The sequence below is a fragment of the Schistocerca piceifrons genome, chromosome X (genome assembly GCF_021461385.2).
Source record: "Schistocerca piceifrons isolate TAMUIC-IGC-003096 chromosome X, iqSchPice1.1, whole genome shotgun sequence".
Lineage (NCBI taxonomy): Eukaryota > Metazoa > Arthropoda > Insecta > Orthoptera > Acrididae > Schistocerca > Schistocerca piceifrons.
Window position 1 is genome coordinate 71,801,659 of NC_060149.1, and position 288,358 is coordinate 72,090,016.

The 288,358-nt window shown below is 40.3% G+C and overlaps 2 protein-coding genes across 2 annotated transcripts in view; one reads left to right on the top strand and one right to left on the bottom strand.

Moving 5' to 3' along the window:
• The first annotated feature begins 1,746 nt into the window (after positions 1-1,746).
• Positions 1,747-183,085, top strand: LOC124721892 (protein Daple). The gene is made up of 24 exons (XM_047247044.1): positions 1,747-2,275; positions 10,577-10,665; positions 20,174-20,279; positions 26,235-26,444; positions 34,731-34,847; positions 45,545-45,696; positions 52,854-52,935; positions 67,028-67,206; positions 68,157-68,416; positions 74,007-74,188; positions 81,359-81,511; positions 108,486-108,767; positions 110,091-110,197; positions 113,422-113,607; positions 113,704-113,959; positions 118,237-118,524; positions 129,529-129,708; positions 131,316-131,461; positions 136,121-136,213; positions 138,739-138,811; positions 145,752-145,884; positions 155,092-155,210; positions 176,790-176,875; positions 182,803-183,085. The coding sequence occupies exons 1-24, from the start codon at positions 2,222-2,224 to the stop codon at positions 182,999-183,001; spliced, it is 3,732 nt and encodes a 1,243-aa protein (XP_047103000.1). The 5' UTR covers positions 1,747-2,221; the 3' UTR covers positions 183,002-183,085.
• Positions 183,086-245,379: 62,294 nt separating this feature from the next.
• LOC124722180 (dynein axonemal heavy chain 5) overlaps positions 245,380-288,358 on the bottom strand; it is an 843,802-nt gene continuing 800,823 nt past the window's right edge. The window contains exons 72-74 of the mRNA XM_047247380.1: positions 269,668-269,880; positions 252,537-252,689; positions 245,380-245,766 (exon numbers count right to left, since the gene is read on the bottom strand). Coding sequence (XP_047103336.1) covers positions 245,380-245,766; positions 252,537-252,689; positions 269,668-269,880 — 753 coding nt within the window. The remainder of the gene's footprint in view (positions 245,767-252,536; positions 252,690-269,667; positions 269,881-288,358) is intronic.

Here is a 288,358-nt window from a genome sequence, read left to right on the forward strand (position 1 = left end):
ACCTTGCGGGCAGGTGTTCAAGCAGTTTCTACAGGGGTTTCATGCGCCAGTGTCTTGATGTAACCACAGAGGAAAAAGTCCAGAGGTGTGAGATCTGGTGATAGCGCTGGTCACAGGACAGCACCTCCACTTCTAATCCAGTGATGAGGCTACATATTGTTCTGCTGCTTGTGGACATTAACATCGATGTTGGATGGTGCACTGTTGTGTTGAAACCACATTCTTTCGTGGACAACAAGGGGTACAGTCTGCATACACGAGTGCAATACATTCGTTGAGACTGGTGCTTGTGGCTTTGGACAATTACTATGAGCGACATTGTTTTTATGTGGTGTACACTGAGTACACCAGTAAGACAATAATTGTGCATTTCCGACCATTGGTTCCCTATCTCAGTTCAATATGTTGAAGCCCACTATCACCTGTTTCAGTTTGACTCAAAAGGTTTGCGATACCATGTATAATGTAATTGAATGGGGTCAAAGAAAAATGAATTAATTAATCAAAAGTTTGCAGTGGCTTGACTATTGTTATTATGTTGTTATAACCTAGGATTTTAGATATTAAAGCAGCAAAATCAAATTGTTGCATTGTGTAACCGGTTTTGATTGTCATAGTAATCGTTTCCTGATAGTGGCTTGTAGAACTTACAGTGACAAGAGAAACTGGCTATACATTGCAAAAAAAAAAAAAAAAAAAAAAAAAAAAAAAAAAAAAAAAAATCCAGGACTACATGTCCAAAGCGACTACAAAGAATAGAAAGAGCTATTGAACTGTTGTAGAGAAGGCAGATACTGGACTGAGATGTATTCATATAATACTAATGTGGAAACTACAGAACCATCACGAGACCGGGAGCAATGAAGGAAAATTTAACGACCCATCGACAGTGAAATCACTCAGAGACAGAGGAAGAAGTTCGGAGTAGGGAATAATGAAGAAGGAAATTGCCTGCACCCTTCACAAATGATCCATTCCAGCTTATCCCCTGGAGCAATTTAGAGAAATAGTGGAGAACTTAAACCTCGGTGGCTGACCGGGGATTTGAACAGTCGGCTTCCTAAATATGAGTCTAAAGTACTAACAATTGTGTTACCTCCCTCGCTTGTTCCTAGCCCTGAATATTTCTTGTCAAACTCGATCTGACTTGATTATATGACACCCTGCTACAGTGCACATGGAATCTCATAGGAGTGTTTGAGTGATGTCATTTAGTTATTAAATTTTACCCTCTGGATTTTTTGTTTATGATTTCTTTGTCAGTTTGACTTTAGAAACTGTGAAATCAGTAATACACAGATGAGTGATTTTGATGGATCGAGGTTTCTATGAAGTGTCTATAGCCTCTTTCACGAAACCTTTGCACCCTGTTTTCTCTTTCATGTCAAACAATGATTGTTGAAGGTCTTAAGAACACTATTATTTTATACCATGCTGTCATAATATTTATGTATTAGCCACACAATCCATTCATTTCCCAGTCTTTCTTTTTATAATTATGCTCGTTGTCCTTGCTTTGTTGTGGGAGTTACGTATTTCATCTACAGGCAACCAAAATACGACATATTAATTTTTTAAGTCTTTCATGTAACCTGTATTTGCTAAATTGTAATGCATACGTCCAACTCTACAAAACGTGTCGTTTATTCTTATGTGGATATAGAATCTGTACTTTATTATTATTATTAAACGTCCGATATAATCATCGATTGCTACACATCGATAATACCGGAAAAGTGACTGGTTTGTTGTCAACTGCGGAAACTGTTGTTGTTGATGTTTGCAGTTGTCAGTTGTTCATATGGATAGGAAATACATTAGTATTATGGCAGTAGCAGGTGTAGTGTATGTGTGTTTTGAAGCAGTAGGAACTACTGTCTAGACGGCTTTTCGAAAGAACTAACAATGAGGGTGCTACAGTAATAAAGCTGTCAAGTTGGACCATTGTAATACAATGTAGGAATTGAGAACAGTGTAATTTTCTTCCCGATGAACATGTGATACGAGTAACTCAGTAGTGTGTTATTGAATTGAGACTGGAAATGCTTACGGGCGTTAAGCCCGAGAAGATCTAATGCAATTTCTTTTGTTTTGTGAGAATACGTAAATTTGCAGTGTGCTGAGTCTTGTAACATAATGATATCAAGACTACTGCTATCAAGACTGATTCTTCACAGTTCTCACGTGTAGGAGAAACAGCACATGAATAAAATTCCCCGCCATGGCTACATCAGTAGAGCTGGAGGAATTCATGTCGGCACCGCTAGTGAAGTGGGTTAGTTTATGCTTCTTATAGTATGGTTAATATGTCTTATCATTGTTACTCATTTACTGGCCCATTTAATCTTTCCTGTACATGTGTTAGTGACAGTAAATAAGGTAAACTCACAAAGCTTATGCTAGGAACTTTTCTGACAGGAATTTGGCTGTGTATCTGAAACTCTGCGTCTTGTCATTTGCAACTTTAATCATCACAGAGTACTTGGATGATTATATTTACATGTGCTTTATATTAAATGTGGAAGCACGTTGTGATGTGTGGGGGCATGTGCTGTAGCAATTGCAGTAGTGACTGTGCCTCTTATTTATGCAGATTAAAAACATTTGTTATTATACTGATGTTTTGTTGGTATTCATAAGAAGGGCGTGCATATACACATTCAGCACACCACTGCAGAATTGAGTAATTATTTGTGGCATGTTTTCCAGGTAGAGGCTATGGAACAGCTGTGTCGAAATCTTCATATGGTATAAGAAAATGAGTGTTGTTTGGATAAGCTTCCTCAGAACCTTACAAATTAACTTTGAATTCGGCCTATGACTGGAACATATTTTGAGACCAAGAAAGCTGCAGTAAATGAAATGGAAGAAAAGATGGTGGATTTAAGTGATATGATGCATATGTCTTCTGTTTGCCCAACTTTTACTGATTATTTACAGATGGCATGGGGAAGGGGAGAGATGGTCCAAGGAATACGGAAAAAGGTCACAATCAACACATCGACTGCTGTAGGGGGAACGAGCAGTGCGCACCTTATTCTATAGTGGTACTACACATACACTGTGCGTCCCGTATCTATACAAATGCTGAATGATACACAGAAGGAACAAATGCTTAAATGTTTTGGGAGATGTTAATTTTCAATAATGATACTTACTGGTACATATTTTGTATCAGTTCTGAAAAAGCAGTGTTAGATGATACTGTTGATTATTTTCTGTGACTGTTTTCTAATGAAGTTTCTCCAAGGAATTGTAGGTATCTCATGTGGTGGGCCTCGATTTGCTTCATGACATATTTTGAAACAAACAAACCTGACAGCTCAGCTTCACATTCACCACATACCATAATGGTTACAAAAAGCTGCACTCAAAATTGATATTATTAAATCTGTGATCTTGGTAGTGGCCGGGCACAGATCCCCTGCTGCCCAAAGTCTTCAGACTTCTACCAACGAGGGAGCCTAGGGACCAGGAAAATTTTGCAATTTAGTAACTGCTGTTTGTCCAACTTTTCTTGATTCTTTGCAGAGGACCTGCATTGTCCATTGAGAAAAAGATTTCTGCAGAGAGCGGTGCTTGGGGCAATGACAAAAAATTTGTGAGCTGTTTTTCTCAAAAAGTTTGCAGTTTGGGTATCAGCTTCAGCATGTAGATACAGCTAGCACAAGATGACAGATGTCATTTTGTGTTGAAGAGTTGGAGCAGACTCGGAGGTGGTGTATCAAAGTGCAAGTCAAATTCATAGAACTGAGTATGTGAGACTAAGAATAACACTCAAGTCTGCACTGCTGCAGATGTGGCAAACTGCAATACCACTGTACCTTGCAAAAGGGTCATTCTATGTCAGTTCAGCCAGGTGCTCCAGCTCATAGTCTCAGATTTGACTAAAATTCAGTACACTAATTCTACAGTGTGTGGAACACTCGTGTACAAAGTATTAGTTTCCCCTGCGAATTAGTTCCAGAATTATGACTTGTGAAAGAAGGTGGTGTGACCCAGAAATTGCAACCCGCATCTGGCAATCTATCTTCAGACCCAACTTCAGGTCTTAATAACTTTGGAACTATTCCACACTGTCCAGTGAAATTTTTACAACCCAGTAACATCCATTTAGAGAACACACTCCATGAATCAAAATACTAACAACATATTTCTGAGGGAAAATAAAAAATTCCAAAATGTGATTTAAAAAATGTAATATGTTAAAAGCTTAATGTGGCCTAAACACACACAGAACTCATCATGTCCATATCAGTCACAGAAACTGAGTTACATGCACACGAGAATACAAAAATTTGAAAAATTACCTGAAAAACATGGATTTTCTAAGTGTGGTAGCACAAAAGGGACAAGTGATATCAAAGCCAAATTTCGCACGGGCATAAGTAGACTGTAATGATATATATCTCAAAATTTCAGCATGTTATTACAAGACATCTGTGTACAATGGAAGTTGACAGATGTATTTGGTGATGTGGCCATTGTTCCACAACACAATTTTGTAAAAACATATCGTAAACTGTTCTGCCTCTTCTTATCCTCTCCCACAATTGTTTAGTCACTAAGCAACAACATATACAGGGTGTTACAAAAAGGTACGGCCAAACTTTCAGGAAACATTCCTCACGCACAAATAAAGAAAAGATGTTATGTGGACATGTGTCCGGAAACGCTTAATTTCCATGGTAGAGCTCATTTTAGTTTCGTCAGTACGTTCTTCCACCTACGCTCAATGGAGCATGTTATCATGATTTCATACGGGACACTCTACCTATGCTGCTAGAACAAGTACGACACAACATGTGGTTCATGCACGATGGAGCTCCTGCACATTTCAGTCGAAGTGTTTGTACGCTTCTCAACAACAGGTTCGGTGACCGATGGGTTGGTAGAGGTGGACCAATTCCATGGCCTCCACGCTCTCCTGACGTCAACCCTCTTGACTTTCAATTATGGGGGCATTTGAAAGCTCTTGTCTACGCAACCCCGGTACCAAATGTAGAGGCTCTTCGCACTCGTATTGTGGATGGCTGTGATACAATATGCCATTCTCCAGGGCTGCATCAGGGATTCCGTGCGATGGAGGGTGGATGCATGTATCCTCGCTAACAGAGGACATTTTGAACATTTCCTGTAACAAAGTGTTTGAAGTCACGCTGGTACGTTCTGTTGCTGTGTGTTTCCATTCCATGATTAATGTGACTTGAAGAGAAGTAATAAAATGAGCTCTAACATGGAAAGTAAGCGTTTCCGGACACATGTCCACATAACATATTTTCTTTCTTTGTGTGTGAGGAATGTTTCCTGAAAGTTTGGCCGTACCTTCTTGTAACACCCTGTAGACAGATTAACACAACCTATCATTAATGTTTACTGCACCTTAACTGTTAAAAACCAGTAGATTGTGCTTCGAACAGAAGTTCTCCCACGCTTTAGCTACTGTACTCTGTACATTGAGTGGCAAATTGTACTGTCTTCCTGACACTGTGGTAGTAACTGGAACTGTCATAAGAATACGTTCAAAAGGAATCCAACACCTGTCTGCCAAACGTGGCCAATGAAAAGATCTTTCTGATCCTGCTGGTGCCATGAATTTCACAAATACATCAGCTTCTGCTTCACAGCACTCTGCAACATATCCTAAGTACCATTTGTCATCATAAACAGCAATAACATTGCAACCTGGTTATATATTGGTGCTTTTGCTTCTGAATCCTGAGTCAGACACACTGTGAAGACACATGTTGTGCATGAACCTATAGTTATAACTGGACAGTCTGCTCATCTGCACATTGTCAGAGTCCGCTGGAGAGAAGTGATCATGGCTCCTTGTGCCTGCAGCAGTTTTAACGTGTTCTAGTCTGCTTTTTAGCAACTCTTCGACTGATTTCACCTCAGCTTTCGAAACATAGAATGATTGTATGCCAGAGATATTTTTCTGTACCCAGATAAATAATTGAAGAGGTGTTAGAATGTGACCTTCTGTAGGGTGCTGCAGATTAGTTCGTGATGCTATGCACTTGATGGTAGCACCAATACCATCATATACATTTTTGCCATGACTTGTTGCGAAAAAATTCCATTCTGCGTGAATCTGAAAATCATGGTAATACATGCATAAATTTTTGAGATTTTTACAGTTTTTGTACTGAATAGCTGCCCCATCACTGAAGTATTTTGCAAAATGTATGTGAGGCAGCTTGTTTTGCACATATGCCATGACAGTGCGAATGTGAACATGAACTGCAATGGCATCATGAATTAAACAGTCACTAAAAACGCACAGATTCATGACAGACACATCACCTGATTCACCTCTATAGTAAATTGCAAATGGCTGGAGAGTTGCCTGACTGTTGTCCCAATATATCCTTGGATGGCATCTTGAACTATAAATGCATAATATTGAGAAAAGTCTAGTATTACTATAATTTCATCTTGTTGCAAATTATCCTTACAAAACTGGAGATAAGCCGATTGTGCTGTTGCTGTGAAGCTGCGTGTGGTCAGTTTGTCCGTTTTTTGACGACACATTTCAGCAAAATCTTCCACTGTACTTTGCTTTGTTTCAAGACTTGTGCGATCCATGTGTGTCCATTGTTCATAAGAAACAAGTTCCTCATCCGTAAGGAGTGCACCGTACAGTTTGTTATTCATGTGTTCTGCAAGATTTGCCTTACCAGGACACTTTTCACACCTGTGTATCATGCACTGGTAGGAACTGATGTCACACAATAGCAGCTTCATTGCACCTTTGTAATCCAGACCAGAATCCGTTATAGCAACAAACATCAGCTTAGCATTTTGATGGTCTCACATACACAAACATTGTGTGTGCCTCTTGCACTTAACTGGCACAACCCATTTTGGCCGAAGATTGAAAAAAGATGATAAACCTACTTTGGTATTGGGATACTTTTCCTTGAATTCTACGTATAGTTCTGACACGTACATTTCCCATTTTCACCGTTACATAGTTTTTTTTCCAGGCATTATTCAGCTGTAGTCACTATTTTCATAAAACTCCGACACTAGCACCTTTATTTTTGAACTCAATTGCTTACCCTGAGCCTGCTGAAGTTGTGGAAGCACTCCTTGTGTTGCTTTTATTTTCCTAGCTTACTTTACCGTATATGTAGAAACATTGAATTCCTTTACAGTGTAGTCAATAGACCAGCTGGAAGGTGCAAGGGTAAGAATAACTACATTTTTCTGGCGTGTGGATATGGCACATTTTCCTTTCAAATCATGCACAATTTTGTCCAAATCACAGCATTTCTGGCATGACTTCTGTTCCTTTGGAGCAGATAGTTCTTCATCTTCCACCATTAGTGTGTAAGCTATTTTGTGTTTTAATTCCATTTGAGCTTCTTGTAGTTTTCCTCTACCATAGCTAGGCCTGTCTCTCTTCCCAACTTTGTGTGTCTTCATGGGAGACAAACCAAGAGCAGTCACTGAAGTATTTAATTGCTCATCCGCTGTGGCTGTAGGTGGCTGATACTCTTCATCACTGTCATGTAAATTATCAGAATATTATTCATTTTTTAGCAGTGTAACACACCTGGAACATAACTTTTGTCCTGGTTTCATGTTAAGTCCCATACACTGATTCACATTCAGTACTGATTTTATATCAATTTCTCTGAGGCTACACTTCACTGTCTTCTTGTGAATCCGAAATGGATCAAAACAACTTCTTTGTAGGAAAGAATACTTATCCAGAAACACTTTCATATGATGATAACAAACACTAAAGTTTCCTGGAACTGTACTTCTTGTGCCCACAGGGTGTATTCCAGATCTCCATAGCAACAAATCTTGGTCCGATTCATCCAGATCATACAGTACAAAGCGAATGCCACATTTTGTTCCATATGTTGTTTTATGAGATTCAGATGCTTGTGCTCTACCAATACTGCAACTTGTTTGAACAGAAGCACCGCTAGTACACTTCTGCCTCCATACTGACTTTCCACAACAGTAATGACCAGTCTGACCTAGAATCTTAAAAACATGAGTAACCTGTAATTGTTGCTTGTTTCCTTTGTTGTTCCTGCCTAACAATGACTCATTCTGTCCCTGAAAACTACCATTGTTTAACTTTCTGTTGCCTAATGGTTCCCAACAATTGCTGCAGCTTTATCTGAAATAAGCTGTCTGCATCATCACTATTACTTGCTAAATTGTGTTAAAAGAAACGTAACCAAATACATCTCTGTCAACATTTATTGTACACAAATGCCTTGCAATAACAAGTTGAAATTTTGCCACATATTATATTATGGTCTACTTATGCAGGGTGTGAAATTTGGCTTGGATATCACTTGTCACTTTTGTGCTACCACACTTAGAAAATCCATGTTTTTCAGGTAATTTTTCAAATTTTTGTATTTTTGTGTGCATGTAACTCTGTATGACTGATATGGACAAGATGAATTCTGTGTGTGTTTAGGCCACATTAAGCTTACCACAAAAAAATGTATACCCTTTTTGAGTGAATTATATTTGGCATAGAGGGCACCTACAATATGTACCTTTTAACATATTACATTTTTTAAATCACATTTTGGAATTTTTTATTTTCCCTCAGAAATATGTTGCTGGTGTTTTGATTCATAGAGTGTGTTCTCTAAGTGGATGTTACTGGGTTGTCAAAATTTCACTGGATTCTGTGGAATAGTTCCAAAGTTTTAAGACCTGAAGTTGGGTCTGAATATAGATTGCCAGATGCGGGTTGCAATTTCCGGGTCATGCCACCTTCTTTCACAAGCCATAATTCTGGAACTAATTGGCAGGAGAACTTAAAATTTTGTACATGAGTGTTCCACACTTGGTAGCATTGGTGTGCTAAATTTCAGCCAAATCTGAGACTATCAGCTGGAACATTTTCTCAAATTGGTTGAATTGACATGGAATGAGCCAAAAACAGTTTACAAAAGCTGTTTTTTTCCCTGGTAGTAACTCTTGGTGTCACTCCACAGAATTAGATGTTCTCCTTTTTGCTGTAATCAAACACAGAACGTGTGTTAAAATGTTACCAAAGCTTTTTGGTAACTGGGTGACATGCTGTAGTATACAACATGGGGTCAAGAGGAATGTTTGACAGGAGTAGTCAGCTTCGGCCAGTGCTGCAAAGTGATGCTAATGGCTACTGTTGTGTAACTTTAACGTGAATATATTCACAGTATTGTTGTTAGCTGCTGAAGCCAACACAAAGAAAGACTGATTGTGGTGACAGGTTAATCTGTTGTGTAGCTTGAGGTATAGGTTAGGTTGGAAGGTAATAGTTTGATTGGGAGTTGGTGAAGCCAAAGAGTGATCTGTAGCTTTGCGTGAGGTCTGGGGTAGGTTGTAAGGTTACTGTTTAATTGTGTGGGGACTGAAACAAATGTGATACTAAAAAACCTGGCCATGCTCACAGACTGATCTATAGTTTACTCTGTTTCAAAAGATTGCCAATAACATCACATTACAGTACCCGCATTGTTTATGGCATTTGTCACACATTTCCTATGTCATTGGTCAAAGCCAACAACTGGTGTTGAACATTCCTCTATAACCCAGCAAGTTTCTTTTTGGAACTGAGTAATTTGTGATATAATAATCTATGCCTGTTGATTAACATTCATGTCTGACTGAGACTGAAGAATTTTTGGCTAGAGTGTGCTTGAAAATTTGATTATGCTGATAAACTATCTAGGTTGCAAGGTGGTGATATGGTAGTGAATTGGGGATGCCATTGAATGTGAACGCAAAATAAAGGCCATTAATTTTCTTTGTGAGGATCCACATCCTGTAGATACTTAGATTAGATTCAGTTTTTGTTCCATAGACCCAAAAATGAGACGATTCTCATGGATGTGGAAAAAGTCAGAAAATATAACATAAAACATTTGAATATAATACTCACTACCCTGATCATGTGTCAGGAGATTGCCAGAATAGGTGAATACATTACAGTAAACTGGGTGTAAATGTTCTCTATTCAAATTGTGTGTTTTGACCATAGGCTAAGTCATTTTCAGGAATACGCAAGATGTCACATATTGCGATTATCGAATATTTTTACTCTGCACATACAAAACCGGACACATTCCATAGTTATGTTGGGAATGAATCCACATAAATAAGTTACAGTGTCACATGTGGCACGTTGGTAACTGTAATCTTAAGTACTGCAGCTTGACAGCTCACAGCAGCTGTTGCAAAATAAAGGTTTTGCTAACAGACTGATCTGTAGTGCAGCATGTTAATGTTGGTGCCATATTTTATGCACTTTTCATAATTGAAACTAAAACTGCAAGATAAATTCAGGAAACCGACCTTAGATAATTAAGAATTCTCCAATGAGTATTTTGATGCATGTCATATAAAGTATGAAAAATCCAAGAGGGTCCACTACAGAACTTGTACTGTGTTTTTCATTGAATAAGATGATTAGTATCAAAATGTACATATTTCTAGTGTTTAGAGATAAAGAGGAGACATATTTTTGGATAGATAATAAATCAACATTTCAGAATAATGCTATTTTTAGCCATTTTGTTAGGTAATCAACTTATTTTGTTTACAGTTTTACTCATGTCTTGAAAATGAAGGACGAGTTCCCAATTATGAAGAACTGGTTGATGGTGTTGTGCTATATGAAGTACTTCTACAAATGTAAGTATGTCTCATTTTGGTATATAGAGGATGAACTTTGGAGAATTTTTCATTGACCAACTCTGCAGTGTCTTGTTAGTTCTTGAAACGGCACTAATGCCACACCTGCTTTTTGTTCTTATTTTCTTCATTATCTTTCTTTATTATGATTTTTTATCTTATTGTATTCCACCTGTTTTCAGACATGTAAATTGCTAGTAGTTCAAATCATTTTATTGATATGATTTCAAAGTACGTTAGGAAACCACAAAAAATTCTTTGCAGTTCACCTTTTTGTCAGCAGCCAGAATCGCTAAAAATGTGTTAATTTCTTTGTAAAAAGGGCGTCATTGGGGGTAATTAATAATAAAACTTACTTATATGCTTTGTGGAGCATTGTTGGCCACGCTCTCTATAATGTGTGATGGGATTGCCCAGGGATATAATGATGGTTGGGTTCAGTTCATGAAAGAATAGTCTGCAGGAACATTCTTTATCAGTGACTTTAAGAATTACTCGTGTCTTAATCTAACCACAATTTGGTAATGTAAATACATTTGGAGAAAAAAAAGACACTCACCAGTGTGTTGTAGAACTGTCACTCACTTACTGTGGTGGTGAAAATTTAAACTAATCTTTCATGTCTCAATTAACCTACATCCACATGATGCTCTATATATTTTACAAAATGCTGAAGAGTAATAAACAAAGTCTTAATAACACAAACAACAAAAGTTTTCAATTTTTATGCTAACAATACATTACCTTTTTCTGCACCTCTCGTAGGCTACTATAAAAATCCTTCCATTCACTACATGAAACTTATCAGCCTACTGGTATCTTCAGTAGACACAAAGTATAAATGTCTGTTGTGGTTCTATTCATAACGTACACCCTGATTCATTGTATGGCTACAGTTAGGGGCCATTGCTGTTGGAGGTAAAGATCGTAATTTAGTTTAGTGGTTGTAAATCATTCAGTGTGCCACTGCACTGATGTCTTCTGAGTTGTTAATGAACTGTTCATTACTTGTCATTAATAAGTAGGAAAGTGAAGTAACAATAACTAATTGCACATATTTTCAGTAATTATTAATAATTCCTGATCACAACATTTGTGAATAGTGAAACTTATTGACAGATTAAAAGGAGAAAAAATACATATTGTGCAAGCCTGTCTTTGCACTCCTGTCTTGGACTTTTTTGTTATTGCTCTACCTTCTCCAGATGAAGCTGTGTCAATGTCTCTACTTTCAGGAAAGAAAGTGTAAACTGTTAATTTTTCCACACTTCTTACTTTCTGCAGTTTTTTTGTTTTGTAGAATATTGGACAAATATCACTGTACACAGTACATGAGTCTGACTGTGGCTGTATATCTGTCTCACAATTGTACATCTGTTTTATTATCAGTTACAGTGGTGGATATTGATTTTGGTGGGCCACAGTTAAACCAGATGATAAATTCCAGGCACTGAGCATTCTTTGATTCAGACAATATGATATCCACTGACAACTTTGTGAAATGAAATAGACTTCAAATAGGTGGAAGTAAATGTAAAACACACAGCATGACAATGCAAAAAGCCTTCAGTAGGTGCTGTAACAAAACCGTATTGTAAGACCTCTTCCAAAAACTTTTATCAATTTTGAACAAATGTGCAGTTTGCCACTGGCACAGATATTGTGGACCAGACAGATGTTGATACAAGAACTGAAACAGACAAATGTTAATTCTGCCACAAATATTCCCTCAAAAACGTCAGCAGAAGTTGTTAGCATACAGTTGCCATACCACTAAAATGACTGAGCGATGTGGCACAATGGTTAGCACACTGGACTCGCATTCTGGAGGATGACGGTTCAAATCCACATTCAGCCATCCAGACTTATGTTTTCCGTGATTTCCCTAAATCACTTCAGACAAATACCGGGATCATTCCTTTGAGAGGGCACGGCTGACTTCTCTCCCCATCCTTCCCTAATCCAATGGGACCGACGACCTTGCTGTTTGGTCGTCCCCCCGCCCCCCTCCCCCCAAATTAACCAACCAACCACTACAATGAATGATGTAAATGAAAAGCAGCTGAATTTGCTAAATCTGAAATTCCCAATTTCCAGTGAAATCCGTGGCTTATTACATACAACTATATGAGTTACTTCTTTTCATATCAAATTTACATAGAATCCACAGAGTTTTATCAGTGATTGGAGAAGAGCAACAAAGGTAACAACTGACTTACAAAACTACCATCCTGTAACACTCACCTCTACTTGTTGCAAACATCTCGAACAAATGTTGACTTTGAACATAATGACTTACCTGGAATAAAATAACCCTATTCACAGCAGTGAGCATGGGTTCCATTAATGCCAGTTGTGCTATGTCAACTTGCACTCTGCACATGATATTTTGGAAGCTGTGGTTAGAGGAAGGAGCAGGTGGATTCAACTTTTAGTAGACTTTTAAATAGGTTTTACTTTAGTATCACACTGATGCTTAAAAGTACACATTATCTTCACACTTCAATGGTGTCATACTTGGAACATACTTAGCACATCAGTGCACTACAGACAAATTTTTTGATTAGTGGAATATGTCGGTCTTAAATCTAGTGTCATGCATGTGGACTGCTGAGTTGCTTTTGAAGAGAGTGGAGTTCTTTGTATTGAAACAGTTATGAGAAAAATGTGTTGAGAAGCAGTGAGCAGTGGTAAGTATTCCCAGCTGGCTAAGTGGTTTGCATCAAGAGACTGTTAGACCAACTCAACTAATGATTCTAATCACACTTTACTGAGCAAGAAAAGAGTTACCACAAGAGAGAACTCCATATGGCATGATAGAATGCAAAATAAGCTTTCTTTGTGACCGTTTGGCCTCCAGAAATAGAGTGTACTCTTAATGCAAGTGCAGCTTTCTTCACAGTTTGAAGTAAGTAATGTTTCCAGTGTAGGCATGATGGACGTGGTAGAATTATGGGCAAATTTTAAACACATTGTAACTCACGCATTGGACAAGTATGTGCTGAAAATGTGGGTTACGGACGGAAAAGACCCACCGTGGTTTAACAGTACAATTCGGAGAATGCTCAGGAACCAAAGGCAGTTGCACTTGTGGTACAAGAAAGATCGGGAGAATGAGGACAGGCAAAAGTTAGTAGAGATTCGTGCTGCTGTAAAAAGAGCAATGCGTGAAGCATTCAACCACTACCACCATCATACCTTAGCAAAAGATCTTGCTGAAAACCCAAGGAAATTCTGGTCTTACGTAAAATTGGTAAGCGGGTTGAAGGCTTCCATCCAGGCACTCACTGATCAGTCTGGCCTGGCAACGGAAGACAGCAAAACGAAAGCTGAAATTTCAAATTTAGGATTTGAGAAATCTTTCACACAGGAGGATCGTACAAACATACTGCCGTTTGAGTCTTGTACAGATTCCTGTATGGAGGACATAGTGATAGACATCCCTGGGGTTGTGAAGCAGCTGAATGGGTTGAAAATAAATAAATCGCCAGGTCCTGATGGGATTCCAATTCGGTTTTACAGAGTGCTCTACTGCATTGGCTCCGTACTTAGCTTGCATTTATCGTGAATCTCTTGCCCAACGTAAAGTTCCAAGCGAATGGAAAAAAGTGCAGGTGATGCCTATATATAAGAAGGGTAGAAGGACTGATCCTCAAAATTACAGACCAATATCCTTAACATCGGTTTGTTGCAGGATTCTTGAACATATTCTCAGTTCGAATATAATGAATTTCCTTGAGACAGAGAAGTTAATGTCCATGCATCAGCACGGCTTTAGAAAGCATCGCTCCTGCGAAACGCAACTCGCCCTTTTTTCACATGATATCTTGCGAACCATGGATGAAGGGTATCAGATGGATGCCATATTCCTTGACTTCCGGAAAGTGTTTGACTCGGTGCCCCACTGCAGACTCCTAACTAAGGTACGAGCATATGGGATTGGTTCCCAAGTATGTGAGTGGCTCGAAGACTTCGTAAGTAATAGAACCCAGTACGTTGTCCTCGATGGTGAGTGTTCGTCGTAGGTGAGGGTATCATCTGGAGTGCCCCAGGGAGGTGTGGTAGGTCCGCTGTTGTTTTCTATCTACATAAATGATCTTTTGGAAGGGTGGATAGCAATGTGCGGCTGATGATGCTGTGGTGTACGGGAAGGTGTCGGCGTTGAGTGACTGTAGGAGGATACAAGATGACGTGGACACGATTTGTAATTGGTGTAAAGAATGGCAGCTAACTCTAAATATAGATAAATGTAAATTAATGCAGATGAATAGGAAAAAGAATCCTGTAATGTTTGAATACTCCATTAGTAGTGTAGCGCTTGAGACAGTCACGTCGATTAAATATTTGGGCGTAACATTGCAGAACCTATATAAGGCAACAAGTGTCTGATGCAGTTGTTAGATTGGTTGCTGCTGCTACAATGGCAGGTTATCAAGATTTAAGTGGGTTTGACCGTGGTGTTATAGTCGGCGCATAACCATTTCACAAGTGTTCCATGAATATGAGGAATTTGGTAAAATATCAAATCTTGCCTTCAATAAATGTCAGCGTGCAGACCATTCAACGAAACATCATCGAAATGGGCTTTTGGAGCTGAAGGCCCACTCGTATACCCTTGATGACTGCACAACACAAAGCTTTATGCATCACCTGGGCCCGTCAACACTGACATTGGACTGGAAACATGTTGCCTGGTCAGACAAGTCTCGTTCAAAATTGTACCTAGTGGATGGACATGTACGGGTATGGAGACAACCTCATGAATCCAAGGACCCTGCATGTCAGCGGGGAGACTGTTCAAGCTGGTGGAAGTTCTGTAATGGTGTGGGGCATGTGCAGTTGGAGTGATATGGGACCCCTGATGTGGTTAGATACGACTCTGACAGGTGACACGTGCATAAGCATCCTGTCTGATCACTTGCATCCATTCACGCCCATTATGAATTCCAGCGCACTTGGGCAATTCCATCAGGACAATGCAACATCCCTCATGCCCAGAATTGCTACAGAGTGGCTGCAGGAACACTCTTCTGAGTTTAAACACTTCCACTACCCACCAAACTCCTCAGACATGAAGCATATCTGGGATGCCTTGTAATGTGCTGTTCAGAAGAGTACTGCACCTCCTCGTACTCTTACAGGTGTTTGAACAGCCCTGCGGTATCCATGATGTCAATTCCCGTGAGCAGTACTTCAGACATTAGTCAAGGTCATGCCATGTTGTGTTGTGCCACTTCTGCGTGCTTGCGGGGGCCCTACATGATATTAGGCCGGTATATCAGTTTCTTTGGCTCTTCAGTGTATGACTGCCATAATAGGTTGATTGTAGCATAGACCAAGATATACATTCATCATTCCAGTAACCTACTTGTATGTCTTATTTCCAATTTTGGTGAAAATTCTGATTTTGTGGTTGAATCTAACCTAATAGAACAAAATACTAGTGAACTTTATGTATGAACCATAGCAAATTGTGAACAAGCATTCTGATTGGCTAATGGCTGCTGGCAACTGATGCACAGTTTATTGCAATCACTTCCCATCTTTCAACACATGAACTATACCAACATTATTTCAACACAGCAGCTGCCGACACTGTAAGTGCACTTTTACCAAATGTCTTGTGGGTTTTTGTGGCTAGTTAGTTAATTAGTAACATGTTCCATGGATTTTCAACAATATATCATAATAATGTGGAACAAGTCGTTATAGATTCACATTGCAAATTATTTTGTACATATGGTTACATTCTGAACATTTCTATTTTTTTTATTAAAAGGAGGAAAAATACACACAGATGTGAGTTAGTAATTTCTGTCCACCACCTTTTACACATTACAATAATAGTAATTCTTCTATGGAGTTGTCAAATAGAAAGTTTCACAGTTTGTTATCAAATTTTACTTTGCTGTATCTCAGACTTATTATATCACTGGGTAAATGATTAAAAATTTTTGTTGCAGCATTGTGCACCCCTTTTTGTGCTAAAGACAACCTTAATGGGGAGTAATGAATGCCATTTTTCCTTCTGGTATTGTAATTATGTGCCTCATTGTTTCTCTAGAACTGTAGTGGATTATTTACACAAACTTCACGAGGCAATAAATATAATGTGAAGCAGTAGTCAGAATGCCCAACTCCTTAAACAGATGTCTACGAGATGATCTTGGGTGAGCACCACATAATATTCTTACAGCACATTTTTGTGCAATGAAGTCTCTCTCTCTTAAAGATGAGTTACCCCAGAACATTATACCTTACGACATTATTGAATGGAAATATGCAAAATACATCAGCTTACTGATTGGTCTCTCCCCAAGACTTGCAATGATTCTGAGCACAGATGTGGGTGAACTAAATTGTTTTAGGAGTTCTAAAATGTAGTTTTTCCAGTTTAAATTTTCTTCAGTATGGATCCCTAAGAACTTTGAAGTTTCCACTGTATTTAATATTTCCTCACCATATGTTACACTTATCATTGGTGTAGTACTTCTAGACATGCAAAACTGAATATGTTAGATCTTTCTAAAATTGACGGTGAGACTATTTGCAGAGAACCAATCAATGATACCTTTAAGAACTTTGTTTACCATTTCTTTTGCTTGGATTGATAACGATACTAGTGTCATCTGCAACAAGAACTTATTGTGCTTGTTTTATACTAGACAGAAGATTGTTTACATATATGAGTAACAGTAATGGACCGAAGATTGAACCTTGGGGAACCCCATATGTGATTTCTCCCCATCAGAATTATGTCCCTGGACTATATTGCTTGAATTACTAAGTACAACTTTCTGCATTCTTTTGGTTGAATATGACATTATCCATTGGTTGCCTATACAATCAATCCCGTAAAATGTTACTTTATCTAGGCAAGTACTGTGATTCACACAGTCAAGTGCCTTAGTGAGGTCACAGAAAATACCAACTGATGCTGTTTGATTATTTAATGCTTGTAAAATCTGATGGGTGAACAAGTAAGCTGCAGTCTCAGTAGAGCAACCTTCTGAAACCCAAATTGTGATTTGCTAGGGATATTATTATTGCTAAGGTGGGATACTATTGTAGAATACATCACTATCTCAAAAATTTTTGAGAACGATGTCAGCAGTGAAACAGGTCGGTAATTATTGACATCTCTCTTATCAACTTTCTTAAAGAGGGGTTTTGTAATGGCATATTTCAGCCTCTCTGTAAAGATGCCTTGAGTTAGTGATGCAGTACATACTTCAAATAAGACTGGGCATATCATATGGGAACAAATTTTTCATGCTGTATTGGAAACACCATCGAAACCGGATGAGCTTTTATTTTTGAGAGAATGTATAATTTTCTTAATTTCAGAAGGAGAAGTTGGTGATATATTCATATGATTGAATATTATGAGACTTAACATTTTCAACATAATGCTGTGATTTCGCCCTTGGACTGTTTGTCCCTAAGCTTTTTACTATGTTTAAGAAATGATTGTTTAATGCATTTGCTATGTGTGACTCATCATTTGTAGCCCTTCCATTCAGGTCAATAGTGCTGTTGTGTTGATCTGTGGCTGGTTGTCTTGTCTTTTGCTACACTTAATTCCATATTGCTTTAAGTCTGTTGTTGGAAGTACTGATTTCTGACATCATGTGCATGTTATTTGATTTTTTTTAATAACCTTTCTTAGCAATTGTGAGATTTTTTGTAGTGTGAAACTACTGCAGGTTCTTACCAGAAGATACATTTCCTGTTTATTTTCACACGATACCTTAATATCTCTTGTAATCGATGGTTTTTTACCTGGCTGTTTAGTGTCCTTTCTGATTAGCTTATGCGGAAAGCTGTTTGCAAATAATGATATGAATTTATCATGGAGTAGATAAATTACATCCCAGATTGTCTCCTGTAAACTATTCTTAAAAACATTCGTCCTGGAACATTAATTATTCTAACTAATTTCCACTGAGAAGTATCCATACTGTAAGGCATTATGTTATTTTCATAACTAACTATGCATCATGACCAGAGAGAGCATTTGTTACTGAGTAAACAGTTATTTTCTTACTTTGAACTTCATCTTTATCCACCCATATTGTAAAGATAACTACTGAGACCAAATTGTAGGATCCAAATAAGGTTTCCAGATCATTTTCTGTACCAGAATCCTTTAGAAAATCTATGTTGAAGTGACCACATAGTATTAACTGCTTGCTGCTGTCTGACAGATAGCACCATAAGGAATCCAAATTCCTCATAAAAAGTTCAAAATTTCCCAATGGGGATTTATATACAGTTATAATTAAAAGTGAACTATTTTTCAGCATTAATTCACAAGTGCACAGTTCTATGTGCTGATCACAATGTTTTTGAACTTGTGTTCTGTCTTAATATATGTAACAACTCCTCCTTTTCCTGTGTTATTTCTGTTGTGACTCTTTCAAAGTGCCGCCGCACAGTTACGCTCATCCTCTACATGCGGCGCTGTCTGCCAGCCATGCAGCAGCAGCGCCACCTGAGCGGCCAGCCAGCCAGCCAGTGGCCGCTAGACTCGAACTCAGTTATGATTTGACTGTTAAAGTGTACACACGTCGTACTCTGTTTACTTGATCTGTAACTTTCATGAATTGCGTCTTCCTTGAAATATATTTGTTCAACTTGAAGTCGCGGGCGCAGACTATATGTACCTGGCGCGCCAACGTCTGAGGGCTTCCCCGCGGTCATTTCCGGTGCGGTTCTCCTCTTGCTACCTGCGACGGTTGTTTGCTGCAGTACGGGAAGCCAGGATCCATTTACCTTAAGGCTTTCCTCTTTCTTGTTCAAACTGTTCGCGTGTTTTTGTATTTCTACAGCTTCTCAGAAGAAGCGCGTGTGATAGTGCTTCTCTACAGCCAGAACTTCCGTGTCGGCGAATTTTATTACGTGGTCGGTCTCTTTCAGAGCGTGCTCTGCCACGGCCGATGTCTCCACCTGCCCCAACCTGCAATGTCGCTTATGCTCATTGATCCTGGTGTTAATGGATCGTCCAGTCATTCCGACATGTGCATGGTATACGATATATTCCCAACATTGCAAGTGGGTCTCTTTTCTCCTTCGCCTATCTATGACACTGTAGAAATACAAAAAGACGCGAACAGTTTGAACAAGGTAAATGGATCCTGGCTTCCCGTACTGCAGCGAATGACCTTCGCAGGTAGCAAGAGGAGAACTGCACCGGAAATGACCGCGGAGAAGCCCTCGGATGTTGGCGCGCTAGGTACATATAGTCTCCGCCCGCGAGCTCGGCTCCAGTTCATCACCGGCAATGGAGGGTGAAGCTTTGACAATTCCAGCCACTCGTGCTGGCGAAATGTCAGAAAAATCATTAGATGAACGTCGGCCGAAGAACCCGAGACAGAAGCCAATAGGCAGTTTGTCAACAAGTGACCACGAAAGCCTTAACAATTTTGTATTTTGGTTTTGATAATTTCTTCGATTTACGAAAAACTGTGAGTTTTGGTAATTAATTTTTATTTATGCATTTTTGCAGTGACCCTGAACCTGTACATCATGGTGTTGTGCCTAGTGTGGGCAGTGCCGTGCAGAGAATTAGAAACTTGGATATTATCATTAGGAACATCAAGACACTCTATGAGGTAACAAAATATTTAATTTCTATTAAATGCTGTGTAGTATCTCCATCATATTACCTCTTTTATTGAGATATAGATTAATTTAACTTTTATTTGAAATACATCATATTTCATTTAAGCATGAAAAAAGTGAATGCTATACAAAATTGAAAACAATAGTTAAATGCTATTCAGAGTTATTCATTAGCAATAGTTAATTTTATTTAAGTGAAATATTCCTGTTTTCAGTTAACAACTGAGCAGCAAGTAGTTGAAAAATAGAAAGTGGCATGAAGTTGCCAATGTAGAGAGGTCTGTAAGGAAGTAGGCAGGAGAAATGTCTGTTTTGAATGTAGGCAAGGATGAGAAAAAAAAACCTATCACAAAACAAATTGAAGCACGAGTCCAGTGACAGTGGATACAGTCCTAATAGCAAAACAGATATTGTCCAAGATATTGAACAGTTTGTTATAAAAAATGCCCTGACATCACTGTAGGATACTGGTATATGTAAACACTGAAGTGGCGTCTGGCCTTTTATCAGCTTGCTTGGCTGGCTCATGTTGTACACTGCAACAGTGTCCCCGACAGACATTGTACAATTACACAGATTGATGATATATTTTCTCTATCAGCCTCTGGATGAACTGCTAGTTCCCTTTGTCTTGGAGCTGAAAATGTTCCGGTTGATGTGAGGAAGGGTACCTCAGATTTGATGTTTCAGACATGGTGCCACTGTGTGGAGTAGTTAGTTTGTTGTCAGCTGCTGGTTGACTGTCTTATGATGTGGACCATCGCCTGAAGGGGGGCTGAAGTATACTGGCTGAGTGGGAGAGCTGGTGGCATCTGGCCCAGATGATAGGAACACATCTGATTCTGGTGTTGTCCCAGTTGGCCCTGGGATGTTGCAACCATCGCTAGGTGATAGCTGTGACTAGCCATGACAACTCTTCTGATCTATTCTAGTGTGGCCCTAAATTTGTATGTCCTCACTTGAATGTCAACTTTGGACAGTGTGGTGTTATCCCCTTAGTCTGTTGGCAGAAACAGCAGAATGAGGAGTGTACAGTGAGGGCAGCAGTGAAGCGGCTCATTCAGGCAATGGCCATGAGTGTTGCTCGAAAATTATTTCAAGCTTCTTTACAAGTGACCTCACACAACTGTTTATGCATTTAAATTTTAAAAACACATAAAGACAGCTGCTGTAAATTTTGGTTCATTCTCAGTTAGAAGGATATGGGGTGTTCCTTCAATGGGAGAGATGTTTAGTGAATTCATCATAGTGTTGACTGATGGTAAGCTGTACCTTGACACATGAGAAATGGGGGTGTGAATTTATTACAGTGAGTCATATGGCTTCCAAAAGAGATCCAGCAAAATCAAATGTTCTGTAGATTTTGTTGACTCCAGCCATGTGGATAATATTTGGGGACACAAATGCAGTGGTACAAAGCAGTTGCAATAACAAGCATACATATTTCATTTTCAAATGTGAAAATGTCTTTTTTAGCTTGCAATTGGTGGTGTTTTGCAAAATATTGACAAAGCCAAGGATGTCATGCTGTCAATAGCATTACTGGTCAACCTTGTTGTGTATAAATGTTGTGCTTTGTGGAGAAGTGGATCTTGCCTTATAGTTGTTGATACATCATGAGACATGTTGCAGGAATTCTTCTGAGGTTTGGATGACATGATAAAATATTTGGGAGCATACAGTTTCTCTCCTATCAAATACTGGGTCAGGTCCCATAGACAATCTAGGTAATGCATCTGCATTTTTCATGTGAATATTGTTGAGAAAGTATTTTGCAGGAACTAGTGTGCACAGTTTACATAAAATATGTCCATCTTATGTAAACAGATGTACTACTGTGTGCTGTGTTTTTGTAATGTAACAAGCATCTATGAATGATATATTTGTGGGCATGGCCATTTGCATGAGGTGCTTTATATTTTTAAATATTTTCGATGTGACAGACCTTTTATAATGTGCTTATTTTCATCCACGTGTCAACTTGGCATGAGCTCCAACGTAAAATGAACATGCTTCATAACAAAAAGACTTTTTTAAGACCTGAAGATGACAGCAAAGCCTATCAAAACCGGTTATGTTAAATAAAGAAATATTTATGCAATCTTGGCTGCTAAATATTTTTATTGAACAACAAAGAAACACAGTCCAAAGAATTACACAGTTTGTTATGAAAGGAACACTGACATCAGAACTGTTATAGATAAAGAGGAAGTGGCTTAAAATAGGCTATGGCCAGCCTTTTAACTGCCCTGGTAGCTGCCTCACATGGCACCTTGCCACAGATCTTAAGCAAGGCCACTGACAGTGTTTCAGTTAGACATTGTAGCAGATTGATGATATCTTTTACATATTCACATCTGATGGGTCTATTAAAGTGTAATTAGTCTATTACACAGATACATTTGTTCCATGTTCTAGGCTGATATGGCTGGTACTTGGTTATTGTCAAATAGTGTGCAATGCAAAAGTAGATCATCCAGTTACTGGATGCACTGTACACCACAACATTCATTCTGAAATCTTATATTCGAGCCATCTGGGTGCTCCCTCATTACATCCTGTGTATACTCGGTAGGTGGATGCGCTCTCTCCATTGCATAGTTACTCCATTAGCTCACCTGGATTAGGTTTTCACTAACTGAACATTCTATCTGATTCTACTACTGCTAACTGTCCCCTGCTTCACTGTACCTATTTGCACCCATGTCACTTAAATTTACATCCACTGTTTAGTCAAAAAGTGACAAACATAATTTTATAACGTTGCTTTTTTAATGCTTGATTTCATTACTTCCTTTCTCTTTATTGTTTACGCATAAATGCTTCATACACTGATAAATCAGCTTTTTAATGCTTAGTGTCATTGCTTCCTTTCTCTTTATTCTTTATGTTCAAATGTTTCATACACTGATAAACCAAAATATTATGACTAGTCCCCAGTGCAAATCTGAATGCCTCTTGCTGATGTTGCAGGAACACGCTGTGGTGAGGATAGCTTACACTGAGGTGACAAAGTCATGGGATACCTACTTTTGTCCAGCATAGTGAAGAAATTGGACATGACATAGGCTCAATAAGTCACTGGAAGCCCCCTGTAGAAATATTGAGTGGTGCTGCCTCTATAGCCATCCATAACTGCGAAAGTGTTGCCAGTACAGGATTTTATGCCTGAACTGACCTCTCGATTATGTCCCCTAAATGTTCGATGGGTTTCATGTCGTGCGATCCCGATGACCAAATGATTTGCTCGAATTGTCCAGAATGTTCTTCACACCAGACATAACAATTGTTGCCCAGTGACATGGCACATTATCATCCACAAAAATTAAGCCCATGAATGTCTGTAAATAGTCTCCAAGTAGTCGAACAGAATTATTTCCAGCAATGATCGGTTCAGTTGGACCAGAGGACACCATCCATTCCATGTAAATACAGCCCACACCATTATGGAGCCACCGCCAGCTTGCACTGTGCCTTGTTGACAATTTCGATCTATGACTGTGTGGAGCCTGCACCACACTTGAACCCTACCATCAGCTCTTTTCAACTGAAATCGGGATCCATCTGACCAGGCCACAATTTTCCAGTCATCTAGGGTTCATCCAATATGTTCATGAGCCCAGAAGAGGTGCTGCAGGAGATGTCATGCTGTTAGCAGAGGCACTCGTGTCGATCATATGCTGCCATAGCCCATTAATGCCAAATTTCGCCACACTTCCAATGGGTAACTTCATCATATGTCGCACATTGATTTCTGTGGTTATTTCACACTGTGTTGCTTGTCTGTTAGCACTGACAGTGCTATGCAAATGCCGCTGCTCCCGATCGGTAAGTGAAGGCCACCCAGCCCCTGCATTGCCCATTGTGAGAGGTAATGCCTGAAATTTGGTATTCTCTGCATGTTCTTGATACTTTGGATCTCAGAATATTGAATTCTCTAACAATTTCTGAAATGCAATGTTCCACACATCTAGCTCCGAACTATTATTCTGTGTTTAAAGTCTGTTCATTCCCTTTGTGCAGCCATAATCATGTCAGAAACCTTTTCACTTGAATTACCTGAGTACAAATGACAGATCTGCCAATGCACTGCCCTTTTGTACGTTGTGTACGCAATCCTGTCACTGTCAGTGTCTGTGCATATCACTGTCCCATGACTTTTGTCACCTCAGTGTATAAGCAGTGCAGAGATGAATGGACAATCATTCTAGCAATGACACAGGCTGTGGATGGGAAGTCCATTGACATAAGTGAATTTGACAAAGGGCGGATTTTTATGACTGGGAATGAGCACCTCGTAGATGGTAAAGCTGGTAGGCTGCTATTGTGAACATTTGTGGAAAGTGATTGAAAGCTGATGAAACTATGAGTAGGTATCACCTTCTCACAGAACATGGAGGTCGGTGACTTGCCAACTCAGTAAGCAAGATAGGCAATGATTTGTTACATATCTGATGACAGAGTACAAATATGGTGCAAGCACAAGTGTTTCAGAGTACACTGTTCAGCACACATTGTTGAACATCTGGTTCCCATGTTGAATCAATAGATTGTAAATTAAAATTGTAGTAGGCATGGTATCATCAAGACTGGACTGCAAATTATGATTGTAGAGGGCAAGGTATCATCAAGATTGGACCGTGGATCAGTAGAAATGTGTCACCTGGTTGGATGAATCGTGCTTCTTGTTACACTAGTTCAGTGGCCATGTCTGGATGCACCACCCCCAGGCAAATGGCTGTTGGAAACGTGCACTGTGTCATACACAGAGGGCAGTGTGGGTTGTATTACACTGTGGGAAACATTCATCTGGGCTTCCATGGGACCTAGGGTAGTAATCAAAGGTATCATGACATTGCTGTAGATGACCTACAACCATGCAAGTTTCACATGAACATTGCTATGGATGGCCTACAACTACTCGTGCTTCATATTTTCGCCGATGCTGATAGCATCTTCCAGCAGGATAACTGTCCTTATCCCAAGGTCAGAATCATGCTGTGTGGTGTACTCATGTTGATATTGCAAAGCTGAACCTCTGTGTATTAGCCCTGATGGGCTGTTTGGAACCAAGCTGCTGTTGGGTCGTGCTCTGCCAATTATTTCATTCAGATGCAGGATGTAGGGGCTTTGGGTCAGCACACTACTCTCCTGGCCGTTATTTGTTCCCCAGACCTTGGAGCCGCTACTTCTCACTCAGGTAGCCTCTTAGTTGACATCACGAGGCTGAGTGCACCTCGTTCCAGATCTCCTACCAAGGAAAAATTCCTGGCGGTATTGGGAATTGAACTTGGGTGCTGTGCATAGCATTCGGATATGGTGACAACTGAGCTACAGAGATGGACCTCACATTGTCATGGTCCCCAAATTCACCTGATGTGGCGTGTAATCTAATTTGACATTTGTTGTTGCATGCCACCTACAAGGAGTTGCAAGTTTGATGGCATGCTCTGGTTGTTGCAGAGCTGTGGCTCACAGCATCTAACTGCCACACAGAATTAAATTTTTTACCATTGTAACCTGTTATCGATTGTGACAGGAAACCAATTTTCACTTCACAATGTGCCACATGATATGTCAGGTGAGGTTATTTTACACGAATGACTTATGGAATACAATATCGCCTTTCACACGTCAGCTATCACCTAATGAAAGAGGAATGGAGCAGATAGAGCTTCAGGATTTCTCCGTGTTGTTGGTTAGGATATTGCTGTTGAAACTGGAGGGATAACTCTGGTCAGAAATATAGGATCTAAAAAGTAGTGGATCAGTGACTTTATTATCTATAAAGCAGTGGAAACTCAGTATCAAAGATAAAAATGTGTCCACTGTCCACAAACATGATTTTTAATAGTCCCTTTAAACATATTTTGTTGGGTAGTGTTAGGTGCATGACTTTTCATTTCACTTTTTTTTTTTAATATATATTACTGCCATTTTCACAGGAGGAGCTTGGTCAAATTGTCTTGGTGTTGCCAGACTGTATACAACTTGGCCAAAAGCCAAACAGCAAAGAGGGTCTGGACCAGATGAAGCTTCTATTACTACTTCTTTTGGGATGTGCAGTTCAGTGCCCTAACAAGGAAACATTTATAGAACGCATCAGAGCCATGGATGTGACCTTACAGCATGGAATAGTTGATTGCATTAAACAGGTATTCAGTGGTGTCAGTCTGCTAATTAATTAGCAGTCATTTATCTTTACATAAGTATGCACTCCGAATATTGTCTGAAACTCATAACTTGATTTCTTGCAGAAATCTCTTCAGGGACCTTCTTACACTCCCTCATAATATTTATGGTTAATGATAAGAGTGAATGTAGGATGAACTGTGAAAGTCAGAGCCACAATACTAGAAATAAAAATAATTTCCATACATACTTTTCATCACTGTCTAGGGTTCAGCATGGAGTTTTATATTCTGATGCAAAAGTCATTAACATCAGTAAGGAAATTGGAAATCCTCAAATATACAAAACTAAAGTAAAAATGTACCTTATTAGCTATACCTATAATTTATTAGAATATTTGGATTCAAGGTGTAAATTACAGTCAACACTAAGGTTCATTTTAAACAGTTTTTTTTTTAATATAGTAGAGTCAAGTTACATTAAATGCTTAGTGTATAGTAGTGGACGAAATCAGCATCCAATTGAGGGCCGTTTTAACAAAACTCAACAAACGCCATTTATTTTCAAAGTGTGTTCTTTAATCGATTCTGGTACTTTAATGTGCACTTCACATAATAGCTAAAAGAAAATATGACAATACTAAATATTTGCTGTTGAAAAAGTCTCTTGAATGTAGAAAATTTTCACAAAACGTGACATGTCCATTTTTCAAGATTCCACAGACCTCAACTTATCGTCCTTTTATACTGCGTGCTTCAAACTTAGAACATAAAATTTAAAAGTTAAATTTAATGGCCTTATAACTCACTTATGGTTATTGTCAGACAATTCAACATCATCCTACAATGTAAATCAACTGTTTGCTAAGCTTTTTTCAGACAACAATGCATATTGTCTCCCTTAATTCTCTTTCATATTTATTCACGGTTTTACTACCAGATTGGTAGCTGTTGTGGTATGCTCTTGTTGGAACATCATTTTTAAGATGTTAGAAAGTTCTGAATATTCTGAAACAGTACAGCAGATGAAAAGTGCAAGATAAGCGGGAGTTGTCAAATTCAAAAGCATGAGAAGTGCATGAATGCACTCTCAAAGGGAGATCTAAATATAGACTGTAACCATATTGGAACATAAGGAAGATCTAAATATAGACTGTAACCATATCGGAACATCATGCAAAGCAGGATGTTTGTGTTTCAGTGATCTTATTCGTTTCGAAAGAGCCTGCATATGAATAAAACAAAAGCCAAACAGAAAATTTCTTACTGTGAGTAATGTAGGCAAATTAGACTTTTGCTGGTGAATAAATATGCACCATATGAAGATAAATTTAATTGATGTAAGGCATTTCAAATTAAAGTTAAATGAGTTTTTGACAATTTCTGGCTTATGCTAAACTTTGGAGGGCTGAAAAACCATGAAATTTATGGACTTTTAAGGTTTTTGCTTATAACTTAAAATGATACATCCTACAGAAAATTTCCAAACACCTGAAAGAAAGAGCATAAAATTTCACATACAGTGACCTACTGAAGAGTTAAAATTGGTTCAGCCATTTAGCCACAATTGATTGTCAAATATTGGCAGTTTTCACCAGTTTGGCAGAAAGTTGAATTATGTTCATGTTCCAACACCTGTAACTCAAAAATAAATTTTAAAATTCACTCACTCCTTTGGAAAGATACAAATACTTACTTACTCACTGGTCATACTGGACTCGAGAGTCCATTACCGCAGCAACATATTTTCGCCATCTGTCCCTGTCTTGGGCTATTTCCTTCCATTTACCTTCAATACCTAGGCTCTTCAAATCAGCCTTCACATTGTCCTCCCAGCTATGCCTCGGTCTCCCCACAGGACGTTTTCTTTCTAGGTGCCCTACCAGTACTCTGCGCGCTGCCCTGCCCTCATCCATTCGAGCTACGTGACCCGCCCATTGCAGCCTACGTGATTTAATAATACTGATTATGTCAGGGCTTGAATAGAGTTCGTGAACCTTTTCGTTACGCAGTTTTCGCCACTCTCCGCTAATGTCATTTCTTTTTGCTCTGAAGATTTTCCGCCAAATTTTGTTTTCAAATACTTGAAACGGCTTTTCATTTTGCACAGTGAGAGACCAAGTCTCACACCCATGCAGCATAACTGGTAGAATAATAGTTTTGTATATTCTAATCTTTAAATTCCTAGACAATATCCGCGATGAAAGTAATCTATTCAGTGAGAAGTAGCATGCATTTCCCGCCCTTAGTCTCTTCTTCAGTTCGGATTCAATCTCATTTCTCGAAGTGATGTCCACGCCTAGATACTTAAATGTGTTCACTTTTTCAAACTGCATGTCTCCAACTCTTAACATTTCCTGATCTACTGCTGTTGGCATTCTAGTAGTAACCAGGTATTTAGTTTTGTCTTCACTTATCCTTAGACCTACATCTTCACTAGCCTTGATTAACGCATTTGCATTTGCTGTTACAGATTCTTTCCTATTGCTAATGATGATTAGATCATCTGCATACCCTAATATCTTAATATTTCCATTTAACTCCACACCCTCTGCTGCCATTCGTACAATATATTCTAGGACTAAATTAAAAAGTAGCGGAGACAGGGCATCTCCCTGCTTAAGATCGTTCTTTATTACAAATTCTTCTGACTCCAGTTTCCCCACGTGTACTCTACCTTTTGTGTTTTTCAAACTCACTTCTATAAGTCTAACATACTTCTTTGGTATTCCAAGTTCCAAAAGAATTCTGTACAATTTTGACTGCAATACTGAATCATATGCTTTTTTAAAATCTATGAAAAGATTATGAACTGGTTTATTGTATTCCCATTTCTTTTCCAAAATTTGACGCAGGGTGAATATTTGGTCTATAGTTGATCTGTTCCTCCAAAAGCCGGCTTGGTAATCCACCACAATTTCATCTGCATATTGTGTAAGCCTGCTTAGCAGAATATTCGAGAAAATTTTGGAACATACTGGTAATAGCAATATCCCTCTATAATTACTACAATCCATTTTGTCACCTTTCTTAAAAATTGGGATCAGAATCGACTCCTGCCACTCTTCAGGTATCATCTCTGAGTTCCATACTTATAACTCACTTTGTGAACTACTTCCACCAATTTCTGTCCCCCATTTTTAACTAATTCTGCAGTTATGCAATCTGATCCTGGTGCTTTATGGTTTTTCAATTTGTTGATTGCATCTCTTACTTCCTTTAACATTGGCTCAGGTATCTGGAGTTCTGCTGTATGTATTTCGTACGCCTGCTCATTTCCTGCTTCCTGGTGTACATTTAATAGGTGCTCAAAATACACCCTACATTTACTTAATATAGCACTGGGGTCTGTCAGTATTCCCCCAGCATCCCCTCGAAGTGCGTTTGTCCTAGTCTTGAAGCCCTTCCTATACTCATTTATGTCTAGGTGAAGTTCCTTAATGTTTTTTGTTTTACTGTTTGTTTCCATTTTTGTAATTTGATTGTTCAAATAATCCCTCTTCTTTGCTTGTAGCCTATGACCAACTTCCCTTCTCAAGTTCAAGAACTCCTCTCGTTTTCTGTCTCCCATTCTATCCCAATCAAATCGCGCTTTTCTTCTTTCCTCTACCAATTTCTTGCATTCCTCATCAAACCACAGTTTCCTCCTGTTCTTCTTAATTGTACCTATTGTGACCTTTGCTGCCTCTTTGATATTATTCCTCACAGTGATCCACTGTTTATTTACATCCTCGTCTTGTTCTTCGTGTGTCCTGAGAGCATCAAACCTATTTGAAATTTCTATCATGTACCTTGTTCTAAAGCTTTCATCATTTAGCTTGTCAGTGTCGAACGTAACACGTTCTGCACTGGACACCTTGATGTTGCTGTAGATAGCCGTTGATGAACTTTGGCAACTACAAGAAAATGATCAGAATCACAGTCTGCTCCCCTGAAAGTCCTAACATTTTCTATACTAGTGTGCCATCTCCGATCTACAGCAACATGATCAATTTGGTTTCGGGTGTGTCCATCCGGGGAGACCCAGGTTGCCTTATGAATGCCCTTCCTTTTGAAATATGTGCTCTGAACAATCATGTCTTTTGAAACAGCAAAATTAACCACCCTTGTGCCATTATCATTCGAAATGTTATGCAAACTTTCTTTCCCAATTGTAGGCCGGAATGCTTCCTCCTTCCCTATCTTCGCATTAAAATCACCTATGATTAATTTTGTATCATATGAGGAGAACTCATCCCATAGTTGATCTAGTTCTTCATAAAAGCCGTCTTTAACAACCTCTTCAGTGTCCTCAGTTGGTGCGTGTACATTAATTACTACTAGTCTATTCCACCTGCCGGACAACACTATAACTGATAGTTGGTCACTATTGAACCTTATATCTCTGATTGCGTGAAGCCCTTTTCCCTGTACTGTGAAACCTGTTCCGAAACTGTGAGCTTCCGAACCTCCATAGAAAAATGTATAGTTACCCCTCTTTATGCTACCCTCCCCCTGCCACCGAGTTTCTTGAATAGCTGTAATGTCTACATCACATCTATCTAATTTGTCTAATAATGTCTGGAATGTTCCTGACCTGTTCAAACTTTTAACGTTCCATGTTCCCAACCTGAAAGTTCCTTTCGACCTGAATCTCTTCGAAGTAGGTTCCGCCCGGAGATCCGAATGGGAACCTAGTTTACTTCCGGAATATTTTACTTCAAAGAGACCCATGCCCATTAATGTTGCTGGTTCTCGATGAATAGATTTGGTAGTAGAAGAAGAAGAAACAGGGATGGTTCATCACGCCATCGCCTGCTCCCCACCGGCTGTCCGCGACTGCTTATTTTTTGTATTTGCACCTACCCTTCATATCTGAAGGCCGTATCCCCTATCCACAACCTGGGGACGCGCTGTGCCGTAGTGGTAGGGGCCCACGAGACTAATAAAAATGTGAAAGTATTTGTAGTGCTAAAGAAGAAACAGGGATTAACACATGAATATTTTGCATTCATAAAAAATTGTAATTTCTACCTTTTTTTCTCGATAAACGAGAGAGATATCACTAAGGGTAAGATAGATACTGCCTATAGGAAAATTAAAGAGACCTTTGCAGAAAAGAGAAAGACCTGTATGAATATCAAGAGCTCAGGTGGAAAACCAGTCCTAAGCAAAGAAGGAAAAGCAGGAAGGTTGAAGGAGTATATAGAGGGTCTATACAAGGGCGATGTACTTGAGGGAAATATTATGGAAATAGAGGAGGACATAGATGAAGATGAAATAGGGGATATGGTACTGCGTGACGAATTTGACAGATCACTGAAAGACCTAAATCAAAAAAAGCCATTGGGAGTATACAACATTCCATTAGAACTATTGGAACTACTGATAGCCATGGTAGAGCCAGACATGACAAAACTCTTATCATCTGGTGAGGAAGATGTATGAAACAGGTGAAATACCCTCAGACTTCAAGAAGAATATAATAATTCCAATCCCAAAGAAGGAAAGTGTTGACAGGTGTGAAAATTACTGAACTATCAGTTTAATAAGTCAAGGATGCAAAATACTAACATGAATTCTTTATAGACGAATGGAAAAACTGGTAGAAGCTGACCTCGAGGAAGATCAGTTTGGATTCTGTAGAGAAGTTGGAACACGTAAGGCAATACTGACCCTACGACTTACCTTAGAAGGTAGATTAAGGAAAGGCTTACCTACGTTTCTGGCATTTGGAGACTTAGAGAAAACTTTTGACAATGTTGACTGGAATACTGTCTTTCAAATTATGAAGGTGGCAGGGGTAAAATACAGGGAGCGAAAGGCTATTTACAATTTGTACAGAAACCAGACTGCAGTTATAAGAGTTGAAGGCCATGAAAGTGAAGCAGTGGTTGAGAAGGGAGTAAGGCAGGTTTGTAGCCTATCTCTGATGTTATTCAATCTGTATATTGAACAAGCAGTAAAGGAAACAAAAGAAAAATTTGGAGTAGGAATTAAAATCCATGGAGAAGAAATAAAAACTTTTAATTCTGTCAGAGACGGCAAAGGACCTGGAAAAACAGTTGAATGGGACGGACAGTGTCTTGAAAGGAGGATATAAGATGAACATCAACAAAAGCAAAAAGAGAATAATGGAATGTAGTCGAATTAAATCAGGTAATGCTGAGGGAATTAGGTTAGGAAATGAGGCACTTAAAGTAGTAGATGAGTTTTGCTATTTGGGTAGTAAAATAACTGATGATGATCAAAATAGAGAGGATATAAAATGTAGGCTTGCAGTGGCATGGAAAGCATTTCTGAAAAAGAGAAATTTTTTAACATCAAGTATAGATTTTAGTGTTAAGATTCCTGGCATTGTGGAATAGATGCTAATACCCAGTCTAGACCTAGTTATGTATATAGTAATATGCCCTTTTCATATTTAAGTGTTAGGAAATCTTTTCTGAAAGTATTAGTGTAAAGTGTAGCCATGTATGGAAGTGAAACATGGACGATAAATAGTTTAGACAGGGAGAGAATATAAGCTTTCAAAATGTGGTGCTACAGAAGAATGCTGAAGATTACGTGGGTAGATCACGTAACTAATGAGGAGGTACCAAATAGAATTTGGGAGAAGAGGACTTTGTGGCACAACCTGACTAAAAGAAGGGATCAGTTGGTAGGACACGTTCTGAGGCATCAAGGGATCACCAATTTAGTATTGGAGGAAAGTGTGGAGGGTAAAAATCGTAGAGGGAGACCAAGAGATGAATACACCAAGCAGATTCAGAAGGATGAAGGTTGCAGTAGTTACTCTGAGATGAAGAGGCTTGCACAGGATAGGGTAGCATGGAGAGCTGCATCAAGACCACAACTTCAACAACAACAACAACAACAACAAAGGAGATTAGTGATGAACTTCAATTATTCCTTCATCAATCCATATATACATGAATGACAAATATTATATTTTGGAAAATTTTTTAATAAGTGGTATGAAGTAGAACTAAAAAATGCATCTCCTGTATTATTCTGTGAATGACATTTGTTGAGTTTTGTTGAAATGGTTCTCAATTAGTGTAAGAGGAAGAGCAGTGATTTTTTCCCTTCAAAGTAGCTACATACGTAGTAATATACATAATATCTTGATTTGAAAAAAGAACCAATCTACAAATAATTTCTGTAATTAAAAATTTGAGTAGAATAGAACTAGCTCTAATTGATTGTCAGTATGCTTTACAGAAATAGGCTGCATGGCTGGTACTGCCTATTAGTGTTCAGGGTGGTTTCACTACTTGAACCAATGTAGACAGAAATCTATTTACTTTATGGGTACCTAACTTATAGAAATGATGTTTAGACTGTGAACTGCAGGATTTGCACTGTTAGTAGTGGTAGCATCATGACTGCCATTAGACCCCGGTACTGGTACTGTGACGCGGGGTTGAAACAAAAGCGTCAGTGTGCATTATCACTGCTGTCAACATATCTTGACAAGATTAGCGGGGCTTTACTCGTAAAGCTTTTTTATCAAAACAGCAACAACAGTGTTACTGCTCTTCGTGAATATTGATGTATTAAAGGGATATGGAGAAGTCGTCTTTCCACACCAGGGTTGAAGAACATGATCCAGAAGTTCCAATTAACTGACAATTTGGGAATTGCTCCTGGGAGAGGCTGATGGCCAATTGCATCACAGCTTGTTGAAGAAGTTACTGTTGCTGTGGCTGAGAGTGCTGGGCACAATGTGCCATCTTCAGGCAATGCATGAGCAGTGTCATGACAGCTGAACATTCTGTGGTCCACTGTTTGAATAGTGCTTTGAACAATTGCGAAGTGGTATCTCTAGTGCAGCTCCAGGCTGTCATGGATGCAGATGATCATTACACTGAGCAACATTTGTAACCTTGAGCCGAAACATGGTAGGCAGTTGACACATGTTACTCTCTCATGTGGAAATTAAAATGTTTCTTTCAGGGGTTTCTTCGTTATGTCTCTTCCGAATGTCCTTACAAATGTTTCCACAAAGTTTTATTGTCCTACGCTCACTTGTTTTTTGTGAGGGCCCTCTTAAGTAGCATAAGTTTAATTATAACCACCTATATACCTTCACCCCGTTTGACATCCCTGGTGGCTCTTTTTGCTGATGGGAAGTCTCACCCTCTCACTCGTCTCCTTGTAGTTGCCCCTCTTCACTTTATCCCATCCACCCTCATATTAGAACTTCAGACATTTAAGTTTTAGGAAGTAAACAGTAGAAATAACATTATTATTCATATTGTTTTGTTGTTGATAATATTTAATAGAATTAATATTTATAACTTCTACATTAAAATTTTTTGTCTCTAGGTTACAGAAAATCCACAAATTGTTTTAATACAAGATGCTACAAGTGAAGTTTTTCCTACTGATCTAATGCTAGTCCATTTAAAAAGGCTAGCAAAGGAACGTGATGAGTACTTGCAGGTGAGCAATGGAAGTTGGGGTTTTTGTGATGTTTAGTAGTGCAGTGCTGATCAGGAAAACAAAAGTGTATTAAAACCTGGATGATAGTCAGTAATTCCATGGAATATCTTTCTGAATGCATTAAAAATGTTGTCTACTGCAAAAAAATGTGGGATGGGTTGGATGTAAATAACCACAGCAGTGGGGGACCTTGCTCCCATATAGCTTCTTATAAGAGTTGTTTCACACTGTGATCCCTGTAAACAGTCATTTAACTTCATTTCTATGGATAATATTGTTTTAATTTAATGCAAACGTTAGAAAATAGGATGTGCTCAGATTGGAGAAAATTATGCTGAAGTTAAGAGTTCTCATCATTTTTGTAGTGGTAGGTGCTTACAGAATTTATTAATTTTCAAAATGTTTAGGAGAGCCAGTTTTCAGCTAGCAACTAGCTGAAATCTGGATCTGCTCTAATAAACCTAGAATGGAAACGACTACTGTTTGCTGCACTTTATCATTTTAACAGTTATATCATTGTTGCAGAGTGCATTTCACTTTCCCAATGGAAGGTAATTTGATGTTATTTTGTTTTGTTGTGGGCCAGATTAAGTACGTGCGTTCTCTTTCTTGTCCATATTTTTGTTCTCCATATTCTTTCTTTCTTGCTTACTTACTTACTTACTTTCTGTAAAATTCATATTTCTTTCATCACAATGTATTTTTTTATGTATTGTTTCTGTTGATAACATTACTACTGCTATTATCATCAGAAGAATGACATATTTAATAAAGTATATACTAAGGTTGCTGTAGTCAACAGTTTATTTTGTTGTTGATCTGGTATTAGGTTAACTCTTACCACCAGTACCACCACCATCTTTTGGCTATTGGTGATTGAGTACTGGACTGGTACTGAACTAATGCTCACTATTGGCAGCTAGAAGTGATGGTTTTTAGCCTGTTATTGGCTTGGCAATATAAAATTGTTATACACAGCAGCCTTAGTTCAAAATTTATTAAAAATAATATCCTTCAAACATATAAGAACTACAGAGCACAGAACATGTAAGAGATTTTTATTACTTATTTTTTTCAATGTCAGACGTATGTTTGATTGAAGTAATTTGTGGTTGAAGATAGCAACCAAGAGATTTTGATTAGGAAATTTGACATCAGGTGTCTACTTTTATAGACATTTATAAGACTTTTCTCATTTTTCACTTCTGTTGAGAATTATCATTACTTATTCGCACTCAGCATTGCTACAAAATGCTAGGACAAGTCCATAAAAACAATAAGCTGAAAATGTGCTGTCAACTCAGAATACACAAGAAATATTGGCACACAAAACATGCCAGAACACTGTTGCAGAAGCAATGAAAAAAGCATGCCAAATTGAGAAGAACGCAGAATCCTCAAGACCGGCTAAGTTTCACGGAAGCTTGAAATTTAGTGTGGACGTCAATACGAGATGCTTTTAATAGTTTCCACAATGAAACATTGTCTCAAAATATGATAGAAAACCCAAAGAGATTCTGGTCATATGTAAAGTACACCAGTGGCAAAAAACAGTCAATACCGTCACTGCGCGATAGTGATGGAAATGTTACCGATGATGGTGCCACTAAAGCGGAGTTACTAAATACAGTTTTCTGTAATTCCTTCATGAAAGAAGATGAAGCAAATATTCCAGAATTCGAAACCAGAACAGCTGTTAGCATGAGTGACATAAAAGTAGATATCTTAGGTGTTGCGAAACAACTCAAATCACTTAATATAGGCAAGTCTTCCGGTCCAGATGGTATACCAAACAGGTTCCTTTCAGAGTATACAGACACAATAGCACCTTTCTTAGCAATCATATACAACTGCTCACTTGACGAAAAGTCTGTTCCTAAAGACTGGAAGGTAGCACAGGTCACACCAATATTCAAGAAAGGAAATAGGAGTAACCCATTGCGTTACAGACCCATATTACTGACCTCAATTTGCAGTAGGATTTTGGAGCATATACTGTACTCGAGCATTATGAATCACCTTGAAGAAAATGACTTATTGATACATAACGAACACGGATTCAGAAAATTCCCATGAAGTAATGAGTGCTGTCGACAAGGGGTCTCAGATCGATTCTGTATTTCTAGATTTCCAGTAGGCTTTTAATACTGTTCCCCACAAGCGACTATTAATCAAATTGCGTGTATATGGATTATCGTCTCAGTTGTGTGACTGGATTCGTGATTTCCTCTCAGAGAGGTTATAGTTTGTAGTGATAGATGGTAAACCATTGAGTAGAACAGAACTGATATCTGGTGTTCCGCAAGGTAGTGTCATAGGCCGTCTGCCGTTCCTGATTTACATAAATGATCTAGGTGATAATCTGAGCAGCCCCCATAGGTTGTTTGCAGATGACACTGTAATGTACCATCTAGTAAAATCATCAGACGATCAATTCCAATTATGAAATGATCTAGAGAGGATTTCTGTATGGTGCGAAAAGTGGCAATCGGCACTAAACAAAGAAAAGTACGATGTCATCCACATGGGTACTAAAAGAAATCCAATAAATTTTGGGTATACGATAAATAACACAAATCTTAGGGCTGTCAATTCGACTAAATACCTAGGAATTACAATTATGAGGAATTTAAATTGGAAAGACCACATAGATAATATTGTGGAGAAGGCCAAACAAAGACTGCACTTTGTTGGCAGAACACTTAGGGTATGGGACAAGCCCACTAAAGAGACAGCCTACATTACACTTGTCCGTCTTCTGCTGGAATACTGCTGCGCAGTGTGGGATCCTTACCAGATAGGATTGACAGAGGTCATCGAAAAAGTGCAAAGAAGGGCAGCTCATTTCGTGTTATTGCGCAGTTGGGCAATAGCGGTGAGAGTGTCACTGATATGATATGCGAGTTGGGGTGGCAGTCACTGAAACAGAGGTGGTTTTCTTTGCGGCAAGATCTCTTTATGAAATTTCAGTCACCAACTTTCTCTTCCGAATGCAAAAATATTTTGTTGACACCCACCTACATAGGGAGAAATGATCATCATAATAAAGTAACAGAAATCAGAGCTCGAACGGAAAGATTTAGGTGTTCCTTTTTCCCATGCGCCATTCGATAGTGGAATGGTAGAGAAGTAGAATGAAAATGCTTCAATGACTCCTCTGCCAGGCACTTAAGTTAATTGCAGAATAACCATGAAGATGTAGATTACTTTACAATTGAGTTAATGTATTAAATATTTGACATTAAGCATGTAAGTGAGCAGAAGTTTAGAAAATGTTTGTAATTATGTGTAAAGTTTGTTGGAAGTCACCAGGTGCTCTCATTATGAAACACTGAACGGATATAGTTTGGATAATTTGGGCTCCATTTTAAGCAAAAAGCAAGTTTTTCATACATTTCAATGTTTATGACAACATATCACCTGAACTATGTGTTGTACAACAGTATAATTGTGCACGTGAATTAGGTGGTATTGCGGGTACTGTCTGCAGACTGTGTTGCGAATAGAATTGTTAGTAAAGAATTCGTAAATTAAAACATCATGCCTGATGCTGATGTTTTACTGCATGAACAGTGAAAATGTAGTTAGCAGTAAGCTGTTTTCCTTTCATCATCTTGTTTGTTGTGTCAGTGAGAAAAAGTTTCATAAGTGTTTTAAATTATGCATTAAGCATGTCAGAAGTTGCAAAGTGCTCTTATTCTCAAATACCAGGTGAATAAAGTCCGGGTATTTGCGCGCCATCAGTTAATGCTGCTTGAAGACAAATGCACAGTTTCTTGCTGTTGTACTTGTCTTATTCTGTTAATCTTATAGCGTAAAATTATTCCTCTTAATGAGAAGATTATGACAACATTTTAAATTTTTGAATTTGGTCAATAAGTACACAAAATATTAAAAACCAAATTTTTGTTACCCCTGGAATTCGTTAGGCAGGCAGCCTGTAACTGGTGGTGGGTTCTGGGATAGTTACTTAATAATATAGATTTAGGGACATCTGTGGCCTTTCAGAAAGATTTCTCATAGCCCAGAAGATTAGTTTGTGGTGTCAGTTCTTTAAATTCAGCAGGGTGTTTCTCAAGCATCTAGGAATTCAAACTCTGTCATCCCTGTACAGATACTCCATTATGGACTTTGTGGTTAATAATATGGACTTGTTCAAAATGAACTGCGACATCCACTCAGTGGACACTAGGTGGAAAAACAGGTTGTTGTTAGATAATATGTATTTAAGCATTGTACAGAAAGGAGGCTCTATTTTGCTGGTTTAATTTTCGTTAGACCTCCAGTGGATCTGAAAAATTTAGTGTGATAAACTACAGATTTTCAAATCTTAAGTTGAAACTCTAACTTGTAGCACACTCATCTTACTTTTTACAGTAAATAGTTCCATGTAATAGGTTAGAGCCCTGCACTGCAACCTATTGTTTGTATATGTAGTTGTTGTGATCTTCAGTCCAAAGACTAGTTTGATGCAGCTCTCCATGCTACTCTATCCTGTGCATCTCTATCCTCTTTGTCTCCAAATAAAACTCGTCTTCTACTTAAAGTGCCTCATTTCCTAATCAAATTCCCTCAGTATTACCTGATATAATTTGACAACATTCCATTATCCATGTGTTGCTTTTGCAAGACACTGTCCATTTCGTTCAACTGCTGTTCCAAGTCCTTTGCTGCCTCTGAGAGGATTGCAGTGTCATTAGCAAACCTTAGTTTTTAATTCTTCTCCATGAACTTTGATTCCTACTCAAAATTTTTCTTTGGTTTCCTTTGCTGCTTGCTCAATGTACAGATTGAATAACATCGGGGATAGGCTGCAACCCTGTATAATTCCCTTCTCAACCATTGCGTACTCTTCATGCCCCTCGACTCTTATAACTGCCATCTGGTTTCTGTACAAGTTGTAAATAGCCTTTCACTCCCTGTATTTTACCCTTGCTATCTTCAGAACTTCCAGTCAACATTGTCAAAAGCTTTCTGTAAGTCTACAAATACTATAAACATAGGTTTGCCTTTCCTTAACCTATTTTCTGAGGTAAGTTGTAGGGTCAGTATTACCTTGCATGTTTCTACATTTCTCTGAAATACAAACTGATCTTCCCCAAGATCAGCTCCTACCATTTTGTCCATTCTTTGGGTTAATATTTTGCAACCATGTGTAATTAAACTGATAATTTTCAGACCTGTCACACCTGTTTTTATTATTATTATTTTTTTAATTGCAGTTGTTACAGTTTTCCTGAAGTCTGGGGACATTTCACGTGTCTCATACATCTTGCACATCAGATGGAATAATTTTGTCATGGTTGGCTCTTCCAAGGCTATGAGTAGTTCTGATGGAACGTCAGCTACCCCAGGGGTCTTGTATTGACTTATGTGCTTTGTCATATTCTTCTTGCAGTATCGTATCTCCCATCTCATCCTCATCAGTGTCCTCTTCCTTTCTATAATATTGCTTTCAAGTTCATCTCCCTTGTATACATCTTCCATCTTTTATCTTTCCTTTCTTTGGTTAGGACTGGTTTCCCATCTGAGCTCTTTATATTCATACAGCTGCTTCTCTTTTCTCCAAAGGCGTCTTTAATATTTGTGTAGGTGGTATGTATCTTTTCTCCAGTGAAATATGCTTCTAAATCCGTACATTTGTCCTCTAGCCATTCCTGCTTAGCCATGTTGCACTTCCTGTCAAGCTCATTTTTAGATGTTTATATTCCCTTTCACCTACTTCATTTGCTGCATTTTTAAATTTTCTCCTTTCATTAATTAAATTCAGTATCTCCTGTGTTATCCAAGGATATCTACTATGACTAGTCTCTCTATCTATTTGATCTCGGCAGCTTTCACTATTCCATCTTTGAAAGCTACCAGTTCATCTTCTACTGTCTTTCTTTCCCCTGTTCTAGTCAACTGTTGCCTAATGCTCTCTCTGAAACTTACAACAACCTCTGGTTCTATCAACTTATCCAGGTCCCATCCCTTAATTTCCTACCATTTTGCAATTTCTTCAGCTTTTATGTACAGTTCATAACCAATACATTGTGGTCAAAGTCCACATCTGCCCCTGAAAATGTCTTACAATTTAAAATCAGGTTCCAAAATCTCTGTCCTATCATTATAAAATGAAGAGCCAAAGAAACTTATACACCTGCTTAATATTGTTAGGGCCCCTGCGAGCATGAAAAGTGCTGCAACACGATGTGGCATGGATTTGACTAATGTCTGAAGTAGTACTGGAGGGAATTGACACCATGAATCGTGCAGGGCTGTCCATAAGAGTTCACGGGGGTGGAGATTCCCTCTGAACAGCATGTTGCACGGCACCTCAGACATGCTCAATAATGTCATGTCTGGGGAGTTTGGTGGCCAGCAGAAGTGTTTAAACTCAGAAGAGTGTTCCTGGAGCCACTCTAGCAGTTCTGGACATGTGGAGTGTCACATTGTCCTGCTGGGGTTTGCCAAGTCAGTTGGAATGGACATGAATGGATGCAGGTTATCAGACAGGATCCTTACTTATGTGTCACCTTCCAGAATCATATCTAGATGTATCAGGGGTCCCATATCACTCCAACTGCACGTTCTCCACACTATTACAGAACCTCCACCAGCTTGAACAGTCCCCTGCTGACATGCAGGTCCATGGGGTCATGAGGTTGTCTCCATACCTGTACATGTCCATCCACTTGATACAATTTCAAACAAGACTTGTCTGGCGAGGCAACATGTTTCCAGTCTTCAACAGTCCAATGTCAGTGTTGGTGGGCCCAGATGAGGCATAAAGCTTTGTGTTTTGCAGTTATCAAGGGTACACAATTGGGCCTTTGGTGCCGAAAGCCCATATTGATGATGTTTTGTTGAATGGTTCGCATGCTGACACTTGTTGATGGCCCAGCATTGAAATCTGCAGCAATTTGCGTAAGGATTGCACTTCTGTCAAATTCAACAATTCTTTTCAGTCATCATTGGTCCCGTTCTTGCAGGATCATTTTCTGGCAGCAGCAGTGTTGGAGATTTGATGTTTTACCAGATGCCTGATATTCACGGTACACTCGTGAAATGGTCGTACTGGAAAATCCCCACTTCATTGCTACCTCAGAGATGCTGTGTTCCATTGATCATGTGCCGACTATAACACTACGTTCAAACTCACTTAAGTCTTGATATCCTGCCATTGTAGCAGCAGTAACCGATCTAACAACTGTGCCAGACACTTGTTGTCTTATATAGGTGTTACCGACTACAGCTCCGTGTTTACATATATCTGTGTTTGAATACGCATGCCTATACCAGTTTCTTTGGCGCTTCAGTGTATAATTAGTCTGAAACAACCTGGGGTCTCCAAGCCTTTTCCATATATACAAAATTCTTTCATGATGCTTAAACCAAGTTTTAGCAAAGATTAAATTACGTTCTGTGCAACTTCCTCTTTCATTCCTTTACCCAGTTCGTATTCACGTACTATTTTTCTTTCTCTTCCGTGTCTTACTGTTGAATACCAGTCCCCCACTACAATTAAATTTTACTCTACCTAAACTATCTGATTTTTTTTTTTCTCATCATACAGTTCTTCAATCTCTTCATCTGCGTTGATAGTTGGCAAAGAAACATGTACTGCTGTCTTTGATGTTGGCTTTGTGTCTTAGCTTGGCTACAGTAATGCATTCACTATGCTGTTCAGGGTAGCTTATCCACATTTCTGTTTTTTTTTTTTTTTTTTTTTATTATTCATTATTAAACCTACTCCTACATTACCCCTATATGATTTTGTATTTATAACCCTGTATTCTCCTGTCCAGTAGTCCTGTTCCTCCTGCCACTAAATTTCACTAATTCTCACTTCAACCTACCTATTCCCCTTTATAAATTTTCTAACTTACTTGCGCGATTAAGGGATCTAACAAACCACTCTCTGATCCATAGAATGCCAGTTTTTTTTCTCCTGATGTATATCCTCTGTTTGCATATATACTATTGTAAATCTTCTGTTTTTTACTTATTTTCTTATTGGCCTTTTTCCATAATCAAGTAGTTGCACTCGATCCATTGAATGTTGATGGTAAAAACCCTGGAACTGTAAAAACAATAGGTTCTTTTATGGAATAACTTTTCTGCTACCTGTTGTGATTTTGTTTTTATTTGTATTTTGCACAACTCATTTCAGGAAAAGATTCTCATTTCCAAGGGTGTTTTTCTTTGTTCTGTGCCATTTATCCGTGATGTTTTGTGTGAAGTGCTGCATTGTTGTGTTGTTTTTACTGTAATGTAAACAAAATTAATTAATGATTGATCTTTATATAGAGTTAGTGACAAAATTTGGAAAGAACTTCTACTTACAGTTTTCTCATGGTCCACTTTTGCAGAAACTCACTCATATCAAACATTACACACAAGTTTTTGTGCACAGCACACAATTAAAACAGCAAAAGTACACAAACAGACTGCCACAGATATGTTTTTACACATTGTCAACAGAGATAACACTATAAGGCACCCACAGACAATACATACTTTCAACAGAGGGTATTTATCTTAATAATTGGATCATTATTAGCTTACATATGTATAAAGTGGTACTTCTTTCTGTGTATTACTATTCTGATGTAAGTATATTGTTGAAGCATCCTTTCAACCAAGGAAACATACAACAGGAAGTAAACACAGTGAAACTGATTGCAGGTGCAAATGACTGTAATGCTTCCATGGTTGACCCAGTACTAGGCAAAGGAAAGAAAGACCCAGACACAAATCCCACCACAGAGGGTAAAGATGAAAACAAATGTATATCTAGCATCCCTTACATTTTTAATATATCACAAAAGATTGTAAATACCTTCGAAAACCACAAAGTAAAAACTGGATTCTCTACATCTAATAAACAACAACAAAAACTGATACATAACATAAAGTGTAATTGTGACCCATATTAAGACTCTAGAACATACAAAATAAGATGCCAGGAATGCTCCATGTTCTACATTGGATGAGCAGGCTGAGATTTCAACACCATGTATACAGAGCACATTGAAGTCTACAAACACTGCTTGCTGCTGGTGGATAGGAAGAAAGCAGCTGGAGACTAAAACACTTTTATTCAGTTTTTGCTACAACATTTATGGTGCTATGATGCTCAGACATGCAGCCTCACGTGTGGTGTGGAGGCCATGCTGATAGCTGTGGAAGCTGGCTGCCAGCAGTGTGGCTGGCTGTGATGTCCATGCTCAGCGATGCTGAGATGTTCATCTGCTCAGCAGCCCCAGCTTGCACAGCATGGTGTCATGTGACAAGTGCTGGCGGCATGTACAATTGCTAGAATTCTCGAGTCTGTCAGGACCCAGAACAAGAGCTCACTCCAGCAGATGATGATGGCGGACACTGGAGCATGAAGTTGGTGTACAGGTGGCCACACTGCAGCAGGAATGAACCATTGCCCTCCAAGGCAGAAGTTCAGCTGTTGCTGAAGAGAGCCTGGAAGCAGCTTATCTGGGAAATCCCGAGGTGGTGGAATAAGTATTGGGGGCTGGTCTGATGGAAGTGGTGGCCCAGATTGGCATAAGCTACTTGTTTGACCATAACCTGGTGGTGACTGGCGTGGCCCTTGCTTTGTTGTGGGTGCTGCCAGACTGCTCATACCTCTGCTAAAATCAAAGAGTTTTTATACTGGTTAATGGCATGTTTGTTATGCTGATGCAGTGCTTTCAAACACATATGAATCAGTCCTTCCGAGACTCAACAATGTAGCCTCATCCCACAGATGCGCTGCACTTCTGCTATGCTCCCAGTGTTGCGAGGGACGGCCTAGCTCACTTTGCGCTACGTAAACAGGACTGTTGATGAAATTTGCTGATTAGTGCCTCAGCACCCGCCGGCTGCCCGTGGATTTCAGCACAGTTGTTCCAGAGCTGCTACTTCTACAGTAGTGCCCAAAAAATAGTGGCAATCCTATACATCCAAGCCAAATACCAAGCGCCTAGTCTTGTTGTTAAGGCTTCACAAGGTTAATGTGACCATCCTGTTAAGGAAGAAAGGTAGGAAGAAAGAAAGAAAGACTAAGACTTAATGTCCCGTTGATGATGAGATTGTGAATGGATTACAAGTTCGAATTGGACTAGGAAGTGGATGGAAATCTACAGTTTTTCCCCCAAAGGAACCATCCTGACATTGAACTTAATTGAACTGGTATAATCAAGGGAACCTAAATGAACATGACCAGACTGGGAATGTAAGTCAGAGTGATAATGATTGCACCACTTTGCTTAGTCTTCGTTTTAAGATTCAGTCATAAAAATCTGTAATGTTACAAATCAAATATTCTGATGATTTTTGATAGACTGGTAATCTCTCCCTTTGAGAATTCTACTGACATGCAAATCACTCAAGGGAAATTAAATGCAGAGATTACAGTGCGTTTTAATCATATTCTTACATTGACATATTTTCAGATTAGAGGCGATTTTTGGAGGTATATTGTCTAAACATTTTTGATGTGACTCGTAGATGCTAAGATTGTTACAGCAGCTTAACTCACTCTATCATAATGTTGTTTCCTTCTGAATTTTCCTGCTAGTTATTTTTCTTTCATTAATATGTGGGTAAATAGAGCCATAACTTCTGACTTAACAATATATTCTCATTGCTTGCATTTACTCTTTATGAAGTGTATCATAACAGTTTTCATTAAAGTACTTATAATTTTGCATTCACAGGGTTGTGTTGCAGCAGTGTGTAGACCTGAAGCCTCCCAGCCGGGTGAAACAACACCAAAATTGTCACAACAGCTTTGCGGTGGTGAAACACACCACTTGGCAGTTGAGCTAGCAGATTGGAAGTCTAGACTTCGGAAACAGCGTCAAGAATTGTAAGCCTATATTGCTGACAGTTAAGCTTTTATTTTCTAGTCTGAATGTTTTCATACATAAATAGTATTAGTGTTTATCTTTCATATTATATACTATATTGACTTGCATGCTTTAATGTGAAACCATTCTCTGATCGTTGACACTCCCCTACTGAGTAAATGTTTCCTTCCATGGTACTGAATGAACATTTTGGAATCTTCCATAATTTTGCTTTATTGACAGATACCGGAGATTTTGGGTTGGTGTGTGATGAAGTGTTTGTGTTATGCATCTCACTATAAATTTCATACATAACTCAAATTGTGCCTCAGTATTAGAAACATTTATTTTTCAAACAATTTTTGTGCTAGTTATTGACTTGGGCTGAATTTCAAAATTTCATGGGAATACATTGATGACTAAATTGTTCAGTTGGTGAAACAGGAAGTTGACACAGTGTTTCAGAAAAGAATTGAATATCTGTGTAGAGACATCCTGTGAGTTGACTACAGAAATTCAAAGAAATTTCTCCCATCCCAAATATTATGGTATATCTGTTCTGGGACTGTCTATGAGCTGTACTCTGTCATGCTATCACAACTGTAGATACTGATTCCAACTATGATATTGTTTGGTGTCTTAGCTGGTCAGAAGTAAACAGAAAACAGTTTTTGTATGGATTTTAGAGAGAACCACAAGAATGCATTTTTATATTCCACTAGACAAACAGTGTCATTGTTGCTTAATGTAGTCTACATGGAGACATTTGATACTCATCTTTATGATCATCCTCTGTCATCATGGATTATTCACTTAATTCCAAAGATAAAAGAACGTGGTACAAATAAAAGCCTTGTGTGAGTGTCAAGGACCTCCAGATGCAGTTTTAGACCATTTCAACAGTAGCCAGCCACATGATATTGGGCAAGGCTACCTAAATTTGTGTTGAGGTGTAACAAATGCCTCATTGTTCAAGGTGGTTAGGTGGTGATGAAGAAAGTACATACACATACACATTTTATGCATTTTTTTTTGCAGTATTGTTAAAAATTGTATGACAGAAGATTCTTTGGCTTCTGAATGTCTCTAATATTTTGCTCTTCTATGGGCCTGATCCTCATTACTGAGATATACGTCATGTATAAGTATGACTTTGATTTCCAGATATATGTTGCTTAAAAATTTTTGAGATGTAATCACACTGATACCATTTACTCTTCTGAAATCTCAATGTATAACCACTCTCTCCCCCGTTGTCTACCACAATGTTCAATTTTTAAAACAATCACAAAATCTTGTTCAGTACTACTGCTAACTGCATGTATGTAATTGACATTTCTAGAATTTTAACTGCTATAGTTCACAGTGGTAGCTCAGTGTTAAGACACTAGAATTGCATTCAGCAGGACAGAGTCAAATCCCTTTTTGACCATCCAGATGTGTTTCCTGTAGCTTCCATAAACTGCATAAGGTGAATGCCTTGGTGACCTGTTTGAATGATACTTGGCGGAGTTCATTTCCAGTACTTGCCCAGTCTGAGCTTTTTCTCTGTTGCTTTTACTGGCCTAGAATGCTAATCCCTAATCTTCCTTCCTTCATTTAATTCTGAGTAAGGGTATTTTTCAGATGATCTAATAGTTCTGTCATGACAGTGTATTTTATTCACCCTTCTGTAACACATGGGTTGTTCTGAGTGGAAAATATTAATGAACTATTTTCATTATATTTTAGGAAAAGTATGTAAGAATGTAAAAGTTTGCGTGTATGCATTTTTTTTTGGCTCGTCTAATCAGGCAGTTGCTTTTAATTGTGTTTACAGTAATTAAGTTCAGCTGTTGACAGCCCAAAGTTTGGTCTGAACACTCAGCATTTTTTACTTAATGAACATTAACATAAATGTAATAGGTGGTAAGTGACATAAAAAATCCTAGAAGTATCTGAGGATCGAACTCTGTACATTTGTATTTGTAGTCTGACACTTCGCACAGAGATACCAAGCCACACTTATAACGATTAGATACTCCAGTTTAAGGAAGTTGGTCCCTGAAAAACTAAGCAAAGTGACACAGTGTTCAGCACACTGGGTTTACATTAAGGAAAAGAGTGGGTTCAAATCCCCATGTGGTCATTTAGATTTAGAATTTCCATCATTACCCTATATTGATCAAGGCAAGGTGGTTTTGTTGAAAAGGAGACACTGGATTTCTTTCCCCATCCTTGTCCTATCTGGCCCTCTACTCTGTCTTTGACGACCTCAGCTTCAGTTGCCCTAATAACTCTTTCTTTCTTCACTTGAATGTAACACGAAGTCTCCACCTGAGGATGATGAGATAAGTCCTCAAAACACATCACATCAATAATCTGATGTATAAAAGTAATTGGTTTACTGTAATCGTATATCATATCTGTTATATACATTGAATAGCCAAAGAAACTGATACACATGCCTAATATTGCTTAGGCCCCCTGCGGGCACCCAGAAGTGCCGCAACATGATGTGGCATGTCTGAAGTAGTGCTGGAGGGAATTGACACCGTGAATCCTGCAGGGCTGTCCATAAATTCGAAGGAAAATTGAGGGGTCACAGATCTATTCTGAACAGCATGTTGTAAGGCATCCCAGATATGCTCAGTAACATACATGTCTGGAGAGTTTGGTGGCCAGCGGAAATGTTTAAACTTGGAAGAGTGTTCTGGAGCCACTATGTAGCAATTCTGGATGTGTGGGGTGACACAGTGTCCTGCTGGAATTGCCTAAGTCTGTCGGAATGCACAATGGACATGAATGGATGCACATGATCAGACAGGATGCTTACATACACGTCACCTGTTCAGAGTTGAATTTAGACGTATCAGGGGTCCCATATCACTTCAATTGGGCATGCTCTACGCCATTACAGTGCCTCCACAAGCTTGAACTGGCCCCTGCTGACATGCAGGGTTCATGGATTCATGAGGTTGTCTCCATACCCATACACATCCATCCACTCGATATACGAGGGCGGTTCAGAAAGTAACCTCCGATTGGTCACAGTGCGGGTTGTGGGGGGAGTAGCGACGCCATCTGTGCGTTCACGCACTCAACAGGTCAGTCGGCATCAAGCCGTGGTCGAGTGAACGTCGTACCTGCGCTAGTTTAGTTTTTGTGGCAGTTTGAAATGTGTGCTGCAATAGAAAACCCCGCCAAATGTGAAGTGCATGCTGTCATAAGGTTTTTTACAGCCAAAGGATATTCTGCAGCAGCTATTCATCGTGAGCTTTGTGCCGTGTACGGACCAAGAGTTATGAGTGAAGGAGTTGTCCGTGAATGGGTACGTTTATTTAAAAGTGGACGAGAAAACGTTCATGATGAAGAGAGGAGTGGTAGACCATCATTGGTGACTGACGAACTCGTTCAGATAGTTGATGCAAAAGTTCGTGAAAATCGACGTTTCTCAATGTCAGAGTTGTCTACTGGTTTTCCACAGATTTCTAAGACTCTCTCGTACGAGATAGTGACAGCAAGATTGGGTTACCGTAAGTTCTGTGCACGATGGGTGCCCAAAATTCTTACCGACCACCACAAAACTCAAAGAATGGCCTCTGCATTAGACTTTCTGTCACGTTATGAGGACGAAGGAGAACCATTGTTAAACAGAATCGTGACCGGTGACGAAACCTGGATTAAGTACGTGAACCCTGAGACAAAAGAACAATCAAAGATGTGGGCACATTCAAATTCGCCTACCAAACCAAGAAAAGCCTCGCAAGATTTTTCTGCCAGAAAACTGATGGCAACAGTGTTTTGGGATGCCAAAGGGGTGTTGTTGGTTGAATTCATGGAACGTGGTACGACCATTAATCAAGACGTGTACTGTGAAACAATAAAAAAGTTACGACGGGCTATACAGAACAAACGCCGTGGTATGCTGACTTCCGGTATCGTTTTTTTGCACGATAACGCCCGTCCTCACTCTGCTCGCAGAACAACGGCCCTTCTTGAGTCCTTCAAGTGGGACGTTATCAACCATCCACCTTACAGCCCAGACCTGGCGCCAAGTGATTATCACCTCTTCATGCATTTGAAGAAATGGCTCGGGTCACAGCGGTTTGATGACGACGAAGAGCTCAAAGATGCGGTCACAGGCTGGCTCCAGGCACAAGCGGGTGATTTTTATGCAGAAGGAATTTCAAAGCTTGTGAAGAGATACGATAAGTGCCTCAATCGCTATGGAGACTATGTAGAAAAATAGTGCAAAGATGTAGTTGTAAGATGTATATATTAAAATATTTTTATTTAACTTGGTGTATTTTTTTAAATCAACCGGAGGTTACTTTCTGAACGGCCCTCGTAGTTTGAAACAAGACTCGTCCAACCAGGCAACATGTTTTCAGTCATCAACAGTCCAGTGTTGGTGTTGGGCCCGGGTGAGGCATAAAGCTTTGTGTCATGCAGTCATCAAGAGTGCACAAGTGGGCCTTTGGCCCCAAAAGCCCATATCAATGATGTTCCATTGAATGGTTCACACGCTGACACTTGTTGATGGCCCAGCATTGAAATCAGCACAGACTTGCGGAAGGGTTGCACTTGTGTCATGTTGAATGATTCTCCTCAGCCATTGTTGATCTCGTTCTTGTAGGATATTTTTCCAGCTGCAGCGATGTTGAAGATTTGATGTTTTACCAGATTCCTGATGTTCACTGTACACTCGTGAAATCGTCATATGGGAAGTTCCCCACTTCATCAGTATCTTGGATATGCTGTGTCTCATCGCTCATGCGCCGACTATAACACCACGTTCAAACTCACTTAAATCTTGATAACCTGCCATTGTAGCAGTGGTAACCGATCTAACAACTGCGCCAGACACTTTTTGTTGTATATAGGCGTTATTGACTGACGTGTTATACTCTGCCTGTTTACATATATCTGTATTTGAATATGCATACGTATACCAGTTTCTTTGGCACTTCAGTGTATATAAAGCACAGTGAACAGCAGACCTCAAGATGATTAGCACGTGGGTTTATAACCTCATAGTTCCACAGAGATAGAGTAAAAATGTGTTTTTTCCAGCCTCTGGCATATAGTGCCCTGCACGGCAGGCATTTTGTGTGAGGAACAATATTGGCCAGCCAAATAACGTGCTTTACAGGACAGCTCACATGTCAGGGACAAAAAGCGGTTTTCCAGGGCCCAACATGTAGGCTGCCCTGCATAACAGGTGTGTTACGTTGTTGTAGTATCGGCCTGCTTTCTTGACTTGATTTTCCTGGTGGCCTGTATGTCAGGGGCAAATAAATGATTTTTTAAGCTCCTGACATGTAGTGTATCTTGCATGAACTGTATTGTAGGGGCTACATATGCCTATGAGAATGACAATAACTGGGGACGGGTTGAGATGGAAAGAGGAGTGGATGGACAGAGTGAGGGGGAGAAGGAAATGGTCAGCGAGAGGGGAGGAGGAGGAGATGTGTGAGGTAGAGGGAAGATTTAGAGTGGTAGTGGGCAGGTGGAAAAGGAAGAGGGGCATGAGGATATGGTCAGAGGGAAGGGAATGAAGATATGGTCAAAGAGAGGGCATGAAGGAAATGGTCAGAGAGAGAGGAGGTGGAAGAAATGGACAAAGAGAGGGGGAGGAGGATATAGGCAGATAGAGGTGGTAGGATGAGATGGAGAGACAGACAGATGGAGGAAGAGGTGGACACAGAGATGGGGAGGAGGAGGTGAGTTCAATATATGCGTTGACTGTGTATCTGGGCAAATATGCATGAAAAGGCTAGTACATAAATCAGAATGTATGTATGTATGTGTGTATGTATGTTCCAAATCTCCTCCTAAACCACTGAATTGATTTCTATCAAATGTTGCACGTTGCACATGTAACGCTTATTATCTGGAAATAAGCATGGTGGGGATAATAGCCAACTAGCTCTCATCGGGGTGGGGATCATGTTGAAAAGGAGTTGATAGCCCTTGACATTTAGGCTGCCCTGTATGGCAGGAATATCATGCAGGTAACATCGGAATGTGTTTCAGGGGGTATGTGCACGAACAAGCATGGTTGAGTAGGGGGGTGGGAGGGGGAGAGGATATAGATAGTGAGAGGGTAAGGAAAGAGGTGGATGGACAGAGAGGGGGGAGAAGGAGGTTGACAGGTAGAGGTTGGATATGGAGAGGGACAGTGAGGAGGGAGGATGAGGTGGACAGAGAGGGGGAGCAGAAAGTGGACTGAGATAGGTGGAGGAGGGAGTGGACAGAGAGATTGGAAGGAAGAGATGGATAGAGAAAGAGGAGAGGGATAGAGAGAGGGGGGAAGAGGAGTTACGGGAGGAGATGAACAGAGTGAGGGGCAGGAAGAGATGTGTGCAACATATGTAACATAAGTGTGTGCGGGCAAGCCACAGGTAAAAAGCTAGTACATTATAAAACCAAGGTTTAATTTTTTCAAAGTGTGGGAACTTTTTATCTGTTGCTCACTCCTCTTCTTGATCTTTCGTGTAGACTACAACATTGTTTTCTGACTGAAAGTATGTAATTTTCATTTTGTAGAGTTATTTTGCTTGACTTTCTGAAAATAAAATTCATATGTCCAAAGCTTGTATAAAGTCATGTAAAATAACACGCACCATTCAAACTGTGCACCCACATTTAGGTTATGTTATGTGTGTCCAGTGTAGAAACCTGTCAGAAGATGTTGTAAAATGAATGGTGACATTTACACTTCTCATCTATTCAATAAAGACATAGTTATCATATATTTGCAAGTCCTGCTTTTGTTTTGCATACCGGGAAACAAGTAAGGAAGTTAACTGCATGAAACTATGATATTTCAGTTGTTGCACCGAACTGTGACATTTAATTTTCTTGCAGTTTGTTTTAACGTGCTTTTGTAGTACATTTTTGATTGTCTATCACATTTACCACATTATTTGTCTGTATTTCAATGGAAACATTGAGAATAATTGTATTTCAGTTTTACATTGACACAGGATCTTATTGGCCCTGTATTAGTGCTCCTGATTAGTTTTGAGATTTACTCTAAAACTCCTCCTTAATTTTCTGTTCAACATTGAATGTGTACACATAGTAAAATGTGTGAACTTCTTGTGTAACTTTTTGTTTTCCAGGAATTTACTAAATTAGGCCATTGTACAGAATATTTTTTTTAATCAGCTTTTTTGTGTCTCTCTTTTAGGGAAGAAAAAACTGAGGCTTTGGCAGAGGCAAAAGAAGAGCTAGAATATAACAAGGTTCTTGTATCAAAGTTAAAGCTTGAGGTACGTTTTGCCTACACTACACAGATAACAAAATATTGCAGGGAAACTTCTCAGTGAGCTTGGTGTGTGTGTGTGTGTGTGTGTGTGTGTGTGTGTGTGTGTGTGTGTGTGTGGAAGTGGGGGGGGGGGGGGGGTATTTTTTAAGTAAGTGGCAAGCAGCTAGCAATAAAGAAGTAAAAACATATTCTTGTTCCTGATAAGTGTCAGAATAGAACATAGTGAGTGATTAATGTCCTGCCACTCTTCTTATCCTTGTCATCAAGCTGTTGGCTGGGACGCCACCTCTTTAGAACCTACATATTGCTGGTCCTGGTTTCACTCCTGAAACAGTCACACCAATAGGCTAATTGGAGGGGAGGGGTCACTTCAACAATTTGGAGATGACTAGGAGAGTGACAATATTATATCTTTAGAGTTGCTTTTTTGACAGTGCCAACTCCAGTGATTTCAGCACTTGCATTACATGGGATGGCCACTGTTCACTACAGGAAATAAATATCCAGCCTTGCAACTGGATCAGCAATTCTGACTGTGTTACTGAAGCCTTTGCATGCCAACTGTAAAATACAACAATTATCTCACTTTATGGACTTGGTCTTTGTTTTGGAACTCTGATTGAGCACATTGTTGTTTAAGAAAACTCGTGGCAGTTTCATTGGAAGTGGTCGTAGCTCATGGTACTTTCAGTTGTAATGTCCACTCTCTTCCGTGTTCTGAGTCATCATCTCTGTGTAAATCTTGGTTTCCACAAGTTATGTTGTTCACAGCAGTGATCTATCTAGCTTGTGTCAGGCTATGACACAAAAGTAGGGATAAGCAATTTATACTCTTACGTGTTCTAGTTCGTTATGGACACCAAGTTTATCGAATTGTAGCAGCAGCAAAACTATGATAGAAACAGGACTAAAAGTAAATTCAGATATAGTTTATGAAACTACAAAGACAGCAGGACAACTTTCTGAACCGCATGGCAGTCTGGGCAATGTTCCATGAGCAGCATTAACGTCACTGGTATTTGCACCAGTGTTGTCACCACCTACATTTCTAGTATTTAATTTGAAGGAAATGTGAGGCTTGTGCCTCCAACAGTTTCTGCTGTTGTACAAGCTTAGTAACAACTGTGTTACTTACGTTCAGTCAGCTTTATTATTGTCTTGTAGAAGTCACATTTACAAGCTAGTTTACAAATTATTACCACTCATAGAACCCGGCACTTCCTGTGTGATGACTTACGTAGTTTTTTGTTCACTCATTTCAAGATGCAACTGTATGTAGTGGCCACTAGTCTTGAGTTTCAGCCATTGTCATAAGTAAGTGAACCAGTTGTTTTTAGGTGAGATAAATAAATTGCTATAGCAAATTTATACTGAAGATTGTGTAAATATCATAAATCTAAATCACCTCAAAAAAAAAAAAAAAAAAAAAAAAAGAAGGGAGTCGAGTTTCGCTGGTCTCCCAGTTGTCAGGCAGCATTATTGAAGGTAAAACAGTTTTAGAAGTCTGCTCTCTATCTGGTCATAATCACACCAGGAAAATGCTCAGTGATGGTGACATGCATAAAAATTCAGGATAGGTGCTGTACCATAACACAAGTTTCCACTGGCACAGAAGAACTGATTGTGTATGTGTCTAAAACACTAACATTGGCACAGATGAATTATAGCTACATAGAAAACAGTTATGGCTATTATTGAAGATATGAAATTTTTTTTGTATCTAACAAAATTCCAGCTGGTTACAGACCACAAGTCACCGATTTCACTTTTTGATCCCTGAGAGAATCTACCAGATAAGACTGCCCAGCGATCACAGTTGTCAGTGCTGTTTTAGAACAATTACCATTATCGATATTGATGTGTCTGCACAGGATGGAATTCAACTTTTGCACGACGACACAAGCTCAGCACAATAGGCTGTGGGGTGGTAGGACTGGACCGAGTGACACATCAGGCAATCACCATGGACAGTTGCACTGAACATTTATTTGGCACATTTAAACAAGACAAATAACAAATAAAACCATTAACACATTTTTAAAATTACCATTTAGGTGAGAGCACGTTACTTCAAAATTATACATTCATAAACCACGGCACTTATGGCCTATTACATATTTAGTGAGTTAAAAATTATGTACTCAAAAACTATGATCAACCTGAAGAACAATCCACTAAAATTTAACGAGGAAATGTAGTCTTTCGTTACTGCAGTGATTGGTATTACCAAAGTAATTCAGAGTACAGGCAACAACAAATCAGATACCATGGTACACAACCATGTTACTTAAATGGCAGGCACCCTACAATGTAGGATATAAAATATAAAATTTCATGTGACCAAGCAACCTCGTGGGATTGAACAAACTACATCCAGAAGCAGATGCTCGCCAACTCAGCTGTTTCCAGTACAGGCTCGGCATGGACCCCGAAACGGGAGCAGCAACTGTCACAAATAGGCACGAAAAATCCCAGAATTAGTAGGTATCTACAACAGACTCACATCTGCCTTAAGTAACTAGAAATACAATACTTCATTACAGCACATCACCTGTAGAATTAATCAATCTATTAATGAACCTCAGCTAAGCAGTACAAATCTATTAACTTATGCACGTTAGGCCAGTTATACATTAAGCTGCGAGCAAACTACATACACGGCCAGCCGGGATGCGCGGGCAAAAGGGGGCGGAAAATACACAGCAGCACAAGTAGGACGCAACCCAGGACCCCACACCCACTTCCAAGACAAACAGCAGAAGTCCCAATAAAATGAAACCAAATGCAAGTAACTAGTGTGCTGGCTAACAGTATATCAAGACCCCTCCCCCCTCCCAACGCAAAACACAAGGTGACTTACAGCAAATAGCCACATTTAAATTTGTGATTAAATTGGAATTAATTACCATATCCACATACTGTCATTGAAGGAATTCTTGTACTTTCATTAATAGAATCAGTTTCAAACTATTTAAACACACAATAACAATTGGCCTCTCAGTAACTTGTAAGAATTTATGTACCTACCCATTTAGAGTTTGACACGTGTCTCTCTCAGACACACTGTCACTTCAGATAGAAATGTAACAGTAATGTTATTGCAATTCGCAGCAAATGTATCCAGAAAATTTTATCCCCGTATATCTCTAGCATTTGGTCAGAACTCCGTCGTGTGGTATAAATTCAATAACCAGGTGGCACTTAGACAAGGACCAGCCAAACTGTTTTCAGTGGCAGTTAACACTGACAGTAGCAATCTACAAACGGAATGTATCAGCATTCCAGGCCCTAGTAAATGTTAACCATTACATCACATACAGCTCTCACTGGAGCCTTGTGTACTAAGCAAGTTGAAATAAACACATTTGAGGACAGACTCAGTAGGAGCAGTAACTACCGGCCAAGAAACTGAAGTCAGCAGCACTGAACCCAGTAGTCAATTCCGGCCACAATTTACAGCACATGCAAGGCCCTTACCCTCTTGCTTGTTTGACGAAGCCAGCCGCTGCAGATCCCCGTGCAAGGAGACATGCAAGAAGCGAAATACACCAACGGCTTCCCAGTAACATGACTGCTTCCATGCCGGTGATATTTGCTACAACGCTGTCACCCGGGTAAACTGCCCCTTTTAGATGTGCTCTTCCTGCTGCCTTGCACGGTGCCTGTACTGTCCGCCAGACTTCTCAAACAACGTTACTGTTAGGCGTCCCAAAACAAAATCCTTGCTACTTGCTAGAGCTTACCCCTCACTCCCTGATCAGCCCGGTAGGTAGCGCCACCGCGCGCTCTGCGCACACCACCAGAAAGATGACCCTTACCGGCAGCGGGAATATCACTGATCGAGCGATACGGCTCCGATATCCACTACTGGCTCACCATTCAACACACCAATCCTGACACCATGCCACATCTACTGATGAGTCCTCATCAGGAGTTTGGTAAGCAAGAGGCACTTTTTTTTGGAGCTGGATGAAAACATTTGGGACACACTTGATGAATTGTTTGTGATGTCACAAGAGGTGACTAAGTTCACCGATTAGGACACAGTGCATCATTAACTAATATGTTATGCCCATTTTGATCGGACAGAGGACCTGCCCAAAGTGATGGAATTGGTGGTGGCTTAAAAAGAATGTTGGATGTGTGCTATATCACTCTTGAAACCCAATTTTGCTCCATTTTCATGATATTCTTGTCTTTGCTTTTGTCTGAAATCGACGTTACATGATACACTTTCAGTCATTTGCAAGAAGGGATCTACAGTGATAATTGTCAGATAAGCTTTCACCCAACCTATATTTTCAGACTCCCGTGTTGAGTTGCTAGTCTCCCATCAGGCACCTCCCCAGGTGGCGGGCAGGGGAATGTTCACCAGATATGGTGAATACTGAGGAACTAAAATACCCAGGGCGGACTCAAACTAACAACTGCTGCTTTGCAGCTGGGAGATGGGTCTCCAAAGGCAAAGGGAAGAAAACCCCAAATAAAAATTACCCGTCCTTTGGTAGAGGTTGGATGTAGAGTTGGTAGCTCCCTCTGTAAAAAACACCTATTACAAAATTTCACCAAAGAAAAACCAAATGGATAAAGGATGACAGAGATGGCATGGACAAGGTTATGGGGACAGGCAACCAAACCGTGGAGACAAGAAAAGTAAGAAAAGACAGAAAAACAATAGAAATCGTAAATCAGGTTTATTCATTGGTACATGTAATGTGAGATCACTATACTGCCCAGGAGCCCTGAAAGTGATGCTAGACCAAATAATGAACCTGAAAAGAGCATCATAGCAGTACAAGAAGTAAGACAGACAGGGAGTGGAATCCTAGAAAAGAAAGAAGAAAACATTTTTGTACCTGTAGTAAAAGGAACCATAAGCCTGGGACAAGATTTGTGGTGCATCACCAAGAAAAGCACTTAGTAGTAGGATTCAGCCTCATAAACCCAAGGCTATCAACACTTAGGATAATAGGGAAATTCTTCAGTTACTCCATAATTAATGCCCACACACCAACTGAAGAATCGGAGGTTGAGGAGAAAGAAGGTAGCTACAAATCTCTGGAAGAGCATATGATGAATGCCCAGGGCATGATATAAAAATACTAGCCAGAGACCTAACACCCTGGCGGGAACAGAATAGATCAGTAGACCAATAATCGGCATCTATAATAAATGTGCCACAAGTAATGACAACAAGGCAAGATTGATACTATCTACTTCTAGAAACATTTTCCCCACACAAGGAAATACATAATGGAACATGGACAGCACCAGAAGGAAATACAATAAACAGCTTTAGAATCAGAGGAAGCAAGGGAACAATACCTGGAGAGAATAATTCAGGCAGAAACACAAGGTTGCATAAAAGCTGGAGGAATGTTGTGCAGTACTTTGGAAATTAAAAATGGAGTACGGCAATGTGATGTGCTGGCATGCCTCCTATTCAATGCTGCCTTGGAAAATGTGATGAGGGAAGCAAATATCTTGAATATGGGAATGATTTTTCATAAATCTGTGCAGATACTGGCGTATGCAGGTGACATCGACATAGTTGCAAGAACGGCAATGGAAGAGACATTCACTGCACTTGAACAGGCCAACAGGAATATAGAACTAAAAATCAATGAGCAGAAAACAAAATACCTAGCTGCTGGGAAAGCACACAGTGAGAACATGATGGCTGAAGTAACGACGGTAGTTATACGTTTGAAAGAGTTCAGTTATTTCTCAATGCAAGGGATGCTTATGCATACACCCTTCATAAAGAAGTTTGTGCAATGGTGAAACAGTGGTATGTCTGTACAATCCGCCTGTGTGAATGATTTGTTAAAATGCAAAGTTTAAAACTTCAGCTTGCCATTTTCTGTCTTCGGTCACCACATCAGACTCGTCTATGAGGGACTGAACTGAAGCCTTTGGCCCACTTAGCAATTTTACATAGGCCAGAGTTTTCTATGATTCTCACCATGGTTTTGTGCATCAGTCATTTTGTAAGTGAATTTCTACTAGCTTTTGCCTGTTGACATTTCTGCATTATTTTATGAACCGAGAGTGCAACACACTCTTGTTTTCTTAGCATTTTCTTAATTTTGTTATTAAGATACATTAGGTCATTTCCGCTTAACTCAGAGTGTGATTTACACTCAGTTTAAACTTTGCCCATAATTCCTCTACATCCATCATACTGGAAATAAATGATGTCCATTCATTCTCTTAAGTAGGGACATAAAACTGCTTATCTGCTGAATAAAACGTTCTCGGTTTTCCAGCCGCATAAATTCAAATAAAATGCTCGCGCTTTCGATGGCCATCTCTGCCATCATCGTCAGGAGTTCACTGACTGCCGGGGCTGTTACGGTCTGTCGCTTATATAGGCATGATGACTCCATAGAAATCCAATGACTCCTGCAATTCTTTTCATTTGTAAATCAATTAAACTGTTGATTCTCTCCGTATTTTGGAGATGTCTTTGATTTTTAGACATATGACAATATTATGAAAAAGATAGATTGCTACTCGCCAAACAGTGGATATGTTGAGTCGCAAATGGGCACAACCAAAAGATTGTCAAACAACTAAGCTTTTGGCCAAAAAGACCATCAGAATTAGAAAACACACACACACACACACACACACACACACACACACACACACACACACACACACACACAATCACACACAGATGACCACAGCCAGAGATCGTGGTCGCGCGCGCGCGCGCGCGCGCGCGCGCGCGCGCGCGTGTGTGTGTGTGTGTGTGTGTGTGTGTGTGTGTGTGTTTTGTCTAACTCTGATGAAGGCATTTTTGGCCAGTGTGTGTGTGTGTGTGTGTGTGTGTGTGTGTGTGTGTGTTTTGTCTAACTCTGATGAAGGCATTTTTGGCCAAAAGATTACTTGTTAGTCTCTTTGTTGAGCCTATCTGTGATTCAGCATCTCCACTATGTAGGATGTCAAATCAAACACCTTCCAGATGTCTAATTTCCAAATTTATTTTATTTGGATACCAGTTTTGGCGATGTATTGTGCTGCCTTAAGGCCCTGACTGATGTGTAGGAAGATTCCAACTCGGTTCTCTTAATGTAGTAAATTGCCAAAACTGGTAGCCAAATAAAATAAGTTTGGAAATTAGATGGCTGAAGGGTGTTTCATTTGACATCCTGTAGCAAACAGCCAAGTCCTACAATCATCTCTGAAAAGAGGGACATATGGAGTCTCCACTGTTTAGTGAGTATCAATCTATCCTTTTCATAATACTGTCGTTTTTCCATCGTGGTTTTTCCATTGTTTGATTTCTAGATATTTGTTGGGTAGGGTTGTTCAGAGCTTCACAGTTTATAGCATTTCTTTTTTCGTTAGCTGTGTCTGGGGGTAGCTGCCTTACATAGTTTGCTTCATGGGGTTGCTTTTCATTCTTCATCTTCCCTTATTCTTTCTTTTTCATTTAAGAGGGTACTTCCTTTGATTTTATAATGTGAGCTCTTCTTATGGAGTAGGTCTCTCAAGTGGTTTTCTCGTACTGTCATGTAGATGTTTTGTTGTCCGTGGTTCCAAGGCTCTGTAGGGCTTTGCTCCTGCTTGCCATAGTAATTCTTGTTCCATGTCTGAGTGTATTACTATTTATTTTATTTCAGGATCAAGTTATATCTTGTTCTTGTATGCATAACCACTAAGTGATCAAATGTATCTAGATTCCCCCATGTTAAGCAGAATTGAGCACTAGATGTCATGAGAGGTAGTCCTATCAGTATAAAAGGAGACAGGGAGTATGGGTTGTCAGCAGAGAGGTAACAGCAGAATGGGTCGGTCAGAGAGCACAGTGACTTTGAATGTGGATTAGTCATTATATGTCACTGAAGTAACAGATCCATTAGGGACATTTCAAACCTTGTAAAGCTGCTCAAGTTGACTGATGATGATATGATTGTGAAGTGAAAACATGAAGGAACAATGACAGCAAAACTAGGACCAGGGAGACATCAAATACTGACGAACAGTAACCATTGAGCAGTGTGAAGGGTTGTTTGCAAACAATTGCATGAAGCCAGCAGAATGAATCACTCATGAGTTCCAGAATTCTATCAGCAGTCCAGCTAGCACAATGACTGTGCATGGGAAGCTAAAAAGAATGGGCTGCAATGATGATCAGCTCCTCTGTAGTCAGTGCTAAACGATGCTTGAGGTGGTGTAAAGAGTGGCACCACTGGGCTTTGGATGACTGGAAGCAAGTGATTTGGAGCGATGAATCATACTATATCCTGTGGCAATCCGATGGAAGGATCTGAAATTGACAAATGCCCAAAGTGTGTTACCTGTCATCATGTGTAGTGTCAGTGGTGAATTAGGAGGAGGTGGTGGTATGGTGTGGGTGTTTTTCATGGTTAGGTTGTGGTCCCCTTATTGAGCTTAAAAAAAAAAAAAACAGTAAATGTGTTAGTATATTAACACATTTTACTGTATTGTGTACTGTGTACATTAGAGGAACAGTTTGGATAGGACAGTTTCTTTTTATCAGCATAACAATGCATCCTGTCATAAAGCGGCATCTGTGACGTGGACAGTAATATTCTTTAAATGGGCTGGCGTGCCCAATGTCCTGATCCAAACCAATGGAACACCTCTGCAATGAGGTAGAATGTCAACGTCACTCTACGCCTCAGTGTTGAACATCATTACCTTATCTGGTTTTGACTCTTGAGGGAGAATGGGATGCCATTTGTCTACACACATTCGGAAACCTCGTTGAATGTGTCCCCAGCAGTGTTCAAACCATTATAAAGGTGAACGCTGGACACTTCCCATATTATTGTCCGCCAATTTGTGTGTTGTTACTTTTGATCATATAGTATAGCTGAGTCTCAGATTTTCGTTGTTTGCATTTGTCTTTTTCAGTTTTTCCAGTCCCAAGTGTTTTCTTATGTAACATTTACTGTCAAAGCAGCATTTGCTTTTCCTCTTCTGTGACGAAGGGGACACTAATTGCATCACTGATTCAGTTAGGTTCCACAGTGCATCATCAATTTTGTCTTTAGTATTTCTTCAGCACCTATATTCTGCACTAGTAGATTGGGAACAATTTTTTGTTTTGGAATGCTTCGCTGTTCACTTGGTGTGCCTCTCTCTACTGTCATAATCTGAAATTTAACCATTACCGGGAGGCATGTCCTTATAAGGATTCTAGCAGAAGATGTGGTGGTTGTTAAACTTTGGAGCTTTATCTCATTTTCACTACAGAACACAAGGTCTATGGTACTAGAGCTGTTGTGTGAGTTGTAAGTTTCATTCTGAGCTTTATTGATGAAGGTAAAGTTGTCCTCTTCCACAAGTTTTGTAAGGGCTCGTGTTTTGCTGTTTGGTTGTCTATTTGGTAGTTCAGATCTCCTAGCAAGACTAGGATTTCCAGGTCAGTCTGGTCCAGTGTTGTCATGATGGTTTCCACCATTTCGTCTGCTGAGCATTGGGGTATTTTATTGAGTCCTATGATTTTTGGTTGTTTAACTATACTATCATGTTGTTTTCTCATGTCTCTGCATGCTTTGCGTGCTGTAGGGCTGGGTTGTAATAATGCATAACTCCACCTGATAATAATTGTTCCGTCCCACATGAGGCTGGCAGTCCAAATCCCTTCCCACATGAGGCTGGCAGTCCAAATCCCGGTCTGGCCTTCGAGATTTAGATTTTCCATGATTTCCCTAAATTGTGTGAGAAAGATGCCAGGATGGTTCCTTTGATAAGGGCACGACTAATTTCTATCCACACCATTTTAAATGCGCTTGTGCTCTCTCTCTCTAATGACCTCATTGTTGAGTGGATGTTAAACTCCAATCTTCTTTCCTTCTGTCCCAAATTTAGCCAGTGCATGTATAATGTAGAAACTATTTGTATTTCATGGTTATTGGTGGTAGGTCCACAGAAGATAAGAATAACACTTCACAGCATTGTTTTGTCTAGTAAAATATTGAGTAGGGGTTTTAAGACTTCTGTGTTCCATAGCAGAAGTTGACACCATTCTATTTTTGATGATAGTCAGTTGCAGAAAGGAAAGAGACAGAAGATTACTTCTTCCAACTGTAATTTCTCTCTCTCAACTTCGTTTTTGATATATTTACTGACTGTAAGTTTGAGGCATTTTTTCTTCCTCTGGTATTTAATTGCACACATTCCTTTATGTCTGTGATGCTTTCCTCCTTTAGGTGTTCCAAGATGTCTTCCAGTGGTGTCTTTTTGCCCAGAAGGCCTAGAAATAGCCAATACAATTTTGTTGCAGACTTAGACTTGTTTGATTTACCCCTTCTTCCTGCTTTTGAGAACTGAGCGATTATTCTGCTGGTGGTTTGTAGTTTTCTTTGGTGCTGGTCTGTCTGGTTTGATACCTTTATCTGTAGCATATTCCTGTAAACTCCTAGTTCTCTGCCTCCATGTTCTTTTCGTCCATTGGGTTTTCAGTAAGATCCTCGTTGTGTTCATCTCTCTCTATGTGCTATTGAATTCTGGATGGATGACGTCTTCAAGATTTATTGTCACAGGCCCTTGATTGGGTTATGAACCTAATTGCATTGCATTTTTTATTTATTGTTTTATCATCTTCATGATGGAGTTTGATAGCAGGGTTGCCATAGGTCCTGGAAATCAGGGAATATCAGGGAATTTCAAACACATCAGGGAATTCAGCGATATTTGAAAAAAGAAAAAAAAAAAAAACCACTGGAAAAATCTCATTTTTGTCTCAATAGATGAAATGGTTTGTTGATTGAGGTGTCATGCATTGTCGCTGGCTCGGTGCAGCTGAGTACGTGCACTGCTTCCCTACTCCCTCTTTCCTACTGCTTCTCCCCTTCCTTCCACCCCATCAGCATACAGTCAGTGCTGCCACCACTTCTTGTTGCTAGCCTAGCAGCTGTCAACAAGAAGCAGGGAGGTGTCAGAAGTGATTTGTTTGGATCTGATTCTCAGAGATTGTAGATGCAGTGGCCGGAGGATGGCAGTCATGTGTGCCTGAGTTGTGTCTGAGTGATTGCGTGAATGTGTGCGTGCTCTCATTTTCTGACAAATGCTATGGCTGAAAATTTAGTTGTGAGAGTGTATTGTCTTTTCTACTTGCCTCCTGTGGCTCAGTGATTATCTTTACGGTGAGTTGCTACCTATTCTCATTATTATTGATTCTCAGAGTATTTGAACAAGTTATCTGTTGCACGGACTGAGCGACGTGGTCTCATTTCACCAACATACTGTCTGTGGCTCGTGACTAACTGGCCACACGAGTGGATTTCTGCGACAGGCCGAAACTGGTGGTCATTTCTGCTGGTACCTGTAATGGATCGGGCATGCCAATCTGAAGCCATTCGCTTTCCACTAATGGCAGGCCCTGCCCATCGGATCTAGTCTCACCAATCTGCATGCAGGCCAGTGTCTGTTTGTGTGTGATGTAATGCAGCAGATTTTCATTGTTTATTCATAGACTCAGGACTACTGTGCTCCTCAGCAGGCCAGAGGCCATGGGCGATGGATTTCAGGAATTGAGACTGTCTCACTGCAAGTACATTGTACAGTGTGGCATTTTATAGACATTTTGTTTGTTCTAGTACATTTTGGCACTTCAAAAGTAGTTTATACGTTAGAAAGTATGGATGATAAGAAGAAGAAAATTGTGTCAATCGCTGGCTCTTTGTACGCTATGTACTCATATATTTCTCAAAAGAAAAATCACACAATACCTGTAAAGTAATAGATATAAGACAGTGGATAATAACCAATGATAATGAACATAGTAGAACCGACATTTTATTGGCAGTCACCAACAGTGATGGTTTACACAATACTTCCCTGCGTTCCGCACTTCTTTCAAGAGGCCTACTTTTTTCTGAGGTTGTTTCTCAAATCAGTGAAGGTATTTTATATCGCTCTTGCAACTCCAAGGAAATGCACATTTTTGTCACCAAATGTGCTTTGTTTTATTGCAATAAAAGAACATCAGGGGTCTTAATGAAACACATATACCATTTAGCTTTCTTTCTCCATCTAAAAATATTTCATTACAAAAGATGTTGATGGTAGTACTTAAGATTTTTGCTGACATCAGGGAACCCCATCTGCTTGCAAGTTTTTTTAGATATTTCCTCATTTGCATTATTGTTTCTCGTACCGTAGCTGCAAAGACAGGTTGTTAACTTGTGTCTTAACTTTCCCTTGAGACCTCAAAATTTGTCAGGGGAAAATGCTAAAACTTGTCTGAAAATCAGGGAAATATCAGGGAATTTCACTTGGGGAAACTTTGGCAACCCTGGATAGATTATCCATCACATTTTGCATCTGGATGTTACTTTCTCCATAGTTTGTTCTTCATTTTCTGTCTGTGTGTGTGTGTGTGTGTGTGTGTGTGTGTGTGTGTGTGTGTATGTGTGTGTGTGTGTGTGTGTGTGTGTATTTTCTGCAGTCAGCCAGCGGGTGTCACTAGGTGTGGGCTGCTAGGTATTCTCTGTTTTATTTCTGCTGTCTGGTCAGCAGATGTAGGTAGTCGGTAGCTGCTGTACTCTTCACATGCTTCAGCCCGTTGGCAAGCAGGTGTTTATCATACACTGGAAGCTGCCTGTGTCGTCCTGTATTCTGTTAAAAATGGCACCACTTGTTTTGTGGGGCTGCTGACTTTTTTCTTATCCAGGAATTCTGTTTTGCCCTCCCTGACCTTGTTTAGAATTTTTTTCCCATTTCCTTAACAGCCGGCCGGTGTGGCCGTGCGGTTCTAAGTGCTTCAGTTTGGAACCGCGTGACCGCTACGGTCGCAGGTTCGAATCCTGCCTCGGGCATGGATGTGTGTGATGTCCTTAGGTTAGTTAGGTTTAAGTAGTTCTAAGTTCTAGGGGACTGATGACCTCAGTAGTTAAGTCCCATAGTGCTCAGAGCCATTTGAACCATTTCCTTAACATCTAATGTGTTTTGTAATTCTCTAAAGGAGTGTCTGATGTGATTCACAGCTTCAAGCATGTTGTCTCTCATTTCTTTTTTCACGTAACCATCTATATATGTGATGTCTGTTAGTGTTTCGAAGACATTCTCAAACCTGATTTCTTTCATGTCTGCCATTTTAACTCGTGGTCACACTTTAAAACTTCAATTACTCTCCCTGTTTATGGAATTATAAATGAACTAGTGTTTTATTTTCACTGTTTTGGTGTCTAGTTAATGATTTAGCCACAAACCTCTCCATCAATATAATCAGACAATCTAAGCCATAGGTTTTTCTGCTCTTTTTCTGTAATGTCATTAGTTTTGTTGGTCAGACATAAGAAGTCCTTTAACAGGTTTAGAAACAGCCTCTATGTTGTTCTGAGAAACTTATCTCTTGTGGCTTTGTTTGCCATTGTGGCTGCATGTTTTCATGTACTTACTTGATTATTTCAGCTCTAGGATGTATTTCATTTTGATAATTCTACAAGCAAAATTATTCATCAGTAAGTGTGCTGTTGGCAGCTTTAACTTTGCTTCATTTTGTATTGTAACAAGAAGAAAATTCATGTTATATTACAGAACCGCTTACTTAATTCTACAAACCACACAGATATTTTGAAACAGTTGCCTATGGTCCAAAATACCTGCATCTGTATGATAAAATAATGCACATTTTGTATCTAATATGGCTTTTCTTGGTTTAAGTGAAGTTTATAATCATACATTTGTAATTTAACTGCAATAACTTTATGACAAAGTGTTATGGTTAAATATTATTTATGGAACAACAGAACATCTTATTTCATATGTACCTTGTTTTCACTTGGAATAATCACAAATTAGTCATGTAGCAACCAAAAAAATCTCATTTGTGGCCATGAAAGCTAGTAAAGTAAAACTGTCTCTCACATACAACAAAATCTGGTTCAGGGAAATGTGGAAGTTCAACTTCGAAAAACTTGGAAACCTCAAGGAAATTTTGTATGAAACTGAGTCATCTCCCTGATCTGTCAGTGAAGACTGGTCAATTACACCCTGTTCAAGATCAGTATTGTTTTATAATTAATCTGTGTTAAGTGATGTAGTGTTAATGGTACAGATTTATCAGTTTTCTATTTTTACATGCTATTCAAAAAGTATAATTGTTGTTTCAGATACAAGAATTAGTGCAAGATGCTAGAGCTGCTAAAGTGTATAGAGATGAGCTTGATGCAGTGAGAGAGAGAGCAGAACGTGTTGACAAACTAGAGCAAGAAGTACAACGATATAGGGAAAAAATGACTGATATAGAATTTTATAAAACACGTGTTGATGAACTTAGAGAAGATAATAGGTATGCACAATATTTCATTCTGTTGGATGTGTCTGTTATCATTATCATGAAATATTTACAACAGACACTTCTGTTTCCATGATTTGTTTTATTTTTCCTAGTTAGGCTGTTTGTACTATCAGTTAAAGTAGAATTGCCCAGCCAAGGCCACTGATAATGTTTACCAAAATCTCAGATAAACAGCATTGATCGTTATGTTGTCGAAAAATTAACAGTGCTAAGTCTAAGTGTGGAGAAATATTAATTATTCTTGTCATTATGATTGTAATTGTGCAGAAACTTTTAATGTGGCAGCCGAATGAGAGTGTAAACAATTGACGACTTAGACTGTCATGCAGAGAGATGTGGTATGGGGGAACAGCCTCCCAAAGGGCTGGCAGTCTACAATCATGATTTGTGTTTTTGCAAAAGCAGAACTAACACTTATTGACAGCAATTCAATTCTTTTTGAGATCATGGGAGTAGAATTCGAGCACTGTGATGGACCTGTAGAAGCCTCTTCTCTCATTTCTAAATAAGAAAAGTGACATACCACACAAAGTGACGTGAAGTACCACACAAGGCACCCAGTGACAGCTACTGGAACTGCTTGTTGACAGCGCAGTAGACTAGGTAGAGAAGTCCCAATCTCTACTGGTATTTTTTGCGATTGTAGTTCAAACACCCCCTGCCCCCCCTCCACCTAAAACTGCTACATTAAAGTATCCGCACTATACCATTTTTACATGAGTGATAATGAATTGTGCATATATCATTTGGGAATTGCAGAACAAGACTAGTACCACAGTTGTTTCAGGACTTTTAATTTCAGAATAAAGTGGTAAAAGGAGGATTTATTTCCCAGTAGTTTGCCATATTCTTTTCATAATTTTAGATGCTTATCTATTTTTGAAATTGATTAAAATATAGAAAAACATTTGCACACAATTAACTTTTATGTATGTCCTTAGAGTGTTAATGGAAACACGTGAAATGCTGGAAGAGCAGCTGCAGCATGCTCGGAAACGTGGTGACCGGGTTCTTGAGTTGGAAGCTGAAATTATTAAGTATCGTCAACATGTTAATGAGCTAACTCTAGACTGTGAAGCCTCAAAAGCTAAGTTGCAAGAAGTATTTGAAGAGAATGCACAGCTGCAGCTCCTGACACAGTCCTTCTTGAATGAAAGCAATGCTGGGTCTGAAACGGACAGTTTGGCAGATACAAATCAAGGTGAAAAGTATTATCCACATTCAGTTTTTTATAATTTGCAACATTTATACCGCAGTAAAGCAGATGTAACTTGTGTGATAAATCAAAGAGTGAATGATACATTGTGTATATCACATAAAACGAAGATTGTTAATGAAAAATATTCACATCATGTTTGTAGTGTACCTAAATGAGCAGTAAAATCTTTCTCATGGTGCCTAATAATAATTATATGATGCAGTCAAATGAAAACTAGACAGCTGGAAAAAAAGGAAGTTTATTATTTCAAAAATAATTACCATAACTGTTGTATTTATCCCACTGTGAGACAAGATGATTGATGCCTTCATGGAAAACTGTTTGCGGTTGTCTACAGAACCATGTTTCTGCTAAGGCACATACCTCTCCATCCAAGCAAATCAGTGGCCATGAATATCTTTCTTCAGGGCCCCAAAAATATGGAAATTACATGCTGAGAGATCGGCAATGTATGAAGAATGTGTAAGGGCTCACCAGTGAAACTTCTGCAGTGTGCCCAAAACAGCCTTGGCAACATGTGGGCCTGTCCATGAGTAATTTCGAACTAATTAACAGTTTATGTACTTTTTTCTGTCTGTCTCATTTGCAGTTGATTGCCAGTTATTCATATACTCTGAGGCAAACACGAATTGATAATGTCCATTGATGATGGCCCTTTTCATTTCTCCCTTGCAGTCAGCTACCACGTCCATGTCACTGACAGGATACACACAGTGGACATTTTGTACATTTATTTTAATTTTTTTGCCACTTCCTTTTGTAAAGCTTATTCTTTACTGACAGAAAAATGAAACATCTAGAGTGATAATGGAAGGTCTTGGTCTAGCCCTTTTATTATTTTTAACACTATCAATGCCCACATACTTGTACCTCTGAATACGAATTATAAATTCTGAGGATGGTTCCTCTGCCTTCAATGACTGTATTTGGTCTATTTTAAAGTCGGAATTGGCTGTATCATTGCTATACAACCAGCACAACCATCATAGTTTGTTTCCACAAGCTACTTTTTGTTGCACTGCAATTAGCATCAGCTATTAAAACCAAAAATCTTCATTTCTCTTTAAGACAACTGCAGATGAACCATAAACAATTCTAAATCCTTGAATATTTTTGCAAACAGTTATTCTGACTAGAAACTGTATAATATATTTTTTTAAATGCTGGACACTTTGCTTTTTAATTCTTTGGTAAAGTTTATTAATGACAAATGCAAGTAGTTAATGATTTATAATATTTATTATTTATGAATGAAGTATCATAAATTATCTATAATATAATACAGATATACAAGCTATGCAAGGGAAATGTACTATAAAATTGATTTACAGGTAAATGAATTTTTTATAATGTGAATTGTAAAATGCAAGCTTTCAGGTTTGAAACTAGTAATCATATTAAAAATGTTTTGGCCATTATGTCATGGACCCTGGATGCCATTGAAAGGCCCTAAAATTTAGACCCTGGCACTCACAACAAGCAGATATCATGATAGGTTGCTCAGAGAGGTGGTAGAGATTGCTAAACATACCAATAATTGTGAGGGTAAAGAATTAGATGTAAAGCTTAATGATATCTGGTTTCTTTTGGAGAGAACTGCAGTATTTGATAACTGTGAGATTGGACTCAGATTTCAAAAGCAAGTGATTCTCCTTTGCCCCCCCCCCCCCCTACCACCCCCTCCTCCCCAGCCCCCCATGTGAAAGTATGGCACAATGAAAAATCAGCTTCGTTAGAAATGACTTTATATCAAGTGTAAAAACATTTAGTTCAATTGGGACAGATATAGGGAGCAGTGGAAAAGTTCCAAACATTCTAAATCACATTCTGTGTGAATATGTGAGGGTTGGAACATTAATAGTGGAAACTATTTATTTACAGCTCGTACAAAATATATACATGTTTCAAAGTTTTACTGACCTTCAAAGTAGTCACTAGCGTTGTGTATAACCCGTTGCCAGCAATGTGGAAGTTGTAGGATACTCTTAGCAGAGCCAGTTGTGTTGACAGTTCGAGCGACGTGGTCTATTGCCCGACGAATTTGTAGCAGTTCTGAAGCGAATGCCGCGAAGTGTTTCTTTCAGTTTAGAAACTGAGTTGAACTTATGAGGGCTTAAGTAAGGGGAGTGCAGTAGGTGGTATAGCACTTAGCAGCCCCATCAGTCAAACAAATCAGTATGCTTGAGCATTGTCCTGCAAAATGATGATCAGGTCCTGCAGAAAGTGTCATCACTTCAGTCTCTAAGCTGGTCGTAGGCTGTACTCCAAAAGTGAACAGCATGGATAAAAAAGTGATGACACTTTCTGCAGGACCTGACCATCATTTTGCAGGACAATGCTCAAGCACGTACAGTGCAAGCTGTTACTGATTTGTTTGACTGATGGGGCCGCTAAGCGTTGTACCACCTACTGCAGTTCCTTACGTAAGCCCTCATAAGTTCAACTCCATTTATAAACTGAAGGAAACACTTCATGGCATTCGCTTCAGAACTGCTACAAATTCGTCTGGTAATAGGCCGCGCTGCTCGAACTGTCAACACAACTGGCACTGCTAAGAGTAGCTTCTGACTTCTACATCGCTGGCAAAGGGTTATACACAATGCTAGTGACTACTTTGAAGGTCAGTAAAACCTTGAAACACGTATCTATTTTGTACGAGCTGTAAATAAATAGTTGCCACTATTAAAGTTCCAACCCTTGTATATCAAGTATAGTAAACTAAACCTTGAAGGAAGCCAAAAGTATAAAAATAAAGCTTCAAAAGATCCATCCTGGGTTCAAAAGAGATGTTGTGAAACTGATATACAAATATTAAGGGGAACTCCAACATGTGTAAAAAATGCACACAACTTATTCCTCTGTCAAACCTTGGCAAATGACCTTCAGGAAATCTCAAGAATTTCTGATTTTAAGTGAATTGGATGTAGAAAGCACAAGCAAATAATATTTTACATTGAGTATGTTGTGAAATTAGCCCCTTTGCAACCCATGTTTATTGGAAATACGTTCTGCAGTAAACAGTCCGTCATCACTGGAAAAGAGGATAGGTCGCCCCTGTCTATAAGAGGAATAAAATAGTAGATGTCCAGAATTACAAACTAATATTCCTAGCAATTGTCTGTTGCAGGATCCCAGAACATACTCTAAACTTAAAAATATGTTTGTTTAGATAGTCATCTACCACAGTAGCTGTCAGTATATTGACTTTTCCCCACTTCTGTCTTAAGCAAACTCAAACTTAAGAGAGTATTACACCTGATAAATTTCACTTTTATTTACAAAGTATCATCAGTCATGGTTGTGTAAATATAGAATACATAATATGTTTCTACATTTTTGTACTTACAGATTAAAATCAGTTTTTGCATATGCATGCGGTGTACTATTTACTTACGACCTTAATTACTCCTCATTACATGTTTTGAAGTCTACGGGGTTTTCCCCTGTTGCCAGCAGAGTTTGTAGTTGGAAGAAAAACGTGGTTGCAATTCCTCCCTTCATGATTTTTCAGCTTTTAGGAATCTAATTTTTCTTTAGCTGCATTTGTTTTCTTTGCACCTCACTCTTGTGAAACCTTACGCATGTTGTCTTCATAGAAATTTTATTGTGATTTCACCTGTTTTGCATTCAACACAGTGTTTTTGTATGTTCATTTCTTCTTCCTTTGCATTGTGAGTGATACCAACATTGTGAATGTAGTGGTTTTAAGGGGAGATGTAACGGAAAATGTAAACATTTATTTAAAAAATCATTACAGCCGTATTTATTAATGTACAAATCTAAAATTTTGCATGTGTAAGGCAAAGGTGCTGTGTTTTAATGTAAAAATATAATAAAATATGCAGGATTAATATTTTGACAGAAATTTGAATTTTTGATTTTTTATTGTCTTTTTTTTTTTTTTTATAAAAAGCCGTAACTCAAATTCTAATCATGCAATTATTCTAAAAATTTTTGTTGTAGTGTCCTAAGAAGATTATAAGACCACTGCACTACAGTTATTAATTTGTGGTACAAATTGTATAATTAACAGAGTTTTTAATTTTGCACATCCAAACTTAACTTTTTTTTCTACATACAATCATCTAAAAATCAGAATGTAATTGCAGGATCTCATATTTTTTAGTTCCAGGGAGACAGCAACACATTGTGAACAGTTCCTGAAAATTTCATAGCATTAGCACATATATAATTTTTGAGAAAAGGGTTCTAATAACGTAAAAAATGTAAAACAGAGAAAATGAAGTTCAAAGATTTTCTTCTCATACCCCTACATGTAATAAGCTTACCTCAATTTTAAAATCGTCTGTACTGATACTCCTCATCCTCCAGGTTTCTCTTCTCTTCTCTCCTCTTCGAATCTGCCTGGCCTGTATCTGCAGGTAAGACACTGATCTGTTAGCTTTCTTGGCCCTGCTCTCATCGGTGGTGTAAAATGCTTTTGTTGTAAACACACCAGGATTTATAGCAACTCTCTTCAGCACTTCAGTTCTGCCATTATTTCCATTATTGTAACATAAAACTGCGTCATTGACACCTATTTTGAGTACTTCAAGTTCACAGAATGTCCTTTTTGAGCATCTAATCTAAATTAAATTATTGAGGCTTTCATTTGCATTTTGTGTCTTTCCATGAAGATACTTCCTCAATAAATCAGGGTTTGCGAGAAACCTGAATGTGGGCTTCATTGCATTCATAACAGGTTCTGGTAATGAGTGTTTATGTGAATACATCTCATTTCTGTTGTTGAACTTACACCAATCGTCCTTCGGACACAGATTTTGCATTTGTGTTTGGTCAGTGGGTAGCTTGTGGGAGGGGGGGGGGGGGGGGGGAGAGAAGATGCCCACACAGCACGCCTCATTGCCTCTAAATTATGTGTGTTTTTCCAGATGGCTCTCCCATAAAATATCTGGAGAGAATCATTTTCTTTCAGAGTAATCCTGCCTTTTGGTTTCCCATCCTCATGTACTTCAACTTTCTTGTCTTTCGGAAGCGATGAAGCCTTTCACCAAGCCTCTTTTGGATGTGACCAACACATTCCAACTTTTATATTGTTGTCTGATAATTTTGTTTAGTGTGTCATTGACTCCCTATGTCACATTTGCTTTCATTTGCAAAAGCAAATGACAGAATAAGCCGAGTGGTGTCTCCTAACACAGTTGGGCTATATTGATAGTGAGGGAAAGCTGTCAGTGTTGGTCAAGTAGCTTCAGTTTGTATCAACTGACCTAGCCCACATCAGCAACCACCCCGAGTATCTTCAGGAAGAACCTTCCATCTCATTGCGAATGCAGCAAAGAAAAACCCTACTAGCAACAAGAGAAAAATCTACCACTATTCTGATATCAGTAAAAGTAATTTCACTTGCAAAAGGATGAAGATTTGGGTGCAGGGATGTGCAAGAACTTATTTGGATAATAGAAAAGGTCATTGTTTTCCATAACTAATGTATTACATAAATACTTTTGTATTTTTGGAGTGGATATAGCATTGTGAAATTAATTTTAATGTAACCTAAGTATTGCGAAATGTTGCTTTATGTACTCATTGCTGTGTGGTTGATTTCAAGGTTCAGCAGACAATAGTTTATCAGAACAACTGAGCAGTAGTGCTCAGGCAAGGGCTCTGAAGCTTGAGCTTGAGAACAGGAGGCTCCTATCAACTATAGACAGTTTACGTGAATCATCGTTCCATGAAACTAATACAAAAATCTTGGAGATTGAAAAGGAAAAGAAGAGGCTGTCACTGAAGGTATGCAAAATAAATTGAAAACATTTGTTTAATATGCCAGTACCTTGAGATTATTTTATTTCTGTACAGTTCATATGTAGAATTGTTTCTGTCTAGTAAGAGCTTTGAAATGTCAGTTAATAGTTTTGGTAGTATGAATCATATGGGATCATACAAATAAAATACATTTCGTATAACAATACATAGAACTTACACTTTTTGACTGTGATTGGGAGTGTATATATGACAAAAAGATGGGTGGAGGCAACAGAAATTGGAGGTATATGGCAAAAAGATGGGTGGAGTCAACAGAAATTGGAGGTTTAATTCACACATTATAAAGTATTAATGACAGTGACTTTCTGGAAGTTAAATTGATTGTACTTGTATTAGAACTTAAATTCACAATTTTCAATGCTGGTGTTTGACAATATGTTCTTCTCTGATTAAGCATTTTATCTCATTTCATTAAATTATATCTTCAAAAGTGTAAATGATGTGCACGCACACATAAGCACACACATTCATTCATTCTCTTACCTGCGCGTGTGCGCAACAATGTATATGGTGGGGGTGGGGTCAGAGAGAGAGTGGTAGAGACTAGAGGTACACATTGTATTCTTGGATAAGTTGGTTGTTATATTAGTGGAAGTAATGCTAATATTACTAGGATGTGACCAACATAATGAATCTGAGAAATTACTTGAAAGTATCAGAAAATAAACTTGGTTAAGGAAGAATCCAATTTTAGAAGGGAGTAGAATGGGTAAATAAATGGGCTTCAACTTACACTTGGCCAGAAATTGATAGCGATCAAATAGCATGAAAGTATTTCCATTGGGAGCTTCATCTAAAGGAGAACAGATTACTGAAAAGGCTGTTATGACTGGATTTAGCTGTATCACTGAAGAAGCAGCAGGATGTCAATGAGATACAGGCACTATAGACAATTTGTTTACGATGATGTTAAAGGCTTAACTTGGGCAATATGCAAGTTTAAAGGGGGTTGAAGGTATAACAAACTGAGAAGTTGTGTGAATGATTTTTGAGAAACGAATTGAAAGTTTAAAGACTGTGAGTGGGCAGTGGTGTTCCAGTAGGGAAACATATTAGACATGTGGCATTGACTGCATTGTATAAAATGTTATAAAAATATTTTTCATTTCATTAATTAGATTAAGGCCTTATTTATGTACCAAATATCATCTTTCATGATTTATGCATGTATTAACCACCTACTGTTTATTCCTCTGTTATGAAGTTAGTAACAGCATACAGTTAATTTGATAATTGTGATCGAATTCCTTCTCATCAAGTTGAACTAATATAAAGCTCTCTGGTTTTCAGCCAAATTAGTTCATTGAAATGGTGCAATGGTTCAAAGAGTCTCACTTTCATCATATCACCTTCACCAGAATATGATAGAAGTGACCACTCATTGAAGCATCAGGTCATTTCAGTGAACTCACTTGCCTTTACTAAGAGGTTTATATTAGCTTGATTAATCACGTTTTGAGGCGATGGACACTGTGTACTTAAAGAAGATTTTGCTGCTTTTACTGATCAAGATTGTTCTTAGAGGATAATGCAAGTCCATTTTGAATGTGAGAGATATTATTAGCTACTCTTGGAAACTGTTTCAGGTATTGACCATATGCAGGAACAGTTGAGGGAGAATTAGTCTTCTGCTGAACCATCAGCTGGGATGCTAGATCAGTTTCAGTAGGACTGTGATATAAACAAAACAAATTGTTCTCTGTGTATATTAGGTGTTGTTGAGCCCACTGCTTGTCAAGTATGAACCATTGTTGTAAGCGTACTAACCTGTGATCACTGGATTGCACATGGTGTCTCATAAGTGGAAATTCATTGAACTGGTGTAAACTGGTTTTATGATAAATTCTCAAATAATATACTCAGCAGAGCATTTAATTACTTTGCACATTTATTGACAATCATAACAACATGATGACCAGTTTCAGATCTTGTGTAGTGTATTAATCACAGGCAGACACATACAACAACCTCCAAATCAGCCTGACAGTGGCTAAATATTTACAGGCCACTTTTGGATATGGTTCTTGACAGATAAACCTCATAAAGTTGCTGTCGAATTACGCAGTCAGTGGACTCGGTAGGTTTTCTGATAACCGATAATACCACATAGAAATGTACGAAGTGGACACTGAGGAATTAACACTGTAATTGCAGCAGATGATAACCTTGAAGTACTGCAAGGTTGATGTTTAAGTGCGAACCACACTTTAACCTAAGAGTTTCGCAAAGATACAATGTAAGTGACTACATATTGTTGACACAATGAATGCTAGCCTGTGACTGACTACGTTTGGGTGGGATATAAAGACTGGTGTAATGATATTTTGTGATTTTGTAAATTGCAGATCTGTTTATAAAACTATAGTGTGAAAATGCAAATGCTGTATAGGTTTCAACAAGAACTTGCTTTAACTAAAATATGGCTCATTAACAAAGGAAAACAGATTACAGATCTATTTTTATGCCTCCTCTGTGAATTACCAATTTACAAGTACATTTAAAATTATGTTAATTTATACAAATTCTTAATTATGGACTTAACTGAAAAATGAAGTGTTTTATCTGGTTTAGAAAAATAAGGGTGATAAATACACTCCTGGAAATGGAAAAAAGAACACATTGACACCGGTGTGTCAGACCCACCATACTTGCTCCGGACACTGCGAGAGGGCTGTACAAGCAATGATCACACGCACGGCACAGCGGACACACCAGGAACCGCGGTGTTGGCCGTCGAATGGCGCTAGCTGCGCAGCATTTGTGCACCGCCGCCGTCAGTGTCAGCCAGTTTGCCATGGCATACGGAGCTCCATCGCAGTCTTTGACACTGGTAGCATGCCGCGACAGCGTGGACGTGAACCGTATGTGCAGTTGACGGACTTTGAGCGAGGGCGTATAGTGGGCATGCGGGAGGCCGGGTGGACGTACCGCCGAATTGCTCAACACGTGGGGCGTGAGGTCTCCACAGTACATCGATGTTGTCGCCAGTGGTCGGCGGAAGGTGCACGTGCCCGTCGACCTGGGACCGGACCGCAGCGACGCACGGATGCACGCCAAGACCGTAGGATCCTACGCAGTGCCGTAGGGGACCGCACCGCCACTTCCCAGCAAATTAGGGACACTGTTGCTCCTGGGGTATCGGCGAGGACCATTCGCAACCGTCTCCATGAAGCTGGGCTACGGTCCCGCACACCGTTAGGCCGTCTTCCGCTCACGCCCCAACATCGTGCAGCCCGCCTCCAGTGGTGTCGCGACAGGCGTGAATGGAGGGACGAATGGAGACGTGTCGTCTTCAGCGATGAGAGTCACTTCTGCCTTGGTGCCAATGATGGTCGTATGCGTGTTTGGCGCCGTGCAGGTCAGTGCCACAATCAGGACTGCATACGACCGAGGCACACAGGGCCAACACCCGGCATCATGGTGTGGGGAGAGATCTCCTACACTGGCCGTACACCACTGGTGATCGTCGAGGGGACACTGAATAGTGCACGGTACATCCAAACCGTCATCGAACCCATCGTTCTACCATTCCTAGACCGGCAAGGGAACTTGCTGTTCCAACAGGACAATGCACATCCGCATGTATCCCGTGCCACCCAACGTGCTCTAGAAGGTGTAGGTCAACTACCCTGGCCAGCAAGATCTCCGGATCTGTCCCCCATTGAGCATGTTTGGGACTGGATGAAGCGTCGTCTCACGCGGTCTGCACGTCCAGCACGAACACTGGTCCAACTGAGGCGCCAGGTGGAAATGGCATGGCAAGCCATTCCACAGGACTACATCCAGCATCTCTACGATCGTCTCCATGGGAGAATAGCAGCCTGCATTGCTGCGAAAGGTGGATATACACTGTACTAGTGCCGACATTGTGCATGCTCTGTTGCCTGTGTCTATGTGCCTGTAGTTCTGTCAGTGTGATCATGTGATGTATCTGACCCCAGGAATGTGCCAATAAAGTTTCCCCTTCCTGGGACAATGAATTCACGGTGTTCTTATTTCAATTTCCAGGAGTGTATATAGGTCCAATCCTGTCATCTGAGGTACAGTGGCTCAGCTGGCAAAATTAAATTTGGGTGTGACTGATCTTTACTTACAGATAGATTTCAAGTGAATTACTTTTGGAAAACTGAAACAGGTTAGCAGAAAGAATGAATTGACAACTTTCTGATAAGTGGTGTCAATTCTCTCACAACTATTGATTAGTTCAAACAGCATGCTGTAGTAATAATTTAAGTTATCAATTACTCTTTATTAGCATGATTTTAAACAAAACTAATTATATTAGTGTAATTGGTGGACAGAAAACTACTACCTGAATAATAAATTAACGAGAAAAATTATATACATAGTATTTTGGCAATTTCGAATGTATATAGTATACACACCGTATGTTCAGTCAGACACATTTGAAATATATGGGAAAAAATTGCCGGCCGCAGTGGCCAAGCAGTTCTAGGTGCTTCAGTGTGGAACCGCGCGACCGCTACAGTCGCAGGTTTGAATCCTGCCTCGGGCATGGATGTGTGTGATGTCCTTAGCTTAGTTAGGTTTAAGTAGTTCTAAGTTCTAGGGGACTGATAACCTCAGATGTTAAGTCCCTTAGTACTCAGAGCCATTTGAACCATTTTTTGGGAAAAAATTAGTTATTTGGTTGGAGTAAAATAATAGCAGTGGAAATAGTTTCAGCTTGCTATGTTTTAATGTATTGATGACTGTGTTGTAAATTTCTTCAGTATCCTGTTTTCATTTGATATTTCTGTGAGCCTTTGTGTACCCCTAGATTTGCCATATTTTACAAGTTTTTGTGTAATACAGTAATTTGTTATTTTCACACTGTCAGCCATCTACTGCAACACTAGCTCTTATATTTGTGACGGCTGGGTATTTAACACAACTCTTAATGTGGCCATTCTCTTTTATTCAAAAAGAGTCATTGTTTCCATCTGGCTATCAAGTTTTATTGTAGTGTTTCTGGCTGATTTTAAAAGACATGTAATTTTTCAAGCTAGCTTCTCGAAGTGCATTAATAGATTGTACATGATGATCTCATCACTGTGTCCAACAGAAATTGTGTATAGGTATACTACACAGTCCAGTCACATCAATCTGACCACCTATCAGAAAAGTGAATAACCACCTTTTGCAGTGCAGATGTACAGAAAAAAAGTCAAAGAGGTTCTGGAAGGTACTGACAGATGCAGAGACATGCCGTATCCAGGACTGGCCACTACTCTTCAAACCATGCCCATACACTGCGAGCTGTGTGACATTTTGCATTGTGCTGCCGGTAGATGCCATTGTGCCAAGTAAAAACAAACTGCATGTAAGAGTAGACACGGTCCTCAAGGATAGATGCATACTTGTGGTGATCCATTGCGTATTCCAGAGTGACGAGATAGCCCAGGGAATGCTACAGAAACATTCCCCCGGCCATAACGTTCCCTCCTCCAGCCTGGACCCTTCCGACGATTGTTGCTGGGCCATATACACCAACAACAATGTTTCTCATGGTGCGTACAGTGTTTGTGACATGAAAAGGCCACCTGTTGCCACTTGGTGGATGTCCAGTTGCGATATTGGTGTGCAAATTCCAACCTTTGTTGCCAATGAACAACAGCCACCATGGGAGTGTGAACCAGGCACCTGCTGCCAAGGCCCATACACAGCAAAGTTTGCTGAACACTCATTGAGGAGACACTGTTGGTACCCCCTAGGTATATCTGGGTGGTCAGTTGCTCAACAGTTGCATGTCTGTTCACATGTACACATCTCTGCAGTCCGCATTCACCCCTGTCATCTATGGCCCCTGGTGCACAACAGTTGCTTCGCTGCCAGTTTTGGATAGCACCATTTAGCTATACACAGTCTGCTTTAACCGGTGTGGCATGCGAACAGTTCATGAACATTGCTGTTCTGGAAATGCTTCCACCTTTGGCCCTGAAGCCAGTGAGTGAGCCATTTTGGACATCAGATAAATCACTCTGTTCCCACAACAGTGACTGCACTGTCCCCCCCTCCTCACCCACCCATTGACATGCTTTATATACTCTCCACTGCAAGTGCTGCCACCTGCTGTCTGTGAGTGATTATTGATTATTGCACTTTGACATAAAAAATAGACAGTGGTCACATTAATGTGACTGGACCACGTATATTTTGTGAGAGATGACAATACACAATGTGTTAACACATTACAAGTGCCTCATTTGGAATAGACTAATAGCACATGGCAGTAAAGACAGTACGTCCATATTTGGACAGTGACTTCTTTTAAACAATTCTTGTCGCTGTGGAACCATTTTTCTAGAAAACCTTCTGGTTTATGATTACGTGGTCTCTATGACCTACTTGAACCAAATACTGGGCTGGTTGCATACATTTCAGACCAATTTCATACTTGTGTCCTCTCCTGTCTGGCAGGGAGTGCTTCTCTTGTAAGCCTCATTGTCTGCAGAATGCTGAACAGTTGCATAGGTAAAGAAAAAGGTATTGACTGAACAAACAATGGAATTTTTATTGGTATGTAGCTATGCTACATTGAAACAGTGGAACAAATAACATCCAGACAGTAGAGCACTTGGCCGCAAAAGGCCAAGGTCTCAGGTTTGAGTCACAGTCTTGCACTAATTTTTGATCTGCTAGACAGTTTCAGACTAATGCACACTCCATTGCAGAGTGAAAATTCATTCTAGAAACATCCAAGTGGTCTGATTTGACAGTGTTTACACTCTGACCCTGCTGTTTAAATTCTTTTATTTGTACCACAGAGCCCTCAAAATTCAGTTCTGTTTTAGTACTGCTGAATGTGTACTTAAGAATTTGTTGTACTTATTCCACCTGTATTCACAACATCTATAGGACACATATTTTTTTCATGCAGAAATATTCATGATTGTGGCCAATTCCATGTGTAAATGAGATATTATTTGGTTACATATCTGGTTTACTAAGTTTCTAATAGTAATAACTATATTGTGTAAACATTTCTGAAAATACTAAGTAAACTTCCTTTATCAGTATTTGGAACAACGTTGAAATGATGTTGATCTGCGCTGATGTAAGCGTTCCTCGTGGTTTGGTCTGTTCTGTCAGAATTGCGGAATTTTTAAAAGTCAGCCATTTCACTTTCTTTAGGTGGAGCAATATCAGGAGACATGTAAAAGACTTAATCAACAAACTTCTGATCTGGAAAAACTTTTTAAAGAATCACTTGCTGAAAATAAAGAACTGCAGGATGTAATTAGTTCATTAAAACAAGCTGCAGATAAAAATGGACGGGAGATACAGGTATGCTACATTTTATTTTTGTTAAGTTGCATTATTTTATGATTTGATTTTTTTTCTTCATTTACTTTATTTTTTACACCACAGATAATAAATTCACGGGCTTCTATGTTTGCATTTCCCTTTATTGACCAAAAATATGAGTCCTGTCTTCAACCAAATGTACATGGCTTCAAGTATGTACAGTTAGTACAGGTAGTTTCAAGCAAAACACTCCTGTAAAACATGTATCTAACTTAGAGTAACAATTGAGTTGTTTGCAATGGAAAGCTCACAAAATAGTTTGAGAGAATAAAAACTACTTTTTGATGGATTTAATAATCAAGGAAATAGTTGAACAATTTTAACATTTTAAATTAGAATCTCAGAATTTTGATCAACATGCAGTGTGCTTCTCAGTGCAGTTCTCTTCACATGGGTGATCTTGGCATTCTTTTCTTGATGCTTGCAGTATTGAGCTATATATGTTCGTGGTCACAACAAATCACTTAATTTTTTTAGTTAGTTTGTTTTTAATTGCTATATGTGTGTGCAGTATGTTTATAAGCATGAAAAAAATGTAAACCGAAAGCAAATGTGACTGGTTGTGGCCAAATCTACAATGCGATGCTAGCAGCCATCTCATATTTTGCATTAATTTTTGCTCATTAGACTTTCTCAGCCATGGCGATGTAAATATGTAACTCAATAAGAGCCAGAGAATTCAGTGTCCTGCAAATACAACTGTCAAAGTTTCCCATCATTCGTTGAAACTTCATTTAATGACAAGAATATGCAGCAACACCATCATGATGAAAGGCCATGCTTGCTCCTGAAGCCAGTAAGAGTAAAACTTCACTTTACTGAAAGGTTGTGAGCTTAATCCTTGCAAGATGATTCAGTAAAGCATCAATCCCATTTGACTGACTATTAATCCTATCACACCACAGACAGGTGGTATGAACTTGCGTCTCAGTAATGGCTGTGCAATGAACCCTGATGTGACCGAAGGGTGTCACTGATGCCAGCAGGAATGAGACAAGTATTGCGTGTAAGCAGTTTGTGGAAGTTTGTTTGTGAATATATTGCACCTATTTGTGAATCAAGAGACATTCTGTCCATAACAAAGACAATATCTGATTAAAAAAATAGTAAAAAACTTGTGGAGACCATCACATTTAAATGTTTAGGGTAATACTAACTAAGAGATGCCCTGCTACAATTATAACAGGCTAGGAGAGCCTTTACAAAAATGTGCTGAAGATATTCTGTTAACTTAAGTGTGAACGTTAGGAAGAAATGTAACGCTATTGTTGTGAAACCCTGTCAATTAAATTTAAAGTACAGGTGTTTGAGGAAGACTCTGCAATAATTTTGTGCCTCCATCATATATTGCACATAGGACACAATGGGAATAAAATAAGAGAGATTAGGGTGCATACCGAGACATATAGTGTGTGTTTTCCCATGCTCCATACTCAAGTGCAGTTGGACAGAAAGACATTACTCATTAATATAAGACTGAAGTGCCTCCACCATGGGCCATACGGTAGCTCATGGAGTATAAATGTAAATGTAGAGGACTTACGTTTAATAGCGCCCATAGAATTCTCTTTGGTCTCTTCAGAGAATAATGCTCCACACACTTGAAACTGTCCTATAGTTGATGCTCATTTTGTTTCTTAGGGATTGTACGTGGTATTCTTTACGTACAGCGAAAGTTCTTTTGTTTTGACACTCATTAAGGGTTTGTTGTGAGAGCGTAAACATGTGCATCATGTGTAAACATATGTAGCATTGTGAAAAACATCAGTAACAGAATAGAATGAAACAATTAAGTCAAAAGTCAGACTCTCGATTACCATTAATCTTTTGACCTGTGCATTTATTGTAACTTTACAAATGAGCTACACACACACACACACACACACACACACACACACACACACACACAAATGTTTTTTGCTTGAAGTTTTCTGCACTACCACCTTTTTAGATATTTACCATCCTATTTAAAAGATCCTGCATACTCTGTAAATGACCATTGACTTAGTCTGTCAGCTTCAGAGGTGATACGTAATAGGTGTTGCAGTCATTGCTTTCTGCCTTCCATTCATCTACCTGCCATACCAGGTAAGCTATGTGGAAAACTTTTTTTGTACTTGCATAAGAAATCTCTGCTGTTACTGTGTGCAGTTAAATACTGAAAAATGTAGTGCCCACCTGTGGTGGATATTTATAGTCCTGTAACAACTCTTTATAAGTATAAATATATTTTAGGTTATAATTCACTGCTGATTACAGTCAGAAACACACTCCAGTAATTTTATTGGATTGAAGATGATGCTTCTATGTGCCAAATGACAAAGTAGGTAACTGATAGAAATTGTAGCTTTTATAATCTGTAATGTTGGAAGAAATCACTCTTCCAGATGAAATATGAAAATTCAACCAGCATCCTAGATCAAAGGAGACTCAGTATAACAAGATGAGAAGGCAAAAGGTGCTTAAATACTAACAGCAAATGGTAGTTTGAAGTGGTGGAGGGGACAGATGGCAACTTAGACCTAGGTTGGGCAGACTGACAGTAATGGGTTAGATGATACACATCTACATAACAACTATGAAATTCACACTTAAGTGCCTGGCAGGGGATTCATCGAACCACTTTTGCGCTGTTTCTCTACCATTTTAGCCTCCAAGAGTGTGCGGGAAAACCAGACGCTTAAATCTTTCCATGAGAGTTCTGATTCTCTTATATTATTACAAATTACATTTCTCTGTATGTAGGTGGGTGGCAACAGAATATTTTTGCATCTGTAGGAGAAAGTTGATGATTGAAATTTCATGAAAAGATCTTGCTGTTGTTTTAAAGATTGTCACCACAACTGCCATATCTTCAATTCTCTCTCTCTCTCTCTCTCTCTCTCTCTCCCCCCCCCCCTCTCTCTCTCTCCCCCCCCCCCTCTCTCTCTCTCCCCCCCCCCCTCTCTCTCCCTCCCTCTCTCCTATTTCGTGATAGTACAAAGTGAACTACCCTTTGAACTTTTTTGGTGCTCTCCAGCAGTCCTATCTGGTAAGGATCCCATACAGCCCATAATAGTCTAGCAGAGGACAGGCAGGTGTAGTGTAGGCAGTCTCTTTAGTGGATTTGTTTCATCTTTTAAGTGTTCTGACAATAAAATGCAGTCTCTGGTTCTCCTTCCCCATAACATTACATCTACATCAACATCCATACTCCGCAAGCCACCTGAAAGTGTGTGGCGGAGGGCACCTTGAGTACCTCTATCGGTACTCCCTTCAATTCCAGTCTCGTATTGTTTGTGGAAAGAAGGATTGTCGGTATGCTTCTGTGTGGGCTCTAATCTCTCTGATTTTATCCTCATGGTCTCTTTGTGAGATATACATAGGAGGGAGCAATATACTGCTTGACTCCTCGGTGAAGGTATGTTCTCAGAACTTCAACAAAAGCCCGGACCGAGCTATTGAGCGTCTCTCCTGCAGAGTCTTCCAGTGGAGTTTATCTATCAGCTCTGTAACGCTTTCGCGATTACTAAATGATCCTGTAATGAAGCGTTCTGCTCTCTGTTGGATCTTCTCTATCTCTTCTATCAACCCTATCTGGTACGGATCCCACACTGGTGAGTAGTATTCAAGCAGTGGGGGAACAAGCATACTGTAACCTACTTCCTTTGTTTTCGGATTGCATTTCCTTAGGATTCTTCCAATGAATCTCAGTCTGGCATCTGCTTTACCTACGATCAACTTTATATGATCATTCCATTTTAAATCACTCCTAATGCCTACTCCCAGATAATTTATGGAATTAACTGTTTCCAGTTGCTGACCTGGTATATTGTAGCTAAATGACAAAGGATCTTTCTTTCTATGTATTCGCAGGGCATTACACTTGTCTACATTGAGATTCAATTGCCATTCCCTGCACCAGGCGTCAATTCATTGCAGATCCTCCTGCATTTCAGTACAATTTTCCATTGTTACAACCCCTCAATATACTACAGCATCATCCGCAAAAAGCCTCAGTGAACTTCTGATGTTATCCACAAGGTCATTTATATATATCGTGAATAGCAACGGTCTCACGACACTCCCCTGTGGCACACCTGAAATCACTCTTACTTCGGAAGACTTCTCTCCATTGAGAATGACATGCTGTGTTCTGTTATCTAGGAACCCTTCAATCCAATCACACAATTGGTCTGATAGTCCATATGCTCTTACGTTGTTCATTAAATGACTGTGGGGAAGTGTATCGAACGCCTTGCGGAAGTCAAGAAACACGGCATCTAGCTGGGAACTCATGTCTATGGCCCTCTGAGTCTCGTGGACGAATAGTGCGAACTGGGTTTCACATGATCGTCTTTTTCAAAACCCATGCTGATTCCTACAGAGTAGATTTCTAGTCTCCAGAAAAGTCATTATACTCGAACATAATATGTGTTCCAAAATTCTACAACTGATCGACGTTAGATATATAGGTCTATAGTTCTGCACATCTGTTCAACATCCCTTCTTGAAAACGGGGATGACCTGTGCCCTTTTCCAATCCTTTGGAATGCTATGCTCTTCTAAGAGACCTGCGGTACACCTTCCAGTTTAAGTTATTTGTACTGTAATCCCTAGGTATTTAGTCGAATTGATAGCGTTTAGATTTGTGTCATTTATTGTGTAACCGAAATTTAACAGATTCCTTTTAGTGCTCATGTGATGGCCTCACACTTTTCATTATGTAGGGTCAATTACCACTTTTCACATCATACAAATATCTTGACTTAATCATTTTAATGTTGGTTTTAATCTTCTGATGACTTTACTAGGCAGTAAATGACAGTATCATCTTCAAACAGTCTAAGATGCCTGCTCATATTGTTTCCTAAATCTGTTATATGGATGAGCAACAGAAAATGGCGTATAATACTTTCTTCGAGAATGCCAGGTATCACTTCTGTTTTACTTGACTTTCCATCAGTTACTACAAACTGAGACCTTTCTGACAGGATATCACAAATCCAGTTGCACAACAGATAAGATAGAGAATAGTATGAAAGAAGAGGCAAATATTAATAATGTGAAAATGGTGGCTAAAAGGAGGAGGTTTAGGGAAAAAAACAAAGTAAACCTTAACAGGAGCAATTAATATAAACTGAAACCATTATACGTCCATATGGCATAGAAAGTTGAACAGTAGTTATGTGCATCAGATTATATATGACATGAATTTCCCCATAGGTGGTGTTTATATGACAAACTAGGGCTTACCATTGGTGGGGTTGGGGCATATAGTAATTGTAAAGTGTTTACCATAAACTTTTCAGCAGAAACAGTTACAGGGGTATGAATATATGCCAAGGAAACAAGTTGAAAGATGAGTACAGTGTGACTATGGTTGTATGGAGAGAAGTAGATTACTTAAAACCTATGTGTTTCTGGAGGAATTTTGGAACAGGTTGATTTCATTGCAAGACACGGTTTCAGAAAATTATAGCACTGTGTAGAAGCTGTTGATGCGTTTTGATGCAGGATAGTTGTGTGTGACAAGAGGTACATTCCGTGTTTTTTAAGACAAGTGGGAAGTACTGAGGCTCTGTGTCATGACATGAGAAATCTGCTTGTTGGCCAGAAAGCCAGGGAAATCCTGAGATGTGAAGGTGGTGTTGAGATTGATGGTGCATTTATTTAAAGGATAACTATATGAAAATGTATGTTTACTATGGATTACAGAACTTGATGGAAGGGAATACTTTACTATCAAAAGATGTTAACTGTGTTTGTGGAGGTACTGACATATCTTGATGAGTCTGATGATTGCTGAAAAAAAGGGTATAACCATTATTGAGGTGGCGGTCAAAAGAGAGGAAAATGACTCGAGATTCAGAAATGGACTAGGTGTATCTTATCTGTGAAAACTTTGAAGCTGAGAACATTTTGGGGACACCTGAGAAACAATACTGAAGCTGTGCTGGATATTGGGAAATCCTTGGAACTCCTATTATGTCTTATGAGAGTGGTGTTAGAGCAAGTTGAGATTGTGTGTAAAACTGTTTCTAAATGTGGCTCAATTAGAAGTTTCATATCAGAAAGTTTATGAAGCTGCTATTAAAATGATATTTCTGATTTAAGTTGTGGTTAGAAGATAGTAAATCCATAACTAGATAAAGTTGTTTAAACTTAGAAGTAGGACAAAACTTCTGCTACATCGACATCTTCATTTATAATCTGCAAGACACCTTATAATGAATGGCCATGGGTACTTCTGGTACTACTATCTTCGCCCAGTTTTCCTGTTCCATTCACAAATGTCACATGGAAAGCTCTGTATGAGCTGTAATTTCTCTGATTTTCTCATGGCAATCATTTTGCAAGGTTTATATGGGAGGAAGTAATTGTTGCCTGACTCTTCCCGTAAGTACTCTCTCAGAATTTTAACAGTAAACTGCTCTGTATAGCACAATACCTCTTTTCTGGAGTCTGCCACTAGAGTTTGTTGAATATGTGTAAAACACTCTCACTGTGATCCTGTGATGAAATGAGCTGTTATTTATTGGATCTTCTCTCTCACCTGTTAATCCTACTTGATAAAGGTCTCAGACTGACAAACATTACTCAAGAATTGTCTGAATGAGTATTTTGTAGGCCACTTCTTTTGTAGATGAATTACATTTCCTTAAGATTCTTCCAATGAACCCTATCCTGGCATCTGCTTTGCCTTCTATTTGTTTCAAGTTGCATTTCACTTCAGGTCACTCCAGATGGGGTCACTCCTAGGTATTTTACAGCATTTACTATTTCTGGCAAGTTGTTGCCACTGCTGTAATCAAACAGTAGTGGATCATTTCACTTGTTTACATACGATATGTTACATTTATTTACATCCAGAGTCAGTTGCCATTCCCTGCACCAGTAATCAATCTTCTGCAGGTCTTCCTGCATTTCGCATTTCCTATTTTTCTATAGATAACAGCATTATCTGCAAATAGCCTCATAGAGCCTCCAATGTTAACACTAGTTTATTAATGTAAATTGTAAATGGTAATGACCCTATAACACATCCTTGTTATACTCCCAAAAACTACCTTTACGATTGTTCCATTAAGAACGACATGTTAAGTTCTATCTACAAGAAAGTCTTCAATCTAATCACAAATCTGGTCCGATATTTGGTAAGTGTGTATTTTTCCTATTAAATGACAGTGCTGAACTGTATTGTATGCCTTCTGGAATTCAAAGAACATGGCATCGACCTGAGCACCTTGTCTATGGTGCTTTGGATCACATGGGCGAACAGAACAAGCTGAGTTTCACAACATCACTTTTTTCAGAATCCATATTTATCTTTATAGAGGAGATTTTTGTTCCTGAAAAGTGTGGTTATGTGTGAGCATAAAATATTTTCCATGATTTTACATCATATTGACATTAGTGATCTAGGCCTGTAATTATGCACAACTGTCCAATGACTCTTCTTGAAAATGGAAATAACCTGTGCTTTTTTCCAATTGCTAGGTGTATTTCATTCCTCCAGTGACCCACAATGTGGCACTACTAGAAGGGAGAAAGTTCTTTCGCATTATCTCTGTAGAAATTCACAGTATCTCATGTGGTCAGTTTTGAGCAGAATTACTTAATTTTTTATTTCATGGTTGTTTGTGTCCATATCTGCTATTTTGATGTTTCTGTGATGGTTGAAATGTGGAACCGTATTACGATTTTCTGTGATGAAACAATTTTGGAAGATTTAATTCAGTATTTTGGTATATTCTCTGTCATCTTTTATTTCAGTGCCAGTATTATCACTTAGTGACTTAATAGATGATATTGATCACTTACTGTCTCTCCATTAGACCAAAACTTTGTAGGATTTTTAGTCAGGTTGTTAGGCAAAACTTTATTTTCAGACTCATGGAATGATTTTCACAATCCTCATCTTTTGCATATGTTGGCTTGTTCACCTTCTATATAATCCTGCAATGAAGCTCTCTCTGCTTTCATAGCAGATTTCTGACATGGTGCTGAACTACTGTGGATCTTTTCCACCTCTCAGAATCTTGCTTTGCACATACTTTTCTAAGACATGTTGTACAATGCTTTTTGAGTTTTATCTACAGCTTTGTCCTCACAGCTGCGTATTTGGTGTTGAGTACTTAGATACTTTGCAGTTTGTTACCAGTAAGTCTAGCAAACTACAAATATCATCCTTCATTTTTTAACATTACTTGTAATACCCCTCATCATTAATGCTATCATAGGCTTATGAATCCCTCCTTGACATTAACTTATTGGAAAATTTCAAATCTGTTTTTTTTTTTCTACCAGGTCTTAAGACATTGCTCTTGTAATGCCTGCTAGTATAGAGTATGTACTGCCTTTTACTGTTTCCCAATCAAACAGGAAGTTACACTCACCTGCTAATCTTTTGTCCTTGGATCGTTAAGGCATTGGGCTTTTCTTTGCTGGTGTTTCGTCGCCTAATTGTTACTGATTAAAAACAAATGAGTCACATAGTAGGATTCATCTGCCATCTACTACAGTGCCATAGTAACAACACTTACTGGCCTGCTAGATACCACTACTAGTGAATATGTTGTTCCTTTACTTAGAAGGCAAATAAACCAAATTATTGTTTTTTGGAAGCCACTGTGATGCCTGAATTGCAAGACCACAACACCCCTGGGGGCCATGAGAGACAGTACTAAAGCCCCTGGAATAGATAATTCAGCAGATATTCACACAAGAGAAGTTGATGACATGGTACTGTCAGTGGCTCTTGAAGGGTAACAAAGATCGCTACGGGAGACTGGAGAGGTTAGCCCGACTTTAATTGCAGAAAGGAGTGCAGGTTGTTGGGATGAATTTGTAAGTGACTAATGTGAGTCTGAGACAAGAAATTAGTATTAAAATTCTCAATTAAAAGCGTGGATAACATCACAGCATGACATTTAGGAAATTGTTGCAATGTGTAATTGAGTGGAGAATATCACCAAATAGAACTTGAGAGGCAGACAACAGAAATTCACGAATGCATGTGAGTTTATTTCTACATCTACATCTACATCTATACTCCGCGAGCCACCTTACGGTGTGTGGCGGAGGGTACTTATTGTACCACTATCTGATCCCCCCTTCCCTGTTCCATTCACGAATTGTGCGTGGGAAGAACGACTGCTTGTAAGTCTCCGTATTTGCTCTAATTTCTCGGATCTTTTCGTTGTGATCATTACGCGAGATATATGTGGGCGGTAGTAATATGTTGCCCATCTCTTCCCGGAATGTGCTCTCTCGTAATTTCGATAATAAACCTCTCCGTATTGCGTAACGCCTTTCTTGAAGTGTCCGCCACTGGAGCTTGTTCAGCATCTCCGTAACGCTCTCGCGCTGACTAAATGTCCCCATGACGAATCGCGCTGCTTTTCGCTGGATCACGTCTATCTCTTCTATTAATCCAACCTGGTAAGGGTCCCATACTGATGAGCAATACTCAAGAATCGGACGAACAAGCGTTTTGTAAGCTACTTCTTTCGTCGATGAGTCACATTTTCTTAGAATTCTTCCTATGAATCTCAACCTGGCGCCTGCTTTTCCCACTATTTGTTTTATGTGATCATTCCACTTCAGATCGCTCCGGATAGTAACTCCTAAGTATTTTACGGTCGTTACCGCTTCCAATGATTTACCACCTATGGCATAATCGTACTGGAATGGATTTCTGCCCCTATGTATGCGCATTATATTACATTTATCTACGTTTAGGGAAAGCTGCCAGCTGTCGCACCATGCATTAATCCTCTGCAGGTCTTCCTGGAGTACGTACGAGTCTTCTGATGTTGCTACTTTCTTGTAGACAACCGTGTCATCTGCAAATAGCCTCACGGAGCTACCGATGTTGTCAACTAAGTCATTTATGTATATTGTAAACAATAAAGGTCCTATCACGCTTCCTTGCGGTACTCCCGAAATTACCTCTACATCTGCAGATTTTGAACCGTTAAGAATGACATGTTGTGTTCTTTCTTCTAGGAAATCCTGAATCCAATCACAAACCTGGTCCGATATTCCGTAAGCTCGTATTTTTTTCACTAAACGTAAGTGCGGAACCGTATCAAATGCCTTCCTGAAGTCCAGGAATACGGCATCAATCTGCTCGCCAGTGTCTACGGCACTGTGAATTTCTTGGGCAAATAGGGCGAGCTGAGTTTCACATGATCTCTGTTTGCGGAATCCATGTTGGTTATGATGAAGGAGATTTGTATTATCTAAGAACGTCATAATACGAGAACACAAAACATGTTCCATTATTCTACAACAGATTGACGTAAGCGAAATAGGCCTATAATTATTCGCATCTGATTTATGACCCTTCTTGAAAATGGGAACGACCTGCGCTTTCTTCCAGTCGCTAGGTACTTTACGTTCTTCCAGCGATCTACGATAAATTGCTGATAGAAAGGGGGCAAGTTCTTTAGCATAATCACTGTAGAATCTTAAGGGTATCTCGTCTGGTCCGGATGCTTTTCCGCTACTAAGTGATAGCAGTTGTTTTTCAATTCCGATATCGTTTATTTCAATATTTTCCATTTTGGCGTCCGTGCGACGGCTGAAGTCAGGGACCGTGTTACGATTTTCCGCAGTGAAACAGTTTCGGAACACTGAATTCAGTATTTCTGCCTTTCTTCGGTCGTCCTCTGTTTCGGTGCCATCGTGGTCAACGAGTGACTGAATAGGGGATTTAGATCCGCTTACCGATTTTAAATATGACCAAAACTTTTTAGGGTTCTTGTTTAGATTGTTTGCCAATGTTTTATGTTCGAATTCGTTGAATGCTTCTCTCATTGCTCTCTTTACGCTCTTTTTCGCTTCGTTCAGCTTTTCCTTATCAGCTATGATTCGACTACTCTTAAACCTATGATGAAGCTTTCTTTGTTTCCGTAGTACCTTTCGTACATGATTGTTATACCACGGTGGATCTTTCCCCTCGCTTTGGACCTTAGTCGGTACGAACTTATCTAAGGCGTACTGGACAATGTTTCTGAATTTTTTCCATTTTTGTTCCACATCCTCTTCCTCAGAAATGAACGTTTGATGGTGGTCACTCAGATATTCTGCGATTTGTGCCCTATCACTCTTGTTAAGCAAATATATTTTCCTTCCTTTCTTGGCATTTCTTATTACACTTGTAGTCATTGATGCAACCACTATGATCACTGATACCCTCTTCTACATTCACGGAGTCGAAAAGTTCCGGTCTATTTGTTGCTATGAGGTCTAAAACGTTAGCTTCACGAGTTGGTTCTCTAACTATCTGCTCGAAGTAATTCTCGGACAAGGCAGTCAGGATAATGTCACAAGAGTCTCTGTCCCTGGCTCCAGTTCTGATTGTGTGACTATCCCATTCTATACCTGGTAGATTGAAGTCCCCCCCCCTATTACAATAGTATGATCACGAAACTTCTTCACGACGTTCTGCAGGTTCTCTCTGAGGCGCTCAACTACTACGGTTGCTGATGCAGGTGGTCTATAGAAGCATCCGACTATCATATCTGACCCACCTTTGATACTTAACTTAACCCAGATTATTTCACATTCGCATTCGCTAATAACTTCACTGGATATTATTGAATTCTTTACTGCTATAAATACTCCTCCACCATTGGCGTTTATCCTATCCTTGCGGTATATATTCCATTCTGTGTCTAGGATTTCGTTACTGTTCACTTCCGGTTTTAACCAACTTTCCGTTCCTAATACTATATGCGCACTATTTCCTTCAATAAGAGATACTAATTCAGGAACCTTGCCCTGGATACTCCTGCAGTTTACCAATATTACGTTAACTTTTCCTGTTTTTGGTCTCTGAGGACGGACGTTCTTTATCAACGATGATAATGTCCTCTCTGGTAAGCCGTCAGGTATTTTATCGTTTCGCCCAAGGGGGGGTCCCTCTAACCTAAAAAACCCCCGTGTGCACGCCGCACGTACTCTGCTACCCTAGTAGCTGCTTCCGGTGTGTAGTGCACGCCTGACCTGTCTAGGGGGGCCCTACAGTTCTCCACCCAATAACGGAGGTCGATGAATTTGCAACCATTATAGTCGCAGAGTCGTCTGAGCCTCTGGTTTAGACCCTCCACACGGCTCCAAACCAGAGGACCGCGATCGACTCTGGGCACTATGCTGCAGATATTAAGCTCAGCTTGCACTCCGCGTGCGATGCTGGTTGTCTTCACCAAATCAGCCAGCCGCCGGAAGGAACCAAGGATGGCCTCAGAACCCAAGCGGCAGGCGTCATTCGTTCCGACATGTGCTACTATCTGCAGCCGGTCACACCCAGTGCGTTCAATAGCTGCCGGAAGGGCCTCCTCCACATTACGGACGAGACCCCCCGGCAAGCACACCGAGTGCACACTGGCATTCTTCCCCGACCTACCCGCTATTTTCCTGAGGGGCTCCATAACCCGCCTAACGTTGGAGCTCCCTATAACTAATAGGCCCGCCCTCTGTGACTGTCGGGACCTTGCCGGAGAATCGGCCACTGGCCCAACAGGCGAGGCATCCTGTGGTGGCTCGGAAACGATGTCATCACCACTAGGAAGTACCCCGTACCTGTTGGAAAGGGGTAAGGCAGCTGCCACGCGGCCAGATCCCACCTTCGCCTTTCGGCCAGGCACGCGCGAGCCCACCACTGTCCGCCATTCACCCTGGAGTGATGGCTGACCGGTAAGATGCTCACTGCCAGAAGACGCAGCGACATCAGGGGTTCCATGTGATTCCAAGGCCACCGAAGTAGGCATAGGTCTCACCACAGTTGCCCCAACGCCACTACGAGCCGACGCCTGCGCCTCGAGCTCGATGAGCCTAACAGACAAAGCCTCCACCTGCCCCCGAAGAGTGGCCAATTCTCCTTGCGTCCGCTCACAACAACCACAGTCCCTACACATGACTATGTTTACCCTACTCTATACGGTGACAAATTCCCAAGATAATCTTCTGATGAGCTACTCTGATAATCAAGAAACACTCACTGAAATACGAGACGCGAAAACTACACTAGGTTTTCCCAGAAAAACTATTTAAAAGCTAAGCGCAGCAAATAAGTACAAAAACGCTTTTTATTTGTGCCTTTAGTAGCTGTGAAGTATGCACTTTCAGGAGAAGTTTGGCGAGGGGCAAGAATTTTTGTGGTATGAAAAGCAGATACTTATGAGGGTAGGGATTGCATATAATAACAGTGTGTTACGAAGAGACAGTTAGATACTTTTGAAAGCCTGTATGAATCATGACACATTTTGGACTAGTACTGTGGTAGTTGTCCTACTGCCCACCATGAGGTTTCTAAGTATGGCCTTTGGAAATTATGCCAAAGTTTGGAAAATGGAGGAAGAAATATGTAAATGAAATTTAGAAAGGTTAAAAGCATACACATAAAAAAAGATCCTTGCAGCCAACCCAGAAGAATGACATCCAAAAGATGAATGTTTACCAGACAATGCTGTCCTTGCTGTGGATGGATCCTCCAACTTTTCCACAATTGGTATCACATTCTGAAGATATATTTTGAAATGAGGCCTATCCAGACCACAGTCTCCAGGCACCACCCACCGAATGTACACTACAACTCCAGTTAACTGAACTAAAGGGGGGGGGGAAGGGAGCTGTTTCAGATAACAGATTTTTCAGTTAAGCCATGAATATATAAAAAGTACAACATTATTTTGTTTTATGATATTACAGTATGTATTTTTGAAAAGTTTTGAAAGAGGAACACTGTTTCCACTATTTCTTGTTTCATGATTTCTTGCAGATCATCCTGAGCAACCCATTCATCCACCTTGTACATATCCAAGTCTTCGCATCCAGTATTTCTTTTTACCATTTGTTTCATTTCTTCAGAATTTTCCAGTGTGTCTCCTTCAACAACATCATACAGTTTTCTTCAGTACCTTTGAAGAGTTCCTGCTTTCACATTATTCCAAGCTTGGCCAAACTGCTTAAGTACATTTTTCGTATTTACTACCTTCAGTGCTTCATTCATGTTTTATATGTGATTGTTTTGCAGGATGGTCCTCAAAAATAGCCCTTTGTAATGCCGTTTAAATGTTGCTCTTATGCCCTAATCCAGTGGTTGAAGTAGACTGGTAATATTTGGAGGAAGGAAGCACACAACAAATCAACACTTTTTAACTCACTAGGATGCATAGGTATACAGTCAATTAGTAAGTTTGCTTTTATAGGGAGATGTTTTTTAGTTAAAAACTTTTCAACTTTCAGTAGATCCGATCCCTAAAACATTCAGCGAAAAGTTAACAAAACATCCAAGATGTTTTTTGGGCTTTTTAAAAACCTGTTAGTATATTCCTGTTGGTTGGTTGGTTGGTTGGTTGGTTGGTCTGGGGGAGGGGACCAAACAGCGAGGTCATTGGTCCCATTGGATTAAGGAACGATGGGGGAGGAAGTTGGCCACGCCCTTTCAAAGGAACCATCCCAGCATTTGCTTGAAGTGATTTAAGGAACTCACGAAAAACCTAAATCAGGATGGCCAGACACAGGTTTGAACCTTCATCCTCCCGAACACTAGTCCAGTGTGCTAACCACTGCATCACCTCACTAGGTGATAGTGTATTCCAGGAACATCCTTTAACACTCAGGGTTTTTCAACTTCCTGATACATATTGGGGGCAGTCTATGAGAGCTAGAAGTGTTTGATACTAAAAGAACTGTTTTCCATTCTTTTTTCCTCCTGAGGCAAACGTTTCTTTTAAGGAAACTAAGGACCTTGTGGGTGACATCTTAAAATTAACACCCATTTCATCAGCAATGTGAAGGTGGCTCTTAGTGTAGCCTCAGCTATAATCTTCAAACTCTGTTTTCAAAACATCAACTGCATTTGGATCTGCAGATAACTTTTCTCCACATACATTGAGGTGCCGAATTCCATATCTGTTTTTAAACCTGTCTAACCACCCAGAGCTTGAGAAAGAATTGTTGTATTGCTCCTCACCTAACAACTCGGTTAACATTTTGTCAGGCCATTGATAAACAGGCCCTTTTCTCATTGTTGGTTGAACCAAAGATAAAGAACCTCACCTACTTTTTCAAAGTTGGAAGTTTTCATTGTTTTCTGTGAGGGTTTTTCACAGCTTCCTCCAGAAATTAAGGCTTCACCCATTCCAAAGCGATAGAAACACCAGCTCTGTAATTAGCTGCAGCAATTTTCAGTAAATGAATTTTATCCATAATGGATGCTGTCGAATTTTCATTAAGTTTCCTTTTTCAACTTCTTTGATAGCAACTAATTTATCAGTGAAAGTAATCGCAGCACACTTCCGCTACTCACCATAGCCCAAAAATACACATGAAATGGAAGTAAACAACCACTTGAATAGACTATTGTTGTCAGTGTACCCATATTTTGACTAGCGTGTCAGTGTCTGGCAAAGCAACTCAAGGTTGGCCACCCACCTTTTCCCATTAGCTACACTCAGTACACTGTTGCCCTCAAATTATTTTCAAGCAGTACGATATTAATTTTTGGTTTTGCAATTTTTGGAGGTGTTTAGGATAACCCAGGTTTTGGTTGACCCGAGTTCGATTAACTGGGGCCTTACCGTATTGATGTTTTGCTCTGTAATGTTGCAGTCAGACTCTGTTCATTTCTTCAGCCTGTTTGGATTTGATAGATATTACTATAACTGTTTTTGATGCAAAGTAATTGTACTAGCAACCTGCTGTTGTGTTGCACGTGTAGCACTAATTATCTACAGCTGGGCGACTTTTCTGGTGTAGCAGTACTAAATTATATAGACAAACCTTCCTCATGAATCAATCCATCGATTTGTGTGAACCCTATCAAAATCCCTACAGTAGTTCCTGAGATTAGCCTTCAAACAGAGACTGAAAAATGTGACGGGGGACTTTAATTTACAAGATGTACAGATGCACTGTTCTGCCACCACATACTTGTGCCTTATCCTTGGTAAGATGTATTTCTTCAAAAGAGTAGCAACATGGAGAACAACCCATGTCATAGATCAGCTAAAAAAAAGGCGTTCAGCTTTCAGCATTGGTCATGAGGACTTACCACCCTCCACTAAGGATCACTGGCTATGGAATCTACATTCTGAATACACATAGTTTTGTTGCTAAGCAATCTCTGTAGCACTAGAGCTGTGATGTTATTGCCTGCTTCAGCACTTAAAAGTTTGTGTCAGTATTTTTATATTTATTCATTTTTCTTTTTCATCTCTTCCTTATCTTTTGGAATTCATTTGTTACTGTATCTGTCCTTTTCCACTGCTTTTAACAATTTGCCTCTTATTTCTTGTTTTTCCTAATTTCGCTCCATTTAGGCTTCTGTTTTCAGTCAGATTTTCCACCTGTCTTCTTTGAACCATTTCGAACTTTTCAGGTTTTGAAACTACATTTGTTGTTAGTATTTCGTTGTCAATTTCCTTCTTATACTGTGCTACTGTGTTTTCTGTGAGACACGGTTCTGAGTAAATTTCCTACTTCATAGTTCAGATATGTCATTTCCTCAACCCTACCTTCTCTCCCTCTCAACTCAACCCTCCCCTCCCCTCTACCCTCCCCCCTCTACCCTCCCCCCCCCCCCCCACCCACCCACCCACCCACCCACCCACCCACCCACCCCTTTCCACCCTGCCCCTGCCCTTTCCCTGTCCTTTGTGTCATCTGTTTTGTTTGTGTCTATATGTATGGTCTTATGGTAGATTGAAGTTTTGTCTTGTGTAAGTACTCTAGTAATTATGATGGGGTATTAATGTTTTATAAGACACAATGACGGAAAATGGGCCCGAGTGAAGAGAACTTTCTGTATGTGTATTAATCTCATTTTCCTTCATTTTTGTGACTATATAGACTGTCCACTAAATCAGTTTAGTTATCCACCTTTTTATCTTGAGGAAAATCTGAAAAACTTGCTCATATCTTTAGATGGATGACTGGTCTAATTTTTTGGATTTTCTCTCTGCAGAAAACATGCAATTGTTTAGGTGACAAACATAAATGTGTTCTGTGTAATTGTTCTCCAAATTTTCTTGTGCTCAAGTCTGTAGAGAGTTTTATCTGTTACACACCTTTTTTATGCTTATGAATGTATATCTTTGTGTTAATGACATTGTTGTGCTCAAGATTGAATCACATTTTTCTTGTGTGCAAAAATTTCATTTTTATACTTTAGGAACAGAACATGCTGATAAGAGTTGGAACAGATTCCATACAAAAGGTACATGTTTAAATAATGTTTTGTTGTTATTATTTTAATGATTAATTTAATTTTCTCCTGTTATTTTCATTTGTTGGACTATTTACTGTACTAATTGCGGTTGTTGCTGTATTTGTGATTATGTTGACCACCTCATTTCAAGAAGTGTCAAGGCAGTGTCGATTAAAAGAAGATTTTATGTGTTTGTTTGTATTGGGGATATTAGAGACTTGAGGCCCCCTCATACATCTAAATGTTGTTCTACATATTTTACACTATGTTCATTTCAAGCTCTATTACAGGTTATGTAGACACAATACCTTATAATTACCTTTCGGTATGTGGATTGCTTCAATGAGCTACTGAAATTAACAACTTTGAGTAAAAAAGTCCTACCTTTTATATTTGTGATGCAAAACAGCAGTTTGTGGTGAAAGGAGCCTCTCTGTTGATCATTGAATTTTGACTGAAAGAATAATTAAATGAAGAATTTAAAAATTTTTTGTAGGTTAATGGCTAAACATAATGTGGCAAACAATGCAGGACATGAAAAACAAACTGCCAAAGCTTCTTTTTTTTAAATGTTGTGCCAGCAAGTTAGTTTGAAAAATTGTCGACAGGGATGCCATTGACTGTAGTTGTTGAAAATTGTAGCCACTGACCCGGCACTAATGGCTACCACGGTTGCCAGTTTGATGTCTTGTGATTTTTTCCTTGTGGGGTTATAACAAGGATAGCATTTATGTTCTGCATCTGCAGCAGAACCTCAAAGATATGCCACACAGCATCACAGCAGCTGTTCTTACTGTCACTCCTGATATACTGGGTCGGATATGGGCAGAATTGGACTACTGATTAGATATGTGCCATGTGGTGTGGGATGGACACGTATAACACGTATAAATATTGTAAAATATATCTTGAGAATCGTCTTTCGCATACTGTATCATTTATTATGTTGTTCTTGGACATTTATCTGTACCAATTTTTTGAAATGTTTCAGAGTATATGTAACTATCCTGTTTGAAATTATTTGATCTTTTGATTAGTCACACCAAAGAGGGACGTACATTCATGGAAGTCAGACAGAGAAAAACCAAAATTTCGTATTAGTCGACTACCAGCATAAATAATAAAGTTATGCAATAACTCTGTAATCAAGATTAATAATGCCCATAAATGACTGGGATTGAAAGGTTGGGTAAAAATATATAGAATCAGTAGTTTAGTCCTCAGTCTTATATAGAATATATGAGGGTTGGAACTTTAATAGTAGCAACTATTTATTTACAGCTCGTACAAAATAGATACATGTTTCAAAGTTTTACTGACCTTCAGAGTAGTCTCCAGCATTGTGTATAACCCGTTGCCAGTGATGTGGAAGTCGTAGGATACTCTTAGTAGTTCCAGTTGTGTTGACAGTTCAAGCGGTGCAGTCTGTTGCCCGACGAATTTGTAGCAGTTTCGAAGCGAATGCTGTGAAGTGTATCCTTCAGTTTAGAAATCGAATTGAATTGACAAGTGCTTAAGTAAGGGGAGTGCAGTAGGTGGTATAGCACTTGGCAGCCCCATAAGTCAAACAAATCGGTAACAGATTGCACTGTACGTGCTTGCTGCACTCCCCTGACTTACACCCTCGTGAGTTCAACTCGATTTCTAAACTGAAGGAAACACTTCACGGCATTCGTTTCAGAACTGCTACAAATTCATCGGGCAATAGACTGCTCTGCTTGAACTGTCCACACAACTGGCACTGCTAAGAGTATCCTACAACTTCCACATCACTGGCAATGGATTGTACACAATGCTGGTGACTACTTTGAAGGTCAGTAAAACTTTGAAACATGTATCTATTTTGTATGAGCTGTAAATAAATAGTTGCCACTATTAAAGTTTCAACCCTTGTATGTTGGAATAATAGATTGAATGCCAATAGGTGTGACATTTTTAAGTACTTTAAAAACTAACAACTGTAGGAAGAAAAAGGATGTGAAACAACTTTAGTGAAATGTGGGTAAATACCGGTACTTTGTAGAGTCTATTGGCGACCTGCTTAACGTATGAAAATGATGCAGTCTAGGTGTCATAGCAACTGATTAGTCACATTTTCAAATCCCCATATCCCAATCCTGTTGTCTTTATTTAGTATGGTTAAGCTGATGTCAAGGTGGTGCCTTTGAATAGGACATAGCTGATCTCTCTTCTCATCCATGTATTCTCTTTGACAACCTGGACACCAGGTGGTGATGCAGTCGAAGATGACTGATAACACAACAGTTAACTACAAATACTCTGAAAATTTTAATAGTAAATTTCTGGTAAAATGTAAATAATTTAAGAGTAAAGAAAACCACCCACTGAAAAGCATTGAGTCATCAACAGTGACCTCACAAGAAAGAAAAAAAGACTTGTTAGATTTTTGGAGTAAATCATTTCTCGAGCTAGAACAAGGCCCCCCCCCCCCCCCTCCTCATACACACACACACACACACACACACACACACACACACACACACACATATATGCACACAGCTGTTCTCCTATATAGTGCAGTTTGGCAGGTTTTGTAGACTGTGATCATTGAGGGGGAGGGCTGTGGGAGGCAGGAACAGGGGTTTGTGGTGAGTAGCTAGTGACTCAGAAGGAGGCAGCCAATTTGTTGGCTAGGAATGTGGGAGGGAGGAATGGCAGGTGGATGGGCTAGGCATATGGGCACTGATGTCAGAGCCAGTGGGGAACAGCACATGATAAAGGAGACATGGATACAAGAACTGGGTGGGTGTGATACAACAGAGGAAGGGGAAGCTGTTGGACAGAGGGTGTGGGGACGGTGGATTAACTGAGATTGAAGCCAGGAGGGTTACAGGAGTGAAGGATATCTACATCTACATCCATACTCTGCAAGCCACCTGACGGTGTGTGGTGGAGGGATAACTGCCATCTGTATAGTTCAGAAAAACTGGTGGTGGAGGGAAGGATGCAGATGGCTTATGTTGTGAAGCACCCATTGAAATCGAGCATGTTGTGCCAAAATGCGTGTTGTGCCACCAGATGGTCAGCTTTGTTTTTGGCCACAGATTGGCAGTGGTCATTCATCATTCATTCTGGAGGACAGCTGTGCAGTGATTGCCACAGTGATCATATTCCTGCAGAAGACCCTGGTGCAAGAGCTGTGCAATCCACCCACCCAGCACTTCCTACTCCAGTTCTGTTACAGACTTATCCTACCCCATCAGAGGGAGGGCCACCTATGAAAGCAGCCAAGTTGGCTGCAGTCACTGCACAGCTTTTTATTTCTATGTGACGACCAACCAGCTGTACCAGAATGAATGGCCACCACCAAACTCTGTTCAAGAACAAAGTTGACCACCTGATGGCAGAAGATGCAGCTGGGCTCAACATGCACGATTTCAAGGGCTGCTCCACAACCTGGGCCATCTGGACCCTTTTCTCCACCACCAGCTTTCCTGAACTATGCAGGTGGTAGTTATTCTTCCAACATGTGTTTAAAACATATGTTACATACATCTCTTCCTCTGCTGCCCTCCCTCTCTGTCCTCCTCTTCGTCACCCTATCTCCCTGTGCACCTCATCCTCTCACTTCTACATATCCATCTTCTCCTCCTGGAGTAGAGCCAGGACATACATACATACATACATACATATGTGCTGCTAATATATACCCGGTGTACCGGTATGAAATGAGCGTTTTTTTGTCAAAATGAAACACTAATTTTGAATTGAAAAGTAAAAACATTTTATTCAAAGCACTGACCATTGCTTTCTATACATTTTGACCACCTTTCTGGCAGTTTGTGGACACCACGCCAATGTAAATATTCGTCTTTTGAAGCAAACCAATCAGACACCCAATTTTCGACTTCTTCGTAGGAATCGAAGTGTTTCTCAGCCAATGCGTGTCCCATTGATGAAAACAAATGGTAGTCGGAAGGGGCCAAGTCTGGTGAATACGGCAGGTCGGGTAGCAGTTCCCAGCCAAGTGTTTTGATTGTATCCTGAACCAGTTTTGCTTTGTGTGCAGGTGCATTGTCGTGTAAGAAAATTACTTTGCCATGTCTTCTGGCCCATTCTGGTCTTTTTTTGATCAATGCATAGTTCAAATTGAACATTTTTGCTTGTAGCGATTAGTATTCACAGTTTCACTGGGTTTTAGAAGCTCATGATACACCACACCTTTCTGATCCCACCAAACACAGAGCGTTGTCTTCTTGCCGAATCGATCTGGTTTTGCAGTCGATGTTGATGGTTGTCCAGGATTAACCCATGATTTTTCCTGTTTAGGATTCTTAAAATAAATCAATTTTTCATCGCCAGTAACAATTGGATGCAAAATTGATATTCTTTCATGCTTTTGATGCAAAATTTGACAAATGGTTTTTCGGTTTTCCATTTGTCTTTCATTCAATTCATGTGGCACCCATATTCCACACTTTTGGATCTTTCCCATAGCTTTCAAACGGTCAGAAATTGTTTGTTATGCAACATTTAGCATTGCTGCCATTTGCTTCTGACTCGAAGTATCATCTTCATCCATTATTACTTGCAATTCGACGTCTTCAAACTTTTTTGGTGGTCTTCCACCTTCTTCATTTTTTACCTCAAAATCATTATTTATAAACCATTGAAACCATCTTTTGCATGTTGCTTCTGATAGAGCATGATCACCATATGCCTCGACAAGCATTCGATGCGACTCTGCAGCACTTTTTTTCAAATGAAAACAAACAATTAATGCTTTCTGCAAATCATCACTTTCTGGTACAAAATTCGACATTGTTAACATGATGAAAACATATTATGATGTTTGTTCCGTGAGTTGATGTATACTAAATATCTTTGACGGATGTCATACCAACCAAATAAAAAAAAAAAAAAAAAATTAAGGCTCGTTCACAACAAATGTTCCCTATCGACACATTTGTATCTTAACACTCATTTCATGCCGGTACACCTGGTATACTACCCTTTTCTCCATGGCTTCACTTGTGCACATGCTCAACATGTATATTGCACACTTCTCTTCCTGCCACTTCTCTATGTCCACCTCTTCCTGCGTCCGTGTTTCTGTCCATCTCTTCCTTCCATGTCTATCTGTCCAACTCCTCCCCACTCTATTTCGTATCCTCCTACTGAGCAAGGTGGTGCATTGGTTAGCACACTGGATTTACATTCAACAATACGGCAGTTCAAACCTGCGTCCAGCCATCCTGATTTCCCTAAATGCCATGATGGTTCCTGTGAATGGGCATGGCCAATTTCCTTCCCCATACTTCCCTAATCGGATGGGACCAATGATGTTGCTGTTTGGTCCCTTCCCCCCTCCCTCTATCCCTCACCTGCCCCATTTCTCCCTGTCCTCCTCCTTCCCAGCTCTCTCTATCAATCTACTACTGCCCCCCCCCCCCTCCTATGCCCATCTCTGCCTCCCCCCCCCCCCTCTCTCTCTCTCTCTCTCTCTCTCTCTCTCTCTCTCTCTCTCTCTCTCTCTCTCTCTGCCTCACCCCGCCCCCCCCCCCCCTCTCTCTCTCTCTCTCTCTCTCTCTCTCTCTCTCTCTCTCTCTCTCTCTGCCTCACCCCCCTCTCTCACAGCCTCACCCCCCCTCTCTCTCTGCCTCACCCCCCCTCTCTCTCTGCCTCACCCCCCCTCTCTCTCTGCCACACACCCCCTCTCTCTCTGCCTCACCCCCCCTCTCTCTCTGCCTCACCCCCCCTCTCTCTGCCTCACCCCCCCTCTCTCTGCCTCACCCCCCCTCTCTCTCTGCCTCACCCCCCCTCTCTCTGCCTCACCCCCCCTCTTTCTCTGCCTCACCCCCCCCACCTCTCTCTCTCTCTCTCTCTCTCTCTCTCTCTCTCTCTCTCTCTCTCTCTCTCTCTCTCTCTCTCTGCCTCACCCCCCCTCTCTCTCTGCCTCACCCCCCCTCTCTCTCTGCCTCACCCCCCCTCTCTCTGCCTCACCCCCCCCCTCTCTCTCTGCCTCACCCCCCCTCTCTCTCTGCCTCACCCTCTCTCTATCTCTGCCCATCCCTGCCTCACTTTCTATCTCTGCCCATCCCTGCCTCACCCCCCTCTCTATCTCTGCCCATCCCTGCGTCAACCCCCTCTCTATCTCTGCCCATCCCTGCCTCACTCCCCTCTCTATCTCTGCCCATCCCTGCCTCACTCCCCTCTCTATCTCTGCCCATCCCTGCCTCATCTCTGCTCATCCCTGCCTCACCCCCCCTCTCTATCTCTGCCCATCCCTGCCTCACCCCCCTCTCTATCTCTGCCCATCCCTGCCTCACCCCCCTCTCTATCTCTGCCCATCCCTGCCTCACCCCCCTCTCTATCTCTGCCCATCCCTGCCTCATCCCCCTCTCTATCTCTGCCCATCCCTGCCTCACCCCCCTCTCTATCTCTGCGCATCCCTGCCTCACCCCCCTCTCTATCTCTGCTCATCCCTGCCTCACCCCCTCTCTATCTCTGCCCATCCCTGCCTCACCCCCCTCTCTATCTCTGCCCATCCCTGCCTCACCCCCCTCTCTATCTCTGCCCATCCCTGCCTCAACCCCCCCCCTATCTCTGCCCATCCCTGCCTCACCCCCCCCTCTATCTCTGCCCATCCCTGCCTCACCCCCCCCTCTCTATCTCCGCCCATCCCTGCCTCACCCCCCCCCCTCTATCTCTGCCCATCCCTGCCTCACCCCCCCCCCCTCTATCTCCGCCCATCCCTGCCTCACCCCCCCCTCTATCTCCGCCCATCCCTGCCTCACTGCCTCTCTATCTCCACCCATCCCTTCCTCACTGCCCCCCCTCTCTCTGCCTCACCCCCTCCCTCCCTCCATCTCCTCTTCCTCCTCTCCATGTACACTTCCTGCTCCCCCCCTCTCTCTTTGTCCACCCTTGTCCTATCCATTCCCACTTGTCTCCTTCCTCTGTCCATCCTCACCCCCACCCTATCTCTGTGTCCATCTCCCCCTCCACTGTCTCTCTGTCCATTTCCCACTCACTATCTCTCTGTCTGTTTCCTCCTTCCCATCTCTCTTATCTCTGTCTATCTCATCCTCCTGCTATGTATGACCATCTCTTTCTCACACCTCTCTGTCCATCTCGTCCTCCTCCCTGTCTGTCCATTGCCTATTCCCATCTCTCTGTCATCCCTTCTCCTCATCCCCCTCTGATCATCTCTTTCTCCCCTCTCTCTGACCATCTCCTCGTCCCCTCTGTCTGTCCATCTCCTCCTTGCCCCTTGCCCCTGTCTGTCCATATTGTCCTGGCCCCCTGTCCACCTTATCCATATCTTCTTTTCCAACCCTCCTCCCTCCCCCCACCCCCCACCCTTGCCCATTTCTTCCTCGCAACCACTACCCATCTCCTCTTTCCTCTGTCCATCTGCTCTCCCCCTCTCCCCCATTGATCACCTTTCCCCTCTTTGTCTATCTACACCTCTGCCCTCTCTCTGCCCATCTCCTCATCCCCCCTCTCTCTCTCTGCCCATCTCCTCATCCCCCCTCTCTCTCTACCCATCTCCTCATCCCCCCCTCTCTCTCTGCCCATCTCCTCATCCCCCCCTCTCTCTCCCTGCCCATCTCCTTCTCCCCCTTTTTCTGTCCATCACCTCCTCCCCCATATTTGTTTCCATCCTCTCCCCTTCTCCCTCTCTCAATGCATCCCCTCCTCTATCTATCTCAGCTGTCCCCCAGCCATGCCCATCCACATGTGTAGCTTCAACAAAACAGGTCGATAAAGCAGGCTGATACTACTCTCACAACATGCCTATCATGCTGGGCAGCCTACATGTTGTGCTGGGAAAAAAACAAACTTGTTTGTGCCCATATCTCCACTCCTATTGGAGCTAGGAGGTTATAAACTGACAGTGCTGATACTTATGAAGTTTGTTGTTTGTGTGCCACATTTGATTGAAACCTATGCAGGGGTTTGGGAGGAGATCCCACACCTACTGGCATATATGCATGCTGCTTTATATGCATGTGTGATTTGTGGCTGACAAGGGAGCTCAAATATTTTATAGCACACTGGAACAATCTCATGCATTTTCAGCAGTGTACAACTTTTAGAAAATGCTCTAACATTCTTTATAGTGGCATTATTATAAATTCCAAATTCTATTTTACTTGCTGTATAATACACTCCTGGAAATTGAAATAAGAACACCGTGAATTCATTGTTCCAGGAAGGGGTAACTTTATTGATACATTCCTGGGGTCAGATACATCACATGATCACACTGACAGAACCACAGGCACATAGACACAGGCAACAGAGCATGCACAATGTCGGCACTAGTACAGTGTATATCCACCTTTCGCAGCAATGCAGGCTGCTATTCTCCCATGGAGACGATCGTAGAGATGCTGGATGTAGTCCTGTGGAGCGGCTTGCCATGCCATTTCCACCTGGCGCCTCAGTTGGACCAGCGTTCGTGCTGGACGTGCAGACCGCGTGAGACGACGCTTCATCCAGTCCCAAACATGCTCAATGGGGGACAGATCCGGTGATCTTGCTGGCCAGGGTAGTTGACTTACACCTTCAAGAGCACGTTGGGTGGCACGGGATACATGCGGACGTGCATTGTCCTGTTGGAACAGCAAGTTCCCTTGCCGGTCTAGGAATGGTAGAACGATGGGTTCGACGACGGTTTGGATGTACCGTGCACTATTCAGTGTCCCCTCGACGATCACCAGTGGTGTACGGCCAGTGTAGGAGATCGCTCCCCACACCATGATGCCGGGTGTTGGCCCTGTGTGCCTCGGTTGTATGCAGTCCTGATTGTGGCGCTCACCTGCACGGCGCCAAACACGCATACGACCATCATTGGCACCAAGGCAGAAGCGACTCTCATCGCTGAAGACGACACGTCTCCATTCGTCCCTCCATTCACGCCTGTCGCGACACCACTGGAGGCGGGCTGCACGATGTTGGGGTGTGAGCGGAAGACGGCCTAACGGTGTGCAGGACCGTAGCCCAGCTTCATGGAGACGGTTGCGAATGGTCCTCGCCGATACCCCAGGAGCAACAGTGTCCCTAATTTGCTGGGAAGTGGCGGTGCGGTCCCCTACGGCACTGCGTAGGATCCTACGGTCTTGGCGTGCATCCGTGCGTCGCTGCGGTCCGGTCCCAGGTCGATGGGCACGTGCACCTTCCGCCGACCACTGGCGACAACATCGATGTAGTGTGGAGACCTCACGCCCCACGTGTTGAGCAATTCGGCGGTACGTCCACCCGGCCTCCCGCATGCCCACCATACGCCCTCGCTCAAAGTCCGGCAACTGCACATACGGTTCATGTCCACGCTGTCGCGGCATGCTACCAGTGTTAAAGACTGCGATGGAGCTCCGTATGCCACGGCAAACTGGCTGACACTGACGGCGGCGGTGCACAAATGCTGCGCAGCTAGCGCCATTCGACGGCCAACACCGCGGTTCCTGGTGTGTCCGCTGTGCCGTGCGTGTGATCATTGCTTGTACAGCCCTCTCGCAGTGTCCGGAGCAAGTATGGTGGGTCTGACACACTGGTGTCAATGTGTTCTTTTTTCCATTTCCAGGAGTGTATATGAGTTATTCAGCAGTAGAGTCTGAATGTGCTTTCCAAAAAGAAAAGTTGTTAGTCTTGAATTCATGTATTTCATGTTCAGAAATTTGATACTTTTTACAGGCTGCTGTGTTTAATTCCCATATTTTGTTAAATTATTCTTTTGTATGGATTTAGTATAAAATACGCCTTTAAATTATTTTCTCTTTCATACAGGCAGAACGTGCGAAAGTTGAGGAACTCGAGAAGGCTGTAGAAAGTTTGTCATCTGAAAAGAAACAATTACTGGATCAGCTGGAAAGTTGTAAAGAACGTCTGGAGGGACAACAGAAACTCTTAGAATCAATGGAAGAGAAACTAGCTGATGCAAGTAAGCAAGCATTATTGTGTGATAAACACATATTAGAAGCCAAAAGTGCCACAGAAAGAGCAGAGACAAGTGAGAAAGAATCTCAGACATGGGCAAAGGAAGTTGCAAAACTCAGAGATCTATTGGAGGTATGTTGAATGTTAAACTAAGGAACTGTAAAGAAATCCACAGCATTTCTGACAATTGGTCTAAAATTTTAGTTTTCAAATCTTTTGCACTTTATTAGCAATTATTACTATGGAGAAAAAGGGAGCAAAAATGCAGTCTTTTCAGTTTTGTTATGTATTCCAATTAAATGTTGTTTTATTTTTGTGTGGTATTTCCATGATTGGTGAGGTGTAATATGTGGTCAAAATTGAACTCTCCTGAAACAGATTTACATTAAATATGTCAGAAAAGAGTGGATTTATGCTTTTGGCAGGTCCTGTCAGATCAATGACTCAGAAAATTTGTGTGTTGTGTGTTAGAAAATAGTGGAAAGTTATTGGACATTTTACTACCAGTTCAGTTCACTTTGTTTTCCTTTGAACCCTACAGAAATAGAAACACTAAATGGACCACCAATTTCTTTACCCAAGTTGCTAACACGTACTTAAAAAAATCAGTGAAAGTATAATATTCTTTTGTTAGATTTCTTTTTCCACATTATACTACTCACACTTCCAAGATATGAGTGCAGTGATTAAGAAAACTGCCTTGTAGTTTGGTAGAATAATAATAAAGTACTCACAGTGGAGGCTAGTTCCTGGTTACCAATTTCATGTGTATTTATATCGAGGAAACTTGAATGAGGAGACATGACTTTCCTTGTGTGATGTTTGCAAATTGCATATGACATTGGCCATTGGTTGTAAATAAGCTGTGTGCTTATATACATGGGCTGAAAGGTGAGTCTTTCTGTTCATCATATGTTTGATTTGGAATAGGTAATGGTGAAAGATAAAGAAGCAGCAGTATACAGAACAGTAATATATTTATATAGGATGTCAATTTTTGAGCAAATCTTTCATGATGAAGAACTTTGTTATCAAGAGTATAACTTCGTGTGTGAAAGTAGGTAATCTGCAAAACTCAATTCATTACTTGGAACTGTTGACTCCTATATATTTAAAGAGCCCAGAATATTACGAATAACAGTTTAATGTAGTAAGAGACATGTCATTAACCAAGAACAGTTGTTTTGCATTCAGACAAAATGTTGTAGCATTGCAGAGTGGAGTGTATATTTTATCATACTCATTCTCATATTAATTTGAATTTTCTGTTTTTATATGTACACAGTGGAAAGTTATTGTTTGTGGAATGTTCAAAAATGTATTCGAAATCATTTTTATTTACTTGATTTCAAGCAACTATGTATATTTGTCTGCATGAACTGTGTGATTTATCAGTATTATCATATTTTGAAACTATATATGTATTTTGAAACTATATGAAGTGAAACATTGCAGGAAAAGGACAAAGCACTTGATCAATGTGCAGCAGATGCTGAATCTCAAAGAAAAGAAGTTACAAGGCTCACCAGAGATCTGGAAGAAGCATCATCACAAATAATGAGGTAACAATATTTAATAAACAATTGGAAAAGAAGATTAATGTGTGTTTTTAAATAAATTGGTCCCTAACAGGGGTATTTTGTGTCAAAATATTATTATTTCAGTTTTGCAATTATTTTTTTTATGTAGCCCACTATTTCTTCAGTGACCTTTGTTTAATTTTCCAGTGTGTGGATTCCAGCCTTGAAGAGTGAGTCTGGAAGATCTGCAAAATATCTCTTTATTGGATTCCATATCTTTCCATCCACTGTTCTCACAGTTCTCTAAAACTGTTGAATAAGGTGGATGTTACAAAGAGTGATAATTCTCATCCCTCAGTTTTCTCATTACCAAAATACTTCTGTGGACAGGTGTATTGTTCTGATGAAAGTTGTTTTTATTCATTGAAATGCTCATAACTGTTTTTCAGTTGATTCAGAAGACATGCATAATGTTCACCAGTTATTTCTTTGCTCTTTGCAAGCCAATAAAGGAGAAAAATTTTTAAAATACATGAAAAGGTTGTGGTGTTTTCTAAATATTTTGGTAAATGAAATAACTTCATGTTTTTTGATTGCTACTTCGTTTCTGGTTAGGAGTAGTGAACATCTCATCCACAGTAAGAAATTGGTACACAAAATATGTTGGATTCTTTTTAAAACAATCCACACATTGTTGAGAAACAACTTTTGCATTTGATTTTGGTCAACATTCAACAAATTTGGCTCCCGTCTCGCACAAAACATTATCATAACCAATTCTCTTTGTAAAATATTCCATACTGTACCAACAGATATGTATGTGGAGTACAAAATTAAAACATTTTTTCTGAAAAAGTTATTGATAATTTTTTATTTATTAATTTTTTAAAATGTAGGGTATAGTTAGATTTTATCAAAATTATTGCTTTTCATATGGAATTATTCACTAAGGAATTATTTTCTTCAGTTATTAAAACTGTCTGCCGTTTGCGGCTTATCTTGAATATGAGCTTTATTTACTTTTAAAGAAATTTCCTTACTTCCTTGATTTAGATTTCCTGTCTAATTTTTAATATGTTCCATGAAGTTTTTAATTTGTCACTAGCTTAGCTTATTTTTTCTTTCTTTGTGTGTGTGTGTGTGTGTGTGTGTGTGTGTGTGTGTGTGTGTGTGTGTGTGAGAGAGAGAGAGAGAGAGAGAGAGAGAGAGAGAGAGAGAGAGAGAGAGAGAGATAGAGATAATTCCAATCTGTCTGTCTTGGAGAGGGACATCCAGTGATACCACACTTGACCCAACCCTTCACCCCGTGTGTGAGTAGCGGGGAGGGTGCGGCAACTTTGAAATCTTCAGTGGGAATTCCTGTTTTTCATTGCAGGTTATGATTCTATAACAGAATCTACATACATTTTGTCTGAAACATTTTCTTCATTTGGCCTCAGATGGCACTGTAATCTGGGGAATAGAAATGGGTACATGATCATAATTTACGACATGCTACTTGATGGTCCTTGAATATGCAGTGGCATGTGAGACCCCACCTCCAAACTTCGAGCGTAGGATAGGCCAGTATTTCATAACTTGTAATTGGAAACCCCATTCATGATGTTGTATTCGAACAGCGGACTACTCAACATGCCACCGTGGTCATGGAGCGAACTACTACATATCATAACAGGCAGTACATTGTGACCAGACCTCATGTATCATGCAGATGTAGAACAGATAGCGGCTCTAAACATTACAATACTTGCATAGCATTTATTGCCTCCACACCAACCTATCATTTGGAGAACAGATGTGCAAGTGGACAATAAATGTTACAACCACAGAAGAAAAAATTGAAATGATCCTGATTTACGGAGAATGGAGGGGAATTGGTGAGACTGCTGTTGCCTTGTATGCTGAGCATTTTCCAGAGAAAGCTCACACTCATTCGCCCTTTTACAATGTTGTTAATGCCTTTATGTCTGATGACAGTGTACAGGTTGGCAAAAGGAAATGAAGCAAATGTGTTACAGGAGAAGCTAATGAAATAGCTGTACTAGTGGCAGTGCACCACAATCCAAGGATAAGTGCCCGGCAAGTACACTGCAATTCTGGTATGGTGTTAAGTAGTATTGTCATAAATATCATCCATACAACGTGTCACTGCATCAAATTCCATAACCAGGTGGTATTTCGTGAGTAGGTACATCAACAGATGCAAACAACCCTCATATTGTGGTTTCAGCATGACACTTGTCTAATGCATTACATAATTGAAGCACGGGATGTATTAAACTGTGTTCACACTGGTTGGCGGATTGTTAGGAGTGGCCCTATTAATTGGCCCACTAGATCCCAGATTTCTTTATATGAGGAATTTTAAAAGGTAAGGTGTACCAGCAAATGCCAATAGGCCATGAGAATGTGGTCGACTGCATCAGAAATGCTTGTGCTGACATTCTCGCAGAATCCTTTTGTCCTGTGTATGGTCATTTTGAAAGCAGATCACTAAGTGTATTGAAGTTGGCAGTACTATGTTTGAGCATTTACTGTAGTTGGAAAAGTAGAGTAGTGTTTGTCTCGAGCCACAGCCACAGTGTTGTGTCGAGTAGTCCCCTGTTTGATATGTTGGAGGAATACAACTTTGCGAATGGGGTTTCCAATTAGAAGTTATGAAATACTGACCCATCCTACCCTCACAGCATGGAGGTGGGGTCCTACATGCCATTGGATATTCAACGGTGGTTCAGTAGCATGTTATAAATTATGATTGTGTACCCATTTCTATTCCTCTGATTACAGCACCATATGTGGCAAAATGAAGAAAATGCTTCAGACAAAACGTATGTAAATTTTGCTGTAGAATTTGAAGATTTCAAAGTTGGCTCCCCACCACCCACACACAGGGTGGGGTAGGGGGTTCAAGTGTGGTATCATTGGATGTCCCCCTCCAAGACAAACAAATTGGAATTATAACTTTTTTTATCTGATGTGTAGTTTTCATGATATTTCATTGTCTTCAGTTAAAATGGACACCCTATATATATGCTCTGGTGAATTTCCTTATAAATTTACAACATAATTTGTAATGTGATTTTACGCTGCCATCATCAGTGTCCCTTTATGTAAAACAAAGTCTTCTCTTAGTTGTGCCTCATAGTCTGATTTTTAACGTAGGTTATAGAGACATTTAATCTACTACTGACACAGGCTAATTTTTTAGTTTTCAGTCTCACGATTAAAAACAAAAATAATGTGTGTGTATTTTCAACATCATGTAGGTTACTTGAGGTAGAAAGAGAGAGTCAGGAGTTGGCAAGTCGGTCAGCTATTGACAGAGAAACATTGTCAGCCCTGCAGGCAGATTTAGTCCAGCAGAAACTTGGCTATCAACAGTTACGAGCTTCTCTTGAAAAACTGGGGATAGAAGTTGATCGTCTCACCACTGCTGATTCAGCACTTGATATGTGAGTCACTACTCTAAGAAGTAACTGCAATATGCAATATTTAGGTAACACCAACAACAAACCTCAGTTGTCAAAATTCGTATTTATTATCTGCAGAATCATCTCAAGCAGTGATGTTAAGGAAGCAGTACGTGAACTTTTGCTGAAAGAAACTGAAGGATGCAAAAATAATTGTAGTGGAGAACGAGAAAGTGTCAGTGATCGTGCACCAGAAGAAATGGCAGTACTTCAAGAAGAAAATGCAACACTTCAAGTGGAACTTGCAACTCTACGTTCACAAGTTACCTCGCTGTCTGCACAGCACACTGCATTGCAGCTTGCAAATTCACAACTAGTTGCAGAAAAGGATGAGGTATGTGCTGTATTTAGGTATAATTGTCACAATTCAGATATGTGTAAGTGACGAAACTTTAAAAGATAACATTCATTAGGTGAAAATTTTAAAGAATATTAGCTGTTTCTCTTTGAGTTTTTTTAACTGTTAATATCAGCAGTTTTGTCTTCTTTCAACCATTAAAGAGATAAGTGTATAAAGTTTTGAAACAGTAATGCAAATTCTCTCATTTCTACAAACGACCTTCACCTCTTTTTCTCAAATTACTCTTTTTTAAGCTGTGTGCCATGGTGCATTCTCATGAACAGGTTAGTGAATGTGTGGGCTATGGAAAGTATATTCACTGACTATTTTTGTTGTTTATGAGAAGATAGACAAATCTCACAGAATATGGGCTTCAAAGGGATGCTTTTAGAAGTCTGCTTCTTCAACGACATAGATCTTATTAAGCATAAATTATTTGCTAACAAATCATAGAAAATAATAGCACCTGACATTCTACAACTACACAAAATGAAAGCTTCAGGAGGTGGATACCTCTTGTCCAACACAATACTCTGTAAGTTTGTAAAATGACACACATTACTTCATGAGAACACTGTTTTTAGGTTTGACTGGAAAGCACTCGACTACAAACCGTCCTCTTGGTGCACCAGTATGCCATTGGTTTGTTCACCGAATACCCAACTGTCGGTTGAATGGTGGGCAAAGCCAATATTGCATTAGATTAAGAGAGGCAAGTCCATATGCTAGCCAAGTGTCAATGGTAGATTGATAACAGCAAAGCCCAAGTCACCGTCCAGGAGAAAATCACATAGTGCAGGCTCATTTTCAATAGGTATATTGAAGAGCGTGCTTTAATGTTTGCTGGTTGTGACAAGTGAGGTTGTGGCGGTCATTGGCTCTCTTTAAATGTACCACAAGTGTTTTCCCATGGGACCTGGTGTCAACAGATATATACTTCTGTGCTGCGCCTAGCGACCTCACTAGAGCTTGTGGGGCAGCGGGTGGATATTTTGTTATATATGTGTTCCTATTATTATTTATTTAATGCTGTTGTTTGCCTTTCTCAACACTGGCTCTCTAACTACAATATTGGCAACCAGAAAGTGATTAGCAAAACGTGAAGCCTGTAATTAGAATTCCTAGTGCCCACTTCATCTGAGAAATACATTTATAGCTACAGCTTATAGCTCTGAGGAATTATGAGATTGTCTGGGATTAATAATAATAATAATAAAAAAACAATTCTCTCTAAAGTGTTCACTATATTCTGAAAGTCACAGACCAAAAAGAATCCACACAATCCAACTATCAGAGCAGTTCGGAGTCTAATGCGCTGATGCAACTATAACTGTTCAAATTAAATGTTTAGGTGAATGCTCGCCATAATTTGATGATAATGTTCATCAAACGCCACGCTAAATAATGGTAGAATGTCTGTCCCGCGGCGGAACGTGAAAATACGAAATACACAAGCTGAAGATAGATCATTAAAGTCATCCCAGAATTAACACTTCACTCGAAAACGATTTCATGGTTACGCGTATCCTGAGTAACTTATTACGGCATCTGAGGCTGTTTGTTTATAGCAATGATACTGACGCGACGCGACTCCCGGCACACGTGGTGCGCTAATCAGCGTCTGGAGAGAACTGGGGCCTTCCTCTCTCGCGCAGCGTTCTTATATATAAAACCGCGGTGCGGACGGCTAAGGGAACGCCTGATCAAATCCGCTCTCCCGACTAGCCGCTGGGCTAGTAATGCACCACTTTAAGTTATCGAATAAATCATCGCTTCCTTTGCTGATGGCCGATGGAGCTCTCAATTTAAATGTGCAATCAGCACATAGGTAAGTAATCATAATAAAAGTCTGATGTGGCTAAGTCAATTATTTTGGGCGAGAAAATTAATTTAATTACACTACACACAGTAGACGAGCTCTGAACTTGCCCTTTGGAGATACACTATCGCTATAGTTTTATAGTTATTCAGTTGAAACTTCTCATATCTTTATGATTATAGTGGATCTCCCTTCTACTTAAATTTAAACATCCTAGCTTTATTTATCCACCTACTTAATCTATCTTGCTTCCTTAATTTTTAAGACAAAAACCAGAAAATCATGAATTTCAACTAAAATTTTAATTTGTTAGATCCATAATACTGTTTCTACTAAATTATTATGAAAAAGGAATCCAAATATAAAATTTTAAGTTTCTAGCTCTTTTCTGTTGCGCCAATGATTTTTACAGAAAAACATCCAAATTTCGAAAATGGTTAACGTTATTGAACTGATATTCAACACATATTGATTTAGTATAACTCCTGACATGCTAGAAACGTTTCAGGTTATTTACTTGATTTTTAAAGTATTGCGCAACATTTATGACATCAGAGCTAGTTACAGCGGACTGGCTGGCACACAATGGAAAGACTGATGTGAATTTTATACGGCGTGAGTAGGCTGCTTCCCCACAACCTGTGCAAAATTTTATGAATTAATCCATTGATATGCCCAGCAGAATTACATCAGATGTAAAAGTGTTTGGATTTAAGGCTCTTAAGAAATTATTCCATTCACGTCACCTTGTGATCAAGAATGATTTTGTTTTGGAACAAGATTCTTCATGAACCTGCCTTTGGCTGCTTGTCCAGGATTCGTTAAAAAATGTAGACGTACTGCTGTAATTGTTGCTGCATGTTTACCTTCTCCGAGTGTGATCACATCATTCTGACCAAATTATTGTAGCCATATTTCATCACGTAGGACAGTATGAGTAATGATGTGTAAGAATTGCTGCAGTTAAATCTTAATAAACGTCTGCTGACAGAACTGGAAACACTGTGAAAACTTTTCCTGGAGTAAACAGTGCGATAGCCACTGATTACAGACTTTCCGGAAATGAAGATCTGAGAAACAGCCTCCTACCCACTACCAAGTGTGCACTGAATGTACTAGTAGATTCATTGATCATCCTCTTCCATCTAAAAGTGACACACATTTTATTTGTCAGTGTTTGTTGCTAAATCGTAAGACCCATCTCAGAGTTTTTTTAAAGAACTGATCATGGAAGAACAGCAACTGCCGTAGAATGCAATTGCTCATAGCTTCAGTTTGCCCTAAGGCTCACTTATAAATCATTATAGGGATGCTCCAGTTTCAAACTCCATAGTCAACAATGACTGAATACCACATAGAATATGACAGGGGACAACCTTTGCACTGAAACTTTTGGACAGATTAAAATGTTATGTCAAACTGGGACTCAAACCTGGAACCTTTTGTTTCATGAGCAATGGTCTCTGAGTTTCATTCTGGAAACAGACTACGACTAAGCCACTTCTTTGCTAAACCCTTTCTTCCAGGAGTGCTAGGTTGACAAGGTATGCAGGAGAACTTCTATGAAATTTAGAATGTGGGGGAGAGTTATTGGCAGAAATGAAGCTGTGAAGATGGATTGTATATAGTACCTGTATTGCTAATTTGGTAAGGGGATTGTTTGTGAAGGGTGAGGTTCTGGATCCTGACACTGAATCATGGTCTGTTGCACAGTTTTGATCTGCTAGGAAATTTCAAAACAGCACACTTCCCTGCAGTAAATCAAAAGTAACCAATTATTCATGGAGATGCACACTCCCCTACAATCTGTTTTGGAGGGTGGATATAATTTTACCCCTTCTCTTTGCCTCTTCCTTTCAATGTCTCACTCACCTACCACGTCTCCCTCATCCTCCCACTATGTCTCACGTCTCCTTACCCTGCCCCTCTACAAAACCCTTCCCACATCTGACACTCGTTTGAACCCCTGTGAGCCTCCTTCTCCATCACCTCCTAAGCCCCACTCCTGTTTCTTTCTTCTCCCTCATCCACCATGCACTAGCTCCTGCCCTGTTTCAGGTTTCGCTTTCTCATTCCACAAGTCTTCTCCTATTCCCAACCCCCTTTCTCCTTCTTGTGCATCAACTTTCCATCCACCTCTACCTCCCTTTTTCCCTTCTCTTCTTATCATCTTGCTGTCTCTCCCATACATCTACATCCATGCTACGCAGTCCACCTCACTGTGTGCAGTGGAGAGTACTTCTGGCACCATTATCTTTTCCCCCCTTCTGTGTTCCATTCCCAAATGATGCTTGGGAAGAATGATTGTCGGTAAAGCTCCTGTCTTCTTCCTTCCCTTTAATACAACATTAATCACCTTCTTTACTGTGTTGTTTGTTAATGTATTATATATTGATTTTAGTAGTAATTAACTAATGTTTGTAATCAATGTGCTTGTAATTGTGCATTATAGATGGTAAAGGAACGTGGAGTACAACAAGAGCTACATGAACAACTGATACAGGACCAAGTGACATTGCAGACATTGCATGAACATCTTTCGGAACAATTTGATAAAATGGCAATGGAACGAGAATCACTTAGGGGAGCACAGCGTGATCTACGATCGGAGGTACGCTCATTACGCGAGATGTATGGTCAGCGTGAGTCAGATGCACAAGCTCTACAAAGAGAGTGTGATCGTCTCAAGGCAGAGTCACGTTCACTCACAAACTTGAGAGCAGAACACTCGAGTCTCAAGGTAAGTGATAAAATATAGAATTTGATGAGACCGTTTCAGGATTAGACACAATTTTCAAGTAGTCATTATGATATTATTCTCTGTTCTGTTTTTCTGTGGTGTATGGTTGGCATTCAATGGCTGTATTTTATCACGTAATAAAAAAATATCATTGTATCCCTTTTACTGGCTAGCATCCATTATATTGTGTGGAAAGAAACTTTCATTCTGCATGGAATGTTTTTACTGATGTGCGACTCTCTTATATGTAAAACCTTGTCTTCAGTGCTCTAGCATCTCTCATATGCATGTTTCTTCATCCTGCTGTTACTTCTTTAGTACTTTCCCAAAGCTTCATAGATGCTTTCCTACCCCCAGACATGATCTTTTAAAAGGTGACCGTTTCATTCTGAAATAAAGTTGTAGGCTGTGAATAAGCCATTCTTTATCATAATTGTGGGAGTTCTCCCATTAGTTATTAGTTCTAGTATGATTATTTTTCGGCTTCATACAAACTCCTAACCACCATCATACAATAAGTAAATATCTATATGTAACATTTTTGGTAAAGTAAAGTATGCATCTGTTGGACATAACTAAAAACACAACAGTGTTGTTTTGAATGTGTAATATAGTTTGTAATAAATGACTCCCATTTCATCAGAAATCAGCATGTCTTCCTCCAGTTTTTATCTACCTTCATAATTGTTTTGTGATATAATATGCCTCAGTACATCAAATTTGATAAACATTTCGTTGAGATCTTCTGTAAAGATAACATCTTGAATATATGAAATGTTGCTGTTAAATTGATAGCTGATGATGCAAAAATTTGAGTGCAGTGAATAAAGACTTTTGGTTGAGCTTATGGACAAGTGCCTGAAGCTATTCCAGACAGTGGATTTTCTTATTCTTTATTTCTCATGTACTGTTCCTCTACAATGCTGGTGACCTAGCTGTTTAATGCCTTAAAATGTGAAAAGCCTCTCAAATAAGGCAGAGAAATATATTGAGACTGTTCCTTGTGTTTTATATTCTTATTTTCATTGTAGACGAAGCACTAATTCACTTTCAAAAGAACATGGAAACAATTACTGTAACCTTGTTAAATGAATCAAGCAGTTTTGTGGAACAATGTAGGTAATCATGGTAAATCTAAAGCTGCAGCATCTCATGCATGTTCCAAGTACAAACAGAATTGGAGAGGGTCTGTTAATAAGCAGAAGTGGTAACTACGCTCAGATAAATTTTTTGAAATGAATTATCTGTGTAGTAGATAGTTTATAATATCATTCATTGTATTCCTGTTCATTTTTTGTTCTAATTCATATTTAAATAACACTGAAGGTTGCAGTTCATTCACATTAGTAAATGAGCAGGTGACTGTTAACTTCAAATTAATATAGTGTTCTTCTCATTGATGGCAGTGAAGATGAAGGAGAGTGTGTTTATGTTGATTCGGTAAGAATGATAGAGTAAGTTACCTGTGACAGCAATACGTCACACATTTTGAACTAAAAATAACCTGTATTTACAGGCAGATGTGCAACACAGAATCTAGGAGTCTGTTATATAATCTACAGAGTCAGAATCACGTCCTAAAAATGAAAACAACTGAAAGTATTCTTGATGTGAAATACCAATTTTATGAAAGAAGATTACATTCCCTCGAGCAGGTGTATAAAATAAAAGAAGAGTGTTGCTTGGGGAACATGAAATAAGAATGGTAACACTGAAAGTAGATAGAGAAATTAAAGAACCGGAACTAAAATAAATGAAAAGAAAATAGGGCTTTCAAACCGACACTTTGTAAATTGATTCCAATTTTGTAGCTTTTTATATATAAATAAATTGTTAGTATATGCTGCCCTCACTGCATTGTTACTCTTGTTAGCTAAATTTTCTGTTAGTACTGTAATTTCTTCATAGACTCCTCTCCTATCAGATCATGTCATCCTTTTCAGGCTCCTCATTCGATGCAATAACAACTGTATTGTATTGTGCAAGTCAGATGCTGCAGCTGTTATAACTGCTGCATGGTTTAGTTTTACACTTGAGTCCTAAACCTAAACAACTCACCATTCTGCACAAACATTGCCGGAGGTGAAAGAAGTGTCAAGTGGAAAAGAAATTCCTAAAACTGAAATTGGTTTGAATCAATTGAAGACATAAAATCTATAAATGAATCTGCGATCACCGAAGCCGAGGTCCTCTATACTGTATTCCAGTTGTTGTTGTTGTTGTTATTGTGGTGATGGTGGTGGTCTTCAGTCCAGAGACTGGTTTGATGCAGCTCTCCATGCTACTCTGTCCTGTGCAAGCTTCTTTATCTCTGAGTAACTACTGCAACCTACATCCTTCTAAATGTGCTTGGTGTATTCCAGTACCAGCTGCAATTTGCATGAAAATGTTATGAGACGACACAGCTATCTGGATGCATTTTTAACAACTTTACTTTCATCTTGATCACACTTTTATTTCTCACCAATCTTGCACGTTTCAACTTTGTCATTTTCAAAGGCCATGGTAGTGGAGTGGCCATAATGGGCATGTGTATCTCACATTGCACCATTAACCTCTGCAGTCGTTGTGTCTCATGTTTTTTGGTGAGGGATTTGTTTACTCCATCTACGGGCCTCCTCTTGCATTAACTTTGTGTGAGCTTTGATGTGGAGCAACAGCGGTGAATGCAGTAACTCCAGACATGCCCACAAAACTATGGAACACAAGTTTGACTATCATCTGGATCGATGTCGTGCATGCTATGGAGGGCACGTTTACCGTCTGTGAAAACTAAATCAAAACTTTGATCCTAAACATAATTGTAAAAAGTACATTGATGTTGTATGTGTAAGTTAAAATGTGCTCCGAGTTTCTGTCTCCATTCGTGTAGAAGATACAGTCTTGTGAGATTGGGTGAATCTTTTGAAACACCCTGTGTATATTTGTGTGGCAGAGTCTCAATGAAGATGTCCAAAAAGCCCCCACAAGCAGCTACTGAAAGTACATAGAGTTACAGATTGTGGCTCATGTCTAAACAGTAGTCCATCAGAATATTACAGTGATATTAAAGGTGGAATGCTTCTGGGTAACATGATGACCCACGTAATAGTCATTGTTGAAAGCTGACTAAAACCTGAATTTGACAGCAGGGAGAGCTTTTAAAGAAATCTAAGCCTGTACCAAAAGCACACACTAAATGTTGCTTGACATGAAGTCTGCATTACAGTATCAGTAAATACAATAAAATATGGGAGTGTCTGCATGCATAATAGTTCAGGCAAGATTGAATACCTTAGGCAACCTGTTCCCAGTCACTGCCAGATGTATCTAAGTCTTTTGTTTGCAACTGTGGGATTGGTAATGAAAATGTTCAACAATGGAAAGATTATGAGGTTATGACATGTTGGTTCCATCCAACTTGGTTGTCATTAGTTGTAAACTTAGTGGTGTTTCTGCCAACAGAATGATGTTGTCTGCAAAGTCCAGATCTGTTTATTCCAACATGTGTCTGTATTTGAATTCTCCATAATTTTTCTCATTATTGTGTCTATGACTAATATGAAAAAGAATGGTTATAAAATGCAACCTTGTCTGATACCTGTCATAGTGCTGAAGAAAAGGGTGTTTCCATCTTCTGTTCTTATACAGCAACTGGAGTCCAGTTATAGGCATCTGGAAACATCAATGAGATTTTCAGGAATTCCATATACGCATACAATATTCCACAATGATAACAATACATATATTGTAATTCATTACTATGATTATAACTTATGTACACAAACCTTCCTCTTGAATCAGTCTGTCCCTTAATGAAAACCATCTCAAAATCCCTACAGTAGTTCACGAGATTAGCCTTCACATACAAGCAGAAAATCATAGCAAGGTCTTATTAATATAGGTTCCGTAAACATTATTCCTGTTTTTGCTCCTAAGGGGGAGGTCTTTTGCTTTAGTGCCTGAACACAGTGTGAAATGGAAAAGAAGTTACAAACTGTCTTTGTTGCCCCAGGTGGTAGTGGGACAAAGACAAAGAAGCCATGTAGGATGATGGAAACAATCTAGTGTTCATTATCTTTTTTTAAACCCTTAACTTCTGACTCCCCTGAAAATTTGCCAGATATTTGACATGTTATACAAAATGTATTTGACACTATAGCCAATAAAGATATCTCCTCTCAGCATCTTTCATTTTCACCACCATCATCCTCAGCAGCACCACCACTCTTTTCTAAGACTGCAACTTGTGTTGGTTGGACACAGATGATGTGAAGAAAAATTCCAAATTTTTTAAGCTGAGAGAAATTTTCAGATGACATAAGAAGAAAGAAAACTCAAATGTTGTTATAAAAATAATTGAATTGGTAACTGTTTCATGAAGTTTATTAAAGCCAAGAAGACAAAAATTGATGTCCCAGAATCAGAGAAGACATGAAAATGCTTCTTCTCAAATTATTGCCTGACTTGGATGAAATGAGTGGCCAACGAATAAAAACATTCAAACATAAGTTCTTACAAGTAGTCATTGAAATCATGAATCAGTCATCCACTCCACTACCATTTTCCCCTGTAGCTGTTATGCAGTCACTATAATTCCCCAACTCATCAGTGCCTCATACAAACTGGACAAAGTTGCTGAGACTGGTCTTCAAGGGAATAGTGCTAACAATCTGTATTACAGTGTAATTCAGCAAGGAGTTGGCCAGCAATTGGTGGGTGATTGCTAATTGCACAGATTGTCTCACATGTAAGTTCCAAAAATGATGTATGAAACACAATAATATGTAATCTCATTGAACATTTTATTATTTACTAAATGGTATATTGTCATGTTTAATTATGATATAATTTTCTGTATTTGCATACCATGTGAACAAAATAAATCAACACTTTCTTACGTCAGTGTGATTAATATCTGTTCCTCTGCACTGATATGTGCTTTCATATCTGTATTACTCTGTATTATCACAGGAGAAATGCACTGTATCAAATCACTGTAGCACAGTTTCGTCAGCCTGTGAAAAGCTGTGAATTTTGAATCTGTCTGTTACAGACCTTTGACTGTTACAAATAATCTGCAGTTTGTTTTCTCTGGGCTTAAGAATGAATACAGAATTTTCTTGGTTTCTTCTTAGTACCCACCCTGTCCCATTCACAGATTCTATGCCAGAGTAATAACAGTCTGTATGCTTGTGTATTTAATAAGTTCCAAATCATTGTGTGCATGCTGGTTTTACATTTACAAACAGAGACACTGTGCTGTCATAGGATCCTTTGTTTTTTATGTCTGTCCAAATTCATTCAAAGTTGGTGAAGAGTTATGAAGTTGTTGTTGTTTTGTTGTTGTAGTTGTATCCGGATCCCGCTCCCTCTCCAGCTACTGCTGGGTCTGGGTGCTGACGAGCCCTCTCTCCATTTGGCTCAATCCTCCCACCACTTTTCTTCCTCCTCTTGCTGCCAGGTCACACCTCTCCTTTCTACAGATATTCTCACTCCCGTAAACATTGAAAAAGTACACAAAGATTATGGTACACATTAATTGAAAAATTACCATATTTGCATGAGTGTAGGCCACGTGCAAATATTGGCTGCAAGTAAACTTCTGACACAATATGGTAATAACCAAATCTTGGATATAGGCTGCACTACTAAGTTTATGAGAAAGTTCAAGTAGACAGTACTTTTAGTTGCAGCTCACTCCCACCTCTTTTTCAACTCCCGAATAACTAAGAGTGATCTCTCTCTCTCTCTCTCTCTCTCTCTCTCTCTCTCTCTCTCTCTCTCTCTCTCTCTCATACTGGGGGTCTTGCCCCAGGAAGTTTTCTAAATTTTAGATCAAAAGTAGTGAGTTTTAAAAGTTTTTTAAGCATTTTAGAGGCATATGATCAACGTTAGAACCCCGAAAACTGGACTCTCGATAACTCGACACTCCAAGAAACTTCACAAGCCTGACAGACACATTTTTTGGCTTTGAAAAAAGAAACAAAACATTAACATGCACAATATTTTTGTAAAAAGCTAATTTAATTTACATTAAAAATCATTCTTATAGACTATTACACAGTGGTGAATATATCACTCTGAAAAGACTGAAATTATATTGTCACATAGAAGAAGGTGTAATTAGATGAAGAACGAACACTAACTTCATTTAACGAAGGTTTATTCAGCACTTGCACATACAAGAGCGTGAAGCAAACTGCCTCCGGCCAGAACACATACAGTATATATACAGCTACAGAACATTCCAGTACAATGATTCTTGATATTTGTGGATACTTCTAGAATGTACTCGAAATGAATATAGAAATTAAAATTGTACAGTCCAAGTGAGTTCTGAACTCACGACCCTTCATGCAACAGTTTAGTACATCCTCCTAGTCCGGGAAAGAGTCATCGGTCCTGCATACTCCGATTCCTGATGACTGATGGTTGCCCTAGCGATGATCTTCGTCACCTTTCCGCTTGTTGCCTGTCACTGGAGCTTTGAATTTACCCTGGGTTGCAGGATACTTATAGGGCTTCATTGGAAGGACGTGGACCGTACCTCTGATCTATCTTCGTCTTGTGTCGGGGTCGAAATCTTCAACTTCACAAGTAACATCAGACAACTGTCTTACAACCTTATGAGGTCCACAGTAGCGCCGGAGGAGCTTCTCAGAGAGACCAACCTTCTGAACAGGAGTGAAGATCCAGATGAGGTCATGAGGCTGGTAAAGAACAGGGCGGTGTCTTGCGTCATGCCTTCGGCGATCGTTCACAGCATGCAGTGTGCGGAGTCAAGCTAACTGCTGAGCTTCCTCAGCTCTGGTTAACACCTGGCTGATGTAGTCATCGCCCATGTCATCAGGGTGTAACGGGTACACTGTGTCCATCATCGTCGTCACCTCACGCCTATGTACCAGGAAAAATGGCGTAAATCCTGTGGTGTCTTGTTTGGCAGTGTTGTAAGCATAAGTCACGAAAGGTAGCACCTCATCCTAGTTGCTCTGCTCAACACTGATGAACATTGATAACATGTCAGCCAAGGTCTTATTAAGGCATTCAGTAAGCCCATTAGTTTGCGGATGGTTGGCAGTTGTCATGTGATTAATTTTGCACCGATGGTTTATCTCTTTCACAAGATTCGATTGAAAAACTTTCCCTCGATCCATAATTAACAATGTCGTCCACGATGAATTTGGTACCTCGGATGCTTCGGCTGTTTTCACAGCTTTTGTAATGGCATAGCGTGTCAGATAATCAGTGCAAACAATAATCCATCTATGATGTTCCAGAGACCACAAGAGCTAGGGCTGGTTGGCCATCCGTGAGGTTATCGACGTAGTTTCCTATCATTTTTGTAGTGATCGACGGTGAAGGATTTTTCTCTTCGGCGGCCTCACCTTCAAGGAAGGTCGCACCCTTTAGTTTTACAGGTTGCGGTGGCTAGGTGATTGGCTGGAGCCTCTAAACGGTGATGGAGACCTTGATTGCCATGTAGGGGAGTGTCCTCTCTAGTGGCTAGCTTGCAGCGATGGTGACCTACGTCGTCCTGCACCCACATCTTCTTGTTCATCTTCGTCGTCCCGGAGTTGGTGTCGGCTAAGATTGGTCTGCTGTCTTCTCTCGCGGGCGTCTTCAAATATCTGCTGCCTTTCTCGACAATAGCGCACCACATGTCCCAGTCGTCCGCAGTGGAAACGTTCTGGTTGGTTCTCCTGGGTCCTCCAGATGTCAGTCTTCCTTGGTGCCCAAACGGGTTCCTTATGCGGCATTGTAGGAACGTAACTTCACCTGAGTGTTGACTTTTTCATCGTTTTAAAGGGAAATGAAGGACAAGAGATTGGCTTCAATGTCTGTTCCACTTCCTCCCTTATGACCTCTTGAAACGTCTTCCCGTGCAATCCAAGTGCCTTCTGAACTCTCTCTCTCTCTCTCTCTCTCTCTCTCTCTCTCTCTCTCTCTCTCTCTTTCATGAAGAACACTTTTGAAATCAGTTCCTTCCTCCATCACAGACATCGGTATGACATATGGAAGCCGTTCAAACTTCTTGCATGTAATTCTTTTTGGATGCATTGTCTCGATATACTGGCACCATTTTACGAAGTCGTCTGCTCTTGAAACCACCTTCAGGAGTAGGGCTTGATACATGTCCTCAGCAACACCCTTCATGAGATGTGCAACCTTATCTTCCTCCTTCATTCTGGGATCCACTATTTTACACAGCTTCAAGATGTCTTGACTGTAGGATGCTATAGTTTCTCCTGTGCCCTGCACTTTAGATTATCTTCAACCTTGCACTTCTGTCATTGTGTGTCACCGAAATGCTTGCACAGTTCCGCCTGGAATACTTCCCAGCTTGTGAACTTCTCCTTGTTGTTCTCATACCATTGCTTGGCAGTGCCTTCCAAGTAGAAGAATATGTTAGCCAAACACACGGTGTCATCCCATTTGTTAAATTTGGCTATACGCTCATATACCTTCAGCCACTTGTTTGGATCTTGGCCATTGTCACCAGAGAACCTGGAATGATGTCTCATGTGGTGGCACACAGTTGCTGTCATTGTAACGTCCTCTTCTTCTAGAATGTACTCAAACCGAATATAGAAATTAAAATTGTACAGTCCAGGTGAGTTTTGAACTCGCAACCCTTCATGCAACAGTTTAGTATCATAACCACTACACTACGGTGCTACTTGGCTTCTTCTGCGACAATATTTAAATAAATCCTAAACTATCATTAAAAGACTAACACACAAAATATTTGTGTCGCACAGTAATAGCACTTTGATTAATAAGTGAAATAGCTAATTTCAGCTTATTTTGAATAAAGCTCAGGGTCCATTAAATAGAAACAATATCTCAAAGTTAATGTTGTAATACACTTAATAAAGTTAATACAGGATGCCTAATACTTTCAGTCAAAAATTATGTAAATAGTGGGTTTTAATTAGGTCTTACACCCTAGAAATATTTAAGTATTTGAAAACAACTAATACAGTACTATAGTAATATAGTAATACAGTACTAAACTAGTACTAATATTTCGAATCTGAAAATTTAACATTATGTATGTATTTAATTATCTATTTTATAAAGATTTTTACTCGCATTCGGGAGGACGAGGGTTCAATCCCGTCTCCGGCCATCCTGATTTAGGTTTTCCGTGATTTCCCTAAATCGTTTCAGGCAAATGCCGGGATGGTTCCTTTGAAAGGGCCCGGCCGATTTCCTTCCCCATCCTTCCCTAACCCGAGCTTGTGCTCCGTCTCTAATGACCTCGTTGTCTACGGGACGTTAAACACCACTAACCTAACCTAACCCTATAAAGATTTTTAATATTACTCTAAATACCATTATAAGGACTAAAGTGTCTTAGGTGCAAATGGACTGGATTACTGAATCCTAAACATCTCAATGGGCACGAAGAACAGCAAAGTTGTTCAATCCCTTCTGTCCCATTGTTGATCGAAGATATGACTTCAGACGTCTAAGGGCGCTAAATGACTGTTCTACTGTTGCTATCGTGATTGGAACTATTTGGAGAAGCTTAACGCACTTCACTACTTCACATAACATTTCTTCAACTGCAGGCACTTGTGTAATGTATTTTCTTATATCACGCCTGTTTTTTAAGACCATTTGTTTTTTATTAGCAATATCAGCTAACATATTCAAGTTTAAGCACAGTCTCTCAATGTCTAGGTCATTTTTGAAAATCTCAGTTGATTTTTCCAAATTTGTTTCATTGCTGTTTACTAAAAGCAAGCGCTCTTGGTCAACTGCAATGACCTGTGTGAGTCCAGTTGAAGCAAACCGCTCAGTAATGCAAGATTGCACCATTCACCATATTCAACTCATTTGGCAACCACTGTCTTTTACCTATTCCTACATGTTAAAAAATTTGATGTTGGAATATATTTAGAGTACAATGAAAATGACGGCAGCCATTGATGGATATTATGTAAACTATTTAGAATCACTGTGTATTAATAGTGTGCTGTATGGAAAACTGGGCAAAATGCTTCAACTCAAAAGTCAACTACGTTTAAAAAAAAGTACATTTTCTACATCTACATGGATACTCACATTTAAGTGCCTGGCAGAGGGTTCATCGAACTGAAAGAAGTTTCCACTGCCAGCCCGAGTACTTTTCGCTTTGCCGTTGTAGATCTGATCTGTGACCATTAAAAATGGAACGATCTGGACCGATTTTCAATCACATGAGATGTTCTGTTCCTTTTGTAGGCTTTGACAAATGGATTTTAAAAGAAGAAAAAGTAAATATAGATTTTAATTAGTGTCCAAGATTTCTCTACCGTAACTCTGAATGTTGACCTTTTCCTATATATACCTTTGTTGCTACCTACCTCTACCTGTTCAACCACAGAATTTAATTTTCACTTTTCCGTCAGTATTTTTCTCTTCTTAGATGGGTCTTTTGTATGGCAATTCTCTCTTTTTGTTTCTACTAATTTTTGTGTCTTTTATTATTTTTGTAGTAATTTTATGCTGCTCAACAGTTGTCATTAAATGCTAGTGTTGGACTCATCAACTTTCTAAATCCCTGAAACTGCTTATCATCTTAAGAATTTTAATCAGATCTTTTACTGTGTGTTGTTTGGATTCAACCTTCTTTTCCTTTTTTTCCCCCCTTTGACCTCAAATAAGAATAATTTGTAGAATTTAAGTTTGAACATTATTTGTAATGCAACTTGTGTTCTCATACATAATTATTTCTGATCTCCTATGAAATGAACAAACATTTTATTATTGTCCTGGAGAAAGAAAAGTACATGCCATAGCACATTCTTAGTGAGTCTGTGTCTATCAACTAGAATAACATGTTTTTATGTGTTTATGAAAGGACTGTTTATGGTGTGACACAATCGCATCACACAGAATATAAACAAGTTTTCTGTTGTAAGTATTTCTCATGAAGTAAAAATGAAATTCCTCTTCAGGGTAAAACTGCAGACTTTCTATATTGATATGTTGCGTGTTTAAAATGTCTCAAATTTCTGCCCTTGTGTATTTCAGGATGACTTCCGCAATCTTTTCACAGCCAATGAAAAACTGAAGCAAGAATACAGAAATCTGCAAGAAGAGCATCGTTCTTTGCGATCTGACAGTGGCAGCATTAAATTACGGGCAACAGAAATGCAGGGTGAATTGGCTGTGCTAGAAGTGGAGCTAGCAAAAATGACTCATAAGTGTGAGGCAAGTGATATGAATTCTCCCATATTGTAAAAATTAAGGTATCAATAACTCATATCTTTTTTCCCAAATAGAACTAATCAGTTGTTAAGCATAGCTGCATAATTTTATCGTTCAGTTACCAAAGCCTCTGTGTGATGGCACAGTGCTGTCTCTGTTTGGTGAAAATCACCTACCAAGCAAATCATATACAGCATGTGAACTGATTTTGGGAACTGTGATGAGAAAATGAACCCAAAAATAAAATAAACTATTTTTTTCTGACCTCTATGTTACGTTTTGTTCGGTCCATAAGAATAGAAAACAATCTGTAATAAGTATGTGGGTTGTGACTGTTATGTTGGAAAAGACATCTTCATTAACCACATCATTTTCACTTTCCTACATTACTGAGTGTCTATTCTTAAAATGCCCTAATGTTAGTAACAGCCAAGAAATAAGTAGTCATCAGTGCTGCCAGTATGAGATGTTATCTGTGTAAACAACTCTTAAACCTATGTCTGTGTTTAAAAGAGTGGAGTAACGACTGCTCTTGTGCACAAACATTATTCCAGAGACAGTTATGTTGGTACATTGTAATACGGCAGTGGTACTCGTTACATTTCAACATCGTCACCCCTAGGTTTCAATCTGTCCCCTTCCCCTCACCCCTTCCCCATCTGCATCAAGTCCACGCAGCCACTTTATGAGGCACAGTGCTGTATCTGTTTGTTGCAAATCACCTACCAAGGAGATCATTCTTCACTGATCTAAAGTGGTGTGGATGCAAAGTCTGGGATCCAAATTAAGGAGTGCAGTACCTCCCAAATGATATACTAAAATAATTTGTGTGCGCTATTGGCTGAAGATTATCACACGTTTGTGTGAGTGACATGATGCTTATTGATAAAAATGGAGTGGGTGGTGGAGAATAGTTTTCCCCACAGTTAATTAGGCTGACACTGGTGTTTAAGCTGTGTTTGTTGAACAGCAATTTCCTTATTTTCAATGAGGTGTTCTGTGTGTTACCTTGCTGGCAATCACAAGGTGACCAGAAAAAATACCCTTCCAAAAACTGATTGGAAAGCCATAAATCTCTTTCTGGAGGGGCAATTTACTGAATATACATGACTGAAAGTGTATATATATTTCACCACTACACAGTTACAACAGAGAGAAAATTTACCTATTTGTTTTATTTTAATTGATTACACAAGAAGTTGCCACAAGTATTAACTGTATATAATTTTCTGCCAGTAGAATCGCCCCCAACCCCCCTCCCCCCCCTTTTTTTTAAGTACTGTTTGCTTTATCAAATTATGAGAACTTATTGACTTTCGCTTGCACTTGCTGAATAAATCATTGTGTGTGCAGTAATGACTTTTATATATCCTGCTGTTCATTATGCCTTATAATAGTTGTTAGGGTGTTAGCACTTTCTTCTATGCGATCCAGTGTGAAAGCATTCCACAGTTTGCTGCCATAGTTTCATATAAGACTGTCTGTTTATATACTTGTTCACATTTATCAGCTAGCTCATTGAGCATCCTCTACTGACAAAATGTAATATTGTCATCAGATCATTGTCATTATCAGTGGCATTAATAATTCTCTTATTTTTTACTTTTCAGTTGTTACAACAAATGAATGCCAGTTTGGAAGATGATCGCCGTGCTCTCATGGAAAATGTTTCTCATATGTTTAGTCAGTATCATGAACTTTTAACGCTTTCTCTTGAAGATAAGGAACACTATCATCAAGAGGAAAAGATATTCACGTTGGTATTACAACAGTTTTTTGCCATGTTATTGTCCATGTTTGTTTTAGTTCACACAAATTTGTTAAAAGTGAAATGAGATTTATTTTAAAATTTTTATATTAATTATGTCAATTTTGAATGATAGATTTTCACCAAGAAAGAAAAAAAAACTTACTGTATGGTTGACAGCTATATTTAGGAAAGAAGTTATAGTGGCATAAAGGCTAGCCAGTACTTTTAAGAGGCACAATTCTTGTACTACCAATGGAAACACTTCAAGTAGAAAGTAATATTGCTTGCATACAGAACTGTCAGCAATCTTAACCCGCACATTGACCTACCATCCCCCTTTCCAAGCATCCTGAACCAATCTCTGCTGGCCAGACTTCCTGTCTGTTTGTAGTTGTAACATGGTTGTCAACTGTATTTTCCAACATCGACACATGTGATCTAAGAGTCAATAGTTCCTTCTTCAGAAATAGTGGGATTAAATGCAGTAAAGGGAACTGTCCTTTGATTTCATTGCCCTGTATTTGATGATGATCTTTCCTCACTCATGGGTCTGATTGTTTTGCTTGACACTTTTGCCTATTCTCCTGATCTCCTTAAGGTAGAGAGAGTAGTGCAGTAGCTGTGCTAACTGCCTTATTAGTGCATTTGCCTCTCACAGTGTCTTAAACCATATGGAAACTCTTTCCTAGTGATCCAGTACACTCCTCATAGGTTGCTGCTGCTACCAATACCACTATCATTTTTACTACTGTTTTTTTTTTTTAATTTTATTTTTTTTACCTCAGCTCACATATTACCGTATGACTTTCATGTATGTTTGTGGGTTTATTTTCGCTGTTACCTCTAAACTTACTCTGATGTGAATGATAGTTTGCTGATGTTCAGCACCATTATCAGGCAGGTAACATCCCTGCCCTCATTGTCTTGTACATAACCATTACATCTGTGGATGTTTGGCTAGGTGGACTTGAAAAATGCTTGAGACATGTCTCTAAGACCTCTACCTGAAAAAAAAATTTACATTAAATGAGCAATAAAACTGTATTATCAGGTGTGCTGAATTTGGTTACACAGAATGAATAAGAAAGTATTAATTATGATACTGGTCTTTATTTTACCTTCATACGAAATAAAACATCTAAATTATGTTATAATTTTCCTGAGACTGAATTTTAAAAATCTCTTTAATTTTATCGAGTCCATACCAGAAATTTTGCTCACAACACACCATACTGTAGAAAATTCTTTTGGAAGCATGCGTTGTTGACACTCTTCTCCAAGTAAAGACACATTTGTTGCCCTAGTTCTTGACCAAAATTCTTCTTTTATTAGATCTGTCCTTGTAGTTGCAGTGAACATAAGCATGAGGCATCTATTGCTTCTACGAGGGCTATCCACAAAGTACATTACGTTTTGGGATTAAAAATAAATGAAGTATTGGAATTTTTTTAGTTATATACAGATGAAAGCCACACTTAAATACTACTTTTCTACATAGTTGCCATTTAAATTAAGGCACTTACAGCGATGGACGAGCTTGGAAATTCCTTCGTCGTAAAATTCGGCCGCCTGCGCCTTCAACCACGTGGTTACCTCTTCTTGAAGCTGTGCGTCGTCATCAAAACGCTGCATAGCCAACCACTTCTTCATTGCTGGGAATAAGTGGAAGTCGCTCGGTGCCAGGTCAGGACTGTACGACGGATGAGGAAACAACTCCCACTTAAAAGATTCGAGAACTTCGCGAGTGGCATTTGCCGTGTGGGCCCGGGCGTTGTCGTGAATCAGCAAGATCTTTGAGCCCAACTTTCCCCTGCGCTTGTTGGGTATTGCTCTTCTGAGGTTGTGCAGAGTTTGGCAATACCTTTGAGAGTTTATTGTAGTGCCTCTTTCCAGGAAATCCACAAAAATCACACCTTTTCTGTTACAAAAGACAGTCGCCATCACCTTCCTTGCCGACATTGTCTGCATGCATTTCTTGGGTTTTTGGGGGGTATTTGTGTGCCCCCACTGCATTGACTGCAATTTTGTCTCGCAGTTCACATGCTTAACCCATGTTTCGTCACCAGTAACGATGCGATCGAGTAATGAGTCGCCATCTTTCTCGTAAGCGTCCAAAAACCTTAACGCTGCAGCCATTCGCTGATTTTTGTGAATCTCTCTCAAGATTTTTGGTATCCATTTTGCACAAAACTTGTGGTAACCAAGCTTTTCGGTAATGATTTCGTGCAACAAACTTCATGAAATTTGTGGAAAACTCATAGAGAGTTCCGTTATTGTGAAATTACGGTTTTCACGGACCGCGGCATCGGCTTTTTCGACAAGTTCAGCAGTCACTATGCTGGGTCTTCCACTTCACTCTTCGTCGTGAACGTTAGTTCGGCCATTTTTAAATTTTATGACCCATTGACGCACTCCACCTTCAGTGATTATGTTGTCCCCATACACTTCACAAAGCTGCTGATAGATTTCTATCGGTGTACAGTTTTTTGCAATCAGAAACCTTATTACAACACGCACTTCACACTTCGCGGCATTTTCAATTAATGCTGACATTTCAAACTGTCACAGTAACTCAACGGAGTACAGCACGAACGTCTCACTAGCACGGCAGGATGCCGACTGAGTGGCGGAATGCCATGACACCAAGATGGCCGCGCTAGCCCTGCCCCTAACGGACACAAACAAAAACGTAATGTAATTTGTGGATAGCCCTCGTACATCCATTAGTTTGTTTATAGGACAAAGTACATCAATTTGACTGCCTTCTGCAAATGATCAAAGGATTTAGTTTTATTGTAGAATAAAGCTTATATTCAGCTTCCTTTTTAGGTCCTTCATCTACTGTGGCACTGTGGTGCAGAGAACTTAGCAATATAACTCTTTTGTCCTATTAGGCCCCATCACTTACAATTGTCAAATTGTTTTTGAAACCAGATGATGATGATAAAGCTTCTCTGTACTTGACAGTCTTCATTTATGATGGAAATTCCTTTTTGTTTTGTGCCAAAGATTTCACTGCTGTAATCTTATCCTGCAGGAGTTCTTCGACTGAACATTTGGAAGGAAAAAATCTTTACTGTAGTAGATACAACACTGATTTTATGGCATATGCAAAACCCAAAATATTTTTATTCTACTTTTCTCTGGTTTGCTGGGAATATACAAAACAAATAACTTTTGAAGTTAAAGTTTCATTGGGGTGCATCCTTAGATGACAGATTTCAATGAAAAGTTCACAAACGTAGTGAAATGGTGCAATGTTTTTACTCTTGCTCTTTGCCTCTCTGGTCCATTCGTCATAAAATCTCAGGGTCCTTCATACATTTTCAAATCTGTTAACTGAAAATGTGGTCAAATAAATGGAGTTGGCAAGGCTATCATGAAATAGCTCTCCGATAGCACATACTAGCTTCTGGCAACATAATCATAATCAAGAGCCGAAGAAATGCACCCGTTTCCTCAGAGGTAACATTATGCCAATTTTTTTCCTTGATACTAGCAATGCACATACCTTCTGAATTAATACAGTGCTCAATCTCTTCTAACATTCTTTGTGATATTAAATAATCGTATCCAAAATGGAGAGAGTTACACTATCTCTCACTGGACGAAGTAGGTGGAATTTTCATGATATCGTATTCTTAAATTCCGCTCAATGGTGGTGGTGTTTTACTCCACCAACTTCCATCATGCCCAATAAGGAAATAAGCACTTCTTTAGTTGTATTATATAATTTTCACTGGTTTCTTCACTTGCCACATCAAAAGTCATACGTTTATCATACTACAGACTATTAATGTCTGAATTCTGCTAGCTTGCTGATCAGAGAGAGCTACATCTCCAAGCTATTCAGAAATAGTTGATTCAAAATTTCATCCTTGTGCTGACTCTAGATGACGATCTTTTATCTCTTATGAGTGATTAGTATCTATACTGTAAGCAGGAGAAAAGAATCTTACATGATTATTCTGGCTATGAAATCGGACTAATGCAGTCTGAAAGTATTTTTTCATAGAAAAACACATTTATCTTCAAAATAAGACTTGGATGTAAGTGTCATAATAATTTTGGCATATCAGCGAAGAATATAACTGTGCTGCTTTGCTAATTGTTGTCAGTAATCTTGCCAACAGAATGCACCATTCCAGTCATTGATAAATAAGCTATTGGAAAGACTCTGCCATACCTTACACTTGTGGGATCAGAAAATTATTAAAATAAAATAATTAATTTAATTTGTACCAAAATAAGGCTTTTCCCAAAGAAAGTCAATTGTATTTCCAAGGTATTTTTAAGACAGTTTATTGAGAAAAAGAGAAGATTTCTAGGTCCAAAAGACTCCTGTTATGCATCCAATGGTAAATTTGTTAATGTCTAGTAATCGCTTGCCCTTTCCCTCTGTTATTGAACTTGGTGGAAGTTCTACATGTGTGTGTCAACCTGATAATAGTCTTCAGTAAATTCTGGTGATAATAACTATTTTATCTGCCTTAAGTAATATCAGAACTAATGTTGTTATATGTTAATCTTGCAGTTCTTTAGTTAATATTTAACTGAGATATTGATCTTCCAGTAGTTTATTCATAATACTTCATTGAGATATGGGTGACTGGTTCTGAATTAATATTGTTCTATCTCAACATAAGTGTTATTTACTGCCCACAGTGATAAGTTCAACAACCTCTGCAGACAGAAAGAAAAACTGGAAGAAAAGATTATGGACCACTACCGGAAACTAGATAGCTGTTCCTCCAAGAAGTGTGTAACATTTCTTACCACAAGCAAATATAACTTATTAATTTTTGTGCATGCTATTTTTATTTACTTACGTAAAATGTCTTAAAGTAATGTTAGTTCCTTTGAGTCACCATGTTTCCTTTCTGAAGCAAATTGCACTGCTGGCCATTAAAACAGCAGCACCAGGAAGGATAGCAAATAATGAAATTTTACTTACTGTGTGTATACTGTATAGCAGGAAGAACACACATTTAAACTTGTAGGTGATTTGGGAGTATACAGGATGTGAAATTTAGTACACAGAGCTGCTATCTCTGGTCCAACAGTGGCTCTAACACAGCTGGACATCAAGTTGAAATGGGCTCAGATGACAGATATAGGTACCTCACTCCGTGCTACTTCATCTCTATGCTGGGGTTGATAAGTCATTGTGCCTGGTGAGTTGTGGTGTGGCAGTCTCACAGCAATCCATGGCAGAGATTTTCAAGGGGGGTGAGAGGGCAGTCTGGTGAGTGTGCTTGTCAAGACAACAGTTGAACACTCTCTGTGTAATGTTAGGTAAGGACAGCAAAGGTAATGTGCAGTCTAGCTTCATCCCGTTATATGTCACGGAGACCTCAAAGTAGGGCCCTGGTTCCAAGCTAAACCAATTAGAAATGTAATGACTGCAGTCTTAAGTTACCAGCTATGTGAGCCCGAGTTGATTTTGTTGTGTATTCAGTGGCATCCCATACCGTCATGCCATGTCTTGAGCCCATATTACAATGGTGAATACAATCTGGCAGCACTGGTTCTCTTCAGAGCTTCCTCATGTGTGTAAGTCTATCATGATCTGTATGCATAACTGGGACTTGTCTGAAATCTTGATACAGTGCTGCTCCTGCATGCAGTGTTGTTGCTTTTGAGTGTATCACTGTCTCACTGCAGCCCTCTCTGTTGCTGTGTCAAAGACAAAAACAACAGTGGTCACCATGGTGCTCCAGGTGTCACCACACTGCCCATGCGGAAACTTGTCCTGCTGCAAACAAGCCCATTTCCGGAGTCTAAGTACATGAGGTGGGTGTACGATCCTGCAGAGCTGAGCAAACAATTTGCCTGTCCTCTTGGACACTAGTCATGTGGTGCTTTGAGGTCCTGTGTGGCATTTAGTATGGTTCTCCTGAAACCATCAATTCCATATTTGCATGAAAGATGAGAGATCATGACCAAAGCGAGCAGCAGTGCCACAAAATGATATACTGTAGTGTCACTTGTCAGCAATCCTACTGCTCCAGACAATCCCCTTCTTACGTGAAGCATAACATGGTCTTCTCACAAACAAACAACATTCAGATGTGATTTCTGTATAAGAAGCCTGCTGCAAAATTGTTCCTTATGTATGGAATGTAGATGACATTACTCCTATTTACTTTGTGCAGTTGAGCTGAAATGCAAATCATTTACATATCCAAGCATACTAATTTGACATTTGTTGCATGCTGCTTTCATGATGTCACAGCTTTAATGGCCAGTAGTGTACATTGGTCATGCCTGTGTATGTGCATTAGTCTCTCTCTCTCTCTCTCTCTCTCTCTCTCTCTCTCTCTCTCTCTCTCTCTCTCTCTCTCTCATTATTTATCCTCTCTGTGATGGCTATCCTACTTAATGGCATAATTCTTATTTATCTGAATTCTCAGTGGCACATATGTACATTATGAATATCTTGTGAGAATCCAGTTGCATTTGTGTGTTACAATTCTTCTCAGATAATAGTTTGTAGAAGCTTTTATTATTATTATGAATGTTGGATGTTTTACTGCTGGAGTAAAGCAGAAATTGTCAAAATAGCCCTATAACAAACCATTACTACCAAGATATTATGTTGGACATGTCTTTGATACTGCCAGGTTTTTAGCCTGTCTGCTTCATGTATAGCTGAAGATTAGTGCTATGCTCTTCTTGACCTAATTAAACTTCAACATACAAGTATTGTGAGGGATTAATAAATCGTCTAAAAGACTGCCAAAAGCATTCTCTCTTGAGCTTTATTGTATTATTTCTTTCTTTGTAGCTCTAGAAAAATAGAACTCTTTCTAGATAGTAACTGCTTTTTGCAAATTATTAGGAAGTGTTTCCTATTTAATATTATTAATAAATTAAATTAATAAATATTTAATTATAGTATGAGCTGTTGTTTCTGCAAGATATGCATTCAGTAAAAAATAGTGTACTGATATTATTACATTTCTGTACGCAGTTGGTCTTTCACAGTTCAGTTATAAAGAAATCTTTGCAGAAAGAAGTGCCTGTACAATGTTTAAATTCTCATACATTTTTTCCCATTGAATGTTTTGCAGAATATTGGATAGATTATAGCAGAGGCAAGAATGATTATCACTCTTCTGATGAATTTGTTTTTCTAATTCTCACTGTTCACTCATTTTCTTATAAAGAAAATCATACATTTCCTGCTAGTATATCATTCTGAGATCTCAAACAAAAAATGTCTTTGTTATGAGTTAAATAAGATATGTTTAATGAAGAGAACAAATTTGTTGGTGTTACAGGAAAGGTTTTGGGGCAACATTAGTAAAACGAGTCAAGAAAGCAGGATCTGATTTAATCAGTAAAGTCCCACGGGTATGTCTTTCTTTGTGTACTTTGTAAATTTATCATTGATTATAATTTTATAATCTTAAAGTAAGTAGGTAATGTTTCTAGACAACATTTTAACCTAGAAGGAGTGAAGAAGCGCAGTGATGCCTGTCGTACCTCCCCAGAACTCTGCTCACTAATTGACTAACAGTGGTTGTCACAGTTTATTCGTACTAAGAACAGTCTATTTATGTCCAAACATGTGAAACCAAAAGGAAAAAAAAAAAAAAACTGTGACACACTTAGAAGCCTTATCCAGTTGCTCCTTTGCATTATCCCTCCTTCTTAGGGATTGAATATGCATAATGCGCTATGGGGATCATAGGTGATACCATCATGTTGGTCGATGGTAGCCATGCAGAAATTGAAAATATCCATCGAAAACTCAACCAACAGCACCCTAAAATTAAATTCACAGTGGAAATTGAGAAAGACACTATCATTAACTATCTATCTCTCGCAATTGATAAAGATAATAATTGCCACACATTTGGTACCTATAGAACTAATAACACTTCTGACATTATTATAAATACCAATTCCTGTCTTCCAGTGGCTCATAAACTAGCGTTTTTCCATTCAGTGATTAACAGGTTAAATAACCCACCATTAGAAAAGCCAGCAATTCGAAGAGACCTTAACACACTTTGTTATATAGCCTATACAAATGATTTTGACCTCAACATAATCACACAATTATACTACAAATGTGAAACACAAAAACAGAACATAATACATAGTGAATCTTCAACAGAATTAATGTACTTTTTAAGATAAGATTAGATTAGATGTACTTTCATTCCAATTGATCTGTGGTGAGGAGGTCCTCCAGGATGTAGAAAATGTCAGAAAAATAACAATACATGACAAATATTTACAACTCAAACAAATAAGCTAATGTACCATTCCACAGGTCCCAAGTGGAATGATAGTCATTTTTTAATCAACACTATATGAAAGAATCATTTTACAAATACTAATGCACTGAATTAAAAAAAAGTTTTATTTATTTATTTATAAGGTAATGAACGTGTAATACAACTACTATAATACTTATTTACAATGAACACATTACTGCACTGAAATTGTGCAGAAGTTATTTTGTACTTATATGTATACACACACAAATCAGTTGGTTCTACTGAGAAATTCATCAATGGAGTAGAAGGAGTTGGCCACCAATAAATCCTTTAGGTTTCTCTTAAACTGAATTTCATTGGTTGTTAAGCTTTTTATGACTGCTGGCAAGTTATTGAAAATCTGTGTTCCTGAATAATGCACACCTTTTTGTACAAGACTTAGTGACTTTAAATCCTTGTGAAGATTATTCTTATTTCTAGTATTGATTCCATGAATTGAGCTGTTGGTTTGAAAAAGTGATATATTTTTAATGACAAATTTCATTAAAGTATAAATATATTGGGAAGCAGTAGTTAGTATCCTTAGTTGCCTAAACAGGCTTCTACAGGATGTTCTTCAGTTCACACCACATATAACTCTTACTGCACGTTTTTGTGCCCGGAAAACTTTAGCTTGCCTTGATGAATTACCCCAAAAAATAATCCAATATGACTTAATGGAATGAAAGTAAGCATAGTATGCCAGCTTTTTCATTTTTATATCCCTTATGTCTGACCCAATTCGCATTGCAAATAGAGACTTGTTAAGACCAGCAGTTCTGTGGTGTGCTTTTCCCAGTTGAATTTATTATCAAGTTGTAATCCCAAGAATTTAACACTGTCCACTTCTTCTATCTGCTTGTCATCATATGTTAGGCATATACTCGTGGGACACCCCTTACAAGTTCTGAACTGCATGTAGTGTGTTTTTTCAAAATTTAGTGAAAAGGAATTGGCTAGGAACTAGTGATTAATGTCCACAAATATTTTATTAGCTGATCTTTCTAAGACTACACTTGATTTGCTATTTATTGCAATGTTTGTATCATCGGCAAACAAAACAAACTTGGCATCTGGTAATGTTACTGATGAAAGGTCATTGATATACACAAGGAAAAGTAAGGGCCCTAAAATGGAACCTTGTGGGACCCCACATGTAATTAGTTCCCAGTTGGATGATGCCTGATAGCTTGATACATGTCTCTTTCCTAAAAACACGTTCTGTTTCCTGCCAGAGATATAAGATTTGAACCAATTTGCAGCATTTCCTGTTACACTATAATATTCTATACTTAAAAGGATATTGTGATTTACCCAGTCAAATGCCTTTGACAGATCACAAAATATACCAGTTGCCTGCAGTTTTTTATCTAATGAATTAAGCACATTTTCACTGTAAGTGTATATAGCCTTCTCAAAATCAGAACCCTTTAGAAATGTGAACCGTGACTTTGACAGTATGTTATTTGAGATAAGATGGTTATAAAGCCGATATGATAAGCCGAATTTTTGAGAATGCTGGCAAAAGTGAAATTGTACGGAATTTTGATGCTATTTCTTTATCTCCCTTCTTAAACAGTGGCTTAACTTCAGCATATTTTAACCATTCAGGAATTATTCCACTGATAAACGACTGGTTACACATAGCTTAATATGTTACTAAACTCAGAATCGCATTCTTTAATTAGCTTTGTTGATATTTCATCATACCCACTAGATGTTTTTGATTTTAATGATTTTATGATGGATATTATTTCTGCTGGGGTAGTGAGGGTCAAATTCGTATTATGGAAGTTACTTGAAATGTCTTGTCTGAGGTATTCCATAGCAGCATCTACAGAACCTGACAACTCCATCTTTTCAGTAACACTTATGAATTGTTTGTTAAAAAGTTCTGCAACACTATACACATCTGTCACCAATGTATCATTTACTCTTAATGCTATATGTCCCTCTTCATGTCTGGTTCTACCGGTCTCCTCCTTCACTGTATCCCATATTGTCTTTATTTTGTTATCTGATATGACTATCTTTTCCTTGTAATATATTTGCTTTGATGTCCGTATTACAGTCTTTAATATTTTGCAGTATTTCTTGTAATGTGCTATAGCATCAACATCGGAACTGTTTCGGATTGACAGATACAGTTTTCTTTTTGTTCTACAAGATACCCCTATTCCTTGAGTAATCCATGGCTTCTTTGTAGACTTTGCTCTAACCTTGGTAAGTTTTTGGGGTAAACAGTGTTCGAATAAGGTAAGCACTTTATTAGCAAAAGTGTTATATTTTTCATTCATGCCATGAGCACTGTAAACATCAGTCCAGTGAATGTCTCTGAGGAGTGTCTTAAAATAATCAATTTTTGGCTTATTGATTATCCTCTTGAGCTCAGATTTAACAGATTTTATACTATTCAGTGTTAATATTTAACAGAAAAAACTGCATGTCATGATCTGAGAGGCCATTGACTATTGGTTTTGTAATATAATGTTGTTCATTGGACTTTTCTATAAAGACATTATCAATGGCTGTTTGTGAGCAATTGGCTACCCTAGTGGGGAACTTTACAGTGGGAATTAAGTTGAATTATAGTGTTAGTAACTCAAATAAGTTCTTATTGGGAGAGTCTTTAAGTAAATCTACATTGAAATCACCAGCAACCACTATTTCTCTGTTTTTGGTTGTTGAATGGGCCAGTACAGTTTCAAGGTGGTTTATGAACAGATCAAAGTTAGCTGCAGGTGCTCGATATACACTTAATATTATGAAGGATTTTTTGTGAAATTCTACTTCTGTTGCACATGCTTCCATATGCTGTTCTAGGCAAAATTTATGAATGTCTATGTTCTTAAATTTATGACAGCTCCTGATGAATGTGGCAACTCCTCCTTTCTCCATTTCTGATCTACAAAAGTGAGATGCTAACCTAAACCCTATAACACTTAGAAGTTCTATACCAGTGGTCACATGATGTTCAGAGAGGCAGATTATGTCAGCTGGGTTTGAAGACTCTAATTCACCTATGCAGATAATTAATTCATTAATTTTATTTCTCAGTCCTCGAATATTTTGATGCAATAAAGATAGCTGACATTTCACATTGACTGAGTTAAAATTGGGTAGAGTTAAAATATCTGCTGACTGTTGAAAATTCTTAACCAATGGCTGTCTATGCTGATGTAATAATCTAGAATTATGCTTTTTGGTTTCTTTTTCAAACTGAAGGTTTGTCTCAGTCCTAACCTCTCTTAAAATTTGGTTTCTTTCTGTCCTCACTACCCTAAAAAAAGGGTCTTTTCTGAACCCTATAACCACTGGTATTTTATCACTCATGATAGTGCCTCCCCCCTTTAACTTTCCTGCCATTTCCCCAGCCAGTTTACCCTTCCCCTTCCTGTTGAGGTGAAGGGCATGCCTAGTATAATCCCACCTATTGGGAGAATCAACAGGAACCACACCAATGTGTGACCCTGCACCCGACATAAACAACCGTTCCAACTCCAAATTAACTCTCTTAACAGAAGAGTTCAAATGAGGTCGGTCCTGTCGCCCAAGTACAGATACAAACTCAACACTAGTATGCTTTGATGCTGATGCAGTCTCTGCCAGGTCACACTCTATACTATACCCAGGATCTCTGTCAATACTATTACCTGCCCCACCCACTATAACCATGGTGTCTTCCTTAGTGAAATCTTTGCAAAGTGATCCTAAATCCTCTGTCACTTGCTCCAGACCAGCACTAGGTTTAAAAAAAATGGTGACCTGGTATTCTGATCCTAGTTCATCCTGCAAAAGTTGGCCAACACCTCTTCCATGGGAACTACCTAACAACAACGCTTTCTTTCTCTTTACTGATTTCCCTACTTTCTTACTTTTCAATTTGCTGCTGAAAGTTTGTTGTGCCCTGTCTACACCTGCAACTGCTTGAGACTCACCAGTTTCTAACTGAAGCAACAGATCAAATCTATTTTCCACATTCACCACAAAGCTATCAGATAAAGTTCTAGGCCTGTTCCTCCTGTTGCCTGTTGCCACTTCCCACCTCTCTCTACCCTTCTCCCTCCTTAACCTGTCAAGGTCTCCCCTGGCCTTGTCTAACTCAGCTTGAAGGGCGGCAATTTTCCCCTCCTGTTCTGGTATCTTCCTATCTCTACAACAAATCCTACAAAACCACTGATGAGTCTTATTTACTTCCCCTATTCCCATGCCACTACAGTCACCCACATGGAAAAAACTACAGCACCCATCACACCGAAGCCCCAACCTAACAATTCTACGGCAAGTCAAGCATTTTTCACTCATGATAAATGTAATAGCTTATTAAGAATAAGTCAGTTAAATTACAGATAAACATGAAAATATGGTTCCACAAACTTGGCCTATACACAACTGTGTGTAAACAAAACCAACAGTGCAAAGTTTCTGAAACAACAACTTAAACTTTACGCTACTTTCCGGAAATGCTAGTTAAATTGCTGGAGAGAGCAAGCCACAAATATCCAACTAGCCTTTTGAACAAATAATCTTTCAATAAAATTATGTTCTGCCACCATTAGAACATCAAAATATGATAACACCAGCATATAAAAATCACACATGGCAACTGTAATAGCTTTTACATTGGCCAAACAGGAAGAAATTTGAATGTGAGATATAAAGAATGCATTAGAGAGAATGAATGTAATCAGTCAAGCTTCTTTCTACACTTGAAAAATCAAAAGCACACTGTTGATGTGATCGAAAATGCACTACAGATTCTGCACAGAATACCAAAAGGATTTGCAATGAACATTCGTGAAGAATTAGAAATCTTCAGTACTGGAGAAAATACCCACAAGAAATATTAAACAAACTACAGAATTTAGACACAAGTACTACCTCAAAAACTTTATTGAAGTTTAAGAACACAAAAATGTATGACTTGGAAGTAACATATGAAACAACCAAAGACAGTTGTAACAAGTTTAAGTTAGTAAAATAATATCACTGTTCATCTCCACACTCTTTGTAAACATACAGTGTTGTAAGAGCGGAACTATCGAACTGCTGTCACGTCATGATTAACATCTTAATTTCAACATCTTGACATCACTTACGATCTTATTAAAGCAGTGACAGCTATAAAACAGTCCACTAACAATGTAAATGGACATCACATCAATCTAGACATGAGTACAATACAGCTACGTTAATGTAAATGACATTGGCATCCATACCTGTTCTCACCAATATTGTGATTGCAGGCACTTGAAAATGGCAATAAAGCCAAAGCAGTCTATTGTAAATAAAGATCACTTATTATAAGCAGCTATTTGGTGCATCTACTCTGATAATCATGTCTTTATCAGACATATGTTGTGCTGCTGGCCCTAAAGAAGAAATATTCTTTTATTATTACTTTGAGCTGTATTTACTAGTGTTGGATAGTTTCTTGGTTACTGATTATGTTGCATACTCATTTGGCTCAACAGCTCTCCAGTTATGTGCCTCATTTGTTTCTAGAGCTTGCAGACCCCAAACATGAGAAATAACTGTGCATTTCTAGGCTTGAACTACCACAGAATTGCATTGTGTGTGTGTGTGTGTGTGTGTGTGTGTGTGTGTGTGTGTGTGTGTGGGCGCGTGCGTGCGCACGCAAGAGAGAGAGAGAGAGAGAGAGAGAGAGATAGAGAGAGAGAGAGACTACAGTTTAAAATAAATTTTTAAATACATAGAGAAACAGTCTGTGTTACCTATTCTTTAAATGCAAATGTTTTATGTTAGGCTTTATTCATGACTTGTGAATATCAATTGAAACTAAAAGTTTACTGTAACCAGTCACAATTTATAGTTTCAGGTGTTACCTGTACTTTTCAAGTTGCAATAAATTTATGCAGCCTTGGGACATGTGAATTGAAAGTGATTGGTATGGAGGGCAGAGAGGATGGGGGGTGTAAAGAACGTGTATTAGTATAGTGAGATTTTTTTGCTCAATATTTCTGTGTTAATTATATCTTCATTTTTAAATATCTTTATTTTTACAGTCGCGCCAATCCTGGCATGAGGATAGCCAACAGACAGAAAGCCAGGGGAGAAGCTCAGTAGGTCCTGAATCATCAGAAGGTGGTAATGATTCAGATGTCAGTACAGATGATATGCAGTCTCAAAGAACACCTCGTAAGTCTTCAGCTCGTTCTTTCTTCTTCTCCTGCATGTGACACAGCCTCCATTCCCCATTGCTTAAAGACACACAATACTGTCTCACTGTTTCTTAGATGTTTAGTATTGCATTGTGTGACTAATTATAATGTGATGCAACATATGGTATGTGTGTTCAGCAGGATGCAGAGCAAAAATTTTTTAAATAACTTTTGATTTTAAATGATATGTATGTTTTTCTACAGCATAATTTTTGTTTCACGTTAACTCTTTGTGGTTTTTGTCAGTACTATGTTGTCTGTTCTGAGGATAATCTTACCATGTCTGTGGCATTTGATGAGCCACTAATTTCTCCTCGATCAATCTGGAGTTAGTCACCTTGGGGGCAATGAATTTCAGTGGTCTTCTCTAATTTTATACTCTATTTGTGCTTCAGTGGCCATTGTATGGCACAGCAATAGACAATTGTGTCACAGGGTGCAGACTGTGAGGATAGTATGAACGTCAGTTAAAAGAAACCTCAGCCTCAAGATCATTATAGTTGCCATGAGGTGAATAGTGACTGAGATGAAACATTCATAATTGAGCAACGTTTGGGGCCTGCAGTATCCCAGCTGTCTTAGAAAAATTTAGAACAGTGAGGCTCTTTAGAAACTAGGGGATGGAGCTGTTTGGAGAAGGTATCGAATTTTCCATTCAGAAAGACATTCTCTATATTGTAGGTACTCTTAAATCTATAAAGCAATTTTGAAATGGAGCAATTTCAGTGGAAACATTGACGTACCCTCGCAGAACACTAAATTACCTGGAGAAATGCAGCTACTATTGAAGTGTGCAGGACCCATAATTTTAGTAAATACACTCCTGGAAATTGAAATAAGAACACCGTGAATTCATTGTCCCAGGAAGGGGAAATTTTATTGACACATTCCTGGGGTCAGATACATCACATGATCACACTGACAGAACCACAGGCACATAGACACAGGCAACAGAGCATGCACAATGTCGGCACTAGTACAGTGTATATCCACCTTTCGCAGCAATGCAGGCTGCTTTTCTCCCATGGAGACGATCGTAGAGATGCTGGATGTAGTCCTGTGGAACGGCTTGCCATGCCATTTCCACCTGGCGCCTCAGTTGGACCAGCGTTCGTGCTGGACGTGCAGACCGCGTGAGACGACGCTTCATCCAGTCCCAAACATGCTCAATGGGGGACAGATCCGGAGATCTTGCTGGCCAGGGTAGTTGACTTACACCTTCTAGAGCACGTTGGGTGGCACGGGATACATGCGGACGTGCATTGTCCTGTTGGAACAGCAAGTTCCCTTGCCGGTCTAGGAATGGTAGAACGATGGGTTCGATGACGGTTTGGATGTACTGTGCACTATTCAGTGTCCCCTCGACGATCACCAGTGGTGTACGGCCAGTGTAGGAGATCGCTCCCCACACCATGATGCCGGGTGTTGGCCCTGTGTGCCTCGGTCGTATGCAGTCCTGATTGTGGCGCTCACCTGCACGGCACCAAACACGCATACGACCATCATTGGCACCAAGGCAGAAGCGACTCTCATCGCTGAAGACGACACGTCTCCATTCGTCCCTCCATTCACGCCTGTCGCGACACCACTGGAGGCGGGCTGCACGATGTTGGGGCGTGAGCGGAAGACGGCCTAACGGTGTGCGGGACCGTAGCCCAGCTTCATGGAGACGGTTGCGAATGGTCCTCGCCGGTACCCCAGGAGCAACAGTGTCCCTAATTTGCTGGGAAGTGGCGGTGCGGTCCCCTACGGCACTGCGTAGGATCCTACGGTCTTGGCGTGCATCCGTGCGTCGCTGCGGTCCGGTCCCAGGTCGACGGGCACGTGCACCTTCCGCCAACCACTGGCGACAACATCGATGTACTGTGGAGACCTCACGCCCCACGTGTTGAGCAATTCGGCGGTACGTCCACCCGGCCTCCCGCATGCCCACTATACGCCCTCGCTCAAAGTCCGTCAGCTGCACATACGGTTCACGTCCACGCTGTCACGGCATGCTACCAGTGTTAAAGACTGCGATGGAGCTCCGTATGCCACGGCAAACTGGCTGACACTGACGGCAGCGGTGCACAAATGCTGCGCAGCTAGCGCCATTCGACGGCCAACACCGCGGTTCCTGGTGTGTCCGCTGTGCCGTGCGTGTGATCATTGCTTGTACAGCCCTCTCGCAGTGTCCGGAGCAAGTATGGTGGGTCTGACACACCGGTGTCAATGTGTTCTTTTTTCCATTTCCAGGAGTGTATGTTGTATCCTGCTGAGATTTAGTTGAGTATAGAGCAGAAGGGGCTTAAAGAGGAAAGACAGGGAAGAAGTATGAAAGAGTCAAGAATAATGAAATGGTAATCTAGAAAAAAACAACAATTTTCATTCTCATATTTACCTCTCCTGTGCTGCCAAAATATGTAACAGCTGGATTTCCCCATATTGAAGTGAGACCTTACATTTTAAATCCCACGAGATGTTTTTAAGTGTCATCAAAGGGGACATACTGGCATGAAATCCCATGAGATGGTTTTAAGTATTAACAATGTGGACTTACTGCCATGTCATGCGATGATCATGCAACTTGTGGTAAATTTGGGAAAGCTACGCGAGAGGCAGTGAAACCTTGCTCAGTACCACCAAAGCAGAAAGCAAACAATGAAAAGAAAGACAATTGCGCCATCAATCCCTGCATCATTTGTTCTACCAGACAAATCAGAAGCTGATCAGTCCACAAATGATAGGTAAATTGATGTATGCCTGGCAAGGGCATACCCAGTTAGGGGCAGGGGAGGACATCTCACCATCCCCCTCTTTCCCCGGAAAAAAGATTTCTTCACAAACTGAATTAGCAACTTGCCCTGTGAGAGAGACAGTTCAGTATCAGTTTGAAGAAAGCCAAAACATGAAATGAATATCAGCTAGTAGCAAATGGGTTCAGAGTGATTTGTTATGAAATCTCATTTATCGTAAAACAAGCATCACATCTATTTCAGTATAAGGGAGTCATTGGAATACTCTGTATTTGTGGGCAATCTCACTATAATTTTGCCCCTTCTCCAACCCTGAAACAGCAGCACATTTGCCCCAGCTGATGTTAATGGGACTGAAGAAGATGACACTATCCACAGGCTTCAAATTCTTGATGGAGGAAATTGTATGCACGGAATTCTGCTGTTTGTGGTGTGTGTGTGTGTGTGTGTGTGTGTGTGTGTGTGTGTGTGTGTGTGTGTGTGTCCCACCTGTTTTGGTAATGAGAAGCACCATTGTGAGCATGAAATAATTTGAGGACTTCAATCGTGCTGTTTAATTTCAAAGTGACTGGATCCCTTATTGTACTAAACATCTTAAAACACCTATCACAGATATTGGGGAAAAGACAGAGGTCTGCTACAGTTTTACAGATCTTTTGTGCAGTTCTGGTTATATTATGGGTGCCAGGTATATGGATCGTCAGGGCCTATCCATAGGGAAATAATACTACAAATGCCATTGACCAAAAGTGGATGAGCCTGGTCACATGCGCCTACAAGACCGTTTCCATTTCTAGACTTTCCATACCCTTGTGCAAGCACGGTTATGAACCTTCTCAATACTATATCATTTTAGCAAGTGTAATTCTCTCTGCAGAAAATTATAGGTAGTTTCAAGAAATGTCCATGACTGCTGTGTACTAGCACACAGAGGATCTCCCCACAGTATCATATATACCTGTATACTTAATTGTGTTTGTATTGTGTTAAGTTGGCAGTTGGAAAGTTTGTACAAAATTGTCAAACCAAATTTTGTCATTTCCTACAGCATGAAAAAAAGTGTTTTCATGCTGAAATGAGCTGTCATTTTGAGTGTACGTGACCTGCGTAATGCGGATCAAATGATGATGAAGGAGGATTTCATTGTGATCACTATTAACTGACCTGTGTAAGAATCCATTCCATACCACAAGGTAACAACCTACATGTTAGCTTAACTCACATCAGCAGACGCCAGTACTAATCAACTTAACTGAGTCACTTTTTACAGTAAACTCTGAATTAACAAACATGCTTTTAAGGAAATCTTGCTTTTAACAAATTCTGTCAATCCCGGCAAAACTCCCATAAGAACAGTGTTATTTCTCCCTGTTTTTAATAAACCCTCCTATAAAAAAGTCAGCTTTTAAGGAATGAACATGAAACATTCTGGAAATTAAAATTCAATTTTTTCTCAAATCCTAACACTTCCAAGTGAGTTTCGATTTCTTCCAGTTTCACACAGATCTTCCTTGTCATGTGACAGTAGCATATGATAACTGATCCTTTCAGTCAACATGTACCTCTATCAAATACCATTGTGGTGATACTGGAAAAAGAGTTGAATGAATCAGAAATTGTTTCGTGCCCTGCCTACCAAGCCACCCTGGTCACATGATCTGACATCACAGCCACTGAGTTATGAAGCGTGAACCATTAAGTCTTGTCTTTGTTATTGTTGAATTTATCAGTGTTACTTACGTGGAGTGTCCTCCCCCAATAGCTGAGTGGTCAGTGCGACAGAATGTCAATCCTAAGGGCCCGGGTTCGATTCCTGGCTGGGTTGGAGATTTTCTCCGTTGAGGGACTGGGTGTAGTGTTGTCCTAATCATCATCCCCATCGATGAACAAGTCGCCAAAGTGGTGTTAATCGAAAGACTTACACCCGGTGAACGGTCTACCTGATGGGAGGCCCTAGTCACACGACATTTACATTTATGTGGAGCTATGGCCTGCAAACATAGAAAGCTCTAAATTCAGAAAAAGGTGTCATCCACAATGCCGAAGACAGTCACAACATAAAACTTTCCGACATGGTGAAGAAGTATGATTTGTACTGTCTTGATTGTGCAGCATTCCGAAAAACAAGAAAGCATTGTTAATGCCAAAGTTAGTGTTCCTCTGGTTGTGAAAAGAAGAACATTCACATGTCAGTGTTCAGTGATGTGGAAACTATTATTTTGAAATGTTTTCAAGGAATGAGAAGTGGCTGCATTCCTCTAAGTGGAAACGTACTGCAACAGAAGGCTTGGGAAATGAGCCTGAAGGTTGTTGTTGAAAATTTCGGTCTGTTGAATGGCTGGTTACGTCTTTTTTTTTTTTTAAAAAAGTCCTAATCTCTTATTTCAGAATGTAAGTGGAGAGAGTGAGACTGTGGATGTAGAATGCTTAAACCAGTGGAATAACTTTACATTGGCATGATTAATGAGTCTAGAGACTTTTTAAAACAGATGAAACTGGTGTCTTTTACTATTTACTTACTGCGAAAACATATTCTGTTATGGGAGAAAAATTCCATGGAAGAAAAAAAGAGTAAAGAATGACTGAACTATTGTGTGTAAATAGTGATGGAAGTGAGAAGTTGCCTCCGTCATTAATGGGGAAATTTAAATCTCCCAGGTGTTTTAAAAACCATAAAAATGCTACCTTGTACAAGGAGAAGAGCAGTGCCTGGATGGCAATGGAAATCTCTCTAAGATTTCTAAGGCATTTAGATGCCAAGATAAATGTATCAGGTAGGAAAATAGTGCTTGTTATTGACCAATGCCCTGTACACCCCAAGGGAACACCATTTCTAAGGAGTGTAGAAGTTGTGTTCCTTCCATGGAACTGCACGAGTCACCTGCAGACTTTGGACCTGGGCGTTCCAGAAGTCAGTTACATTCCGTGATAGAAAGGAAGTGATGAGAGTCAACATTCAGCAGGGGAAGCATATGTATGATGTTGCCTGGAATCATGTGATACAACAGAATGTGTTAAATAATTCCGCAAAGGCTAGTTGTACATCAGTTGCTTTTGAAGATGACATTGTTCCTGAAGTAGAATGAAGGTGATAAAGAAGAAGTAGAGGCCATTGCAGTAAGTTTTGCAGCTACTGTGCGAGGAATTATTATTGCCAAGAACTACTTTTCCTCTTTTAAGGTAGATGAGTCAGTTCTAACAAACATCAACCAACTGGAGCAATAGCTGTGTTCTGTGTAAAGTGTGATGAGATTATATATATCTGTGTGTGTGTGTGTGTGTGTGTGTGTGTGTGTGTGTCCATGATTCTGGGTCACTCCTTCCATCCTTCCATGTACATAGGCAAAAGCCTCATTTAAAGGAATTTAGGTTCCCAGAGATTCATTAAAAAGGTATTTGGCTGTAGTTAGTTACTTGCACATTTCATGAGGAATAATTGTAATCTCTCAGTATCATGTGGACCCAGTCAGGCTCTTAAGCTACTTGTGGCCCTTTTTTCCATATAGTGATTGATACTTAATCTCTTCAGTTCCACTAGTAGGAAAGCTGGTTTATCCATTAAATATTTGTCACATGTAATCACATGACCTACAAGGTCAAGAAAATGTAATTATTTTTAATAAGTAATGACTGGATTTTCCAAAAAGTTATGTGTCATATATGACACACGTGAAACGTTACAAAATACTGGAAAGTATTATCATGGTTCTGCAAGGAGGTAATATTCCATTACCAGTTTATTGACAATAAAATAGGGTTGGTTCAAGATAGACAGGACACAATTAAATGAATAGAAACACTTGCTGAACCTCAACATTATTTTGCTGTTCTTCTGCTGCTTGAATGTGAAGCTGGGTGGCAGTAAACTGCTGTCTCCCTGCACTTTCTCCGCCTTTTAGTTACTTATTCTTGATGTACTTTCTTCATAGTGCTGAATAGGATTCCATTGATGTTTTTTTCATTAATTGTAATTTAGACATCAGAAATCTGCATCTTCGAACAGGTCAGTCACTTGCAATGATAAGATCCAGTTTATATTCACTAACTGCAATCATTACAGTTTTATTTCAAGTGATGAGGGCAATTGAAAGTCGTATATAATAGGTGCAGATTGTTTTAATGATTGCTTGTGATTTTTACACAGATGCAACTGCATGACAGTAGTGGATAGTGCTACCTCACTTACTTCTTATTTAATGTGTGTTGCTTCCTTGTTTGCAGCAGGTTGTGAGTGAGATGTGAATGTCTGCAGTGTTGCAGTAGTATTAGGAAGTGTTAATTCATGATTTTAAGATACATTAGAAGAGTGGAAATGGAAAATATTTTGAGTGCTATTTTTTTTCACAAAGTGTGTTCTCAGTACTCTGTTGCATGACTCTTGACTTGATTCATGTGCCAAAACATGAACAAAGTCTTTCAGACACACATTAGTAGATGGCGCATGGACTTTGTGCCAAGCTGTGCTTCCCTCTGGAGTTCAAAAATTTAAAAGATATGGGAAGTGGTTTTTGTTGATTACAATTCTGCCAGTTAAAAGCTTAACACTGTATTTCTGTACTTGTATTATCATAAATAAAATGTAGTGCATCAGTATTAATTGCATTTGGAGCAAAAACTTTCTTTCTGGTATTTTGCCAAAACCTGGCATTTTTTAGTCCATAGCTGTGCATAAATTACAAGTTGATTCGTGAAAAGAAGAAAACAGCAACCATTCACCATTAATAATGCTGTTTATTTACACAAATAGCCCTACTACTGGTTTCAAACTGATAGGTCATCTTTAGACAGCTGTTCATGTTTATATTACATATTTTGTTGTTGTTTACATTATTTTATTCTTGTACCAGAAACCTATATATTATGTACACAGTTGTGACTATATTACTTTTGCCAAAACTTTGCCACTTACAGTGCATTTTCTGCTACTTGATGAAGTTCATTTTCTGTGTGGGAGGCTGGACACAGTCGGCATGGAAGTCTCTGATAAACAACAGTCTATTCTTCTCAACAGTTATATTGAATATCATCTTGATCAGTGTAGCCCCATCTTGCCAAACTCCAGATCTCAGTCTGTTCTGGGACTTCCAGGTCATCCATTTCTCATCATAGCCAGTAGGTAGGATTTTTGAAACTCTATTCCAGCCAGAGGGAAGGTAGGTCACAGCCCTCCATAGTTGCAACCTAGCTTTTTCAGCTGTGGTTCGAAGTGCCGTTGATGTTCTTAAGAAACCCCTCCTTGATTTCAGTCATTGTGGGTGTGGTTCATGCCCATACAGAGGATGCGTTCTCTCAAGCTCCACTCCCTTTATTTCCTCATTCACGACTGTTTCTCTTTGAAAAGGAGCTGCTGCTGTCCCTGTGAGGTGATAAAGCCATTGTCTGTGTGAGATTTAAATCAATCTGTTGTGATACTGCAGGTGTCATTGAGAGCTATGTCCACCTGTGTGGCATGTATTGAATTATACCAAGTAGGACATACAGAGGTTTGTAGAGTTTCAGGTTGACTACCCCACTGTGATCTGGTCAGTTTCCCTAGAAGATTGTTCCTGGTGGAAGCTTATGAGTTGCAGTTCATGTAGTGCTTCTTGAAACTAAGAGATCTATCAGGTGTCACTCCTAGTTATTTTGGGGTCTCATGGTGTTCCAGTTCAACACCTGACCATGCTATCTTTAATTTCAACTAGCTTCCCTGTTTCTCAAATAAAAACGCACACACTTGTGAGATTTGGTTTAAGTTGGTTTGTGTTGTTGTATCTGTAAAGTTCTTTAAGGGCATCTGTGAGGGTGTTCTCAACTGATTCAAAATCTGTGCTCTGGGTGGCTAGAGTAAGGCCATCTGCACACATGAGTTGCTGAGAACAAAATAGCCATCAACTAATGTGAACACCACCACATGTAATATAAACATGAATATCTATCTGAAGATGAAGCTGTTGATCCGAAACTGTGTAACAGCGCTATAGTATTATTAACAGTGTCTGGTTGCTGTTTTCTTCTTTGTTAGAATCAATTTGTAAAAACTTCCTTATTGGCACTTAGAACCAGTCAGTTTCCTGGTATGCCACTTAGCACATTCTTAATAATGTATTTATTTTGTAATTTGTTTTTTTATTTTTCACTGTAATGCCATGAGCAACATAATTCTGTAGTATCAAAATACCTGATCACTTTTTTTCTATAAAAATCAGTTATTCTGTTGTCATTATCCATCAACGTTTTATTTACAGTATCTGCTCCCAATTGCAGACAAGATCTGTGACTCTAAGAATGGAAAGATTTTTGTAATTAGTAACTCTTCCATGTCTTCGTATGCATGAAGTGGCACTCGCCACTGGCTTGCAGACCTGTCACTTGGGTACTGCAGTCTGAAATAAAAGTGTTCAAAATTGCATTTTTCATCAAAATGTTTCAATTATGTATGTCTTCTAATTTTCTTATAACATTTTCAGGTACACTCGCTGACAATTTTACGGATAACACACTGAGCTTAGGAACAGCTGGAACTAGGAGAGCTGTGTATTACACAGAAGAAAGTAATGGTGTAAAGGAATCTGGAAATGAAAGCTATGTAAGAAATTTGAATAAATATTTTCCATAGGTTATTGATGCACTATTTTTGCTGGTAAACAGGTTATTCATACAGAATTTATGTTTCTTACCTACCTCTTGAAGAGTGAAAACTTTCCACACAAAATATTCCCCTCTTAGTGAGCAGACTTAGAACCATATTTACCTTGATAATCAGTAAAGGAAAATTCAGGATGGCTATTATGTTTATAGAATTATAGATCACTTGTCTTGAAAACAGTGTGCAATTGACCCAGAAAATAAACTATTTTAGCAGGAAATTATGAGTTTTGGCCATAACTGACCTATTTTAGATCATAAAATGGGTGCAGTAGATCGCTTTTCACCAAATAGAAGATGTGCTTAGCAGCACTCACAACCTACGCCATATCCATTCTGATCATTCTCCTGCTCCCAACCCCCTTGCCTTAAGGGCATGTTGAACAGTCGAGCACTAGACTTGTCCTACACATATCCCTCCACCTATTCCAATCCTATTATTAGCATTTATGATGCCATCAAAGACTATCTCCCATCATGACATCCATTACGTATATTCATTCCCCTGTTACCATTCCACATAAGTATTTCATGGGTATGACCATGAACAAACTATCCACTCAGATAAATATCTGGTGAGAAACTATTACCAAAAGCTAGATAGACCACTGAGTGGCAGAGCTTGCTTATAATCTAATGTGGTTAGCTTTAATTTCTGCTTCACAAGCTGAGCAGGGTGTATACAACCCGGGAGATGCGGGAAAAACCCAGGAATTTTTTCATCCGTGAGAAAACCGGGAAAAACCCGGGATATATTTAGAATTCTGGGAATTTTTCATTGTTTGAGTTATCAGTTAAATTTTTGTAATTTTAACTGGTAAGTATCGATACTCTAACAAAGGATATTACTGTATCCCGCTACTGCAGAATAATACTTCAACAATAAAACATAAACGAGAGAAAAAACGAAAATAACTTAAATTGCAAAGGAAGTGCGCCATATACGACGACGACACACAGTGCTCATGAAAGCGTCTGCCAATTGAAAATGTGTCAAAGGCTTTAGGAAGAGTATGCAGTGCTTCATAACAACAAATTGCCTCCAATGAGCGTGAAGTCGCAACTGTTTACATTCGACTTGTTTTAGCACTTACGCGCGGGCTCTTGCGCATGCTCAGTTGAGTCACGTTTGAGTAGTAGATCCTCCCACTTCTGGCTACAGGAATGTGGCTGTTGGCTGTGCAAGCAGTCACAGCAAGCAGCTAGATGTTACCAGGAAAAGGGGGCACCAAATTCATATTCTTGAGGAAAAAAAACTTGTTTCACAAAGTGCCTAGCATCCAGCGCACGTTTGTCTATCAATTATTCATATGATTTTGAAACACTTCCCTTTTGGTTTTTGAACAATTTTGAACCCATTTTAAGTTGATTTCTGAATAAATCATAAGTTGACTTTTGAATGCATGTATAGTGTACTTGATGTCTCTGTCAGGAGAATCCTCGTCGCATCTAGAAATAAACTTCCCGCAGACAAAAGGGGGCAAGGCAATACGAGCTGAGGGAGTAAAGCCGAACGGATGAATGCCAATCACTGTCTGATTATGTGGTTGATTGCGGTTGCGAATGATGAGCATTGTTATAATTACTAGTGAAATCCATAGATTCAGACTACCAGAATGGAAATAAACGACTAACGTGAATAACAAGTGAGAAAGATTATGTATTATCTTCTCGGTGTATCCAAGAAAATGAAATTTTGACAGAAATTTTTTGGCCAGATCGTTACACTAGTAAGGACCAGTTGTACAGTCCCCAGCTAGCAGACGCGTAAGTTCTATTCTGGAAGTAACGCGGAAAACGTGTTGTTTGAACACGTAATAACCCCAACCGGAAAATAATCGCGGGATAACTAAACCTGTGATTCTGACAGGGTTAGTGAAGTTAATCAGTGAACAAATTTTGACAATGGCAGCAATAGCTTCAGAATTGGTGATGACAAGATTGTTAGAACGAGGAAGGAGAAGAAACAGGGACACCACACAAATTATGGAAGAATAACATGATTCCAAATTTATATAAAAATTTCGTAATACTACTTTTCGACCTCATGCTTGAGAAGCTGGTGCGTTTGAATGAAATGTGAAACTATTTCCTAACATAAAGCTTTGTGCTTGTAGTAGGCCTAATAGGCATTTGGTATTGTTACTTCGTGGATTATATTCTGTCGTGTTATAAAAATGGCCATTTGTGCCAAAACAGTCTCCTTTATTTGGTGTGTTACAAAATTGCTGCCACATTAGAATGGCCTATTTTGTTTTATCTAGTAGACAGTGACAAAATAGACGTAATCAGATCGAGAAACCACACCAGTCTTGGGTATTATTTGTATTAACAGCTTTTTCAGTATTAGATAATAACATTTCAATTTTTCATGTAGCAAAACGTTTGACGAACTTTGATGAGGTAATAGATTCTTTAGCAGAAAGGAAAGCAAACCATGTAAAGCTGTAGCAAGATTAGAGAGAAAAAAATGCTAGGAGATAAGGTTTGAATAAATGTGTAATTTCTTGCTTATCTCTTGTCAAAAAAATGGCTCTGAGCGCTATGGGACTTAACTTCTGAGGTCATCAGTCCCCTAGAACTTAGAACTACTTAAACCTACCTAACCTAAGGACATCACACACATCCATGCCCGAGGGAGGATTTGAACCTGCGACCGTAGCGGTCACGCGGTTCCAGACTGTAGCGCCTAGAACTGCTCGGCCACCCCGGACGGCCTATTTCTTGTCAGTATTGGTTTTATATATCCTATATTTAATTTTATGTCACACAAAATAGCAAATTATTAACTAATAGGCAATAAAGAGTTCAGATTTTCTGAAGAGTTCTTGTTTGCTCGACTACAAATAATCCCATCTGCTATTAATTGCGAGATTTTTTTAAGAGGGGCAGGCTGTCAAACCGGCCAACTGGGAGCAGGAGAGGCACCACAGAAAACATTTCAATTTTCACTCGCCTGAATATAGTTCGGACATGCAGTAGAAAAATGCTTTATGAAGAGGCGTGGCACTGCACTTTGGCATACTTAAGACCAAATAATATGTCTTACATTTCCTCGAATACATATGTTTTATGTTTCAGACTTTTCATAAATATGTGCGCTACAAGCTGAACATTTTTGAAAATTATATTTTTTTTAGTATTGACTCAGTTCGCAAATGTCGTAGATCCAGGGCTGATGCGCAGAGCTGTCTGCACTGTAGTGGGTAGTCTCCACATGATCCGTGTTTACATTTAGTGATTTTGCTGTTTTCCCTTCGTTTACTCTCATGTCAAATGAAAACAAAATGGATATCTGTGGCTGGGAGCTATCAGGTGAATTAAAACACATTCACATAATTATGGAAGGCTAAAATATATCATTAGTTTCAGATTTTATTTTATTTCCACCTTTCTGAAAGTCAAGCATTAATTGCCTTGCGGAACAATGAAGTTATTTTTGTCTGTTTGCTAAAGAAATTTGACTTTTATTAACCTTTTTCCGCAGAGGCAGTCAATGTATTTGAAATGAAATGTTAAATTCCAGAGTACTGGCTAGTTTCAACAGTTCGCTGCATTTCAAGTGCACGTTTTCATTTTCTAGCACGTATGGCATTATGTCATAATAAAGAACCAAACATGATATGATACAGTACTGGAACTCCAAGAAAATTTACATCCCGAAAACCACACTGAAAAGCTTAATATCAAGTCGAGGTCTACTTGATTGGGAATCTGGACATACGAATGTGCACTTTAAGTATGCACTTTAAATGTACACATTTTAATATGGTTCACAGAATTCCGATGCTCTTGCAGTATCCTCTGATGTCTTGTTTCTTTTATGACATAATGTATGATCTTTCAATGTTTTACACGTACGTACATATGGGTTTCCTACGTCATGATAGCTACCCAAGCGCGGTGTCGCCTGTTATCTGCGCTTTCTGGAAACTGCTGAAACAAATGTATTTCTAACAGGTCGCGAGAAAATATTGCGAATAGTGGTTTGAAAAGCGTTACTTTCAAAGTAAATATCCTTTTACGTAAGTTGAACTATGTGCAAGAATGTACCATGAATTTATTAAATCACAGAGCATTTGACTCTTATTTAAAAACCAACTATTTGATGACACGCCATTTAGAAGAATTTCGAACCCTTAAGATCAGAAATTTATGTCATTATCAAAAATTTTACTAGCACATTTGTGTCATATATCTTAAAGTGTAACACGCGCAAAAAATATCAACAGTATATGCGAAAGCTTAGCTTCTCTTGCAGCTTGAGAACAATATTATATGTGAAAACTTTGCTTTTCTTCTAGCAACACTATGTATATTAATTTAAACTATTGACTTTCCCTGTTTGTGTGTTCGTGCTACTTAACAGTGATGTTGCTGTTGGCAGACTACATCACATGTCCTATGCTCTGAATATCCGCTGTGATCGGCTGGCGAGATCACGTGACATGAGCTACGAACGGCCTACAAAATCGCATCAAAATCTCGATTTCAATGCTTTGGAAAGTAACATGCGGTGTTTGGTGGAATTCCAGTGTATACTTTCGTAATACGAAAATACGCAGCGTACATGTTGCTGCACATCAAAGATGTTTCCAAAATGTGTCTTTTTCCCTGAGTTTCGTTTTCTAAAGTGCCGGGAAATTGTACCCCCGTGTATAAAACCATAACCATTCAAAGGATTGATAAGGGAAAATATACTGTCACTCAGGAGAAAGTGTATTTTTAACTGGGAAATCCGGGAAAAATCCGGGATTTTTTTTTTTTTTCCTTATCCTCGTATACACCCTGCTGAGGCATTTATATTCTTCTCATGAACACTGGCTTTACTGAATTGCACAAGTGAGAATCTTTTCAACCTATCCTTCACTCTCATAACCCCCTGCTCTCAATCTACTGCTTCCTATCTTCCCTCTCACTATCATCCAGCTAATTCCAAACTTCTGTTCACACAGCTTACTTGCGTGTGCTTCTTTTGGATGATGGATATGTGCCACACTGTATTTTGTGCCACACTGTCTTATATTCAAAAATTCAGTTCTCTTCACTGGTAAACACTGTAAAAATAAAAATAACCCACTGGATTAATTGGAATCTGTTTCAAAACTTACTGAGAAACATGGACACAGATCTCTTTCTGGTAATTGGTTAACTCTTTGGAGACCACCTTAACACTCATTTTCCTCAACTGCAAATGCCCAGTAATGATTTTGTGCACAGATATTTTGTCCATCTGTAATCTGAACATTTAATAAATATCAATATTGAAAAATTCCACTTACTTTACTTTGTCCTTGCTTTTGATTGTTGATTGGCATCCATAATTTAGTTCTTGCACCACCTTCTCCCAATATTTCTTTGAAAGTTTGCATTATCGCAGTTTTGAGAGGCAATAATTCCCAAGGAACTGCTGATATGTTGGGAGTGTCTTAAGTGGTTGAATTTACCAAGCTCCTACAAAAGTTGATGGTGTATTGTTGCTCAGTGGACAATTGCACATTGTGCTTATACTAAATATGACAAAAGGGGTTTAAGTTTTTGCCACTTCTGATCAAGTTAGAAATCAATGATGGTTGATCTTGGATGCATTTTGAAGCTGGTATTCCACCATCATCAGTTCTACCCAGAACACACTGTAGCTAATAGGAGTGCCAGCATAAAGGGGTTGAATTAGTTTGTGGATAGAGTTTGTGTGTACAGGAGGTGGTTCAGAGAATTCTCTAGTCGTGCAGGAATATTTCAGGAGTACACGTGAATTAATTGTCCTGTGTAGATTTGTGTATGACCTTATAATTGGATGCACATGTATCAATGAGTGTAGTCATGTTACACGATTTCTTTTACATTCTTGAATGTTATTGTAACCCACAAATATAGGACATAGATAAATGTTATTTTCCAGATGGAGAATGTGTGACATTCAGTATGTAATGTTCTACAAATCCTCCTCGACACTTTTGTGAATTGGATGTGCTTGTTGTAAGACCTTCATAATCCATGGGTATAATTTTCCTTCGACTTATTTACATTAGGTTATAGCAAGGATATTGTTGAGATCAAGAAAATTACAGATATTGTGCTATTAAGAGAGAGGAATGTAGTGGTAGTAACCTCAAGGAAACTGGATATTGTTCAGAAATTCAGTCTGTATGTTTTCAGTTGACTCAAAATTCTGAAATTACATCTTTAGAATTAACTAAGGGGGCCAATAAAATCTACTGAAAACTTTTTGACTCATTGTTAAGTATGACTCAAAATGTGCCTATACCTTTTGTCACATTAAAATTATTTTCATATGGGATCAGCTGAATACATTATGAATGTTCTGCATACTCCAGTTGAGTATATTCATTTCACAGTAGCAGCAATGAAATAATGCTGCATGTTCTTTGTCAAGTGTTTCCATTGCTGTCACTGTGTTTCATGATAACTTGTTCTTTACATGTATCTGCATTGATACTCCATGGTATGATACTGAAAAGCTCTAAGCAGCATATGAACAATGGAAGAAGTAAAGGTAAACACTTGCCATATAGCTGATGCATTGAGGAACAGTATACAGGCACATAAATGAGTTAAATAATGTGCTCTCTCAGAGCTAACTATATATATAGGACACACACACAGCTTCATTCTCAGTGAGAGAAAAGAGGTGTGTGGGATGGGAAATGGAGGGTAAGGAGGGTCATGGCCAGATAGAAGAGAGGGGCAGCTAGGGAATGGATATAAATCCAATACCTGCAAACTTGACCTGCTGTTGGGGTATTGGCAGGGATTGTTGCATGTGTTACTTGATGGAGTAGGAGGTGTGAATTTGATGGAAGGGAAGGTGGAAATGGCAGTATAAAACAGAGGAAGTGGGAGACCATGAAGCAATGTATGAGGTCTGTTCAGAAAATACCGGAATGTTTATAATTTCATGCGGTTGGCTTCCCTGCACATGTCTGTGTTTAATGTGTAACTACCGGAAATTTCATTGTTGTATGTCTGTTAGTTATTGTTCAGTACTGTATTGAGCAGAATGTTCTGTCTCACAGTTTGCAAATTTCGAGATGTCAGAGTTAGAGGAGCAATTTGTCTGCATTAACTTTTGCATGAAACTCAATAAAACCTTTACAGAGACACACCAAATTATGCAGGAAGCCTACGGTGATGAGTGTTTAACCCATACTCGGCATTGCGGATGATTCACACAGTTTAAAAATGGCCTGACAGAAGTTAAAGATGACTCTCGTACAGGATGCCCTTCGATGTCTACCGATGATGCTCAAGTCAGGAACATCAATGAAACTGTGTGTGCCAATCGAAGACTGATTGTCCAAGAGATTGGAGAAGAATGTCACATTTGAGTTGTATTATGTCATGAAAGCCTGGCACAGCATCTTGGAATGCATCGTGTTGCTGCTAAGTTTGTCCAATGGCTCATTAATCAAGACCAGAAATACCTTTGCCTCACAGTCTGTGAAGAGCGTTTGGATCAAGATGTTCATAAGAGAATCATAACTGGTGATGAAACATGGGTCTACGGCTATGCTGTTGAGACCAAGTTTCAATCTTCACAATGGGTCGGGAGAGGTTCTCCAAGACCAGAAAAAGCTTGTCAGGTCAGATCAAGTGTCAAAGCCATGCTGATAGTTTTCTTTGACTTTGAAGGATTAGTTCATCATGAATTTGTGCCACAGGGAAAACTGTTAATCAATGGTACTATCGGGATGCATTGCGATGCCTGTGAGAAAATGTGAGAAGGAAACAGCGCGAAATGTGGGAAGACAATTCATGGCTCTTGCATCGCAATAATGCACCCGCACATTCATGCCTGTTGTTGCATGACTCAAACCAGCAAGAGGTGAACTGGGACTACTTCCGGAAGTGGAAACAGCTTTAGGAGCAGTGTATCAATTGTGGAGGAGAGCATTTTAGAGGAGGCCATGCACAATAAGTAAAAGGTAAGTGTAGAAAAATTTTGTGGACAAAATTCCAGAATTTTTTGAACTGACTTCGTATTTGTGTACAGATTAAGTGATTGGTGGGTCAGCCTATAGTGAGGTGCGGGAAAGGGAATGCATGGATGGAGGTAGGTGTTGGAGAGACATCATCAGAGGTTAATGCCAAGCGATTTGTGCGTTTGAAGCATGTTTTGTAAGGACAAGTTCTATCTAATAAATGAAAAGTGCTAGTTTGCTTTCATTCTACTGTATTAATTTTATTTTGTTAACCGGTTTTCGGCTTACAAGGCCATTTTCAGACATTTACTAATGTCTGAAGGTGACCTTGTAAGCTGAAAACAGGTTAACACAATAAAAGTAATGCTTCTTTGGAACTAATTCATGTGGTTTGAGAATTAGGGGTATGTCTGGATATGGCATATTGGAGATCTTATGTGGACTAGGTTTTGGGGATAATGCCTGTCAGTGAAATCCTTTGTTAGACTATACAGAGAGGTCTTAGTGTGGGAGGGATGGCAGCTATTGAAGTGTGCATATGGTAGATAGGTTTTTTATACATAAAATGTTATTTTTTTATACATGGTTCATATATTTTATAAGGATGAAGGTTTTGTAGAATCATCCAAGAGATGGAGATCAACGTACAGGAAAGTGGTATGCTGAGTTTAAGGGCCAGGCGAAATGGATAGGTGAAAAGTTGTTGACTATAGCATGTCTTAGCCCTGAGTGTCTACCATGAAGATATAATCAATGTCCATGAACCACACAAGGGATGTAGGATATTGGCTAATTGGGAAGAAATTTCCTAGGTGGAAATAGTAAAATAGCCAGTATTGCTTGCAAGTTGAAGGTAGAGCTCACCACATGTAGCATTGTTGAGAGGACCATTTGTGGAACTTTCATACAGAGTCATGTGGAGGATCTGAATCAGGGGCTCAGCTAGTTCTGCAACTGTGTAGGCTGCAGATTCCTTGACTTGTACTGTGGGATGGAGGGGTGTCAGCATCTACACAATAGATTGGGGGTTCACTACACACTTCAGGCAGCTACATAGGTGGTGGAGCTACATGGGTAGTTGGGCTGTGTAGAGAGGGCTGGACAGTTTTTTAGGTTATAAGGTCTCTGAGAAGTTTAAGCAGGGATACATTCTCAAAGGATTCAGATCAAACACAGAATGAGGGTAGACCTAGGAAACATTAGTATTTTAGTTGTAAATTGTCGTAGCTGTGTTGGTGAAGAACCAGAGCTCCAAGCACTCATGAAAAAACACTGAAGCAGATGTTGTTACAGGTAATGAGAGCTTGCTAAAGCCCAAGATAAGTTTACTTGAAGTTTTTATCAACAACCTAACAGTTTTCTTAAATAATGGATTAAATTCAGATGGTTGGGGCATGTTTGTTGCTTTTAGAAGTAGTTTATCTTGTACTGAATTTAAAGTAGATAAATGCTATGAGTTAGTATTGTTAAAGGTTATGTTTGACAACCAGGATAAATTAATAATTGCTTCCTCTTACTAACCCCACTGACTGAGATGATATAGTTGCTGAAAGGTTCAAGGAAACTTGAGTCTCATTTCAAGTAGGTACTCAACTCGTACAATTATAGTTGGAGGTGACTTCAATCTATCCTCAATATATTGGTGAAAATACATGGTTAAAGTTGGTAGTAGGCATAAAAAATCATTTGAAATTATACTAACTGCTTTATTTCAAGAGCCCGTGTTGTAACCAGGCAAAACGACTTTCGTTCGGCCACACCTATGGGTTCATTGATTGCTCTCGGAGGAGGCTCATCACACGAAAACATATGAAATATTAGTTCACTGTATTACATAAATAAATAAAAGATTTACTTAACTTTGACACACTTCATTGGCACAGGAATCCCAAATAATTTACAACTGTCATGGACTAGCAAAGCACCATTTGATGCACTAATTAACAAATTGTTTCCTGCAGAATGATGTTCAACATTAACAATGCTACAAGTTTGTCTAAAACTTTGACTGTCATGTTAGTCCTATACTGTGATGCTGACTCCTTCAGATGAGGTCACAAACTGGGGAGAGCTCTTGCATGTGTGCTGTTGCTGAGAGGGAGGCTTGGTCTTTTTGAGTGCCTCTCATATTTCATTGTGGATTGCAGCAAGCCCTTGCTAATGTCTGTCTGTGATATCAATTTATGTTGCCGATTTTGCTGTGGCTCCACAATCTCTGGGCGATAAGACATTGGAGACATAAGCGGCAGTGGTGACTGCAATAGTATAAGCGGGGGCGTCCACCTCCATGGGCACCACAGTATGGTGCCAGCAGTGAGAGGTGGCAAGATGGCTGCAACTGCATATGAGGATGCCAGTGATGTGCTAGGTCTGTGGGCAAACGTTCTGCAGCAGAATCGACTGACAAGTGCAGTGCTGCTGGTATCGTAGCCACCGCAGTGACCCAGCAGAACCATGGGCAATTTATGAGGAGTGTCCGAGTTCTTTGGTAATGTCTTCACATTCCCAATGCTGCCTCTTGCCAAAGACTTTGTAAAAGACTTCCTCCTGCAGGTGTAACTTTGTCCGATGTTGTGGAATGAATTTTTTCTGCAGCAGCCACTGAAAATGTAATGGTATATCATGCCTTCTACCACATAACAATTCTGCCAGTGACTTGTCGTCACTTGTCAAAGAGGGGTAGGAGGACAGAAAAATATTTGAGTGACTGCTCCCATGTGTGGGAGCTACAGAATTTCTCCATATGACTTTTGAATGTTCAAACGAACTGCCATTGATGGCACGAAACTGTTAGAAAGTGACTACTGTGAATTATGGACCATTGTCTGAGACAGTGACCTCAGAAAGACCTTTAAAAAATACAAAGCCAATACCTTACTTGCAGTAGTTGTATATGTCATGGGAACAACAAAAGGAAACTTACTGTAAGCACCTACCACTAACAACCATCATGTGCTCCAGAATGGACCTGCAAAAAGCAACATGAATGTGCTGCCATGGTCCAAACAGATGTGACCACTGAAAAAAGCATTGCAGCATAGATGACTGATTCTCCACACAAAGTTTGCAACAAGCGGTCATTTGTTCAGTCTGAGCATCCACGCCGTGCCAAGTACAATGATGGTGGCCAAGTTGTTTTGTGTGAACTGTGCTCCAGTGACCTTGGTGCAATCAAGATAAGACTTCCTGCTGTACGGATTGAGGAATCACAACACATGTCATCATTCTCTATCTGCAATAGGAAAACACCTGATCACTCAGAAAACACGTGATGGTGCGAAAAATAGCAGTGTGGTATGGGGTGGAGAATTTCTTTCAAACTGTATGGCCACCCATGGCGCACATATTCCTAACCAACCTGAAGAGCAGCATTGGTAGAGTGACTGCAGCAAATCACTGAAAGTTGAGAGGAAAATTTTGAAGACATTCAATATTCTGAGAATCAATCTGAAAACATGATTCATCAGATGAATCAAATGCTGTATTGAAACTGACTGCTAATTAAGACAACATGTGAGCATTCGAATGTTGGGCAGCGGCTCCGTACAACAACTCATGCTGATAAATAGACAATATCAGAGCCCACTGTTGCAATTTTTGTGCTTTGTTGAATGCTGATGATCTGTCAGCAAATAGAACGTCTGAGTGTACAAATACTGGTGTAATTTTGTAACACCATGGATAATGGCGAATGCCTTTTTTTCAGTTTCCCTATGACTGATTGGAGATCCTTAATGTTACAGGGCACTGATAGATCTCTAATTGCAGCCAAGTGCAATGTAGTTGAATGTATATTTGTGTATTTATTGCATGACCAACATAGTTCAGTTCTTCCTGGCTGAAGAAGGACTTTTCCATATTGTGTTTTAAGCCAGCACCAGAAAGAACTTTAAACACACAGTCTGAATTTGCTAAATCTTCAGCAGGTGTACCAGCTGTGACCTTAATATCGTCCAAATAGTTTGTACAAGAAGGGGCTTTGCTGTTAACTGCTCCAGGAACTACTGAAAAATTGCAGGAGCTGAAGCATTTCCAAATGTAGTCTTTGAAACTGAAACAAATCTGAGTGAGTGTTTATCACAAAGTATTGCTTACACTGTTCATCCAATGGTAACTGTACATATGCCTCTCGCAAATCTATCCGTGAAAAGTATTTACCCTATCCCAAATTGTCCATCAATTGCTGCTGATCTGGAAGAGAAAAAGAATCCAATACAGTGCATGGGTATAGCATTGCCTTAAAGTCAGCACACAACTGTAAATCACCTGAAGGGCTCTTCAGAATAACCAAGTGATGCTCATTGGCTTGCAGAAAAGGGGTTTGAAAACCCCATTGTCTTGCCATCTTTGCAATTCACGAGCAACTTGCTCACATATTGCATGGGGGCAAGTCGTGTGCAAAAAAATCATGGCTGTGCATTGTGATGTGCACATCAGAGTCTTTTGTCCTTCCTATACTCAGTTCAAATAGTTCCTTGTAGTTACTACACAAGTCAAAACGTTAGTGTGAGACACTGAAAGACTGATTTTTAACACATCATTCTGAATGTAAAAATTAAACAAATCAAATAAATCTAACCTAAATACGTTTACACTATTTTTAGAATTGAGTACATGAAAAGAAATACACTTTATCACTCCCTGGAAAGTTTCTGGCAAACTACACATACCAAGGACTGAAATTTCTTGTCCATTGTAGGCAGACAAAATAGAAGTATGCTGCTATACAGTGGACTCCATATTTTGGCACAAGTGTCTTTATTTATCAGGAAAACAGAAGCACCAATGTCCAGTAAGACTTAATGGCCTTGTGTTCCACTTTTAAATGAACAAAAAGTTTGTTCATTTGTCTGTGTATATCAGCAGAAGAGTTCCACGATGCGGAAGTACTTGGTTCAGTGATATGATGTGTAGTCTGTACATTTGTTGACAGCACAGTTGTTGTCACCGTGCAAAGCACGTTGGTGGCTGTCACCTTTGCCCTGCCTGCCGCATAAACACAGAGTTTGATTGTGGCCTTCACATCCACATTGAAAGCAACTAGCTTTATGGCACTGACAGTTTTACTGTACATGCCTCGAAAAACTCTGACAAGATGATTCTCACAGAATTCTGTAACATGGAGTGTGTTACAAAACTCCATGTACCATGAGACTCAGAGTTTTTATTCCTACTGTTCTTATTGTTCTTACTATTTGTCTGAGCACTTTTCTTAATTACTTCAAAACTATTCTACACGACACTCTGTATCTCGTGCACTACATACAAAATAAATATATGGAGCCTAAAACTCAACCTCTGTTGAGTCCACAATTACTTGAGATTCCACTACACACAGCACTGTTTTTAAACCAAGGTCAGACAGTTTTAGAATTGCAGCGTGAATGTGTGTGTCTGATACATTCTGCGCAATAGGATCATGTAACATTATGTCACTATAGTTAATTCCACACGAACATTTAAAATTGCAATGTCGGGTGCGACCTCCAAGTTCTGCTTTCTGTTGTTTGACTGAGCAGGCTGCTGCTTCAGATGAAAAAATTCAATTTGTGCAGCTGCTACAGTGATTTGACTGTCAAAATATTGGTAAGTGATGTTCTCAGGAACAGTTTCTCCACAGAGAGTAAGACAGATGCAATACACCTCAGGAAAATTGCTCCATACCTGTTATTTTGTAGGTGGCAAAGTCCGACCATTCTTTGTCCTGGCTGTGGTGTGGGCAAAACTTTGGAGCAGCTACCCATGGCGGTGACTTTTGAGTTTGTAGTAAGGACGTCAGTTCAGTGAGCAGCAGGCATTCCATCTACTGTGCCTGAAACTGTGCAAGATCGATTAGAGACGTTTTCTGAGGCAGCTCGGACTTTTTGAAATGGTGTAGGACAAACAATAAGACAACTGACCTGTAGCAGAGCAACAAAATTTGGAAAAAGGATGTATAAAACAGGAGGTAGCTGGTGAGGAACACAAGCCAGTTAAATGCCGATCACCATCACCATATGTTGTGACCAGGTGAAACCACTTTCGTATGGCTACAACTGTGAGCTCTTTGATTGCTCTGGAAGAAGGCTTATCACACTAGAACACATGAAATATTTGTTCACTTTATTACTTAAAGAAATAAAAGATTTACTTAACTTTGGCACATGTCTTTGCCACAGGAGTACTGGATAATTTACAACTGTCATGGACTAGCAAAGTATCACTTGATGCACACTAATTAAACAACTGTTCTCTTGTAGTACTGTGTTCAAAATTATCAACACTACAGGTTCACCTGAAACTTTGGCTGTCACATTGGTCATGTACTATGATGATTACTCCTTCAGATGAGGTCATGAACTGGAGAGAGCTCTTGCTTGTTCAACACTATAATGACCTCAGCACGAGAGCGCTGCTGTTGCTGAGAAGAGAGGGAGATGTGACCTTTTGGAACACCTCCCATATGTCGTTGCGGATTGCAGCAAACTTTTAATCAAATTGCGTGTGTATGGAGTGTCTCCTCTGAGTTATGCAACTGGATTCATGATTTACTATAAGAAAGGTCACAGTTTGTAGTAATTGATGGGAAATCTTCCAGTGAAACAGAAGTGATTTCTAGGATTCCCCAAGGAAGTGTTATGGGGCCTCTGTTCTCCTAATCTATATAAATAATTTAGGGGGCAATGTGGGCAGTCCTCTTATTGTCTATAGATGATGCTATTGTTTACTGTCTAGTAAAGTTAGCAGAAGATCAAAACCAATTGCAAAATGATTCATAAGGAAATGGTCCAATCTGACATGTTGAAACCTGCCCTTAAATTTTTATAGATGAAGAATACACTGAAAGAAATAAAATTTTAATATTTTAGGTGCTAAGATACACTACTAGTAGGTTTTTTAAAAATAATTTTGAAAATCATCAAATTCATTGTTCGCAAGGTGGCTGGAGAAATGTACACTTCTACCATAGCTGTAGCAGACACAACATGTGCACACGGCAGGCATATGCCTTTGGTTGACAGCACATTGGTAAACAGGCAACACAGCACAATGCAATTATAATTCGTAAAGGGAATTTCAGTTTCCATTGATAGATCCTCTGACACAGTTGTTCACAACTACTATTCACTCATTTAATATGCGTAATAATTAGCAGTTGCCTTTATGGTATTGCTAAACGTTAACAATGGAAATAAAACTGAATTAATTTTCTTTGTGGTTCTTCATATATTATTGCTGTCTTTGTACAGGTCCCAGAGTTTCACTGTAATGGGAAATCCAATTAATGTTTTCGACCTTACAGAGATGAAATATGAAGAACGTGGTCCACAATCAAAATCACCTATTCTCCTGAAGAGCTACATATGTATTTTATGTATAAATTAATTTTTTGGGCATTAATTCAAATGATGTTGATATTTTGTTTGAAGTTGTGAAAACATTAGAGGAAATACGAAATACCTGTGATGATTCTGTGAATTGTGAATCTAACACTGATTATTGTGCTAAATAAAGTCCAGAACAAATATACAGTACCTTCTTAGCCGAAAGAAAACATGTATAGCAATAGCATACAGTGACATAAAAGCTTGTAAATTTTTTGGTTAAATGACGGAGCAAGAAAATGCTTAAAGTTAAGCAGTGTGCAAAACTACTTTTGTGTGATACACTCTGAACATGAATTATATAAATGAAAAGATGATTTACATGAAGTACCAATATTCACCAAAATGAAATTGCAAAAATGTGAAAGAAAAACTATTCAAAAGACTCAGGGTTGCTCTTGAGAGTCAGTGCACCATTGCCGAGGGAGATCTACGAGATCGGGCACATTGCTGGTTTCCAGGCTTCTTTGACCTGGTGAAACAGATTCAGAAAATTATATGGAAAAGGAGGTTGCAAATTAAGTTGTTCACATCAAATAAATGTATAAAAGGGATGTCATTAATATGTAACACCACAGAGAAATTTGTAGTTGATGTGAAGACAAAGCTATATGTTACACCCTGAAGTGCTGTATGTAGTCTACCGTTCAGGATTCATGCAAGGACTGCATGTGGACTGCACTTTATCATTTCTAATGAGAAAGACAGAGTCACTTGTGCAGACAGTGAATGCTGAGACATATTCGTATACAACAGTGCCAGTGATAAGTATCAGTGGATTACTGTTTCTGCAGCTTTATATCTGTTTTCAAGACCCTAAAGGCAAATTAGGACCAAGAATTAAAAAGAAAAAGATCTGTTTAACTGCAAAAATATTGTAAACAACATAGAAAAAATCCAGATAGTGGGAGAGAATAATTTGAATATTACATCTGAAATGTCCTCATATCAGTTGCAGAAAAGGATTCATTGCTTTTGGTGTATCTGGGCCTGGACATAATGATACCTCTGTCCTTACGAGGATGACAAAAAAATTGTTAATATAACTTAGATTCAACCTGGAACTAATAGTCTGATTGAGCCTCTTGATAAATAAATTCTTTGACCGTGTAAAGCATTTTCGAGAAAATTGTTGCACAATTTAATTTCCAATAGCTCTTTGTCATTTCAGGTTCATCAGAACAGTATTGTTTATTTTCAGTCATTTGTGCAGTCAGTTTGCATCACTACATTTTACAAGTTTGATCAAGGGCAATATGCAGAACGTTGGTGATAACCATTTCTTACTTCATCCCAATTCTGTCTAAACAAAACTAATTATTACTGTGTAATGCCTGAATGCTCTAATTTTTCTTGTATCACGCGTGACTGGAGTAAGGAAAATGCTTGTTTTTGTCGTCTGATAGACACTTCACATTTTTGTGATGACTGCAGTGAATGAACAAGTCTCAATTAATGGAAGTCGTCTGTAATGTAACAGTATACGCTGCCTTTATTTCCTTTCCTGTGCTAGTCACTTGTATAATAATTGCATCTGCAACAGTTTAGCTGTCAATGTGAACAGCAAGTTATCTAAATAACTAATAAGTTGAGACATTTTTGGCATCATTTAAGTGCTTGAAATTCTTGTGTGTGCACTTTGGGCTTTGCGCTGTGCGGAGCTATGTTCTCTTGCCATGGCTGCATCTGCTTATTTGCCATTTAGTACTCTAGGTAGGAAGGGCTGTACAAACCACTGCTGTAAGTGGTTCTTCATGCGGCAAAAATAAGCAACTTTAACATTCTTTAACGCTTTTTTCCTTAGCAGCTAAAATTTTGACAATGCATTTCTTGTAGTGTATTCTTCCTGTGTGAAAAATTTCAGGACAGGTTTCAAGACATTGGATTGGACTATTTCTTTGTTAGGCAAGATATTTGTATTGTGCCAAAAATGGTAGTTGACCCTAAATAATGAAAAGTGTGAAGTTGCCCACATGAGTACTAAAACGAATCCATTAAATTTCATTTACACACTAAATATCACAAATTTAAAGGTTATCAATTAAATTAAATACTGAAGGATTACAATTACAAACAACTTAAATTAGTACCATCACATAGAAAGTGTTGTAGGGAATGTGAACCAAAGACTGGATTTTGTTAGCAAAGCAGTTAAAAGGTGCACCAAACGTACTAAAGAGACTGCCTACACTACACTTGTCTGTCCTCTTCTGGAGTATTATTGTGTTGCAGTATCGGATCCATACCAGATAGCATTGACAGAGGACATCAAAAAGAAGATTAGCAAGATTTGTATTATCGTGAAATGGGATGAGAGTATGACATGCAGGATAACTAATTTAGGATGGCAATTGTTAAAACAAAGGCATCTACGTTTGCTGCAAATTTTTCATGAAATTCCAATCAGCAGCTTTGTCTTGTGAATGCAAAAATATTTTGTCAAGTAGCACCCACATGGGGAGAAGTTACCACAGTAAAGAGAGAGAGAGAGAGAGAGAGAGAGAGAGAGAGAGAGAGAGAAAGAAAGAGAAATCAGGGCTCACATGGAAAGATTTAGATGTTCATTTTTCCCACATGCTATTCAAGAATTAAATGGTTGAGAAATGGTCTCAAAGTGATTCTGTGAACCTTCCACCAGGCACTTAATTATGAATCGCATAGTAGTCATACAGATATAGATGTAAATGAGCCACAAAAAAGTTTCCATTTGAGGTTGCTATGCAAATACTCCTGGCTGTACCACAGATTTTTACATATACCTTCCTCTCAGAGCTGGTAGTGATTGCAGGTGGCAAGGTGTGGGATACACATCTGCTCGTCATGAGGAATCTGGACAGATAGGAATACAGTAGTATATATACTCATGTTTGAATGTCATCACTGACATTACTGATTCCACATGATAGTGCAGCATTTTCATGTGTTGTTAACAACAATAGTTTCCATGTTTCTGTAGGCCCTGCCCAGCTTTAAGTTAACTTCTGTTGTTGGTTCTTCATGTAGATTCTACATCACATGAAATACACTCTAAGTGGGGAAAAAATATGCACCATAAAGGAATTATCTGAATGGGATAGAAATAAGTAGAAGTGATGTACGTGTACCGACAAACAAATTATGACAATTTCAGAAAGATTGGATGATGTATTCAAGAGAAAGAGATTCACAAATTGAACAAGTCAATAACACGTTCGTCCACCTCTGCCCCTTATGCAAGCAGTTATTCAGCTTCGGATAGCATTGTAAGATGTCCTCCTTAAGAATATTGTGCCAAATTCTGCCCAATTAGCATATTAGATGATCAAAATCTCAAACTGGCTGGAGGGCCCTGCCCATACGAAATTTGAAGTGAGACTCGTCACTGAAGACAATTCTACTCCAGTCAATGAGGTTCCAAGCCGAAGATGTGTCTGGAGATGTACTGGATAGTGGTGTGATGCCAAACTGACTGTTGCCTGCCATACAGCCTGACAACCAGGAAAAATGGTCTGCACTGCCATTTCTTTTCATAGAAGGACCCCTTTGGTTGTCATCTGTGGCACTCTTATAGCCCAGCAATAACTCAATGATATTGTATGCCCCATTTTGTTGCCCTCCATGGCAAGCCATCGTGGCCTTACATTTCAACAAGACAATGCCTGCCTGCACGTGACGAGAGTTTTCACTGCTTGTCTTCATGCTTGCCAAACACTACCTTGGCCAGCAAGTTTGCCAGATCTCTCCCTCTCTGACATCATATCAGAGACCTTGCATTTTTCAGTGTACACATAAATATTTTTGTGTAGCAATTAAAGAATGACAGTGCATGTGAATACTTAACTGATTTGTAATAAGAAAAGCTTTCCATGAAGAGGGAAAAAATTAGATAAGAAGAGAAGAGTTAAAACTTTCTTGAGGCATTGGGAACAAATTTGAGACTATAGATAATGATGTATATCGACCAAGTAAAGGCAAACCTGACATCATTCAACAAGAAAGAAACCATTAGGGCATTTTTGAAACAATATTTAAGCAAAACTTCTCCAATGTTGAGGGGCAAGTTATTCCATAGTTGAGTATTTGCAACACAGAATAACTTGAGATAAGTATTTATGATGTGAGAGGACATGTAAAATAATTTATAATGTAGGGATGAAATGTCTCATGGGTGGTGTTGATGTGGGAATTGTATACTATGATTTGTGAGGAATCAATGGAGCAAACAAGATATGTACTAATCAGACCTCTGTTGTCACTCAACCAGGCTACTTCTCCATGGGAAGGGCTAAGTGGAATTTAGAAAGAGATCATGGTAACTGGAGCTGTTGTTAATGAAACCTTGTAGAATTTTACAGTAGTCAATCATGGCAATAATAGACCCTGAACCATTTTTCGTTTGATGTCACTGATCGCATATTCATACTTTATTAGTTAAATGACATTGTGGAACCATGTCCGAAGCCTTCTGAAGTAAAGACTCATGACACAGATCTGTTCACCTGTATCTGTAACAAGGAAACTGACTGATCTCAAGAAGCTGTCATATTCATTAGGAGTTATTTTGCCATTTTAAAGTTACACAATATACATAGCCGAGTGATCTACAATAAACAGTGGCTTGAAGCTCTGCTTTGTAGGCAGTAAAGGTACAGTGCATTTACTTAACTATCTTACTTAATTTCCTGTTCTATTTGCATTTGTGCAAGAAGGAAAGTGTAGTAGTATGGTCTTTGTCAGTGGAAATGTTCTAACAGCCTTCATTTTACTATCTTCTGTTTTTATACACATTTGGTTAACAAAGACTTAAAAAGATGATTCAAGTCTGCTGACTGTTTTCACACTTGATGAAAACTTCTTGCTACTGTTTGATTGCTATATGTGTATAACTTGGCCCTAAAATTGGGAAAGACTTTTTGCTCAACTTGTCTCACAACGATTTCAGTTTCATTTAATTTCTGAATTTCTGCAGTCTTTTCATTTCAAATACACCATCCTCCTTGTAGTAAGCAGTTTTTTATGGTATTACCAAGCCACATTGAATCTTTACAATATTTCACACCTGGGGCCCTTCAGAATTTTCATTGCAGCTGAATGCATGCAATTAAATACGTAGGTAATTTCACTGGATGTGTTCAGATTTTTTAGCTGGGAAAAGAATTTACTTTCTTTCATTATAAGTTTTCCAGCTTTGGTAGTCTCAATAGACAGCTCCTGAATTCTGATTGCTAATCCCCTTGTTGACACTCATTATGCTTATTCTTTTTGGCTTTGAAAGTGGTTGTGTCCCGAATGTTTGGCTGAAGTATTTCTTCAAAATATCTGTACAATAAATCTTTTTGATTGATTTTAGATTATCCTTATCTCTGATGCTGAAGCATAACTCTCTTAGTAAATTGCTGGAAACTTGAAATCTTTCAATGTTTTCATTGTGTGATCGGGAAATCTGCATGTTATATTCTTAAGATAGTCACAGAAAAGATCTTCTATTTTGACTGTAAAAGCATATAGCTGATAGAAACACGAAGTATATGTCTCAATTCACTGTTGACAGTAAAATGTTTTATTTTCCAAATTTGTGTTTATATTGGAAATATTTTTGGATTTTTTGAAAATGAAATAATACCTCACTAGGTATCTGATATGCTTTTCTGATAAATTTCTATTGAGCACTGTTACTTCGACTTCAGTCCGCGTTCTGTACCTATAGTGAAATTGCCATTGATACATGTGACAATCTGTGGGACCATACAATATAGGATTCAACTGTTTTCATGTGCAAAATGAATATTTTCTTTGGTTTTTATCCAACTTTGAGGGCCATCATTTTTTTCTGCTGCATAAAATGTTAAGTAACAAAGTTTATTTATGAGGTGGTCTACAAAATGACACTGATCATGGTTGTAAAACAGATTAATTACTCTGCAAGTGTTATACATATGCTGCTTAAGTACTTGTTTCTGATATTTTGCGCACACCTGACCTGTGAAGAGATCCTGGAGTCCTCTGTAGAGTAGAGGATGACAATCAGTTCAGGATATGATGCTACAAGCTGTGACATTAAACATGCGGGAAACTGTCAGCAAACACTTTTGTCCTTTCCTCGTTTTAACAATTTTGTAGAGGTACTAATGGTGACAGTAAATATTTGCTAAATCTTCTACATGCTTTAATATTATAATAATAAAGATAGTGTTTTAAATATTGTGTGATACTGAAAAACAATGTGTGTACCAGGATCAGGCACCAGATGAGGGAGTGACTTTCAACAACAGCATGACATCAGACAATGTGTGTCCATCCACTCCACAACAGGATCCCAGGTAATGATTTTCTTCTTTAGCATACAAGGTTTACCATTATTTACTATGCATCACTGTTACATTTATTTGTGCTTATCAGATTTTAAAATTATGTGCTGCATAGGGACTTCAGAAAGTAAGTTACATGTGTTGTCCCATGCTAAGACTACTGTGCACCAAGAGTACATGTTCCGGGTATTCTGCAGACCCAGTTCTGCTGTGGTACGGGTAACAAGTGAATCATAGTGTGGGAGTTAAATAGTGCAGCAACTGGAAATGTATTCCAAAATTGAAGTAAGAGGAACAGTACTGTCCTTGTGGGTGAAATGTGTAAATTGTACACAGATTCACTATAAAATTATGGTGTTGTATGGACCAAATGTGATGTTGTGTGCAGCCATAGTAAAATGGTGTCAACAATTTCACTAAAGCTACTCAATTGTAGGTAATGGTAATCTGCCAAACAGTGCAGATCTTGCACCATGCAATTTCCATGTTTCCAGGAGACTGAGAGAACTTCTGGGGAGAAAGAGATTTTTCAATGATAAGGACATCCATACAGCAGTTCTTGAATGGCTCTGCCATCAAGGAATTGAATGGTTGCTAGGATGTTCTGACCAGTGACTTGACTATGTTGAAAAATAGTGTCATGTATGTGTGTGACTTAGTGTAGCGCAGCATTCAGTAAAAGTTACTTGACCTGCCATAATAATTTAGAAGTTGCTTTTTGAAGAACAGACAGAAAATGTATGGCAGGGGACTATAATTCATCATAATTCAGCCAATTAGCACCAAATATTTATAAATTATACACACAAACCTTCATCTAGTTAGTTATCCAACTGAGAAAAGGTGACCTGTGTCAATGTTTAATCCGAAACATGTTTTGTTCGTGGCAAATCTCCACGTCATGAAGAGGTGATTGCTAGGTTAAAAAACAGAGATGAAAATCTGTGGTCTGACCGGGATTTGATCCTGCAATTTTTTGTTACCAATCTCGCACTTTACTGCTAGACTATAAAACCCAACTTTGATCTTGCTCTGGGAAAATGTGACCTATAGTTTAATGTGTAATCCGAACCATGTTTTGCTTCAATGTCCACATCATTGAGAGGTGAATTTCAGGATAAAAGACTGAAAAATCCTTGGTCCAACTGGGATTTAATTCCATGGCCTTTCTTTTGCCATTCAGGCATGTGCTAGACCCCCAGGCATGACAAGGTTTCTGCTCAAGCTTGTCTGCTGTCTGGAGTTGTTGGCAGCTGTACTGGTAGATGGCAATGCCATTGTTAATTCATCGTATTTCTTCCAGTTTCAACAAAATATTTATGAATTATGTGAACAAACCTTCCTTGTGAGTCAATCCATCTATCTGTCAAAACCGAATCAAATCCCTATTGTAGTTCCTGAGACCAGCCCATACATACAAATAGAAGTGAGCAGGGACTTCAGTTTATGTATGCAGAGGAAAGAAGACAGAGAGAAAATTTTAACGATTACATCAGATAAGAAAATACCTGTCCAGTTGTTTTCAAACATGTAGAAAAAGAAAGTAATTTTACAGATTTCTCTTCTACATGTGAGTCCTCATTATTAAAGGTGCTATTACCTCTTCTGTGTTTGTCCACCAAATGTTCAAGCCACAAAATTCATGATTGTATTGTGATTTTTTTAATAACTGTGAAATAAGTGTCATTTGGTAGAAATATTTGACTTCTTGTCATGTATCACTGCTCGAAACTCTTTGCCCTTTTGTTAACAAGGTAACATTTTACCACAGCTATTTTACAATTACTATATTGTCCACCACAGCTGTCCATTCCAATATTATACACATATACACTGCAGTATTATTCCACTTTTGATGAATTGTCTGGACTGTTTTCTCCAAGTAGAAACTGAAAATAAGTGTTTCCTGTGAAGTTTCATTTCTGAGGCTCTCTTTTTCTTGCTCTGCCTTCTGCAGACATAGTTCATTGGCAGTTTTCAGTCTTTCCCTTCGTCCTTCATTTGCAATCAGGTTCAATTTAATCACATGTCTGGCAGATGTCTTTTTGGAGTATGAAAAGGCAGATTAAAATCTTCATTAAAAATTGTCTGAAGACCGATTCCTTAATGGGCTGCAGTTTTCTTCTTGCCTGCAAAACTCCATTGCTTAATTTGGAAGATTAATGTCTTTTGTAGTCAGCTGGTTTCCATTTTAATGACTCAAGTGTGTCGAAAATGAAGTTTTGTCTGGTTTGTCATTAGATATATAGTTGAGATACCCACTTCGATGCCATTTTGCTGCTCCACCAACAGAAGTTGAGAATCCTGTTGAGCCAATTTCTTCTGATTTGTAACATGTGAAAAAAAAAGAGACTTGCAAACCATAATAGCCACATTTTTTGAATGTATTATGAGCATACAAGTTGTTGTTTTTTATCTAAAATGTTTGAGTAGGTCTTCTGTCCGATTCTCATACGAGTTGCCACTTCTTTCCTCTGAAAAGAGCATCCAGTGAAATAATTTTCTACTTTTCCACAGCCCAAAATAATCTTTGCTGCCTGTGTATAATAAAAATCCAACTTAATAGTGAAGTCATTCCTGTACTTATGACTGGACATCCCATAAAGTTAATTTTTTCTGACCTATCAGCCACATTCAAGTGTACAAGCCTTTCTCGAGTTCTTGAACAACTATATTCCATAAAATGGGTTGAGTAGAAAGAATGGGGTGAATAGCAATGGAACTTCCAAAAACGTTCGATGCTGTCATATCGGGAGACAAATGGGAACATCATTCAAAGAGTTGTTTGTTTAGATTGTTAGTGATCCAATCTAACAAGGAAATTATAAATTTCAAAATGCTGTGTTTAAAGTATATGGAAAATGCAAGCAATCATTTAAATTGTATATATTTAAAATTTGTTATTTAGAAGGCAAAGGTTATGTGGATGTTTTTTGGATGGGAAAAATGGCCAATTAAACACATTTATTTTAACAGCTGATGAGTCACTTTTTAGTCAAGATGTTTTTCAAAAGCTCTTTGCTACTTTTGGGGGCTTGGCTTGTAGTTTCAAAGACATCATTTTTAAACATGATGTCAGTGACTTGATACATTAACAAAAAAATCGAGTTCATCAATTTAAAGTTGCAATAAAATAATTATAGGTATAACATTTTTTATGTTGTATAGAACTTTTTTGAACCAGGTAAATTTTGTTTCTTATTCTCCTAGATCCAAAACCAGTGTTGAAATGTCCCTATTTGCCCCAAATACCAATAAATAGAAAAATAATAATAAGGTTAATGCTGCTGTTTCTATCCACCCCTTGCTGCAGGGTGAATAGAAACACCAAGATTTTATTTTTTTATGTTTAAGAGCATGAGATAGGCCCAAAATCCAATTATAAGTTTAAGGATTAGCCACAAGACTTATAATCCCATACAATTTTAATTTTCATATTTCTTTTCAGAGTTACCTGTTTTTTTCTTTGATGTTGAAATCTGTTTCTATTCACCCCATGTGACGGCATTTTTCCATGTTCTGCCTATTGATGCTTTCTACTGGCTTAGTATTATCTCAATCATCTGTAACAAAAGAGGGAAGTCATAGCAGTGCCATTATTTTGATATGAATGATGCATGAATTGTAAACAGAACTGTCATAATCATTCATGAAAGTACCAGTTTCTGCGATGTATCTGAGAAATGCTGCCTGGGAAACACTTATTGCTGGCAATTCACTAGCACAGTATAAACACATTTTTAGATATTTCAGTATCACTGTGACTTTCTACAGGGCTGTACACTGTAACATTGTTCTTTCAGTATGAGGCAATGTGCCCTGTCCCACTACATGTAAATTTTATAATTAAAAAAAATGGAATTTACCAACATGTAATGCAGTGTTGTGGTTTCACCTACTATTATTATCTCCAGAATTATTGTAAAAGTGCAACTCCAAATCACAGTCAACCACATTCAACACTCGTTATACATGGCTCATTATATTACCAAACGATGACTTGTTTTTTTAGAAACACACAAATCTGTTAACAGATGGACACTCCCCAGGACGTGGTCTGTTATTCCCCTGACTGTTCTCTCTCTCTCAGTTGCAGGAAGCAATGCGTAACTTAAGGTACATTTACATGAGCCATAAAAATTGTATATTACTGACAGTATAAACTGACATTGTTGTCTGGCAACATTGTGGCCACGTGAATTGCCACCACGTGTACTACAGCATTACTGGCCACTATTGCCCAGCAATGTTTGTGGCAACACATTTCCAGGCCAGAAGTTTTTACAAGGAGCCACACTAATGCCTCAAAATGGGCGAATGCAAGCTAGTGAGAGTGTGGCTCTCCTACTTTTAAATCACACAAGAAATCAAGTTAGAAAGAACAAGAGAAGTCATGTGTCATGAAGACATTCTTTTATAAGTAAGCGGAATGCTTCTAAAAATTTAACCAGTGAATGAGAATATTGAAACTTAATTTTGAATATTTTGTACAAGCAATTTGTCCAAGAATTACTAAAATCAATACAAATACAGGAGAATGTATACTGTTACAACACAACTGGAAAGTGTATACTATTACAACACAACTGGCCATTGCCCTTCGGTTTTTAGCTACTGGCAATTTGCTCAGAAGTTTAATGTACCGTAGCTCTTTAAATTTCACTATTCGTCAATAATCCTCATGGTACTGGAAGTATGCATTGCTTTGATAGAAGGACTGAAAGATTTCATTAATTGGGAATAAGAATACAATACTTTTTGTTTACAAGCACAAACCGCTGCTGGCACTTCAGGTACATCTCGAGATAGAGTGAAGCTCATGACATCAAATGCAGACCATATGGGTGAAGAGCCACCCGCACTTCTACTGTTCCTGTATGATGTTTTTGCTTTTCATCTGGCATAAGATTGAAGACTTTGGAATTCTTTGTATGCTTTATCAAGTGTGATTCCAAAATATCAGTAACAGTGTGCCAGTTGCTTTTTTTCAAGTTGAGATCCTTGTATAGGCTACAGTAATTTCAATGTCCCATAGCTCTGGTCATAGGTTAATAGCATTTATAAAATTCATAGTAGTCTTGTTTGTCCACTTCTCCATTGCTGTACACAACAAACAACTAGAATATGTGGCTATATGTTCACATGCAGACATGTGAACAAAAGCAAAATGGTATTTTTTTCACTCAGACATATGACTGCAGCGTTTTCAGTGAGAGAAGTAGGAAACAAAGATGAGAACAACAGGGAAATATTTACAGGAGGGATAGAGATAGATACTGCCCTGCAATACGAGATATCCTTCACACTTTGTGACAACACTGGCAATCCCTTAGCAGTATGTCAGTGTCTACCTGTAACAACCTACAGTGTACCTGTAACAGTCTGCAGTGTCAGCAATATTTCCCAGCAATTTCACAAAACTGCCATCTATTGCAGCAATATTGATGGCAATGCTTTTGCCACCCTGTATTGCTGTAAAATATGGCCCATCTAGACACACCTTTAAAAATGGCACAAATTGACATATCCAGTTTTTTACTCAAGTGCAGTATGTGTACATGTACAAATAATTTGCGTTTGGAAATTAGAAAATCATCCATGTTGCACATGAATGTGCACATTGAATTGGTTTTGGATCTAACATTACATGGAAACTGCACATTTGGGACTACAACACAGGGGTAACTTTATGAGGTGCTGTTACTGTACTTCATGTAGTTGGCAGTCACCAAGCACAGATTGGAACTGGGAGCACAAGACACCAAGGAGAAAGTGTAATTGTTGCTGATTCACTGGAATTTTCTTTGCTTGAAAATGTAAATAGACTCTGGTAATTAGGTACTGTTTGATTGGAATACATGGGCAGTAATGTTTTATCAACTGAGTGAGATTCGTAATATTATTTTGCTTCATAAAATATTATATTTGATTCTTTACAGGTCGGTGTTAGTCTACAACAGAATTTCTACTGTGATTGGAGCTCCTGAAGATATAACAAAAGTTGGAAGTACAAGGGAATTTCCTAGCCCAAGTCACAGTAGTTCAACACCATACAAGCCCGATGACAGCAAAAGAGCAGGCAGCAAAGGCAAAGGAAATGCAGAGAACTCCACATGGTATGAATATGGATGTGTCTGAAAACATTTATTTGATGTGAAATTTGTAAGTTCCAGAACTGTACCTTGACGTGTGCTATGAATAGCAAACAATAACACAAAGTAACTGTATTTCTTCTTTCATCTGGTTCCCACAAGAGAGAGAGAGAGAGAGAGAGAGAGTGAGTGTGTGAGTTTTATGTATTCATGTTCAGAATCATGAATGGGTACAGGCATACACATGCCCACAACAACAAAATGTGTAGCTATGACTGTTCACATTAGGACCATCTTTCTGAGGGATGTACAGAATAAAATAATTTCCCAACAAAGTGGAGGTATTGTGAGGGAAATGTAATTAGAGGAACAGTGGTTTGCCCCCTATCAAAAGCCACTGCCTGCAACAATATATGGGTTATGCATAATTCAACAGTGTAATTTTTCCACATGACTGTGTTACAGTCCACTCATGACAAACTGTATGTATGAAGCTCCTCCAGAGAAAATTTGAGCTGCTTGTTGGTAACAGTTGAACAGGCATTCTACACAGATATATGGCAATTTTTACCTAAAGTTGAAAAAAATTACTTCATTACTAGGCACTTGAAAATGTAGCATCTATTTTTGGCAAAATTTGAATGTATTTATGGCAAAATTTGCATCTATATATTTTTTGTTTGTAAATGATTAGCAGTACAGTTTTAAAAGTTTGGTACATAACATGCGCGAAGATGAAGCCTTAGTGCTTTGAAATTGACTGTTAAAAAAAAAAAATGTTGATTGGGGAGCTTTTTCACTGGAATGTTTGCTTTCACAAAAACTTACATAGTGCTTTTACTGAAATGGTTTTTTGCTTGCTTTCTTCCTTTGGATCTATTTAAGCTTTCAACTAATGATTGTTACAGTTGAGAAGCAGTAGCATTTATCTGCCTGCGTACAAAGTGCTTCTCTTATTTGAGATATTTCATGACATTATTTTTCTTTTCCAAATCAATTCAATAATTAAAAAATCTGCAGAAAATTGATTTCTAACTTTTAAGGACATTCCTAGCCGTGTGACTCGTGCTTGACTACACTACAGATACAGTGTACAAGTTATAACCAAAAATAACTCTATTGACACTTTTGGGGAAGACTTTCAGTGTGGTTGAGGTACATTGACAGGTTTTGTTTCCCGCTTGCTGTAGTGCAGAGAGCAGACACTATAAACTGACAGTCAGTGGAAAAACTATAATTTTTACTGTCAGAGGGGAGAGGAGCAGTGCGAGGAAACAAGTTGTGCCAGTGCCACATTACAGCCCAGCCGGCCTACACCTGTGTTATGTGAAAGCAGAAATGATGTACACTATGTGATCAAAAGTATCTGGACACCCCCAAAAACATACGTTTTTCATACTAGGTGCATCGTGCTGCCACCTACTGCCAGGTACTCCATAACAGTGACCTCAGTAGTCATTAGACATCGTGAGAGAGCAGAATAGGGCGCTCCGCAGAACTCATGGACTTCGAACCTGGTCAGGTGATTGGGTGTCACTTGTGTTATACAGCTGTGTGCAAGATTTCCACACTCCTAAAAATCTCTAGGTTGACTGTTTCTGATGTGATAGTGAAGTAGAAATGTGAAGGGACATGTACAGCACAAAAGCGTACAGACCAACCTCGCCTGTTGACTGATAGGGACCGCTGACAGTTGAAGAGGGTCGTAATGTGTAATAGGTAGACATCTATCCAGACCACCACACTGGAATTCCAGATTGCATCAGGATCCACTGCAACTACTATGACAGTATGGTCGAGCGGCTGCTCATAAGCCACACATCGTGCCGGTAAATGCCAAACGACACCTCGCTTGATGTAAGGAGTGTAAACATTGGACAATTGAACAGTGGAAAAATGTCATGTGGAGTGACGAATCACGGTACAAGATGTGGCGATTCGACGGCAGGGTGTAGGTGTGAAGAGTGCCCGGTGAACGTCATCTGCCAGCGTGTTAGTTGCGTGGGGTTGGGTTGGGGGAGGAGACTAGACAGTAAGGTCATTGGTCTCATTGGATTAAGGAAGGACGGGGAAGGAAGTAGGCTGTGCCCTTTCAAAGGAACCATCCCGGCATTCGCCTGGAGCGATTTAGGGAAATCACGGAAAACCTAAGTCAGGATGGCTGGACATGGGGTTGAACCGTTGTCCTCCCAAATGCAAGGCCAGTGCGCTAGCCACTGCCCCACGTCACTCTGTACTAGCACGTGTAGTACCAACAGTAAAATTTGGAGGTGGTGGTGTTATGGTGTGGTCAGGTTTCTCATGGAGGGGGCTTCCACCCCTTGTTGTTTTGCATGGCACCATCACAGTACAGGCCTACATTGATGTTTGAAGCACCTTCTTGCTCCCACTGTTGAAAAGCAATTCGGGGATGTCGATTGCATCTTTTAACATGATCGAGCGCCTGTTCATAATGCATGGTCTGTGGCAAAGTGGTTACATGACTGTCCTACATAGAGTCCTGACCGGAGTCCTATACAACACCTTTGGGATGTTTTGGAATGCTGACTTCATGCCAGGACTGACATCGATACCTCTCCTAAGTGCAGCACTCCATGAAGAATGGGCTGCCATTCCCCAAGGAACCTTCCAGTACCTGATTGAGCGTATGCCTGCAAGAGTGGAAGCTGTCATCAAGCCTAAGTGTGAGCCAACACCTTATTGAATTCCAGCATAACCGCTGGAGGGTGCCACGGACTTGTAAATTATCTTCAGCCAGGTGTCCAGATGCTTTTGATCACATAATGTACAATTGTCGGGATCACCAACCCCATTCTAGTGTTGTGAAGGTAATAATCGAACCTTATGATGGATCAGGATTGGTGTCTTCACTCACTTAACAGAGAGAGAGAGAGAGAGAGAGAGAGAGAGAGAGAGAGAGAGAGAGAGAGAGAGAGAGAGAGAGAGAGGGGGGGGGGAGACAGGGGGGGTGGAGAAAATCGAACCCTGTGATGGATCAGGATTGGTGTCTTCACTCACTTAACAGAGAGAGAGAGAGAGAGAGAGAGAGAGAGAGAGAGAGAGAGAGAGAGAGAGAGACAGAGAGACAGACAGACAGACAGGGGGGGGGGGGGGGGTGGAGAATAAAACAGTGAGTGACACAGTTCCCAAGCATTTGCTAAAGGCTACCATGCAATTGCTTTCTGAGGTTGGCAGTGTTGCAAACACTCATTTCTGATAAAATAGTTCATCTGGATACAATTTGCTGTGAAATAGCTTTTATCATACAATTTCGTGTTTTTGGGTTTTGAGGCAGAATTCACATCTACAGGAAGTAACAGAATGATGTTTTAAAAATTTTGGAGATCATAGAGCATAAAATTATGAACATTTTGATATAAGGGTGCTGTAGATGGAAGTATGGAATAAGTTTCTAAACCACTGTGTGCTTTATACGCATTCAGTAGGCTAAATGAAGACTCCATAATACTGTAGTTTGGAAAACGTATTGACATTAAAGAGTTCAATCAAATACTGTAAACTGAATCTGTGGCTTTGTTACTGTAGAGTGAATGTTCAGTTTGACAATATTCAGCTTCGTAACACAATGTGCAGTGCCGAACCACATTTTGCTGATTCTCTGTAAGAATCTGCACCCCTCTCTGAAGGTATTGAATGCTGTAAAGGTGCACTCAGTAATCTTGGGTACTGTTTCTATTGGTGTTGAGTGCACAAAAGATTTTACTTAATCATAGAGGAAAATGTCTAGAGGGGTGAGGTCAGGGGAGCATGCAGGTCAATGGACTGGGCATCCCCTTCCAATTACTCTCTGCCTGAAGTTGTCTGTGTGATATGCTTTGAGCTGACAATCAAAGTGCATTGGAGCACCATTGTTCTGAAACCACAAACTAATACGCAGTTGCAAGTGAATGTTGTGCAGTTCAGGCATGACATTATCCAGAAAGTTAAAATACCATTCACAATTCAAAAGGTATCGTAAGATGTGTGGTCCAGCAAGGTGATCAAGAATTCCACTCCAACTGTTCACTGAGAATCTAACCTGTTAACTTCTCATTCAGGTCATGCATAGATTTTCAACAGTCCAATGGTGGCTGTAGAAACTTTATTTCACATTTGCACCTTTATGTTCCTAATATCAAACTATTCAAAATTTCTTCCTCTACAATCTCCCAAATTTTTAAAATGTCGTTCTGTTACACCTCATTTATTTGCATTTATTGCAAATATGAATTTTTCAAGTCCCTATTCATTACTAAGTATTCTGTTGGTGACCTGCTCCTGTTGTGTAATGTGCAGTGTGCTATCTTGTGAGACAGGAAGGTAAACCAGACATGGTTCGAACCCATGCAGCGGATGAATGACCATCGGGATGCTACACCAGCCAGACTGAGCATGGTTTATAGGTGCTTACCCACACTTGTTTAGGCAACTTTGGACCTGGTCCATAAATTCTATCTCAGAGAATATGATACACAAATAGTTAGAATATGATAACACACAGAACAAAGTTTACGCAATTTACAGACAGATGTCGCGCGTCACTTCCATCTCATAGGTTCCTTTGGTTTCTGCATTATCAGGAAGGGCATCCAGCTACAAAGTTAAATAATAACATTGCAAAATATTTGAAAAATAGTTTGATCATCATCTTAATTGTCCAGAACCAACCCATAACCTGAAATTCTCAAACACACGTGAAAATCTAGAAGGAAATTTCCTCTGACTGTCGAAGAAATTGAAGAAGTAATTAAAAATGTAAAAAATAATAAAGCTAGTGGGGAAGACACTGATACAGCAGAACTTTTGAAGTTCTCTCTACGAAAAAAAAAGAAAAAGGTTGAAACTAATCTTTAAGGAAATCTGGAAAACAGAAAAAAAGTCCAGAAGAGTGGAAGATAGCCTTGAAAATCCACTACATGTGAAAGGCAATAAACAAGATGTTAATGACTGCAGAGGAATTTCTTTACCACCAGTTGCATATAAAATATTTTCCCATATTTTACTAAACAGAGTAGAAACAACACTGGACAGTTATTTAGGTGAATATCTAGGTGCTTTTAAGGACAACGGATCATGTTCCAAAAAATTATTTACTCTGAAGTCAGTCATTCGCCACAGATTACTGAATTCAAAAGATATTGTAGATATTGAAAAAAAGTGTTTGATTCTGTTGAGAAACTATAGATAAGATGATCTGAGAATTTGGTGTAAAGCAAATTGATGTTAGCAAATCTAATTCATGAAACATTTACAGACACACTATCTAAAATGAAATTTATAGGAGAAATATCTCAGCCATAGGTGTATTGGCAAGGCGATGACCTATCCCCAGTTCCCTTTAATTGTGCTTTAGAAAAGAACAGTGAGAATTTGTAATGATAAATTGAGTGAATATCGGATTTCACCAATAAGTTTGGGAAGCGGAAACAAAAATACTGGAATAAACTGTCTTTCATTTGCTATACTTTCTGAAAATGTGATGTCTACTGTAACTGAAATTAATCTTTTAGAAGAAATTGCCAGTAGGGGTGCCTTAAGAATTTCTGCAGGGAAAAATATAAATTTTTTACGAACATTAAAAATGCACCGGAATTATGAAAACAGATATTCACCAAATTTAAAAAGTTAAAAAAATTTAGTATCTTGGGGAGCTAATAAAAAAAAATGGTTTGGAAAAATTTGCTATAGACGAAAGGATACATAAAATGGGAAGGCATATGGTGTGACTAAGTACTTTTGCAATTAGAATGCCTGTCTAAAAATGCAAAAAATAGGACATTACAATACAGTAGTGAAGCCAGAATATCAATATGTAAGCAAATTAAAGAATAATTTAGATAAACTAGAATTACTAGAGAAGCAAATCCATAAGACAATGTAAGACCCACAAAAACTATGGAATGTTGGAAATTATGTAACAGCGATGAAATTGATCAAAATGTAGAAAACATGACAGAAGTCATGAGAAAGAGAAGACGGCAAATTTTCTGAACCTTTATATGTGATGGCTCTCGATCTTCCACCATAATCGAGTCCATCAACATGAGGTTGCAAATATGAGGTAGCTAAGGAGGTGGAAACGTGGGTTCTATTATGCCAAGACTGCTTGGTAGCTACAACAGGAAAACACAATTAATTAGCAGGAGTACAAAATAAGAAAGTATTTATTACTTAACTTTGCTGTAGTCCATGATCAGTTGGTTGACAATTATAGAAGACGCGACTAGGCTAAGTGTCTGTAGAATGACATAATTTACAAGTCACAGATCTTGCAATGACGAATTAATCTCTCGTTATCTTGAATGTCGAATCCGATGAATTTTGAAGACTAACTTGGAACGGAGTTACAAAGACTTGATGGCAGCAATGACTGAGCTGCAGATGATGACTAACAGCGGCGTTCGCTGACCACTGAGCGCAGCTCCGAACTGTAGACTGGCACAACTGCACTACTCTCCTGCTGCACATGAAGTGGCCTAGCGGCACCTTGCGGCGAGCCTAAGTACTGCGACTGGCTGTGCACTCTTTGGCTAACACTGCTTCTTCTGTTACGTTTATTGAGAGAATCGCTTCTGGCAGATCGATCTATCAGGCGGCGGTGTGATTGTATGACTGACGACATCACAATATCGAATGCAAGGCAGTAAATTAACCAGAAAGCTCTTCAATTATTTATGGGATTAGTAGTGAATAAGAAGTTGGATCCATGAAGTAAAAAAGAATTTAGAAAATAAAAATTGTATCAGAGTTGAAGAAACAATTGACAGTGGAGTGTTTAGGGAAAATTATTGTATAAGAAGAAAAAACACAGTGAACAGACGAAAGAGTCCTGGAAGGAAAGAAGCGAACAATAAATAAGGAATTGAATTTGATGGGTGGTCCCCAGTTGGCTCATCTGAGAAGGGAAAAAAATTACCAAATCTTGAAAAAACAGACCTTGTACTAGATTGGATAAATCACTAACAAGGGAACCTCCCCATCGCACCCCCCTCAGATTTAGTTATAAGTTGGCACAGGGATAGGCCTTGAAAAACTGATCACGGATCAATCGAGAAAACAGGAAGAAGTTGTGTGGAACTATGAAAAAAATAAGCAAAATATACAAACTGAGTAGTCCATGCGCAACGTAGGCAACATCAAGGAGTGTGTTAGCCTACGGGCGCCGTGGTCCCGTGGTTAGCGTGAGCAGCTGTGGAACGACAGGTCCTTGGTTCAGATCTTCTCCCGGGTGAAAATTTTAATTTTTTATTTTCAGATAATTATCAAAGTTCAGGCACTCACACATAATCAACTTCGCTCTCCAAAATTCCAGGACATGCTCAGATTTCCTTGGACATATACAGAATTTGACGGTCTACGCACGGAAACATTGAAAACGTAAAAAAACGTGTTTTGACAGAGCACAGGGAAAACTGTGCGACTCTGAAACTGTTGCATTCATTTGATGCAGTTTATGTGACAAACTCTTGTGTTTTCATCACTTTTTTGGAGTGATTATCACATTCACAAGAAAACCTAAATCGGGCAAGGTAGAAGAATCTTTTTACCCATTCGCCAAGTGTGCAAGTTAGGTGGGTCGACAAAATATTCCTGTCATGTGACGCACATTCCATCACCAGTGTCGTAAAGAATATATCAGACGTGTTTTCCTGTGGAGGATTCGGTTGACCTATGACCTTGCGATCAAATGTTTTCGGTTCCTATTGGAGAGGCATGTCCTTTCGTCTACTAATCGCACGGTTTTGCGGTGCGGTCGCAAAACACTGACACTAAACTTATTACAGTGAACAGAGACGTCAATGAATGAACGGACAGATCGTAACTCTGTGAAAATAAAGAAAGTAAAATTTTCGCTCGAGGGAGGAGTCGAACCAAGGACCTTTCGTTCCGCAGTTGCTCACTCTAACCACGAGACCACGGCGCTCATCAGCAAGCGTTGTCCTTGCTGTTTCTTATCTTGCACATGGACTACTCAGTTTATATATTTTGCTTATTTTTTCATAGTTCCACACAACTTCTTCCTGTTTTCTCGATTGATCTGTGTTCAGTTTTTCAAGGCCTATCCACTGTGTTAATTTATAACTAAATCTGAGGGGGATGCGATGGGGAGGTTCCCTTGTAAGTATTCCTTCCAACTCTACTGACACCTCTGCCCAAACTCTTTGCCTTTACAAATGTCTGCTTGTGTCTGTATATGTGCAGATGGATATGTGTGTGTGTGTGTGTGTGTGAGTGTAAACCTGTCCTTTTTTCCCCCTAAGGTAAGTCTTTCCGCTCCCGGGATTGGAATGACTCCTTACCCTCTCCCTTAAAACCCACATCCCTTTGTCTTTCCCTCTCCTTCCCTCTTTGCTGATGAAACAACCGTTGGTTGCGAAAGCTTGAATTTTGTGTGTATGTTTGTGTTTGTTTGTGTGTCTATCAACCTGCCAGCTCTTTCGTTTGGTAAGTCACATCATCTTTGTTTTTAGATATATTTTTCCCACGTGGAATGTTTCCCTCTATTATATTCATATCATTAATGAGATACTGTTAAGATAGAGAGAAGAAAGACAATCATAGAATATGATAGCAATTACACTAAGGACATTGGGAAAACTGGAAATAAGTATAGATTTTCAGCACATATTCTTAAAAAAATATGTTTCAAATGTGTATGTAGAAACATAGTGCTGTCTCTGTAGAAAGGTACACTAATGGAGCAACCTGAAGAAAACTTAGCCAAATTAAGTTTTCTTCCATGGCCTCTTCTTCTAACAGACTTTGAAATCTTGAGAAATTAAAAGGTCGTGAATTTCCAACAAGGTAGTAAAATTTTGTGGTCCTTTGATCTGTAATTTTATAGGTCATATATATACACACTGATTAAAATAACTTTGTGATTGATATTGCAGTGAGTAGAGTGCTGGAGCCCACAGTCACTGAGCACAATGATTGCTAATGGAATCCAATCACATACTTTCTGTGTTGCCTGTTTTGCTGGTACATGCACAGTTCTGTTAAGTGTGTCTAGCTGCATATTAGTAACTCATACACTCCCTACCTACCATTACATTCTGACAACCCCAATATTATTTTATTTGAGGTATACTGTATCATTAATTCTACACAATTTCCAGACATGTTGAAATATGCCATTATTAGACATTTATGGGAAAGCATATTCCACATATGTTGCTAATGACCATCCTTCCTCTTCACTTTGACAAATTTGTAAGACTGTTGGGAAGATTATGCACCGAAGAACTGCTATTCACAAATGCAATGAGGAGATTCACACAGCTTTGTTTTCAGAATTTCCACTCTAATAAGAGAGAAATTAATGCATTTCCTGATCACACAAAAATTTCTGCAGTCACTCATAATATTTTGTTAAGGTAATTATATGTTCACAGTGTTGATAGTACAAAGTTTGAGTTATTTACATCATTCTTTTGAAGAATCCTGCAGAAAGTTAATGAAGTTACTTACAGAAAGAAATTATTTCGTCTGCATGTGGAGAAATTGCATAGGGTGCTTCAAGAGACTGGCTCATGGTTCCACTACTGTTCATGTTATATATCAGTGCCTTATAACTTTTTTTTTAATATCCATGCCAGACAGTGAAATGAAAGGTATGGAGATAATCAACCACATACCAAGAGGACAACTGGTGTTCAACTCCAAATTAAGTGCTGCCAGCTCATTTTGTGGCAAACTCAACTGGTCAGCACAAGCTTATGGACTTTAGGATATGTTGGGATTATTCTTCAGCTGGATTGCGTTTTGTTGGCGCTGAGTCTTTTCCAAGGATCTCTATTTTCTTAGTATTTTCTTTCACTGTATCTACACCTATATCTGCTTGACTACTGTGCAATTCAGACCTAAGAGCTTGACTGAGGGCTCACTTAACCACTTGCACGCTATTTCTCTACCGATCCACTCTCAAACAGCATGCAGGTAGAACGAACACTTAAACTTTTCTGTGCAAGATCTGATTTCTCTTATTTTATTAAGATGATCATTTGTCCATATGTAAGTGGCTGTCAACAAAATATTATCACATTCAGTGAAGAAAGTTGGTGATTGAAATTTCATTTTAATGATTACCACCTCAACTCACCAACTCGTGTGTAATATCTATGACTCTCTCTCTCTCTCTCTCTCTCTCTCTCTCTCTCTCTCTCTCTCTCTCTCTCTCTGTCTGTCTCGACTGTTTCACGATAATTCTAAAATAGCTGCCCTTCTTTTAACCTTTTTGATATCCTCTGCCAGTGCTATCTGGTAAGGAGCTGTCCACAGCAATATTCTAGCAGAGTAGAGACAAGTGTAGTGTAGGCAGTATCTTTTCATGTTGCAGTTCTAAGTGTTCTGCCAATAAAAGGCAGTCTTTGGTTCACCTTCCTCCACAACATTATCTATGTGATTGTTCCAGTGTAACTTCTTTGTAATTGTTAATCCTAGGTATTTAAGTGAATTGACAGCCTTTAGATTTGTGTGTGTTATCATGCAACCACAATTTAAGGGATCCATTTTAGTGTTCATGTGGATGACCTCATGCTTTTCATTATTTAGGGTCAATTGCCAGTTTTCACACCATGCAGAAATCTTGTGTAAATCATTTTAAACTTGGTTTCGATCTTCTGATGACTTTATTAGACCGTAAATGACAGCATCATTTGTAGACTAACGGAGATGGCTGCTCAGATTGTCTCTTAAATCATTTATGTAGATTAGGAACAGAAGAGGACCTATAACACGACCTAGGAAATAATCACTGCAAGTCATAAAAACATTATCCATTAATTTACATTGTTAGTCTTTGCAAATCCAGTTGCATCCATTGTATTTGGATTAGATACTTTCTCTTCATTCAATTTTCATAGATAATATCCTCTGCAGCTTTAAAAGTTTTGTATCAAAAGTATGGCGTTTTTAACCAATCTTAGGTTGCACAAGTAACTTTAAAACTGACATCATTTTGAAATCATCAATATTACCACAGTTTTGTTGAGTTGGACCAATTCCGTTTGTACGTTTGGATAACAAAAAGAAGGAATTAGACTGACTGCAAGAATAACAAGTTATTACACCTATTTCTTCAAGACAACACGGCAAGCCAAATATGTGTGTACGAATATGGTGCAACTTCAAGTCCAATTTTGAATGTTCAATTGTAAATTGATACCTGCCAGCTTCTGCAGGCAGAATAGTTAGTGGCTAAATCACTGGGAACACAGTATTTTTCAAAAACAGATGTGCAGCTACATCTTGACAAGGAACAAAAAAGTAAGTAATGCCTATAAATACACCTATTGGACTTGTTAATGTAATCACCTGTCTTTTAGAATTGCTAATGTTATAAGAATTTTCCAGTGATACTTACAGTACAACCAGTCAAATGGCTCTAAGCACTATGGGACTTAACATCTGAGGTCATCAGTCCCCTAGACTTAGAACTACTTAAACCTAACTAACCTAAGGACATCACACACACCCATGCCCAAGGCAGGATTCGAACCTGCGACCGTAGCTGCCGCACGGTTCCGGACTGAAGCACCTAGAACCGCTCAGCCACAAATGCTGGCTACAGTATAAGAATTCATGTAAAATATTTCTCAGTGTGCAAAGTATATAGACGATGGAATCATAACAGGATGTACTTAGATAAGTCATGTGAAAAATCTGTGCTCTGCAACAAAATGGATCTAAAGAGTACTCCAAATAAATATACTTTGATAAATTTTATATAGAGGTGGGCTAAAACTAAATCAACAGCATTCCTAAGAAATACAGAAGCTTCGTGCTTTTGCTGATCTTAATAAATTGCAATCATTCACTGGTATGACAAATTAATAAATACACCAGACAAAAAATTAAGCAATGGAAAATCAAGGATGGAATGTACAATATTATGAAAAGGATAGTTGCTACTCACCATATAGCGAAGATACCGAGTCACTGATAGGCACAACAAAAAGAACTGAGTCACTGATAGGCACAACAAAAAGACAGTCAAACAATAAGCTTGTGTGTGCGAGTTGTCTATTTTTGACAAAGGTCTTATTGGCCGAGAGCTTATTGTTTGACAATCTTTTTGTGGTGCCTATATGTGACTCAATATCTCTGCTATATGGTGAGTAGCAACTATCCCAGACAAAAAATTAGTCACTCCCAGGAGACATCAGCACGTAACGCTACGTGAAGCCTTCATAATCACTTCAGTTCAGCTAGGAAGAGAGTCCATGGTATTCTTCAGATATGCTGGGATTAAAAGCGGACGATTTAGCAAGTCAGAGAAGGCGTGATTGGGTGCCTGAGTGTTTATTAAACTGAATACATATGCTAGCAGCCTTGTGAATGTGGCTGTTGTTATCTTAGAAGATGGCAGTGTCTGCAGCATACTCACCACGAAGATGCAGAAAAAAAAGGCAGAACTCGATCACCAGAAAAAAGGGCAGAACTCAATCACCAAGAAAGTTTCAATAAACATTGGGGTTCATGTTCACGGTAAATGAAAGACTGAGACTGTATTGCTGTGCAAAAAACATTCCCAAATCATCACATAACCACCTCCAGCCTGAACTACATCTTCCACAAGCTGCCAGCTGAATGACTTATTGGGCCATAGGTGTACTTGATGCATTGCATCATTCGAAAAGAAGCAAAATTGTGACTCGTTGGACCGCATTCCAAACATCAAGTCAGCTACTGTCAATTTTGTGTTGTTTCCCCATTGAAGCTTTATGTGCAGCTGTGAACAATGGCTTTTTCAAGGTATGTGATTCCAAATGTCCATTGCCTGCAGTGCTGTTCACAGTGTTCATTTGAAAACTGTTTTGAGAGGGACTTGCATTTACTGACAGCAGCAGTTCCTGTCAGGTTTGAAACAGATTATGATTGGAAAGGTGTGACACTAGTCTCCAGCTCCTGTCAGTTTGGATTTTTTTATGACCACTGTTCCTATACTGTTGTAGGTGGCTGCTCATTGTACACCGCTCTTTGCAGGTGTGCTAGGTAGTCTGCTTTGATAAACCAATAAATTGGGAAACATCATTCATGCTGTGGTGTTGGCCATGTCCAAATACAGTAGCTCCTTTATGCCATTCTGTAATGTCTCCACATTGGCCCATCTTACTGTGCTGATTCCGTGCAACTGACGGGGACATATACATCACTTTACTGCCATGCCTTACATCACTGGTGGAGGGTCACATGATCACCTGGGACCAGCACCACGCCATCTACACTGCTCCTAAGCAACCAGTGCACTTTTTTAAGGGAGTGACTAATATTTTGTCCAGTGAACTTACAGTAAAGCAGTCTGAAATGTGGCTCAAATTAACGGCATATTAGATCAGTAGAGGAAGTAAGACGCTAAATTTGTATGGCCACAAGATTCTCAAAAAGCATTCTTTAGAAGCTCATTTCAAATTAGCCAGTTACTTGACTACTTTCAGTCCTTATAAATTATTAATTATGGCTACTGATGCTTCTTTGCATGGTATTATAACAGTCCAACACTCCCCTCTTGTTAAAATGTATATGCCTCAGTGTCTGGTTGTAACAGGCAAATCATAGCACCTAGGGTTGCGATTCGAGATGCGCAAATTCATCACACCTCACAAAAGTTCTCTAGAGGAATCATACCTGTTATCTTCTAAAGATGTCCTTGTTGCAACAGATGATAGCACCAAGCCTTGGTGAGACGCTGTAGTGCCATTAAATTAAAATTGTTGGAAAATGAGGAGCTAATCTGCAGTAAAGAGCACATCGTGTGTTTTAGGGATACTGTGTTATATTACAGAGTGTAAGCCTTGCCACAGCACTGTGTTGAAAAAAAAATTATATCTTCAGTATTTGCTTGCAGTCTCACGTACCACTTGCTGGTACATTAATCCAGTAATGCTTAACCATACTTTAAAGTAATAGAATATCCCTTGAGGGTATTACAGTCAAAACTTATTCTGTGCGGCAACGATTCTGGCTGTCCCATTTGCATTTGTTTACTATATGTTTAGTAATGTGATTTTCTGTAACAGTTGACTGTTGGCACCACCATTGCAACCGTTTACTTTGTCTCTCACTTTAATAAACAGTTAATTCTATTTTCTAATTGAGGAGAGTCACCGGCAATACGATTGTCCACTTTGTCACCTGTCTCCAGACTGACACTGCCAGCAAAGAAAGAAAGAAATAAAGAAAAGAAAAAGTTCCTGCCAATACAAGTCAGCTTGTGGCTTAAGCGTTTTAGCCAATCACAGCAAATGAAATTGGGTGCTACTATATGTAGTAGAGCCTTGGTTAGCCAACAGGAAGTGAGGGCATTGTTCCTAGGTGAGTGACGCCCATGCCACATCAGCAAAAGTCACACTGGAACCTTCACATGTCGTTCTGCCCAGACTATAGGTCCTGTGATATATTGCACCATATTATGATTATTTGATACCCATGTTAAAGTAAGTGTTATTGCAGTTCTCTCATATAATGTAGACTATTGAGAGAAACCAATTTCATATGCTGCAAACATTTCGACAGTGGGCCAAATAAAGTACACTCCTGGAAATGGAAAAAAGAACACATTGACACCGGTGTGTCAGACCCACCATACTTGCTCCGGACACTGCGAGAGGGCTGTACAAGCAATGATCACACGCAAGGCACAGCGGACACACCAGGAACCGCGGTGTTGGCCGTCGAATGGCGCTAGCTGCGCAGCATTTGTGCACCGCCGCCGTCAGTGTCAGCCAGTTTGCCGTGGCATACGGAGCTCCATCGCAGTCTTTAACACTGGTAGCATGCCGCGACAGCGTGGACGTGAACCGTATGTGCAGTTGACGGACTTTGAGCGAGGGCGTATAGTGGGCATGCGGGAGGCCGGGTGGACGTACCACCGAATTGCTCAACACGTGGGGCGTGAGGTCTCCACAGTACATCGATGTTGTCGCCAGTGGTCGGCGGAAGGTGCACGTGCCCGTCGACCTGGGACCGAACCGCAGCGACGCACGGATGCACGCCAAGACCGTAGGATCCTATGCAGTGCCGTAGGGGACCACACCGCCACTTCCCAGCAAATTAGGGACACTGTTACTCCTGGGGTATCGGCGAGGACCATTCGCAACCGTCTCCATGAAGCTGGGCTACGGTCCCGCACACCGTTAGGCCGTCTTCAGCTCACGCCCCAACATCGTGCAGCCCGCCTCCAGTGGTGTCGCGACAGGCGTGAATGGAGGGACGAATGGAGACGTGTCGTCTTCAGCGATGAGAGTCGCTTCTGCCTTGGTGCCAATGATGGTCGTATGCGTGTTTGGCGCCGTGCAGGTGAGCGCCACAATCAGGACTGCATACGACCGAGGCACACAGGGCCAACACCCGGCATCATGGTGTGGGGAGCGATCTCCTACACTGGCCATACACCACTGGTGATCGTCGAGGGGACACTGAATAGTGCACGGTACATCCAAACCGTCATCGAACCCATCGTTCTACCATTCCTAGACCGGCAAGGGAACTTGCTGTTCCAACAGGACAATGCACGTCCGCATGTATCCCGTGCTACCCAACGTGCTCTAGAAGGTGTAAGTCAACTACCCTGGCCAGCAAGATCTCCGGATCTGTCCCCCACTGAGCATGTTTGGGACTGGATGAAGCGTCGTCTCACGCGGTCTGCACGTCCAGCACGAACGCTGGTCCAACTGAGGCGCCAGGTGGAAATGGCATGGCAAGCCGTTCCACAGGACTACATCCAGCATCTCTACGATCGTCTCCATGGGAGAATAGCAGCCTGCATTGCTGCGAAAGGTGGATATACACTGTACTAGTGCCGACATTGTGCATGCTCTGTTGCCTGTGTCTATGTGCCTGTGGTTCTGTCAGTGTGATCATGTGATGTATCTGACCCCAGGAATGTGTCAATAAAGTTTCCCCTTCCTGGGACAATGAATTCACGGTGTTCTTATTTCAATTTCCAGGAGTGTATTTACAAATTAAAAAAAGGAGCATTGAGCCTAATTTATGGCACACAAAAACTTGGTGTGCTCTTATATGAAACAAAACTCCATTTTGTGGCCAATTACAAACCCTCATTGCACTTTTCATTTACGTGGTCATTTGTCTAATAAAACAGCATCCCCAGAAATTTTCATTTCTCTATCCCCTACTAACCTGTGGCACAGCAGTCTTAACATTAATGTTCTCTGATGCCTCCTGTTGGGCCCATATGTTGAGTTTGATGCTCATGAAGCATTCAAGTGAACAATATACTTTGGACACACACACACACACACACACACACACACACACACACACACACACACACACACACACTGGCTGCCAAGGCCAGGCCAATCCTCTTGTTGTGCCTATCTGTGACTCAACATCTCCTCCATATGGTGAGTAGAATTCATCCTTCTCATAATATTGTCATTACTACATCCTGGATTTTAGATTGGTTCAGTTTCTTTTTCCCATTGCTAAATGATGAAATGGAAAACAAATTGAGATAAAATTATCAAAAATGTGTGGATGAGTTACAGAATTTCACAAATGAAAACAACATAAACATTTTGCCTCTGCTGTGTAGCCAAATGACTAACAGTAAGTGATAAGTTGAGGCGGAACTGATAGCGATACATCTCCAATGGTGTCATTGCTTGCTCCAGGTTCAGCTGAGAGAGAGACAGCTTTAAGATAATATTTAAAACCATGATGTCGAACATACAGATCTAAAGTTGCTAATCATAAAATTCTCAACCCCCGGGCACTTTTACAACCTGGATCTTTTGGCAACACTAAAAAACGATGTCCACAAAAATTCCACATATTTGGTAAGCCTAGTCCTGGGCACTTCATCAGATTCATGTGCCCAGTAGTGCTACTCCCACATACCATTAGTTGTAGTATTTAGAAGTAATCGTGGTAGCGTGGTTGCATTCTCAGTTTTTGAAAAAGTAATAGGTAATGTGAAAGGTTAAAAGTTGGAAAAAATTGTTTATAATTTATTGAAAAAGTTAATTTTACTGGACATTTCCATAAATCATCCAAAGAACCCAGGTTAATTAATTTTTTAATGGACATGACTAACGACTTCTTTTGTTTTCATCTTTTTTTGTCTTTTATTACTTTATCCAGTGAATGGGTATTGATGGGAAGTCAGACAAAAGACGTGCTTGCCGAAGATACCATACATAAATCTGAACAACAACTGTGGGTAAGGAGTCAGCTACATCAGTGGTGCTTCCATTGTAGCTCCACATTTTTGTATGGTTGTGTCATTCCACCTCATTTTTATTCATTATCTTAATGAAGATAACCTCTGAGATCATTTTGAGCTCTATTTTAGGTGTGACCTTTTCCTGTTGCAGTTATTAATCTAACTTGCATACTAGAATTCGTTATTTGTGAATGAGTTTGCAGTATTTTGCTCTTCCAGCTACAGTTATAGCCAACAGTTCAGAGACTGATGGAATGGATAGCAACAACTCATTCTAAATTATATTTAAAGATGACAGTCATGTTGATTTTAACTGTTCTTGCCGTGTTCTCAATGTGAAGGAATTACAGAAGTGAGAGTAAGAATTGGCATCCCATCAACAACTAGATTGTTAGAGATGGTGTTTACTTCAAGTGCTTTATAGAAATCACAGGAAAACCTGAATGTGGATGGGCAGATGGCGATTTGAACTGCAGTCTTCCTGAATGTGAGTTCAGTGTGCAAACAGCTTTGCAACTGACTTGGTTAAGAATTTCAAATGAGGAACACTGTTCTTACATTTAAAACTGCAATGTGGTCTTCAAGTATCTTATTCAACAAAATGTTAACTTTGCTATGATATTTGAGACAGTGGAAGATAGCACTCGAGGCATTAAGCTAAACAACTTTAAATGCCACAGCTATAGGTTTTGACAGAATTTATCTGCTCCAGTTTCACAGTGCCTTTGTGTGGCCTTGGCTCAACTCAGTGTATATAATGTGCCGTTGAACTAGACAGTGTTACCTAAAGGTACCTGATACTGTACACAATGAGAGAATTAAACTGGTAACAGCCCCTGCAGTGAGACTACTGAACAGACACATTCCATTTGTCAGCGCCTGGTGTAAGTTTTACTGCAGTCTCTGGCACATCACTGCTCACCCCAATGAAGTTAGACATGAAACTGTTCCAGAGAAACAAGGCAGTTTGTTGTTTGTACAGGGCAAGACATGACGGCAAAAGGCATGGTCCAGTTCATGTTCTTTTACAGGGAGAAGTCATCTGCACCCTTTCTACTGAAATATTAGGGCACATTCTGTTGTAATGTTGTACAGACACAATATCAGGAGTAACCCCAACCAGGTGGTTACACAACAGCAGGTGTTCTTTGTCTAACTGCAAGTAGTGCTGCTGTGCCTGATTCGATTTTGGAAGCGTACACAATAGGATTTTCAGAACCATCCGCATATTTATGCATGAGAAGGGCCCCAAGGCCATAATGGGAGGCATCTGTGACCAAAACAAGATGTTGTCCTGGTTGGAAGGTAATCAAGAGAAAAGGTACCAAGTGTAATTTTGAACTTAATAGGATAAAAGCATGCTTGCTGGTGGGCGACCAGTGGAAAGAAACATCTTTATATAAGAGATCATGAAGTGGCTGGGCCAATGTGACTGCACCAGAAAGAAATTTATGCAAGTATGCAATCTTTCCAAGCAAGGCTTGCAAATCTTTGACATTGGTAGGACACGGCAAAGTTGTAATGGCATTGACACGTTGGTGTAAAGGCTTGATACCAGCATGTGAGACTTCAAAACACAGATACAGCTGGAAAAATGGTGATTTGTCAAAGTTACATTTCAAACCAGTGGCCTGTAGCACTGTAAATAAGGCATGAATGTTCCACAAATGTTCATCTGTTGAGGAACCAAAAACCACAGTACCATCCAGGTAGTTAATGCACCCCATCATGGAGGCCATGAGTTGCTCCAAAATTCGTTGGAAAATGGCAGTGGCGCTAGCAATGCCGAATGGCACTCGGCGGTATTTAAATAACCCGAAGGGGTATTTGCTGTGAGATCGTGTTTGGAATCCTCATCCAAAGGCAATTGTAAGTAGGCTTCTGATAAGTCTATTTTGAAAAAAATATTGCTCCCCTGGAAAGCCATGCTTAGGGTTCATCTGGACAGGATAAGGGATAGGTCTTAATAATAAATTGGGAATTTACAAGACCCTTTAAAATCACCTTAGAGCTGAAGGTTGCCGTTAGGTTTTTTGAGAATTACCAACAGCAGACCATTCATCAGAGGAGACAGGGGTGATAACACCCAAAGATGGAAGTCAATCTAATTCCAATTTGACTTGCTCCTGTAAAGCTACTGGGACTGGGTGGACACGCAAGAAATGGAGGCACACCGTCGAGTTTGTTGTGGTGGGAGCCTTGATATTGGTACCACACCCAAAACCTTCTGAAAACAGGGAGGAATATTCCAAGTGGAGTGCATGTAGTTGTTGGTGTGGAACTTGATCCACTGAATGGGGTAGTGCAGTGATTTGCACACTGGACTCACATTCAGGAGGACGACGGTTCAAACCCGTGTCCGACCATCCTGGTTTAGGTTTTCTGTGATTTCCGTAATCACTTAAGACAAAAGCCAGGATGTTCCTACGAAAGGGCATGGACAATTTCCTTCTCCATCCCTCCTTAATTCGAACTTGTGCTCTGTCTCTAATGACCTCATTGTCAACAGGACGTTAAACGCTAATCTCCTCTTCTGGAACTTGATCCAATACCAGATGTACTTTGTTAGAAATAGAGAACCCAAAAATTTTCAAGACATCCAACGCAAATAAATTTTCAGTTTTGGCATCATCCACTATTAGATAGGTCAAAGGCCGAGCAACTGCTTCATACACTATGGAAGTAGAAAACTGCCCCAGTGTGGGTATTAGTTCTTTGTTGTAACTCACTAACGTACGAGATATAGGGGACGATGCTGGTTATCCAAGATTGACATAGATTTGAGAATTTAATAAAGTCACTGCTGCACCTGTGTCCACTTGCATTTTTAACATCTTGTCCATCACATGGACTCCACTGTAGAGTTTTTTTGGGGCTACCATCACTTGGGAATCACTTCACATCCATGTTCATGTCTGGTGCAGGTGGTTGAGAGCTGCACATAGACACAATAAATACCTTTTTTCACAATAGTCGCACATAGCTCAGTACTCTGGGCCAGCGGCATGCTCATGTTGAACAAAACAGCAAGGACATAACGGATAAGGACCAGCTGATTTCCTGCTGCCCTAGATACTTCAAAAGACTGAGCAACGTTCAGAACAAGAACATCTGTGAAAAAGGATTGTCACATTGTAAAGCGTATTCATGGATATCCCCATCAGGGGCTAGGCGTCTTATAGCACAAACCATCAAATCAGTGTATGATTCCTGGTGGGCCTCAGTGGGCCTCAGTAACAAGCTAGCAATGATGAAGCCCATGAAGTTGCGCTGCTCACGATCTGTACGACAATGACAATGGTAAAACTCAATGTGAGCAGGAAGATCATGGGTACGATTGCTATGATAGTTAGAGAGCAATTGACACATTTCATGGAAACAGGCTGGCAAGTTCCTGAAGAGGAGCTAGCTAACACAAAGAGTGGTAAACACAAGGAGAAATCCATGACAAAAATAAAACCTTACGCAAAGTGGGATTGGAAACTCCAAAAGCTTGAAAATGTTGCCGAAGGCGTTTTCCATCTGCGTCCCAGTCTTCTGCAGAATCATCACATGTGGGAAATGGTGGGGGTTGCGTCAATGGCGGTGGAACATGGAGCATCAGCGAGACTGCCAAATTCTTTATTGCCACATAGAAAGCTGGTTGGTGAGAGCTCACTGTTGTTCAACAAGAGACTGAAGAACTTGTTTCCACTAACACGTTGCCGTATATCGAATTAAAGAAATTAACTACGCGGACTAGAGTACCCCACTCTTTGCCAAGTATGTTGTGACATTGTACAGACGCAGTTTCAGAATTAACACCAACCAAGCTTCCACACATAGACGCCGACTACAGGTATGCTCGGTCACTGAAACAAACCCCAAAATTTGAGTGAGTATGGGTAGCATTCCTCGTTGAAAACTGTAGTATTATTTTCTTCTTTACGTTACTATTCTGCAAAAACGAACCAATCGGCACTATAAAGGTTTGCTTCTTGACCGTAATTAAAATCGACTCGCTCATCACATTGATGGGCAGCTGGCTTTTGTTATACACAGCTGCAAAAAGGTTATCTTAAAACAAACAGCTAATTGAATTCGTAGAAATTAAAATCACATTGACATATAAGTGAAGTGGCCGCTTTTTAAAATATTCGAATATTAAGGGACTGCCACTTGTTAAGTCAATAATGTAAACTGAAGGCGGTAAACCTTTAATTATTGTATTAAATAAATAGAAATGGAGCCAATTGGGTACGATACAATGAAAACGTTTATACCACGAAGTACGAATTTAATTAGCGTTTCTTTTACGGTAACTCTTTGAGATAACAAAATACTACCAGTGAGCCGACATACCTGCTGCGATGAGTGCCCCATCCCTCCTAGTTAAAATATTCGGTAAATAGACGGTACTTGCAACAATTTGGGAAGTTCTTTGTGCTTTAACGTGGAGCTCGGCAGCAATCACGGAACGCAACAGCCAGCGAGAGATTTTTTTCTAGTGAAATCATGTCGGTTATGCTGTAACTTACACCAAATTTGAACTTCCAGACTTCAACAATTGAGCGAACAACGAAGCAGTCAGAAGTCAGAACGCGTAGACTGCTAGACGTTAGTTTGTGTTTTGGTTGACCTGTGTCATCTGTGTTTGGAATTATATTACATCTTCATATTTTGCGTGTAAAAATCATAAAAATATATAAATATGTAGTGAAATACAAAAGGAATTCGACTGATAATCGTGCTGGTGATATCGAATCGATAGAAGTAAAAGTGATCCACCATCGGCAGCTTGTGACAGTGAAATCCCTGTTACTATTTCTGGTAGTTCCACGAAAAATGATACCGGTACTGAAAGTGGCATCCGCAGGGGCATAACTTTTCAAAAACACTGGATAAAAACATGTATATGGATTTAGTATGACGTAAAAGAGGACAGAGTTTATTGTCTTTTTGTGTAGGCCTATGTGTGAAAACAAGAGACTGCCTCCAAAACCTGTTACTGCGGACGAAGATTCCTATATTGCATTAGTAGAGTACGGCTTTAAGAACTGGTCTGTTGCCCTAAAACAATTCAAATCCCACGAAAAAAGTAACGTGCATATGTGCTCATTTAGTGCAAATAATTCTATGAAAAAAATGAGTGAATATTCTGTCATGATTCAGTCATTCTAAAGAAAAAGAAATGCAGGCCTCTACTGTTTGTTTAAGGAAAACTTTACTTCAATATTGTTCTTGGTTTACCAAGGATTGGCCTTACGTGGTCATGTTGATGAGTCTTCTAATTTTGACAATATTTTGAAATTGCATTCCGAGAATGTACCAGAACTGAAACTGTGGCTTAATCAGGAATGAATATTGATTCTCAGTTGAAGTGGCGTGAACACACAAAGGTACTTGCAAACAAAATATCATCGGCATGTTATACCCTTAGAATCCTGTCATCAGTGTGTAACATGCAGTGTCTTTTAGTTACATACTATTCATATGTACACTCAATTCTTATCTATGACATTCTTTTTTGGGGAACAAATGCCCAAAATATGAACATTATTTTCAAACTCCAGAAAAGAGCTATAAAAATAATAACCAGAAATAGTAGTCGAGCTCATTGTAAAGATCTGTTCAAAACACGGGGGATTTTACTGCTCCATGTGAATACATTTACCATCAGTTGTACACATCAAAAAAACATTGGCAATTACTGCACAGGCAGCTCTGCCCATGACCATGGAACAAGAGCTAGACTCAACTTACATTTACCAAGAAAAAATAAACTCAAAACAGCATTTTCTACCAAGGAATAAAACTGTACAATAAATTATCAAAAGAGATTAAATAAATTGCAAAAATACACTTATTTAAAAATGCCGCTAAAAAGTAGCTGTTATGCAATACATTTTATACATTGAAGGATTACTTAAATAAAACAGAGTAGGGGTTTGGTAAAATAAATGTTATACAAATAAATAATAATAATGATTATAAAACATCCAACATTCCACATAACACCTTCACACTACATTTTTTCCCTTTTTTCCTTTTGTAGAAATACTTACCCCCAAGCTATGCATAGCACAATACTAACACCTCTTCCTCTTTCTGTACTCAACATCTCACTCATTATAGAGGGGTGCTGACTCAGTTTCTCAGGATACCAAAGGGGAAGTTGAGGTACAGAAAATGGCCCAGAGCTCACCAGTATGTGTGTGCTGGTGAGTGTAGTGAGTGAAGTGTTATGAAACAAGGTGTGTATAGTGTGCACAGTGACTGATAAGATATGAGTGAACAATGTGGCATTACATTATTTAATAAATTATTTGTAAAAAAAAGTATTGTATACCAGGAGTAAATCTAATGATTGTCTCAAACTAGAAATCTACAAATGTATGTGTATTCGAATTAACTTATTTTAAATTGGTCTTAACTTGCAAATACTTTGACATGTCCTATATCCTTGTAATAAGAGATCTACGGATGAATAAAGCTGCTACTACTACTACTACTACTACTACTACTACTACTACTAGGTACTACTACTACTACTACTACTACTACTTCTTGTTACAGGTGGACGTCTCATAACATAATTAATGAAATTATAACATTGATAAGCATGTCTCTTCAGATAATTTTTATTTAATAAATAAAAGAATATTATTTATATCCATTCATGTTGGACGAGCCATCCGATATATCAATTACAGAGCAGATGTTGGTCTGTTTTTGTCCAAAATTTTGTTGTTGATGCCTTGTTTCATGGTTCTTATGAGCTCCCATTAACTGACTCAGAACCCTGTTTAAATCTGTGAAGGATATGTTATTAAGCTATTCTGTTTCTGTGGACAACTGTTGTAGGCAATGCTATGACGGCACAGCAAACGTTAGCGGTTGTCTGCAAGGATTACAGTCATGGATAAAATAAATTGAAGCCAGGGTTATTTACATTCACTGCTTGGCTCATTCCCGAAATTTAGTTGGTCAAGACTCATTTAATAACATTCACATATTACGAGATATTCTGTTAATTCTCAAAGATTTGATTTCACTTATTCAGAAATATTAAACAATTGCTTTCGGATTCTCATGACATTGAAGCAGGTCAAGGTTTAAGACCATCATTCTGTTCAACAAGGTAGTTCATGTGTGTTGCGTCTCTGTTGTGCATAGACAATAATTATAAAGTTCTTTTGCAGCTTCTTAATGATAGGCAAGACGAAAGAAATGACCTAGTGCAAAACCTAAAGGATTTCTAAAATGCTGCAAAAATTTGAAACTCTGTTTCATATAAATGCTAATTTTTGTATTCCAGAGAACAGAAAAACTTAATGCAATAATTCAAAAAGTTTGATTGAATTCCTGCCTTGCTTGTAATTTTGTAGATGTTGTTTTGTCTTCAATAGGAGGAACCAGAAATACGAATTCATTTTTATCATTTGGAAACATGCTAAAGAAAAGAGTCATGCATTGGAATTAAGTCTCCCCACTGTTCCATGCCTTGCAAAATTACCATTAAAATTAGGAGGTGGGGACAAGCGTAATTCATCAGATATTCAAGAAAAGTTGCGAATTTTGTTTTCTGAGATAGTGGATCAAACAATAAGCAGCATTAAAGCAGATTTCCACTATAACAATGTCACACCAGGTGAAAATAGACAAGTTTTTATTGGATTAAGAAGGTAGTAGTTACACTACTACTTTTTTATGATGACGATTTGGACTATGTAAGACTGTATTGGGACAAAAATGGTACGACCCCAAAGTACCATTATCCAAGATGGCGGCGATGACGTCATCCAAGATGGCGGATGTCACGTCATTCAAGATGGTGGATTTTTGCGGCAGTTTGAATTTTGGCGGTAAAGTGCCATGCCCCCTCCCCCAGAAAAACTGGCGGCAATTTCAAATGCCAACAGGGTAATGCACCACACCCCAGTTATATCTACTGAGCAAAGAAAATCGCGTGAAGATAGCTCACTTCGGCTGCCTCCACTAACCTAAGTCACCCGACCGCCACTTCCTCCTATGAACTGGCGCCAAGTTTCAATTTTGACAGTAAACATAGGTCACTTGGGGTTTCGCTGCTAAGGTAAGAAAGTGGCGAGACAGAAAGGACACTTGTACTAACCTCAGTCGTCCAACCGCCACCTCCTCCTAAGGATTCATGTGAAAAAAGGACTTTGAGATAAGTCTTTATTTAAACAATTTCATGCAGGCGTGTTTACCATGAGGTCCAGAGCCCAACTGCCTTAGTACACATCGCCACCACCAGAGGGCGCTCTCATCTGTGACATAATACAAGATGGCGTCATCCAATGTGTTCACCACGACGTCCAGAGCCCAACTGACTTAGTGCATTTCATCGCCGCCACAGGGTGCTACCGTGACGTCTAGTGATGACGCTAGTATCGTTATTCAAGATGGCGGTAAACAGTGTATTCGCCACAGGGCGTGGGTCTAGTACCCAGTACCTGCACAAGAGGGCGCTGTCGTCAGTTTTGTGACATAAGCCAAGATGGTGGGGGGAAATGCCAGGAGCCAATAGGAACCCTTAATCGAGTTCGACTTTAACCAGTAGGATGGTGACGTGATTGTAGGAGATGTAGGTGAAGCTTAGCAGCTCCGAGGCCTCAGTCTTGTTCAGTCAGTCAGCAGCAGAAGAAGAAGAAGAAGAAGAAGAACAACAACCATGAAGTGCCAACAGGAGTCGCACTCCTGCATAGTCATGCAGAACAAGATTAAACGGAAAAGTAAGTTTCACATATCACATTATTCTGTCGCATTAGCCTTATTACTATTATTATTATTCAAAGTTTTCACCTATTGGGCCTTATCTAACGCTTCCTCATCTTTGTTCAACAGGGTCAAGTGCCAACATGCCTAGCTCTGCTGACATGTCCAGACCTGTAGCAACCCCACCAGCTATCTCGTTGAGACCTACACAAACAACCTCCAGCACCTCTGAACCAGTAGCGACCATGTTGGATCCTGTAGCACACATAGCCCACTTGTTGTATCAGGACAAGGAGCTGCTGCTCTCCATCCCACTCATCGATTTATGTGATGAGGACACACAATCTGCCCCCGATACATCGAATGCTGTCGCTGGTGGTGTTAAACAATAACAAGATGGAGGTCAGTACTGGGCGTCAACATATGACCCATCCCAGCAGAACATCCCTGTGATAGCGCACCCACAGAATGCAGATACTGTAGATAAGAAGAAGGCATCAAGTGCATCTACGCATTTCGCCTCCACATACAATTTAACTCCCAGTGGATTGAAACGTGTGAACATTGCTACAGAAGTGCATCATGCTAAAATGGAGACTGAAAATGTATCCAAATGTGTTAAAGTGCCAATTTCCGAGTTCAATTGGGATGAAACATTTGGTGCAGAGCGCTACATCAATCAGCAGATGACTACAGAATATTATCCAACTCATTCCTCCCAGACATTCGCCTTACTGGTGTGACACTTTCTATTACAACAGTGTATGATGACTGTGCATTATGTGCCAAATCGGGTGACATCCCTCAGTAATGAAATTATACAATCTGGACTATGCCAGACGTCTTGCACTGGACAGACAGAATCACTGGTTGCCTGGCATAGACTCTGCATACAATGATGATGTAAACTCCCATCGTGTGCATAGTACACATGTTGACTATGTTAAGCAACACTTTTGTTCACATATGAAGCCCAAACCTAAAGACAAACAGATCAAACCTGTGTACTGTGAGTCATCTATTGGCTTGAGTGAGATACGCGCTGAATTTATTGCTTGCCAACAAGCTGTATTTGGTAAATACTGTACAGGTGCGAAGAAGAAGAAAATACATACAGATTGTCATGGTAGTCCTGAAATACTACACCCCAGGTATGATTTTTAAATAAATAATTTATATACAGGGTGGTCCATTGGTTGTGACTGGGGCAAATATCTCACGAAATAAGCGTCAAACGAAAAAAAACTACAAAGAACGAAACTTGTCTAGCTTGAAGGGGGAAACCAGATGGTGCTATGGTTGGCCTGCTAGATAGCGCTGCCATAGGTCAAACGGATATCAACTGCGTTTTTTAAAATAGGAACCACCACTTTTTATTGCATATTCGTGTAGTATGTAAATAAATATGAATGTTTTAGTTGGACCACTTTTTTAGCTTTGTGATAGATGGCGCTGTAATAGTCGCAAATATATGGCTCACAATTTTAGATGAACAGTTGGTAACAGGTAGGTGTTTTAAATTAAAATACAGAACGTAAGTATATTTCAACATTTTATTTCAGTTGTTCCAATGTGATACATGTACCTTTGTGAACTTATCATTTCTGAGGATGCTTGCTGTTACAGCGTGATTACCTCTGAATACCACATTAATGCAATAAATGCTCAAAATGATGTCTGTCAACCTCAATGCATATGGCAATACGTGTAACAACATTCCTCTCAGCAGTGAGTAGTTCACCTTCCGTAATGTTTGTGGTGTCACCGCCAGACACCACACTTGCTAGGTGGTAGCCTTTAAATCGGCCGCGGTCCGTTAGTATACGTCGAACCCACGTGTCGCCACTATCAGTGATTGCAGACCGAGCGCCGCCACATGGCAGGCTTAGAGAGACTTCCTAGCACTCGCCCCAGTTGTACAACCGACTTTGCTAGCGATGGTTCACTGACAAAATACGCTCTCATTTGCCGAGACGATAGTTAGCATAGCCTTCAGCTACGTCATTTGCTACGACCTAGCAAGGCGCCATTACCAGTTACTATTGATACTGTGAATAATGTACCGTTAAGAGCGATGTTCACCATTAATGTATTAAAGTTAAGTATTCCACCAGCTACGTCCGTTTTTTCTAAATTCTAATTTCCTTGTCCTGTTCCAGACCTCACACCAGCCTGCATGAGCTAAAACACGTGCCTTTCGGTTTCCTCTAGTAACCCGGTGTTGGCTCTCCTGCCAAACCACAACAATGTTCACGCATGAGTTGACAATGCGCTGACGCATGTTGTCAGGTGTTGTCGGTGGATCACGATAGCAAATATCCTCCAACTTTCCCCACAGAAAGAAATCCGGGTACGTCAGATCTGGTGAACGTGCGGGCCACGGTATGGTGCTTCGACGACCAATCCACCTGTCATGAGATATGCTATTCAATACCGCTTCAACCATACGCAAGCTATGTGCCGGACATCCATCATGTTGGAAGTACATTGCCATTTGTCATGCAGTGAAACATCTTGTAGTAACATCGGTAGAACATCACATAGGAAATCAGCATACATTGCACCATTTAGATTGCCATTGATAAAATGGGGGCCAATTATCCTTCCTCCAATAATGCCGCACCATACATTAACCCACCAAGGTCGCTGATGTTCCACTTGTCACAGCCATTGTGGATTTTGCATTGTCCAATAGTGCATATTATGCTGGTTTATGGTACCGCTGTTGGTGAATGACCCTTCATCGCTAAATAGAACGCGTGCAAAAAATCTGTCATCGTCCCGTAATTTCTCTTGTGCCCAGTGGCAGAACTGTATACGACGTTCAAAGTCGTCGCCATGCAATTCCTGGTGCATAGAAATATGGTACGGGTGCAATGAATGTTGATGAAGCATTCTCAACACCGACGTTTTTGAGATTCCCGATTCTCGCGCAATTTGTCTGCTACTGATGTGCGGATTACCTGCGACAGCAGCTAAAACATCTACTTGAGCATCATCATTTGTTGCAAGTCGTGGTTGACGTTTCACATGTGGCTGAATACTTCCTGTTTCCGTAAATAACGTAACTATCCGGCAAACAGTCCGGACACTTGGATGATGTCGTCCAGGATACTGAGCAGCATACACTGCACAAGCCCGTTGGGCATTTTGATCACAATAGCCATACATCAACACAATATCGACCTTTTCCACATTTGCTAAATGGTTCATTTTAACATGGGTAATGTATCACGAGGCAAATCCCGTCCGCACTGACGCAGTATTACTTGATACAACATACTTATACGTTTGTGACTATTACAGCGCCATCTATCACAAACCTAAAAAGTGTTCCAACTAAAACATTCATATTTGTTTACATACTACACGAATATGTAATAAAAAATGTGGGCTCCTAGTCTTAAAAAAACGCTTGATATCCGCTTGACCTATGGAAGCACCATCTAGCGGGCCAACCATAGCACCATCTGGTTTCCCCCTTCAAGCTAGACGAGTTTCGTTCTTTGTAGTTTTCTCGTTTTATGCTTATTTCGTGAGATATTTGGCCCAATCACGATCAATGGACCACCCTGTATAATCTGAAACCGTGCTTGTGTATAATTTCATACCTCTCTCTCATTATAATCAAAGTATTAGAATTATTATTTTTTTTCAATGTTATATGAGTTAGTGAGATGATCAATTTACTCCTCATGAGTAAATTTTCTCTGTGTAGTTAATATAGCTCAGTTGGTTAAGTGATGGAACTATAGTGGCTACACATACTATTTTTTATGTTTTCGAGTGTATTTCTTTATATATATATATATATATATATATATATATATATATATATATATATATAGGTCAACTACATGCCTGTACCCGGCGCATTTAGTATCATGGCGGGCTGGATGAAGCACCCTCGTCATAAGGACTTTGTTGTCGGTGACTGGTCCTGTGAAGATGCAACTGAAGACCTGAAGAAGAACAAGAAGAATGGAATTCTCCTTCCTGATAATATATGAGCAATTATTGTAGGTCCATCCAATTGTAGGAAGACCCCTCATGACTCTGCTAACAAATGTGGATGGGGTCCGATTTGAACATGTTTGTGTATTCTCAAAAACACTGTTTCAACCCAAGTATCAGCTATTGCAAGAGATATTGCGTGATGTAGATGGTGTTACATACACGACATTCAGTGAAAGCGGTGATATCCCTCCACCTGACGATGTTGCTGGGAAAACCAAGACCAAATTCGAAAATATTTCTGTTTCAGTCGTCATAAGGGTGCTGATATTTTATCAAAGTCAAACATATTCCAGAATCCCCAAACAGCTGGTTAGTGATAACACAAACCTCATTATAACCTTCAAACAAGACACCCTGAATTTAAAACACATTTACCAAGCACATGTCGGAACGGACATGTCGTTTAATGATTTTGTAAAGATATATGCAGATTACTGGAATCAGTCACAGTATGTGTTTCTCGGTATTGATAAAGCAAGAAAACTGAGAGATGGTAGGTACAGGCGAAACTTCCAAGAATTTTTGCATATATAGCATGGTAAGGGGGGTTAGTAAATCAGTCCATGTTACACCATGGACAAATTCGTGCATGTGTCTACCTCTCAACCCGAGAGGATGGGTATATGCAGACAGAACATTCGCCTGTACATGGATGCGAAAATTCAAGCTATGGTGCATAAGTTGCAAGTATGCTCAGGGAGCTAGAGACGCATTACCAGACTCTTCTGAGAATGGTGAATGCGTTAAATGAGGTAGTTAATCAAGTCAGTAAGAAAGTAAGCGACTTAACTGGAAAGGTCGATGCTATTCAGGGGAATATAGCTGTAGACTTCCTTGTTGTTGAGAAGGTGATCAGGATCATAGTAAGAGGAGGAAGAAAATGACTGGATATATAAAGCCGTACACTGTGGAGATGTCTGATTAGTATACACCATGATGTCGACGAAGCAGAAAGTGATTCAGGGGCGCAAAGCAGTTCGTGAGAAATTACGGCTGCTGAGGTTAGGGTGTATGGATCAACAGCAAACACTAAGAGAGACCTTTAAGCTGGTTATCTCTCCAACAGCTCTCAGCAAAAACAAAAACACATGACAACGAGAGTGTTGCCATGGATGAATTCATTATTCGTCACACTCCAGGTCAGATAGACAGAACATTCGGCGTTATCAGGGGAAGACCGTACGTGTTGGGTACTCATCCTATAACTGTAACTGAAGACATAATACGGATTGGTGATAGACGGCTTGCGAGAAGACCCAGCTTAATGAATCTTATTTTCGTAAGACCTACCAAAAAACCTATTAATTATTCAGTTAATGATAGGGAAACGTACCATGAAATACTGCACATGCCTGGTGTACACAAGATCACGAAAAGCCTGAGCAACAATAAATATAAAACCATTATAAAACCAATACTTGAAATCTGAAACCAACAACGGCAGCAGCGGTGATAGCATTGACATTGAGCATAAAGCAGTAAACAAACGAATCCCTCAGAATATATATTATGACGACCCAAACGAACTAATAGAGTGACTACGACTGCTCATGGCATCAGCTGCTGCAGGTAATACAGCTCATTCGAATGATGTTGTTTTGATAATCTCGGAGCTTAGAGAGAGAGGTATCATTGAATAAGTATGGAGACAATAATTCAAGAACTGCGCAAGCCAGTACGCAAAACATACCCTCGCAGATATGTTATGATAAAAGGGTTGGGTGACTTGTGGCAAGCCGATCTTTTAGATATTGGGGAATATTCACATGAGAATAATGGATTCAAATATACTTTAATGGTTATTGATATATACTTCAAATTTGCTGGGCATTACCTGTCAAAACAAAAACGAGTCGAAATGTCGCTGATGTTTTTGAGCGTTTGCTACAGACAGGAACAAATCGATGCCCAGACAGCCTCCAAACCGATCACAGTGGGGAGTTCTACAATAGATATTTCAAGACAGTGACGCAGTGGTACGGAATACATTACTACTCGAGATTCGCTCACCTGAAGACTAGTATCGTAGAGCACTTGAACAGAACAATAAAAGGTCGAATGTGGATGTGTTTTAACCTTCGCGGCTCATACAAATGGACAGATATCCTCCCAGAAATAATTGTTCAGTATAATAGAACCAAACATAGCACAATAAAAATAAGACCAATCGATGTTTGCTATAATGGACTCATGGATACTGCATTAAGATGCTGGATCCACGCAAACAAAAATTTAATGTATGTGATTTGGTACATATTTCAAAACACAAGACGGCATTTGAGAAATCGTACCTACCGAACTGGTCAACTGAGATATTTACAGTTTCAAAAGTGCAACGAATGAATCCTAGAACTTATATATTGAAGGATAGTAAAGGCAAAGAAATTGCAAGCTGCTTCTACATCGAGGAGATCCAGAAAAGCTCAGAACCGGATGTTTTTCTCGTGGAGAGAGTCATAAGACGTTGGGGAAATAAAGCAGTAGTCAAATGGCTTGGTTTTCCTGCTACACAAAACAGCTGGATTCATGCTGGCGATTTGCTATATAATGGGTGTGCATTGTCCACAATCACCACAGTAGCGTAACATGCCTGCTAGGAGACACATTAGAGGAGGTGGTGGTATTCTAGACAAACTACCTGTGGAATTACACATCCCTGTGTATAGCTACTGTGGATCTGGGACAAAGCTTCAGAAACGTTTGGCGCGAGGTGATAAGGGAGTTAATCTGCTCGACAAAGAGTGTATGGAATACGACATTGCATACACTGCAAATAAAGATCTATCAAGTCGTCACATTGCAGATAGGATTTTAACTGATAAGGCTAAGGTGATACGGAGAAGAAAGGATATTGGTATAGATCAACGCATCACTGCATTTGCAGTTGAGAAAACCATGCATGGAAAAATCAAATTGGGTTTGGGAGTGATGAATTTCAAACGAGTTATGAACGCTGCACGTTGCGCACTAAACAAGAACAAGAAGGGCTGTTTGAAGAAATGTATCCTGACAGCGATGTATGCAGCTAAAAACGCACTGAAGCAGAAAGATGCGGGAAGAAGAAGAGGAGGAGGATCAGTTAAAACACCTCGTGTTCTATCAATACCCAAGACATCCAGCAGTTTTATTCCTTTTCTCATGCCGGCCCTCTCGGCAGTAGGTTCCCTCGCCGGTGGTGCTGCAGCTATTGCTCGAACGGTCAAGAACGCGAAAAACTCCCAAGCACAGTTAGAAGAGGCGAGAAGACATAATCGCATGATGGAAGCCGCAGCCATTGGAAAACGACTATACTTGAAACCGTACAGGAAAAGGCTTAGTCTATTCATAAATAAAAAAAGCCCATTAGCGGTCCTACCAGATCGACCACTGAGAAATACATATCTTATTATGTTTGTTAGATATAAATTCAAGATACCAAGATTCTGCGGTGTGTTCATGTGGGATACATTACCGAGGACTATGTGGAAAACTGGTGAATGCAGTATAGTGAATTTAGATGTTGCTGAAGGCCCTGGCACCCACTGGGTGTCATATGTTATGAAAGATGCGGATACCGTCTACTATTTCGACTCATTTGGTGACCTGCAGCCACCACAAGAATTACAACAATATTTTACTGACAGAAGACATGTGCTCTACAATTATAGACAGTATCAGGACTTTAATACCCACCTCTGTGGACATCTATGCATCATGTTTCTCTTGACGTTCACAAAAAAGAAATACACTATATGAGTAGGAGGTTTAAACATTCATTCATCAGTTGAGGTTCAGATGCAATGTCGTACACTTTGATGTTAAAAGGACGATCATCTGTATTGCATGCAAATTAGTTCTCGCCAATTGATTTGAGCATTGGTTAATGGAGTATTGCATTGATTGGACTGGAGACGTACAACAGCTTCCCGAATATCACCGAGAGTAACAGTAAACTACATCTAGATATTAATGGTGGAAAAGATATTGTGGGAATAGAACCAGGTGCATATGATATCGACGATTTAAACGAAGTCTTAAAATAGTCCGGAAAAGGTATTGAACTACGTAAAACATCAATATACTTCAATCTGAAATAAGGACTGTAAATGCAACGATTGACTTTAACCAGAAAGGTTCAATAGGGTGCCTGCTGAGTTTCACAAAATGACAGATTTTGAAGAAGGATCCAAGTAAATTTTACAAGTCGGATCAGACAATCAGCACAATCGGTGTCGAGTGTAACATTGCAATGAACTCCTATCTCAACGATAGTCTGATTCACACTATTTACGGATTATTCCCTCAGTTGCAACTGGGTATAAGATTGCTGAGACCCCTGCAATGCAGTATACCTTCCAGTGACAGCTCAGACATTGGAGTATTTGGAACTGCGTATTGTTGACCAGAAGAATCAACTTGTTGACTTTTGCGGTGAGGAAGTCATTGTACTATTACATCTAAGACAGGATGGGCGTACCGTATAAAACAAGAAAACAAGTGTACGCAATCCACAGCATGCCACTTTGCTACCAAACAGCGAAGTGATGACACATACGAACTATGAGTTTCTTAAATCAGTTGGTCTGAAACGGTGCAATGACGTCATCACTCAATATAACCAGTCCAGTAGAGTATGATGAGAGAATTATACATCAGGAATACTTCTCTCATAAAGCTTATGCTTCAACCACGATTAAAAAGGATGATGAAATCAGGATTGTCATCTAGCACCAAGATGCACTCACGCTTCCATGCAAGAGTTTCATATATCTAGAGGGTTCATTCAAGAAAACTGACGGCAGTGATACCATGGTATCCAAGCTGACATTTAATGGTTTAGCATTCCTGTTCCAAGAGATACGCTATGAACTCAATGGGTCTGAGATGGACTGTACGCTCAATGTCGGCAGAACATCAACCCTTAAAACATATGTCTCGGCATCGCCAGCAGATTTGCATAGTTTAGAAAATGCAGGATGGTTCATAGACGATCCAGAGGATAGAGCAGTTGGAGAGTACAAGTGATTTACTGCATGCATACTTCTAAAAATGCTTATGGGATACTTTGAGGACATGAGACACATTACTATGAATGCTAAACAAGAACTCATTCAGGTGTGGAGTGCAGTGGACAATAACTCATACATTCAGGGAGCTCAAGGGGAGGATATGATCACAGTCAGCAAGATAATATGGAAAATGCCTCACATCAGTGTATCCAACGAGGAGCGTATGAAACTTTTAAAAGTCCTGAATTCAGGTACATTTCTGTCACTGACATTTTGATCTTGGGATAATTTAATTGGGTAGAGCTCACATACTTAAAACTAGTTCTGACTGGATGGCTAGTGGCAGGTGAAACTTAAAAACTAAAATCTAATCTATAACCACACACACACACACACACACACACACACACACACACACACACACACATGATTTTTTCCCTTGGCAAAGTAATTTGTACTAATGAATATATATTTACATACATATACACTTAACAGAGGCTCTCACACTCAGACATACACGGAAGCATACAGATTGATACACACCACACAACACACTCATCCATTTTGTACCCTATGATAAAAGAGCCATAGTACTCGACACATAAACCCCCCATCACCCCATTCACACGCTCATTCTCTCTCTATCTATCAACCAGAGTCCTCCACCCCTACTTTCACTTCAAGTAAATAGCGTGAGTATGGGAGGGTTTCCACCCCATCCTCACAAATGACTCTTTTATCGTCATGAGGAGACAATCCGACTTCAGATTTCAGTACAGTGTACACCTCGTGACCTCGTGATCAATTGCTAGTTTGCCAATCGATGTGTGGATGAGCACCTTGAATGCTGCGACCATTCAGGCACTGCAAATAGTCTTCAACCGCAAGAGCTCGAGGTGCTGCACGTCTAATACCCTTTGCCCACCTCTGGGTGCCCCTGTCTATTGTACGATATGCATACATTTTGGACCTCAATCCCACAAAATCTACAATTGGTAAACCATTCGCCTCGTCTTTCATGAGACCAATAACCTTCTTGTTCTGAGAAACAATACCATAAGGATTATTGGCCCCATAAGAAGACGTGTCGAATTCTTTACCGTTGCTCCTAATTACTTCATATGGATCGCAGTTCTTGATCCAGTAGATAAAACTGTCTGTATCCATATAAAGCAACTTTGGTTCTATGAAATGAGGTTTCACAAACTCGTAGTGGAAGCAGTACATGTAGAATTTGGAGATATCCAATATGCACATCCCCAAACAAATAGGCTTCGTAAACTCTACTGCAGTCTTCGGCATCTCCAACAAAGTTTTCATTGAAGATGGTGTCACACTTAAAATTTGGCCTGGCAATACACTTTCTCACGCCATAACACCCTTCCCATTCGGTTCTAATCAAAATATTACGTTCATTTCTTACATTCTGCATAGTTTTCCCCGAAAGTGCAATTATTCATTAATTTATAAAAATCTCTTTCAAAATCATTACTCGCGACTGCCCTCTTTCCGGTATTTAGTTCAATATACTCCTTCAACCAGGGGGATCGCTTGAAGGAGATTGCCCAGGTGATTGTAACAAGCTTCATCCCTAATCTGAGGCACTGCTGGAGGTTACGATAGCCGACCGGTGTGGCCGAGCGGTTCTAGGCGCTTCAATCTGGAACTGCATGACTGCTGCATTCGCAGGTTCCAATCCTGCCTCGGGCATGGGTGTGTGTGATGTCCTTAGGTTATTTAGGTTTAAGTAGTTCTAGGTTCTATGGGACTGATGACCTCAGATGTTAAGTCCCATAATGCTCAGAGCCATTTCAACCATTTGGTTACAATAATGAATAATATACCTGTGCTTATCTCCAACAGTAGCCAACAGTTTAGGGATGGTGCTTCCTTGCGGAATTTGTTGCTCTGGACATAACGGCAAATCATTAGGATATGCGATGTCTGCCTCAAGCACATATCCTACATCAGAATCGTCCGCAAGACCCATTATTTGTCCACCTAATCCCTTCAATTCGTTTTCGGGCACCCATCGAAACCCACCTATTGGCCGTGGCTGCATCATGGTGTGCTTGTATAAGTTGTTCACATCTAAATACATAATGTAACTGGAATCAAGGGATGCATTACACTCGAGATCCATCTGCGGGTTATTTGCCGTGGCATGCCTGTGAATGCATTGACAAAGTCCCCCACGGATCCCTAGCTCAAAATAGAAGCATTGCAGCATCAATCAAAAGTTCGATGTTGCACCCCATTTTTTTGAGCATAGCATCCCACGACAACCTAAGTGCCATGTAATAAAAGACGGGGTGGTCATACATACACAGCGGAACTTTTCGAAAACATCTGCAAGCAAACGCACGTCCATGTCTATGTATAGCCTTGTATATTCTCCCAAATTGGGGATGTTGAATTCCCGCCAGATATCCACGATATGTTCATAATGCTGTAGTTACGGCATCGCCTGTGAGAGTACTGGTAAATGCAGATACGTCGGGAAGCCTGGTTTCATTGAGTTTTGCCATACTATCAACATACTTGTATGGGAAATCTCCTTTCCTAGTCGCAAGTTGGAACGTTTCCTCATCGGGAAATAGAGTGATGTGCATATCATTCCGAGGTAAAGTTTGAACTAGTTTCGGAAGTGAAGTCTGCATAAAGCGTAAAGAGTCAAGGAAGCGGAGCGTAATTTTTGGCGTCATTCGTTTTGAGAAAGAAATGTACTTCTCAACACTTTCAGGGAGGTCACTAACTTGATCTTTCTTCATGCCGAAATTAGCCAAGTGCTCAACGAGAAAATGAGCATCACACCCACTCAAATTATGAAAAAAGATGGGTATGTGTCTAGGTAACTGGTACTTCAAATTACATGCACTGTGAGCTGCACCATGGATCTTACCCATAAGATGACAGTGGTGCCTACGAGGAGTTTCCACTTTTCTATCTAAGGCTAGCCCACAAATATGACAATTAACCGCCTTTTCATACAATTCATTTTCCTTTTATTTGGTCATGGGAATGTTGGTGCTGTAGAGCTTATCAACTTCCCATGAATGTTTTTCAAGCTCAGTTAGAAGCCAAGACTGGTAGCGGTTAAGTTTAGAATCATATCCACACACAACTTGGAATGCTGCCGCATAAGGTACATGTTTTTGTGTGAAGTTTGTATGTGAGGCTAAGGGGTTCCCTTCACAATGAGTAATAGGAGCCAGCAGACATTCAAAGTTGGTGTACACTACAAAAGGACATCACTGCTGGTGGTGAGCATTTTGAAATTTAATGAAGTTTTTTTCCTCAGTGGGCATAATCACACATACTGGGTCCTTGGAAGCACAATCTAATAGGTGTATCGAGAATAACTCTTCTGATGAAAAATAATTCAGACACCTCAAACAAATATGTTTCTTACAGTTATAGTTATTCAATTGGCTGTAAAGGAGTCGGGACATGTCTTTGATCCAGACATAGTGATAATTATCACCTTCAGAGAAGCAGCTCTGCTCACCTGCAAATTTTGAGAGATGGAGGGGGCCGACTATGGTGTGCTTGTCTTGCTCAGCTGACTTGTCATTATTCTTCTTCTTGTTCTCCAGGCCATAAACGTGAACCGATATTCTGGTATTCTGAGCCTCAAACTTATGTATGTCCTGGCTCTTTACAGGGAACTCTATATCATCAAAGTTATAATATGTCCTAATATCACGAACTTTGTAACTGTTTGGATGCTCAGGATGATCTCTGTAATTGTACTTTCTCTTGAAGGCCAGGATTGACCATGCAAAACAAACTTGATCATTTCTATTTTCGACATTAATGCATGCCTGCTTGTTCTTAATATCCTCAGGGAGTTTAATATAACTGGACGCTCAATTTATTGAATCATAGACATGTATATGGATGTCGAAGTGTGGTATACAGCTGAGCGCTTTAGTGGACCCTCTAGCTCGGAAAATCGGGCCATAATAGCGCTCAAGGTATATTCTCGATACCACTCAGCAATGCATGTGCTCCAAGAAATAACACCATTATCACCCAATATAGTGCAGAGTCGTAGTCTCTATATCACCTGAATGTTTAGGGGGGGGGGGGTGGGAGTGATTCAACTCACAGCATAATACTGCACTGCACTTAATGGCATTAAATCTCGGATCGTCTAGGACTCTGAGGAGCTCAGTCTCCAAGACAGGGAGGCATGCCTCTAAAAACCTGACAGGGTCGCGGTACTTCCCTCCTGGATTCTCAATTCTTGTGAAAGAGATGCGCCCCTCAAAAACCCTAGCAACTGCTGAGTATTCTAGTGGGGTCATTATGCCATTATTCTGATCCACTGCACTATCGATAGGACGGGGGAGAGCATTACCACTAGCCACAGAATAATCACTATTACTATTAGTACTACAACTAGGTGTCCAGCCGGTCGAAGATGGGGCTGGTGACGGTACATCATCTGTAGGGAGGGGTATGCGGAATGGTTCATGCACCTTGCGTTAGCGGTTGGGGGTGAGCTGGCTGAGGAGGAGGCGGAGGCGGTGATGGCTAGCTGGAGCAACCAGGCTGCGGCGATGGCCCCCAGGATGTGATGCTCCAATTACTGGCCGGTGGGGTGGGAGACCGATGCACCTGCTGTTCTTCTTCTTCCACCAGATGCGTTGCCCATAGGCGCCAGAGAGCTTAGGGTGGTGCAGGGCGGGGGAGGGAAGGGGTGCGCTGCGGCCGCTGCCTCTCACACACCTCTGGTGGGGGCTACACAAGGCGCAGCATGTCTCTGTGGTTGTGCGCCCCCCGATTCCTGCTTCCGCAACCACCGCTCTAGGTATTCGGCACACGCCGTGTGATATACTTGTGACATAAATAAGAAAAAAATAAGTTTAATGATCTAGATTTAAAAGAGCAATAAATAATAATATGACTAATTAAGGGTAATTATTTGCTGTAATGATAAAGTTCAAAAATATTCACCTTCTCCACTCTGACTCCTAGCTTGAGCAACTCATTGGCACATTCACTGAGGTCCCCCACCCACTGAGGAATATCGACCTCCTTCTCTAAAAGGTCCATAATATGATGCCTTTCAGCTTCTTACCGTTGTTGTTCTGCAGCGGCCGCCATCTCATGGACCCAGTCAGGGATTTCACCCCCGCCTTGCACGCCATCCTCCGTGCCCCCCTCCCTATGTGTGGAATCATCTAGAAAGAAAAGAAAAGAGTATGTCTAAGAAAGCTCAATACAGACACTTGGAAAACGGATATATATATAAGAACTACGGTTTTTTTTTTGCAAATGTACTTACATTTGTGCTGTGCTTGAGCCCTCTGGCCTCTAGCTGCTGATCTAACTCAGCTAGCATTTGCGGGATGTAATCTAGAAAGATGGAAAAGACCAAGTATAATATCGAGTATGGAAAAAAATCTCTGCAGCACACACATACACACGCGCAATCACTTAAAGAGTGCAGCAGTCTGCGGTCCAAAAACAGACACAGAATCCTTTAAAGGACGCAGCATTCTGTATAAAGTGTTGTCTAAAACACATACAGCACATAACACAAACATAGAATCTGTTAAAGGACGCAGCAGTCTGTATATAGAGCGGTCCAAAACAGATATAACATAGAGACACTGAAAACAGAGACATTGAACTCACACACAGACATAGAATCTGTTAAAGGATGCAGCATTCTGTATAGAATGCGGTCCAAAACAGATATTTTACAAAGCCAAAATCTGTTAAAGGACACAGCAGTTTGTATATAGAGCTGTTCAAACCAGATATAACATAGAAACAATGAACAGATAGACACTGAACACACATTGAACACACACACACACACACACACACACACACACACACACATCTGCTAAATGACACAGCATTCTGGGTAGAATGCGATCCAAAACAGATATAATACGCATACTGTGAGTTAAAGGATGCAGCAGTCAGTGGACTGTGGATAAAACAGATATTTGAACACTGAAAATGTACTTACCAGGTAACTGAACTTCGTCTACTCGGCAGCGCTTGCTGCTGCCACTGCCACTGTCGCTGCTGCTGGCGGATCCTGTTTGCTTAATCGTAAAATATAAAGTATTGTGTCGTTAAAAGCACTGGAATATGTACAGGAGCAGGCTGAGGGTGAATTGGGTTGTGGTTTGGTTTATATAGATTCTATGATGTTGAATCACGTGACTAAGGCAGTAGGCAATAGGAGAGCAGCATTCTAGGGTTTGGGGTGCTACGTCATGAATGAACACTGCGCTCCTAGTGGGAAAATGTGGAACTTCTCATTTGATCATTCAATATGGAAATGGTACATTCAGTTATTGAATATCATTAAAATTGCATTAAGTACTTAGGTAATTAATACATTATATGCTCGATGTGGGTGTCATATGTGTTTAGTCACATTCGTTAGGATATTTCCAAAAGACTATCTGTGGTGCGAGTATGAACGTGTGGGCTGGAGGCTGTGACGTCAGCAGTCGCGTGCTCACTGACCATACACGGGCCACATATCCCATTATAAATGCGTGAGAGAGAAAGGGGAAAATCTAGGGTTATGCAATAGGATAATGCAGTGGATGTGTCCTAGAGCACATGTCGAACACAATGTATGCACCCATCTTGAATAACGGTACTTGCGTCATCACCTGATGTCACGGTAGTGCTCTGGACCTCGTGGTGAACACATTGGATGCCGCCATCTTGGATTACGTCACAGATGAGAGCGCCCTCTAATGGTGGCGATGTGTGCTAAGGCAGCAGGGCTCTAGACCTCATGCTGAACACACCTGCATGAAATTGTTTAAATACAGACTTATCTCAAAGGCCTTTTTTCCCACGAATCCTTAGGAGGAGGTGGCGGTAGGGCGACTTAGGTTAGTACAAGTGTCATTTCTTTCGCGCTATTTTCTTACCTTAGCAGTGAAAGCCCAAGTGACCTTTGTTTACCCCCAAAATTCAAACTTGGCGCCAGTTCATAGGAGGAAGTGCCGGTTGGGTGACGTAGGTTAGTGGAAGCAGCCCATGTGAGCTATCTCCCCACGATTTTCTTCGCTTACTGGAGATAACTGGGGTGTGGTGCAGTATCCTGTTGGCATTTGAACTTCCCGCCATTTTTTTGGGGGAGGGGGGCGTGGCACTTTCCCGCCAAAATTCATAATTGCCGCCAAAATCGGCCATCTTTAATGATGTGACAGCCGGCTTATTGGATGACGTCATCGCCGCCATCTTGGATAACGGTATTTTGGGGTCATACCCCTGTTGTCCCAATACTACTGTTGTGCATAGACAATAATTATAAAGTACTTTCGCAGCTTTTTAATGATAGGCAAGATGAAAGAAATGATCTGGTGCAAAACATAAAGTACTTCTAAAAGCTGCAAAAATTTGAAATTCTGTTTCATAACAAGTTGCTAATTTTTGTATTTCAGAAAAGAGAAAAACTAAATGCAGTAATTCAAAAAGTTTCATTGAATTCCCGCCTTGCTCGTAATTTGGTACATGTTGTTTTGTCTTCAAATGAAGGGGCCAGAAATACGGATTCATTTCTATCATTTTGGAAACATGCTAAAGACAAGAGTCATGTATTGCAATTAAGTCTCCCCACTGTTTCATGCCTTGCACAATTGCCATTTAAATTAGGAGGTGGTGACAAGAGTAACTCATCAGATATTCAAGAAAAGTTACGAATTTTGTTTTCTGAGATAGAGGATCAAACAATAAGCAGCTTTAAAAGCAGATTTCCGCTCGAAACAATGTCACACCAGGTGAAAATAGACCAGTTTTTATTGGATTAAGAAGGTAGTAGTTGCGCTAATTCTTTTTTACGATGACGATTTGGATTGTGTAAGACTGACCCTCCATAGAGATATTTTGTTGATGTTGTAAACTAGGATAATGTTACACTAGATAGCTTTGAAACTGTAGTGCAATACTTGAATAGGACAGAGGATGACAAATGTGTAGCTCTGAAGAACATAATACCAGAATATGAAGAATTATTGCGACTTCTTTTAACGATACCTGTATCCACGTGTGCTAAATAACGTTCGTTTTCTGCTCTTCGAAGACTGAAAACTTACACCAGAGCCGCCACGAACCAAGACCGTTTAAATCATGTAGCATTATTGAACATCTATTCCGATCTCGCAAGAGAACATAACCTGGAACCTCTAATCAACGAATTCATCAGTAAAACAACTCATCATTTGCTAAAACGGCCGGCAAACCCAAGCGGGAACGTAAACGGTTAAAAAATGGGCATTCTGTCAGGAAGTGGCGGACAGTTTAAACTTGGGCGCAATGTGTACAAAGTGGTGGTGTAAAGCCACTTATCAAATGATAATGGCTAAAAAGGCAGTGCTCAATACACAGTGGGAGGGCCGAGAGGAGGTAGTCCAAGCCGCTTGGAGAGGCTTAATAAGCCGGAGCATATTTCTGTGAAGGGAGGACCATTGGTGATGCCAAAGAGACACCACCTCCTGACAGATGGCAACACAGAGATCGTCGGAGAGAATATAGGAACTAGCGGGCTGAGGTACGAGGACTGCAGCCTTGGCAACAGCGTCAGCAGCTTCATTGCCTGGCAGATCGACTTTACCAGGAACCCACAAAAACATCACATTGGCTCCACGAAGATTGAGCAAGTGACAGTTTTCCTGGACCCGCTGCACTAGGGGATGGGCGGTGTACAGCGCACATATACCTTGAAGGACCCTGAGTGAGTCTGACCAGAGGACACAATTGAAAAGGCTATGTCTCTGGATGTACTCCATGGCGTGATACAGGGCAAAGACTCGGCTGTAAATACTGAGCAGTGTGCCGGAAGCTGATATCGAAAGACACAGGTGCCAATGACGAAGGCACACCTGACCTCTCTGTCAGTCTGAGGCCAAACAGTGTAAACAAAGGTACCCAAAGGTACTATCACGAAGTTCCATGTGAAGGTCATGAAACTGAAGGTGATAGGGCGAGGATGGAGTAGCGTCCTTAGGAAGCAAATGAAGTCCAAGGTTAACACAGGCCACTTCACGAAGCCAAGGTGGTGAAGGGTTCATACCTGCTGGGAAAGTTGCAGGTAGTGTGAAGTTAAGCCGCCGTAGCAAGTGCCGAAAGCAGACTCCAGGATGTAGCAGAGAAGAGGGGCACACCCCATACTGGTGATCAAAGGAATAATTGAAGAAGGAGGCATAGGATGGGTAGCTATGTATGGTAGACAAACGGCATGCATATCCGCTGAGGAGAAAGTCACGGCAGTAGGTTAGTGGTAGTTCAGCAGCTTGAGCATACATACTCTCAACTGGACTAGTGTAAAAGGCGCCAACGGCCAAACAGATGCCACGATGGTGGATAGCGTTGAGAAAGCGAAAGAGGGACAAGGGAGAGGTACAAACAGAGGAGGGTGGTTCGATCGGCACCCCAGGAAATACCATTGAGGACGTGTAGGACATTGAGGAACTGCGTACAGCGGGCAGCCAGGTAAGACATATGGGAGGACCAAGAGAGTTTCCTATCGAGCATGAGACCCAAGAATTTCATAATGTCAACTAACGGTAGGGCAGGAGGCCCAAGATTTAAAGATGGTGGGAGAAACCAATTGCATCGCCAGAACGTCATACAGACGGCCATTATCGATTCTCCAGGAGTGAAGATGATCAAGACATCGCTGAAGACGCCACTCAGTGAGACAGGTTTGTGGAGAACTGCAATAGATGGCAAAATCGTCAACAAAAATGGAGCTGGAGATGCCCAGCGGAAGACAGGCCATTACAGGGTTAATGGCGATAGCAAAGAGGACGATGCTCAGGATGGAACCCTGAGGCACACCATTTTCCTGGATAAAGGTGTCCGACAAGACAGAACCCATACGAACCTTGAAAACTTGATCTTTTAAAAATTCCTGAAGGAAACAGGGCAGGCAGCCATGAAAGCCCCACGTGTGAAGTCTACGGAGGATACTAGTTCGCCAGCAGGTGTCATAGGCCTTCTCCAAATCGAAAAACACAGTAACAGTCTGTGATTTCCACTGAAAATCATTCATGACATGAATGGACAAATTAACGAGATGGTCAACTACTGAACGCCGCACTCGAAATCTACGCTGTGCATTCATCAGTAAACTGCAAGACTCGAACCACCATACCAGCCGGGCATGAATCATACATTCCATCACCTTGCAAACGCAACTGGTAAGAGAGATGGGGTGGTAGCTAGAAGGAAGTTTTTTGTCCTTAGCGGGCTTAGGTATAGGTATGACGGTGGCTTCTCGCCAACGTCTGGGAAATGTGCCCTCTGCCCAGATGTGGTTGTACGTGTTAAGCAGAAAGTGCTTGCCTGCAAGAGAAAGGTGCTGCAACATCTGAATGTGGATGGCGTCTGGCCCTGGGGCGGAGGAGCGGAGGATCGGGATGAACTGAGAGCATGATCTAGCTCCCTCATACTAAAGGCGGCATTGTAGCACTCACGATTTGGAGAAGAAAAGGGTATCGCCTAAGCCTCCTCCGCTCGTTTCCGATGGAGGAAGGCAAGCTGATAGTGAGAAGAGCTCGAAATGTCCTCAAAATGGTGGCCCAAGGTGTTGGAGATAGCAGTAGGGTCCATGATGACATCCCTGCTACTGTCAGGCTGGAAATTGGGGAATGGATCTGTGTCCTAGAGAGCCATCAGAGGTTGGCCCACATGACAGAGGAAAGGGTGGAACTGTTATAGGAACTAGTGAATGAAATCCAACTAGCTCTTTTGCTATCCCGAAGAACGCGACGACACACATCTGTTTATAATGAATGCAGTTTGCCATCGTAGGATGTCGGTTAAAAACGTGGAGAGAACATCTACATGCGCGAATAGAGTCGCGGCACGTCTCAGTCCACCAAGAGACTGGGGCACGACGTGGTAAAGAGGAAGTGTGAGGACTGGAACATTCTGCAGTAGTAAGGACAAAGTTTGTGAGATCTTCCACCTGGTCATCACAACTGGGGAAATGTTGTTCTTCGAAGGTCGCCAGGGAGAAGTAAAGCTGCCAGTCAGCCTTAGTAAGCTGCTATTTGGGTGTGCACGCAGATGGGGTAGGAGTTAGCAAACGGATAGCATGCAGCTAATGGTCGCTTGAGTAGGTGTCAGAAAGAACGGACCAATCAAGATGATGGGCAAGCTTGGCAGTGCAGAATGCTAGGTCCAAATGAGAATAGGTGTGCGAGGAGTCGGAAAGGAAAGTAAGTGCTCCATTGTTAAGGTGGAAGAGATTAAGTTGGTTAAGAAGGTCAGCCAAGAGGGCACCGCTCTGACAGGTCCAGGGAGAACCCCCAAAGGGGATGATGTGCATTAAAGTCACTGAGTAGCAAAAATGGGGGAGGTAGCTGCCCAATAAGCTGAAGGAAGTCGAGATGTGAGGGTGTCACCAGAGCAGTTGCTGAGTGACAGCCTGTGAAGAGTCGCTGCTAAAGGGCACAGAAGCAGGAGGATCCTGCTCCATGGGATCCACAGAAGTGTCGGCTTCCTTTGCTATCAGTCTGTGGAGTCCAATGCTGAAAAATGGTTGGCGGTGTGCACTGGCCACACAGAGGCTGGCCAGGCTAAGGTATCACGTGGCAACACTGTCAAAGTGAATGAAATTTCCAGTCTACAGCGGAGTATGCGCTGATATGAAACTTCCTGGCAGATTAAAACTGTGTGCCGGACCGAGACTCGAACTCGGGACCGTGGCCTTTCGCGGGCAAGCGCTTACCCGCGAAAGGCAAAGGTCCCGAGTTTGAGTCTCGGTCTGGCATATGGTTTTAGTCTGCCAGGAAGTTTCACTGTCAAAGAGGATCTTCGAGTCGGCGAAGGAGAAGACCATTATTCCCTGGTGGACTTCTTCGACCCTTTCTGGTTAGAGGAAGACTCGGGTATTGTTTGGCTGGAGGGATGTAGGAAGTCTTCATGGGAGTACTCCTTCTGTCCTTTCTGGCCTACTGGTTATGTAGCTGGTGGCTTAGCTCCTTGAGACGAGATTTTGATTTCTTGTTGCACAGCTGGATGGGGGGGGGGGGGTGGGGAGCGGTGGCGAGCTACCTTGACACTGGGCGATTTCACAACCTCAGAGCTGAATTACAGGTCGCATGTCTGCATGGCCATGTCATTCATGGAGCGAGGGGTAACAAGAACAGAACTATGGGTGCCAGAATGGAGAACGCAGGGTTTGCGACTAGCCAATAACTTGCGAGCTGGAACTTTTTCCTTTACCCAGATCTCTCAGAGAGCCCACTCATCAAGATACAGGGGACAATCTCGAGAGGAGGCAGCATGGCCGCAATTGCAGTTGACATAGCTGGGAGAAGGAGACGGACAATTGCCTTCGTGTGCATCCCTACCACAGGTTACATATTTGGCTGGGTATTCACAGGATGTTCCAGTGCCGTTGAAATGATGACACTGGTAGCAGTGCATAGGATTCGGAGTGTATGGCCGGACTGTGATAATTTCATAGCCTGTTTTGATCTTGGATGGTAAGCACATCTCTATCAAAGGAGAGGAAAAGAGTGTGGGTGGACACTAGGGAGAAATCTACCTTTTCCATTACATGATGGACGTCAGTGACACCCTGATCAGGGAAGTAAGATTGGATTTCGGCCTCGGTTAGATCGCTGAACAGTCTAGTGGAAATAACACCATGGGAAGAATTCAAAGTTCTCTGGGCCTCGACACAAACGGAGTAGTTGTGGAGAAGTGAGGCAGCAAGCAGTTGTTGTGCTTGAGAATCACAAGTAGTCTCCAAAAGCAAAGTGCCATTCTGTAAACGAGAGCAGGATTTCACAGGGCCAGCAACTGCATCAACACCTTTCTGAATAATAAACAGATTTACCTTGGCAAAGGACTGACTGTCTTCAGTACGCGAGACCACGAGGAACCGTGATGGAGCAGGAAGGGTCTTTGAATCATTGACTTCATTACGTTTACGTTTCGTAGACGTTGATTGTGAAGACGATCGACTCATTGCGAGATGATCACCCATGATTGCTAGCGTCTCCGATGGCGCGCTCCTTCCACCTGGGGGTTTCTTCACAAGCGGGCACACCTGTCTTAGGTGATTTTTCACACCTCCCAAACACCAGACAGAGGAACCAATCGGCAATTTGGGAAGGTTGCAGCTCAGGCAATCACCCCTCCCTGGGCCTGGCTTGTACCAGGGGGTATGTGCGAACCTTACCTGTCGACCAAGACTGGGAATTACGCGTTACCTAGTCACCTGTTACACGTCAGAAGCGTGGGTCAGCCTTCAGGAATGCACAGGGAGGAAGAAGAAAAAGAGGAACTTCAAACGCCGAAGCGAAGGAACGAGAGGAGAAAGGAAACAAAGAAAGGAAAAGGGAGCTAAAAACAATGGGGAGACCGTTCTTACGTCAGCGACAGACAATGCAGAACATTCCCAATAACACCCCAGACATGTACCCCAAGGGAGGGGAAAAAGAGTAGCAGGAGGATAGCTATGCGGCACGGAAGGGAAAAAATGCTGCAAAGGTTGGGGCCTCATGGTAGCCAAGCACGAACCTGTCAAAGAGTGGCGAGCCCCCTCTCGGGGGTGTGTAAAATGATGAGCATACCCCAAGATTTTCAAAAGTCGGCGCCTTTGCTTCCACATGAAGAGATGCACAATAACACTCAAATGAAGTATAGAACAATAAAAAGTCTTATAACTACAGAAAACATGAATATACAGTTTCGTAGACGAGCATACGGTAAGCAAGGAAACATTAGTGAGGCTGAGGGCCCGCCCTCCATGCCGGGCCTATATTTGACTGTTGTGCACACGTCACAGCGCTTGCTGCGTCGTCTGTCCAGGTTGCTTGGCAACCTCTCTAGGCCGGCCGTGGCGGCACTTGCATCGTACGCTGTTTGATTATGTGCGTTCACACTGTAGGGTTACGACATATTCACCCCCAAATGGCATCATTTATATTTGTGTTGCGTTTGTGCATGTGCATTCTGTCATGCTACGTTACCTAGTAAATTCTATGTATATTCTGGTCTGCAGCCGCGTTTTCCTAACGACTCTCCAATGGCACTCCACAGTATGCAACACTGGCCACAGCTACCAGATGACTGATGTGAGATAAGAGTATTTTTCACTATCGTGAAAGTACAAGATGATAAACTTAAACTAAAATAACTTTGTCACTGATGTTTAAACAAATTGAATGGTAAGTGCAAAGCATTAGCCAACTGCAGCTCTTTCTCAAGTGGCGCATGCTCGCTGTGTAGCCTGTCATGAAGCTTTATGTATCAACTTGCCATGTGATGCGTATCACACAGGTTGGAGGAAGAAGAGCCAAACAAGGAATGATGGATATACATCTCATGAGCACATGGCATGACACATACTAGTTGGCAACACCACCTCATCCGACTAAAATCTGTCAGTCACAAAGTTATTTTATTTGAGCAATAATTACATAAAGCATCTGATGGCCTTGCAGCCCAAGTTCATGGTATGTTAGTGCCATGTCAGATGTTTGGGCAGCACTGTGTTTGCTAGGGAACTGCTTGGCAATTGATGCAGACCATTCAGAGTTCTACTGGCACACGGTTGTGAGTGGTGACGATGAACAGCGTCCTGACTGTGTTGAAACTGTTCTGCCAGTGGTGGCCCATGTGGTATGTTCATCACTGTCACCCTGAAGACTTTGTTGCAGGATGATGGGCCCATGCTGTGAACAAATACTGTCCTGTTGCCTGGGTATGATGCTAGCTACATGCTATCTGTCTTTGGCGAGTTGGCAGCTCCACAGGGTATATGGCTGCATGACTGATCCCTGAGCTACACCTGCGCAGATGTGGCTCATGAGTGAGACACCATCCTTGGCCCTGTGTGGAACATCCCAGTCAGATAGCTGTGGAGGAGGTGGATGTGTGACATTTGCGTCTTCCTGCGCATGATTTTGTACAGTAGGCTATCATGCTACACGCTGTCAGAGAACTTAAAAAGTCTTTATAATTCTCCAAGGCAAGACTGGTAGAAGTACTACCAGTCTTTTCAAGTACCTGTAAAGGAAACCCAAACTACTCGAAAGATATGATGCCCTCGGCTTCATCATTAGAGATTACATTAGATTAGATTAGTTTTTCGTTCCATAGATCCATGTTGAGGAGATCCTCATGGATGTGGAACATGTCAAATTTTTTGATGCTGAAATAACAATACTAATAGTATGAAATATACAATACATTTTTAAGCAGAAATAACAATACTAATAGTATGAATATATACAATACTTTTTTAAGCTGAAATAACAATACGAATAGTATGAATATATACAATACATCATTTGTTTCTATTAAAAAATTCGCCAATGGAGTAGAAGGAGTTGGCCACTAGTAAGTCTTTCAGGCTCCTTTTAAACTGATCTTTATTTGTAACTAAATTTTTTATGTTTGCTGGCAAATTATTGAAGATGAGTGTTCCTGAGTAGTGGACCCCTTTTTGAACTAAAGTAAGTGCTTTTAAGTCCTTGTGCAGATCATTTTTCTTCCTGGTATTGTATGTATGAACTGAGCTGTTTGTTGGAAAAAGAGATATATTATTTAGGACAAATTTCATTAAGGAGTAAATATACTGAGAGACACTAGTCAGTATACCCAGTTCTTTGAAGAGGTTTCTACAGGACGTCCGTGAATTTACTCCACAAATAATACGTATTACACGCTTTTGGACTCTGAAAACTTTTGTTTGACTTGAAGAGTTCCCCCAAAATATTATACCATATGACATTATGGAATGAAAGTAGGCAAAGTATGCAAGCTTTTTCATTTTTATGTCGCCTATGTCTGCTAACACTCGAATTGCAAATACAGATTTGTTGAGGCGTTTCTGCAGTTCTGTGGTGTGCTCCTCCCAACTGAATTTATTATCAAGTTGTAATCCCAGGAATTTAAGACTGTCAACCTCTTCTATCTGCTCTTCTTCATACTTTATGCATATGCTGGGTGGAAACCTCTTACAGGTTCTAAATTGCATATAGTGAGTCTTTTCGAAGTTTAATGTCAGTGAGTTGGCTTTAAGCCATTTATTAATATCCATGAAAATATCATTAGCAGATCTTTCTAGAACTACACTCAACATACTATTTATTGCAATACTTGTGTCATCTGCAAACAAAACGAACTCTGCCTCTGGCAGTGTAACTGATGAGAGATCATTAATGTACACAAGAAAAAGCAATGGCCCTAAGATGGATCCTTGTGGGACACCACATGTAATGTCTTCCCATTCTGATGATGACTGATTACTTAATTCACTAGTCCCTTGCATTGATACCCTTTGTTTCCTGTTAGTGAGGTATGACTTGAACCATTTTGCAGCACTGCCCGTGACACCATAGAATTCTAATTTATTTAAAAGGATGTTGTGGTTTACACAATCGAATGCCTTTGACAAATCACACAAAATACCTGCTGCTTGTAGCGTGTCATTTAATGAATTAAGTACATTTTCACTGTAGGTGTAAATAGCCTTTTCGATATCAGAACCCTTCAGAAATTCAAACTGTGTTCTTGATAATATGTTATTTGTGGTCAGATGGTTGAGACGCTGCCTGTACATTACTTTTTCTAAAATTTTTGAGAATGCTGGCAAAAGGGAAATCGGTCTGTAGTTTGATGGTATCTCTTTATCCCCTTTCTTGAATAGAGGCTTAACATCTGCATATTTTAGCCAATCAGGAAATGTCCCAGTTATAACTGACTGGTTACACAAGTAACTTAGAATTGTACTAAACTCACAAGAACATGCCTTAATTAACTTTGTTGATATTTCATCGTAACCACTAGAATGCTTTGCTTTTAAAGATTTTATTATGGAAGTTATTTCTTTTGGTGAAGTGAGTGACATATTCATGTACCTGAAGCTATTTGTAAAGGCTAGTTTCAGATATTCAAGGGCATTATTTACTAATCCTGACAATCCCATTCTATCAGTAATGGATTTAAAGTACTTGTTAAATAAATTTGCCACACTATGCCCATTGGTTACTAATGTGTCATCTACCCTTAGTGCTATTTGCTCCTGTTCCTTTCTGGTTCTACCAGTCTCCTCTTTCACTATATCCCATATTGTTTTTATTTTGTTCCCTGACATTGCTATTTTCTTCTCGTAGTGCATTTGTTTAGATGTCTGAGTTACGTTTTCTAATATTTTACAGTATTCCTTGTATTTAGCTAAATCATCAGCATTGGAGCTATTCTTGGTCGACAAATACATTTTCCTTTTTGTCTTACAGGAAATCTTTATTCCTTGTGTGATCCATGGTTTTATTATAGACTTCTGTTTAATTTGAGTAACTTTTAGAGGAAAACAGTTTTCAGACATGGTACTGACATTGTTCATGAATGTGTTATGTTTTTCATTCATGTCATGAGCACTATAAACATCTTTCCAGTTCATATCTTTGAGCAGTTTTCTAAAACACTCAATTTTTGGTTGATTGACTACTCTCCTGTACTCAGATTTAGCAGTCTTGATAATCTGGTTAGAATTTACATCTAAAACAAGGAGCTGCATGTCATGATCTGATAGTCCATTTATTACAGGTTTTATGATATGATTTTGTTCCTTTGATTTGTCTATAAAAATATTATCAATGGCTCTCCTTGAGGATTTAGTGATCCTAGTTGGAAAGTTTACAGTGTGAGTTAGATTGAAATACAACACTACTAACTGCAGTAAATGTTTACTGGAAGATTGCATTAGAAAAACTGTATTAAAGTCACCAGCAATCAAAATTTCTTTGTTTCTTCCTGTTAAATAACCCAAAAGAGCTTCTAGATGATTTATGAATAGATTTTAATTTCCTACAGGTGCTCGGTAAATAGTTACTATTATATAGGATCTGTTATGGAACTCTACTTCTGTTGCACATGCTTCTAGATGGTGCTCTAAACAGAATTTATTAATGCCAATGTTCTTGAATTTATGGCAGTTTTCAATAAATGTGGTAACTCCTCCTCCGTCCAAGTCTACTCGGCAGAAGTAGGAAGTTAGCTTAAATCCTGAAATGTCTGACATATCTATACCAGTGGTCGCTTGATGTTCAGAGAGGCAGATTATGTCAAAAAGGGTAGATGAATTCATTTCATCAGTTCAAATGAGTAGTTCATCAACTTTACTTCTGAGTCCCGGAATGTTCTGGTGTAATAAAGATAACTGATACTGCATACTAATGGGATTATAACTGCTTTGGTGAAGATGAACTGGCAGTTTCTGGTTACTTTCTGTTAAACATTGTTTAAATGGAGACTGTATGCTAAAATCTGACTCCTGTTCATCTGTTTTCTCAAACTGAGTTTGTCTGCCAATCTCTCTTAAAACTCGCTTTCTATCCCCCTTCCCTATCCTAAAAAAGGCATCCCTCTGACACCTGTGACCACTGGTATTTTACCACTTGTGACAGTGTCCCCCCTTAAGTTTTCTGCAATCAACCCAGACAGTTTTCCCTTCCCTTTCCTATTGAGGTAAAGGCCATGCCTAGTGTAGTCCCACCTACCAATATGGGACCCTATATCCATCCTAAGCAGCCACTCCAACTTGAAGTTCACCCTCCTTACAGAAGAGTTCAAATGAGGCCGATCATGGCGTCTCAACACAGACATAAATGGCTCTGAGCACTATGGGACTTAACATCTATGGTCATCAGTCACAGACACAAATCCTACACTCGTATGCTTCGTTGCTGATGCTATCTTCACCAGGTCACTATCTATGGAATATTCAGAGTCTCTGTTAATGCTATTTCCCGGACCACCCACTATAACCACGGCATCCTCCTTCGTGAAATCCTTGCATAAAGAACCTACATCCTCTGTTACCTGACCCAGATCTGCACTAGACTTGAAAAAGTTTGTGACCTGGTACTCTGGACCTAGATTTTCCTGCAGTAGTTGGCCAACACCTCTACCATGTGAACTACCTAACAACAGAACTTTCTTTCTCTTTACAAATTTCCCTACCTTTTTCAAGTCCTTGAAAGCTTGTTGTGCCCTTTCTACAGCTTCAGCTACATGAGACTCATCCGATTCTGACTGAGGCAACAGGTCAAATCTATTTTCAAGATTTATCACAAAGCTGTCTCATGTTCTCCTTTGCCTGTTCCCCTATTACCTGTTGCCACTTCCCACCTCTGTTCACCCTTCTCCCTCTTTAACCTGTCCAGATCCTCCCTTGCCTTGTCTAGGTCAGCTTGAAGAGCTGCAATTTTCCCTTCCTGTTCCAGTATTTTCCTATCTCAACTGCAGATCAGACATAGGATTCTCGACAGTACACAATCTGATCAAAAGTATGTGGACACCCCTATGTAAAGTGGAAGTGACCGCTAGATGTCACGAGAATCAGACCTGCCAGTGCAAAAGGAGGCAGGTAGTACTGTGTTTTCAGTAGAGAAGCAGTAACAGCAGAATCAGCTGGTGAGGAGGACTCAGTCATCTGATTAACAAACCCATCGAGGACATTTCAACCCTTTTAAAGTTGCCCAAATGGATTATTGGTAATATTACTTTGAAGAGAAAATGCGAAGGAATAACTACTATAGCTAAACCAAGACTAGGCAGGCCTCATGAACTGACGGGCCATTGAGCACTGTGCAGAATGGTTGGAAAAAAATCGCATGAAATAATTAGTGGAAGGAATAACATGTGAGTTCCAAAGTGCTACGAGCAGTCCAGCTAGCATAATGACTGTGCATAGGAAGTTAAAATGGGTGGGTACAGTGATTGAGCAGCTCCTCATAAGCCACATATTTCTGTAGTCAGTGCTAATCGACACTTGAGGTGGTGTAAGAGCGATACCATTGGACAGTGGATGACTGCAGATGTATGATTTGGAGTGATGAATCATGCTATACCCTGTGGCACTCCTTTAGAAAGATTTGGGCTTGCTGAATGTAAGGAGATCGTGACTTGCCATTGTATAGTGCCAACAGGGAAGTATGGAGGGGGCAGTATTCTAGTATGGGGGTGTTTTTCATGGTTAAAGTGTGGTCCCCTTATTGCATCGAAGATAAGACTAAATGTGGAACGATATGAACACATTTTGTAGCAATGTGTACTGCTTACTGTAGAGGAACAGTTTGGAGACAGTGACTGTTTTGAATCAGCATGACAATTCGCCCTGTCGTAAAGCGATATCTGTTAGGTAATGGTATGTGGACAATAACATTCCTAAAATGAACTGGCCTGCCTAGAGTCCCATCCTGAACCCAATGGAATGCCTTTGAGAGCATGTAACTTTTCTCAATATCCCAAATTCTCTTGTTTCGGCACTTGAGGAAGAATGGACTGTCTTTCATCGACAGACGTTGAGACACCTCATTTAACGTGTCCGCAACAGATCTCAAGCCGTAACAAGCCAGGATCAACACACCTGACATTAATGACAACTAATAGGTGCCCAGATATTTTGATCAGTTAACGTATTTTCATGTGAGGTGCATGCAGGTTGATGGGCTGCCAACTTCCTGCCAGTCAAATATCTTTGGCTATCTTGGGAATGACCACTATCTCAGGCAGCAGAGCGACCTGTCCAGAGCACATTACTGAAGATAGACACTAGCTGTGTTTTGTAAACCCTCGTCACCAGTTTTGTAAAGGCGTCGTTGCTGCTGCTGTGGAGGTCGAGTTTGCGAGTTCGTGAAACGGCTTCTGGTGCAGTACACTGCTTTCCCTGCCACTATTCCACAGAATGTGAGGGTAAGGTAACAGGATAGGAGAACGAAGGTTGGCTCCACAACACTCCAACAAATTAGTAACGAAATCACACAAATAAGTTAAAAGGTTTACTTATCTTTGTGACCAGCTGAAATAGGAAGTCTGCAACACTGTTTGTAATATAACACAAAAAAGGCTCTCAATGACTAAGTGCAAATAATAATAGGTAAACGTCACAGTACATAGCAAATGCAATTTATAACAACTATATGTTCACTCCAAAAGACTCCACTAAATGACATTTCCTGTTTAAGTCAGCCCTGGACGATGATCTATAACCAAGTGCGCGAGAGGTGCTCTTCTATCTTCTGAGTAGGCTTCTGTCCGTTGTCGCCTGGACATTGATGGATTGTATTCGGCCGGTAATTGGCCGAAGCGAAGTCGGTATCTTCATCCTCAGCGCTGCCCATGTCGCTGGTGGAACTCGCGCAATTGGCAAGTCTCTGTTGTCCTGGCATCAGCTCAGCTCTTTGCGCCTGTGGTGCTTTTGGCCTGGCCGTGTCTTGTTCGAATGACACAGTACTGTGCAGTGACGATTCGTGGAAGCTGCTCTAGAAAAAGGTTAGTGATGTCATGTGGTTCACCCACCTTTCTGGACTGTATATGGCGAAGGGTAACATACCCCACCTGTGCAGACACTGATTGGATGTTATTGCTATCTTTATGGACTGCAAGATAGTGATTTCATGGGGGAGACAGCTGACTGCTACTCTGGCAATGATATCAGGATCCGACCGGGCTGGAGGTCGTGGAAAAGTGTCCGTCAATGGATTCATCTTTTGTCTGACTCACAAGTGATGTATTGTCCAAACTGGAGTGATCTTATGCATTTTGAGTTTCCCAAGCATATCCCACTGCCAAGGAGAAGCAAGATGATTTTGCTATCCCGCTCCTGATTGTGTTGTTCCTCCATCACCACTTTAATTCGATGGTGAAGCTGATTGACCTGGGTTGCCTGATAAGCTGTCACCCATGGCAAAGTCGCCGTTTCTCTATGATGGCAACTGTGCTGCGTGGCAGCAGCTAATCATTGCATGGGATGTGCACAGGATGAGACATGACTGTTTCAGCTGTATGTAGTGCCACAGCCATAAAATTTTGTAGCATTGGCATCCTTTGGAGAGGGAGAAGACGTTACTGGGGTAGCGACTGTCGCCTGTTTGCACGCCTGGAATTGATTCTGGGATTGGCAGTGCAGGGTCTAACACCATGGGCAGATGGTTCAACGACAGAACATTATACGTGAACATGCTCCTAATGATCCCAATGTCAAGTACATTCAGCTGGCATTCTTTTTTGGGCGGGGAGGAGGGGACTGGTAAATATGTCGGTAAGGCCACGCGGTGATGCTCTTGAAGTGTTCAACAATGTGCAAGAGCTGCCAGCAACCCATGGTGATGGCCCTGGAGTTCCATGCCACATGCATTGCATTGAAATTCCACAAAATGATGCAGGAGGAGGGAAGAAAAGTCAGTGGGATCTTGCAGTTTGGGGGCTCTCTGTAGGCCATGATGAAGACCATGCACCCGATTGAGGTGGCTACAGTAACTCCAGTAGCTTTCAGTGTTGTTAGTGCAGGCATTACATTCTGAAAGTGGTGAATGGAGTTGTGGATGAAGATGGTGCTGCCAATGACAGCTCTCTGCCTATCAGAATGGTAGCATCAACAAATAGAAGAAAGTGTGTGGAAGCCTATTTTTAGGTATGTCCCACACACAAGGCAGACATTCCTATTGTAGGAATGGCAGTGCTTGCCAGCTTGAATCTGGAGGTCATTGACATTCCATAAGTTGACAGTCTGTTAGCATGGGACAAACTGTTGCTCAGGTGTTACTGTGATGGCTGCTGGCAAAGTTTTCAGAATGGCGGCAGGTATCAGCTATGGATGGGTTCATTGAGACGGCAACTTTGGAGATCAACTTAACCATCCATGTCAGCAGCCTGTCAAATTTACTGATGTTTTATCACTGCTGATACTGTCATCAGAGTCTGGTGCAGCAACTATTCTGGACATAGTCTCTGCAGGGTATCTACTAGTCAGTTGTAATGGAAGGTTTTCACTCGCTACAATGTCAGCTTGCGATGTGGCATTGTCTATTCCATTGGCTTTCTGCACTTTTCAGTGCATGGTACGTGTAGATGACCTGTGTGACAAGGTGGCTCCTATGTTGCAGCAGATGATGGAGGTGCTGTAGCATTGGGAGAGGCTTTCTGAGTCTCATTGTACTCCCCTGAAGTGGAGATGACATTGTACACATCCAATCAAAGGTCCTGAGTGTTGTCATCATATCCTCATAGGTCATCTCAAGATCGTTCCAATGCGTTCCATGAGAATTATGTGCTAACCATAGGGCTGTTTTCTGTGTCTTGCTGTATTTCACATCTCTGAACGTTTCTGTAATGTGACAATAGTGGAGAATGTCTTAATAACACATCTGCTATTTGTGAATGCAACAAACTTTACATCTTTAAATATGAATTGTCTCCATTAATCATAATAACCTTGAGTATCAATAACAGTGTTTGCACTCTGAGATACCATCTTGAAATACTTTGGAGGTGCTGCTATGCTTACACATTAAAACGAGAGTATGTTTAGTTCCTGAGAGCAGTGTATAATTTAGCACATGGCCATGTAGTATTAACACACACACTGCTGTGTTTTGTAGTAAGTTTTCTGAAGTTTTGAATCCTGCATGAACATCGATAGGACCTCATATTCCAGATTCATTCTGTTTTGAGCAGTCTGTTATGGCAATGGGTGATAACTTCTTAAATTATCATATGCTGAACACAAATGCGAATTATTATTCCTTCAGTCTCTCCTAGTAAGGAGAGTGAAGTATTGAATATGGGTCGAAGACCAAGCTATGAACTTTATTACTCGAATCCTGTTGTAAATTACTGTATAGGTAGAGCTCTGAATCAAGGTAAACTTTGGTGTTAGTTCACAATTACTTTTCTAGTTGAAGTACTGTTTTAATGTCCCACATTTGTCAGGTGACACTGAGTAGCACAAGGTATTCAAACAGTTCCTACGAAAGGAAACTTAAGAAATTAAACTCCACCACCCAGTACCTCCAAAAGCCTTAAGTGTTCCCCATAGGTTACTGAAATTTGTGGCAACTTCCATAAAAGTTTATCAGTCATGACCTTATTATCTTTGGGTGTACTGGGTCCTTCAATATAGCCATTCCTGTTTATTGCAATTCATAACAGAATGAGTTCTTGTGTTATATTGCTGAGAACACATTTCATGTCTTTGAAATATATCATTAGCAGTTTGAGTTGTACATATGCACAAAGCATTTGTATTTTTTGTCGATGTTAGGCTTTTTTCCCCCTGAAGTATGCTCTCAACTAATCAATTAGCTGGGACCAAACACATATGTACCAACTTTGCTTAGTGCTAATTTGGATGGACACTTTACTTGGCAAACATTAGTTGGTTTGAGAATGGGCATAGCCCAAAACAGGTCACTGACTAAATAAACATCCATTTTAGTTGTAAACTCTGGCTGTCTCTTTCTGCATTGCATTCTGTTAAACCCTGTAAGTATTCTCTGATTCTAGCACAGTCTTGTAGCACCCTACATGACATCGACTCCACTCAAGTGCTCATCAGACTGTGGGCCAGCCAGATCATGATCCTAAGTCCGCATCTGTGGACTTAGACTGACACAATCTCAATAGCAGCATGGAACTCCTGACTTGGAGGGCAGCGGTTCACAGTCAGGGGTGGTACTGCTCGCACCAGTGAAAACTTCTAATCCAGTAGCAGTGGACACCTGCAAGAATTCAGCGGACATTCGTGTCGCTGGCGCTGCTCCCTCAGGGCTACATAGTGATAACTCAGGCATGCACCTCTGAGTAGGGTATATAGTGCAGTGTGGACGTCAAATGGCCATCCCACAATCACGACCTTCCGACATCATCGGCACCGCTGGTGGACCACGTGCCTGCAGAGAGCGTATCCAGGGGTATCGCAGCACTTCGACGCTCTAATTCAAGACTAAATAATGTATGTTGTATCTTGCAGCGGATGTTTCCTAGCCACCCCTGGCCGGTACCACGCCTCCACAATCAGTCACTCAACCACGTCTAAAACATAGCGGCCCCACTCAGCCCCCGCGGTGCTACAGTATTAATGCAGTTCTTCATGTGGATGTCTGTCTTCAAATCAAAGTACTGGAGACTTTTCCTTTTTTTTTTTTTTTTTTTTTTAATATGTGCCACCCAGTGAGCTCTGGGTCCTTCCACAACATTTAAATTTGTAATCCACATTCTTTCGATTTCCACATTGTGTTAGGCAACGTATTTCACATAAATATCACAAAATCTTGGGATGCGGGACTGTTGGACGAACTTAAGCAGATCGGTATTTGTAAGTTGCCTGTATGGGTGTTATAGCTAGAAGCTGTTATTTTTTTCACTAATGAACGATCCCAGTCCGTGTCAGTATAGTTTTAAATGTAGTCCTTTTCTAATAGCCACAGTTTCCATGATCCTGTTCTGCCTTTTAGCCTTATCAAGCTATTCTCAAGCGCTTTTCCCAATTTTCACCGTTTGGGCGATTGCTGCTGCTCCTCCAGGTGGGCCTAATAAGCTAACAGCTGAAAGTTCTGGCAGTGTGGGAATTATAAATGGGAGATCTCCATGTGTAAATGTCTGAGGAATCGGTAGAACCTGTGGCATTTATTCTTTTCTACTTGAGGGTACATTCAGCAGCCAATACTTATGATTCAGTATATGTTAATAAACCATGTTGTTTTTTTTCTTTGATTAATGGTGATTAGTGTTCATAACTTGCCGAAATTTTACCCTGACATCCAGTTTAAGTTTGGCACACATTGCTTTGTCAATGGAAAATGCAGCAATATGTGGTCCTATTCCGATGTCTTTTCTTGCAATAGTTGCTTAGGTTTGTCAGCTAAAATTCGATCTGCAGCGTACCATATCAAACGAACCACGATGGAGCCGGAAAAGTGTTGCGAGGAGACGTGACCCGAATTATCCGAGTAAAGTTGGGGCACACGTGCACACGAACTGATTGACTTTGCCAGATACGCTAAAAATGCTCGGTACCAAAATAAACAGCGGGAAAACGTAGCGAAAACCCTGATTGCTTTCTATTTCAAGTAATTAACGTAACAGCATGTTTTCTGCAAGAAACCAACCTAAATCTCATCCTCTAAATATAACTGTTTTGACTAGTACCATAAAAAGCACTCCTGACGATCGTGGTTGAATGTTGAAAACTGGCATATATGTTTGTGGACTACGGGTTAATATTTTGTCTCCATTTTCGTATTTTAAATACGTGGCCTTTTCTGAACAAAATTCTTAAAAGAATATCAGTCAAAAATAAGTTGCATATATCGATACTTAATTATGAATGGCTATGTTGTTTGTACTTATGGATGCAAAGTTTTTAACAAAAAATCAATAAAAAAGCAAGTAGCCAGATGCCATGGAACAGTGTCAGTGGAAACTGTGTTAAAAATTGTTGGAAAAGAAAAAGACAAAATTATAAAATTGAATATAGAATACTATGCCACAATGAGATTTTCACTCTGCAGCGGAGTGTGCGCTGATATGAAACTTCCTGGAAGATTAAAACTGTGTTCTGGACCGAGACTCGAACTCGGGACCGGGAGATTCGCAGAAGAGCTTCTGTGAAGTTTGGAAGGTAGGAGACGAGGTACTGGCAGAATTGAAGCTGTGAGGTCGGGTCGTGAGTAGTGCTTGGGTAGCTCAGATGGTAGAGCACTTGCCCGCGAAAGGCAAAGGTCCCGAGTTCGAGTCTCGGTCCGGCACACAGTTTTAATCTGCCAGGAAGTTTCATAGAATACTATGGTTTGGCGAAATTTCAGATTTCTGTATGTGAAGTATCTAAGGGGCTGAGTACCTCTGACTTTCCAATTAGAATGGTTTTCAAGGAGTCCAAATAGTTCAAATGGCTCTGAGCACTATGCGACTTAACTTCTGAGGTCATCAGTCGCCTAGAACTTAGAACTAATTAAACCTAACTAACCTAAGGACATCACACACATCCATGCCCGAGGCAGGATTCGAACCTGCGACCGTAGCGGTCGCTCGACTCCAGACTGGAGCGCCTAGAACCGCAAGGAGTATTTATTTGCAATTTGATTATGGGAAACTAAGACATTATTTGTCCAGATTTTAAATTTGATACTTTTACTGTTTTACGTTGGTCTGCTCATGCAGCGTAATGGGTAGAGCGCCAGCTTACTGACTATGGGATGAGCTAGTAACGAATCCAATCCGTCCGCTGTATGAAAGACTGTTGTCGTGATACACATGGCTGTATTTAAACAATTTTCCCATCCACACCTCAGAAACACAATACACTTACTTTTCAATATACAAACAAAGAACAGAGTTTACATGATTCGTCGATGGATTGCTCACGCAACTGGTTTTCGTTTAGGTGAAGGCGACGTTGAGGCGTCATGAAAAGCATCCTGTTACAGAAGCAAATGAAAGATTCACAATCTCCGTAAATCATTCCTTGCCGATGAAAGGCACAAGACATGTACGCAAAATGGGAGAGCGTGGATGAAGGTTTGCTGTGTCAATGTGAGTTTATACATTTTCCTGCAAAAAACTTGAAAACTAGTTGCTGTGACCTTGTACTCATTTACATGGCAGTGTTACATCATGTAGTGAGAAAAGTATTTACTTGTAAATAAGATAAACAAATCTTTTGAGAGCCGAGAGTGATTTATTTCTTAGTAAAGACATACTGCACAAAAATAATTATTTAATGTCACAAAGAAGCGCCACACCTCGCAGGGTCCAGTGCCTAGGATTGTTGTCAGTTTCAAAATCTATCGATCCCACGTACTTCTGGTCAGTACGCTGCGGCTTCCGGTATATTGGGCACTCATACAGTTTCGGATCTTTGCCCGCTGTAGTGTTGATAGCATAGATGTATATGACAGGCATTTGCTCGTAGAGAACCTTAGGTTTGCTTTCGATTAGTTTTCCACAGCGCCTGTCTAAACTTGCTCCTTCAAGGAAGAGGCCGTGGACATACACTCCTTCTGGCGGGGCGTCGTTGAGGTCTTCCTTGTTGTGGCGCGTAATAAGGTTTTGTAGAACCACTGAGTCCAAGGCCCACCCTTTATGGGCTCTCGTCACTTCCTGAAAAAGATTTAAAAAACGCCTAGGTACGTATTACTCAACACAGAGTTTATCTATATGATTATGTGCAATATACATGGTGTTTCGGAAGGAATGATCGTTCAGGAGTGGTTAGGATGAGAAATTTTCAGTGGTCGTACGGTTATAGCTGTTCGAATGTTATGCATAAAAGATGGCTCATATACATTGGAAATTCTACCTAAAATACTGAAGCAATTTATTTATCCAAATACACTCGAATAATTTTAAATGTTTGAATGAAGTTTTGAAAAATCTTCTACTGACTCAAAAACAGTTAAAGTTCTCTTCACAGCTTTATGTGCAACTCATCTGGGGATCTCTTGGTGTACTTTCATGAGGGTATCACTATGCATAATACGAATAGCTAATTCATGCCTTTAATTTATTTTTTCCGTATTCTTTTTATCCAACCCCACAGACAAGGATATAATGAGATAAGGTTAGGAGACTGGTGGCCAATGAACTTGTCTGATGCTGTCGATTAAAAGAACGTATCCAGTCTTGCAAAGAGAGTTTGATTGCGTTTTTTACACTTAGTGGTCATGAAAAAATTTCCTACCCAAGAAGCAAAAGCGTTTCAGTTGCAAAGCCCATTAACTTATATATCATCAGCACGTGCAGTATATGTGTAAATAGGAAGTAATGTTTTAAATATTGTGTTGCCACAGAAAGTTCAACTTGAAACTGCAGTCTTGTTTTATTGAGACGTCAGATTCTTGAGTACTACTAACAATGAATTTTCAGACCCATGTACCTCTCCCCTTGAACACTGGCCGTGGGACAAAAGTGACGTCAGGTATTAAAAGATGTTTCCATTCCGAGGTAGGTGCCTTCTGAATTTCAAATAGTAATAAGGCTAATTCAGTTTCTGTTTGTCCATCTTTTCAGAGATGGTTGCGGTTCGACTGTTCGATACAGGATGTCAAATCAAACACCTTTCAGCCGTCTAGTTTCCAAACTTACTTTGTTTATCTACCAATTTCGGCGATTTACTGGGCTATCTTCAGCCCCTGACCGACGTGTAGGAAGATTCCACCTCGGCTCTGGTCAAAACAGAGACCAGCAATATAGGTATTAATAGGTTTCCGGCTGCTATAGCAATCACTTCAACCATCATCTGCCGACCAATGATTGTCGGCCTGAAGACAACGCAGTAAATCGCCGAAACTAGTAGCCAAATAAAATAAGTTTGGAAACCAGACGGCTGAAAGGTGTTTGATTTGACAAGGCTCATTCAGGTGAGTACGAATTAGCCACAGGATACAGACTCACGATTTTTCAGGTTGGCTGTTATCAGTCAGGTACAAAAGATCGTCGATTATCCGAACGTTGGCCAGCAGAAAGACCATTTAGTCATAAGTGTTCCTCCTCCGTAGCGATGCCGAATTGCCGACAATAGTGACCGTTTGCGCCCTGTTACAACCACTTGTGTCACCTTTGGCAGGTAAAGTAAACTTGCGATGTAAAATGCCTAAACGTAAATGTGTTGCCTTTTCTATGAGAGATAGATACTAGATTAAAAAAGGTTGAAAGAAGGGGAATCTGCAACCAAGTTATCTAATGTGCACAAGGTTGGTAATCGACTATTATCGTAAAAAAAGAAAAAAAGAGGCATCACCAATTTCAAATCTAATCTTGATTCTACCGATGGATCGACAAGATGAAAAACTATGAAGCTCACCACGAACACGAATCTAGATGATGTTAACAAGTGGATTACACAAAAAAGATCACGACGTGAGCCTATCTCTGGTTCGATTCTATGTGAGAATGCAATTCAGTTTAATCAAAATCTTGGAGGAAGGTCAGATTTTAAAGCAAGCATGTGCTGGTTAACACAGCATTCGAAAGCTTAAAATACAAGGAGAAAAACTGTCTGCTGATTATTCAGCAGCTGATTCTTTCTAAATCAAGGTAAGGGATGTATTGAGGGAAAAATATTATGCTTTCGAAAACATTTACAATGCTGACGAAACTGGATTCCATCGGAAAACTTTGCCAAGAAAAACTCTTGCTTCACCTGATGAATTAGCAGCATCTGGCCCTGAAATAAGCAAGGATCGTGTTACTGCTTTAGCTTGTGCTAACGTTAGAATACGCCAGCGATTGCCTATGCTTGTCATGGGTAAAAGTAAGAAACTGCGTTGTTTCAAATACGTTAATGTGCCGGCGATGCGTATTGTTTACACCTCACAGAAGAGCGCCTGGATGGATAGTATGATTTTCACTGAATGTTTTATGGAAGTTTTTGTACCCTTGATAAAAGTTCAAGAGTTAAAGAACGGCAAAACAGAGAAAACATCATTGCTCCGTCCCAGCGCACCAACTCACCCATCATGTGATAGCTTAGACGAAAAGGACACTTTCATAAAAGTGATAGGGTTATGGCATAAAGTTCTCAAAGATTAATTGCAAATGCTGAACAGAGTAATATATCTGAAATGCTCAGTGTGGTAAAACCAAATCAACTGCCATGATGTGATGAAAAATACGTCCAAGAATAGATGAGCGTCGACGATGCAGACACAGGGTACCAAATCACGAAGGACAGCGAAACTGTAAACCTCGTCACTGACGAAGCTGTCATCGTCAGTATCTCATCAACCAGTGGTGCAGAAAATGAAGATGAGAATATACCGGCTGATTCTGAAGCCTTTACATGTTTTGATACAACCTTGCGATGGTTTAAAGCTCAATTGCAAGCGGCCAGTATTAGATATCTGTCCTGAAAAAGTGCATGACGTAGCAGCTCGTAAGCGGACAGCCTTGCTTAGACACACCATACTTAGTGATTTTTAAGCGTTAATTCTAGACATATGTACTGTACATGCAATGTATCACACATTTTTTACATACTCTCCTACTGCACTTGCCTTTGCAATGAAAAGATTTTCATATTATTTATTAATATACACTCCTGGAAATTGAAATAAGAACACCGTGAATTCATTGTCCCAGGAAGGGGAAACTTTATTGACACATTCCTGGGGTCAGATACATCACATGATCACACTGACAGAACCACAGGCACATAGACACAGGCAACAGAGCATGCACAATGTCGGCACTAGTACAGTGTATATCCACCTTTCGCAGCAATGCAGGCTGCTATTCTCCCATGGAGACGATCGTAGCGATGCTGGATGTAGTCCTGTGGAACGGCTTGCCATGCCATTTCTACCTAGCGCCTCAGTTGGACCAGCGTTCGTGCTGGACGTGCAGACCGCGTGAGACGACGCTTCATCCAGTCCCAAACATGCTCAATGGGGGACAGATCCGGAGATCTTGCTGGCCAGGGTAGTTGACTTACACCTTCTAGAGCACGTTGGGTGGCAGGGGATACATGCGGACGTGCATTGTCCTGTTGGAACAGCAAGTTCCCTTGCCGGTCAAGGAATGGTAGAACGATGGGTTCGATGACAGTTTGGATGTACCGTGCACTATTCAGTGTCCCCTCGACGATCACCAGTGGTGTACGGCCAGTGTAGGAGATCGCTCCCCACACCATGATGCCGGGTGTTGGCCCTGTGTGCCTCGGTCGTATGCAGTCCTGATTGTGGCGCTCACCTGCACGGCGCCAAACACGCATACGACCATCATTGGCACCAAGGCAGAAGCGACTCTCATCGCTGAAGACGACACGTCTCCATTCGTCCCTCCATTCACGCCTGTCGCGACACCACTGGAGGCGGGCTGCACGATGTTGGGGCGTGAGCGGAAGACGGCCTAACGGTGTGCGGGACCGTAGCCCAGCTTCATGGAGACGGTTGCGAATGGTCCTCGCCGATACCCCAGGAGCAACAGTGTCCCTAATTTGCTGGGAAGTGGCGGTGCGGTCCCCTACGGCACTGCGTAGGATCCTACGGTCTTGGCGTGCATCCGTGCGTCGCTGCGGTCCGGTCCCAGGTCGACGGGCACGTGCACCTTCCGCCGACCACTGGCGACAACATCGATGTACTGTGGAGACCTCACGCCCCACGTGTTGAGCAATTCGGCGGTACGTCCACCCGGCCTCCCGCATGCCCACTATACGCCCTCGCTCAAAGTCCGTCAACTGCACATACGGTTCACGTCCACGCTGTCGCGGCATGCTACCAGTGTTAAAGACTGCGATGGAGCTCCGTATGCCACGGCAAACTGGCTGACACTGACGGCGGCGGTGCACATATGCTGCGCAGCTAGCGCCATTCGACGGCCAACACCGCGGTTCCTGGTGTGTCCGCTGTGCCGTGCGTGTGATCATTGCTTGTACAGCCCTCTCGCAGTGTCCGGAGCAAGTATGGTGGGTCTGACACACCGGTGTCAATGTGTTCTTTTTTCCATTTCCAGGAGTGTAGTTCGATTATCCGAATAAACTGCTTTTTCTAAACGTTCACGTATCCCAATTAGTTCGCATAATGGACGCTTTCCTCCGTTTGAACAGGCCTACGAAGGCCCAACGGTACCGACCGAGCGCTGTGTCATCCTCAGCTCATAGGCGTCACTGGACGCGGATTTGGAGGGGTATGTGGCCAGCATAAAGCTCTCCCGGCCGTTGTCAGTTTTCGTTACCGCAGCTGCTACTTTTCATTCAGTGGCTTCTCAGTTAGCCTCACAAGGGCTGAGCGCACCCCGCTTGCCAACAGCATTCGGCAAACACGGACGGTCACCCATCCAAGTGGTAGCCAAGCGTGACAGCGCTTAACTTCGGTGATCTGACGGGAACCAGTGTTAGCAGTGAGGCAAGTCCGTTGGGATAATCGACGCTCTACTGTATTAGTATTGGTTGTCACCAAAACATGTATCAACGGCGATGTTCCGTGAACGTTTATTTACTTTTTATGAAAATGTATTTTGTTCTGAAAAAATTAATTACTTGAGGCACTTTAAACTAGATGTAGGCATAATGATTTAATAACTGCTTCTGAATTTAAGAAAATTTAAATTACGTCCAGAAAAGTGCTATTCCGAGAGTAATCTCCGTTAAACTGTGAATAAAATACTGGAATACTGAAGAACGTTTACTAGAAAAATTTTGAAACTACATCAGCAAGTTGCTCAGTTCGCACTGTAAAAAATTTTGGCGTTTGGTATTGCAGCCGAAAAGGTGATAGAATCTAGGAAGTTGTTGTTCGGTGACAAAACGTTGGGAGCAGATCGCTTTTTAATATGCACGAAGAGGTGGAAATCGCTCGGAGCCAAGTTTAGGCTGTAGGGCAAGCGATCCACTTGAAGTGTCGCAACTGCGACCTGACGTTCACTTCTCTCATCATCGTGAAAACTCATTCTTCTACTCATGAACGACAACACGTGCGCGTCACCATCGGTCATCACATTCGGTCGGTGTACAGCACAAATGGAAAAACTGGTAGAAGCCGACCTCTGGGAAGATCAGTTTGGATTCCGTAGAAATGTTGGAACACGTGAGGCAATACTGACCCTACGACTTATCTTAGAAAATAGATTAAGAAAAGGCAAACCTACGTTTATAGCATTCGTAGACTTGGAGAAAGCTTTTGACAATGTTGTCTGGAATACTGTCTTTCAAATTCTGAAGGTAGAGAAAGGCTATTTACAATTTGTACAGAAGCCAGATGGCAATTATAAGAATCGAGGGACATGAAAGGGAAGCAGTGGTTGGGGAGGGAGTGAGACAGGGTTGTAGCCTCTCCCCGATGTTATTCAATCTGTATATTGAGCAAGCAGTAAGGGAAACAAAAGAAAAATTCGGAGAAGGTATTAAAATCCATGGAGAAGGAATGAAAACTTTAAGGTTCACCGATGACATTGTAATTCTGTCAGAGACAGCAAAGGACTTGGAAGAGCAGTTGAACGGAATGGGCAGTGTCTTGAAGGGAGGATATAAGATGAACATCAACAAAAGCAAAACGAGGATAATGGAATGTAGTCGAATTAAGTCGGGTGATACTGAGGGAATTAGATTAGGATATGGGACACTTAAAGTAGTAAAGGAGTTTTGCTATTTGGGGAGCAAAATAACTGATGATGGTCGACGTAGAGAGGATATAAAATGTAGACTGGCAATGGGAAGGAAAGCGTTTCTGAAGAAGAGAAATTTGTTAACATCGAGTATAGATTTATGTGTCAGAAAGTCGTTCTGAAAGTATTTGCATGGAGTGTATGGAAGTGGAACATCGACGATAAATAGTTTGGACAATAGAATAGAAGCTTTCGAAATGTGGTGCTACAGAAGAATGCTGAAGATTAGATGGGTAGATCACACAACTAATGAGGAGGTATTGAATAGGATTGGGGAGAAGAGGAGTTTGTGGCACAACTTGACTAGAAGAAGGGATGTAGGACATGTTCTGAGGCATCAAGGGATCTCCAATTTAGTATTGGAGGGCAGCGTGGAGGGTAAAAATCGTAGAGGGAGACCAAGAGATGAATACACTAAGCAGATTCAGAAGGATGTAGGCTGCAGTACGTACTGGGAGATGAAGAAGCTTGCACAGGATAGAGTAGCATGGAGAGCTGCATCAAACCAGTCTCAGGACTGAAGACCACAACAACGACACAGCACAGATCTCGCGACGAATTTCAACAGGTTTGAAATTTATCGCCACTAAACTAGAAATGATTTTGACTTCTCGTTGTTGCAGCTCTGAGCACAGTGATCTACTGCGTGAGTCGGAGTATCCCCTCACTACTTCGCTTTTTATGTGAAGACGGAGGTTACTTTCCTGATACCCTGGAATGTTTCAAACTTACAGCAATTGGAAACTATGTCTCAGACGATATGAACTTACCTGGCGCATGGCAGTTAGAAATCCCTGTGGGTTGAAGAATCCTGTCATCCAGAAGACGTTGGGCCTGCCGTGGGTACACCAGCGTCGGAACTGGGCGTCCCTCTCTAGCAGCTCGGTGTACCAGAACCCCAACGTCGCCGACTCCCACGACACCTGTCAATCGACACGGAAGTATCTTCAGCACTTTATTTTAGTCTGTATCACTTATTTTAACGTTAGAAGTAGAATAGTTCACACCTTCGGGTCTCGATATGGGAAGAGATATGACACACTGTACCACACATTGACGAAGTGAACATTTAACTACATAAACAATTACTACTTTTCTTTAGCTCTTGCTGTAACAAACTTGGAGGGCGAAATGTTCGTCGTCAGATGTGTACTGCTTTACATATACACTGGAGTAAAGCTGTCCGCATAATGATGGCTGATAGAACACCACCGCGCTTGTAATGTATCAAAGGATCTCATTGCACCTAGAAGTAGGGTAGTAGGATTACGGATGCGAAGGGTTCCTCTAGAGAGAGAGAGAGAGAGAGGGAGAGGAGAGAGAGAGAGAGACAAGGAAAGGGTGAAGGGCGGGGTGGGGGGGGGGCGCAAAGGGTAGCGTCGCACGTGACTGACTCATCAGCTGTGACTACATATTTCGTCCGCGGGTATCTTTCGATTCGTATGTTCGCAGTGCTTTTCGGTGCTGGAATATTGTTTACAAGACTTGTGAGAAAGACTGAAGTGTAGTTGCGTTGTTTTTTTTTCGATTTGTTGTGCACTCTGTGTCTGCACGTTGGTCAAAGAGCACGCTACGTGTCTGCACGTTGGTCAAAGAGCACGCTACATAGATTTCGCGTCTGAGAACGTAAATATGAGCTTTTTGCTGACGAGGAGAGATTAGACACTGACGCTCTACGAGATTTTCTTCAGTTTAAAGGATTTGAAAGACAACATCCTGACATCAATTTCCTAAAGCAGTGGGATTTTCAAGCTCTGGTAAGTATAAAACATATCTTGCTTGTTAACATAATTGCCGATAGCTGACTGGCCACGGTCATAGTTTGGTGACGGAGAAGTCTGTGGTTCGAATCTGGTAAGTAACTACTATTTTCTTATTTTTATTTAAATTCTATATTCATTACCCAATGGAAATTATAATAAACAAATGTTGACTCGTAATACTCTAATAAAAATATATGCTTATACTGAATTTATGGTCGTCTGGAAATGAATTAAAATTTTATCAGGAATGCAACATACCTCATTGTTGAATGAAACAAACTATAAACATGAGTAACAGAAATAAAAAGGTATTTTATGCACGCTTTTCCATGGAATGGAGGAAGAAGAAATCAGTGGGCACTAGTTGTAAACAGAGGATATATAAAACACACAGAAAAATATGTATTTGCAATTGATTAGCACATCGTTTTATAGATACTACTCTGCCTTTTGAATCTCTTTTACGCAAGACGAATATACACTATGTGATCAAAAGTATCCGGACACCCCCAAAAATACCTTTTTCATATTACGTGCGTTGTGCTGTCACTTACTGCCAGGTACTGCATATCAGCGACCTCAATAGTCATTAAACATCGTGAGAGAGCAGAATGGGACACTCCGCGAAACTCACGGACTTCGAACGTGGTCAGGTGATTGGGTGTCACTTGTATCATACGTCTGACGCGAGATGTCCACGCTCCTAAACATCCATAGGACCACTGTTTTCGATGTGATAGTGAAGTGGAAACGTGAAGGGACACGTACAGCACAAAAGCGTACAGGCCGACCTCGTGTGTTGACTGACAGAGACCGCCGACAGTTGAAGAGGGTTGTAATGTGTAATAGGCAGAAATCTATACAGATCATCACACAGGAATTCCAGACTGGATCAGGATCCACTGCAAGTACTATGATAGTTAGGCGGGAGGTGAGAAAACCTTGATTTCATGACAGAGCGGCTGCTCATAAGCCACACATCACACCGGTAAATGCCAAACGACGCCTCGCTTGATGTAAGCATTGGACGATTGAACAGTGGAAAAATAATCTGTGGATTGACGAATGTGGCGATCCGATGGCAGGGTGTGGGTATGGCGAATGCCCGGTGAACGTCATCTGCCAGCGTGTGTAGTGCCAACAGTAAAATTCGGAGGTTCAGTAGGTTCAAATGGTTCTGAGCTCTATGGGACATAACATCTGAGGTCATCAGTCCCCTAGACTTAGAATTACTTAAACCTAACTAACCTAAGGACATTACACACATCCATGCCCGAGGCAGGATTCAAACCTGCGACCGTAGCAGCAACGCGGTTTCGGACTGAAGCGCCTAGAACCGCTCGGCCACAACGGCCGGCGTAAAATTCGGAGGCGGTGGTGTTATGGTGTGTCATGTTTTTCATGGAGGGGGCTTGCACCACTTGTCGTTTTGCGTGGCACTATCACAACACAGGCCGACATTGATTTTTTAAGCACTTTCTTGCTCCCACTGTTGAAGAGCAATTCAGGTACGGCGATTGCATCTTTCAACACAATCGAGCACCTGTTCATAATGCACGATCTGTGGCCGAGTGGTTACACTAAAATAACATCCCTGTAATGGACTGGCCTGCACAGAGTCCTAACCTGAATCATACAGAACATCTTTGGGATGTTTTGGAACGCCAACTTCGTGCCAGGCCTCACCGATCGACATCGATACCTCCCCGCAGTGCAGCACTCCTGAAGAATGGGCTGCCGTTCTCCAAGAAACCTTCCAGCACCTGATTCAACGTATGCCTGCGAGAGTAGAAGATGTCATCAAGGCTAAGGGTGGACCAACATCATATTAAATTCCATCATTGCCGATGGAGGGCGCGACAAACTTGTAAGTAATTTTCAGCTAGGTTTCCGGATACTTTTGATCACATAGTGTATTAGATGATTCCTGTGAGGCATGCATGTCACGACAATTGTTGGATTTTTTATTTCCCTCACAGTTACTTTCAAAGTTTCAGGTGACTATTTTACTTTGTTCTTGTTACCATCATTCGCAACACCAAGTGTTGGAATGGACTTTTTTCACGCACTACATTTAAAAAAATCGTGCGTAGTAGCATAAAGCTTTATGAAGCCTCTATCTGTCAGTCCTTGCTGGTAACGTAAAAGTTCAAACTAATATTTATTACGATCCAGAACACCACGCTTTATTTCGGTTTCAGTATTAGCAGAGGCTGTTCGCGCAGACAAATTGCTAGCACATTTTTTTCTTCGCATTTTTAGTTGGCTACTGTAACACTGTTCGTTGTAAACAAGCGTCCACTTTTGTTGAACAAAGCATCTTGCCAATATTTTGCAGTCTCATAACAGAGAACATCTGCAAATTTATTGTGTAATACTGGAGATTAATATTTGTTGTGGAGTAGAAACAGTTTCCTTGTTATATTTGTTATCTGATTTCGCTGTTCCGTTCAATTTAATATTGTGGGTCTATGAAGCGCTTGTTATTTGTTAAGTTGGCCATGAAAGGCATTCAGCCCGAATCCGTGAATAATACTGCGAAAACGTCATACGATTACTTTTTGTTATACCTTCAAACACATGTCGACCCTCATAGATGAAAGTTTGCTGACGATTTTTTCTTTATCTGGCGTAATGTGTTTAATTTTTAACTGTTTGCACCTGACAGAGAAAACTAATCTTACACCTCCTAATTTGTAGTCTATATTCTTATTAGTTCAGTGAATTGTCTTCTGCACAAGCTTCAAACCCGAAATATCTAGGTGTCTCAATAGGCTTTACGTTCTCTATATGAACTTCATGTATTGTTGCGAATGTGAGATGTGCCAACAATACTATGAAAAGGATGGATTGTTATTGACCATATAAAGGAGACACCGAGTCCAGACAGACAGAATAAAAAGGCTACTGTGCATTTGAACTTTCGGCTAAGGCTTTCTTCAAAAGTAGAAGACACACATTCACACAAACACAACTCACATGTACATGAACAGTGACCGTGGCCACTGAGGCTGGACTGCACACAGCAACTACACTTGTTGGGAGAAGCAATCTGTGGGTGGTAGGGTTAAGGAGGCTGGGACAGGGAGAGGAAGGGATAGCAGGGTAGTGGTGGGGGAAGGCTTAGTGGTGCTTGTGAAAGCAAGGGAGGGGTGCTTGGTGCAGTTGGGCGGTTAGAGGGGTCAGGGGGTGAGGGGAGGAACAGATCTCCAATGCCTTGTCTCTGCAGTCCTCTACCACCTCCCTCATTCCCCCCACCCATCCACTAAGGAGTACTCCCCTCATGACTCAATACCTCCCAGGACAGGAGCAACTGAATCACATTCTCTGCCAGGATTTCGACTACCTCTCGTCGTGCCCTGAAGTGAGGGATATCCTACCCACTATACTTTCCACCCATCCCACAGTGGTATTCTACCACTTACCAAACATATGCTATATCGTTGTCCATCCCTACTCTACACTTGATCCCAACCCCTTGTCTCATGCCTCATATCCCTTCAATAGACTTAGATCCAAGACCTATCTGATACATCATCCCACAACCACCTACTCCAATTCAGTCACAGGTATCACCTATCCCATCAAAGTAGTCGTGTGACCTATCAACTAAGCTGCAGCCACTGTGCTGCTTTCTATGTGAGCATGACACCCAACAAGTCGTCTGTCCACATGAAACAGCAATGACAAACTGTGGCAAAGACACAGATAAACCATAGAGTTGCTGAAGGTGCTGCCCAATACAATGTGCTTCACTTTAATGACTGATTCAAACCTGCACCATCTGGACACTTCCTACCAACACCAGCTTTTCTGAACCGCCCAGGTGGGAACTCTCTCTGCAATTTATCCTATATTCCCACAATGCCCTGGCCTCAACCTTCACTAGTCCCTATCCTTCACCCACCATACCCTTTCCTGCTCCCACTTTAGCAACACACAGCCCTCTATTCCACCAATGCACCCACTAGTCTTTTTCCCTTCTCTACTTCTTTCCCTTCCCACTCCTCTCCCATCCCCCCAATTCCTCAAATCTCCTGAATTCATCCAGGAGCCCTACCTTGCCACCATAAGCAGCATTACACCTTCCCTCACCTCTACCTTGCTATCTCATCCCCTCTCTGCCCCATACTCCTCCTTACAACCCCTCCCCCCCCCACCCCCATCCCCCCTACACAGATTGCTTCTCCGCCGATCATGTGCAGTTGCTCTGCGCAGTCTGGCTTCAGCGGCTAGAAGCAGTGGTCATGTTTATGTGCATTGTGCTTTTGTGTGTGTGTGTGTGTGTGTGTGTGTGTGTGTGTGTGTGTGTGAGAGAGAGAGAGAGAGCGCACGCACTTTCTGCTTTAGAAGAAGACCTTTTGACTGAAAGCTCAGATGTATAGCAGTCTTTATGTTGCGCCTGTCACAACTCAGTGACTCCTCTGTATGGTGGGTATAAATCTATCCTTCTCATAAAATTGTCGTTATTCCATCCTGGTTTTTCCACTGTTTAACGAAATGTGAACATGCACACCATCTCTCTACAGAACAGCATTTCTGATTAGCTCTAACCACCAATAGCTGGCAGCAAGTATCATGATTGAGTGAGAGCTAGAAATTATAACAACCAGAGACGCTCATTGCATATTGGATTAATTACACTACTGGCCATTAAAATTGCTACACCAAGAAGAAATACAGATGATAAACGGGTATTCATTGCACAAATATATTATACTAGAACTAGACAATACTAGAACTGACAATTTGGGTGCATAGATCTTGAGAAATCAGTACCCAGAACAACCACGTCTCGCCGTAATAACGGCCTTGATACGCCTGGGCATTGAGTCAAACAGAGCTTGGATGGAGTGTACAGGTACAGCTTCCCATGCAGCTTCAACACGATACCACAGTTCATCAAGAGTAGTGACTGGCGTATTGTGACGAGCCAGTTGCTCGGCCACCATTGACCAGATGTTTTCAGTTGGTGAGAGACCTGGAGAATGTCTTGGCCAGGGCAGCAGTCGAACATTTTCTGTATCCAGAAAGGCCCGTACATGCGGTCGTGCATTATCCTGCCGAAATGTAGGGTTTCGCAGGGATCGAATGAAGGGTAGAGCCACGGGTCGTAACACATCTGAAACGTAACGTCCACTGTTCAAAGTGACGTCAATGCGAACAAGAGGTGACCGAGACGTGTAACCAATGGCACCCCATACCATCACGCCGGGTGATACGCCAGGTTGGCGATGACGAATACACGCTTCCAATGTGCGCTCACAGCGGTGTCGCCAAACACGAGTGCGACCATCATGATGCTGTAAACAGAACCTGGATTCATCCGAAAAACTGACGTTTTGCCATTCGTGCACCCCGCTTTGTCGTTGAGTACACCATCGCAGACGCTCCTGTCTGTGATGCAGCGTCAAGGGTAACCGCAGCCACGGTCTCCGAGCTGATAGTCCATGCTGCTGCAAACGTCGTCGAACTGTTCGTGCAGATGGTTGTTGTGTTGCAAACGTCCCCATCTGTTGACTCAGGGATCGAGACGTGGCTGCACGATCCGTTACAGCCATGCGGATAAGATGCCTGTCATCGCGACTGCTAGTGATACGAGGCCGTTGGGATCCAGCATGGCGTTCCGTATTACCCTCCTGAACCCACCGATTCCATATTCTGTTGCAGTCATTGGATCTCGACCAACGCGGCCAGCAATGTCGCGATTCGATAAACCGCAATCGCGATAGGCAACAATCCGACCTTTATCAAAGTCGGAAACGTGATAGTACGCATTTCTCCTCCTTACATGAGGCATCACAACAACGTTTCACCAGGCAACGCCGGTCAACTGCTGTTTGTGTATGAGAAATCGGTTGGAAACTTTCCTCGTGTCAGCCCGTTGTATGTGTCGTCACCGGCGCCAACCTTGTGTGAATGCTCTGAAAAGCTAATCATTTGCATATCACAGAATCTCCTTCTTGTCGGTTAAATTTCGCGTCTGTAGCACGTCATCTTCGTGGCGTAGCAATTTTAATGGCCAGTAGTGTAGATTCTGTGTAATACATGGTGTAAATTTGTAATGAAAATGTTGTTGTGTAAGTTTAGTTTTTTGTAAATTATGTGTTTTGATCGTTGTATGAAAGAGAGAACTTTATAAATACACTGCCAGAAAAACATTGTAGCACCCAAAAATAAATAATGTAGAGTAATGAAGCTCTGGGAATACATTTGTCTAGGTAACATATTTAAGTAATTAACATTGCAAGCCCACACACCCCCTGCAATGCTGTTCACGAATTGGAGCACAACAGAGCGAATCACCAGACTGACGTACAAATTTGCAGTCAGGGTGCGTGGGATAATCACGAGACAGCTTCCTTTTGTCGTACGAAATCGCACTCTAGACCATAGCTCCAGGTTTAGGCCCTGTGTGTCTAGCACACATATAGACTGGTTGCAGGCCCTCCACTGGCCTAAAACACAGCCGTCTTCCGCCCTGCCCTCCAATGAGTTGTCGCTTCACACCATTGGAGTCGCAAATGGCGGTGGTCTGAGGTCAGTGGAATGCACCCTACAGAGCTTTTGGCTCGGAGCTGTCCTTGAAGTAATCGATTTGTGACAGTTCGTTGTGTCACTGTGGCGGAAACTGCTGTTCCAAAACGCTGCTGCAGATGCAGTACGATGAGTCAGAGCCATACGCCGAACATGATGGTCTTCCCTCTCGATAATACGAACTTATATAATCGTGAGCACCGCTGCCGGCAATCATGTACAGTGGTTACATTCCTACTACGTCTTTGTGCAGTATCATAGAAGGAACATCCAGCTTTTCGAGCCCTATTATACGACTTCGTTCAAGCTCAGTGAGGTGTCGATAATGGCGTCTTTGTGGCCTTAGAGGCATTCTTGGCTACCATCAACTCATCACGTCGAATCTTACAAGGGAACCTCCCCATCGCACCCCCCTCAGATTTAGTTATAAGTTGGCACAGTGGATAGGCCTTGAAAAACCGAACACAGATCAATCGAGAAAACAGGAAGAAGTTGTGTGGAACTATAAAAAAATAAGCAAAATATACAAACTGAGTAGTCCACGCGAAGATAGACAACATCATGGACATCCTGAGATTAGGAGCGCCGTGGTCCCGTGGTTAGCGTGAGCAGCTGTGGAACGAGAGGTCCTTCGTTCAAGTTTCCCCTGAAGCGAAAAATTTTTCTTTATTTTAGCAAAGTTATGATCTATCCATTCGTTCATTGACGTCTCTGTTGACTGTAATAAGTTTAATGTCTGTGTTTTGCGGCCGCACCGCAAAACCGTGCGATTAGTAGACGAAAGGACGTGCCTCTCCAATGGGAACCGAAAACTTTTGATCGCAAGGTCATAGGTCAACCGATTCCTCCACAGGAAAACACGTCTGATATATTCTATACGACACTGGTGACGGCATGTGCGTCGCATGACAGGAATATGTTGTCGACCCACCTAACTTGTAGATTCTTCTACGTTGCCCGATTTAGGTTTTCTTCTGGATGTGATAATTACTCCCAAAAAAGTGATGAAAACAAAAGAGTTTGTCACATAAACTGCAACAAATGAATCCAAAAGTCTCACACTCGTACACTTTTCCCTGTGCTCTGTCAAAACATATGTTTTTTACGTTTTCAAATTTTCGTGTGTAGACCGTCAAATCCTGCATATGTCCAAGCAAATCTGAACATGTCCTGGAATTTTGTATAGCGAAGTTGATTACGTGTGAGTGCCTGAACTTTGATAATTGTCTGAAAATTTAAAAAAAAATTTTTTTTGGCTCGAAGGAAGTCTTGAACCAAGGACCTCTACCTCCGCAGCTGCTCACGCTAACCACGGGACCACGGCGCTCCTGGGTTCTGCCGGTCCTTGATGTTGCATATCTTGCAGATAGATTACTCAGTTTGTATATTTTGCTTATTTTTTCATAGTTCCACACAACTTCTTCGTGTTTTCTCGATTGATCTGTGTTCAATTTTTCAAGGTCTATCCACTGTGGCAACTTATAACTAAATCTGAAGGGGGTGCAATGGGAAGGTTCCCTTGTCAGAGGTAACTAACGTTCACGACTATTACAGCGTGTAACCTTATTTGTACCCTCATAGCGTCGCTACCAGCGCCATTCTTATGGCGACTGGCGTCAAATTTGAATAGACATCATCCTTCATATACAGAAACACGCCTACCAACTTTCGTTACGTCGCACAGCTCTTTCGTGGGGTTGTGATTTTTTTCCGTCAGTGTATCTTGGTTTGGATAAAATCAAACACACACTGGGCACTAAGATTTTTGAAGCAAGAATCGGTGGGGATGTGGACACAATATTGGCTCAGAGTGACACAGTAATGGCATATTGCGTGATGTGAGCCCAAACGTTTGTTGTGTTCGACTGGAACTTGAATGTTGCCAGTTACGCAATGGTTGAAAAGTGCTAACTGCACGTTAAAACATCCAGAGTGACTAACATTAATAGTTCTGCTGTCTCAAAAACTATTTCTGAACTGTAATAAATATTGTCTTGGTGAAGCAGACATCGGCTATTCATTCAAAATACATTAATACAGACCTTTTTCAGTTAGGTCGGCTATTCATTTAAAATACATTAATACAGACCTTTTTCAGCCATGCTTTGGCTAAAATGGTCATAGTTATCGTAACTGAAGTAGAAGGACGCTATATCTGGAGTAAAATAAGAGAATTCTGTTCAGTTACTAAGCCGTAACCATATTTGAAACTTCTGAAGCTTTACTCAACATTTGTGAATGTGGTACATAATTAAAGTGACATAGTGGAACGAGTTCTTGAATGTCTATGATTGTGAAATTGATTCCTGAAGGTAATATCAGATGAAACAGGCTTGTTGCCATATTATGAAAGGAAGAACGACAAATCATGACTGAAATAGAAAGTGGTAGAAAGTAAAGGCACTACTGTTGTTTCTGAAATATGATTATTTTGACCTCACTAAGATAATAATTAAATGTGGAAAATGTTAACATTCTCGGAAGTTAATCTGAAGCGAAGTGTATGTAACTTTTCATGTGCATCAGTTTGCTTTCAAGAGCGTATTCAAGACGGAGCTGCTGTATCCCCGGCATCATCTTTCTGGGATTGCGTCATTAAGGAAGCAATACATATCCGTACAGCCGATAACCTCATCAACAAGGATACGGGATTTCAACTGAGCACAGCTTGGAACCCTGCAATGGCTGCTATTAAATCACGACGCGGAAATCAAGAGTCTTCGATAACAGGCCCGTCAGAACACTAGCCTAGTACGGCCGTTGGTGAGTAACGTCTGGCCGCACTGTTGACAAACGCAGCGTACAGCGCACGCGCGGGAGAGCCGCTCTGCGATTTCCGGCAGAGGGAGTTTGAATATGGCAAATCATTGCGCATGCGCGATTTCCGCGGCTGCCCATTCTTCCCCCGCGTGTTCTACAAACGGGACGTCGACGTGTGGATACCGTCAGTCGTACCTAGCCACAAGCAAGGTTGAACCACCTGAAGACGTCGGACAGTTGCTCCAAGGAAATATTGTGGAATTTGCACAACGTGATCCGGCGGCAAACCCGTGAAGACTATTTACAATATCCTACTGCCCGAAGAAGAACAAAAGCACCACCAATTGTCTACACAACGCTCTACGATATTCCCTCTTACATCCGCATATGACAGTGGTTCTACTTGTAATTTAACGCCGGCCGAAGTGGCCGTGCGGTTAAAGGCGCTGCAGTCTGGAACCGCAAGACCGCTACGGTCGCAGGTTCGAATCCTGCCTCGGGCATGGATGTTTGTGTTGTCCTTAGGTTTAACTAGTTCTAAGTTCTAGGGGACTAATGACCTCAGCAGTTGAGTCCCATAGTGCTCAGAGCCATTTGAACCATTTGTAATTTAACGTTTATACCCTACTTTTTCCTCCTTTTATGATCCATCTCTACATCTACATGACTACTCTGGAATTCATACTTAATGCCTGGCGGAGGTTCATCGAACCACTCTCACACTATTTCTCTACCGTTCCACTCACGCACAACTCTCGGGAAACACGAACATCTAAGTGCTGCCGTACGAACTCTGATTTCTCTTATTTTCTTACGGTGATCATTTCTCCCTATGTACGCGAGCAACAACAAAACATTTTCGCAATTGGGGGAGATAGTTGGAGATTAAAATTTCGTGAAAAGATCTCACCGCAACGAAAAAAGCCTTTGTTTTAACGATTGCCATCCCAACTCGCGTATCATATATGTGACACTCTCTCGCCTATTTCGCGATAATACAAAACGAGCTTCCCTACGATGGACTTTTTCGATGTATTCTGTCAGCCCTATCTGGTAAGGAACTTATACCGCATAGCAATACTCTAGTAGAGGACGGACAAGTGGAGTGTAGGGGGCACTTTAGTAGACGTGTTGCATCTTCTGTTCTGAAAAAGAAGAAAAAAAAAAAACCGGCAGACTTTGGTTTGCCTTCTCCACAACACCGTTCAACTTTTATGCTTAGGTACTTAGTTGAACTGATAGCCTTTAGATTTGTGTGATTTATTGTGTAATCGAAATTTAATTGATTACTTTTGGTAATCCCACTTTTCATTATTTAGGGTCACAATTGCCACTTTTCGCACAATAACGATATTTCGTCCAAATCATTTTGCAGTTGGTTTTGATATTCTGATGAGTTCACTAGACGACAAATGAAGCATCATCTGAAAACAATCTGAGAAGGCTGCTCATATTGTCTCCTAAATCATTTATATAGATTAGCAACAGCAGAAGGCCTATAACAAGTCCTTCGGGAACACCAGACATCATTTCTGTTTTACTCGACGACTGACCGTCAATTTCTACCAACTGTGACCAGAATTCGAATCAAGAACTGCTGGAAACATGACTAACTTAGAAGCAGATATCCTCGGTGCAGCGAAAATTTCAAATCAATAAAGGGAAGTCTTCCGGACGAGATTCTATACCAATTGGGTTCCTTTCAGAGTATGCATTGTAATGGATGCAGAGTAGGACAGAGTATGCATGGTAATGTTATTGATGACAGTGCCACTGAAGTGGAGTTACTAAATCCGGTTTTCAGAAATTCCATATTTATGGATCTATTATCCCTATTAAGATATCATGAATCCAGGGGCAGAACTGAGACGATGCTCCATAGGCATGCAATTTGATTAGAAGTCGCTTGTGAGAAACGGTATCAAAACCTTCTGAAAATCTAAAAATATGGAACCAATTTGAGACCCCTTGTCGATAGCACTCATTAATTCATGAGAATAAAGAGCTAGTTGTGTTTCACAAGGACGATTATACTGAATCTGTGGTGACTATGTGTCAATGATTCGTTTTCTCGGAGGTCATTCAAATTATGTGGCAAAATCCTACTGGAAATCGACGCCCGTGACATGGGTCTGTAATTCAGCGGGTTACTCCTATTTTATTTCCTGAGTATTGGTGTTACCTGTGCAGCGTTCTCGTTTATTGATGCGGATCTTTCGTCGAGGGATCGGTTGTATACGACCGCTAAATATGGATCTATTACATCAGCATACTCTGAAATGAATCGAATTGGTACAGAATCTCAACTGGAAGACTTTCCTTTATTAAGTGATTTGAATTGTTTCGCTGCACTGAGGATATCTGCTTCTGAGTTAGTCGTGTTGGCAGCAGTTCTTGATTCGAATTCTGGACTATTTACTTACTCTTCTTGGCGGAATTTCTGAAAACCGGATTTAGTAACTCCGCTTTAGTGGAACAGTCACCAATAAAATTACCATGCATACTCTGTCCGACAATGAAAAATCGTTATGCTTCGCCACCTTAAAAATTTTTGTTCTTTTGTTACGTAAGCTGTGATGAATACTCTGTTCTTCATACTTAGTACACAGTTTTATAATGATGATCATGTATCTCCCACTTAGCAATGACAACAACGATGCAGAATTATCCAGGAATATTGCTCCTTCATAATCCCGGCAACGCTGCAAGGAGAAGTGATATAGATATTAGTGTCAGTGGTGTTGAGATACAGCTGGAACCGCTAAAATTTAACAAAGCTTCAGCACACGATGGAATCCCTATCAGATTCTATACCATATTTCCGTCTGAGCTAGCCGCCTTTTAACAATAATCCATCAGAGATACCTTGACCAGAAAACGGTGCCCATTCGTTGGAAGAAAGCTCAGGTCACACCCATTCACAAGAAGCGTATCAGAAGCTAGCCATAAACCTGTTGTCCAATATCTTTGAGATTCAACTGTTCTAAAGTCTTAGATCCAGTCTACGACAAAAAAGGCAACAACAGCATCGAGTGGACTATCCTAATGGGACGGAAATCGGTAGATGTGATGTACATATAAGGATAAATGATTAAAGTTTCAGAAAAATTTTATGATTTATTCAAGAGAAAGAGCTTCACAGATTGAGCAAGTCAATAACGCGTGGGTCAACCGCTGTCCCTTATGCAAGCAGTTACTCGACTTGACACTGATTGACAGAGTTGTTCGGTGTTCTCCTGACGGATATTGTGCCAAATTCTATCCAACTGTAGCGTTACATCGTCAAAATCCCAAGAGGACTGGAGAGCGCTACCCATAATGCTCCAAACGTCCTCAGCTGTGAAGAGAGCCAGCGACCTGGCTAGCCAAGGTAGGGTTGGGGAAGCACGAAGACACGCAGTAAAAACTCTCGCCATGTGTGGGAGGGCATTATCGTGCTGAGATGGGTTGCCATGAAGACAACAAAACAGGGAGTAGAATATCGCTGACGTACTGCTGTGCTATAACCGTGCCACAGGTGACAACTAAAGGGGTCCTCCTATGAAAAGGAATGGCACTGGACCACCACTCCTGGCTCGCAGTCTCTATGACGGGCGATAGTCAGGTTGGTATCCTACCGCTGTCTGCCGTGTCTTCAGACACGACTTCAGTATTCAGCGGGGCTCAGTTCGAAGCGGGACTCATCACTGAAGACAATTCCACTCCAGTCAATGAGATTCATGGCCGAAGACGTGTCTCGAGACGCCCCAGATAGCGGTGGGATACCAACATGAGTGTCGCCCGCCACACCGCCCAACAACTAGGAGTGATGGTGGGGTTCAATTTCTTTTTATAGATGACCCCTTTGGTTGTCATCCAGGGCACCCTTACAGCTCAACAGCACGTCGACGATATTCGTGGCAAGCAGTAACAGAAAGAATATAGTTGCTGGTATGTGTATTGGACATCATCATCTACTTAAAAAGGGTTGGATTCAGTATTTGACCGTGGTCTTGGGTCTAACAGTTAGGATGAGTAACAATACAGCAAGTTAGCGACGAAAATATTTCACAATAGAATATATAATGGTGCTCAGTCTGGATGAATGGTACATTGACAACACAAATAAATTATTGGCACTCATAACAAAGAAAGGGGATAAGCTGCCATTAAAAACACAAAAATGCTAATACTGTAATAACGAAAACCTCACGTCAAGACATCACTCTTTTAATATGCAGAGCAAAATGAACAAGAAATTCACACGAACGAGCCGAAGTAAGAAGGCCAATTCGCGATCTTATTAAACAGTGTGAAAGAAATGAGTAACATTGGAAATCACTACAAATGAGTGAGTCAGAATAGAAAACATCGAACTGAGCAGATATTGTTGGTAGAGTTGTAATGTTACCTTGGAATGTTCTCTGGCCGTAGAACAGCGCCTAAATGTGATCTCAGCATGACGTGTTGACACGATCTGGAAGTAACTACTTTGCGACCTGGTGTCTTCAGCCAACATGACGACAACGTACCGATCCAATATGGATCATTCGGTAAACCAGTCTCTAATAGGACAACGGCATAGGACCGACTGAAAGTGTTTCCTAAACTGCCACATACTGGCCTCTTCCAACTATCTGAATGTGACGGTGTGACTGGATTGTGTGTGATTTACTAAGGGACCAAACTGCTGAGGTCATCGGTCGCAGGACTTAACACACTACTTAAAATAACTTATGCTAAGAACAACAAACACACACTAATGCCCGAGGGAGGATTCGAACCTCCGACGGGAGAGGCCGCGCAATCCGTGACATAGCGTCTCAAACCCGCGGCCATTCCGCGCGGCTGTGACTGTATTATGTTATCCTGCACGGAACATGCACATGAGTCTGCCAGGGCAAAGTGTACTCTGAAATGCACCGTCTTTACTAAATACCTGCTCTTGCACCAGAAATTAACGTTGATTTCTATTCTGCTTGTTTAGGTAGGAAACATTATAAACCAGAAACAAAAGTTCTACATAATATAAAATATATACGAGGGGAGTTTGAAAAGTCCGTGCAAAAACAAAAACTACTTACGTGTTTGGGTTAAACCTTTATTATTTTTCGACATAGTCTCCTTTTACACTTATACACTTCGTCCAACGATGTTCTAATTTGTTGATCCCTTCCGAATAATAGGAATTGTCAAAGTCTGCAAAATAGCTATTAGTTGCTGATTTCACCTCCTCGTTTGAATAAAATCTTTGTCCCGCCAGCCATTTCTTCAAATTGGGGAACAAATAGTACTCCGAGGGAGCCAAGTCTGGAGAATAGGGGGGATGTGAAACGAGTTGGAATCCTATTTCCATTAATTTTGCGACCACAACTGCTGAGGTGTGTGCTGGTGCACTGTCGTGATGGAAAAGGGCTTTTTTTGCGGTCCAATCGCCGGCGTTTTTTTTTTTTTTTTTTTTTTTTTTGCAGCTCGGTTTTCAAACGGTCCAGTAACGATGAATAATATGCACCTGTAATAGTTTTACCCTTTTCCGGATAGTCGATGAGGATTATCCCTTACGAATCCCAAAAGACAGTAGCCGTAACCTTTCCGATCGAAGGAATGGTCTTCACCTTTTTTGGTGCAGATTCTCCCTTGGTAACCCATTGTTGAGATTGTTATTTGGTCTCAGGATTATAGTAATGTATCGATGCTTCATCCACAGTGACGAAACGATGCTTAAAGTCCTGCGGATTCTTCCTGAACAGGTGCAAATTATCCTTGCAACACTTCACACGATTCCGGTTTTGGTCAAGCGTGAGCAATCGCGGAACCCATCTTGCGGATATCTTTCTCATGTCCAAATGTTTATGCAAAATATTATGTACCCGTTCACCCGAGATGCCCACAACACTAGTAATCTCACGCATCTTAACTCTTCTGTCATCTATCATCATATCATGGATTTTATCAATGATTTCTGGAGTCGTAACCTCCACAGGGTGTCCAGAACGTTAAGCTTCACTTGTGCCCATATGGCCACTCCGAAAATTTTGAAACCACTTATAAACTGTTCTAATCGAAGGTGCAGAGTCACAGTAATGTTTGTCAAGCTTCTCTTTAGTCTCCTGAGGCGTTTTGTCTTTCATAAAGTAATCTTTAACCACCACACAAAATTGTTTTTCGCCCATTTTTTGACAATCACTCGACTTCCTTGATTCACACGAATGCCAAACACAGAGAAATAGACCAATATGGCTGAAACTTGGTGTGCGTTCTTTCCAAAGATGCTACTAACTAAACATGACCTCGATACGCGCCGGTAGTGCCATTTCTCCGGCTTTGCACGGACTTTTCAAACGCCCCTCGCATTTAATTAAAAATACATTTACATTAATTTAAGTTCATGATCTTCTAAGTTTTGAATGGAAACTGTTATTCCAAGTTACTCTTGAGTATGGTTTCACAAGTTGTTTCTAACGAAATTCCGGTACGACTTTTCCTACCGTCGACCCTAATGATCTCTCATAGCAATGCTTGCCTCTATTTCCGCTTACGTTGTTTCAAGATATAATATCGGTCTGTTTTTAGGTCATGAAAGGCAGCGACAGTGGCCACGTTCATGCTGGTAAATCCAAAGAGGCGCACAAAAAAGTCTTCTCATCCTGCTGGAGACATATTCCTTAACATGAAGTTAGTTTCAAGAACTTTCATTACCAGTGTATTACTGAAAGGCTTAAACAAAAATTTTGGGCAGCAACAAATGACGCAAATTAAAAGTGCACTTCTGTGTGCAGACGAGAATATTTGTTGATATCTTAGCCACAGGTAACAGGAAGCATAACAACAGAGCATGTTTGTAACATTGTTCACGTCATACCTTCTGCCAGCTTTCCGGAATACGAGCGTCGTACATAGCATCCAGCGACTGACGAAGTCCCTGGCTCATGACGATCGTTCCATCAATAGCAAGCTTCAGGTCACATAGCGTTGTCTGCACTGTACGAATGACGCGCTGGATGCGGTCTATTTCTTGACGGAGGAATATGTTCATGGGCAGAAGCGCACCCATTCTCTGTAATGCTTCTTTCACCTGCAAGGTAACAAACATTATCTTCACAATTCTCTTCATTACTGTCACTACATACAGTCCACCGCGTAGTAGTAATACACAGTACATATGAGTAAACACCGTCATCTTAATTTGCTACGAAATAATCCAAGTCACTGTAGAAAGAAAACACAAACCTTTGAGAATTGTGTTGAAGATAAAGTTGTTGTCCATGAAAAGTAAAAAACAAATCCTAAGGAATGTAATTTCACTTTTTCGTAAACATTAAACTCGTATAGGACGTAATTCAAGGGACAAAAATTTGGTGTATGTCGATGTTCTCTCAATATAATTACAGTACGACTTTTTATGACGATGTGAATTTAGCACGGTTATATACATTGAATCTTTGTAAACCAATAAATACACACCTATTTCTTTACTAGTTAGTTGCTACTAACTTTTGTGGATGGACGGAAGAATTAGATTTGCCGCGCTGAGTGGCCACGCGGTTAGAGGCGCTATGTCACAGATTGCGCGGCCGCTCCCGCCGGAATTCGAGTCCTCCCCCGGGCATGGGTGTGTGTGTATTGTTCTTAGCATAAGTTTAAGTAGTGTGTAAGTCTAGGGAGCGATGAACTCAGCAGTTTGGTCACTTAGGAATTCACACACATTTGAGCATTTGAAGAAGACTTAGATTTCTAGGAACCATAAACAAGCCGTTATATCACTGTTCGTCAAATTGTGTGTGGAACTCTCAGTTTTCTAGCTGCTGTGGTTTTCCTATCTGTGCAGAAATGAGAGCACCTTAACGTGATGATTCAATGGATAGTCGTATAATATGTCAGAACTACACCTGTTATGCGAGTTCAAAATTATAGTATAAATGCAAAATCTACTATGTGAAGTATCGTTAAGTTGATGCATACAACCGAAGGTCTATAGCGCTAGTGCTAGTCGGATGTTCAATTCTGTCCTTTCAGGAGACAGAATAACATCAACATATATTTCATTTCTTTCAATCCAAAAGGACGTCCGCCCCCGGTAGTTGAACGGTCAGCGTGACGGATTGTCAATACTCTGGGCCCAGGTTCGATTCCCTACTGGGTCGGGGAATTTTCTCCGCCCAGGGACTGGGTGTTGTGCTGTCCTCGTCATCATCCTCTCATCCTCATCGACTTCAGGTCGCCGAAGTGGCGTCAAATAGAAAGACCGGCACTCGGCGAACGGCCTGCCCGGCGAGGGGCCCTAGCCATAGGATTAAATAAATAAACCATCAGAAGCTTGCCCAGTCCATGCAACACAGAATCACGACACTATATTGGGTGTGAAAACAGGTGGACCGATATGGCGAAATTCAATGCTCTCGGTACAATATTCATTTTAAAAGCATAAGATCACACTTAGAAAGTGAGATTGCACTTATTTAGGTGCAAATTTAATTGATATCGGCACTATATGCGCTATTTGCAACGCAAAACTCAGTGATGAGGGCACAATATTCGTTTCGAAAGCATCGGGATAGGAAGGTTTACACTGCTGTAAGTCCAAATTTTCAGTGATTTCAGTACAATATTCGCTGTTTTCAAAAATTGTTTCGATGTCTTTCTAATTGAAGTAGTATGGTGGGGTCTTTTGGTACAATATTAGTTGTAACAAGCATAAGATCATACCTGCAGAGTGAGGTTAGACTTGTTTAGGTGGAGATTTAATTGACTTTGGCACAATGTTCGCTGATTTCACCATAAAATTAACGAAAAAATTTAGTTATTTGCTGTATGTATGGCGCCTGTCTCCATTTTTACGGTAGCAAGACACATCTGAATTGCACGCAACGGTGAGTACTGCATGCTTCGCCGGCCGAGGTGGCCGAGCGGTTCTAGGCGCTACAGTCTGGGACCGCGCGACCGCTACGGTCGCAGGTTCGAATCCTGCCTCGGGCGTGGATGTGTGTGATGTCCTTAGGTTAATTAGGTTTAAGTAGTTCTAGGTTCTAGGGGACAGATGACCTCAGAAGTTAAGTCCCATATTGCTCAGAGCCATTTGAACTGCATGCTTCAAACGCTGGAGAGCCTGAAATAGATGCACGGTGACGGTATTGTTGACGGTGAAAGCGTTCTGAGATGTTCATTACTCTGTGGATATTTCCGCCTAGTGTCTCTCCTGACAACTGCATAAAAACAAGCAGTATGCATGTCACTGCATCATTTGAGGTTAAGATGCGATGTCGTTCATTCTGAATCTAAAAGAACGTTAGTCTAAATTAAAAATGAATTACTCTCCTCCTGTAGATCTGAGCAGATGGAAGTGGAGTATCGCACTGATCGGCCTGGAAACATACAACAGCGTAGCTAATGTTACCGAGATAAATAATAAAATGCATCTAGGGAGTGGGGAACTCGTAATTCCTCATGGCTACTACGACACTGACGATCTAAAAGGGCATATGAAACAATTTATAATAGGATTTCAGCTATATGCAAACGCTAATACTAAACGTATTAACTTTTGCATATAGCTGAAAACAGAGTAAAACCACAGAAGAGACAGTGGACTTTAGCGACCAACGTTCAACAGGATCGCTACTAAATTTCTCGAGGGGACAAGCGCTGCAGCATAATACTGATAAAATTTACGAGTCAAATCAACGAGTGGACAAACTACCAGTCAATACGATTCGTGTAAAGTGTGATATCATGGCGAACTCGTACCTTAAAGACAGATTAGTCCAAACTATGTATGCATTCTTTTAAAGAGCTGGCCCTGGTTGTAAAATTGCAGAGGTTCCCAGTAATGTAATATATCTTCCAGCGATTGTTCAGGTACTACATCATCTCGAGCTGGATATCGTATTTCAGAATGCGAATGCAGTTGATTTTCTCGGTGAAAAAATTATAGCACAGTCTAATATATACAGTCGCAACACTCTCGCTGATTTTTGTTATACACAGCGACAACAGCGCCCCAAGCGGTGGAGAAGCTACGCTGCTGAATACGGTATTCAGTAAATGTAAACAGTATCGTTTATATTCATTTTTAAGATGGTATTTACGAAAAGCAGCGTATGTAGCGCAATGAATTGCAGTAATAATAGTAAGAAGACACCACATTTGTCATTCTTCAGGTTTCCTAAGGACCCTGAGAGGTATGAAACATCACATTAGAGCGCTCTTTATTTACGATTTTTTTCTGACTGTATTGAATTACTGACTTTGTTTTTCTTTTTTAGGAGCAAGAAATGGTTAATAAATAGTAGAAGACAGGACCTACTGCAAAAAGATGTCCTTTATTTGCACAATAACGTGAAGTTTTGTGCGTTACATTTCGAGTCAAACCAGTTCATGAGCGCGGAAAAGAAGACATTGGTGTGGAATGCAGTTCCTATGTTATTTGACGTGCCGAACGAGCCACAACTAGTAACGATGAAGAGAAAATTGCCATACAAACGTGAAAGTGTTACTGCAAAAACAATAAAACTGTCTCCTGACACAGAAGAAACAGCTACCACAAGTGTTACTACACGAGAGACACATATAAAATCACTAACAACGGAATCTGCAACACAGACATCTTTTGAAGGTGAAATGCTTAGATTACGTGAAATTATTCGCGTGTTGGAAAATCGTGTGAAACGTAAAAATGTGCAAATCATTAGACTTCGTACAAAATTACTACGTGACAAGGAAAGTGTCCATCGTAAGAATAAACTGCAACCACAACGTCACAAGACACAAATACAAAAGGACAAGCTCATTTTAAAAAGTATTGGTTCCAAGTACTTGAAAAAAGATGCTCTCGATTTATTTATGAGCCAAATCAGTATACCACTGAACGGAAAACGTGCGAGATGGAAATATGAAACTAAATTATTTGCACTTAATTTGTTGTATTATAGTACTCAGGCATACAGTTTTTTATCACACTGTTTTAGCCTTCCATCAGTACGTACCTTACAAAGGTATGTGGAAGATATACAATTAAATTGTGGGATAAATAATAACATATTTCATCTTTTAAAGCAGAAAGTGCAGCAGTTACCAGAAACTGATATAATTGTTAATTTGTCTATGGATGAGATGTCACTAATGGAAAATTTGATATATGACAGCCCTAGGGATCGTGTTATTGGATTTGAAGACATGGGTTTCATACGTACATCTGTGGTTGCCAATACTGCATTAGTTATAATGATTAACGGCATCTTCTCAAATTTTAAACAGCCATTAGTATATTATTTCTCCAAAGGACCAGTAGGAGCCACCCATCTGACGTGCATATTTTTTGAAGTTGTCAAAAAACTCACAGAGGTTGGTTTGGTTGTAAAACCATGTGTGATTGACCAAGGCTCGAATTTTGTGGAGTGGAGGAACATACTGGGTATCACACCAGTTAATCCATGCTTAGTACACGAAGGGAGTAAGATCTACTTTTTTATGACACCCCACACTTGATAAAAAGCATACGTAATAATTTATTCAGGTATAACATTATCCACACAACATACGAAGGAGGGATTGGCACTGCTTCATGGAAGGACATTTGTCAGTTGTACTCAAATGATTGTGAAAGGAAGTACAAGTTGGCCCCCAAGCTCACTAAAAGAGCTGTCCAACTGCCAGCATTTTCAAAAGTGAAGGTAAGCACTGCAGTTCGTGTGTTGAGTCATACAGTAGCAGCAGGCATTGAGACACTTGTTACTTGTGGCACCATATCATCATCTGCTACTGCTACTGCAGATTTTTGCCAAAAAGTAAACGATATATTTGACACATTTAATGCATATAGTGTTAAAGGGCCTGTATCCTTAAGGAACTGCATTACAAGTGCCTCAAGACATTTAGAAATATTAAAGACACTGAAGCCATGGATACAGTCATGGAAATTTGTAGATGTTGATGGGAAAGATTTTTCATCTAGGATTAAGTGTGTTAAATGACTTCTGGGTAACATAAGCGCTTTGAACATGTTTGTTGATGACGTTTTGGATGGAACCAAGTTATATTTATTAACACGCAAAATTAATCAAGATCCACTGGAAAACTTTTTCTCAGTGATAAGGCATAAAGGTGGTTTTTGTAGCAACCCATCACCACGACAGTTTTGTGCTGCATTCAATAATTGTGGTTTAAGCAAATTAATGAACACACATATTGCAGCTACCTCCAATTGTGAGGGGATCAGCTGGGGTCAGACAATAGTGGATATGAAAGCAGCGCCCAAATTACTTGTTTCACCACTGTTGGACATCAGTGACACGAGTTCAGTGATCAGACTACCAAATGTGGAAGTTCAAACAGACCTCGGAGAGGCAAACAGCATGACATACGTGTTTGGTTATGTATTAAAGAAACTGCTTACAATTCATGAGTGTTATAAATGTAGGACAGTACTTGTAGCTGGCAGCCAAGACTTATATGCAAATGACAAAGTTTATTGTCATTTTAAAAGTTATGAAGGCAACTTTGGAAGCCTATTTATTTGTACAGAAGATGTCACAGAATTTTTAACTCATTGTGAGACTAAGATGACTTCTACTTTTGATGAATATGCTCACATAAGTAATTGTGGTGCTTTCTTTGTGAACATGTTGATGGACATCCCAAATTTTCAAATTTTCCACCTGGGTGCTGTTATGAAACCAAGCTGCTGTTAATAACACTATTTGTGAAAGTGAGGCTCTTTTACATTATTAAATTCAGGAATCAAGACTTAATCTGTAGAAGCAAGAGAAGAAATAAAAAAGTGATGAAGCTGGCTCATTTGGGTTGCTAAAGTGTTAGGACTGACTCATTCATTTAATTTTATTTTCGTTAAATGTATCAATGGAATATAATAAAGTTTTAAAACAGTCATACTTTTTATTGAGATAACCTGATACCACAAAGAATAAGACGGAAATTGTATTTTTGGAAGCAGGCTTCCTGCAAAGCAGAATGTAATGAAAAGTGATGTGTCGCTTAATTTTTACACAAGGAAGATCATCTATATACTTCATATGTGGGATATACAGTGTGTATTCTCTTACTTTCATTGGAATAAGTGCGACTGTATGCTACTTCTTAATTATTTCTTCAAGAATATGTTGCAGATTATGTCACTTCATTCAATAGTTTGTGCTCTGTTTACTTATATTTCACGATCATTTATGTCTCTCGCTGTTCTCCTAACACTTGTGACGCAAAAATATATTAACTATTTTGTAAATTACGTACAAAACGAATTAAAAACAAACATTATTTTTACTTCGCATCTGCTGTCAGAGGAAGGCGAGCTTTCTGGCCGCTAGGAGCGCTAGTGTCACTTGAACTGTCAAATGGTAACAACTTTCACAGCAGTAAGTGTCGCAACTGTATATATTAGACTGTGATTATAGTGTGTCTTCATCTGAAGCAAAATTATGGGTATTAAGTATAAATATGGCTTACATAATCATCAGAAGCGGCGGAGGTTCGAGTCCTCCCTCGGGCATGGGTGTGTGTGTTTGTGCTTAGGATAATTTAGGTTAAGTAGTGTGTAAGTTTAGGGACTGATGACCATAGCAGTTAAGTCCCATAAGATTTCACACACATTTGAACAATCATCAGAAGACCACTTTGCACGGAAGCAGAACGCGATTACACGCAAGAATTACGAGTATATTAAATCCGTCGGATTGAAACCTTGCAGTGACATCACTCGAAGTAACGAATCCAGTTCAATACGATGAGCGTATCATGAGCCAGGAGTGTTATTCCCACTAACCGTCTGACTCAGAAATGTTTAATAATAATGATAGCTATGAATTATTATTCAGCATCAACAAGTACTGACACTTCCAAGCAAAAGCTTACTATATTTGGAGGGGATATTTACACCTAAGAAAGCCACGGCCAACCAGTAAATTCACGCCTTACACGTAATGAATTCCCCTTGCTGTTTCAATAAATAAGATGCGAGTTTAACTGAGTTGAAATAACCGCACCAGAAAGATGGGGATCATATCTACGCTCAAGACATACGCCTCTGCAACAACATCGGCTCTGAATGCTTTACAAAATGCAGGGTGATTCATAGACGGATCGATAGATAACTTTTTTAGTGCATGCCTCCGCTCACGGGTCTCTTTGAAGACAGCAATCGAATTCTGATGAACGCTAAGCAGGAGCTGATTCTAATTCGAAGCCCTACAGATAACAACTCGGACATTCTAACACAGGGAGAAGAAGAGCATAAAATTGTGCTGCATGATTTGATGTGGAAAGTACCACACCTATCGTTTCTTTTTTAAAAAAATGTTTGTTTATTCACTTCCTATTTTCCGCTTCCTCACTTACAGGTTTTATGTGCACCACGTGAAGAAGCATTGGATTAGAAGTACTGTGAATATACACGTAGTACCAGTCAACCGTGTCGGCTTTCACGTACAGAGTAACAATTATTGAACTATGCGAGAAATTAGTTACAAACTACGGCATGCACACACTATATTCAACATGTAGATGTCACTACAGATATTCGGATTAAGGTTTTAACATGTTCGATATGCCTGCCATCATTGACGATGATGTGGCGAGACGAATAGCGAAATTGTGCATGACCCACTGAAGTGTCGGAATATCGATGCTGTCGATGACCTCTTGAATGGCCGTTTGCAGCTCAGCAGTGGTTTTGCGGTTATTGCTGTACACCGTGTCTCTAATACAACCCCACAAAATGGAGTCGCATGCGTTCAGATCCGAAGGATATGGCGCCCAATCGAGGCCCATGCCAGTGGCCTCTGGGTATCCCATAGCCAGAATGCGGTCCCCAAAGTGCTCCTCCAGGACATCAATCACTCTCCTGCTTCGATGGAGCCGAGCTCCGTCTTGCATGAACCACATCTCGTTGAAACCAGGGCCACTTTGGATAATGGGAATGAAATAATCTTCCAAAACTTCCATGTACCATTCTGTGTCACCGTGCCATCAAGGAATATCGCACCAATTATTCCTTGACTGGACATTGCACGCCACACAGTCACCCACTAAGGGTGAAGAAACTTCTCGATCACGAAACGAGGATTCTCAGTCCCCCAAATGCGCCAATTTTGCTTATTGACGAACCCATCCAAATGAAAGTGGTCTCGTCGCTAGACGAAACCACACTAATTCCCACAATGTCCCGAAGCCAACCGTGCAGTTTGAACGCCCTATCGGAAACCGTTCAGAAGTTATGGCGATTTTACTTCATATAGTTCAAAATTGTCACCATGTCGTACGAGTGTGAACTATGGCTAACTCCCGCTGTCACGAAAAGCGCATACGTTGTGGTACGTGCAGACATGAGCTGCACGTGCTACTCTCGCTCCCACGAGAAGTACGAGTGTCAGCGCTGTCTGGATTTGCACGGAGGCAGATGTCTGCTTCTCTCGGTACGTGTGTACCTGCCGCCCTGATATAAATCAGTACTGTACGGCTCCTTCTCATTTCAATCTGATCAGCAATGAAGCGCTCTTCACAAGCTGATGACGAACGCGCTGACAAGAACGCTCGTTTGTCAGACGACGAAAACTGGGTTCCCAGCATAACGCCACCACTTTTCGATGATGAGACAATTGCATTTCTCGATAAAGATTTACATGAAGGTGAATGCAAAATTTTCTGATTATACTTCTTTCTTGGACAGACTTTTATCACTAATAAGCTTAGTTTAGTTTCATCTTCAACTCTTGTAGTCTTGTCGTACTCAGTTGCTTGTAATATTACGGTATTTTGATAATTTTTAATTTTTGGCCGTCTAATTACGACTGAATGAAATATGATTTTCGTGCCATTTGCTTTTCACCTTCATTCTTTGCAAGGCATCTTCAGTGGCCTGGAATATGCACATATTTTTCCAATGAATAAAGGCGAAACGTGTATGGCACGAAAATTGTGTTTTATTCAGTTGTAATTAGACGGTCCAGAAGCAAAAATTAAAAAAAATACCGTAATATTAGGTTAGTTTAATTGTCTGCATACTCCGTGAATCACAATGATGTGACACGAATCAATTTTACAATTATAGTACACTCTCTTAATGAAAAATATGGCAATATGGCGACCATTTAAATGACTGTATTATCTATTAAGTTCCTTATATTTCTGGATGGATGATCAAAGATTTTTAAGACAATATGTCACTACTTTTTGTGCCACGTTAAGGCTGACTGATGGATATATAATAATCATAAATCGTAGTGTTATATTCATGAATTTCACTGTTGCTTGCAAACGGTGACTGATTGTTGACAACGAACTTATGAGGAAGTAATGTACTGTTTAGGCTGTATGCTCAACTGCCCAAAGAAATGTCTGCAAGAGGCTCTAGAATCGGCACCGGATATTTCATTTATTACTCGCTTCTGTGCAACAAACACGTTTTTCATCTCAAGATGATCTTTATGTCAATCTGAAATTAGTTGTCAAATTTAAAGAAAAAGGTCATGATCCATATAATGATTTTCTTCTGTGAATCAATAGTGGTGACGGTGCTCTAAGGACATCATGTCATTAATTCTGCATTTTACGAGGTGACAACACACAGTGTTCATGGGAGACCTTTGTCCGCTAAACATAGATCTGGTGGAAAAACTACACATACTGATGGAGGCAGGAGAGCACTAAAGATGTGTGTTACATTTAATAAGAAGAATTCAACCATCAAAGTGGCTGCTGAGCTTAATAAAATGTTGGCTGTTGCTACCAAACATCTTATAAACCTGCTGTAAACAAGGAAGGGGCTTTAGTAGTGCAAGATGTTAGAAGGAATGCAAGGGGCATTCAGGACCAAATTTGACCTTTGGCTTTGTCGCTGTCATCCTCTTTTCCCTCCTCCCCACTTTTCATTAAAATTCCATGTTTCAATAATCGGATCAGCATCTCCATATCTAAATTTTCGTGTTAGTCGCTTCACACCACTTATTTTTCGCACATTATCCATAGTTTTGCCAATATCACTATTATCCATTAGTTTGAAAAAAAATTCCAAATTGTTTTTTACATTGATATGTTTCCCAACGATGATGAACGGATTCACTCAAGGAGATTGATGGAATGATAATATCAGGCGAATTTTGTTTATAATAAAATTATCATTCAGACACTGTTTCAGATTTCTGTAGTGAATCACATAATTTTTATCATTTAATTTGTAAACCAGTTTCTTTACAACTCCTGGCTTGATGATGCTTGGTGTTGGTACCATTTTCTCTGGGCATAATGGCAGACTGGAGTGAAGTTCCTGGATATTCAGGGTATAATTCTAAAATGTAACTTATAGGTGAATCGTCTGGTATGCCCATTACATCAAAACAGTCCATAGACAGCCAGGGAAAATCAAAGAGTGGGAAGTAATTCAATCATTCCCCAGCTGTAGAGACTATTTACATTGAGATATACACTACGATTTATGTTATTTTCGTCATAATCAGCCATGGACCGATTGTTTACAACATTATGTGTATGTGACCAGTAAACAATAGCACATCTGATGCCACACTTAACGTATTGTAATTGTTATATGTCCATTATAAATTACAATTTTAAATTAGTAGTTTCCAACAAGGCATCCCACACTAAACTGGGTGAAGTTACATAACGAACTGGATCCAGTTTGTACATTTGGAGGCAAATTGTGTGGAAATTTTCAAAGACATAGGTTAATAGTAACACAAATAATATTTGTGGTAATCTCCTAATGTCTTGCACTCGAACACCATACCTTGCGCGCTCTTTGGTATTCATATTGTTCGACAGTTGCTTTACTAGACAGCAAGTTTTTAATGCTTCACTTGATGGCAACTGTTCATCTACAAAACAGATTTTCAGTTACATACTCATATAGAAAGACACCTTCATCCGAGAAACAGATTTGGCAGTTACATACTCATATGTGAACACACTTTTCTTATTAATCAAATTAAATTGTTCACTATTGGGGAATTACTTTCTTGTAATTCTTCAAGCTTTCCCGGCGAGGCGTTGTCATGTTGATTAATCGGGTTTCTGCCGGTTATTCGCGTCTGTTCTTTCTTGTTATTTTCAATCCATCAGGTTTTAAATATGATACATATTTTTCCAGAGAACACGCCAGGGAGTTCAAGGATTCTATAAATCGAAATTTTATATCGCAATGACGTTCCGCTGAGATAAATCTAGTAAATATTTTATATCTTTCCATATTTGTCTAAATCACAGAAACATGGCTGGATCTATTTTCAGCCATTTTATTATGCCCAATTTCTTCCACTTATTCACAGAAGTTCATAATAATAAAGTGAGCATTGCAATTCGTCAGGTTGTGCGACACAATAGGAATTGTAAATTTAGGTTCAAAATTTAAATTACAGTTATCATGGCCAGGTCCTAGAAATCTGCCTGTAAACTGACTATGATCTCTGTGTTTCACATCAGTTTCCTTGAACTGTTCCTCGCAAATATGGCAAATGGCTGCTGCTCTAAATGCTACTTTCACATCAAGTAATATTCATGCACTTAGCTATTATAAGGGCGGCCAGTGTGGCCGTGCGGTTCTAGGCGCTTCAGTCTGGAACCGCGTGACCGCTACGGTCGCAGGTTCGAATCCTGCCTCGGGCATGGATGTGTGTGACGTCCTTAGGTTAATTTAGGTTTAAGTAGTTCTAAGTTCTAGGGTACTGAAGACCACAGATGTTAAGTCCCATAGTGCTCAGAGCCATTTTTTTAGCTATCATAAAATCTGTTTTCTGAGCCATTCCAAACAGTCAGCACCTTGGTACAGATGAAAGTCTGAACAATTCTCACTGTACGTACAGTACATGTGGAAAACAATAATATACGATCTGTGCACGTGCGTGTCATTTACATATAGTCGTAGCAAGCATTCAATGTCTGCATATATGAAAAATGGTCGATTTTCCCCCTTCTTTAACCACTCAACCACTTGAATCACATGAACAGAGACATTTTTGTTGTTTTTCTCAAATATTTCCATGTGTTTCAGACTTCTAGGAAATGAAATGTTTGTAAAGATTAACGCGCCGAATAAGGAAGATAATTAGACAAACGGCTCACATGGTCTTTCTCAGGTTACAAAACGATTATAACTGACTATTTGAAACAATAATTATCGTTGTTTAAGTCGACATTTATCATGGCATGTTTATCTGTAAACACTTTTGGAATTTCCTATGCCCAAAATAATTTTGACGCAAAGTTTCAAAATTTATTTTAAGAGCCATCTGGAATCACAAACCTGAAAAGTTTGCAGATGTTTTAATAGTCAGTCTGTGACACTTGTTGAATACAGTTTATTGATGTCATCAGACAGCGATACTGGAGAATTGAGACATCTCCATTTAGTGAAGAAGAGGATCTGGCACAGACAGTTCAGTAACATATAGCTGTTTGTCTCGTGAAATTGAAATCTGTCATGAAACACCCCAGCTGCACTTGCAGGAGTTAGCTTACACTGACCTAGCATAGTTTTCACAGATGTGAGTACTGTCCAACGCTGAGCTAACAAGATCATCACAGATGTAACTAACTGTTAAAGGACAGGGACTGGAAACACTGCAGCAACATCAACACTGTGTTTCGGACAGTGGAAAAGCGTTATCTATGAGTTAATTTCCGTGAAATTAAGAGTGGTGTGTCTTTGTATGCATCCCACCAACACATGAAAATGCAGTTAAGAAAGGATTCTTGAATGCTAACTATGAAGAGATACCTATATCCAATAATTTAGGGAGAGTACTACATAACACAATAATGTAGAACATTAAGAACTAAATAAAGAGTACCCGCTGACAGTGACATAAAGGTGGTGAAACTTGTTTGGGTTTATATGGAAAAACACTTGTTTGCATAACAGGTGGACCTTATATCCAGCAGTCATCTTTTTACTTCGTATCTCATAGCTACAGATCTGCAATAGCAATGTCATTGAAAGAATCAATAAATGGAGATGATGAAACTAGAAAATTTACAAGATGATTATCTGTATCGCGTGGATTACTAAGTTGAGTGGTTGTGAGGTGTAGCATCGTGTTTGTGTTGTTACAGATAATTATCAATGTGAAACGAAGTTATAGGATTTAGCTTACTGTTGGCAAATAGTCCTATGAATCGTAAAATCGACATCAGGTGGATGGTCCACCATCAGAAGTGTCTTGATGACCTCTCCGTACAAGACACTATGGAGAAAATGGTTCAAATGGCTCTGAGCACTATGGGACTTAACATCGATGGTCATCAGTACCCTAGAACTTAGAACTGCTTAAACCTAACTAACCTAAGGACAGCACACAACACCCAGCCATCACGAGGCAGAGAAAATCACTATGGAGAGGTTTGGGATTTAACTCAGCACATCAGCACATGGCCTGGTGATCAGAAACTGTACACAGATGCCTCCAAGTCCCTAGCCAACCAAATACTGATGACTGAAATTTCTTCTATCATCAGGATTCGAACCAACAACCCAAAGGCCAAGCGCCAAACTTCTACCAGTGAGAAGGATTTGTTATAAGTAGAGATAAAATGATATGAGTTACATGCAGTTAGCACTAGTAGGGCAAGGTGGGTTCCAAGACAATGGGGCCCACTGTTTTAGTATGCAAAAGTCACCGACAAAGTAAGTCCCCTTCTCTCACCTCCCCATTAGGGAATGGTTTAAGTTGACTAATATTCTTAACATTCGTGGAATAACACGAATCTGCAGTATAAATTTACTCCTCCACACAGGTGGAAGAGGGGGAATTGGTGTAGGGTACAGCAAACACAGCTTTAAAAAAGACATGTATGTACTTTAATAGTGGAAAGACATGTGTCAGGATGAGTTCATAGGCGAAGTACTGATGCTAAGCTCTGTTCGCATCGACCCTCTGTCCATAATCGTGTTGTATAAATGGAGATGATGTTTTAACTACTGACGACGCCTTTGGCACAATTGTTTTATTAATCTCCATTGCAAGATGTAATTTTAGGTATTTTATTTCTGATGAAGGTATATTTATGTATATAGAAAACGTGGTCAAGAATTTTAATAAATCTTTACTCTGCAACTGTTCTGGCTGTCATCATTTACCGTGAACCTTATCTCTGCTTGAACAGATTCATCACTGTCAAAGTGAAGTCCTCGAAGATTTTCTTTAAGGTTTGTAAACAGATCAAAATAGGATGGGGTCAAGGTGGTATTGTATGGAGGATGATAGATGACAGTGAACCCAAGACGTCGGATTGGACGCTCCATCTGTGGACGACTTTTCCGAGCTCATGATTTCAGTGTTCTTACAGACACACAGTACCTTGCACTGTTATGGTGATGCCTTATCCCAGAACGCTGTGAGAATGACGTTGCCTCCTGATGGCATACTCTTGAACTTTTTTAGCGTCGGTGATCCTTTGTGGCAGAACTTCATTGATGCTCTCTTGTTTTCGGTGTCAAAATGGTGAACCCAGCCTCCATCATCTGTCACAATGTTGTTAAGTAACCACTCATCCTGACCCACAAATCGCAACAGAAACTGTAGACAGATGTCCAGTCTCCTCTGTTTCATTTCAGGAGTGAGCATTCAAAGCACCCAACATGCACACAGTTTTCTGTACTGCAGTTCTGCAATGATGGGCAGTACAAGCTCTTGTGACATGCTGCAGTAACCTGAGAGCTCTGTCCGTGTCACCCGACGATTTTCTCTGCTGAGGTCATCAGTCCGATGTGGATGAGTCTTTTTGGTTGCCATACGCCATCGTCCACTCTGAGCTCTGTCACACACGTTGAGACTATTCCCACTGTGCCTTCATTACAAGCATGGGCAACGCAATGTCGCACATTACTGATCTCACTACAATCAACACTGTATACAGCTTTCATTCTTGTGTGGATTCAATTGGAGGCACGTTTTCCGTGGTCAGTAACTTGATTACAGCGTGCTGTTTCTCTCACACCCATGGAGTTATGTTTCACACTGCCATGTTACATGATACAATTCAGAGCCCTCTACTGACAGAGGAGCGCAACCTGGGTCAGTGAAGCTGGAAAGTCGAGACAGTAATATTTCAACTGATACTGAGCACAGAATAAAATATTCGAATTCATTACTCCGCAGCAAGCCTTAGTATTAAGTGATTTAATGAACACAATTGTAACTCCCTTTCTCCGGAATTTGTGATCACCATCTGCACATGCAATCTTTGCTCTTCTTTATATTTTATGCAGGGTGTTACAAAAGAGCACGGCCAAACTTTCAGGAAACATTCCTCACACACAAAGAAAGAAAATATGTAATGTGTACATGTGTCCAGAAACGCTTACTTTCCATGTTAGAGCTCATTTTATTACTTCTCTTCAAATCACATTAATCATGGAATGGAAACACACAGCAACAGAACGTATCAGCGTGACTTCAAACACTTTGTTACTGGAAATGTTCAAAATGTCCTCCGTTAGCGAGGATACATGCATCCACCCTCCGTCGCATGGAATCCCTGATGCGCTGATGCAGCCCTGGAGAATGGCGTATTGTATCACAGCCGTCCACAATACGAACACGAAGAGTCTCTACTGTACATTTGGTACCGGGGTTGCGTAGACAAGAGCTTTCAAATGCCCCCATAAATGAAAGTCAAGAGGGTTGAGGTCAGGAGAGCGTGGAGGCCATGGACTTGGTCCGCCTCTACCAATCCATCGGTCACAGAATCTGTTGTTGAGAAGCGTACGAACACTTTGACTGAAATGTGCAGGAGCTCCATCGTGCATGAACCACATGTTGTGTCGTACTTGTAAAGGCACATGTTCTAGCAGCACAGATAGAGTATCCCGTATGAAATCATGATAATGTGCTCCATTGATCGTAGGTGGAAGAGCATGGGGCCCAATCAAGACATCACCAACAATGCCTGCCCAAACATTCACAGAAAATCTGTGTTGATGACGTGACTGCACAATTGCGTGCAGATTCTCGTCAGCCCACACATGTTGATTGTGAAAATTTACAATTTGATCACGTTGGAATGAAGCCTCATCCGTAAAGAGAACATTTGCACTGAAATGAGGATTGACACAATGAGTTGCATGTCAACACAAGCACCGAAGTCAACATTTCCTTCCTTCAATTGGGCCAACTGGCGGTGAATTGAGGAAGTACAGTACATACTGACGAAACTAAAATGAGCTCTAACATGGAAATTAAGCGTTTCTGGACACATTTCCGCATAACATCTTTTCTTTATTTGTGTGTGAGGAATGTTTCCTGAAAGTTTGGCTGTACCTTTTTGTAACACCCTGTATAATTTTGTTATATATGGTGTTCACTATGGCCAAGTCATATTCTTTTGCAAGCGTGACCTGTCTTAATATACCTATCGCAAGTAAGGATTATGGCCACCAGTCATATGAGAAGTGGTGTATTTACCACTTTACAAGCGAACGAAGAAAGAAAATAAAATGAATAGAGATGTATAAGAGATATCTTGTTTGCAGGCAGGAATAAATTTAATAGATGGGAGGAGGTAAATGACAATTTGGTACAAAACCATTACAACCCTAACACGTTTGTATGTACAGTTATCACACTTAAATATTACTGCTTCATGTGCATTTTCAACTTCTTGTGAAGTAACGAATAGTCTATTAATTTCTGGGCATGCAGCCACACACATAAAACTTCTTCCACTGATATTTCGGCGTATCACTCGGCCATCCTCAGAGTGAGTCGCAAGACTGATGACAAGTTTTTTTTTTCTTTATTATAATTTCATTCCCCTGCCCCATATGGGCAGGGGAGGGCTGGCAGCGGCACAATCCTCCACTCTTCAGCTGAGTGACATAGTTAAAAAAGAGGAAACCATACATAAAAAAGGCGAAAAAAGGGGTGTATGAAAACATAATAAGTGGAGACAATGGGGCTAAAATAAACATAGACACAGGAGCATTCATTGTGAGACAGTTAAAAAAAGTTGACATAAAATTAAAAGAACGCAGTTGGCGAGTCGTGGGGCACATAAAATACGCTGGAGTCACACACACAAGTTAAACGTTTGCCATAGTCTAAAAATGCACCAGAACAAGAGACACTTAAAAACCCACTGTAAGCGATGGAGCACACACGAAGAATAAAAACTGCTGGGAGGGACCTACTGAGGGAGAGGAGGCCTGAGAGGAGGGAAAAAGAGGGGAGAGGAAGGTGCAATGGGGGAGGGGGACTGGAGGAAGTGGGAGGAAAAGGAAAAGGGGGGTTGGGGGATGTACCAAGGGCAGGTGGGAGATGGAGAAGGAAGGCAAATCAGGAGGGAGTGCTGAGACACAGAAGCCAAGCACAGGAAAGGGAAGGGGTGTAGGAGGAAGGAAAAGCGCTCAGGGGAAGGGAAGAGGAGGGGAGAGGGAGCCCTGAGGAGTAGGAGGGGGAAGGTGGGGTTAAAGTTGGTAGGAGGGGTAGAGACCAGGGTGAAGCTCATTATTTGGGAGGGGTAGGTGCTGGAAGTTGAATTGGGAAAGGAGGTGGAGGGTGTAGAGGTGGAGAGAAGGCGGGACACAATGGTAAAGGCGCGGCAGCAGGCTGGGGGTAGAGGGGATTGGGGGGGATCGAGTCAGTGGACAATGTATAGGATGCAGATGTGTTCGAGGAAAAGGAGAAGATGTGGGAAGGGGATGAGGTTGCAGAGGATCCGTGTGGGGGACGGGAGGTGGATACAGAGGGTGAGGTGGAGTGCATGGCGTTCAAGGATTTGGAGGGCTTTATAGAATCTGGGAGGGGTGGAATCCAAGTGACACTGGCATAACAAATGATGGGTCAGATCAAGGATTTGTAGGTGTGAAGAATGGTGGAAAGATGCAGTCCCCATGTCTGGCTGGACAGGGATTTGACTGATGACAAGGTCCCAGCGGGGCCTTATATGCACCACCACAGCAGTACTACGCAAGCGGGTCATGGACGATGGTCGGCAGCAAAGAAATATGCTTACACATGCGCTGCCTGTGGCGAAGGTGTACAGACATTCGATTCGCTTATCGATGTATATTCGGCGGTGGTAACACCATGACGACTTCTCTGCAGTTTAATTACCCCAAGAGACCGATTTTATACTTTGCCAATTTAAAACCATTATCTCTATTTATTAAATTATTAGCTAATCTAATCTGTATAGCTTCCTTGAAGACAGATTCCCAAAAGGAAGAGATGAATGTTAAAATCTTCACATCACTGTGGTTTACGGAATGTCCTGTATCAATACAATGTTTTGTCACAGCTGACTTGTCTGGCTGTGATAAGCATGTGTATCTTCGATGTTCCACACATCTCTCATGAACAGTGCGTGTTGTTTGACATTTGTATGACCTCTCGCAATTTCCGAAAGGAGTCTGATTCACACTCGCTTTACGAAGCAATAAATCGTCCTTTACAGAGCTGAGTAAAGCTGAAATCTTCGTGGGAGGCCGGATGATCACCTTAACGCAGTGTTCCTCAAGAATACGGCCTATCTACAAGGAAAGAGCACCCACATAGGGGAAAAACGCACTTGATCTGAAGGAATTACTATCTTCT

Excerpts from the sequence above, each read along its gene's own strand:
- LOC124721892 (XM_047247044.1), top strand. The coding sequence starts at position 2,222 with ATGGCTACATCAGTAGAGCTGGAGGAATTCATGTCGGCACCGCTAGTG. Across the intron at positions 74,189-81,358 it reads AGAAGAGGCTGTCACTGAAG|GTGGAGCAATATCAGGAGAC; the intron begins GTATGCAAAATA and ends CACTTTCTTTAG. Across the intron at positions 113,960-118,236 it reads TAGTTGCAGAAAAGGATGAG|ATGGTAAAGGAACGTGGAGT; the intron begins GTATGTGCTGTA and ends TGTGCATTATAG.